Consider the following 288,358-nt stretch of genomic DNA (forward strand, 5'->3'; position numbering starts at 1 on the left):
CTTCAACAGAAGAAAGCCGTGACAGCTGCACAACTATTTTCAGGTCTCTCCAGAGATGTTTGATCAGATTTAAGTCCGGGCCGTGACTGGGCCACTCAAGGAAATTCAGAGACTTGTCCCTAAGCCACTCCTGCGTTGTCTCGGCTGTGTTCTTTGGGTCTTTGTCCTGTTGGAAGGTGAACCTTTGCCCCAGTCTGTGGTTCTGAGAGCTCTGGAGCAGGTTTTCATCAAGGATCGCTCTGCACTTTGCTCTGTTTATCCTTTCCTCAATCCTGACTTGTCTCCCAGTCCCTGTCGCTGAAAAACATCCCCACAGGATGATACTGCCACCACCATGCTTCCCCGTAGGGATGGTGCCAGGTTTCCTCCAGACGTGACGCTTGGCATTCAGTCTAAAGACTTCAATCTTGGTTTCATCAGACCAGAGTCTTGTTTCTCATGGTCTGAAAGTCCCTTAGGTGCCTTTTGGCAAACTCCAAGCAGGCTGTCATGTGCATTTTACTGAGAAGTGGCTTCCGTCTGGTCACTCTACCATAAAGTCCTGATTGGTGGAGTGCTGAAGAGATGGTTGACTTTCTGGAAGTTTCTCCCATCTCCACAGAGGAACTCTGGAACTCTGGAGTGACCATTGGGTTCTTGTTCACCTCCCTGACCAAGGCTGTTCTCCCCCGATTGCTCAGTTTGGCTGGGCGTCCAGCTCTAGGAAGAGTCTTGGTGATTCCAAACTTCTTCCATTTAAGAATGAGGAAGGCCACTGTGTTCTTGGGGACCTTCCATGCTGCAGACATTTTATGGTACCTTTCCCCAGATCTGTGCCTCAACACAATCCTGTCTCGGATCTCTATGGACAATTCCTTCAACCTCATGGCTTGGTTTTTGCTCTGACATGCACTGTCAACTGTGGGACCTTATAAAGACAGGTGTGTGCCATTCCAAATCATGTCCAATCAATTGAATTTACCACAGCTGGACTCCTAGCAACATCTCAAGGATGATCATTGGAAGCAGGATGCACCAGAGCTCAATTTCGAGTCTCATAGCAAAGGGTCTGAATACTTATGTTTTTATTTTTAATACATTTTGTATATCTGCAGAGAAGAATGGGGGGAAACTCCCTAAGTACAGGTGTGCCAAGCTTGTAGCGTCATACCCAAGAAGACCCGCAGCTGTAATAGCTGTCTAAGGTGCTTCAAGTACTGAGTAAAGGGTCTGAATACTTATGTAAATGTGATATTTCAGCTTTTTTTTTTTTTACACAATTGCAAAACTGTCTATACAGTTTTTGCTCTGTCATTATGTGATATTGTGTGTAAATTGATGAGGAAAAACAACAAATTAATCATATTTTAGAATAAGGCTGTAACGTTACAAAATGTGGAAAAAGTCAAGGCGTCTGACTACTTTCCGAATGCACTGTATGTCTGAGCTGGACATCCAGAATAAGCAAATTGCGACATTGCAGCATATCTTGGAAGGGTCGCACTCTTAAGACCTTTTCCACTCCTCAGCCTGGACGTTGTGCCACTGCCTCGCCACTGCCTCGCCATTGTGGCAACACTCTCTGACTGACTGGCCAGGGCAGACCTGCAATGACCCCTCCTAGTGAAGCCACGTTTCCCCTCCCATCTCACCCGCCCTTCCCATCCAGCTCTACAGAGATGATGGAATCCTCTTCATATTTTAAGGCTGAGTTAAGAAATTGACTCAGAGACTGACCAAGCATCGCTCAGGTAATACCTCCCATCCATCCTAAGCCTTGTTGTCGTACTGTTGTCTATACTGCCAGAGGTGTTGTCACTTGTAATCTTGTACCCATTTGTTTATACTCCACTCTTAGATCTGCTATTGTTAGCTCAAAAGAGGAGAACACTGTGGTCTGCTCACCCAGTACTATTAGTTCAAATGTGAATTTTATAAACATGAATAACCTCTTGGTTTTCAAATTACGTAGGGGGCTTGGGCTGTTGCACAAAAGCAACCAAAGCCCATGTAAGTCAGTTTATGACATTTCATCATTGGTTACTCTGAGAGTTCCTCATACTGACATTGGTTGCGGTTTCAGGCCCTTTGGTGCCCTCCTTGGAAAAGTAATTCAAAATTCCCTATTATTACAAATAGGGATAGAACAAATAGTGCAGTTCTATGCAATCTTATAGCCATACCAACTATATCAATACCAACCATTAGACAGGGCCTGCAACCACCTATTCAACATAGCTTGTTTGAGTTGGCGACTCCATGTGACTAAAAATCATAAAGGACTTGGGTAGATGCATCTGAACATTAGGAGCTTAGTTCCTTCATTGGATTACATCAAGATCTGGGCTATGCAGACAAATCCGGACATTCTGGTATTGACTGAAACTTGATTTTCTGGGGGCATTCTGGACACTGGTATTAATAATATTGAGGGTTATAATGTGTTCAGAGCTGACAGACAGGGTAGAGGTGGTTGAGTGGCCATTCTTATGAAAAATAATTTACTGAAATCCATCTACCTTGCCAAATTTTTTATACAGTATTTAAGTCTTTGTCTGTTATAGGGGTGTTACCGTCCTCCCTCGGCTAACCTTAGTGCACTCAAGTTAACTAGTTTTTTGTCTTATTTTACTCAATCAGAAGTTATTATCCTGTGTGACCTAAATTTATGATTGGGAAATGCAGGCTTCAGACAATCTAAAAGACATGTGTAATGATCTAAAGCTGCTTACTAAGCCTACACGGCCCAACCTCAAAGATCCTTCAAACTCAACTCTGATAGATCCTATTCTAACGAGTACACCAGAGATATATGGTTCTACTGGTGTCTTCGACCAAGATATTAGTGACCATTGCCCAGTTGTTAGTGTTACAGATGTGAGAATAGAAACTTCTAAGCCTCGTGCCATCCCAAAGAGGAACTTTAAAAACTTCAGTGAACAGGCTTTGTTACATGATATTTATTTTAGTGACCTTGATTGTATTTCCCGCTATCCCTGAACCTGATTTAGGTTTCAGCCTTTTTTCAGATGTCTTCAATACTATTGTAAATAATCATAGTCCTTTAAGTATCAGAAGTCATTCATAAAAGAGATGATGCTTGGGTCAAGGCAAGGAACACAGGCTTAGGCCAGGACTGGCAAACTTTTAAGCAACCGAGGAATCATTGTGTAAGACAAATTAGAAAGGCTAAATCTGATTATTATGTATCCGCTCTTTCGGATTGTAATGGGAACCTAGCTAAATTCTGGCATACTGTCAAATCCCTGAAGGGTTCTACTTCCTCCTCTCTGCCACAACAAATTAATTCAAACACCGTACTCATTAAAGGAAAAATTGTCATCATTGATGTATTTAATCACCATTTTATTTAAGCAGGCTTTCTATTTGAAAGAACTTCTAAGCCTACTCACAATGATACTGGGCTGGATGCTGATAAGGGAAACTTGCTGAATGATCAGAGAAATTATAGTCAAAGCTTTTCTTTTAGGCTATTTACAGGAAAAAAAGTCCTGGATGATTTGCTAGCAATAGACAACAATAAATCCACAGGGGCTGACCAATTGGATCCTGGTCTGCTTAAGTGTGCAGCGCCCATCATTGTTGGCTCAATAATCCACATTTTTTTATTTAACATAGTTCTCAGGAAATATTCCAAAAGTATGGAAATCAGCTCTTGTCCTGCCACTCCATAAGGGTGGTGATAGTAGTGATGTTAATAATTGTCGCCCCATTAGAAGGTTTCCTTGTCTAGCTAAGATTCTAGAATCCTTGGTAAATGTACAATTTAGCTCTTTTTTTTATCTGAGAAATGTATTTTGAATGTAAACCAATCAGGGTTTAGGCCTGGTCATAGAACTAGTACAGCAACCACTTTAGTTGTTAATGATCTGGTCAATGCTTTAGACACTAAAATTAAATGTGCTGCTTTGTTTGTGGACCTTTCAAAAGCTTTTGATACTGTTGATCATGCTATGTTATTGAATAAGTTGTCCTCGATAGGTCTGAGCTCTGACGCCTGTTGATGGTTTCATGATTATCTTAGTGACAGAACTCACGCCATCGTGATTGATGGGGTTCAATCTGATTTTGATGGGGTCGATTTTGGGACCTGTTCTGTTCACAATTTATATAAACACCATTGGTCAATCTGTAAAAAAAAAGATTAAACGTCATCTACAGTCGGGCAAAAAAAGTATTTAGTCAGCCACTAATTGTGCAAGTTCTCCCACTTAAAAAGATGAGAGAGGCTTGTAATTTTCATCATAGGTACACTATAACTATGACAGACAAAATGAGAAAAAAAATCCAGAAAATCACATTTTACTTAGGCATTTGGATTGATATGGATTTGACGTTTAAAAAACATATACAGTATATTTTGGAAGGTATTCTGACCCCTTGACTTTTTCCACATTTTGTTACTTTACAGCCTCATTCTAAAATGGATTAAATGGTTTACCCCTCTCATCAATCTACACACAATACCCCATAATGACAAAGCAAAAACTGTGTTTTAGACTTTTTTTCAAACAAAAAAATAACAATAACGGAAATATCACATTTTCATAAGTATTCAGAACCTTTACTCAGTACTTTGTTGAAGCACCTTTGGCAGCGATTACAGCCTTGAGTCTTCTTGGGAACGCTACAGGCTTGGCACACCTGTATTTGGGGAGTTTCTCCCATTGCATATCCTCTTAAACTCTGTCAGGTTGGATGGGTAGCGTCACTGCACAGCTATTTTCAGGTCTCTCTAGAGATGTTCGATAGGGTTGAAGTCCGGGCTGTGGCTGGGCCACTCAAGAACATTCAGAGACTTGCTCGCTAACAGGGATGTAAACAAATTTCTGCACAAAACTTGAGAGAAATAAGCTTTTTGTGCATATGGAATTTTGTTGTTGTTGTTGTGTATACTCGTGTTGTATGGTGCAGGGCATTTAATGCTATGAGTTTTCCAGACTCTGTTCTGGACCTGGGTGCTGTGAAGAGACCTCTGGCTGCATGTCTTGTGTGGTACCGATGAGTGTCAGAACTGTGTGCCAACATCTAGTTCGGTACCATTAACCCAACAATACCTCAACTTTGAGCCAGGAGAGATTGACACGCATACCCTGACATTCGTCCTCCGTGCACTTCTAAGTGCAATACGTGCCGCTCTATTCTGGACCAACTGCAAAAAATGTCCTTCTTTGCCGCACATGACCACACAACTGACCAGCAGTCCAGGTGAGACAAAACTCGGGCCTGTAGGACCTGCCTGGTTGATTTGGATGTCAAGTAAGCAGAGCAATGTATTTTCCCTCTTCCCATTTTAGCAACCATGGCAGCTATCTAGGGTTACGCCAAGCAGACTGGTCTCATAGACTATTTCAGACTGGTCTCATAGACTACACATAAAATAATAAGCGTAAATCTGGGACACTCAAATTAGTGTGATATAGTATGTTATGTTAGCAACTTTCCTACTACTTACTACTTTTTAGCTACTTTGCAACTACTTAGTATGTTAGATAAACCTTCCCATAACCCTGACCTTAATCCTTTAACCTAACTCTTCAATGAACCCTAACCTTAACCCTTTTAGCTAACCCTTCCACCAAACCCTTTTAGCTAACCCTTCCCTAAACCTAACCTTAACCCTTTAACCAAACTCCTAACTTTAACCCTAACCTTAACCCCTAACCCCTATAGCTAGCTAACATTAGCGTTAGCCACCTAGTCACATAGCTAACATATCAAACGTTTAGCAAATTCGTAAAATATTTAACATTTTGCTAATTCGTAACATAATGTATGATTTGCAATTCGTAACATATTGTCCGAATTGCATCTCATAGCATATCATATGAAATGGATGATGGACATCCAGAAATTAATATTAATACATACCATACAAAATATCATACATACTAAATGGATATCTCGGAGTTACGTACAGAATAATGTGAAATGCTCTATTGTATTATTCAGTAATAGATCTAGATGAGGTTTAGGGTTGAGTGGTGAGTGATTTGTCCACAAAAAGTATTATTTTAGTGTTTGAGATATTTAACACCAGCCTATTGCTGGCTACCCATTCTAAAACTGACTGGAGCTCTATGTTAAGGGTGTCGGTTATTTATTTTACTATCGTAGCTGACATGTGTAAGGTTGAGTCGTCAGTGTACATAGACACACAGGCTTTATTCAGGGTCAGGGGAAGGTCATTATAAAAACTGAAAACAATAATGGCCCAAGCTGGCTGCCCTGCAGTACACCACACTCAAAAGAATTTGCATTAGAGAGGTTTCCATTAAAGAAAACCCATTGTGTTCTATTAGATAGGTAACCCTCAATCCATGATAAGGCAGAGGATGTAAATCTATAACACCTATGCACTGAAATCTAACAAAAAAGCTGCACTGAAATCTAACACGATTATTTATATTTTTTTGCTAAGCACCGGTAACAGGCTGATTGGTCGGCTGTTTGAACCATTAAAGGGTGCTATTCTTGGGCAGCGTTATGACCTTTGCCTCCCTCCAGGCCTGAAGGCACACAGCGTCTTCTAGGCTTAAATTGAAGATGTGGCAAACAGGAGTCGCAATGTATTCCACTACCAAGAAATGTACCATCCACATTGTTGGTACCAGGTGGCTTGTCCTTATTTAAAGATAGAAAAAAAAATCCCCGCTTCCACACCAACTTTGCGGAACTCAAAGCTACAGTGCTTATCTTTCATTATTTGGTCCGTTATGCATGAATATGAAGGCTCAGCTGTTGTTGTTTGCTAATCTTGTCAACAAAAAAAGTATTAAAGTGGTTTTCAATATCAAAGGGTTTTGTTACTAACAAGCCATATTTTTTTGCCTAGAATTTCATTTAAAGTACTTCAGAGCTTTTTACTATCGTTCTTTATATAATTTATCTTTATTCCATGGTATACTTTCTTCTTATTTTTGTTAAGTTTAGTGACGTGATTTCTCAGTTTACTGTATGTTTGCCAATCTGCTGTGTTGTCAGACTTATTTGCTATTCCCTTTGCCTCATCCCTCTCAGCCATACAGTTTTTCAATTCATCATCTATCCATTGGGATTTTTCAGCTATAGCAGTCAGTTTCTTGATTTATTGTCATGTATTCTTTCTCCAGACTCTCACACCACCCCACACCACAACACACCACCCCGCAACACACCACCCCACTGCAGAATGGGTGTTTTACAGACAGACCAGTAGATTTCTCTTTCTCTTCCCTTGGAGTGAATTCTAACTAAGGATACCTAACGTCTCATAGGCCTATACCATTGTTCTGGCTGAAATATATTTGAATGAGAAATAGATTACATTTTTCAACTGTTTGAGAAATCATTTGATTGAAGCATCATTTCTCATGTGATGTACTCCTCCAGTTGTTGTAGCCTGTACAGTAAGTGAAGCCAATGTGTTTTACATTTAAAAAAAACAACTTTTATTTAACCTTTATTTAGCCAATGTGGGTTGGGAGTATCCAATTGTGTGTTTTTTATTTATTGTAATGGAATATCTCTCTGTAAAGCTGGTTAGTGTGTCTTGCTAGTCATATTTATAAATATTCGGAGATCAGCCATGTTGCATTTCAGAAGGCTCATTTTCAACTTAATTTGCTGAAGAGTGTTCTGTATGTTTTTTAAACTTTAACACTGCTCACATAATTTCCTTAGAGAATCATGATTAGTTTTGTCCTTTCAGGGATAAGCATTAGAAGGGACCCTCCTCGGAGAATAGTCTGAACTCAATATATGAAAGCAGAAATCTAAATGTCACATTTGGTTGTATGTTATATAGGTCAAAATAGTGTTGATTGTTTGGTACGTCTGACAAGATTTCCCTTATGGTATTGTGTCAAATTAAAGGATGAAAAATGTGGAAGACACACGAAGATGATAACAACATTGTTTTTTTAGGTAAACTATAAGAGAGGAGACACCAGAACAACTGGCAGCCGAGTGCATAATGTGTGTGTGTGGCCTATTGCGGAGGTGGTGCAAGGGAATATAGAAATATAGTATCCTACATAAAATGTATTAGAGTCATTTTTCCCCCTTATCATCCCAATGATTTGGTTGCGTAACTGTCAGGTAGGCTAGGTTATAAAAAATTATGAGCACGTTGCTTTATTCTTCCTCCACATAAGCATCCAATCAAAGAACATCCTCCCCCATCTCAAGTAGACTACAATTACGTGATGGGTGACGTTACAAAATGCGGAGGAGGGCGCTGGGCAGGGACCACTTGGACCAAAGAGGACTCGACGTGATTTAATTTCAACGCAGAAACAACGGATTCAGTAGGCAGTGGACCCGGGCGTCTTGCCGAAGCCAAAGCCCATTGTCTGCTTTTGACAGAGCAGCCAAGGAAAACCGTTCGATTAAATCACTAAAAGGGAGCGGATAGCCATGAAAAGGAGTATCTAGTGGTAGGCAGGCATTGCGGTTTGTGTTTTACAGAAAAGGGCAGGACACGGCCAAAGCGCTTAGTACATAGCTTATAACGGAAAATGAACCACGTCAAGTTTTAATAATATGAGTAAGAACCGCGTTGTGTTGCAATTGGCGACCAATTGATGCGTCTGTGCCGTCTCGTTTTCAGACCACTAGTTCCCGCGGACTCCTTTTGATCACATCATTTTGAAATTGTTACGTCGGGTATATTAATTTATTTTCCTATTCTAAAGAGTTACTTGTTCAAACCAAGATGAATTTCCAATCGGGGTCGGTGTCCGGTATCTCGCAGCAGTCCCAACCGGCCATGTCCACCCCAGGCACGGTCCCAGCGCCCGTTCCGGTACCAGTACCCCAGTCCATCCCGTCCCAGTTCGGATCAGGATCATCCGGAGGCTCAGGGCAGGGTCAGTTCGGTTCGGGAACAGTATCGGGCCAGGCTTCCCAGGCCGGCCAACAAGGCAACCAGCAGTTTGTTTTGTCCAACTCGGCAGCCATCCGGGCTGAGATCCATCGGTTCGAATCGGTCCACCCGAACATTTACTCAATCTACGACCTGATCGAACGCATTGATGACCTGGCCCTCCAGAACCAGATCCGAGAACATGTGATCTCTATTGAAGGTGAGCAGCAGGGGAAGCATATATTGTCACAAGTACTCGCAGTCACCCCTACCTAGTATTGTCGGTCATCTCCATGATGGCCAATAGCAACATTGTCGCCATGGAGGTAGCCTACAACTCTTTGTTTGGTGACCACAGTCTCACGTTCTGATACAGGCAGATGCATTATTATATCTGGATTTGATATGCCTGATTGTTCTCTTGTCATTAGTGGTGAATATAAAAATGTTGCTCCTGAACCAGAACAGTGTTGAACCACCATTTCCTTTGCATTTATTTTGTATTGCTTCTCAGCACAACACAGAATATGCCTTAGTTGTGACATATAGTAGGCCGACACAGAGACATAGATGTCACAATTGACACAATAACAAGTCACCAAACAACACTTACAGAATGAGAATAACCGCAGAAAACATATATGCGTGGATACTTGCTGTACATTGAAATCTGAGTTCAATAGCCTACAGATATGCGTAATGACTCCTCACTGCCAGCAGCACACACTAATTCTCAAACACACAGTAAGGGCACCTATTTCTTAGCATGCCACTCAAACCATTATACTCCACATCCCCTGTGATATAGGGGTTTTGATTCAGCCCAACACTATAAACTGTGCTGAGACTTAAAGAGATATAGGGATTATGACAACTCGAAGATCTAATGCACGTTTCCACCGCCACCTCTATCCATTTTCTAAATGTTTGAATTAGTCTCAATTGGCTTAAATCTTCATTTGGATTTAGAAACTAATTTGCACACTCGTGTTTAAGGATTTAAGATAAAGAGCTGGTCTTAGTGGCGGCAAAGGCTTATGCTAACAACAAGTGTTTACCAACGCATTTTGTTTCTTGCATAGGAGACTGAAAAAGTAGCCACAGAGTTCAAATCAGAGGGACTGGTTGTGTGTGTGTGTGTGTGTGTGTGTGTGTGTGTGTGTGTGTGTGTGTGTGTGTGTGTGTGTGTGTGTGTGTGTGTGTGTGGTAATAGTACCTGTAACATGACATAGGTCAAGGGTCAAAGTCATTGAAAAAAAAAAAGAGGAACTGAACAAACCTATGATTCGGACCAGGCCCAAATCCCTGACACTCTGAGGATGAACAGGCGGCATTATAGAGGCTGGCATGCAGTATCAGTATCAGTCAACATTTTGGACACACCTACTTATTCCAGGGTTTGTTTTTCTTTATTTTTACTATTTTCTACATTGTATAATAGTAGTGAAGACATGAAATTAAATAAAACTATGAAATAACACGTATGGAATCATGTAGTATCCAGAAAAAGAAAAAAAATCTAAATATATTTTAAATTCTTCAAAGGAGCCACCCTTTGCCTTGATGACAGCTTTGCACACTCTTGGCATTCTCTCAACCAGCTTCACCTAGAATGCTTTTCCACATATGCTGAGCACTTGTTGGCTGATTTTCCTTCACTCTGCAGTCCAACTCATCCCAAACCATCTCAATTGGGTTGAGGTTGGGTGATTGTGGAAGCAAGGTCATCTGATGCAGTACTCAATCACTCTCCTTGGTGAAATAGCCCTTACACAGCCTGGAGGTGTGTTGGGTCATTGTCCTATTGAAAAACAAATGATAGTCCCACTAAGCGCAAACCAGATGGGATGGCATATTGCTGCAGAATGCTGTGGTAGCCATGCTGGTTAAGTGTACCTTGAATTCTTATAAAATCACTGACAGTGTCACCAGCAAATCAGCCCCACACCATCACACCTCCTCCATGCTTCACGGTGGGAACCACACATGCGGCGATCATCCGTTCACCTACTCTGTGTCTCATAGAGACACGGCGGTTGGAACCAAAAATCTCACATTTGGACACATCAGACCAAATGACAGATTTCCACCAGTCTAATGTCCATTGCCCATTTTTCTCTGCGCAAGCAAGTCTCTTCTTATTATTGGTGTCCTTTAGTAGTGGTTTCTTTGCAGAAATTCGACCATGAATGCCTGATTCACGCAGTCTCCTTTGAACAGTTGATGTGTCCGTTCATTGAATTTTGTGAAGCTCTAATGAACTTATTCTCTGCAGCAGAGGTAACTCTGGGTCTTCCTTTCCTGTGGCGGTCCTCATGAGAGCTAGTTTCACCATATTTCTTGATGGTTTTTGCGACTGCTCTTGAAGAGTCTTTGACCTTCATGTCTTAAAGTAATGATGCACTGTCGTTTCTCTTTTCTTATTTGAGCTGTTCTTTCCATAATATGGCACTTGGTATTTTATCAAATAGAGCTATCTTCTGTATGACACCCCTACCATGTCACAGCAGAACTGATTGGCTCAAACGCATTAAGAAAGAAAGAAATTCCACACATTAACTTTTAACAAGGCACACCTGTTAATTGAAATGCATTCCAGGTGACTGCCTCATGAAGCTGGCTGAGAGAATGTCAAGAGTGTGCAAAGCTGTCATCAAGGCAAAGGGTGGCTACTTTGATGAATCTCAAATATAAAATGTATTTTGATTTGTTTAACACCTTTTTGGTTACTACATGATTCCATATGTGTTATTTCATAGTTTTGAAGTCTTCACAATTATTCTGCAATGTAAAAAATTAAGAAAAACCCTTGAATGAGTAGTTGTGTCAACTTTTTACTGGTACTGTACATATCCCAACTAGAAGCCATGGATTACAGTCAACATGCTCACTGAGCTAAAGGCTCGAGCTGCCGCTTTCAAGGAGTGAGACACTAATCCGGACACTTATAAGAAATCCCGCTAAGCTCTCTGATTAACCATCAAATAGGCAAAGCGTCAATACAGGACCAAGATGAAATCCTACTGCACTGGCTCTGACGCTCGTCGGATGTTGCAGGGATTGCAAACTATCACAGATTACAAAGGGAAACCCAGCTGAGAGCCAACCAGATGAGCTAAATTACTTCTATGTTAAATTCAAGGCAAGCAACACTGAACCATGTATGAGAGCACCAGCTGTTCCGGATGACTGTGTCATCACACTTTCTATGTATGTAAGACCTATAAACAGGTTCACATTCACAAGGCCGCAGGGCCAGATGGATTACCATGACATGTACTCTGAGCATTTGCTGACAGCTGGCAAGTGTCTTCACTGACATTTTCAACCTCTCCCAGACCGCCTAAAATACCTACATGTTTCAAGCAGACAACCATAGTCCCTGTGCCCAAGAATGCCAAGGTAACCTGTTAAATGACTATTGCCCTGTAGCACTCACATTTGTAGCCATGAAATCTTTTGAAAGACTGGTCATTGCTCACCTCAACACAGTCATCCTAGACATCCTGGACCCACTCAAATTCACATACCGCACCAACAGATCCACAGATGATGCAATCTCTATTGCCCTTTACCACCATTGCCCTTTACCACCTGGATAAAATGAACACCTACGTGAGAATGCTGTTCATTGACTGCAGCTCAGAGTTCAACACCAGTGCCCTCCAATATATTCACTAAATTAACGACCCTGGGATTAAACAACCACCTCTGTAACCGGATTCTGGACTTCCTGACAGGCCGCCCTCAGGTGGTGAGGGTAGGCAACAACACATTCGCCATGCTGACCTTCAACACGAGGGCCTCTCAGGGGTGTGTGCTTAGTCCCCTCCTGTACTCTTTGTTCATCACGACTGCGTGACTGCAGACGACTCCAACACCATCATTTAAGTTTGCTGACGACACAATGTTGGTAGGCCTGATCACCGATGACGATGAGACGCCCTACAGGGAGGAGGTCAGAGACCTGGCAGTGTGGTGCCAGTACAACAACCTCTGCCTCAACGTCAGCAAGACAAAGGAGCTAATCATGGACTACAGGAAACTGACTGCCGAGCACGCCCCCATTCACGTCGACGGGGCTGTAGTGGAGTGGGCCGAGAGCTTCATGTTCCTCGCTAAGGACCTCTCATGGTCCAAATACCCCAACATAGTCGTGAAGAGGGCACAACAACCCCTCTGTCCCCTCAGGAGGCTGAAAAGATTTGGCATGGGCCCTCAGATCCTCAAGTTCTACAGCTGCAGCATCTTGACTGGCTGCATCACCCCTTGGTATGGCAACAGCTTGGCATCCGACCGCAATACGCTATAGAGAGTAGTGTGTACATCACTGGGGCAAAGCTCCCTGCCATCCAGGACCTCTATACCAGGCAGTGTCAGAAGGCCCTAAAAATTGTCAGACTCCACACGCCCAAGTCATAGACTGTTCTATCGTACGGCAAGCGCTAAGGCTCCTGAACAGCTTCTACCATCAAGCCATAAGACTGCTGAACAGTAAATCAAATGGCTATCCAAACTATTTGCACTGACTCCCTTTTTTTGCACTTACTCTCTTGCACTGGCTCTATGCACACTCAGTAGTCTCTACTGACACATACTACACTGACACTTCAACTCGCACACACACACACACACACACACTACAAACGCTCACACATGCATATTGACACCACACACACAGACACTCTTTCACACACGCTGCTGCTACTATTTTTATCTATCCTGATTGGCTAGTCACTTTCACCCCAAACTACATCAAATCAATTTTATTCGTCACATGCGCCAAATACAACAGATAAAATCAAAGTTTATTTGTCACGTGTGCCAACTACAACAGGTGTAGTATACCTTACAGTGAAATGCTTACTTACAGGCTCTAACCAATAGTGCAAAAAAGGTATTAGGTGAACAATAGGTAGGTAAAGAAATAAAACAACAGTAAAAAGACAGGCTACAAAAGTAGCGAGGCTATAAAAGTAGCGAGGATACATACAGACACCGGTTAGTCAGGCTGATTGAGGTAGTTTGTAGATATGGTTAAAGTGACTATGCATATATGATGAACAGAGAGTAGCAGCAGCGTAAAAAGAGGGGTTGTTGGGGGGGCACACAATGCAAATAGTCCAGGTTGCCATTTGATTACCTGTTCAGGAGTCTTATGGCCTGGGGATAAAAACTGTTGAGAAGCCTTTTTGTCCTAAACTTGGCACTCCAGAACCGCTTGCCATGCGGTAGTAGAGAGAACAGTCTATGACTGGGGTGGCAGGGGTCTTTGACACTTTTTAGGGCCTTCCTCTGTCACCACCTGGTGTAGAGGTCCTGGATGGCAGGCAGCTTAGCCCCAGTGATGTACTGGGCCATATGTACTACTCTCTGTAGTGCCTTGCAGTCAGAGGCCGAGCAATTGCCGTACCAGGCAGTTATGCAACTAGTCAGGATGCTCTCGACGTTGCAGCTGTAGAACCAAATCTTTTTAGTTTTTCTGAGGGGGAATAGGCTTTGTTCTGCTCTCTTCACGACTGTCTTGGTGTGTTTGGACCATTCTAGTTTGTTGTTGATGTGGACCCCAAGGAACTTGAAGCTCTCAACCTGCTCCACTATAGCCCCGTCGATGAGAATGGGCGTGTGCTCGGTCCTCCTTTTCCTGTAGTCCACAATCATCTCCTTAGTCTTGGTTACATTGAGGGATAGGTTGTTATTCTGGCACCACCCGGTCAGGTCTTTGACCTCCACCGACAACGACGAGACAGCCTATAGGGAGATCAGGCCTACCACTGTCGTCTGCAAACTTCATGATGGTGTTGGAGTCGTGCCTGGCCGTGCAGTCGTAGGTGAACAGCGAGTACAGGAGAGGACTGAGCACGCACCCATGTGGAGCTCCAGTGTTGAGGATCAGCGTGGCAGATGTGTTGCTACCTACCCTCACCACGGCCCGTCAGGAAGTCCAGGGTCCAGTTGCAGAGGGAGGTGTTTAGTCCCAGGATCCTTAGCTTACCATGAGAAAGCCACAGGTTCAATATCACAGAGGAAGAATTTTCCCACGTCTCAGACCGTGCAGCATATCAATACATTGGAGCAATGCTATTATTCACAGGTATAAAACTTAGCAACAAAGCAGTAAGAGAACAGGTAGAATCAATTGGGTTGTTTGACAGAAATCAATATCTGTGCTAGACTTGCTAGAGTGACACTCACTGTTGTATGGTTTTGATTACTATTGAGTAGAGCTGCAGTTATATTAGATTTGATCTTTGGATTAGACTGGGTACGCTGTGTATTGTCACTAACCTTAACCTTGTTTCCATCGGCTTCAACCTCCAAGTTACATGGACAAACACTTCTTTATTCCCTATTTAAATGTCAATTACCTCATTTTTCTTGAGAAACTGAGAAACTGCTTCACAGTGTCGGTTCAGTAGCAACTGTACTCAGGCGTGAACCACTAGTGTATGAGACGTGTTCCCTTGGCATGGGTGTAACCGGTGTGAAATGGCAAGCTAGTTAGCAGTGGATGCTAGTAGCATTTCAATCGGTGACGTCACTCGCTCAGACCTGGAAGTAGTTGTTTCCCTTGCTCTGCAAGGGCCGCGGCTTTTGTGGAGCGATGGGTAACGATGCTTCATGACTGACTGACTTATCGACGTGTTCAGAAGGCCCCTAGTTCGAGGGCCAAGGAGAAGGATGGAAATAACACTCTTACATTGATGCTGTTGACCCAGATTGCTAAAATTTTGCCTGCCCAGCTGCTGGGGTTGCTGTGGAGAAGGTCAAAAGGGGGGTGAGTGTAACCAATGTGAAATGGCTAGCTAGTTAGCGGTGCACGCTAGTAGCGTTTCAATAGGTGATGTCACTCGCTCTTAGACTTTGAAGTAGTTGTTTCCCTTACTTTGTGGGAGGCAGTTGTTGATGTTTTTAGAGGGTCCCTGGTTCGAGCCCAGGTTGGGGCAAGGAGAGGGACCGACACAACACTGTTACATTGGTATATGATGAGATATTTTTATTTTTTATTTTACCTTTATTTAACTAGGCAAGTCAGTTAAGAACAAATTCTTATTTTCAATGACGGCCTAGGAACAGTGGGTTAACTGCCTGTTCAGGGGCAGAACAACAGATTTGTACCTTGTCAGCTCGGGGGTTTGAACTTGCAACCTTCCGGCTACAAGTCCAATGCTCTAACCACTAGGCTACCCTAACAACCGGTGCCACATACCATCATAACATTCACCTTGGTTGACACAGCAGTGTTGTTTCAGTGAATGGGGTTGGTCCTCTAGTACTTGTCATGGATGTGGCAAGATAAAACCTGTGACTTGTGAAGTCACAGCTTGGGTAGTGCCTCCTTTTAGGCTTTGAGGAATAGCACTGACTTGGTTTGATACAAATGGTGACATAATTTTCTCCATGAAGGCAAGGCTTTATGCAATGGGTTGATAGGGTAACACTAGATCCTTTTATGTCGCCCTCTTACAAAATGCAGCGCATTTGCTTTAATGAGATTTGAGCCGTTTTCTGGTTCACTGCCTAGTCGTAGTGTGTGACACGAATTAGTATCTATAATTTCCTTTCTAAAACCGGATAGTTTTGAGCATCTTCAAATTATACAAAAAAAGTGATTTGTTTTGAGCTGAGAGCCAGTTAATAGTGTGGTTTTGTACCTTTATGACAACGTTGAGTGCCCCAAGAACAATGCGCGTCTATGACTACTTTTTGTCAGCAAGCTCGCCATATTAAGATGCATTCGTCTTGGACATACCATGTGTTTTAGCATTCTAATGTATCCTGCAGTGCTGTAATGTCCCCGTTTGCAGAAAGCTTTAACAGGAGAAATTAGTGTAGTTGACAGAATTCACCTGTATGGTAGAACTGCACATTCCCCTTCAATCTTGCATCATTGCTGAGTCTCTGTTGCTAAGAAACCGCTGGCTCTCATGCCTTCATTTGAAAGTGCTAGAGAGAATAAAAATTCTACCACCCTCAGAAAAAAGGCAGCGTCCTTTTTATCATATCTTCTTAGTGAATTGAGGTTTTCACCTAGTGGAAAACACCTTTTTTAAAAATAATTATTGGAGACCGATCGTACTCAGTAGTAAAAGTACTAGGTGATGTTTCTCTTGTCACCACTCCCTTTGCAGTAGTGGTTGATATTCCATGCACTAGTTGGTCTCAGTGAGCAAATTTACTGCAATCACAAGAACCGAGACAAAGGTGCAGCAGGAGATCGCGTTGGCTTTTTTTTGCAATCAAAGTTTCATTGGTTTAGCAAATACAGCACAACCAAGGCTTTTCACCATCATACAAACAATGTAGTGCACAAAACAACAATGACCCTTAGCTAATATGAACGTTTAATCTGGTTTGTTTGCAGATCAGTCCGATGTAACAGACCAGCCATTAGTGCAACATTTTCTGTTACCGAGGAAGATGGTAAGCTATGAATGTGCATTTTTTTGGAGAAGCGCGTAATGCATGTATAGAAAGAAGCGTGTTAAGGGGAAGAACACAATGTGCGTTCTACTAGAAGCCTCTGTCAAAGATTCCATAGATTTTTAGGTGGAACACTTAACATTACCCTCCAACCTGCTCCAACCTCCAACCTGTGTGTGTGTTTGTCTGTTCAGAGGGGTTAGGATCAAAGCAGGAGATGAATTTGGGTCCGTTTGTGATTGTCATGCACAATGACCGCTATGACCAATGGCTCATTGTCCCTGGCAGTAATACAGAAGGACCAGAGCGATAATCATGTGCAGTCGACTGTTACCCAAATCTAAAAAGAAGCTGAATCTGATCAGTCGGTCATTAAAATATCCTCTGTTTGACTTCTGGGCCTTGTTTCTAATCCAATTAGAAGAAGAGATGACTTATTCATTGTTTTAATGTATCTTTAATGAACTGATTGTTATGCGTACTATGCTAATATACAGCTGATAATCATCAGGCAAGAGATGATATTACATCCCCTCTGTATAATTGATTTGTTTTAAAAGAGAGGGGGACGCCGACCGGAGTTAAGACTTTCACCTCAGGTGTGAATGAGATTTTTCTAGGTCAAAGGCTGGGAAGAGAGGCTTGTTATTTTTGAAACTGTAGTATCGTTCACACCTCGTAACCCCAATGGAATTACCGATAGTCAGGATTCTAATCAGGGTATGCTTGCTTTAGAAAGGAAAAAGCACTTTTGTGTTAGCTGTGAAAAGTGTGAAACTAACATCCAGATTGTTGAGATACAGAAGCAGCTCCTCACAGATTGTTATCTCTAATGTGATTTCAGTGTTTATTTTTAGACAGTCATTCCAACGAGGGCCGGGGTAGTGTTCCATTAATAAGACTGCTTGCCTTGGGAATATTGCTAGTTTCTTTTGTTTCCCCGGTTTCATTTGGCGACGGCTGTTCTAATTGCAACCCTCATTTGTGTTTCATCTTACCTTCTACATTCATACTAAACTGGAAAGTTCTCTTGAGGTTGCCCTGCTTTCTTATAGTAAAGAATCTCAGGTTTTCAATTGTCTTGTATTTGAGGTATGTCCAACGATGATGTTGTAGTCGACGGTTGTAGAGTAAAAACCAAACAACCATGAAACAGCAGTTTTTTACAATAGCATATAGTGCATTCGTGAAAGTATTCAGACCCCTTGACTTTTCCCTCATTTTGTTAGGTTACAGCGTTGTTCTAAAATATTCTACATACAATACCCCATAATGACAAAGCGAAAACAAGTTTAGACATTTTAGACATTCAGACCCTTCTATATGAGACTCGAAGTTGAGCTCAGGTGCATCGTTTCCATTGATCATCCTTGAGATGTTTCTACAACTTAATTGGTGTCCACCTGTGGCAAATTCAATTGATGGACATGATTTGGAAAGCCACACACCGCTCTATATAAGGACCCACAGTTGACCGTTCATGTCAGAGAAAAAAATCAAGCCATGAGGTCAAAGGAAATGTCCATAGAGCTTTGAGACAGGATTGTGTTGATGCACAGATCTGGGGAAGGGTACAAAAACATTTCTGTAGCATTGAAGGTCCCCAAGAACATAGTAGCCTCCATCATTCTTAAATAGAAGAAGTTTGGAACCACCAAGACTCCTCCTAGAGCTGGCCGTCTGGCCAAACTGAGCAGTCGGGGGAGAAGGGCCTTGGTCAGGGAGGTGACCAAGAACCTGATGGTCACTCTGACAGAGCTCCAGAGTTCGTCTGTGGAGATGGGAGAAACTTTCAGAAGAACAATTACCTCTGCAGCACTTCACCAATCAGGACTTTATGGTAGAGTGGCCATAAAGTCCTCAGTAAAAGACACATGACCGCCCACTTGAAGTTTGCCAAAAGACACCTAAAGACTCTCCGACCATGAGAAACAAGATTCTCTGCTCTGATGAAACTAAGAGTGAACTCTTTGGCCTGAGTGCCAAGCGTCACATCTGGAGGAAACCTGGCACCATCCCTACAGTGAAGCATGGTGTTGGGAACATCATGCTGTGGGGATGTTTTTCAGGTGCAGGGACTGGGAGACTAGTCAGGATGGAGGGAAAGAAGAATGGAACAAAGTAGAGAGAACCTTGATGAAAACCTGCTCCAGAGCACTCAGTACTTCCGACTGGGGCGAAGGTTCACCTTCCAACAGGACAACAACCCTAAGCACACAACCAAGACAACACAGGAGTGGCTTCGGGACTAGTCTCTGAATGTCCTTGAGTTGCCCAGTCAGAGCCCAGACACAAACCCGATTGAACATCTCTGGAGAGACCTGAAAATAGCTGCGCAGCGACTCTCCCCATCCAACCTGGCAGAGTTTGAGAGGATCTGCAGAGAAGAATGGGAGAAACTCCCCAAATACAAGTCATTATGTGGTATTGTGTGTAGATTGATGGATCCTCAATATACACAATCCATTTTAGAATAAGGCTGTAATATAAATAAAATGTGGGAAAAGTGAAGGGGCCTGAATACTTTCCGAATGCACTGTATGTTCATTGTTCTTTTACTATTCATGAACCTTAATTTGTGTTTGTAACTGGCATTGGCTCTAAGAGAATCATCCACACACTAACCCTGGCATCCAATGTTAAAGAAAGGGCAAGTGGCCTTACCTCCTGAACCCACAACGGCGCAAGTAGGGATGCAGAATGGGGATCTCAAGCATGGGCTAACAAGCCTGCACTCACTTCAATTTTGAGTCGAGCACAATGGTACATTGTGCACAGAAATGCCAGTAGAGAGGACACCGAGAGATGCAGAGGAGACACACATAGAGCGGGAGAGGGAGCGATAGGGAGAAGACACAGGGGAGCCCAGCCTGCTGCCAGAGTGTGGCACATGACATAAGTTGTCCTCTGGCACAAGCAGCCTGCCCATACACTATGCATCTCTCCAAGTCAATTACCAGACTGAACGTAGCGCCTCTACAGGCCTGCAAGAACCTAGTGACAACATTGCGTCTCTCCCTCTTTTTGCAATGGAAAAAAAGTCATTGATTTCTCCTCATAGCCATTATGTTGAAATGAGACTGAAATGACTGTAATTGCAGTCTTGCTCAGTGATGTCGATCATTTTAAGTGGCGTTATGGCAATTACTGTTTGCATTGTCAATGCTCTCAGGGTGATGCTGACACCGCCTATCAGGCTGATAGTTAAAACGAACATTAAAGGCGGTAAGGCCTACTCCTCTAGATTTCTTTTCTCCTGGAGTAGTATGGACAAAGTGGTTTGTGTATGCCAACCAAGGCACCTGTTTCTCTTCTTTAACTTATTTTGTACATGCAGTTAACCTTCAGTCACCCCCCCCCACACACACACTGATGAGCGGAGATTGAAGTTACCGAGTGTTTGGTGCACAGAAGCTCAGCTAGGCGGTGGGTCGATTTATTGTGGAGGCTAGTATAAGTTGTGGTGGTAGTGAACTGGTTTGCCTTGAAACTGGTGGGATATAACCAGTTATCAAATCCACAGGTATCGATCACCCTAGAGCATCCTTGTCAAAGACAAGCCACTGCTGCTACTATAGTTTATAAAGCCCAATATATTTCAGTTTTTCATCACAGAACCAGTCATTTACGAGAGAGCAGAGTGAAAGTCAGTCAACCCCACCACCTGCAACTCTTATGAAGTGTTTTAATGTGGAATGTTGTGTTTATGGGGAAGCTGGGAGACTGTTTACTGGCTGTAGATCTGTACCTAAGTAAAGCCGGGTGTATAAACACACGTGCCTGAGACGCTAGTACGCCCTGGAATGAACCCGCAGCTTGTTGGATTTCTAACCCTAACGGCCACTTTTTTTAGATTGTACTTCAAGCAATGTGTCTGACTGACAATCGTCACTTTTGTTTCTCTGACAGTTTCAACGATTTATCTTGACACCTACGGTTTTGAATTTCAAATGTGTTGTCATTGGGCAAATTGTGTCTCATTTTAAGGAAGAAAGGAATAAAATGCACATTGCACCTCAGCTGTTACTATAGCAGGGTTTCCCAAAATCATCGTGAACGCAGGGTTGCAGGTTTAGATTTTTGCCCTAGCACTACACAGCTGATTTCAAATAATCAACTCATCATCAAGCGTTCATAGTCCGAATCAGCTGTGTAGTGTTGGGACTTGGTATCCTGAGGACTGAGTTTGGGAAACGCTGTAAGCTGATAGGTTTATGCTCTATATCAGGGGTATTCAACTCTTACCTTACGAGGTCTGGAGCCTACTGTTTTTCTGTTCTACCTGATAATTAATTGTACCCACCTGCTGTCCCAGGTCTAAATCAGTCCCTGGTAATAGGGGAACAATGGGGGGGTGCAGTGGAACTGGCGTCGAGGTCCAGAGTTGAGTTTGAGGGCTCTAAAGTCTGGCTGCAAAGCTTCCTTTTTCATCAAAGCGATGTGCTGTAGGACACGATATGCAATTGCAATTTTTCTTCACGAAATATTGAGATTTGACTTGCGATATACAGTAGATCAAAACACTTGGGTGAACTATTGGCGTCATTAACATAGAATGATTTACATGAACCCTTTGCACTTGTGTGAGTTGGCCTATATGAATAGGGATACATTGAAATGTTTCTTACAGATAAAATAGGAAAGGCATGGTAGCAATTGAAAGGAACAGTTAGGAGATTATGGGAAACCATTTTTGACAAGTTGAGGGCACATCAGTTCACCCGACACAAGACTGAATCCCAACATGACATTGTTGGTGTTATGTGCATGTTTGACATTTTCTGTACTTTTCGCTGCATTTGTTGATCGCGAAATCTGAAAATACTATTTTATACAGTCAGTAATATGATAAGAATATTCCTGGAAGATGTGGGGTAGGTGCAACATAAGACCAGGTTTGACTGAGATGACTAACTGGTGTCTCCAAGTGGCCACACACTTCTCTCTAAAGTAAAGTATGCATAGTTCCTAAGTCATTTAAAATTCAAATCACTTTTCTAACTAAAAAGAGTCTTCAAATATAAGGTGCTCTTTTTGAGCTCTCTCAGCTGTGCCGTTGGGGAACTAGAACAAGCACACTTGTCGTTGTTTTATTTGGAACACGACCCTGCATCCCCGCCTTCACACAATTACTGTTGTTGTTTACACAATCCAAAAACGATCCATTTTATAAATTGCAATCTGGGTCAGGTGGGCATCGTTTGAAAGCCTGTTCTACTGCCAACATAGCTAAGTTATAAAATACGATATTACAGTGTTTGGCTTTCACAATGAAATTCAGGGAAACGGATTATAATTTTGGTGCGTATAGAAAGGAGTGATGAGTGCATAGAGGTGTGTGTGTGTGTGTGTGTGCAGGAGAATTTTCTTCACAATAGACAAACAGGCTCATTCTGTTCAGAACAACCCCGGGTATGACGCCATGTCATCTTGTAACTGTACATCAAACGGAGATCATAAACGTTGACAATGTCCACGACATGAGTTTTTGATATGGAAATACCAAGTGCACATTTGGACTCTGTGTTTGGCTTGCTTGTATGACATCAAAGCAGTATTTACTATAATTCTCAATGTCTCATCTTTCAAAATACACAGTCCTCTTCATTTACAGCATTTCCAAACTCAAGACAACAAAACATTTGTTTGCCCAATTAGCGGGAGGGATGGAGGCAACTTCTTGTCTCGCGAGGTGCTCAAGTTCAGGACGGCTGTCAGTCAATGTCCATACAGCGCTGTGAAGTGCAGAACCAGACAAACAGCCTCATTCTGTTCAGAACAACCCAGGGAACGACGCCATGTCATCTTGTAACTGTACATCAAACATATTCAAGGTGTCTGATTACAACATATCTGATTACAAAATGTTTTAACTAATCAGTTACGTTACCAGCTAAGATATTGTAATCAGGTTACAGATATTTTTTTTAAACTACATTACTTCTTGGACTACTTTAAAATACAGAAGTGATGTTTGCAAAAAAAAAAGAAGACATTATGACACCTTTCTGGTTTCTCAATGACATTCAATTCAGCACTGAAAAAAGGCGCAAGTTTGCTCCACCTGAGCGAGCCTGACCACAAGTAAGATACCACTATTATGACGCATCAAGTGTTTGATGGATCCTTTTTGTCTTGTAATGCCTCTTAAGGTAAAGAATAATCCAAAAGTAATTGAAAGTATTCAGATTGAGTTTGGGTAATCCAAAAGTTATTAGTAACCTGTCCAAAATTGTAATCAGTAACTGTAAAGGATTACATTTAGAAAGCAACCTACCTACAATTTTGGACAGGTAACTAGTAACTTTGAGTTTTATCATATGGAAATGTGAAGTGCACATTTGGACTTGCTTGTATGATGCCAAAGCAGTAGTTATTATAATCCTCAACGTCTTATCCTTCAAAACACATAGAGAATTTACAGCATTTCCCTCAATCAGACAACCAAAAATGTGAAAAAGTTGACCAATTAGTGGGAGGGATAGGAGCAACTTCAGTTCAGAATGGCTGTCAGTCAAAACCCATACAACGCTGTGAAGTGCACATGCATCCTGTTTGTAATACTGCAAAAAAGTTGTCAAAGCAATTCACTTTTTGTCCTGAATACAAAGTGCTATGTTTTGGGGCAAATCCAACACATCACATTACTGAGTACCGCTCTCCATATTTTCAAGCATAGTGGTGGCTGCGTCTTGTTGTGGGTATGCTTGTAATCGTTAATAAGGACTGGGGAGTTTTTCTGGATAAAAAAACTAAATGTGCGGCCTCCCGGGTGGGGCAGTGGTTAAGGGCGCTGTACTGCAGCGCCAGCTGTGCCATCAGAGTCCCTGGGTTCGCGCCCAGGCTCTGTCGTAACCGGCCACGACCGGGAGGTCCGTGGGGCGACGCACAATTGGCCTAGCGTTGTCCGGGTTAGGGAGGGCTTGGTCGGTAGGTATGTCCTTGTCTCATCGCGCACCAGCGACTCCTGTGGCGGGCCGGGCGCAGTGAGCGCTAGCCAAGGTTGCCAGGTGCACGGTGTACCCTCCGACACATTTGTGCGGCTGGCTTCCGGGTTGGATGCACGCTGTGTTAAGAAGCAGTACGGCTGGTTGGGTTGTGTATCGGAGGACGCATGACTTTCAACCTTCGTCTCTCCCGAGCCCATACGGGAGTTGTAGCGATGAGACAAGATAGTAGCTACTACAACAATTGGATACCACGAAATTGGGGAGAAAAAAGGGGTAAAAAAAAAAAGAAAAAAAAGAAATAAAAACCTAAACGTAATGGAGATAAGCACAGGCAAAATCCTAGAGGAAAACCTGGTTCAGCCTGCTTTCCACCAGACACTGGGAGATCAGTTCAGCAGGACAATAGCCTAAAACACAAGGCCAAATCTACACTGGAGTTGCTTACCAAGAAGACAGTGAATGTTCCTGAGTGGCCTAGTTACATTTTTTACTTAAATCTGCTTGAAAATCTATGGCAAGACATGGAAATGGTTGTCTAGCAATGATCACCAACCAATCTGACAGAGTTTGAAGAATTTTGAAAATATTAATGGGCAAACATTGTACAGACCCGGTGTGCAAAGTTCTTAGACTTATGAAGGCTCCGTGCAGTATTTCGCCACAGACTTAACCAGAAAGACTCACATCTGTAATCGCTGTCAAAGGTGACTAACGTATCGACTCAAGGGTGTAAATGAGATATTTCTGTATTTCATTTTCAATAAATGTTCTAAAAACATTGTTTTTAGGGGGTATTGTGTGTAGATGGGTGAGGGGGAAAAAAATATAAATTTCATCCATTTTGAATTTGGGCTGTAAGAGCAAAATGTGGGAAAAGTCAAGGGTTACGATTACTTTCTGAAGGTACTGTAGATCTTATGATATAGATATCGCACATGTCAATATTGCAATTTAAATGTGAATTTGATTAATTGTGCAGCCTTAATGCACAGTGTCAAACGTCCCCTTGCGTTCATTGATGTGACGTCAAAAAACGTTGGATTGAACTCCTGCAAGGTCCACGAAACCATCATGTCAGTCACCCTGGTGGAGACTCATTGTACGGTGTTCTCTACAGTTACTTTTTACCTTCACTTTAGATAAGAAAGACTGTCAGATCTATACCTGCAACAGAATATCGAGCAACCCTGCGGCTCGGTGTTGATTTTCTGGAGGGAAAAAGAAGAAAATTAAAGTTTCCTTATTCCATGTTGAATCTTGAAGAGAAGTGTCAAAGATCCTCTTAATGTGTTTTTACAGTCAGCCTCCTGTAACATTTAATGATTTTAATCTAGGAGTAGAGAAAGAGACTTTCCCCTAAGCATTGACAGATGCATGGGTGTCAGTTGACATGGCGCTTGGACACGCCTCGCCCTCAGCCTCAAAAGCCCCTTTGTCCCGTTGTTACTCCATACGATTCCACTCATTCACGGCGTCAAAACGCTCATTACATCCATCCTCATTCAGATGAGTTCCAACATCTGACCTCTGACCTCGACACTCATCAGCGACGTGCCCAACGACAGGCCAATCACGGGGTATGAATGCGTCTGAGGTTGTGGTAGGTCTGCCTGTGTGCAGTATGCAGTGTCTCTATGACGCTATGCCTCCTCCGCAGCAGAATGTTCTCCATTGTTCTGTTGAACAAAGGTTCTCTCTCCCATTGATGGACAGTTTATGTTTTTTTTTCTTTGGTTTCGACTGTGGAGAGTTGGGGTGGGGGGGCGAGGATTTATTTTTATTTTTTTTAAGGGAAATTGTAATATGATCTACTCTGTCTTTGCCTAATCTCCAGGAAAACTTGAAAATCCTTTCGGAGTCTGTTTCCGTATACTCAATTTCTTTGGGAATGTATGACCACACCAGGAATAGAAGCTGAATGAGTGTGGAGAGGAGCTCAGATGTGGTATTACATTTAAAAGCTAGTTAGATATTTACAATTACTGCTAGTTAGGCATTATGATTAGAAATTTATTTCTGAAATTTTTGTAGAAGTCTTGTCTTTTCGGCACTATCTGTGTGCACCGCATGAACAAATGAGTGTATCGTCACTTGATACCTGTAATTACCTTGTCGCCAATGCTACCTTTTTTTTCTCGAGAGGATGAGGCGGTAGTCATATGAATTTGTCCTGGTTTCTCAATCTGGCTGTGTTCTATCCATCCAGATCACATCATGGAAGTTCTCTGTCTCTCCTGCCAGAGATCGGGGCTGGACCTGCAAGCAGATGGCCACTGACAGGAAGGGAAGGGAAGAGAAGGGAAGGGGCTTTGGAAAACATTGACACACACACACACACACACACACACACACACACACACACACACACACACACACACACACACACACACACACACACACACACACACACACACACACACACACACACACACACACACACACACACGGGTCTCTGGAAGAGAAAGGGTTTTGATTTGGAAGGCAGTGACTGAGGGGGGAGGGAGCAACAGATGGAAAGGCGCATATGCCTCCAATTCCCCCAGAGTGCCAGCAGTCCCGTGGTTCACTGTGGGGAGATCCAGGCAGGCTCCGGGCCTGCAGGTTGGGGACGGACGTGTAGCGGAGAGCTGTGATAGGCTGAACCACAGGCACAGGGCTTTACTTTACTCAGCCTCTGAAGAGGGAGGACCTTCACACCGTAACATTTTTTCTCTTTCCCTCAAGGTCCACCATGTTTTCCTCCTTGATTAGAAAATGCTGGATAAGGAAAGCCAAGACGGAAGCAGCATATGCAGGGCCATAATGTAGAGTAGTATCATGACAGCATGGGCTAACCTGGTGCTGGTTATTGAATTGGAGTCAGGAGTCTGTAACTCCCCCTACTTGAAAGCTAATTGGGAATGGGCAGCCTATTTAAGGGTTTCATGCTGTGGAACTTGAAATTAAATCAAATTTCTTAAATAGCAATTATAGCACTAGGTCATGTCACAGTTCTTATGCATCAATCACCTCTCAAGGACATTTGTCGGATCGTTTTGAGTGTTGCCATGCTACCAAAAAGGGCGACGAATAGCTAGCTGGTGGAGTTGTTTTGATGAGTTGATGTTGAAGGATGGGAATGGATTTCGTTGAAGGGTAATGTTCTTGGAGTGTCTTATTGCTCCCTTCACTGCCAGCATTACTAACACCTCAGTGCAGTTGAGTGTGCCGCACGGATTTCCTGTAAAGGTCTGCTCTCATTTTAAAGTCCCAGTGGAAATTTCAGAGGTCACATTGCCATGAAATGATGAATCTGTTTTCCACCAGAAAGTACAGAGACAAGAAGACGCTCACTTTCCCTAACACTATACGGGCAAAATCACTTGGGATATTTGGTCTTTGGGTATAGTTTCTAGGTAAGGTACAGTCCAATATTTGAAATAGAATTAGATAATAATATATTACACAACACAAGGACACTTATTCGTCTGATGGAATTAAATATAAGTGTAGGTTGTGGTTTTTCTGAGGCGAGGACTTTAATGATATAAGACAACACAACAAGCATATCCGTTTTCTTGTCAGTTTCAATGTATTGCATAACAGAAAACACAAGTGTAGGTGTTTGGGGTTGTTTTATTGAGGCAAGTCAGTTGTCAGTAGAGCTTGTTTAACATTTGTCAGAGCTGTATTATCGCCTCAGTCCTACATTCCTGGTGTAGATGTCATCATGTTAAAGGCCTAGCAGCCAGCCCCGTGGCCTTGTGCGCACTGCCTTCAAAGGACTCCCGCTGGAAATGTGCCAAATAGAGCAACTAACGACAAACACAAACTGTTTCTTTTCAAGTTTCCTTTTTAGAGCTATCTTGACCAACTTTAGGTACATTTCAGTGGCTGTAGTAACATTGCAGGCCGAAACATAAAAGGTGTGGCTTCTGTAAACATAGCGTATTAACTGGTCATTTTCATAGATATTTAGATTAGAAAATGTAAACAGTTTAAAACAAAAATGCTGTATTGAGTCTTGAACCAAACATGCTTTTCACACGGTCCTTCTCTCCAACATGTATATTTTTGGATTCCGTCCATGGATTGTTTATCACTACTGTAATCTCGCTTAACCCAGAACTATAGTCTTGCGTAATTGGTCAGCTGCTTGATTAAGTTCTGGGTCTATACGTGTTAAGAGAAGACATGAAGAGATGCTAGAACAAGGAGCGGAACTGGAACTAAGACCTCCATCCTATTCCTTTGCAAGTTACGGGCCAAATGCCCCATCCCCTTCCGAAATGCAAAATCGTGATTTGTCCAAATAACAAGTGTCGAAAAACCCAAACACTGGAACTCCGCTGCTAGTTATCCCATGCATGCCATTCTTCACCGACAGTTTCTACAGTACCTGTTATGTTTACGTAGATCTGTCCATGAGATTATCACTACTGTAGAGGCTAGGCCTTTGTAATGCAGATACCAGTCTAAAGGAGCAAAGAGAATCACACCAGAGAGGAAGTGTAATGGGACCCCATTACTGTTTATTCCCCCATTTCCTGCATTCCCTGACAGGAATAACCCAAAGCCGTTCCACTGCACTCCCTTTGGCCCTGACCCGGGACCCGTGTCATGTGGTGTAGAATGTGAACGTTGTTTGTAACTATGACCTAGGAAGGAACACGTACACGGTTGGCAGCCATTTTGGACCCCACCTCTGAGGTAGTTTCCAGGATGGTCATTCATCCGTTAGCACTGGTTGGGTAACTGGTAGGGGCCAGGGCACTGACAAGCTCCAAGCTGTGAGGAGGTTTTTGTTTGTTTCCTGTCTCTGTCAGTCTTGGCTGGATGTGGTTCATGCTATACAATATTTTCACAGAGGTATAGAACATCATAAGAATGCTTTAAGAATGAATTACTGCTCATACCCCTTTAGAATATCCCATTGTATGCCTTAATGCACCCACAATGCATTACACACAGGTGATTTTGTATTCTAAGCCATTATATTCTAACAGTTCTAAAGATCCATTAGTTAAGGTGGGAAAGGCATAGTAATGAATGCAACACCACAGCTTTGCAGACATATATACACTACCGGTCAAAAGTTTTAGAACACCTACTCATTCAAGGGTTTTTCTTTATTTTACTATTTTCTACATTGTAGAATAACAGTGAAGACATCAACACAATGAAATAACACACATGGAATCATGTAGTAATCAAGTGTTAAACCAATCAAAATATATTTGATTCTTCAAATAACCACCCTTTGCCTTGATGACCGCTTTGCCTACTCTTGGCATTCTCTCAACCAGCTTCACCTGGAATGCTTTTCCAACCGTCTTGAAGGAGTTCCCACATATGCTGAACACTTGTTGGCTGCTTTTCCTTCACTCTGCGGTCCAACTCATCCCAAACCATCTCAACTGGGTTGAGGTCAGGTGAGTGTGGAGGCCAGGTCATCTGATGCAGCACTCCATCACTCCATCATGGTAAAATAGCCCTTACACAGCCCGGATGTGTGTTGGGTCATTGTCCTGTTGAAAAACAAATGATAGTCCCACTAAGCGCAAACCAGATGGGATGGTGTATCGCTGCAGAATGCTGTGGTAGCCATGCTGGTTAAGTGTGCCTTGAATTCTAAATAAATCACAGACAGTGTCACCAGCAAATCACCCCCACACCATAACACCACCTCATCCATGCTTTACAGTGGGAAAAACACATGCAGAGATAATCTGTTCACCCACACCGTGTCTCACAAAGACACTGCGGGGAACCAAAAATCTCCAATTTGGACTCCAGACCAAATGACAGATTTCCACCGGTCTAATGTCCATTGCTCATTTTTAAGTCTCTTCTTATTGGTGTCCTTAAGTAGTGGTTTCTTTGTAGCAATTTGACAATGGAGGACTGATTCATACACTCATCTGAACAGTTGATGTTGAGATGTCTGTTACTTGTGAACTGAACTCTGTGAAGCCTATATTTGGGCTGCAATTTCTGAGGCTGGTAACTCTAATGAACTTATCCTCTGCAGTCTTCCATTCCTGTGGCGGTCCTCATGAGAGCCAGTTTCATCAAAGAGCTTAATGGTTTTTGTGACTGCACTTGAAGAAACATTCAAAGTTCTTGAAATTTTCCATATTGACTGACCTTCATGTCTTAAAGTAAGGATGGACTGTCATTTCTCTTTACTTATTTGAGCTGTTCTTGCCATAATATGGACTTTGCATTTTACCAAATAGGGCTATCTTCTGTATACCCCCCTACCTTGTCACAACACAACTGATTGGCTCAAACGCATGAAGAAGGAAAGAAATTCCACAAAGTAACTTTTAAGAAGGCACACCTGTTAATTGAAATGCATTCCAGGTGACTGCCTCGTGAAGCTGGTTGAGAGAATGCCAAGAGTATGCAAAGCTGTTTTCAAGGCAAAGGGTGGCTATTTGAAGAATCTCAAATATATTTGGATTTGTTTAACACTTTTTTGGTTACTACATGATTCCATATGTGTTTATTCATAGCTTTGATCTCTTCGCTATTATTCTTCAATGTAGAACATTGTAAAAATAAATAAAACCCTTGAATGAGTAGGTGTTCTAAAACGTTTGACCGGTAGTGTGTGTGTATACAGCAAACAGAGCACTAAGAGACCCTGTGCTGTGTTAAATAAGTAGACCCTACTGGCAAAACAACAATCCATTATTCAAGGGGATCAACCACATGTACTCGGTATATAAAAATAAAAAGCACCGACAAGAAACAAAAAGTGAGGCTATAAGAAGGACCAGAAGGCAAATGTGATTAAAGATTGGAGCCAAAGCTTGGGTTGCATCCTAAGGTATTAATATCAATGACCTGCTCCTCAATAGCTTTGCGGGGCGATTAGGAAAGCTGTTACTATGGAGATTTGGGCACAACAAGGTCCTCTGAACTCTGCATTGAACGAGCAGCCATGTCACACAGACAGACTCTTTTCTGATCACACTTTCTCTAAACACTGTGATTTTGCCTTCCTTTCGTCTCCGTGGGATACTATGCTCCGAGGCGGAACTTTCAATGCAAAAATGCACATGCCAAAACTTGAGATTAAATGTAGGCCTATTGTCTCTGTGCAAATGGATCTTCTACACTGCATATTCCGCAAAATAATATGCCAACCCTTCTCTCCATTTGAAAAAAAAGGCTTAGCGACTATAGCTCAAATGCTCAACTTGTTTTATTTATGCAAGAGGACAAGTTTGGATGATGAGGTGCTCCTCAGTGGCTGGTATAAGAGAGGGAGAGAGCTGGCAGAAAAAGTGCAGTGTTCAGCAGGTTTTGCAGAAAACAGGTCTCAGAAGATGAGCTCTCCTCTATTTTCTGCAATCTCTCTCACACCAAGGCCAAACTGCAGGTCTCACAGAAAATACTGTAAGGTTAAATGAAAGAGATAATTATGATTATTGCATTAACACACAGTACAGATCAGTCTGCTCTGGTACAGCTCAGGAACAAGTGGTGCCATAACCCTTGGACTGAGTATAGTCAAAATATTTTTTTTGTTTTTCTTTCTGCATGAGGACATTGATCTTTTTCATCTCAAGCCACCACTGTTTTATCATTCCATATCACGGTATTTTTCTAATTGATGACGGTATTTTATGTTCTGAATAATAAAAATTATAAATTTGAGTAGTGTGACTACGATGGCAACATGTGATTTTAATGGGTCTTTCGCCATTCCAATTGTTTTATACTGTTTAATTCAACTTCAAAGAATATCCTTCATTTCCATACATTTCTGCATTTCCTGCACTAATTGAGATGATTTCCACACTGCCATGTAGGGCTGCACGATATGGGCCAAAAAAACTAGGCCTTATTTTTAACCAAATGTTGCAATTTGACTTGCGATGAAGATGAAAAACACTTGGGTGAATGAACTGTTGGAATCATGGAAATAGAATGTTTATTCTGATTCTATAGTTAGAATATACTCTAAATAATAGTGGGCACTTTGAATGCAGTGTTGTTTGACATGACAAGGGATGAAAATGCCAGGGAGGAGTTGTTGTGATAGGGTAGGAACAAAGTGATGGTCAGTGTTTCCTAGGGGACCCTATAATCTTTGGCTCCATTAAATGTTTATTCATGTGGCCAACATATTCATGCTTCACCTATTTTTCTTTGAATTCGAAGATAGTATTGTACAAGCAACATGCTGACGTAGGCCTACACCAGCACTGGTATCAGGCTGTATTAGCTAGCTACGTTTGTTTTGATTCAGTACTGTACATTTATTAGCTAGCGATTAGCGGCTAACTCTATTTAGCTAATACTTGCTAAGAAAAGACAAACTAGCTATTTGTAGATGTAAGAAACAAACGAATAGGGTAATTATATAACGCTTGTGGATTTAAATTAAGAAGCAAAGTGAAAATAACATCATTGTCATCAACATTGTTGCATTTGCTGCATAGAGTACCACAGTATGAGTCATAATAACCATAAAACCTAGTGGTCAAAAAGGGGAATGGTTCTAATGGTTCCAATCGTTTTCCCACTATTTAATTTTCCCATAGGGGATTTTAGAAACACGTAAAATTAGGGCTGTGTTTCATGTAGGCTTACACTGGTGTGACATTTTGATAACTGTAAATCTCTCTACGGCGACTTATCAATGTATTTACACCCCCCCCCCCCAAAAAAAAAACGTAATGCTAATGTGGCTGTCATAAAGAACGACAAATGCCATGATCTGGACGAGACTGCTGAATCAAGGCAAAGGTAAGAATCTCTGGATTAGCTATCTAATGTTAGCTAAATGTAGTAATTAATCAAATGGCTACATTTCTTTCAATGGACAATTCTGTGAACTGTCTTGTGCAAGACTTAAGTTGACTCAATACCTGTTAGCAAAGGTGTCAGCTAGAGGTCACGTGCAGGGATTTGTAGTTTTGCATGATGTCTACTTTGATGCCAATTAGCATTTTAGAATCTGAGAGTCAATAGATCCGAATATGTTGATAAAAGTCACATTGTCCGAGAGAGATTTACATGGTCACGCCAGGGTAAGCCTACATGAAACACAGCCCTTATTTTAAGTGTTTCTAAAATGTCCTATGGGGAAAAATGAATGGTGGAAAAAAACGCTAGGTTTTATGGGTATTATGAAACCACCACTGTAAGGCTCTATGGACCATGCAGACTGAATGCAAGTGTCTCGTGGTCAAGCAACAACAAATGTGCTCCTTGTGTGGCAGTGGGCGGGGCTAGATATGTGTGGAAAGTAGCATGGGAAGAGAGATCAGAGAGGGATGACTCCAGTAGAGTATAAACTATAAAAATGGATGTTACACGTAGCATATCACATTCAACAAACCACATTCAAATACCGTTATAGAAGGTAAAGTAATAAACCAAACCCGTCTGTGCATCAAAACAGTTACATAGTAAAATACAGTATAACGCCCAGCCCTAGTGGCTAGTTGGGGTGGAGAGAACACCATTAATGCTTGTAGTATTTGTACAGAGCCCTGGAGCTCTGGCGTATCGTAGGTGAGTGAGAGTTGGTTTGGGGATGATCTGCTCCTCAGCTTTGAAAACAAAGGGGTGAGGGTCAAATCAAATAGACCCTGAAGGAGGGCCAGATGTCTGGTTGAGGGAAGCCATCTGACAGACGGGCAGCTCAGTTTACAGACAGTATCTGGACATGCAGACGGAGGTTGAACAACATTAGCCTCCTGTGTCAATGCAAATCCTGGGAGTGTCATAGTTTGACAGTTTGTCCTGACGTGAACCAGAATCATAGTGCACTCAGTCCGTAGTACATGTAGGGATGTGCGTAGTAGGAAATGTTGAATAGTAAAGCAAAAGAAACCCCACCCAAAGCACAAACTTGCCTATTAATAAAGGCCTAACATTGATTTTGTACCAACGTTTTGACCTCCACAGCCTTCTCCATTCATAGCTGTTCTTGCACGAGGTAGGATCTGCCTAGCTGTCAGTTTGAGTAGGAATGTGCATCTTCCATGTGCTCACTATCCATAAATAGAGATTCACAAATATCGAGATATCTGCATCTATATGTGCATCTCTGTCTTTATAATTGTGTTTGAGGACAGTGAGAAGCCGCTGGTGAGTGGTAGCAAGGTGCGGCTGCCTGTTATGTAACCGGCAAGAAAGGATTTAGCCATCTCTTGACATCCCCCTCCCTTCCTCGCCTGCCTGCCTGGGTGGAAGGAAGGCTGTTTAGTGCGAAGCCCTGAGGGGTTTGATGAATGGGATGTAATGGGGGTTTGGGTTGGTTGGGGGGAGGTTGAGTGTGTGGGCAATAGAGTAGTCTGCCGCCTCAGCAGCCCTCCCCTCCCCTCACCCCCTCACCCTAGTTGCCTGACAGGGCCAATTCACACACCACTTCCATGGCTAACAACCCCCTCCTTACACACTCTCTCTCTCTTGCTATCTCTCTCTGGTTTTTATCTCTAGCTCCCTCAATCTCCTCTGTAATCGCTCCCCTATCACACTGACTAGTGTTGGTATGACTCCCCTTTGTTTGCAGCCCTCCCAGATACCCCATTCCTGACAAAGAAATGTGATCTTGTCAGACAGGCTACTGCCACTCATCTGAGAAATCATCCAAATCAAATGTATTGGTCACACACACATATTTAGCAGATGTTATTGCGAGTGTAGTGAAATGCTTGTGTTTCTACAGTGCAGTAATATCTAATAATTCACACAAATCTAACGTAAAATAATGGATATTTTATATATATATATATATATATATATATATATATATATATTAGTACGAGCAATGTCGGCGTGGCATTGACTAAAATACAGTAGAATAGAATACAGTGTATACATATGAAATGAGTAATGCAGTATGTAAACATTATTACAGTGACTAGTGTTCCTTTATTAAAATGACCAATGATTCTATGTATATGGGGCAGCAGCCTCTAAGGTGCCAGGTTGAGCAACCGGGTGGTAGCCGGCTAGTGATGGCTATTTAACAGTCTGATGGCCTTGAGATAGAAGCTGTTTTTCAGTCTCTCGGTCCCAGCTTTGATGCATCTGCACTGACCTCGCCTTCTGGATGGTAGTGGGGTGAACGGGCCATGGCTCGGGTGGTTGATCTCCTTGATGATCTTTTTTGGCCTTCCTGTGACATCTGGTGCTGTAGGTGTCCTGAAGGGCAGGCAGTGTGCCCCTGAGGTTGAAGAGACCCTGTTGCAGTACTATTTGGTAAAAGACCAGGTCCATATTATGGCAAGAACAGCTCAAATAAGCAAAGAGAAATGAGAGTCCATCATTACTTTAAGACATGAAGATCTGTCAATATGGAAAATGTCAAGAACTTTGAGGATAAGTTAATTAGAGTTACCAGCCTCAGGAATTGTAGCCCAAATAAATGCTTCACATAGTTCAAGTAACAGACATCTCAACACCTGTTCAGAGGAGACTGTGTGAATCAGGCCTTCATGGTTGAATTGCTGCAAAGAAAGCACTACTGAAGGACACCAATAAAAAGAGGACACTGCTCGGGCCAAGAAACACGAGCGATGGACATTATACCAGTGGAAGTCTGTCCTTTTGGTCTGGAGTCCAAATTGTAGATGTTTGGTTTCAACCGCAGTGTCTTTGTGAGACGCGGTGTGGGTGAATGGATTACCTCTGCATGTGTATTTCCCACCGTAAAGTATGGAGGTGTTATGGTGTGGGGGTGCTGTGCTGGTGACACTGTCAGTGATTTATTTCGAATTCAAGGCACACTTAACCAGCATGGCTACCACAGCATTCTGCAGCGATACACCAGGTGTTCTAAAACTTTTGACTCGTAGTGTATATAGTATGTATAAGCTGAAAGTAGAAGCCTAAGTGTAATTTTAAATTTAGTTGACTACAATTAGTGGAGCGGTGGTAGGGTTTGCGGGGAATAATAAAGGAAATGTATATATTTATATATACACACACACACACATCACCGTTCAAAATTTTGGGGTCAAAGAAAAGCAAATTTTTGCACGTTTTGTGCATCAAATTGATCAGAAATACAGTGTAGACATTGTTAATGTTGTTAATGACTATTGTAGCTGGAAACGGCAGATTATCTTTTGAAATGGAATATTTACATAGGCGTACAGAGGCGACTCCGGGATGCTGGCCTTCTGGGCAGAGTTGCAAAGAAAAGCTTTCAGCGTCTGTGTTCTTTTGCCCATCTTAATCTTTTCTTTTTAATGGCCAGTCTGAGATATGGATTTTTCTTTGCAACTCTGCCTAGAAGGCCAGTACCCCTGAGTCGCCTCTTCCCTGTTGACGTTGAGACTGGTGTTTTGTGGGTACTCTTTAATGAAGCTGCCAGTTAAGGACTTGTGAGGTGTCTGTTTCTCTAACTAGACACTCTAATGTACTTGTCCTCTTGCTCAGTTGTGCACCGGGGCCTCCCACTCTTTCTATTCTGGTTAGGGCCAGTTTGTGCTGTTCTGTGAGATCTTCATTTTCTTGGCAGTTTCTCGCATGGAATAGCCTTCGTATTACTCAGAACAAGAATAGACTGACGAGATTCGGAAGAAAGTTTTTTGTTTCTGGCCATTTTGAGCTTGTAATCAAACCCACAAATGCTGATGCCCCAGATACTCAACTAGTCTAAAGAAGGCCAGTTATATAGCTTCTTTAATCAGAACAACTGTTTTCAGCTGTGCTAACATAATTTCAAAAGTGTTTTATAATGATCAATTAGCCTTTTAAAATTATAAACTTGGATTAGCTAACACAACGTGCCATTGGAACACAGGAGTGTTGGTTACTGATAATGGGCCTCTGTACGCCTATGTAGATATTCCATAGAAATCTGCTGTTTCCACCTACAATAGTCATTTACAACATTAACAATGTCTACACTGTATTTCTGATCAATTTGACAAGGCCATTTCTAAGTGACCCCAAACTTTTGAACTGTAGTGTATATATTTACCAAAATAATACATTTATATGGGGGATTGGAAATGATACAGACAATTACATTGATGGAAGCTACAATCTAGCTGCAATATTGAAATACTGATTTTGGATAGGTTTTAATAGTCAAATTGGGAACATCATCTGTTACACTCACACGTACACTTCATTGTGTCGGTGTATACGTCAATGTTATTTTCTCAGAGGCCACCCGGAACATATCCCAGTCCACGTGATCAAAACAATCTTGATGTATGGATTCCAATTGGTCAGACCAGCGTTGAATAGACCTTAGGCAGAATCTCAAACAGAAAGTACATGTGCTATCTGAAGGGATGAGCTAAATGGAGTCATGCTCTGATTTGCCGAAGGGAGGGCGGGGGAGGGCCTTGTAGGCATCCCGGAAGTTGGAGTAGCAGTTGTTGACTGCACTGGGCCTTTTTAATATACCAATGACAAAATGTTCCCTAACCACTCTGCTGAAAACTGTTAGTTTTCAGTTTCCCCCTCCCCACTCAGACTGCTCCCAGACAGTCTAGCAAAATTCTTGATTTAGAAAGTTCTTTTCTAAAAATCTATTTTTGCCCATTTTAATAAATCGATTACAGTATGGTACTTAATTGTTACCAAGAAATTATTTGATAATGATATAGAAATGACTGCATTGGCTTGCCAGGTGGAACTAAACATTGTCTGTGTGAATAGAACTTTGTTCGTGTTTTCCTCAAATTTGCTTTGTTAAAATCCCCAGGTACAATAAAAGCGGCCTCAGGATATGTGGTTTCCAGTTTGCACAAAGTCCAGTGTAGTTCCTTGAGGTCTGTCATGGTTTGTGCTTGAGGGGGAATTTACACGGATGTGACTATAACCGAAGATAATTATCTTGGGAGGTAATACGATCGGCATTTGATTGTGAGGTATTCTAGGTCAGATTAATAAATACACTTGAGTTTCTGTACGTTATCACAATCACACCATGAGTAGTTACTCATGAAACCTACACCCCCACCTTTCTTATTCCCAGAGAGTTCTTTATTCCTGTCTAGTGAGAACCCAGCTGGCTGTGTGGACGGGGACAGTATAGCCGGAGAGAGCCATGATTCCGTGAAACAGTATGTTACAGTCCCTGATTTCTCAATGGAAGGAGATCCTCGACCTGAGATCGTCTACTTTATTGTCCGGAGATCGAACATTAGCAAGTAATATACTCGGAAGATGTGGATGGTGTGCACGCCTCCTGAGTCTGACTAGAAGTCCACTCTGAATACATCTTCAAGACGCCGACGGCAGCCTCTGGGAAAAGTTCAATTGCACTGGGGGGGGGTACGAACAAAGGTTCTAATTCGGTAAAGTCGTATTCCTGGTCATAATACTGGTGAGTTACCACCGCTCTGATATCCAAAAGTTATTTCCAGCTGTATGTAATAACAAACTTTCTGGGCTAATAATATAAGAATTAAACCCCCCAAAAAACGAAATACTGCAAAGTTACTTAGGAGCTAAGATCAGAGCTGCCATGTCTGTCGGTGCCATCAATACAGAGGGCTGTCTGACTCTTGTCCTCATGGCACTGCCTCAATGAACAAATCAATGGCCTTAGAAATAAAGTAGCAACTGTAGATAGGAATGTTATTAAAAGGCATCACACGTCATGCAGCGAGCAGTTGGTTGCAGCGCATAGCTGCTCAGGAGGGCCGATCAATGGATTCTATTGTCTCTACTGCATTCATAACAAGGCCTCTGACTGCAATTGCAACACACTTCTCTGCAAAACTCCTGTTGAAGCACTCCCTGTATATGACAGCTTGGATGTTTTTGTTTTGACCGGGGCTATTATTTGTCTGATTTGTGTAGGGCTTGGGCTTTGTTGACTTCTCCTTGGACTGTCTAGAGATGGCAATGTCATGGCTGCTTGAAGGCTGCATCACTTTGTTGGAGTCACTCGCTCTGCATATGTACAGTATGTAATGAGGTGATCTGCTGCAGACCCAACCAAAAGACTCAAAGGTGCAGGAGAGGACATGTACATGAAAGTGTCAAAAAGGAGTGTCTCTAAACGTATATACAGTGTGCTCATGATAAGGTGAAAATGATGTATTGTAGCAGTTAAAATGTTAGCTGAGGTATGCTACTCTTTTAGCCTGCACATTCTCAAGGACGTGTGTGTGTGTGTGTGTGTGTGTGTGTGTGTGTGTGTGTGTGTGTGTGTGTGTGTGTGTGTGTGTGTGTGTGTGTGTGTGTGTAAGACAACAGCAAAGCCAAACATGGGAGGTTTTTGGATGGTTGGAAATGCTATGAGAAGAACCATTCCACCCTTTCAACTTTCATTCCATTTGTTGAATAAGAAGCTTGCTGTGTTGGGTGCCTTGTTTTGAACCCTACCTGAACCTCTTCCAGTGCGAGTTCTCTTTAAAGGCCCAGTGCAGTCCAAATTCATTTTTTTCTGTGTTTTGATATCATATTATACAACAGCTGATGGAACTAACACTGTAAAAGTGTGAAAACACGATCAGTGTATTTTCTCGATAGATGCTGGTTGAAAATACAATCTACACAAGACCTTCTAATCAGCAGGTTTGCATGGGCGGGAGTTTCAGCTTTCCATGGTGACATCACCATGCGGTATATTGGTTAAACATCCAATGGGTAACAATTAAGCATCATACTATGATGAATTGTTTTCAATTAAAATTGTAAAAATGAACAAATAGCTTATTTTTCTCAAGCAAGAATTGTGTTGGGACTGTCTGGGAGTGGTTTGAATGGGGATGGGGAAAACTGAAAATGATCTGTTATTGGCAGAGCGGTTTGGAACTACCTTTCTTATTGTCTATTCATTAATTCACCACATGGTCATGTCACCATGGAATGCCAAAACTCCCTACCACCAAAACGGTTAGAAATTTCAGGCGGTCTTTTCAATCAGCTCTTACACTAAAATGGCATTCTCACAATTTCCACAATTTCACAGTATTATTCCAACCTCAACATGTGGAAATATATAAAACACAGAAACATCACATTTTTGACTGCACTGGGCCTTTTTAATATACCAATGACAAAATGTTCCCTAACTACTCTGCCGAAAACTGTTAGTTTTCAGTTTCCCCCTCCCCACTCAGACTGCTCCCAGACAGCCTAGCAAAATTCTTGATTTAGAAAGTTCTTTGCTAAAAATCTATTTTTGCCCATTTTAATAAATCTATTACAGTATGGTACTTAATTGTTACCAAGAAATTATTTGATAATGATATAGAAATGACTGCATTGGCTTGCCAGGTGGAACTAAACATTGTGAAACATTTTTTGGAATCCCCGGCCTTTAAAGAAATAGATTTTTATAGAGGTAAATTAGAAATGCTCCTCACTTCGAACCTAGAAAAAATGTAAAAGTATCAGCTAAACGACAGCAAATAGCTCAGAAAACTGAGCTGCTTGTCCAATATCCATTATTCAGATCATTTTAATTTCTGAAGAGAACACGATTTCAGGTTTGTATTCAGCCACAGTCATTTACCATCACAAAGACTTGTGTGTGTGTGTGTGTGTGTGTGTGTATAGGTGGGTGGTTGGGTGGGTGGATGGACAGTGAATTACAGATTGCAGAACATCACGAAAAGATGGAAACCCTGAATAAAATCAGGTATATTCTGTTTCCATTGGCATTCCTCTTTTTCCTCCAATGCCCCAGTACCACAAAAAGAGGTACAGGCCCAACGCACAGCAGTACGTCTTGTTCAAGCTGCCGATTCTGGCAGGAACAATTGAGTATCCAAAACCACACACTTGGAAAGAGAACTACGGACGGACCTTGATTCAATTATCTTTTTTTCCCCCATTGTGCAGAATAATGTAGGCTCTGGTACTACAATTGGCTAGAATAAACTCTTATGTCTGAGCTCAGATCTGGGTCCAGAATCAGAGCTGTGTCAGACAGGGGAAGGTAGATGGAGGACCAGACTACAGTAACTTAATTGAGCCTCCAGTAGTCAGCAGATTCAGAGGACTGAAGACAGCACCTCTTAACCAGGCTTACTTAAACTCAATTGAAACTGTCCACTCTAACTAATGTCATGCTGGCTGGCAGTAAGCTGACATCACATTTTTACTTCACACATTCTGGGATTTTTGTTGTTGTTGCTGACCACAAGTCTCCGGAAACTGTGTGTTTTTTTGTGCCTGAGAGGCACCTTTTCATTGTAACGTTGGAATGTGTTTGCTGGCCTCGTAAATTCTAGCCAGCTAGCTAACGTAAAACAAATATATTTTGTTTGGCTAAAGTTACAGTAACTTGTTTGCAATCCCTTTAGCGTTGCTTGCTATGCTAGCTTGCTGGCTAGCTACAGAGGTTAGCTGGCAACTTAGCCAGTCATGTAAAGTATTTAAATTAAAAATACTTGAAAGTACTACCTAAGGAGTTAAAAAAAACTATACTTTGCTATTTATATTTTTGACAACTTTTACTTCACTACATTCCTTAAGAAAATTATGTATTTTTTACTCCATACATTTTCTCTGACACCCAAAAGTACTCATTACTTTTTGAATGCTTAGCAGGACAGGAAAATGGTCTAGTTCACACACTTATCAAGAGAACATCCCTGGTCATCTCTACTGCCTCTGATCTGGCGGATTCATTAAACACGTGCTTGGTTTGTAAATAATATCTAACTGTTGGAGCGTGCCCCTGGCTATCCATAAAACATATATATTTTTTAAATGGTGCCGTCTGATTTGCTTAATGTAAGGAATTTGAAATGAGTTTTTACTTTTTATACTTAAGTATATTTTAGCAATTACATTTACTTTTGATACCTAAGTATATTTAAAAACCAAATACTTTTAGACTTTCACTCAAGTAGGATTTTACTGGGTGACTTTTACTTGTCATTTTCTATTAAGGTATCTTTACTTTTACCCAAGTATGAGAATTTGGTACTTTTTCCACCACTGTACTTAGCTACAGTAGTTAGGTACTGCCATCAGCTGTTGTTTTATTAACATATTTTGCCTATTCCTTCATTTGTAGAATGCATACTGGTATTGGAATATAGTGCGTGAACGGAGACAATGTAGACATGGTGGACACATTTAAATGTAGATGCATGACGTGTTTGGAATTCCATGATCAGAATTCCTTGATCAGAATACAAAAGCTGCATGAACTGTCAAGTATAGACAGAGCCTGAGATTGATCATACACCATGATCCATATATTCCCAAAAATATTTTGCACACTGGAGAAAGACCTGAAATTGCTTGGTCTAGTTTGGGTCTCCATAAACATAAAGGATATCCATGGCAAACTATCATTCAAATACTGCCCAACCACGCATTTGTTATGAGGTGGCTACATGAAAACCCTCTCAAACTATTGCCATGCGTTCTTACATCTGACAAAATGGCAAAATATCAACATGTTAACCATATGGGAACATGGACAATGATCAATCATATTTTGACAGCTTTCAACACTTTGTGACCGATTCATGAATCATTCAAATCATGTTCTCTGAGATGCAAATAGAGGCTTGTTTTAAGAGGCTTGTTTCGTTACAAAGTACTTTGGCAGTGTGAAATCAGTTTTAAAAGCAGTGCTCTCACCCAGATAGAATAATTACTGGTGCTTGTCTCCAGGAATTGGATATACACTGAGTGTACAGAAAATTAGGAACTGCTGCTCTTTCCATGACCGACTGACCACGTGAATCCAGGTGGAAGCTGTGATCCCTTATTGATGTCACTTGTTAAATCCACTTCAGTCTGTGTAGATGAAAGGGAGGAGACAAATAATTTTTAGGCCTTTAGACAATTGAGACATGGCTTGTGTATGTGTGCCATTCAGAGGATGAATGGGCAAAACACAAGATTTAAGTGCCTTTGAACGGGGTATGGTAGCAGGTGCCAGGCGCACTGATTTGATGGTGTCAAGAACTGCAACGCTGCTGAGTTTTTAATGCTCAACAGTTTCCAGTGCGTATCAACCCAAAGGACATCCCAGCCAACTTGACACAACTGTGGGAAGCATTGAGGTCAACATGGGCAAAAGGGGTTGCAAACTCAATATTAGGAATGTGTTCCTAATGTTTTCTGTACTCAGTGTGTATGGATATTGTTATTCGTACTACAATATGAAGAGTTGAACCCGAACCAACTGTCAAATGTTGTCAACCCATAACAACCCATGTCTGGAAGGATGAATTCCCTTTCATGTTTTTTTGTGATGACACAGATTTGTCAGACCTATTGATTGATGTCTTTTCTTTCCCCCCATGCCCTGTCCCTGGTCTATGATGGATTCTCACCATAATTCAACCCTGAAGGTAAGTCATATTTTGTGTGAATACAGTATATTCCAGGCCCATGTCCAACGTACTTAGGAGATATTTAGGTCTTACTCTGAATCATCACAGATTATTTCTAGCCTTGCGCACCAAGCTTAGTTGGTGTCATAGCAAGGCACATGGCCGGTAAGTAGGACCTAGTTCATTCCTAAATGAAGCTACACAGAACAAATTGACACAACCGGTTGGGACATATGGTAATTCTTTCCTATGATGTGCCACATATAAGCATTCACCTTAGTGTGCCCTGCTGTAACCCTACCAGACTGTGCCCTGCCCTGTTCTGTCAGCAGTTCAGATTGCCAGTTGTTAAAGTAACAGCTCTGTGCTTTTCCACCTGGGCCTAACGCTATGTTCCGTCTCCTCGCTCATGATCCTGGCACTGTGGAACAGGGGCTGTACACAAGGCTACAGCCACGGACAAGACTAAGAAACAGTAATGCCTCTGGCCAAACTACTCCCCCCCCAATGGAGAATAATATTGGAGAAGCGTGTAATGGTGTAATTCTTCTTGCACATTCTGTATTTCAGATTGTTAGAACACTGCCACATCTCCTCTTGTTGTGGTGTACAGTCCTACAGCTAGACCACACAGTTGTAGCCCCAGTAGCTAGCAGTAGCAATGTGTCACTACCGGGGTGGCACCGCCAAGGATGGGAGAAGGACAGAAAGACGCCCTCTATGCCACTGGAGCGAGACCCGAGCATACACAGTAATTACATGCCTGGCTTAAAGAGAAAGGAGAGAAGCGCAGGAGGATTGGACAAATTGCTGTGGTGGAGAGGAGGAGAAGTAGGACAGGCAGGAGAAGAGGGGGTAAGGGGGTGGGTGGCAACCAACATCTGGGAGCAGAGCCCCTCTGGAGGCTGAGGGCAAGAGCAATCAGGCTCCCCGGATCAGCCAGGCAGATCCAATCGCCCCCCTGGTCCTCTAGTTTACATTGCAGGCTGTATGGCACAAACATTGTGATGCATACTACATGGGATGATTTAAAGACTGTTTCCTCGCATTAGTTGTGACTAGGCGATGAGGCTGGTATGGGATTGGTGCTAGGGCTGTGATTGGTAACAACAACAATATTGTTAGTGTAGTAATTGCAGGTGAAAGAGCAATATAATAATGTCACCGGAGGGGTTGGCTGCCATTTTACGGGCTCCTAACCAACTGTGCTATTTTATTTTATTTTATTTTTCCACATTGTTTGTAACTTATTTTGTACATAAAGTTGCTGCTACCTCCTCTTATGACCCAAAAATTGTTTCTGAACATCAGAACAGTAATTATTCAGCTCGAACTGGACACAGATTATTTTCTTTAATGAGTCTGACTTGAAGGATGTACTGCTTCCCGGAGACCAGGCCCAAATCCCTATCATTTGTGTGAAGAAAAGACTAAGATACAGGGGGCGAAAATCAGGGTGCCTTGTGAGGATTCGTAGGCAAGTGACTAAATTGCCACTACCATCGGTTCTATTGGCCAACGGGGGGGTCTATTTGTCAGCTAGTGTGCGATGTCTAAGATTAAAGAAGTCTTGAGGTATTGCTCGTCTGAGGTAGAGTACCTAATGATAAGCTGTAGACCATACTATCTACGAAGAGAGTTCTCATCTGTATTATTCGTAGCCGTCTATTTACCACCACAAACTGATGCTGGCACTAAGACGGCACTCAACGAGCTCTATAAGGCCATAAGCAAACAAGAAAAAAAACTCTCACCTTTCCTCCACACACAGAGATGCATACAAAGCTCTCCCTCGCTCTCTATTTGGCAAATCTGACCATAATTATATCCTCCTGATTCCTTCTTACAAGCAGCAACCACAGCAGGAAGTACCAGTGACTCACTCAATACGGAAGTGGTCACATAAGGATGCTACGCTACAGAACTGTTTTGCTAGCACAGACTGGAATATGTTCTGTGATTCATCCCATGGCATTGGGGAGTATACCATCTCAGTCAGGTTAATGATCATTATCATTAAGTGCATTGACAACGTTGTCCCCACAGTGATCGTATGTACAAATCCCAACCAGGGAACATCCGAGCTAAAGGCTAGAGCTGCCGCTTTCAAGGAGCAGGACACTAATCCCGCTATGCCCTCAGACGAACCATCAAACAGGCAAAGCGTCAATACAGGACTAAGATTGAAGCCTACTACAACGGCTCTGATACTCGTCGGATGTGGCAGGGCTCGCAAACTATTACGGACTACAAAGGGAAACCCAGCCGCGTGCTGCCCAGTGACGTGAGCCTACCAGAAGAGCTAAATGCCTTTTATGCTTGCTTCAAGGCAAGCAACACTGAAGCATGCATTAGGATGCATGAGCACCAGCTGTTCCGGACGACTCTGTAGCCGATGTGAGCAAGACCTTTAAACAGGTCAACATTTACAAGGCCGCGGGGCCTGACAGATTACCAGGGCATGTACTCAAAGCATGCACGGACCAGCTGGCAAATGTCTTCACTGACATTTTAAACCTCTCCCTGACTGACTCTGTAATACCTACATGTTTCAAGCAGACCACCATAGGCCCTGTGCCCAAGAATGCGATGGTAACATGCCTAAATGACTACCGCCACGTGGCACTCGCTCACATCAACACCATCATCCCGGAAACCCTAGACTCACTCGAATTTGCATACCGCCCTAACAGATCCACAGATGACACAATCTCAATCACACTCCACACCGCCCTTTCCCACATGGACAAAAGTAACACCTGTGTGAGAATGCTGTTAATTGACTACAGCTCAGTGTTCAACACTATAGTGCCCACAAAGCCCTGGGACTAACCACCTCCCTCTACATCTGGATCCTTGACTTCCAGATGTGCCGCTCCCACGTGGTAAGGGTAGGCAACTACACATCTGCCACGCTGATCCTCAACACCAGGTGCCCCCTCGCGTGCATGCTTAGTCCCCTCCTGTACTCCCTGTTCACCCATGACTGCGTGGCCAAGCACGACTCCAACACCATCAAGTTTGCTGATGACACAACAGTGGTAGGCCTGATCACCATCAACGATGAGACAGCCTTTAGGGATGAGGTCAGAGACCTGGCAGTGTGTTGCTAGGATAACAACCTCTCCCTCAATGTGAGCAAGACAAGCGAGATGATCATGAACAGTTCTATTAACATCGACGGGGCTGTAGTGGAGTGGGTCGAGAGTTTCAACTTCCATGGTGTCCACATCACCATAGAACTATCATGGTCCAAACACCAAGACCGTTGCGAAGAGGGCACGACAGTGTGTACGGCCCAATACATCACCAGGGCCAAGCTTCCTGCCAGCCAGGACCTATATACTAGGCGGTGTCAGAGGAAGTCCCCAAAAATTGTCAGACTCAAGTCACCCAAGTCATAGACTGTTTTCTCTGCTACCGCACACCAAGTGGTACCGGAGCGCCAAGTCTAGGTCCAAAAGGCTCCTTAACAGATTCTACCCCCAAGCCATAGACTGCTGAACAATTAATTAAATGGCCACCAGGACTATTAATTTGTTTTTACACTGGAGTATCTCGCTGTTTATTATCTGTGCATAGTCACTTTTCCCCTACCTACATGTACAAATGACCTCGACTAACCTGTACCTTCGCACATTGACTCGGTACTGGTACCCCCTGTATATAGCCTCGTTATTGTACTTTTTACAAAATATTTTACTTTTAGTTTATTTAGCAATTATTTTCTTAAGTCTTGAACTGCAATGTTGGTCAAGGACTTGTAAGTAAGCATTTCATGGCAAGGTCTACTACACCTGTTGTATTCGGCACATGTGACAAATATGATTTGATTTGAACTTCATATAAAGTGTTTCCCTGGACAGTGTTTTATGGAGGACTATGTACTGTACCTGAAAGAGTAGAGATATGTAGTATTTGTATTCGTCACATGCTTCCAGAACAAGTGTGGACTAACTGTGCAATGCTTACTTACGGGCTCTTCCCAACAATGCAGAGAGAAAGAAAACAGAGAAATAATATAAAAATAAAATGCGTAATAATGAACCCACTAACTACGCATTTGTCTGTCATCATTCTTACCGCAGTGGGATAACATGGCGAGTGGCAATAGAGGTTATCAGCTGTAGACTTATTTTTCTACCTACTGCATAAGAATTGTACTTTTTATAAGTCGTCCTCTGGTGAGACAGAACTTCTTCTGCTCTGCTCCCATAACACTCATACACGAACACACAGAAACACGAACACAGAGTAGCACAGAAACACGAACACAGAGTAGCACAGAAACACGAACACACAGAAACACGAACACAGAGTAGCACAGAAACACGAACACAGTGTAGCACAGAAACACGAACACAGTGTAGCACAGAAACACGAACACACAGAAACACGAACACAGAGTAGCACAGAAACACGAACACAGTGTAGCACAGAAACACGAACACAGTGTAGCACAGAAACACGAACACAGTGTAGCACAGAAACACGAACACAGTGTAGCACAGAAAGCAGAGCATTATTCCACTTGAGTTTTTAAAATCTATTATTATTGTTGCTTGCCTCTCCAACACTAAGCCAAACTAAACCAGACTGTCTCCTCAGCCCAATGCTGCCTGTGTGGGATTGGGAGGGACAGCCACAACAGAGACCAGTGAGAGTCAAACAGTAGGATTATATAGATCAGACCCACCCCACACACTCCCAAATCAGCACTATCTATCCATTTCTGTCCTGTCTGTCTCTGCAGTCATTTGTCTCTCTGAGCTGGGTGGCTGTTGGCCAGTGGAGCACTGCCCATTTCCAGACCAAAGTACTTCCAGTGCAGTAGTAAATAATGTCATGTTGAAGTTGATTTATCCCTTAGATGCAGCTGATGCAGTACGAAATGAGCAATGCATTAGTTGGTTTTGGATAAGCAGTCAATGGCTAGGTGAGGTATGACTGAGGATAGGTACTTTTGCATACGGTTTGCGTTTACTCTATAAGTAGTCAGTTGCCAGCAGCATACCACCCTGCATCCCATTGCTGGCTTGCTTCTGAAGCTGAGCAGGGTTGGTCCTGTTCGGTCCTTGGATGGGAGACCAGATGCTGCTGGAAGTGGTGTTGGAGGGCCAGTAGGAGGCACCCTTTCCTCTGGTAAAAAAAATAAACTAAATAGCCTAGGGAAGTTATTTGGGATATTTCCCTGTGTAGGGTGCTGTCTTTCGGATGGGACGTTAAACGGGTGTCCCGACTCTCTGTGGTCACTAAATATCCCATGGCACTTATTGTTAGAGTAGGGGTGTTAACCCTGGTGTCCTGGCTAAATTCCCAATCTGGCCCTCATACAGTCACCTAATCATCCCCAGCTTACAATTGGCTCATTCACCTCCCCTGTAACTAATCCCCAGGTCATTGCTGTAAATGAGAATGCCTTCTCAGTCAACTTGCCTGGTCAAATAAAAGTCTTCTATTGAATTAAGTCGACCGATCTTTGTGTTCACGATCCGCTTGACAAAGATGTATACGACCAGAGGCTTCGATAACACAGTTAATGAATGACGTCCCTTCTCTGTCAATGTAATAATGGTCATATCAAAGAATGTGAGAGGCATGGATGCAGGCGGGCGAAAAGGCAGAGATCAATGAATTATTACCCTTATGGAGAGCAGTGTGTGTGCGCGTGTGGCTCCTCCGAATGAGTGGCGTTATGTAAAGGCTTGCAGCTCCTACTTAAACACCAGTCATAAATCAACCTGGTGCACGCACAATGACAACACCAACGCCAACCATGCCTGCTCTCCTCCTCCGCCTCTCTCTCTCGCTCTCTCTCTCTGTCCACCCTCACAACACATCTAGGATCAGAGCAGCGTTTCTTCTACCCTGCACTTAGTTTTCTTGCCTCCCACCTCAAAAGAGTTTTGGCTTCCATTGGTTTCAATTGTTCCCATCCTGAATATTTTAGGCGAAAGCCTGGATCAAAGTGCCACACCCTGAATTCTAACCTTAAAGCATGAGGAGGGATGACACCATATCTGACCCCATATCAGTATTTAGGGGCACTTTTTTATCTCTTCCCTCTAGCTTTATCCTCCATCCTCCGTAACACTTGGCAGGTTTCCATTGACCCAGGTTTATCCGACTAAAAGCAATGTCTCACAAAACCCCCTGTGCGACGTGTAATTTAAAATGGCAGAAATAAGAGAAATGTTCTAATTATCGAGATTCGTATCCGTTTGACAGTGATGGCTTTGACTTTGTGTCTAACTTTCTTTATTGCTGCAAATGATGATGATGGAAACTGTATTTTTTTTTTTTGAGTAAATGATGATCTCCAAATACTTTTGAAAGTACTTGGGGCACCTGATGTCATCACATAACTAACTATAAGTTCCACTCTGCATTTAATTTCAAATGCCTACTGCTTGCAAAATCTATTTTCTATGCAAACTTTCTTAATGTCGACAAACAAAAATCACTGGACAAGTTAATGGAAACATAGCTATTGCCATTCAGGAAGAGAGAGAGAGAGAGAGAGTCAGAAGGTCAAGGAAATGACCCTGAGGTGGATCGTGATGATGATGTTGATGGTACAGCTTATGTAATGTGATGGTGCAGAGGTTTGGTTGTTGATTTGAATCATTCCAAAGGATTTTTCGATGATGCTGAGAAGGATTGTTATGAAGTTGAACAAGTCAATTACTCTGATGAATAATGTAACTAGTCAACCCGGTGACAATATTTATTCACTGTGGCAATCGATGATCCCTCATTTTATACATTTTATACATATTTTTATACAGTCTTTTAGGAGCGTTGCTATTTTCCCTGGTGTCATCACAAAAGTAGACGTTTTTCCTACCGTTTCTAAACATTCTTGGAGCGCTGCGTAAAAGAGTTTTTGGCGGGGAGAATCTCCTGAAAAAGCTCCAGAACTTGGAGAATGGGAGCTGATGCAACTCTTTCCACACTAGTTGCGTTTGACATTTTGGGCCAGATGATTCGCTTTGCCAGCTTGAGTGTGTGAAATGTGTTGTGGCACTTTCTCAGATCTCTTTCACTCTCTCGCGGTCTCTCGCGGTCTCTGTCTCTTTCTCTGTCTCTCTCTCTCTCTCTCTCATTGTTTCTGGTTCTCTTTCTCTCTCGCGCGCATGCACACACTGAAAAAAGCACAGGTGTTTGTCTCTTTTTTGCCGATTTATCATTTTACTGCACTTGTGATTTTCTACTTACTGTTTTGGAGATTACAGTAGAACACAGTAAGTCACGCCAAATCTGCATTGTGCTTTGATTTCACAAAGACGTGATTTATTTTTGCAAAGAAGGGATTTGTTAGTTGTTGGCTAAATCACATAATCTGTTCAAAAGTCTCCCAATTGGTTTTTCACTTGGCAACGTATTAGCATCACCCCTAGTACAGTACGTTTGCAATTATTGTTTATATGCCGTCAGCTTTTCTGCAGCCATTGTAAGTGAAGAAAAATATGAGGAAAAATCAAGCTTAGATGCAGGAACTATACACATTTCTGCACCTTATGGAACTCGGGAGGGACCAATTTTTCTATATTTTTTCCTCCATAACAGTTGCAGCTTTGCATTAACATCAAGCTATATTAACATGACATATTTTTGTTCTCTTATTATGGGGCCACCGAAGCATCATAAAGCCATGGGGACAAATAACAAGTTCACAGCACTTTGCCAAAGCTTCTTCTAGGAGCATCCGGTCTCTCTGGCCCTGCCTGACGTATGAAGAAGAAGAAGAGGAGGAGGAGGAGAGGTGGAAGAGAGGAGGAGGAGGAGGAGTGTGGGCCCAGTATGAGGAGGAGTGTATGCCTGGGCACTATGTGTGCAGCCTGCCGGATGTGTAGTCAGGACCCAGAGTCATCACTCACTTCCAACTTCTTTCCGTTCACCCCCAGCAGCACCATCTGGAGAGGTTGCCATGGCCTCGCTGGCCTGCATGGTGGCAGAATTAGAATCACGCCACGGCCAGGACTGCTGCCAGGGCACAGCCAAGGCAAGGGGGGAAATCCTGTAGGGAAAAGGCCATTTTGAAGTTCACGCCATGTCTTTTCCTGCTCCCTCTGACTCTGTTGGCTTGGACAGCAGCCCAAAGTGTTGACGTAGGCCGCTGTTGGCTGGTTTTCTCCACGTCAACATACACCGCAGCTCGTCTCATCACATCGACTACATGCTCGGCATGAGAACTTGGACCAATGCACGTGCTCTGTCTGTCGCTAACTTGGTCTGGTCGTTGGCTTATTTGAGCAGCACATTACAAATTCCCAGAAGATGTCTCCTTGTTTTAATTAAGAAGTGCAAACAACCAAATATTCCCTGTGTAATGTTACCGGGGCGCTAACGTCACCTCTGCTGTTACTTAATCTAAAGCAGCACTCCGGGTCAGGTCTCAGGTAGTGGTAGTCTCCTTCTCTACTCTCTTTATCTGTCTCTCTTTCCCTCTCTCTTTTCCTCTTTCTCACTCTCTTTTTCTCTCTTGCTCTCTCTCTCTCTTTCTCTTCCCAAGGGAGTGCTCTGCTGCAGAGTCTACTTAATGAAAACACAGGCTGCCTGCTAATATAAGGAGCCCAAAGCACCAAGAGAAGTGTGTGTCCGTCTATGTCAGCGCTTCTATACCTATTAATAGGGAGTGTGTGCTTAATGCGTGTGGGTTATTTTTTTGTAAATGGATAACACTCTCCAACCTATTCTTTAAAGGAATAATGGAAAGTGCTCTAGTCTTTTTCTGATGTCTTTTATCTGCCCATCTAGTCTTTTCATTCATTACATGTATTTCGTAATAGGGCGGTGGTAGAGTTACTAACGCACCCTCTCCCCATGGTAACCAGTATCCAGCTTTGAGTTGCTGCTTCTCATATTGATGGAGCCATCTAATGCGGCATATGTTCGTTTCGACTGGATGTCATTGTCTGCCAGCTACAGATCTGCCATCTTAATTTGATCACTCTGTTGTCGCAAGAGAACTTTCCTGACTGGATTTGCCCTAACGACAAAATGCATCGACCCCTTACAAAAGATGTCCATTTAATTTGAATCTACACAATAAGAAGTGAAGTAGGGTCAAATTAAGGTCTCTAGATGACTCTTCAGGCAGTGGCGACTGGTTGTGTCCCAATAAACTCATTCCTTCATGATCGATGAATTGTAAATAGAATGGATAGGTTTCCTCCGTATTGCTTTCACTTTCATGTCCTATCAGATCAGTGGTTGGTGAGGTGGAGGGGAGAGGACAGGAAGCTGTTAAAAACTATTGGGACCGAGCCTGTGTTTGTGTGTGTTTACACAAATGATCAGCATTGACAGAGAGCCAGAAGCCTCGTCGTCACAGGAGAGCTCATCTCCGATGATGATGTGTTTCTGACACTCACAGCAGTACCCAGTCATTAGGGTTGTGTTCATTATGGCATGCATTGGGAATTGTTTAAAAAAAAAAACTTTGCAACTGAAAATGAAAATAAGTGTTACTTATCCAGATAGTCCTTCTCTGTTTCAGTCAGTTTTCTTCCGTTTGGTGCCTCACCCAGCTAACAGACTCACTCCCAGACATGTACAGTTGAAGTCGGAAGTTTACATACACCTTAGCCTACTACATTTAAACTCCGTTTTTCATAATTCCTGACATTTAATCCTAGTAAAAATTCCCTGTCTTAGGTTAGTTAGGATCACCACTTTATTTTAAGAATGTGAAATGTCAGAATAATAGTAGAGAGAATCATTTTTATTTCAGCTTTCATTTCTTTCATCACATTCCCAGTGGGTCAGAGGTTTACATACACTCAATTAGTATTTGGTAGCATTGCCTTTAAATTGTTTAACTTGGGTCAAATGTTTTGGGTAGCCTTCCACAAGCTTCCCACAATAAGTTAAGTGCATTTTGGCCCATTCCTCCTGACAGCGCTGGTGTAACTGAGTCAGGTTTGCAGGCCTCCCTCCTCGCACAGTTCTGCCCACAAATTTTCTATAGGATTGTGGTCAGGGCTTTGTGATGGCTACTCCAATACTTTGACTTTGTTGTCCTTAAGCCATTTTGCCACAACTTTGGAAGTATGCTTGGGGTCAATGTCCATTTGGAAGACCCATTTGCGACCAAGCTTTAACTTGAGATCTCGCTTCCTCCAAACATAACGATGGTCTTTATGGCCAAACAGTTCTATTTTTGTTTCATCAGACCAGAGGACATTTCTCCTAAAAGTACGATCTTTGTCCCCATGTGCAGTTGCAAACTGTAGTCTAGCTTTTTTATGGCGGTTTTGGAGCAGTGGCTTCTTCCTTCCTAAGCGGCCTGTCAGGTTATGTCGATATAGGACTCGTTTTACTGTAGATATAAATACTTTTTTTTACCTGTTTCCTCCAGCATCTTCACAAGGTCCTTTGCTGTTGTTCTGGGATTGATTTGCACTTTTCGCACCAACGTATGTTCATCTCTAGGAGACAGAACTCGTCTCCTTCCTGAGCAGTATGATGGCCGCGTGGTCCCATGGTGTTTATACTTGCGTACTATTGTTTGTACAGATGAACGTGGTACCTTCAGGCGTTTGGAAATTGCTCCCAAGGATGAACCAGACTTGTGGAGGTCTACACTTTTTTTTGAGGTCTTGGCTGATTTATTTTGATTTTCCCATGATGTCAAGCAAAGAGGCACTGAGTTTGAAGGTCGTCCTTGAAATACATCCACAGGTACACCTCCAATTGACTCAACTTATGTCAATTAGCCTATCAGAAGCTTCTAAAGCCATGACATCATTTTTTCAAGCTGTTTAAAGGGACAGTCAACTTAGTGTATGTAAACTTCTGACCCACTGGAATTGTGATACAGTGAAATAGTCTGTCTGTAAACAATTGTTGGAAAAATGGCTTGTCATGCACAAAGTAGATGTCCTAACCGACTTGCCAAAACTATAGTTTGTCAACAAGAAATTTGTGGAGTGGTTGAAAATCGAGTTAATGACTCCAACCTAAGTGTATGTAAACTTTTGACTTCAACTGTATGTATCCCTATCCAGACAAACCTGTTTTTGAGCTACTGTTCCTGCTTCCCAAAGTCCCTATAGTGCCCTCCTCTCCTCCTCTGCTCTGGGATCTGAAGTCTTAACAGAAGGATGGTGGGAGGAAACATAATTGTTTTGGTGTTTTTAAACCTTGGCATTTTACTTGACTGTTGTCATAGTTTCTTGATGTCCTTCCTTTCAAGGAATTCCTTTTAAAATGAGAAGATTTGCAGCCAAGTACATTTTTCAGCTGTTTAGTATTTGAGAGTACTTTACATATTCCTCTGAGGGTTTTTGTTGATTTTGTTGTTGTTGTCAAGACCGAGATGTAGAGTAGGAAGAACCTATAGATGAAGGAAGTGGAGATTCCTACAATATGTTACAGTATACCACGGAGAAACTACCTATACCTCAGCTGCTCTGCTATTCTTTTCAACACAATCAATATTGTTGTAGCTATGTGCCCTGAGGACCCAAAAGTACCTGTCTGTCTTGTAGGGGTCTGGCAAGCAAACAAACAGCGGTTTAATATATATATTTTTTGTAGATATTTAATCTATTGAGCTATTACAAACTGAGGTGTACAGTAAACAGTGTGAGCATTCACCCATCAGGTGTCCAGTGGAATCCACAACACAATTATATCCCGTGTGTATTTATCTATAATTTCAGCCCTTTAACCATGGCCACTACAAACAAGACCTGGCACACGTGTGTGTGTGTTTGTGTTTCGTGCACACCCTCGTGCTGTCATTCGTTAGGAGCACAGCATGGAGGAATAAACCTTGTGTCCCTATTGTGTATTTTTTTTGCACTCTTACTGTGAAAGCACTTCCGGCTCTTCCACCCTCTCTTTCATTCTCTCGCTCTCTCTCTCTCCGTCTCTTTCTTTCTCTGTGAGGGTGGACGTGGGCGGTTGTTCAGAGCGTGGCAGCATCTCTCTGAATGCAGGGAGGGTTGAGACGAGAAGGAAAGAAATACACTGCTAATGAAATACTGAGAAAGACCTGCATACCTGCATACATGTAATCCATATAGGTCAGAGGATAATACTAAAGGTGTGTGTGTGTGTGTGTGTGTGTGTGTGTGTGTGTGTGTGTGTGTGTTGTGTGTGTGTGTGTCACCCTCTTCCAGGTACATTTCTATGGTAGCTTGGTTTTATGTTAGCATCCTTTTTTCTTTTGTGGGCAACATTCCTGCTGTTCTATGTGCAGCAAAGGCTGTGTGTGTGTGTGTGTGTCACACCCTCTTAACAGCATTGATGCATGCAGCATCAGCCTCCAGCAGTAGGTTTGCTGTGACACGCACACACACAGTTGATGTATGGGTTTCTGTTGCTGTTTGCTGTGGTTCTTTATTTCTCTGACACAGAGGAATTAGGAAATTAGCAGGACCCATCAGTTTAACTGTGAGCATCAACAATCACTAAAACATGTAAATGAGCCTCATTAAGCAGTACATTAGGTTTCCTTTCTGTAGAATTTTAAGTGTGTTCCTTTTCAGTCTTCCATTAATTCCTATTTATCCCTCAATGAGTAGATTTCTGATTTAGCCCATTGAACACCGTCGATGCAGTTCACATTCCCCCTGTCATATCTCCTTCCAAACTTCATTACAGCGTCGCCATTGTGGGTTGACACCCTGAAGGCACAACTCTGACACAAGCAAAATGGCTGGATAGACCTGGATGGACGCTGGAGGAAAGGGAGCTGTTGCGGGGACTGACGGGTGCACTGCAGTGGAAATGGACAATCAGTCTTATCTGTCCATGCCGTAACCTTTAGACGGAGGAACATTCCCTAGGTTTAGCTTTGACGGGAAAACAGATCAGTTTAACTGTGACAATCAGCATTATCTGTCCATGCCGTAACCCTTAGACGGAGGAACATTCCCTAGGTTTAGCCTTGACGGGAAAACAGATCAGTTTAACTGTGACAATCAGCATTATCTGTCCATGCCGTAACCCTTAGACGGAGGAACATTCCCTAGGTTTAGCCTTGACGGGAAAACAGATCAGTTTAACTGTGACAATCAGTCTTATCTGTCCATGCCGTAACCTTTAGACGGAGGAACATTCCCTAGGTTTAGCTTTGACGGGAAAACAGATCAGTTTAACTGTGACAATCAGCATTATCTGTCCATGCCGTAACCCTTAGACGGAGGAACATTCCCTAGGTTTAGCCTTGACGGGAAAACAGATCAGTTTAATTGTGAAACAGATCAGTTTAACTGTGACAATCAGCATTATCTGTCCATGCCGTAACCCTTAGACGGAGGAACATTCCCTAGGTTTAGCCTTGACGGGAAAACAGATCAGTTTAACTGTGACAATCAGCATTATCTGTCCATGCCGTAACCCTTAGACGGAGGAACATTCCCTAGGTTTAGCTTTGACGGGAAAACAGATCAGTTTAACTGTGACAATCAGCATTATCTGTCCATGCCGTAACCCTTAGACGGAGGAACATTCCCTAGGTTTAGCTTGCCTTGACGGGAAAACAGATCAGTTTAACTGTGACAATCAGTCTGTAAACATTGAGGTTTATAGAGCAGAAGAGGCTAGAGAGTCTACGTTGTAAGTGTGTCTGCTTCGATGGAATCCACATAAAGTGGGTAGTGGACAGATGGAGGGGGGGGATTGGATGAAATTAGTATTGAGGAAGGGGAGGGCTTAATAGCCTACATGGATGGCTGGACAGGATGAAAGGGAGATGAATGAAAAATACATGGTTAAACAAATAAGATATTGACATTTTTTGTTTTCACTCTCAGACAGAGTAGATGTGAGTGCTTTGGGGTTGCCTAGGCAACAGGTTCTCTGTCTGTTGGCCGGGTGGATGTCGGGAAAGAAGGGGTGAGTGGGTGTGCAGGAGTCAGTAGGGACTGTTGGAGTGGAGGCAGGCACGGACGATTGGCGCACGGCATGCCACACAGGGACCAGCTAACGGCGAAGATGCATGGTGTTCCTACGGGTGACCCCTCCACCTCCAGCCCCGCCTCCACCCCCTCAAATGAACACAATCAAAGTACAGTCACAACATTTGCGACATGCCACATACAGTATCACCACACACCTCTGCTGTAGTTCTTCAGGGTGCGGATTGTGGAAGTTAGCGTTGGCTTGTGAAAACGTCATTGTGTGTCAATGAAGCACTTAAATGAAAAGGTTGGTTCTCTTTTATTTATTTTTAAAAAGCATTTCTCAGCATTCTCCCGGCCCCCATGTTCCATGTTGGCGTGTTAGCTGATTTTGGTAGCTGATTCATGTCCCATTTGAAACACACACCACTCTTGTACTGTTGAGTAGTAAAGGACCCCCCCCACACCCCACACCCCACACACACATACACACACACGGTGAAACACTTGGAGAAAAGTGCTAGTGAAAGGTGCTATATGAATGTAATCCATTATTAAATGTCAAGGACCTTGTGGGCATGACAGTTGTCCTCAAATCACACAGCGTTTATCACTGAATAATACCTCTGGTTATCTTCCTATGATCTTTTTTAGCCAAATAAAATAAAAATGGCGTTCGTCACATGCTTTGGAAACAACCGGCGTAGACAAACAGTGGACATGGTTACTTTATGGGCCCTTCCCAACCATGCAGAGAGGAAAAAAGATCTGAATCATAGAAAAATAATCATTCAAGGAATAAATACATTAGTGTATTGTATCGTGCGACTCACATCGCTGTTCCCTTTTGAGACGAGTTGAACTTAGGCAAATATCGATCACGAATATGTATAGTATGTAATGTCTGTGCTACAATGTGTAACGGTTTTGACTTGAGGTTATTATTTATAGGGTGCCAGGTAGGTTGTGCCTACCAGAGAAAACATTGGTTTCTCCTTTTAGTTTGGGTGGGAATGAGTCCCATCTGGTTCGTCAAGTCTACACCAATACAAAGGACTTATGTAAAAGTCAGGATGGAAATAAACTTTTCATAAACCCTTAAAACATTGAAAAGAACTTCAAAAACAACTATATTCTGTTGCGTGGGTTGTATTAGCAACAACAATGATTACACACACACATATAATAATATCACAATGAGTTCTGGTTCCTCCAGAAATGTCCTGTACCTCGGGCCTAAAAAGAGTCCTGCCCGGTAAAGGAGTTCAGTGAACTCAAGTGACTTTTGTCACGCGATGTTTGTCCGTTCATTCCGTGTAGTGTAAACCCAGTATTAAACATACAATCAATATAACAATTACTTTACCACAGAACCTTAAAGCGGATCAACTCTTAATTAAGTCCTCAACTACCACTAACTACACAAATCACAGTATACATCACATCCAAACAAATGAAATACCGTATACAAAAAGGTGGTAGTCAGTCGGTCAGTCAGACAATCCAATCCGCCAATAGATCTCCAGCGGAGAAAGGCCACGAAGAACGGAGAGGTGTAGTCCAGGGACCGAAGAGTGGATCCGATCCTGGGTAAACTCTCTTAGGCTACAAAACACACGTTTAACGGCAACAAAACAAACGGAATAGAGAAGCTTCGAACTGAGGGTTGAACACATCCTCATGCACGTCTCCATCACAACCCCACTTTCGTGCAGCTGATGCTGGCTATTTAATTGGGAATTAAAGGGAAAGCGCCCTATTGGAAGGAGCTGCACTGAGACGGTTCAGAAAAATTCAGGGCCGTCACAAATGGCAACCCAAGTTTGTGTTCTAGGCCGCACCATTGGGGCCATGTGTGTAATAGGTATTTTATATTTTGACAACATGTAAACTATATTTTTGTCTCCTCAAGACATGGTATCAAGAATACGATAAAAGTAGCTCAAACGAGTCACTTACAATTCCCCACATGGCAGTTTTCTTGTCATTGTTTCTGGCCATCCAGAATCACAACAACTCCGACTTCTGCCCCATTGAAGCACAACATACAACAATGTCAATGATTTTGCTGAGTTACAGTTCATATCAGGAAATCAGTCAATTGAAATAAATGTTTTAGGCCCTAGTCAGGTCCTGGGCTGGCATGGTTACATGTGGTCTGCGGTTGTGAGGCTGGTTGGCGGTACTGCCAAATGCTCTAAAATGACATTCGAGGTGGCTTATGGTAGAGAAATTAACATTAAATTATCTGGCAACAGCTCTGGTGGACATTCCTGCAGTCAACATGCCAATTGCATGCGCCCTCGACTTGAGACATCTGTGGCATGGTGTTGTGTGACAAAACTGCACATTTTAGAGTGGCGTTTTATTGCCCCTAGCACAAGGTGCACCTGTGTAATGATCCTGCTGTTTAATCAGCTTCTTGATATGCCACAGCTGTCAGGTGGATGGATTATCTTGGAAAGGGAGAAATTCTCACTTACGGCGAAGTAAACAAATTTGTGCCCCCCCAAAAAATTTGAGAGACATTTCTGGGATCTTTTATTTCAGCTCATGAAACATGGGACCAACACTTTACGTGTTGCGTTTATATTTTTGTTCATTAAATATGGTGAGAGACATTTGTTTAACAATGCACAGCTACGCTCATCATCCAAAATGATTTGCATTGAAACACTGAGACGTTTGGAACATCTACCCGTTACAGTGATTATTCATGGTAATACATGTTTCTTTTTGCTCTCTTTTTTTCTTCAGCAAAGTGGTCTTCCTCTGCTATTTTGTTTGAATCCTAACTTTTGAGAACATTTTGGTTTTATGCTAACTCTCCCTCTCTAAACACATAGGAGCAGAAGATCCAAGATCTCCTCAGATCTTCTCCTCCAATGTGTTTTGAGAAGGAGACAAGCAAAGAGGACGGAAGGACTCGAGGAAATACAGTCGAGATTCACCCTAGGCCAATCCATTGAGGGCTGGCTGCTGAGGATTGTGGATGGGGTGCGTGGGCTAGCCGTACCGTACCCCACTGATGAGCCTGTTATGTCATCTCTGTCACTCGCCCGCTCAGGGCAAAGCAAAGGAATGACGTGAACAGGCAAGATTTTAGCTATTTTGTGGACTCTGTATTGTACATTGAGTCGTCTGTATGATTTGATAAACTAAACAGTAATTAACCAAAAAAATATGTTTTAATAATAAACTTTCTTTATATTTCATCTACTTGTGTGGCGCTAATAATGTGATGGTAGTTACCATGGAATACTGTTGAGCACAATATTATATTCCCTTATTTAATGGATTAGGTGATGTCTGTGAGATGGGAGATTCCAAAAAAAGAATGGATCCCTAGCTTTCTTTCATCCTGACTGGAATGTGTTCCTTACTTCTGCCAGTTAGGGGTGTCTGACTGACACCTAATTATCCCACATACAGAGAAATGCTGTGAACAAACCCTCCCTGTCACCCTGATTTAGGCTGAAGTCATTCTTAAGATTTCCTTGAACTGCCATTTAACATCATTGTCCTTCTTTAGGAGGAAATGTGCTGTATTTGTAACTGAACAATGTGATAATAAAAAATGCATGTAGCAACAGCGACACCTTCTGGTTAGTGTGTAACAACACCACTGGTCCACCTTTGATGCAGTCCTATTAGAGCATCATCTTCCTGAACGATGCTCTGATTCCAGGCTTAGACTGGCTGCTATCCAGCTGTATGTAGGGAGAGACCATTCTAGAACCACTGCAGAAAGTGTGTTTTTTTGTCGTGCTTTGGCTCTGTGTTCACGTGGGCAGACAGAGCTTACGTTGGGATTTAGCTGGATCGCCTCCGTTTATTGTGTCATGGCAGCGTTCAAGCGTTGACTAATGTCAGATTAGCTATTTGTCTACCCTCCTCGGCTCAGCTGTCCTCCCCTCTGGGAGCCTGTAAACGGGCTGGAGATGCTGCTATGATTTTGAAGTTATTTTCTCTGGATTTTATGTGTGCCACACTGCCACTATACTTTCTGTTTTCCCCGTGTCACCTATTTCTGTAGTTTGAAAAGTGATATTTTCAAAGAAAACAAAGTGAAACTGTGAAGTGCTGGTTCCTTACCCTATCACTTGGTGATTGTGACGGTCAGTTTTCATCTCCTCGGGACTGTCATGATTTGCAGTGACTTGTGTTTTTTTAATGTGCATGCATTTAACATGGGCCATTCTAGCTGACTCACACATCACTCATTTCATCCCACGGTGAAAACAATGATTCAGCTATTCCAGGTCAATGTTTGCTGATATAGAAGTGGGAATTCCTCATGCTCATATTTCTGTGCAGTTGACCTGCGATGCCGCTGACTAGCAGCGGGAGACGTTGAGTCACCTGTGAAACTGGTAGGCAGCGCAGTGTGTACGCGTGGAGAACAATTTGCTCGCTGCCTCCATCTTTCTCTCTCTCTGTCCCCATGTACTTGCCTTTGTTCTTAGAGTAGTCAGATGAGTCCATGCGGGGTCACTGACCCCCCCCCCCACTCAATAACACAACCGTACCAAGTCTTTGACTAGCTAGCTCTTAGCCTAATTCCACGACAATGGAGGAGAGAGAAAGTAAAGTGAATGGGTATTTTTTGTTTGTTTCATATCAGATCTATTGGAGTGGTGTATAGTGGCCTGGTGTCACTGTTCATTGTTGTGGGGGAAGTACTCTGAACTAAACCTTTTTCAAGGGACTCCGATTCAGAATGGCAACACTAGCCATAAGTCTAGGCCTATACTGTGAAAGCAGCTGACCAATGACCAAGCGTTTCACCACCTGACTTGTCTTCACCAAACGCATCGCTGTCGATACGAGGCATCCGAGATCATTTTGACAGAATATGTAATCATGCCTTTGCATGTAGTTTCTTTCCCAATGTACACACACGCCCAGTCCGTTCACGCCTTGGTGAGCGTTTGGTGTATATGAGCTGCTTTTCGTCAAATACGATCATGAGATCATCAGATGACCCTTCTCCGGAGGTCATTCCCGCAACCTTAAAAAAAAAAAAACTTATCTCCGTCACCAAGGCCACCGTGGACAAAACAAGTGTTCAATCACTGACCTGCACTGGGGCTCCATTACCTGCCATTATCTAAGAGCTTATTCTTGGCCTTGAGCCACTCGAGAGCATGGAGCACGCACGTTATCATCACCAGGATAATTACACTCCATTATCGGGACAAAATACATTTAGATTAGTCCTAATTCACATATGAGCAGCGACACAATAGTAGACTGTGGCAGTGATGATGATCCCGACGTTGAAATCGTCACTCATTTCTCTTTCATCGTCCCTCCTCTTTCTTGTCTTGTTATCACCAGATATTGGGTGACGGGGTTCACCAGTTCAGACTGTTAATTGGTGACGGTGGCAATGTTGCAACCTAAAAAAAAGATGGTCTTCGATATTGATGTGATGGTTCATTGCGAAATCCAAGGAAGCCAGATGTTTTCAGATCACAATACCCATGTTATATCTAGAGGAGTCCACATCCCATGCCATCTGTTTTAGGTAGATCCAGCAATGATGCCCCAATCTGAAAATAATGGGAAAAATATACGCAATATTTGTATTCAAGATTATGCATATCTTTCAAATTCATTTGGGATTGACACATACTTTAGGAGGCGCTACACAGATGGCATGGGACGGAAACTCAAACAATAATTTTGGGTGTCAACTGCTATTTTAAATTCAGCCGACCAAGTCACTGGTACCTGGTGCACTAGATTTCTGAACACAAGCCAGCAAAATAATGGTGTGAACATTATTTGACTTCTTTGTTGTACAGTATGCTGAGCAAAGACTTCACGAGAGGCTGTGTCTCCTCTCCCCTGCTACTTTCCCTTTCAATGGAGCAGTAGATATTCACGGTCAGTCTAGTTTTATCTCTTGTAAACTGATTGAAAACTTCTGCTGTCGTGTCAGGTTTTTCAGAAGCGACTGTAAATGGCCAAACTTATTTTTCCAGTGGGCATATTACTCTTATACACCAATCTTATTGAGTATCTGTCCTTAAAGGAACGGGAACTCTGAACACTCCTAGCTCTTTTCTGTTCCTGAAGTTTGAAATCAAGTTGGCACAGGATTCGGAGCAAGTTGTCATCTAGGCCGATAACTCTTGATAGTGATTCAATACTTTCAAAGTTTGAGGAAGTATGGAGTAAAAGCCTATATAGGGAGTTTTATTGTATTTAATTATGTTCTTTGCTCTCTCTGTCTTGATTAGGCCACCAGCCTAGCAGTCCTCTGACTGACTGACTGGGGCATGGCACGCAGAGAGAGAGAGGTTGTCAGGATGGGGTGCAGTGGAGCGCACGCTGTCGGGTGTGTGCCTGTGGTGGGATGGGGTTCAGACGGGGTGATGCCAGCGGTCCTCTGACTGACTGACTGACTGACTGAGGCATGCAGAGAATGGCTGTCGGGGTTGGGTGGGGGCACACTGCAGAGAGCGAGAGAGGGAGAGAGAGAGAGAGGCTGTTGAGGTAGGGTCAGTGTGGGGTGACACCTGCCCGCCAGTGGGCTTGCAGCTGTTGCTCTCTCTGCCATGACATGAGGCGTCCTTCTGTGAGACTGACACAACCACTGTGCTCATCTCATTGGCATGCACATTTCAGCATTCAGCCCAGCGGTCACAGACAATACTGCAGAGGGGAATATGTAGAAACAACGGTGGGCTAGCCACAGCACTGCCACTTATTAACCACTTATCCCCCACTTCACTTCTCATCACTTTAAGCAGCACCTGGGTCGTGTTCAGTAGGCATGAAATGGGACAAAACGTTTTGATACGGAGAGGTGGGCTGCTACCTACCTAAACTTGACTAAAAGGAACAGTGATTTTTGTAATACCTAGTGTGCGCTACAGAACATGAGCCTGATTATTTGTCATGGATTGTAAGCCGTCATGATTTCTGGTCTATTTAGCACATTGCATTTATTTTGGCAATGTTCTGAACATTTCACTTTACTAGATTGGCCCCTGGTTTGGCTACGCAAGCAGAAAGCAAAGTACTGTAATTGGGTTGGTGTCCCAATTGTGCTTGGGCACTGTATCTTTCTACCGTTAGGCTCTAGTGGTGCAGGGTGGAAGTGCTACAGTACTGTACCTTCAATGGTTTGGTTTGTCCTCCCAACTCCTCCCTACATGTGCCCTCACACCCATCTCTGCCCTCCTGCCCAGCATCCTGGCAGAGCCCCAGAAATATCCCACGACAGCAGTGTGGCGGTGCCAATGGCCCATAACCACGTGACCTGTGAAGATGCCGGAGTAAAAACAGCTGAAACGATCCCTGCTGTCTTGACACAGGCGGTGCATCGGGATTCCCAGGCCTCCCTGAATACAAGGAGTCATTCTTCTAGAATGTCTGCTGCAGTTCTCTATCACGCTTAGATTACAGAACATCTCTCTCTTGAAGGGGGCAGGACGGCGTAGAAATAGCATATTGCTCATGAAGTCGGCTAGGTAGACATCTTTTCTGGTTTGGGTTGGTAGTTCTTTTTAATTGTGATAAAGTTGGTTGGCTATTTCTTTTGGGTTTGGGCTGATAGGCAGTTCTTAATGATCTAGTGAAAGTCAAGAACAGTTCTCCCCTTCTCCCGAGGTGCTGCTGATGCAGTATTAATCAGACTGGTAGGATGGAGGGAAGAGGAATTAAGGGGAGGATGGAGAGAGGTGTATTAAGGGGGGGGGGTGGAGAGGAAGAAAAGAGAGAGAGGTTCTGATCTAATTTCTGCTGCCTAAGGTTTTTTCCCGTGGCCCAACATCTCTTCTCGTTAGCCCGTCTCGCTCCCTCCGGGTTGCTGTGGGAAGGAGGATCACTGTGTGTGTGTTTGCATCTGCGGGAGTGTGTGCACACTACGTGTCAGTGAAATATAAAAAACTGTTGGGTAAAAGTTACCAGAGATTGGACCCAAGAGTATATGTAGGAGGTGATGACATGTCAAACAAGGCATTATGGGTAGACTAAGTAGTGCTTTACTTGTCCAGCATATCACATCAGTGGCATTGAATGTGTTCAAAGGTTCTGTGTGTGTCAAATCAAATCAAATTTTATTTGTGTGTGTGTGTGTGTGTGTGTGTGTGTGTGTGTGTGTGTGTGTGTGTGTGTGTGTGTGTGTGTGTGTGTGTGTGTGTGTGTGTGTGTGTGTGTTGGGAGCTTGGTATCTTCAGTGCAGCACATTTTCTCTCTGTAGAGCCCTGCTTTATTGTCCCCCAGCAGGCAATTTGTTCCCGCGGCATGTCATCATCAAACAAATTCAGGTGGACCCATAATACCAAATAGTCTAAATACACTCACAGTGCAGAGCAAAATAGTTTCCTCATTTGCATATATAGGGGCCAACATACCGGCGGCACGTCCTTACTATGCCCAGTGTGGCTCTGTGGATTCGCAACTCTTAGTCTTAATCAATCAAATTTCAATCAAATGTATTTATAAAGCCCTTCTTACATCAGCTCATGTCACAAAGTGCTGTACAGAAACCCAGCCTAAAACCCCCAAACCGCAAGCAATGCAGGTGTAGAAGCCCGTCCACACTAGCATGCCACTTAGAATGAGCAAACTATTGGGCACGCATGCTAAGTAGTAGGCCTATGCTAGTATGGACAGTGGAATATAGCCTCTATGGCAGCTGTCGGTCTCGGTGTTGTGCCCTGCTTTGGAGCAGTGCAGTGTATAACATAAGTCTCTTTGGCACAGCGGCTCTGTGCTTCCATTAAACTGGCTATGCTTTGACACCACCCAAGGGGACATCACCTCTCCCTCCAATGCAATACAGCCGACTACTTTGGTCAGCATTTGGAACAATTGAATCCCGACAGCCCGCCCGCCCAAAACATTTTTTTTGTTTGTTGATTCAAGCGGTTTTAGATTTTCTGATGTTGTCTCTTTTAGGTCTAGGATGTTTCCTGGGAAAAGGAGTTTGATTTGATTATTTTTCGACGATTGTCAGAAGATATGAAGCAAAATTCCCGAAAGGAAATTCATCCTCATGCTGTAACGGCTGTTGGAAGGAGAGGACCAAGGTGCAGCGTGGTACGTGTTCATACGTTTATTTGAACTGAACACTGAAATAACAAAAATAACAAAGAACGAAACCGAAACAGTTCTGTCTGGTGCAGACACAAAAATAGAAAACAACTACCCACAAAACACAGGTGGGAAAAGGCTACCTAAGTATGGTTCTCAATCAGAGACAACGATAGACAGCTGCCTCTGATTGTGAACCACACCCCGGGCCAAACACACAGAAATAGAAAACATAGAACACAAAACATAGGATGCCCACCCCACCCCAACTCACGCCCTGACCAAACCAAAATAGAGACAAGAAGGATCTCTAAGATCAGGGTGTGACACATGCTTTTCTCTCTCTTGTCCGAGTACACAGGAATGGTGTACTAGAGAGACACGGCCGGGTTTATGATCTTCTCAGGATACTAATGCTGTTCATCCCTTTGAACTCTTAATTTATTTATTTAGCTAACAAATTCGATTTCTCTTCTTTTTGTTGGTTTATTTGATAAGAAAAATACTGCCCTTGTCTGTAGTCACTGAAATAATAATACTTTAAGTGATTCTACTGATAGAGTAGCCTACGAAATGAAATGTTGTTTTAGTGTGTACTACTAGCCACATGACCGGTACCATTCTGTCCATGATGTCAATGTTCTCATCATTGTCACTGTCCTCTGTAAGACTGTCTGTGACGACAGGTCTTTTTGACATCAGCATATGCATTTGAAAACTGCTGATGGCATAACATTGATATGGTAATTCCTAAAAAAGCAGCATTATAATCACATTTCAGTTCCAATCAGATTATAATCACAAAGCAGCAACAATCTTTTAGTGAGCAGCAACTTTCTTACTGGTACCATATTATGCGTTACACCCTCTTAGGATAAAGTCTTTTGACCTGCCAGAATACAGTAACTCAATGGTCACTTTTGTTGATTTCACCATGTTCTTTTCTGGTTAAATCACCTAGACTGTCAGTCACTGTGAGTAATACAGTGTTGGAGTCAGGAAATGTCAGTCCTGGTGGTGCTATGGGACTTTATGGTGATACCCGTCATTAAGAATATAATAGACAGGGTAATGCCATGTCATCTTGGTGGGATAGATGCCTTAGAGTTTTCACTAGATTATTTTGGGGGTTATTCAATTTTATTCTTTATGGAGGACGGAGGAATACGGAATTAAGCATCTGTTGATTTGGTGTCTTTGATACTCAGATGTCATTAGAGACGGAATTGAACGGAGGCTCTGGACATCACATTTATTTATATATTTTCCAAGCTGTCCTCTGCTGTTATTCGCCCATCACTCACCCTAGGCCATGATAATTGTTTTTAATGAGAGAGAGAGAGAGAGAGAGAGAGAGAGAGAGAGAGAGAGAGAGAGAGAGAGAGAGAGAGAGAGAGAGAGAGAGAGAGAGACAGAGAGAGACAGAGAGAGACAGAGAGAGAGAGAGAGAGAGAGAGAGAGAGAGAGAGAGAGAGAGAGAGAGAGAGAGAGAGAGAGAGAGAGAGAATAGTGTATCAGTACTCTCAGTCACCTATGGAACTAATTAAGTGAAACCAAATTAGTCTCCGCTCCTCTTTTCGAGATGGTTGAGGATTGTTATCATTCACAGATGTGCCACGTTTCCAAGGCACCACCACAACAACCCTGAACGCAGTAATACACCACTAAATGGGCAGCTGGAACCAAGAGCATTTTCCATTCTGAAAAGAATTACGCAACAGCCAGGGCTCTAATTCATATGAATACCATTTGGAGTGTTGAATTTGATTTGCATGTTTATACTGAACAAAAATATAAACAATACATGTAAAGTGTTGGTTTCACGAGCTGAAATAAAAGATCCCAGAAATGCTTCATATACACAAAAAGCATATTTATCTCAAATGCTGTGCACAAATTTGTTTACATTCCTGTTAGGGAGCATTTCTCCTTTTCTAAAATAATCCATCCACCTGACAGGTGTGGCATATCAACAAGCTGATTAAACAGCATGATACTTACACAGGTGCACCTTGTGCTGGGGAAAATATAAGGCCACTCTAAAATGTGCAGTTGTCACACAACGCAATGCCACGGATGTCTCAAGTTTTGAGGGAGTGTGCAATTGGCATGTTGATTGCAGGAATGACCACCAGAGCTATTGCCAGAGATATTGCCAATTTAATGTTAATTTCTCTACCATAAGCCGCCTCCAACGTCGTTTTAGAACATTTGGAAGTACGTCCAACTGGCCACACAACTGCAGACCACGTGTAACCGCGCCAGCCCAGGACCTCCACATCCGGCTTCTTCACCTGCAAGATTGTCTGAGACCAGCCACCCAGACAGCTGATGAGACTGTTTGTTTGCACAACCAAGGATTTTCTACAAACTGTCAGAAACCGTCTCAGGGAAACTCATCTGCATGCTTGTCGTCCTCACCGGGGTCTTGACCTGACCGCAGTTCGGCGTCGTAACCAACTTCAGTAGGCAATTGCTCACCTTCGCTGGCCACTGGCACGCTGGGGAAGTGTGCACTTCACGGATTTATCCCGGTTCTCAACTGTACCAGGCAGATGGCGTCTTGTTGGCGAGCGGTTTGCTGATGTCATCGTTGTGAACAGAGTGCCCCATGGTGGCGGTGGGTTTATAGTATGAGCAGGCATAAGCTACGGAAGACCAACACAATTTCATTTCATCAACGTCAATTTGAATGCACAGAGATACCGTGATCCTGAGGCCCATTGTCGTGCCATTCATCCACCACCATCACCTCATGTTTCAACATGATAATGCACGGCCCCAAGGATCTGTACACAATTCCCGGAAGCTGAAAATGTCCCAGTTCTTCCATGGCCTGCATACTCACCAGACATGTCACCCATTGAGCATGTTTGGGATGCTCTGAATCGACGTGTATGACAGTGTTTTCCAGTACCCGCCAATATCCAGCAACTTCGCACAGTCATTGATTAGGAGTGGGACAACATTCCACAGGCCACAATCAACAGCCGTATCAACTCTATGCGAAGAAGAAGCCAGGGTGGTCACACCAGGTACTGACTGCTTTTCTGATCCACGCCCATATCTTTTTTTAAAGGTATCTGTGACCAACAGATGCATAGCTGTATTCCCAGTCATGTGAAATCCATAGATTAGGGCCTAATGAATTGATGTCAATTGACTGATGTCTTTTATATGAACTGTAACTCAGTAAAATCTTAGAAATTGTTGCATGTTGCATTTTATATTTTTTGTTTAGTATTAAATGTGTTTTTTATCATGTGATCCATACAAAGCATCCTCAGTGGATCATACGTGAATACTAATATGCATATTTGTAATACTTCAGGTATAAGCCCTTTATAATGTTTATAATTTACTATTACTACTGACTGAAAGTAGCTGTTATTTGTCAGGATTTCATTAGATAATAATAACACATTCTAAAGTGGTCATTGATGCCCAAGTCTTATGATGCATTATAACCACATTATAATAAATGACTGCGCCTGATGCCTATTGTTGGAAGCTATACTGTTACACTGGCAATACTATAGTGCCTATAAGAACATCCAATAGTCAAAGGTATATGAAATACAAATGGTATAGAGAGAAATAGTCCTATAAATACTATATTAACTACAACCTAAAACCTCTTACCTTGGAATATTGAAGTCTCATGTTAAAAGGAACCACCAACTTTCATATGTTCTCATGTTCTGAGCAAGGAACTTAAACGTTAGCTTTTTTTACATGGCACATATTTTACATGGCACACATTTTTACATGGCACATATTACTTCTTCAACACTTTGTTTTTGCATTATTTAAACCAAATTGAACATGTTTCATTATTTATTTGAGGCTAAATTTATTTTTATGTTTTATATTAAGTTAAAATAAGTGCTAATTCAGTATTGTTGTAATTGTTATTATTACAAATAAAATACATTTTTTTAAATCAGCCGATTAATCGGTATTGGCTCTTTTGGCTCTCCAATAATCGGTATTGGCGTTGGAAAATCGTAATCGGTCGACCTCTAGTTTCTACATTATAGAATAATAGTGAAGACATCAGAACTATGGAATCATGTAGCAACCAAAAAAGTGTTTAACAAATCAAATTATATTTTATATTGTGATTCTTCTAAGTAGCCGCCCTTTGCCTTGATGACAGCTTTACACAGTCTTGGCATTCTCTCAACCAGCTTCACCTGGAATGCTTTCCCAAAAGTCTTAAAGGATTCCCCACGTTTCTGAGCACTTGTTGGCTGCTTTTCCTTCACTCTGCGGTCCAACATCCCAAAACATCTCAATTGGGTTGAGGACAGGTGATTGTGGAGGCCAGGTCATCTGATTCAGCACTCAATCACTCTATTTCTTGGTCAAACAGCCCTAACACAGCCTGGAGGTGTGTTGGGTCATTGTCCTGTTGAAAAACAAATGAAAGTCCCACTAAGCGCAAGCCAGATGAGATGGCGTATTGCTGCAGAATTCTGGGGTAGCCATGCTGGTTAAGTGTGCCTTGAATTCTCAATAAAATCACTGACCGTGTCACCAGCAAAGCACCCCCACACTCTTCATCCATGCTTCACATGTGGAGGTCATCCATTCACCTACTCTGTGTCTCACAAAGACACGGAGGTCAAAACAAAAATTTCCAATTTGGACTCATCAGAACAAAGGGCAGATTTCCACCGGTCTCATGTCCATTGCTCGTGTTTCTTGGCCCAATCAAGTCATTTCTTCTTATTGGTGTCCTTTAGTAGTGGTTTCATTGCAGCAATTCGGCCATGACGGCCTGATTCACGCGGTCTCCTCTGAACAGTTGATGTTGATGATCTGTTACTTGAACTATGTGAAGCATTTATTTGGGCTGCCAGTTCTAAGTCTGCTAACGCTAATGAACTTGTTCTCTGCGGCAGAGGTAACTGTCTTCCTTTCCTGTGGCGGTCTTCACAAAAGCCAGTTTCATCATAGCGCTTGATGGTTTTTGCGACTGCCCTTGAAGAAACGTTCAAAGTTCTTTACATTTTCCTGATTGACTGACCTTCATGTCTTAAAGTAATGATGGACTGTCATTTCTCTTTGCTTATTTGAGCTTTTTGTGCCGTAATATTTACTTTGTCTTTTACCAAATAAGGCAATCTTCTGTATACCACCCATACCTTGTCACAACACAACTCAAATGCATTAAGAAGGAAAGAAATACCACAAATGAACTTTTAAGAAGGTACACCTGTTAATTGAAATGCATTCCAGGTGACTACCTCATGAAGCTGGTTGAGAGAATGCCAAGAGTGTGCGACGCTGTCATCAAGGAAAAGGGTGGCTAATTTAAGGAATCAAAAATATATTATGATTTGTTTAACACTTTTTTTGATTACTACATGACTCCATGTGTGTTATTTCATAATGTTGATGTCTTCACTATTATTTTACAATGTAGAAAATAGTAAAATAAAGAAAAACCCTTGAATGAGTAGGTGTTCTAAAACTTTTGACTGGTACTGTATGTGTGTATATCATATAACCAAAAAAAAGTGTTAAACAAATTATAATATATTTTAGATTCCTTAAATTATATATAATTTTAATTTTGGGGGTAAATAGCGGCAGTTGTGTGCACTGCCGTTAATACCGTATACACCGGTATGGGACAGGAACGGTTTGAAAATCTGCATACAGCCCAACCCTAGCCGCAACTCAGCACGGGTTGTGAACACTGTTGTCAGCTAACATAATGATGCACCCATCTCATTGTCTTGACATGTGTGGGTGGGTGGCAAAGCACGGCACAGGGACACAGACAAAATATGCTCGCACAGCTATTCCGGGCATCCTTTTCAGGCGTCACTGAAACCTTGAAAGGGATTGAAAGAGACAGATATATAAAGAGCTATTGATATATATATATAGATATAGATATATTTAATTCATTCATTAGTCGGTTGTTTAGCTGTAATATAGGTAGGAAACATTTCTAGCTGTCAGAAAGGGCATCAATAAATGTTGTTGTGACAGAATGTTTTTATTTAAGAGGAGGAACAGCCTTAAACACATTTCATAACCGCTGGTGTGCTGGGTCTTCTTTCTCCTGTGTGTGTGTTGAAATGACCGAGAATATGTTTGAAATGCTATATGCTGAGATTACATTGGACCAGTGTCCGAACTCTGTCCTCCCAGCAACGTTGATGTGAAGGTCAGGGTTGTCAATGGTTACCGCCCAACTCATCATACCTCACAGGTCATGGATAGAAAAGGAAAGGTATTTCACATCATTATTTCTCAGTAGCATCTGAAGGTGAAGGCCTCAACATAATGTTTTGGTGTGAAGAACCTTTGATTTCAAAATAATGTTATTTCTTCATCCCCACACATGGCTGAGAATGTTGTTTGAGGATTTGCTTTCTTTCTCTCTCTATGTGTTTCTCTGTCTCACTCTTCTAAGAGGCTTTGATTTGAAGCGGGGCCGGTAGTGTAGTGAGGAGGAGGACACACACACACCTAAGTGCTGTAGTGTAGTGAGGAGGAGGAGGAGGACTGGGAGCCACCAGCCCACGCAGGCAAAGCTGTGAATACTGGGCATTCAAGATTGAATCCTCCCCCGTGCTTTGGCTGTTCTCCTAGCAGCTTCCCTCCACAGATCAGCCGAAAGCCTCACCTCACCATCAGGCTCCAGTCCTCAGCCCCAACCAACCAAGCATTCAAGGAGATTTGAACCCTTCTCTCTTGCTCTTAAAAACAACACTGATTTTTGTCCTGTTCTTCATAGTGAGATAAACATGCTTTTAACCACACAGTAAGCACGGAGTGTAGTGTTTTGATGGTTATGAAGAGTGAGTTTGGGCGCCGAGTCCAGCCCCCCCACCCCCCACCCACCCACCTATGCATCTATCCACTCAAGAACAGTACATGTACACTACTACACACACAATACTAAATACACATTCGAATCTAAGCACGTTTCAGAGACCGAGAAGCGTCTGGAATTTCTTCTTTCCGGCATCAGCCTCCCACAGACTTCCTCAAACCTATAATTTTCTCTGCAGTGGAAGAATTGTGATGAACGCTAGTCTGTAGTGCAGTTGAATTTTAAAAAGCCACACACACCCACGCTCTCGATATCACTACTGCAAGCATCATTATCCTTAACTTTGCTCTGTAGCCCCCTTCTGCTGTGTGTGACTGTCTCCGTTTATCGGTCTTTTGACTTATTCGTGTGCCTACATTAATTCTGTGTAAATGCACAACGGACAGAATTATATTAATAAGAGTCTGCCACATTGATTATTGAATTGACCGGTCAGTGTGCAATCAATGACACAGTTGATCTTTTATTGGTTGGTCAGGAGTAGAGATTTTGTATTTATTTTGGTGCTGTGTGCGTGGGTGGGTTTGTCTGGGTAGAGAATTGTTGGCTGTACACTGTGTGGGAATGTGTGTTGTGGATGTTCTGTGTGTGTGAGTAGTGTTTGATGCACATATTGCTGTAGTGTAGGAGGATGAGGAGGAAACACAGTCATTAAATGCAAGATGGCGCTGATAGACATGGCCGCTTTGTTTCTGGTTCCTAGGCAACTTTGCATTTATTATTATTATTTTTTTAATAAATATTTTTATTCTCACATCATTATTAGCCGAGAAAGTTTTTTGCATTATTACTTACAGCCAGGAAGAACTTTTGGATATCAGAGCGGCGGTAACTCACCAGCAATACGCATTCCCTGAATTGGATCCTTTGTTCGTATCCCCCAAGGCGATTGAACTTATCCCAGAGGCTGCTCCAAGACGCCGCTGGCAAAGAAGAGGTTTTCAGATTGGACAATAAAGTAGACGAGCTCAGGACGAGAATCTCCTTCCAAAGAGACATCAGGGACTGTACCATACTCTCTTTCATGGAATCATGGCTCTCTCCGGATATACTGTCCCCGTCCACACAGCCAGCTGGGTTCTCAGTACATTGTGCAGGTAGGAATAAAGAACTCTCCGGGAAGAAGAAAGGCGGAGGTGTATGTTTCACGATTAACTACTCGTGGTGTGATTGTGGTAACGTACAGGAACACAAGTCATTTTGTTCACCCGACCTAGAACCGGGTGTTCTTCCCACTGTGACGATTTAAAACCTATTCAAACCAAACAAATGTGGATAGATGGCAGCATTCGGGCAAAACTGAAAGCTCAAACCTCCGCATTTAACCACGGCAAGGTGACTGGGAATATAGTTGAATACAAACAGTCCAGTTATGCCCTCCATAAGGCAATCAAACAGGCAAAACGATAGACACCAAACGTATGTGGCAGGGACTCCAGACGATCATGGATTACATACGGGAAACCAGCCACGTCGCAGACACCGACGTCTTGCTTCCGGCAGACAAGTTCAATATCTTCTTAACCTGAAAGCGGGCTAACACAGTGCTGGGGACGCGGGCCGCTCGCATAGACTGTGAGCTCTCGTTCTCCGTGGCCAAGGCAAGTAAGACATTTTTAGCATGTTAACCCTCACAAGGCTGCTGCCCCAGAAGACATCCCTAAACCAGCTGGCTGGAGTGGTTACGGACATTTTCAATCTCTCACTATTGCAGTCTGTTGTCCCCACTTGCTTCAAGATGTCCACCATTGTCCCTGTACCCAAGAAAGTGAGGGTAACTTAACTATATGACTATCGTCCAATAGTAGAGGTTGACATGGGAACAGGACTCCCTTGGGTCTAGTGGGATTCTGGCAGGAATGGGAGTGAAGTTCTTGAGTCATGTTCGGGACAGGATCAACAGTCTACATCAACAGGCAGTACAGGAATAGTTGGAAAGGTGAGGTTTTTTCGGTATAAATATGTAATGGGTGGAACATTTCATAAAAACAACAACTGTGTAGCCTAGGCTTAACCTCTTGCGCCGAGCCATCCCGGATCTGGTATCGTGACTACAGCCTCAAGCTCATTACCATAACGCAACGTTAACGATTTCTAAAAATCGCTAATGAAATGAAATAAATATGCCTGCTCTCAAGCTTAGCCTTTTCTTAACAACACTGTCATTTCAGATTAACAACACTGTCATCTCAAAATATGCTTTTGAACCATAGAAAATCAATCATTTGTGTAAGAGTGTTGATGGCTATCTTAGCATTTAGCGTAGCATTTAGCACGCAACATATTCACAAAAACCAGCAAAGGAATCAAATAAAATAATTTACCTTTGAAGAACTTCAGATGTTTCAATGAGGAGACTCTCAGTTACATAGCAGATGTCCAGTTTTTCCTGAAAGATTCTTTGTGTAGGACAAATCGCTCCGTTTTGTTACTACACATTTGGCTACCGAAACAAACCGAAAATTCAGTCACCAAAACGTCGAACTTTTTTCCGAATTAACTCCATAATATTAACCGAAACAGTTTTGTCAAATATCTCTTCATTGATATGCCGTTCGTGGAAGCATGGTTTTTCTCAGAATCCCATGGAAAAATACCAGCAGCTGAGTTTTGCGCACCAATTTCCACGCAGGACACCGTGCCGACACTTGGCAAATGTAGTCTCTTATGGTCAATCTTCCAATGATATGCCTGCAAATACGTCACAATGCTCCAGACCCCTTGGGGAAACGATAGAAAGGGTAGGCTCATTCCTGTCGCATTCACAGCCATATAAGGAGACAATGCAAAACAGAAAATCCTGTTCATTTCATGGTTGCAGAAACATCTTGGTTTTGCCTGAAGCTTTTGTTCTAGGGCACTCACAGTGAAAATCTTTGCAGTTCTGGAAACGTCAGAGTGTTTTCTTTCCAAAGCTATCAATTCCATGCATAGTCGAGCATCTTTTCATGACAAAATATTGCGCTTAAAACGGGCACGTCTTTTTATCCAAAAATGAAATACTGCCACTACAGTCTCAAGAGGTTAATATAGTTTACTTAATAAAAAATATATAAAAAATGTATTGTTTCCCCCTCCCCCTTCCGTTGACTCACTCTTGCGCCTCACTCCAGTTGTAGCCAGTCACTACGCTACCTCAGATGCCAACCTACATTAGTAGGCTAAATGAAGAAGCCTTCGATAGAGGAATTGCAATGTCTTGTTGCAGCCAAGGACCCATCATTAGAGCTAAGGATAGAGCGCTGTTTTAAATGCTGTAAAAAAAATGCTGTGCTTTAATCAAATAGGCTACCAACCGGGAAAGTGGGACAAAGTGGCCTGAAGCGGCATAGCTGCTCTACTCCTAACAACTTTGCTGTCAAGCCTGCTGGGATCTCTGTCCTCATCCTCCAGCCTAAATCATTCTACATTTAGGTCATTTAGAATACACTGTTATCCAGGCGACTCACGCCTACAGTCAGTGCATTTAACGAAAATAGTTAAGACAACCACGTTGAATACTTCCTAAACAAACACAATAGCCTTCATATTTCTGCACACAAAAATGAGCACGGGACGAGACTGAGTTTTATCGGGAATGGACAGGAGAGTTCAGGGGTTATAGAACTGTTGCGAGATCAGTACAGGGGGAAAAAAATGAACAGACGGGACAGGAATTCATTTTCACTCCCGTGTCAACCTTTTACCCCATAGCACTCACTTCAGTCATTCATGTCACCTCCACCTTATCCGACACCCTAGATCCACAGATGATGCAATCACCATTGCACTGTACACTGCTCTATCCCATCTAGACAAGGATGTAAGAATGGGGCGGCAGGTAGCCTAGTGGTTAGAGCGTTGGACTGGTAATCGAAAGGTTGCAAGATCGAATCCCCAAGCTGACAAGGTAAATCTGTCGTTCTGCCCCTGAACAAGGCAGAACGACAGCCGCCCACTGTTCCTAGGCTGTCATTGAAAATAATAATTAGTTCTTAACTGACTTGCCTAGTTAAATTAAGGCAAAATCATTTAAACAATGTTGTTAATTGATTATAGCTCAGCCTTCAATATCATCATTAAGCTTGGGGCCTTGGGTCTGAACCTTGCCCTGTGCAACTGGGTCCTGGACTTTCTGATGGGCCGCCCCCAGGTGGTGAAGATGGGCAACAACTCCTCCACTACTCTGATCCTCAACACAGGGGCCCCACAAGGGTGTGTGCTCACCCCCCTCCTGCACTCTTTGTTCACCCATGACTGCATGGCCACTCATGCAGCCTGATTACCAACAATGACAAGACAACCTACAGGAAAGAAGTGAGGTCCCTGGCGGAAGGGTGACAGGAAAATAACCTCTTCCGTCAATGTCAACAAAACAGAGGAGCTGATCATGGAGTTCCGGAGATGGCAGAGGGAGCACACACTCTGGAGAAGGTGAAAAGCTTCATGTTTCTCTGGGTACACATCACTGACAATCTGAAATGGTCTACCCACTCAGACGTGGCTATGAGTACTGACCGAAAGGAAAGTTTTACTTCAAATAGAATTTGTTTTCTACTTATCAGTCTTCAGTAGTAGCTAGCATCGCACGGGCTAGCTATCGCGTAGGACCACGCTGCAAGGCTTTAGGTAACAAGTTCCCCTGACATTCAGCAAGTGTGGAGGCGGCTTTAGCACCTCTGCGAATCAGGGGACTAAGAGTCTCCCCCTACATAAATGATTACCTGCTTTGCTCCCCGTCACAGGAGCAAGCAGTGTGAGACACGGTAGATAAAACCAGACAAAGATCTGTTTGGTGCCCACACGGAATCGAATACCAAGGCATCAAGCTGGATTCTCTCTCTTATCGGGCTACACTATTGAGCGGCCACATTACATCGTTCTAACAGTGCATCTCCCTGGTCCACAGGGGGTGCTGGTCATGCTCAGTAATTGTCTCCGTGCTGGGGTTGATGGGGTTGATGGCGTCCACTATCTCAGTTGTACCACTTGGTCTACTGGCAATGATAAACTTCCAGTGTTGGGTATCAGACTAACGTCTGTGTACACGACGTCACCTCAATCTAAAGATAGCAGTAACCTCAGAATGTCTCTCGGCTCTGCATCACAGGAAGAGCCCCTCAAACTTCCGCTAGGGGTAGTATCAAATCACATCTTATTGGTCACATACACATAGTTAGTTGATGTTATTGCTCACATACACATAGTTAGCAGATGTTATTGCGGGTGTAGCAAAATGCTTGTGTTCCTAGCTCCAACAGTGCAGTAATATCTAACAATTCACAACAATACACACACATCTAAAGTAAAGAAATATGTAAATATAATGACGAGCAATTTCGGAGTGCCATTGACTAAAATACAGTAGAATAGAATACAGTGTATACATATGAAATGAGTAATGCAGTATGTAAACATTATTAAAGTGACTAGTGTTCCATTATTAAAGTCACCAATTATTCCATGTCTATGTATATAGGGCAGCAGCCTCCTAAGGTGCCGGGTTGAGTAACCGGGTGATAGCTGACTGGTGATGGCGATTTAACAGTCTGATGGCTTTGAAATATAAGCTGTTTTTCAACGAGGAAGGTGGTGATGACAGAAACATCCCTCCGAGGGTGGGGTGCAGTCCACGAGGGAAGAATAGTAAACAGTGTGGTCCCCACTAGGGCTGTTACAGTGACCGTATTACCGCCACATCGGCAGTCAAGAGTCATGACCTCAGTTAATTTCCACGTGACCGTTGAGTCATGGTAACTAGGCTTCTCCAAAACTGGGCTCTGATGCTTTTGATGATCGCCGATGGCCTGGTAGTCAGGGCTCTATTTTCCCTCTAATCACTCTGACATCAATGAAAATGCTATTGAAAATCGAATCAAACACTTCTTGAGCGCCCTGGCATTCAGAGTTTGAATGGCATGAGGTCACCTGTTGCGCAGCGAGAGCCAGCTTCTCATAGCTGGTTGATGCATGGAATGATTGAGTGTTCCTATAAGCTCATGTTGTGCAACTTTTCTACAGGCTATGGTATAAAATTGCATGAGAGAACTGTGGTACACATCACTGAGTACCACTCATCATATTTTCAAGCATGGTGGTGGCTGCATCATGTTATGGGTGTGCTTGTCATCGACAAGGACTAAGGAGTTTTTTTGGGCCAAAAATAAACGGAATAGAGCTAGGCAAAGGCAAAATCGTAGAGGAAAACCTGGTTCAGTCTGCTTTCCAACAGACACTGGGAGACAAATTCACCTTTCCCCAGGACAGTAACCTAAAACACATGGCCAAATATACACTGGAGTTGCTTACCAAGACGACATTGAATCATCCTGAGTGTCCTAGTTACATTTATGACTTCAATCGTCTTGAAAATCTATTGCAAGACTTGAAAGTGGCTGTCTAGCAGTGATCAACAACCAACTTGACAGAGCTTGAAGAATTTTAAAAAGAATAATGTGCGAATATTGTACAATCCAGGTGTGAAAAGTTCTTAGACTTACCCTGAAAGAATCACAGTAATCGCTGTTAAACATGCACAACTCAGGGTTGTGAATACTTATGTAAATGAGATATTTCTGTATTTCTTTTTTCAATACATTTGCAAAAATGTCTAAAAATATGTTTTCACTTTGGATCATTCACACGAAGGTCTACCTCCGTCAGTACATTGCTGTGCCTAATATATGAAGATATAATAGTGTATCAACATTTTAAGCGAAACATTATGATCGGTTCCATGAACCTTATTAACTGAAAAGCTGTTTACAGTGCATTCAGAAAGTATTCAGACCACTTCCCTTTTTCTACATTTAGTTACATTACAGCCTTATTCTAAAATGGATTACATATTGTTTTGGCATCAATCTCAACACAATAGCCCATAATGACAAAGGGACAACAAGTTTTAGATATATATATATATATTTTTTTACAAATGTATTACAAATGAAAACGGATACCTTATTTACAAGTACTATGAGACTTGAAATTGCTTCCTGTTTCCATTGATCATCCTTGAGATGTTCTACTACTTGATTGGAGTCCATCTGTGGTAAATTGGACATGATGTGGAAAGTCACACCTGGAAAGCCATGAGATCCAAGGAATTGTCCGTAGAGCTCCAAGACAGGATTGTGTCGAGGCAGAGATCTGGGGAAGGGTCCCCAAGAACACAATGGCCTCCATTCTTAAATGGAAGAAGTTTGGAACAACCAAGACTCTTCCTAGAGCTGGCCGCCCCGGCCAAACTGAGCTATCAAGAAAGGCCTTGGTCAGGGAGGTGACCAAGAACCCAACTGAGATGGGAGAACCTTCCAGAAGGACAACCATCTCTGCAGCACTCCACCAATCAGGCCTTTATGGTATAGTGGCTAGACATATGCCACTCCTCAGTAAAAGGCACATGACAGCCCACTTGTAGTTTGCCAAAAGGCACCTAAAGGACTCTCGGTCCATGAGAAAGAAGATTCTCTGTTCTGATGAAACCAAGATTGAACTCTTTTGCCTGAATGCCAAGTGTCATGTCTGGAGGAAACCTAGCACCATCCCTATGGTGAAGCATGTTGGTGGCAGCATCATGCTGTGGGTAGATTTTTCAGCGGCAGGGACTGGAATACTAGTCAGGATCGAGGGAAAGATGAACGGAGCAAAGTACTGAGAGATCCTTGATGAAAACCTGCTCCAGAGCACTCAGGACCTCAGACTGGGGCAAAGGTTTACCTTCCAACTGGACAATGATCCTAAGCACACAGCCAAGACAACACAGGAGTGGTTTCAGGACAAATCTCTGAATATCCTTGAGTGGCCCAGCCAGAGCCCAGACTTGAACCCTATCGAATATCTCTGGAGAGACATGAAAATAGTTGTGCAGCGACGCTCCCCATCCAACCTGACAGAGCTTGAGAGGATCTGCAGAGAAGAATGGGAGAAACTCCCCAAATGCAGGTGTGCCAAACTTGTAGCGTCATACCCAAGAAGACTCGAGGCTGTAATTTCTGCTAAAGGTACTTCAACAAAGTACTGAGTAAAGGGTCTGAAAACTTATGTAAATAGTATATTTACAAAAATATATTTATAGATTTGCAAAAATGTCTAAAAACCTGTTTTTGCTTTGACATTATGGGGTTATTGTGTGTAGATCGATGAGATTAAAAAAAAAAAATCTATTTTAGAATAACGTAACAAAATGTGGAAAAAGTCTAGAGGTGTGAATACTTTCCGAATGCACTGTACCTCCACTACACTACTTTGGTACATATCAGTGTCGATTAAGAAGTGAACAGTGGTGTAAATATACTTAAAAATACTACTTAAGTGTTCTTTGGTGGCATCTGTACATTACTATTTATATTTTTGACTACTTTTACTTTTACTTCACTACATTCCTAAAGAAAACTCTGTACTTTTTAGTTACTTCATACTTTTTCTTTTACCTTTGATACTTAACTATATTTTAGCAATTACATTTACTTTTGATGCTAAAATATATTTAAAACACACTTTTAGACTTTTACTCAAGTAGGATTTTACTGGGTGACTCACTTTTACTTGAGCCATTTTCTATTAAGGTATCTTTACTTTGACCTAACTTTGACAAAGGGGTACTTTTTCCACCACTGGAAGTGAGTATACACAATGCCCGCTTAAAAAATAAGTGGCCATATGGCGTATACCCTCCACGACACCACGGACAGTAGAGAAACATCCTGTGTTGTGATGTTTTATGAAGGGAGCGTGTCACCCAAAATCCAGTCTCCAAGCCTTTAGTCCCGTTTTGTGACCTATTGTGCGGATTACAAAAAAACTGTAACTGAAATCCTTTGTTACCAGCAAATATATTGTAATCGGATTACAGATACTATCGAAAACACTAGATGATTATTTCTATGATTTACTTTTTCTCAATTGCCATTAATATCTGAATTGAAAAGGGACGTTTAAGTTTGTTCCGCCCGAGCGAGTCTCGTCACAAGTCAGAGACTTGACGATGTACCACATGCGTTTTGATGGATCGCCGGAAAGGAGCAGGAATAGGCTTTTGTAGGGTACAGTCCAAGTTATGTCTTCCAATGATTTTCCAACTTGAATAAACCCTTGGAGGTAAGGACGACAGCAGTGGTGTCGCTTACGGGTGATACGGATATCACTTATAATTGATAACTATATGGCGCATTGATGTGAATCACACTGCTGCTCTCGTTTAGCTAGTTGCGCCTTATGGATTGTGGTTGTTGTGGATGGCTGTTCACATATGTATATGTGTATTTTAACCGAAGAATTGTTGAATTTACGAAGTTTCGTCTGCCTGTCAATAATTGATTTTGTGACAAGTGGACAGCCACTAAAAAAATGTGCTCTTGCAACAGCTGACTAATACTGATCCCAGCATATGGAATACAAGTTTGTGGGAGTTCTACACTTCTAAACTCCTCCATGGTATTGTGCTCCATACGGTCAAAAATGAGTTTAATTTAAGGAGACCTAGAGTCAGACTTGTATTGCTCAATCTAATTTGTGCTGATGAACATGATTTTTTATAGGCCTAACGGACACATGCTCAAACTTGCACACTTTTAATAGATATCACAATAATTTGCTACTGTTTAAGGTCTAAGTGTCACCAACAAAAACGTTAACAATGGGCCAATAGAAAATGCATCATATGGCATCCATTTTTCACATGCAAATAGCACTTCTAGGTGGGGCTCAAAGCATGCCATTCCAAGAGCAGTATTTTATTTCAATCTCGACACAATGAACCCAATCGGTCCTCCGTGACAAGAAAATCATAAAGAACAGAGTAGCTAATAAGTCCTTAGTTTTGGAGTTATGCTCAAATTAAACACTTTAAATTATCCATATTTCCAAATCCTATTCTTGAAGATCAAGGGGTATTAAGTTCATTTGAATGACTGGAAATCTGAGACTTTGGTTTTTAATTTGAAGACAGGCTTACAGCCTAATCATATTATTATCTGTAGTAGAAAGCAATGGGTTAGAAGAAGCCTACATAACCAACCTATAAAGTAAAATGCAACATCCATTTATGGTCAGCTATGTAAACTCTAACATAGATTTTTCCTGCAGTAGATGTCAATTGGTAATATTCATGTTTTTCTTCTAATGCCTCTTAAAAGTAACTGAAGGTAATCAGATTACGTTACTGAGTTTGGATAATCCAAGTTACGTTACTGATTACAATTTTGGACAGGTAACTAGTAACTAACGGATACATTTAGAAGATAACCTACCCAACACTGCCGACCACATTTGCCGACCCTGGTGACAGGCGTTTGAGCCTCGGCAACTGTCTGTGCCCTTCCTCTCTGTCTCCCTGTACATACCTGTCTCTCTCTGCTTCCTACTGTCCTGTCATGAAAATAATAAAATGCAGAAGGAGATCAGACCTATGTTTCTTTTAAACAAACATTTAATGACCAGAGGATGGTCGAGTGGCGCCTTATAAGGAGGGAGGGGCTCAACTATTTCACCACTTAACCTGTCTGTCTCCGACAGACGTTGTGTGATTGGTTCTTCCTAGTAGTGATCCACCTGGACTGAATCCCATAGTGAGATATCTCACTCGTATTTTTTGAGAACTGAGATTTCCAAAGTAACCCGTGAGTTTCTGAAAATCATATAATTGTAATGTACTGTATGGGTTCCTTCAGTAGTCAGCCTACCACTGTGCAGGTGTGTGAGGTCAGTCATTAGCTAGGAGACAAAGTGCACGAGGGATCAACGTCTGTACATATGTAGTTCCTCTGTGTCATAATGATGATGGTGCTAATGGGGATACTGAATACTGATAGCCACGGTCTCCTCTCCCCTCCTCTTCCACCCGGCCAGGAAGCAGCCTGCTGTTGATTGTCAGTGGAACAGCGTGTCTGTCATTTTCACACTGACTCAACTCATCCTAAAACTGAGGGTCGCGAGGAGACAACACGTCATAAATCTGCTAGACTACAGTTGTAGACATTTGTAGGATCTATGGCCTGTAACCTCCAGAATGTTGTCTGCTGGTTGATTTGAGGCTTTGCCTATGAGTTACAGCCTACTGTATAGTGTTGGATGTATAAAAGGGATGCATTGTGCAGTGTAAGTGTTAGACCCACATTATGTTATATCCGATCAGCCTGTTCAATGAGTATCACATGACATGGATAGATGTGATCATAATACTAAACTGGCAGTTTAATCCTTCCACCCAGTGAAAACCTTTGACTAACTGGTTAGGAGGTTGCTATTCACAGATTGTATCCCCAGGAAGTAGGATTTGTCTGTGATAGAACTCTGGTAGCTTCACATTCCATTGAGGTTCTCGCCTTGTTTACAGTGCCTTCAGAAAGTGTCCACACACTTTTGACTTTTTCCAAATATTTGTTGTTACAACCTGAATTTAAAAAATATTAAATAGAGATGATTTTTTGGGGTGGCATTATACCCCATAATGTCAAAGTTGATTTTTTTTCTTCTCCAAAATGTTTACAAATTAATAAAACATTTAATAAGAATTCAACTCCTTTGTTATGGCAAGTCTGAATAAGTTCAGGAGTAAAAATGTGTTTAACAAGTCACATAATAAGTTACATGGACTCACTGTGTGCAATATTAGTATTTAACATGCTTTTTGAAAGACTACCTCATCTCTCCACACGTACAATTATCTGTAAGGTGCCTCTGTCGAGCAGTGAATTTCAAACACACATTCAACCACAAAGACCAGGAAGGTTTCCCAATGCTTCGCAAAGAAGGGCACCTATTGGTAGATGGATAGAAGAAGAAAAAAACATTGAATATCCCTTTGAGCGTGGTGAAGTTATTAATTGTGCTTTGGATGGTCTATCAATACACCCAGTCACTACGAATATACATGTGTCCTTCCTAACTCAGTTGCTGGAGAGGAAGGAAACCGCTCAGGGATTTCACCATGAAGCTAATGGTGACTTTAAGACAGTTAGTTACAGAGTTGAATGGATGTGATCGGAGAAGACTGAGGATGGATCAACAACATTGTAGTAACTCCACATTACTAATCTAATTGACAGAGTGAAAAGGAAGCCTTCACAAAATAAATACAATATATTTTAAAACTTGCATCCTGTTTGCAACAAGGCACAAAAGTAATTCTGCAAAAAATGTGGCAAATTAATTAACTTTTTAATTAAGTTTTGTGTTTGGGGCAAATACAATCCAACACATTACTGAATACCACTCCCCATATTTTCAAGCATAGTGGTGGCTGCATCATGTTATGGGTATGCTTGTAATTGTTAACCTTAACTGAGGAGTTTTACAGAATACAAAATAAATGGAATTGAGCCAAGCACAGGCAAAATCCTAGACAAAAACCTGGTTCAGTCTGCTTTCCACCAGACACTGGGAGATGAATTCCCCTTTTAGCAGGACAAATCTACACTAGAGGTGATTATCAAGAAGACAGTGAATGTTCCTGAGTGGACAAGTTACATTTTTGACTTAAATCTACGGCAAAACCTAAAAATGGTTGTCTAGCAATTTGAGCTTGAAGAATTTTGAAAAGAATAATGGACAAATGTTCCACAATCCAGGTGTGCAAAGCTCTTAGACTTACTTAGATACTTATTTATCTTGCTCCTTTGCACCCCAGTATCTCTACTTGCACATTCATCTTCTGCACATTTTACCATTCCAGTGTTTAATTGCTATATTGTAATTACTTCGCCACCATGGCCTATTTATTGCCTTTACCTCTCTTATCCAACCTCATTTGCACATGGTGTATATAGATTTTTCTACTGTATTATTGACTGTATGTTTGTTTATTCCATGTGTAACTCTGTGTTGTTGTATGTGTCGAACTGCTTTGCTTGATCTTGGCCAGGTTGCAGTTGCAAATGAGAACTCGTTCTCAACTAGCCTACCTGGTTAAATAAAGGTGTTCTCAACTAGCCTACCTGGTTAAATAAAGGTGTTCTCAACTAGCCTACCTGGTTAAATAAAGGTGTTCTCAACTAGCCTACCTGGTTAAATAAAGGTGTTCTCAACTAGCCTACCTGGTTAAATAAAGGTGTTCTCAACTAGCCTACCTGGTTAAATAAAGGTGAAATTAAACAAATATAAATAAAAAAGATAGCTATAAACACTGCTAAAGGTGCTTATACTAAGTATTGACTCAGGGTTGTGAATACTTGTACATTTCATTTTCAATACATTTTGCAAAAATGTCTGAAAACAGGTGTTTGCTTTGTCATTATGGGGTATTGTGTGTAGTTGGGTGATACTTTTTTTTGTACTGATTTTGAATTCAGGCTGTATCACAAATGTAGAATAAGTCAAGGGGTATGAATACTTTCTGAAGGCACTGTAAAATCACCTCACTACCTGCTCACCCTCTGGCTTCTCTTCTATTGTCTTCTATTGTCTTCTATCTTCTATTGTCGTCATGACTCTCAAGTGCAAACTGGCTGCATGCTCTAGATTCTCATCCTTGGCAGAGCAGAGCTACCTAGACTGTTAAAGGGTGGGCTTATGTAACAAGAACAGAAGCCTTTGAACAGTGTCTCAAGCAGCAGAGTTGCCCTAGAAGAAGACTGGATCCAACAGCAGTCAGAGGGATGTGACTGCCCTCTGGTGGTGAGATGTACTGCTCCCGTCTGGCATTTCACATGGTAGAGAGCGAGAGGGCCATAATGAGTTTTTATATAACTATTTAATTAGACCTGTGCTGAATTAAATGCAGGAGATGCTATTTCCCTGAAGATAGCCCAAAGCCCTCAAGTTGGTTCAAAGTGAAAACTGTCTTCCTTCAGAGAGGGACATTTTATTTGACAGATTCCATAATTTAATTGAAGGTACAGTTTGCAGAGTGTATATATACATTCATTTTAGGGAGTTAGTTTGCCAGACTAATACTGTCTTTTACTTCTATTTCATTGGTAATTGAAATTCATTTGGCGGTCTAAACATTCATCCCCTAGGCCTAACATAGTTATTAAGAACAAAATGAGATGCTGTGCATGATGATGCATGTCTTGAATTTTTTTGTACTTTATTACTTATTTGTATTACTTTTGAAGTAAGTCTACACTTTCTAGAGTTTTCTCATTCCCTCTACCACCACCACTTTTAATACTGACAAAAGCATTGCTGTTGGTAATGATAACGCTTAACAATATACAGTGGCTTGTGAAAGTATTCACCCCCTTGGCATTTTTCCTATTTTATTGCCTTACAACCTGGAATTAAAATATATTTTTTGGGTAGAGTTGTACCATTTGATTTACACAACATGCTTAGCACTTTGAAGATGCAAAATATTATTTATTGTGAAACGAACAAGAAATAAGACAAACTGAAAACTTGAGCGTGCGTAACTATTCACCCCGCAAAGTCAATACTTTGTAGAGCCAACTTTTACAGCAATTACAGCTACAAGTCTCTTGGGGTATGTCTCTATAAGTTTGTCACATCTTTAAGTCACACCACAGATTCTCAATTTGATTGAGGTCTGGGCTTTGACTAGGCCATTTCAAAACATTTAATGTGTCCCCTTAAACCACTCGAGTGTTGCTTTAGCAGCATGCTTAGGGTCATTGTCCTGCTGGAAGGTGAACCTCCATCCCAGTCTCAAATCTCTGGACAACAGAAGCCAGTTTCCCTCAAGAATTTCCCTATATTTTCCCCCATCCATCATTCCTTCAATTCTGACCAGTTTCCCAGTCCCTGCTGATGAAATGTGTTCAGTCAATAAGAATTCAACCCCTTTGTTACGGAAAGCCTGAATAAGTTTAGGAGAAAAATGTGTTTGACAAGTCACATAATGTCTGCAATATTTGTATTTAACATGAAAGACTACCTCATCTCTCCACACATACAATTATCTGTAGGTTCCTCAGACGAGCAGTGAATTTCAAACACAGATTCAACTACAGAGACCAGGAAGGTTTTCCAATGATTTGCAAAGAAGGGCACCTATTGGTAGATGGATAGAAGAAGAAAAAAAACATTGAATATCCCTTTGAGCGTGGTGAAGTTATTAATTGTGCTTTGGATGGTCTATCAATACACCCAGTCACTACGAAGATATATGTGTCCTTCCTAACTCAGTTGCTGGAGAGGAAGGAAACCGCTCAGGGATTTCACCATGAAGCTAATGGTGACTTTAAGACAGTTACAGAGTTGAATGGATGTGATCGGAGAACTGAGGATGGATCAACAACATTGTAGTAACTCCACATTACTAACCTAATTGACAGAGTGAAAAGGAAGCCAACACAAAATACATTTCAAAACTTGCACCCTGTTTGCAACAAGGCACTAAAGTAATACTTCAAAAAAGAATTGCAAAGTAATTAACTTTTTGTCCTGAATACAATGTGTTGTGTTTGGGGCAAATACAATCCAACACATTACTGAGTACCACTCTCCATATTTTCAAGCATAGTGGTGGCTGCATCATTTTATGGGGATGCTTGTAATTTTTAAGGACTGAGGAGTTTTACAGGATACAAAATAAATGGAATTGAGCCAAGCACAGGCAACAGGTTTCCCTCAAGAATTTCCCTGAATTTAGCACCATCCATCATCCTTCCATTCTGACCAGTTTCCCACCCAGTCCCTGCTGATGAAAAACATCCACGCAGCATGATGCTGCCACCACCATGCTTCACTGTGGGGATAGTGTTCTCGAGGTGATGAGAGGTGTTGGGTTTGCGCCAGACATAGTGTTTTCCTTGATGGCAAAAAAGCTACATTTTAGTCTCATCTGACCAGAGTACCATCTTCCATATGTTTGGGGAGTCTCTTTTGGCAAACACCAAACATGTTTATTTATTTTTTTCTTCAAGCAATGGCTTTTTTCTGGCCTCTCTTCCGTAAAGCCCAGCTCTGTGGAGTGTATGGCTTAAAGTGGTCCTATGGACAGATACTCCAATCTCCGCTGTGGAGTTTTGCAGTTCCTTCAGGGTTATCTTTGGTCTCTTTGTTGCCTTTCTGATTAATGCCCTCATGGCCTGGTCTGTGAGTTTTGATGGGCGGCCCTCTCTTGGCAGGTTTGTTGTGGTGCCATATTCTTTCCATGTTTAAATAATGGATTTAAATGGTGCTCCATGGGATGTTCAAAGTGTCAGATTTTTTATTTATTTATAACCCAACCTCGGTCTGTAATTCTTCACAACTTTGTCCGTGACCTGTTTGGAGAGTTCCTTGGTCTTCGTGGTGCCCCTTGCTTTGTGACACAGGAGCGATGGAGAGAATTAGGCAAACATGTATGCATAACAAAAGCTTTACCTTGGTAACCTTAAGCATGAAACATGGATAATCTGAGTGCCTATAGATTGCCTATAAGTACTTGTCACAGTCTCGGATGTGATCATACATTGTAACTCTCTTACTTTGTGTTTTTAAAGAAATGACTGTCCAGCCGACGATCCCAGTAGGTTGGTGTTTATTCTGACGATAGACTCAAGGAAGCACATTAGATGTGCAGGACAACAGTGTGTTGATGGCTGGAGATTCATGATTCGTTGCTTGCATGTCAATATCAGACTGGGGATTTAGTCATCAAACAACAATGACGAAAACTGTTCAAAATACAATAAATGTAAGTACGTGACGACAGACACAAGGAAGCACAATAGATGTGCAGGATAACAGTATGTTATAATGGCTGTAGATTTGTTGATTTGTCTGTTAGCATGGAAATAACTGAATTAGCAGGGAGCTAATGCAACAATTACAATTAGAGCATACTAGCTATCTCGCTCATACAGCAATAACATACAAAAGCACACCCCAGGATGCCCTCGATATCTAACAGGCGCCATACACATACGATCTCCCGCTATCTGCAAGCATGACCAATGGCATAACACCCTCACTGATATGTACAGTGCCTTGCGAAAGTATTCGGCCCCCTTGAACTTTGCGACCTTTTGCCACATTTCAGGCTTCAAACATAAAGATATAAAACTGTCTTTTTTTGTGAAGAATCAACAACAAGTGGGACACAATCATGAAGTGGAACGACATTTATTGGATATTTTAAACTTTTATCAAATCAAAAACTGAAAAATTGGGCGTGCAAAATTATTCAGCCCCCTTAAGTTAATACTTTGTAGCGCCACCTTTTGCTGCGATTACAGCTGTAAGTCGCTTGGGGTATGTCTCTATCAGTTTTGCACATCGAGAGACTGAATTTTTTCCCATTCCTCCTTGCAAAACAGCTCGAGCTCAATGAGGTTGGATGGAGAGCATTTGAACAGCAGTTTTCAGTTCTTTCCACAGATTCTTGATTGGATTCAGGTCTGGACTTTGACTTGGCCATTCTAACACCTGGATATGTTTATTTTTGAACCATTCCATTGTAGATTTTGCTTTATGTTTTGGATCATTGTCTTGTTGGAAGACAAATCTCCGTCCCAGTCTCAGGTCTTTTGCAGACTCCATCAGGTTTTCTTCCAGAATGGTCCTGTATTTGGCTCCATCCATCTTCCCATCAATTTTAACCATCTTCCCTGTCCCTGCTGAAGAAAAGCAGGCCCAAACCATGATGCTGCCACCACCATGTTTGACAGTGGGGATGGTGTGTTCAGGTGATGAGCTGTGTTGCTTTTACGCCAAACATAACGTTTTGCATTGTTGCCAAAAAGTTCCATTTTGGTTTCATCTGACCAGAGCACCTTCTTCCACATGTTTGGTGTGTCTCCCAGGTGGCTTGTGGCAAACTTTAAACGACACTTTTTATGGATATCTTTAAGAAATGGCTTTCTTCTTGCCACTCTTCCATAAAGGCCAGATTTGTGCAATATACGACTGATTGTTGTCCTATGGACAGAGTCTCCCACCTCAGCTGTAGATCTCTGCAGTTCATCCAGAGTGATCATGGGCCTCTTGGCTGCATCTCTGATCAGTCTTCTCCTTGTATGAGCTGAAAGTTTAGAGGGACGGCCAGGTCTTGGTAGATTTGCAGTGGTCTGATACTCCTTCCATTTCAATATTATCGCTTGCACAGTGCTCCTTGGGATGTTTAAAGCTTGGGAAATCTTTTTGTATCCAATTCCGGCTTTAAACTTCTTCACGACAGTATCTCGGACCTGCCTGGTGTGTTCCTTGTTCTTCATGATGCTCTCTGCGCTTCTAACGGACCTCTGAGACTATCACAGTGCAGGTGCATTTATACGGAGACTTGATTACACACAGGTGGATTGTATTTATCATCATTAGTCATTTAGGTCAACATTGGATCATTCAGAGATCCTCACTGAACTTCTGGAGAGAGTTTGCTGCACTGAAAGTAAAGGGGCTGAATAATTTTGCACGCCCAATTTTTCAGTTTTTGATTTGTTAAAAAAGTTTGAAATATCCAATAAATGTCGTTCCACTTCATGATTGTGTCCCACTTGTTGTTGATTCTTCACAAAAAAATACAGTTTTATATCTTTATGTTTGAAGCCTGAAATGTGGCAAAAGGTCGCAAAGTTCAAGGGGGCCGAATACTTTCGTAAGGCACTGTAAATTCAAGCAGCCAATAGGAATACATACTGTAAACATTGAATACATATTTCTGCAGTGTCAAGTGGAAACATAACTAACCCTGTTACAATTGGAAACATAACTAACCCTGTTACACTAGAACAAAAGACGTACCTGCTGTGTACCGTCCTGGTACCAAAGAAACCGCCGTTTCTACTTATTTTTGACGTCTAAGTTTTGCGCTTGAAAAATGTTTGCGTGATAATGTGCACTAGCTTATTAGGTAGCTCGCTATCTAACTTTTAGCTTTCTAACTGAGCAAGGCAGTCACACTTCATATGAAACTAGTGGAACAGTAATAAGTGCTGAACAATGCACACACAGCACAAAATACTTTACCAAGCTATCCATCATTAAATCACAATGGATACGTTTTCATGAAGCAGCTGCCTGCAACTGGCTGCCGAGAGTCGATGCAGTGTCTTTACTTTCCCTAGCTAGCATAACAGCCAACTGGTGAATCATGCTAACAATTTATCTAACATTAGCCAGCTAGCTAAAAATGTATATGGGCTATATAAAAGATTATAGATAGTGAATTCAATTTTCTTTGTCGTCTAGCTAGCTAGTTATCTAGCTGTGGCCATCTGGCTAGTATCAACAAGGGCCTTTCTACTATGGTGGGTCAACATGGCCATACTCATATTCGTTATAATATCTGACAATTGATAATCACGATACTCATGATCGGGGAAAAATATTTAATGCTTTAAAATGCCCAAGTAGATGTTGGAAAAATACCTACAGTGCATTCAGAAAGTTCTCACACCCCCTCCCCTTTTCCACATTTTGTTACGTTACAGCCTTATACTAAAATAGATTCATAAAACATTTTCCACAGTCTACACAAAATAATGAACATTTTAAACACATTTTACCCCATAATGACGAAGGGAAAACAGCTTTTTAGAAATGTTTGCAAACATATTAACAATAAATAAACAGAAGCACATTATTTATATAAGTATTCAGACCCTTTGCTATGAGACTTGAGATTGAGTTCAGGTGCATCCTGTTTCCATTGATCATTCTTGATGTTTCTACAAATTGATTGGAGTCCACCTGTGGTCAATTCAATTGATTGGACATGATTTGGAAAGGCACACCTGTCTATATAAGGTCCCACAGTTGACAGTGCATGTCAGAGCAAAAACCAAGCCATGAGGTCGAAGGAATTGTCCGTAGAGCTCTGAGGCAGGATTGTGTCGAGGCACAGCATTGAAGGTCCCCAAGAACACAGTGGCCTCCATCATTCTTAAATGTAAGAAATTTGGAACCACCAAGACTCTTCCTAGAGCTGGCCACACAGCCAAACTGAGCAATCAGGGGAGACGGGCCTTGGTCAGAGAGGTGGCCAAGAACCCGATGGTCACTCTGACAGAGTTCCTCTGTGGAGATGGGACAATCTTCCAGAAGGACAACCATCTCTGCAGCACTCCACCAATCAGGCCTTTATGGTAGAGTGGCTAGACGGAAGCTCCTCAGTTAAAGGCACATGACAACCTGCATCTAAAGGACTCTCAGACCACAATAAACAAGATTCTCTGGTCTGATGAAACAAAGATTGAACTCTTTGGCCTGAGTGCCAAGTGTCATGTCTGGAGGAAACCTAGCACCACCCCTACAGTGAAGCATGGTGGTGGCAGCATCATGCTGTGGGGATGTTTTTCAGTGGCAAGCTGAACAGAGTACAGAGAGATCCTTGATGAAAACCTGCTCCAGAGCGCTCAGAACTTCAGACTGGGCGATGGTTCACCTTCCAACAGAACAACAACCCTAAGCACACAGCCAAGACAATACAGGAGTGGCTTCGGGACAAGTCTCTGAATGTCCTTGAGTGGCCCAGCCAGAGCCCAGACTTGACCTCGATCGAACATCTCTGGAGAGACCTGAAAATAGGTGTGCCGCGACGCTCCCCATCCAACATGACATAGCTTGACAGGATCTGCAGAGAAGAATGGGAGAAACTCCCCACGTACAGGTGTGCCAAGCTCTTGGAGCATCATAACCAAAAAGACTTAAGGCTGTAATCCCTGCCAAAGATGCTCCAACAAAGCACTGAGTAAACGTTCTGAATACTTTTTTTTAAATGGTGATATTCCAGTTTTTTTTAATGGTATGTGTGTGTGTGTGTGTGTGTAGGTAAGTAAAGAAATAAAACAACAGTAAAAAGACATTTGAAAAAAGAGTAGCAAGGCTATTTACAGACACCTGTTAGTCAGGCTTATTGAGGTAGTATGTACATGTGGGTATGGTTAAATGGACTATGCATATATGATGAACAGAGAGTAGCAGAAGCATAAAAAGAGGGGTTGGCGGGTGGTGGGACACAATGCAGATAGCCCGGTTAGCCAATGTGCGGGAGCACTGGTTGGTCGGCCCAATTGAGGTAGTATGTACATGGATGTATGGTTAAAGTGACTGCATATAAGATTAACAGAGAGTAGCAGCAGCGTAAAAGAGGGGTTGTTGGGGGGGCACACAATGCAAATAGTCCAGGTAACCATTTGGTTACCTGTTCAGGAGTCTTATGGCTTGGGGGTAAAAACTGTTGAGAAGCCTTTTTGTCCTAGACCTGGCACTCCGATACCGCTTGCCATGCGGTAGTAGAGAGAACAGTCTATGACTTGGGTGGCTGGGGTCTTTGACAATTTTTAGGGCCTTCCTATGACACCGCCTTGTGTAGAGGTCCTGGATGGCAGGCAGCTTTGCCCCAGTGATGTACTGGGCCGTATGCACTACCCTCTGAAGTGCCTTGCGGTCAGAGGCCGAGCAATTGCCGTACCAGGCAGTGATGCAACCGGTCAGGATGCTCTCGATGTTGCAGCTGTAGAACCTTTTGAGGATCTCAGGACCCATGCCAAATTTTTTTACTTTTCCTGAGGGGGAATAGGCTTTGTCGTGCCCTCTTCACGACTGTCAAACTAATTTGTTGTTGATGTGGACACCAAGGAATTTGAAGCTCTCAACCTGCTGCACTACAACCCTGTCGATGAGAATGGGGACGTGCTCGGTGCTCCTTTTCCTGTAGTCCACAATCATCTCCTTAGTCTTGGTTACGTTGAGGGAATTCTGGCACCACCCGGCCAGGTCTCTGACCTCCTCCCTATAGGCTGTCTCACCGTTGTCGGTGATCAGGCCTACCACTGTTGTGTCGTCAGCAAACTTAATGATGGTGTTGGAGTCGTGCCTGGCCATGCAGTCGTGGGTGAACAGGGAGTACAGGAGGGGACTGAGCACGCACCCCTGGGGAGCTCCAGTGTTGAGGATCAGCGTGGCAAATGTGTTGTTACCTCCCCTCACCTACCTGATCCAGTTGCAGAGGGAGGTGTTTAGTCCCAGGTTCCTTAGCTTGGTGATGAGCTTTGAGGGTACTATGGTGTTGAACGCTGAGCTGTTGTGAATGAACAGCATTCTCACATAGGTGTTCCTTTTGTCCAGGTGGGAAAGGGCAATGTGGAGTGCAATAGAGTTTGCATCATCTGTGGATCTGTTTGGGCGTATGCAAATTGGAGTGGGTCTAGGGTTTCTGGGATAATGTATTTTGATGTGAGTCATTACCAGCCTTTCAAAGCATTTCATGGCTACGGACGTGAGTGCTACGGGTCTGTAGTCATTTTGGAAGCGAGCATAGAAGTGATTTAGCTCGTCTGGTAGGCTCGTGTCACTGGGCAGCTTGCGGCTGTGCTTCCCTTTGTAGTCTTAATAGTTTGCAAGCCCTGCCACGCCGACGAGCGTCGGAGCTGGTGTAGTATGATTTCAATCTTAGTCCTGTATTGATGCTTTGCCTGTTTGATGGTTCGTCGCAGGGCATAGCGGGATTTCTTGTAAGCTTCCGGGTTAGAGTCAGGAATCAGGAGGATAGAGTTGTGGTCGGATCTACCAAATGGAGGGTGAAGGAGATCTTGGGCAAATGCCAACTTTAATGGCCACTGGCACACTGGAGAAGTGTGCTCTTCACGGATGAATCTCAGTTTCAACTGCACTGCGTTGTATGGCTTTGTGTGGGCGAGGGATTTGCTGGGATGTCAAGGTTGTGATCAGAGCGCCCCATGGTGGCGGTGAGGTTATCGTATGGGCAGGCATAAGCAACAAACACAATTACATTTTATCAATGGCAATTTGAATGCACAGAAATACAGTGATGAGCTCCTGAGGCCCATTGACGTGCCATTCATCCGCCGCATGTTTCAGCACGGCCCCATGTCGCAAGGATCTGTACACAATTCATTGAAGTTGAAAATGTCAAAGTTCTTCCATGGCCTGCATGCTCACCAGACATGTCACCCATTGAGCATGTTTGGGATGCTCAGGATCGACGTGTACGACAGCGTGTTCCAGTTCCTGCCAATATCCAGCAACTTTGCACAGCCATTGAAGGGGAGTGGAACAACATTCCACAATCAACAAACAGCCTGATCAACTCTATACAAAGTAGATGTGTCACGCTGCAAGAGGCAAATGGTGGTCACACAAAATACTGACTGGTTTTCTGATCCACCTTTTTTTTGAAGGTGTCTGTGACCAACAGATGCATATTTGTATTGCCAGTCATGTGAAATCCAGAGACTAGGTGTAACGGTTTTCTTGAGTTGAAGGAGAGGCGGACCAAAATGCAGCGTGGTTTCTATTCATGGTTCTTTAATAAATACTCAACACATGAACAAACTAACAAAACAAGAAACATGAAAACACAAAACAATAAACATGAAAACCCAAAACAGCCCTATCTGGTGCAAACACAGAGACAGGAACAATCACCCACCAAAACCCAACACCAAACAGGCTACCTAAATATGGTTCCCAATCAGAGACAATGACTAACACCTGCCTCTGATTGAGAACCACATCAGGCCAAACATAGAAATAGACAAACTAGACATGTAACAGAATGCCCACTCAGATCACACCCTGACCAAACAAAACATAGAAACATACAAAGCAAACTATGGTCAGGGTGTGACACGAGGGTCTAATGAATTTATTTCAATTGACTGATTTCCTTTTATGAACTGTGAACCTCAGTAAAATCTTTGAAATTGTTGTGTTTTATATTTTTGTTCGGTGTATGAAGCAAGGGTACAGAGAAATACTGCTTCACTCTATCCAATCATACCAGCAAGATCGTTTTAATTTTATTTAACCAGGCAAGTCAGTTAATAACAGATATTCTTTCACAACCAGCCAAACCCGGACGACACTCGGCCAATTGTGTGCCGCCCTATGGGACTCCCAATCACGGCTGGTTGTGATACAGCCTGGATTTGAACCATTGTGTCTGTAGTGATGCCTCGAACACTGAGATGCAGTGCCTTAGACCGCTGCGCCACGTACAGCCCACCCTTCTCTTTACAGACAGGAAAACTATCCAGTTGAGTTATTTAGACCACGCAGCACCTCTCTTGACTGGCTAACATGAGAAAGATGCGCGCTGGCATTTGAAAATCCTGTTTTTTTCCCGATCACGGTTAATTCTAAAAAATACTGTAAAAAATACGATCATAATCGTATCCAGAAAACTGCCCATATCCGTTACGATACTCGTTTTGACTCGTTTTGACTGACTACTTGGCAGGCACACCTCTACTTTCTACAGAAATAGCAACATTTGCGCAGCTAGCTAGCTAACATTGACTACACCATAAAGCAACACACACAGACATGCTTTGCCAAACTACGCTACCGCCACCTTCTGGTTTGGAGTATTTTAACAAGGCTGAGTGGCTGACGACTTCATGGTCTTTGCTGCGTGAACACCGAGATTGACTGCCAACACTCTGTTTAGAGGGGTTTTAGTTCTGTCGGCAGGCAAGCGTTTGCGTCCTACAGGTTTGACAGTCCTACAGGTGTGTCTGAGCTATTATACACTGTAGACATCATAATAGCTAGGTTTACATCCAATTTACAACAGATTTTCATGCAAAAAGTTTAAAATCTGCATAAAACAATATGCACATTTTCCACCAAAGATGTGTTTCCATCGAACAGACTTTTTGCGGATAAAAGTCTGTGCGTGATGTAGTGCACATAAAAATAACTTCTGCCACTAAATTCCCATGTACCGAAAGAAAAATACAAGTTAAATGGGTTTCCATCACATTTTCAACTCTAATGAAATGTTGGGTTATATATAGCAAAGAAGAATGTTGGGTTATATATAGCAAATGTGCCCACTCTGGTCTTGGCGCTTTAACCAACAGTTCTCAGACACAGTGCAGGTAGGCTACTTACATTTTGAGATTATTATGGAGAACAGTGATGTAATTAGTATTTGTCAAGCGGCAGCCAAGCATCGATCATCATGTCACCAGATTAAGACCTTCGATATTTATTGGAAAAGAGCATCAAGCTCGTCGCCTTGCAGATTCACCACCCTGTGAAGTTCAGAATGTATTTAGTCTGTAGTTTAATAAACTGCTTTCCCGTGTCATTGTTTGACTTCAAGGTTACCTCGATACGATGGTTATTATATCAATATTTGCACATAAAGGCACTTCTACCTCCATTTCCTGCGTAATTAATTTTACCTACACAAAAATATCCCACCATGTCGAACAAATTTGTTTGTTGGCGTTTATAAAATTGTTTCCATCAGCCTGGTCACAACTTTATTGTCATGCGTCAGGTAATTCTTCCACATGAATAGGTTGGATGGATACGTGGTTAGTGACTAGGACAAATGACACACACACACACACACACACACACAGACTCTCATTGAAAAACCCCAGACATGGCCGGTCTGTCAAGAGTTACAGGACTGGGGCTACAGGATGTGTGTAGCAGCACTCTGTCTACAACGTGAGAGAGAAGAGCGAGAAACACACAACACAGCTTGTCCTCTTTTGCCATGAGGGTATGGACAAAGAATGAGAGATCCTATGGCTGACCAGAGCTTATTAATGGATGTCCATTCTGGCCATGGGGCAAAGGATTAGCCTAATAATCCAATCAGAGTGTTGTTTTAGGTATAGGCCCTATAGACCCCTCCTCCTCAGCTCAGCGGATTACCAGGAGGAGGAAACGGATCCGAGTTCCATCACCTGATGCATGGTTGTCGTCTTCCTGACCAGGTCAGTGTGTTAGGATACAACTCAGCCCAGCCACAACACTTCAGAGCTGTCTGCCACGAAGTCTACCGCGACTACATCAGACACAGGACCAGGGCAATTACTATCTTTTGGATCCAGAGTTTGTCTCCAGTGGAAGTTGAAATAGAAACCTGAGAGGAAAGAGAGAGAATATGAAATAAAATAGGGAAAAAGAAACAAGACGATGATGGAAAATAGGAGCTGGGTTGTCAGTCATTTTGAAGCGTGAGGGTGGGAAGGTGAATTTGTATGGCTCGGTTGTGGCTTGTGGGCCCTTTGCTCCGCTAGGAGCGGAAGGACTAAGACAAGGAAGTGAAGTCGTGCCCCTTGAAAGTCTGGGACAATGATGCTGTGTTTCGGGGGCCGCAGACGGAACAGGCACCACCACATCCACTGGAGTGAAGAGGACTGTCTACTGGCTAATGAGACGCAGGTTATTTCCAACCCTGCCTACCTGGACACAGGTAACAGAAACCTGTACACGACACGCTGCGCAGCAGCAGGTTAGCAGATCGCTATGACTAACAGCTGAGCTGAAGCAGCAAGCTCTCAAAGCAGTTGTTATCTGGAGTATGAATCTATTTGCTAGCTATTATGTGAGCAGTGTTTTCATTCAATTTGCTTCTGACCATTTTATGAACATTTACATTGTGCTTTTGTGAGGATATTTTTGCAAAATCAGAAAACCTTTGGCTTGTTTCGTATTTGAGAAACCTGTCTGAAAGGCGGTATCCACAACCCAGACTTCCTGGAAATATGCTTGGGAGGTCTTGAAGGGGCCCTTCACCACATAACAATAAACTGTACCAGACAATGGCATGACGGTGTATGAGATGACCGTGACCATTGTACTGTATGATTGTGAGTACATCCACCACTTCTTCCACACTATTTCTCATACTCCGTTTCTTCTCACGTTATGCAATAAAGACACTTGCTAACACCTAGATGGAGAAATAGTTTTCATGTTAGGTATAAAGTCACCTTTTGTCAAAAATAGGCTATTACTAGTTTGAACACCAGTAGTGCAACTGTTTGAGAACATGTTTTGAATCCTTCAAGGGCCTCGTGTTTTTCTGTATAGAGAATAGTTGGTTGTTTGCCCTTCGAATGATTCAGTTGACACATGATGTCTGGGTGCTGTTTTGCAGTCAGTCAGATATAATCTGTACAGATGTCCTGTCGGAGTCTTGGCCTCATACAACCCCGGTTCTCTACATGTGCTCTGATGACTAATTACTATAGTATTTTACAACAGCATGTTCACATAATGTTGTTACTAGTATAATTGCAATGTAACTACAAAAAAGGTATAAAAGCAACTAAAGAGTTACCATAATATATTCAGTGTTTTTGGTGCCATGTATGGATTTTTTAGAAAGAATTCTCAAGGTGTGTTCCAAAATCAGGTACCTTATTTTTGCAGTTCTAGCCTACTTATAAAGGGGCTTCATCTAAAGTGAGGCTATTTTCTAGTGGCCCTCAACAGTATGTTTCACTCTGTAACCCCAAGATAAGAATATTGAATTTGTACCGTGCCGTTATTGACTGGTTCCCATTTGATTGGCTAAGCCTAATTGAACACCAAAAGCTCTGCCAAAGCAGAATGTAGAGCTGGAATGTGGCAAATTAATCAGTGAAATGACATTAAAATAACAAGTTTATTGCAACCAATCTGTTACTAACAATGACTTACGAGCTATTAAATTGTTCCCCTCAAAAGGTTAATTTACTTCGTCAGATATGGCCCCAGAAAAACAGATTTGGGATTATTATTAGTTTGTTTTCATACAAATGTCGTCACTAACTAAGTCTTTCAGTAATTAACAAAACTGTAAAAAATAAAATGCCCCCTGCCATAAAATGTATCTACATTTAGCGCTGTCGAGTTAGGTGACTGTGATTCATCTTGCTTTCACACAATTAGGCTACTCTGCCTTGAGCTTTCCTAGTGTTTGTTTTTTACAGTGAGAGCTACAGAACATTTTTTCCCCTAATCTTGCCCTTTAAAGCTATCCGACCCACCTGTGTGCGACCCATGTAGTCTGCCTTTGGCGGACCCTAGGATTAGCAGTGCTTTAAGTAGCCTCTAAAACCTGGATATATGGATGCTGTGTGCCGGGAATTCACTGGTACTTCCACTCCCTGTTTCTCCTCCTCCTCTCGTGAGCCATGGGAAAATCTCAGCCTTTTTTTCCCGTGTCCCCTCTCCCCGTTTATTTGGTTGTAGAGAACTTGATGGAAAGTGAGACTGGGCGAGCGAATTGGAGACGGGGGAAGGTAGAGAGAGGCAGAGAGGGAAAGACTGAGAGGGAGGGAGGCCGAGAGAGGCCCTGGAGACACAGTTCTCTTTCATAGCAGTTTGCTCCCTCTTCCCTGGATCCTATTCCTACTGTTCACCGTCGTCCATTTTAATCTGTTGGGGCTGAAATGCCTCTAGAGATCCCGAGGGGAATCTCGGTTCAGGGAGTCAGTGTGCTTTAATGCTGAGCGACGACCCCGTTTGGATCCGGTCCTTGTTTTCCAACTGTCCCGAGGGGTAGGGAGGCTACTGGAAAGTTCAAACAGACATACTCCCTCAAGCTATGTGCAGCAGGCAAGGGCTCGGAGATGAAGAGTTTTGTCTGCGCCGGTCGGCAGAAAAGGGATTGCTCATAACTCACAACTTGCCAAGGAGAGGATGTCTCAGTTTTTCAAATTTTGCTCAAGGCCTCGCAGGTATGACCAACATGCATTTGGTTGTTCCAAGGCAAACACTGGAAGGGGTGTTTTAGCTGTTGCTCACCCTCACGTCGGACAGGTACAAGTGGAACAAAGTAGAAATGAGGAGAGAGTGCAGCCAGTGACCCACTGTCCTGCAGCCTGTTGCGGTGCTGCTGTTGAATGCGGAATATAAGGCACTAGGGTTATGCAGGTGGCACAGAAGCTTTGCTCAGGCTTGGTTGACTTATTATTATTATTTTTTTCATGTCAAAGGTTAAGGATTATGCCTGGGGTTGGAATGCAGCCTGGAAGTGAGGGACTCGGAGAGCAACAGTAAACACCACCACACTGGGGAGAGGAGTGTGAGTGCACATGCGTGTGTGTTTCAATTGGGCTAGATTGTGCAGGCCTGTGTGTGTGTGGGGGAGTGCAGGGCCGTGCCATGCTACTACTGAGCAGTCAGGCAACGGAGCGGACTATCCCCGGGGCCACAAGTAAAGCTGTCACAGCCCACCAGTCAGGAGGAGGTAAGACCGCGGTGGACCACATTTCTGTCATCCTGAATGGAACTCTGGGCCGTGAGGAGGTGGGTTCGAGGTCGGTGGCGGGCCAGGTCGCCCGATATGCCGCACTAGAGCAAAGTCATCCTGCAGCCGGGAGCACTAGGGCACGACAGCACGCGCTGCAGGGGGAGGAGGGACGCTTCAGCCTGGGCAGGATACGGCAGGATCTTGGCAGGTGGCCCTCCCTGAGCCACACAGGCAGAGTGGAGAGGAGGAGGGAGGATGCAGTGCAGGAGGAGGAGGAGGTAGAGAAGGAGGATGGGGGGGAAATGACAACGGACCGGTTTCTCCAACTACAACAGCCCTCCAATAACTCAGCAGCTCCAGCAGCAGCCCAACCTTCTCAGTCAGACTGGGAGACTACAGCGGTAGAAGTAGAGGTAGATACAGCCACAGCAGCTCCAGAGCAACAGAAGACCCAGGTAGAAACCCAGGGACAGGACATTTCTCCCCAGTACGAAGGGTCTCTCCTTGGGCATAATGGTGGTGTTCTGGCCGGCGGTGGCCGTCTACCCCGGGCAGTGCTCCGCAGGAAGCCATCCCAAGACAGTGCTGCGCCAGACAGCAGGAGGGTGGTGAGCATGTATGGAGCCCCAGCCTGGCAGCAACGAGGCTCGCTAAGTGACCAGGACAGAACAGACAAACCCAGGAGGCCCAGGAGTGTGTGCATGCTGGGAGGCCCCAACCTCAACCCTGCCCTGTTGCAGCCTGGGTCCCACAGGTCCCACTCCCAGCAGAGCTCCAGAAGGGTGGCTACAGGATCTCTGGACGGTCCCCCCCAGCATTGCTGGACCAGGAGGGCAGAACTGCGGGCGGTGGACGGCCTCAAGCCGGGGGTGCTCCCTCAGCGGACAGTGGCTGAGGAGAAGGTGGTCCCCAGGGTCCGGCAGCAGACCTGGAAACAGAGACCAGTCAGTATGACAATGTTGGAGCTGAGGAAGAAGGCCTCTGGGTCTCAGGACGAGCTGGATAGCCATAGGGGAAGCCAGGTTAGAGGTCTGTTCGGCCGCTGGAGGATCTTTGGCCGACCAGCCCAGGACAAGGAGAAGGATAAGGAGGGAGCCCGAGCCCCAGGTTCCAAGCCCGCCAGCAGGCTGGACGTCCCCAAGAAGACCCTGAGCTCCTTACGCCGGAGTCTCAGTTTGCGGATCAGGAGGAACCGGCCGCGGGGGAGAGTGGAAATATCCGAAGTGACGGCAGAGGAACGCTCACGCACTAAAAGTATCGGGCAAGAGACATCTCTCCCCTCACGGCCCTTCTCCTACCTCACCGGGAGGTCCCTGCCACCCCCTTACGAGAGGGACAATGATGGAGGGATGCAGAACATTCAGTACCACAGCCAGGGCAAGGTCAAGGTGATGGAGGTGCCCCTCTACCCAGCCAGACTGTCCTCCACTAAACCAGCCCATGAAGAGCCCAGCGTGTGGCAGCTCATAGCCAGCCGCTTTAGGAGGAAGGAGCAGCAACAACCGCCCAACGGTAAATGTAAACTCCAGCCCCAACCCCTGAGCAAAGAGACTGGCAAATATCCCCTGGCTGGGAATAAAAAGCCTCAGTTAGTTTCCATAGAGACTCTGGCAGGCGTCGACTGCAGCAAAGGTCAAGGTAAGATTCCCTGTAAGATTGATGAATATATTCCCCAGCACTTATTGCCCCGAGTTCTGTACAGCCCTCCCCCCCCCCAACCACTCTGTGAAAAAAGTTCCCTTTTTATAGTTCAACAAGAACAGGGGTATGGTGCTCTTAGGAAAAAGGGCAAATTGAAAACACATGGAAGGGAAAGTTTAGGATGAGGTGGCATTTCAAGGCTTCGGGCCCCAGAGGTTAGAAACCATTCCTCTTTTAGCTTTTGCGTTTTGTTCATGTACTTTTCCCTCCACGCATTCCGTTTCAAATGCAGTTGTGTTCTTATTTGGCTAGTAATTACTGAAGACTTTTTTGCATCACAGAGTGTATGCATGTCATTTGGATTACTTCTACCGAGAGAGATGAGGGTCTTGCGTGTTCTGCTTTAAGTTAATTAGCTGTTTGGTTAGTAACAGTATGGGTGGTTGGTACTGTACTATACAGTCTGCTCCAGAATCTCTGTTTCCCAGAGACCGAGCCAGTTGGTAATGCATGTCCTAGCTAATGCCGCTGGCCTCGTAGGGATACAGCTAAAAGCAGGAGGCATTCAAATGGTCAACGGTGGTGACGTGCCATTGAGATGCTTTTGGCAGCCAACCAGGGCTAAAATTAGGAGGGCTTTACACACTGTAATGGTGGGGAACTGAGAGAGCGACATCTTAAGCACTGTGTTGAGCTAGCCCAAATCAAATCAGGTTTTATTTGTCACATGCGCCGAATACAACAGGTGTAGGTGTACCTTACCGTGAAATGCTTACTTACAAGCCTTGACCAATGCAGTTCAAGAAATAGAGTTAAGAAAATATTTTTTTAAATAAACTAAAGTAAAGAAATGTAATAAAAATCTAAAAGTAACACAAGAAAACTACATAACAATAATGAGGCTATATACAGGGGGTACCGGTACTGAGTCGATGTGCGTGGGTACAGGTTAGTTGAGGTAATTTGTGAAGTGACTATGCATAGATGGTAAACAGCGAGTAGTAGCAGTGTAAATAGTCAATATAAATTGTCCGGGTGGCCATTTGATGAATTGTTCAGAATCTTACGGCTTGGGGGTAGAAGCTGTTAAGGAGCCTTTTGGACCTAGACTTGGCACTCCGGTACCGCTTGCCTTGCGGTAGGAGAGATTACAGTCTATGACTTGGGTGACTGGAGTCTTTGACAATTTTTTGGGCCTTCCTCTGACACCGCCTGGTATATAGATCCTGGATGTCAGGTAGCTTGGCCCCAGTGATGTACTGGGCTGTACACACTACCCTCTGTACGGTCAGATGCCGAGCAGTTGCCATACCCAGGCGGTGATGCAACCGGTCAATATGCTCTCGATGGTGCAGCTGTATAACTTTGAGGATCTGGGGACCCATGCCAAATCTTTTCAGTCTCCTAGTGCTGCTCTTTTAGCGTTGACAGTGTGGGATCCAGTGTGCATTTCAGAAGTTACTCATCGAAGTTGAATGAGAAACGCAACAATGAGCTATAGCGATTTGTCCATGTGTTGAAAAGACTTATGTTTGCTGTATATCCCTTGCAGTTTAGTTACAATCTGAATTAAGCATGGCTCTTTTCATTAAGGCGTTAGCAGATGACACGTTGCACAATGTTGAACTTGAAAACCTGTATCTGACAGGTTTGCTCCAAGTGCATTGCATCACATGTTCTAGTGCTCCATCATATTTACATAATTAAGCAAAATCCACCACTCAGGCCTCCGTAATCTTCAAGAGAAGAATGAAAGATGAAGGTTTGAAAGGTTTATTCAAATTTAGTGACGTTCAGATTGAAAACGGAAACTTTTACTTTCTCTGTGAGAAAGAAAACACGCCTGAAAACGTTAGAAGTACTTTGGATTGATTGGCTTTAGCAAAGGTTTGTTCCCTTCTGATCCTTGGCTCTTAATAAGGGTGCACAGGTACACGTCATGATTTGCAATTTTCTTTTGTTTTCCCTTTAAGATTTTTTTTTATACCAAGGTCACCAAAGTCTTTGTAGTAGTGTTAAGTGCACATTTAGTGATATCTGTGACTGTCTATGTAGTGTAGTCGAACTTGGGAGAGGGCAGTCGGTCAGGCAGTAGGAATGTAGTAGGTGTGTCGTTCATACTGACTACAAGCTAGGTGTTCAATGCCAAGGGCGGGCCTAACTGCCTGTCTCTACCTGCCTAAGTGTTTGACAACCCTACCTGCATGGTTGCAAAATGTATCCTAAGAGCTCTGAAGTCCAGCCCTTAGTTAGCACACACACACACACACACACACACACACACACACACACACACACACACACACACACACACACACACACACACACAAACTGCAATAGCCACATTAGTCGGCATTACAATATAATTTCTCTGGCTATTGATGAGCTGTTTTCCAGAATGCCTTTTTTCCCTTTGGTGGTGTAACCCCACACCACGGCTGAGGTGTTGAGGCCCCTGTCCCCACTCACCTCCTCACTCCCACCCCCACCCTGACCCCACACCACGGCTGAGGTGTTGAGGCCCCTGTCCCCACTCACCTCCTCACTCCCACCCCCACCATCACCCCACACCACGGCTGAGGTGTTGAGGCCCCTGTTCCCACTCACCTCCTCACTCTCACCCCCCCCCTCACCCCACACCACGGCTGAGGTGTTGAGGCCCCTGTCCCAACTCACCTACTTACTCCCACCCTCACCCCACACCACGGCTGAGGTGTTGAGGCCCCTGTCCCCACTCACCTCCTCACTCCCACCCCCACCCTCACCCCATACCGGTGGGTGAACAAAGCCACTCCTGTCAGGTCCGTGGATGGGATGACTATCTGACTATTCGGTCAGATAATGGCTCTCTCCCTGGCTCTCTGGCTCTCTTTATCTTGCCTAGAATTGACATGACTCATTGAGATTTGTCCAAAGTCTCCTGTGTGTCAATGTGCAGTCTCTATTCGTTCGTCTCACGACTGTTCTCTTTTAAGATATCCATTAAATTGTTTGTGGAGCGTTTAAGAATGCCCTGGCATTTATTATTTTTAATCCCACAGCGAACAGAAGTTCATTCATGACAGGTTTTTCTATTGCAGGTTCGGGATAGGGTCAAAACAGAAAAACAACTCCACGGTTGAGTTTAGCCATTAATTAAGATCGGCCTTTCTAACTCATTGTGGACAGATGGCGCAGCGGTCTAATCAGCCAGCTCCTGCTCCATGTACTGCGAGTTCAATCCAATGATTCATGTATACACTAGATGACAGACAGGAGCGCTGTTTTGAAGCTAGTGCACCTCCATCTTGGCACTCCCCCACCTTTGTAAAAACTATTTTGGAAGCTTTCGAAATGCATTTATTAATGTCTAGATTTGTTTTTGCTATATTTGTTCTATTACAGACACCTTCATGCATACTTTTAAATTATATTATGTGAGTTAACATAAAAATGTAAAAATATATTAAAACATTTTCCTTAAAGTATAATTTTTTGACAGTTCTAATGTGACTGTTCACACTATATTTAAAAAAAAAACATAAATACACTGAACAAAAAGTGTTGGTCCCATGTTTCATGAGCTGAAATAAAACATCTCAGAAATGTTCTTTGTGTACAAAAAGATTATTTCTCTCATGTTGTGCACAAATTTGTTTACATGCCTGTTAGTGAGCATTTCTCATTTGCCAAGATAATCCATCCACCTGGCAGGTGTGGCATATCAAGAAGCTGATTAAACAGCATGATCATTACACAGGTGCACCTTGTACTGGGGACAATAGAAGGCCACTTTAAAATGAGCAGTTTTGTCACAACACAATACCACAGATGAAGCAAGTTGAGGGAGCGTGCAATTGGCATGCTCCCTCAAATTGGCATGACTGCAGGAATGTCCACCAAAGCTGTTGCCAATGTTGTTTTAGAGAATTTGGCAGTACGTCCAACCTGCCTTACAACCGCAGACCACGAATGTGTTCTTGGTGACCTTCAATGCTGCAGAGCTTTTTTAGTGCCCTTCCCCAGTTCTGTTCAATACTGTCTCGGAGCTCAATGGACAATTCCTTTGACCGCATGGCTTGGTTTTTGCTCTGACATGCTCTGCCAACTGTGGGACCTTATATAGACAGGTGTGTGCCTTTCCAAATCATGTCCAATCAATTGAATTTACCACAGCTGGACTACAATCAAGTTGTAGAAACATCTCAAGGATGATCAATGGAATCAGGATGCACCTGAGCTCAATTTTGAGTTTCATAGCAAAGTGTCTGAATACTTATGTAATACTTATGTTTTATATGTTTTATTAATGTGCAAAACAGTCTATAAGCCTGTTTTTGCTTTGTCATTATGGGGTATTGTTTGTAGATTGATGAGGGAAGAAAATAATTTAATCCATTTTAGAACAAGGCTATAACGTAAGAACATTTGGAAAAAGCCAAGGTGTCTGAATACTTTCCGAATGCACTTTATCATTGGTTCAATCCCAACTCTGGGCACTCATTGTGGCCAGTTTTAGGTGAGTCTCCTGATGTCCTGGGGACCTGCAAATACGAAAAATGTCAACTTAAATCTGGAGTGATGTCTCTGTTCATACAAAATGTTCAGCCATTGTGAAGGATGGCCAAAAGCATTTCTGTTTCCCTAAATGTTGTCTTTCTACTATTCTTGAGTTTGAATCGGGCCTCTGAAGACTCTCTGTCAGAGTTGTGTGAAAGATGTATCTGATTTATTTAATTCCCTCAGCAGACCTTTTTTGAGCCAAGTTCCTCACTACTGATTAGTTTTACCATTATGACAAACAGAATGTTTCACTCCCAAGCAAAACAGCACTGACAGTGTGATAATGCAAACCCACCTGCTGGGAGAGGAGTGGAGGGCGGGTTGAGTGAGTTAGTCAGAGACAGTCGAGAAGGAGATGGGATATGGAGGCTCTGCTAATACTTGAATGTGACTCCTTATTTGAGCGTCTGCTGCCACACAGATCCCCAGCTACATTTGTCTGCTCCGCAGGACTGCTTGAGACTCAAACTATGCTGCTGCTACTCACCTCTCAGGGGAAATATCTTCTCAGAATCAAGTTATCAAAACCCATTGACATGCTGGAGTCAGAGACCACTCCCAAATGATGTGTTAGGGGTGTTTAAAGGGCCAATCGGAAGTTGCTACATCCATTTTTTTGCACTTCTAAATGAATGATATGTACCCATTGATTCCTGAAGAATATAACTTCGGAATGGCTCAGGAGCATAGTTCCACTGTACCCCATCAGAACCCAAAAATATAAACTTAGAAAAAATATATATAAAACAAAATATGAACTTACTCCAATGTTTGTAAACAAGGTAAATGTAAACAAACACTATATAGCCTCAAAACATGGCTAAAACTACACTTTGTTTTTTTTTATCATGGGTAGTCAGTCTTTGCATCCATAGCTCGGTCTATGAATTTGAGTGGTTACATTTCTCCAGACCCATCCCTCAGCTGTTTACCAAAACAGGGGTGGTGAATATGCTTTGTGCTGATTGCCACTTTGATGTTGTGGTGATGACAGAACTGCACAGTCGAGATAAAGGCTGGGGTTAAAGAACGCCTTTCTGTATCAGTACACAGGTCAAAGTTGAGTTCCTGGGGCTATTTGCATTGAACAGGTAACCAATGGTTACCTGGACTATTTGTATTGTGTGTCCCCCAGCCCCCCATTTTACACTGCTGCTATACTCTGTTTATCATATATGCATAGTCACTTTAACTATTCATTCGTGTACATACTACCTCAATTGGCCCGACGAACTGGTGCCCCCGTACATTGGCTACCCGGACTATCTGCATTGTGTCCCACCACCCACCACCCCCTCTTTTACGCTACTCTCTGTTTATCATACACTGCTCAAAAAAATAAAGGGAACACTAAAATAACACATCCTTGATCTGAATGAATGAAATATTCTTATTAAATACTTTTTTCTTTACATAGTTGAATGTGCTGACAACAAAATCAATGACACAAAAATGATCAATGGAAATCAAATTTCTCAACCCATGGAGGTCTGGATTTGGAGTCACACTCAAAATTAAAGTGGAAAACCACACTACAGGCTGATCCAACTTTGATGTAATGTCCTTAAAACAAGTCAAAAGGAGGCTCAGTAGTGTGTGTGGCCTCCACGTGCCTGTATGACCTCCCTACAACGCCTGGGCATGCTCCCGATGAGGTGGCGGATGATCTCCTCCCAGACCTGGACTAAAGCATCCGCCAACTCCTGAACAGTCTGATGTGCAATGGATGGAGCGAGACATGATGTCCCAGATGTGCTCAATTGGATTCAGGTCTGGGGAACGGGCGGGCCAGTCCATAGCATCAATGCCTTCCTCTTGCAGGAACTGCTGACACACTCCAGCCACATGAGGTCTAGCATTGTCTTGCATTAGGAGGAACCCATGGCCAACCGCACCAGCATATGGTCTCACAAGGGGTCTGAGGATCTCATCTCGGTACCTAATGGCAGTCAGGCTACCTCTGCCGAGCACATGGAGGGCTGTGTGGCACACCAAAGAAATGCCACTCCACACCATGACTGACCCACCTCCAAACTGGTCATGCAGGAGGATGTTGCAGGCAGCAGAACGATCTCCACGGCGTCTCCAGACTCTGTCACGTCTGTCACATGTGCTCAGTGTGAACCTGCTTTCATCTGTGAAGAGCACAGGGCGCCAGTGGCGAATTTGCCAATCTTGGTGTTCTCTGGCAAATGCCAAACATCCTGCACGGTGTTGGGCTGTAAGCACAACCCCCACCTGTGGACGTCGGGCCCTCATACCATCCTCATGGAGTCTGTTTCTGACCGTTTGAGCAGACACATGCACATTTGTGGCCTGCTGGAGGTCATTTTGCAGGGCTCTGGCAGTGCTCCTCCTGTTCCTCCTTGCACAAAGGCGGAGGTAGAGGTCCTGCTGCTGGGTTGTTGCCCTCCTATGGCCTCCTCCACGTCTCCTGATGTACTGGCCTGTCTCCTGGTAGCGCCTCCATGCTCTGGACACTACGCTGACAGACACAGCAAACCTTCTTGCCACAGCTCACATTGATGTTCCATCCTGGATGAGCTGCACTACCTGAGGCACTTGTGTGGGTTGTAGACTCCGTCTCATGCTGCCACTAGAGTGAAAGCACCACCAGCATTCAAAAGTGACCAAAACATCAGCCAGGAAGCATAGGAACTGAGAAGTGGTCTGTGGTCACCACCTGCAGAACCACTCCTTTATTGGGGGTGTCTTGCTAATTGCCTATAATTTCCACCTGTTGTCTATTCCATTTGCACAACAGCATGTGAAATGTATTGTCAATCAGTGTTGCTTCCTAAGTGGACAGTTTGATTTCACAGAAGTGTGATTGACTTGGAGTTACATTGTGTTGTTTAAGTGTTCCCTTTATTTTTTTGAGCAGTGTATATGCATAGTCACTTTAACCATGCCTACATGTACATACTACCTCAATTACCCGACTAACCGGTGTCTGTATATAGCTTCGCTACTGTTTGTAGCCTAGCTACTGTTATTTTTCAGTCTTTTTACTATTGTTCACCTAATACTTATTTTTTACTTAAATTTGCTCTGTGGTTAGGGCCTGTAAGTAAGCATTTCACTGTTCGGTCTACACCTGTTGTATTCGGCATTTCACTGTGAGGTCTACACCTGTTGTATTCGGCGCACGTGACAAATAAACTTTGATTTGATTGAGAGTTGGACAACCCTCCTTTGTGCAGAACCATGTTTATGGTATGTTGTCAACTTGGGGTTGGCGTTACGGAAAATGTTAGCTTATACGTCAATTCAACTTTCACTGCTACATATTCTACTAAATCGAGTCAGCTAAGACTGAACCCAAGGAACAAAAGATCTCTCAAAAATCCAAATGTGTCTACCTCGGGTTAAAATGAGAATTCATATCAACACCGGTGTCCAATTTAGCTCAGAGGAAATGGTTGATACCAAGCCTTCAGCAACCGAAAGCTTAGACGAGACCCTTAAGTCAGCTTTGCTATAGCCCTCCAAAATGGGATAGATTGGTCGGCAAGCATCCACCTCTCTGTCTGCATCACTAGTGATTCTGTTTGTCACTTACCTATCCCCTTAGAGTGAAATTACCTTCTGCTGTTCAGAGCTCTACAGATAAGAGCTGTAGCAGAATTGAGCCGACATCTTTGTGAATTGGGCTGCAGAGTCATAACAGTTACAAGATAGGGATATGATTCAGGAACAATTATGACAATGGAGCTGCTGCTCAGTGTAATTATACCCTAGGCCTAGTCAGAGGCAATGCCAGTGGGTAACAACCCACTATGTGGTTACCAATGAAAGATGTAAAAATACTTATTCCAAGCTAAATTCACACTCTGTCATTTCTAGCTTGTGGGGAAAAAATATCTTGGCCTCGGAGCAGCGTGGAGGTTTAGACCTCATGGTTGTCCTCCCCTCTCATTCCCCACTGACCACACACACCCGCGCACGCACACACTCAAACAGAGTGGTATTTTCAGAACTCAATTAGGGGGGGTACTAATCGTGCCTCACTGCCTTCGGATTGAATAGTAATTTTTATTAGAGTGGACGTGAGCGGTGAGGTAAAAAGAAAAACAGGACAAACAAGCGGCAGCAGTTTTCCGTCTCACACAAACAAGGGCTCTGGTGTCCTCTGGAGGGTGCGTCACTGACGTTGGGGCTCGTTCTGTTCCGTTTCCACAGGCATTCTGGGTAGCGATGGGGTGCTCATTTGTAATGGAGGAAACACATGCATTCTATTAGCTGTGTGAGCAAGGGCTAAGGACAAGTGTTTTGTGCCACTCTGTATGCTACATCAATCTGGATAGCCACAGCATATAGGCCTAATATGTAACTTGTGTAGCACAAACAATGTGTCACGTGGTTTTGATAAAAGATAGCTAGGTAAAGCTTTGAGTGAATGAATGCTACTTTGGTCTTCTATATCTCCTCTGTTCTTCTGCCCTCTGTGTTTCATGCCTTTTTTTAAAAGTTATTTTCAAAATGAGTGGTGGTGTTATGGTCAGTAATAACACAACGTTCCATTCTGGTGCGGCGCCCCAGTGTCCTAACTCTCTAAGTGGTCAACAACACTATAGAGACCCTTTTGTATGATGACCCCTAATTCTACTGGATAGCCGGTCTATTTCTGGGGTCTTCTCTTGTGTGTTTGCCCCTCTTTCCGAGATTCCAGAACAGTGGAATCTACCGTTGCAGTTTAAGAACAAAAAGCTGTTCAAGTCAGAGTGCTCTTGTAACGGGTTTCTGAAGAGTTGCATAAAAGAGCTCCGATCACTGTTTTTATTCGTCCTCTTGTCTAGATCTTAAAAAAAATAAATAACAAGTAATCTTGACAAAATGAGTGGAAACCTCATTTAAACTGCTCTCTACCACTTGTGAAAAACACTCCCTCACTCACTCAAGCGGAGTGTCAGAACTGCAGAGCCTAAGGTTTTCCACACATTTTAGTGCTTAGATCTACTCGTGTTCGTGCTCTTGGGGTGGTCCGATTTTTCTTTTGAAACAACACTCACCTTCTGTAACATGATACCCTCTCTGGTCCATGTGATCCGAGACCCTAGGGGGCAATAGCAGAAAGAGATTTTCTTGTTGTTGTGTTCCCATTTGTGGGAATACAAAGAAGAATCAAAGAAAAGTCATGTTTAAAACATCACCACTGTTAGTTCACTTGAATGAAATGGCATGGCTAAAAAAAGCAGACAAACGATCCTTTTAGCTTCCCACATCACCCCCATGTGGAATAATCCGATTTATCACGAAATAATATGCTAATATTATTTACTTGCCAGTGTAACCTACAGCATCATCCCAGTTTAATATGCTGCTGGAATGTAATTCACACCCGTATCAGCTACAAATAGAATGCCATCATTTATGCTCAGGAAGAAAAAGCACATGGTTTAGGGCTGTTTTAGGTAGTCACTCAGTAAAATACTTTTTGGGGGGCGGGGGTTCTAATAAGGCTACAGTGTTTATTGGTTTATTGTTTTAAAAGTCACTAAGATTATATTTGGTTATCAATGGAAAATAGGCTTCTTATTTAATGCCAAGCTAAACCAAAACAGTAATTTTGAAGTGATTTTGTAGATTAGCTTCCCACATCGCCATGTGAAAGAATCACATTTATAATTCAATAATATGCCGCGGCAAATATTCGTATACTTTCTGTTGTAGCCTACACTGTTATTCCAGTTCGATATGCTACTTGCATGTATTCACTCCAGTATCAGCTACAAATAGAATGTCATCATGTTTTGGTCGCGGAGAAAAAATATATGTTTTTGTTTTTACCAATAGCCTGGGATCACTGGTTGTAATAAGGCTACGATGTTTTGATTTGGTTGAACAGTCGATGAGATTCGAAGGCGTATCAATGCAAAAATAGGCTACTTTGATTCAGCCTATAGATTCAAGGAACCAAGCGAGCTTGAGTGCCTAGACATCACTGCCTCTACCGCTACGCAAAGAATGATACGGCAAGTGACCATTTTCATTTGGCACGGGAGTACTCGGATGTCGGAGTGCACTGCAAGGAGCCGCGCCTTTTGTGAGGAAAAACGACATTGCGACGCTGCGCTACGCACCGTATGGTCCGTCTCTGTAGGGTATAAATCGGCCTTGAAGAGCATGTTCTAACATGTTCAAGAATATAGTCAAACTGGTAGTGAGAGGGCTTAGCAACACAAGGGCTGATATTCAGAACCGCTCTGTGCAACACAGGTTGAATCCACCTCGGGCGATGCACTCCTCAACAACGAGGCCTGTTATTGTATACAGGAGTATTGTCCGTGTATTAAGTCAACCTTATTGCTTCTAAAACTACATTTATCAAGGAAGAATCTAGTGAACAAAAAAACGATTTACTTTCTTAATTGGAAAAAGTGTCTCAAGTGAAGTCTAATGGTGTTTTGGAATGGCTTCGATTAGCCTTGGAGGAACACAAAATCAATGTTCTTCAACAATTGATCCTACATCCTGCAAATGTTTTAATTATCATGTAAGAGGCCCTTATTCTCGACTTACACGACTACTTATGGATTGGACAACCGCTTTCAAATAATGAAACATTTTGTTTATGGCCAAGTGCACTTCTTAGATGCCTATAAATAGGTGCTTGAATACAGGAAATTAGTCTCAAGGGTACATTCATTTGAATTGCATCACTTTTTGACAGAAAACCTTTTGATTTCAACAAAACTTTCCTTACATGTTTGCACATGGAAGAAGTGGACAGAAAGTTACTTTTTGGACCAGAATGCCAAAACATTCAGGAGATAAAGGTGCTCAAAGTTGACCCGTTTTGCATACCCCACCATACCATGATATTCATGTCTTCCTCACTGGAAAATATAAAATGGTTGACTTTTTGATATCATTTAAAAGCTTACAAATAGAATCAGCCTATACATTCAAGGAACCCAAGCGAGCTTCATTGCCTACTACACAACACGGCCTCCACGGCTACGCAAGGAATGATACGGCAAGTGACAATTATCATTTGGCACGGGAGTAGTCGGATGTCGGAGTGCACTGCGAGGAGCCTAGCATTTTGTGAAGAAAAACGACATTGCCACGACGCACCGTATGGTCCGTCTCTGTAGGGTAAAAAATCGGCCTTGAAGAGCATGTTCTAACATGTTCAAGAAGATAGTCAAACTGGTAGTGAGAGGGCTTAGCAACACAAGGGCTGCTATTCAGAACCGCTCTGTGCAACACAGGTTGAATCCACCTCGGGCGATGCACTCCTCAACCTTGAACTGAAGTGAAATAACCATGACGAGGCTTGTTATTGTATACAGGAGTATTGTCCGTGTATTAAGTCAACCTTATTGCTTATACAACTACATTTGTCAAGGAAGAATCTAGTGAACAAAACAATTTACTTTCTTAATTGGAAAAAGTGTCTCAAGTGAAGTCTAATGGTGTTTTGGAATGGCTTCGATTAGCCTTGGAGGAACACAAAATCAATGTTCTTCAACAATTGATCCTACATCCTGCAAATTTTTTAATTATCATGTAAGAGGCCCTTATTCTCGACTTACACGACTACTTATGGATTGGACAACCGCTTTCAAATAATGAAACATTTTGTTGATGGCCAAGTGCACTTCTTAGATGCCTATAAATAGGTACTTATTTTCAAGGGTCGATCCATTTGAATTGAATCACTTTGACAGAAAATTCACATAATAATAATCATTTCACTATTTCATATCATCTGAGGTTTTTGTGTTGTGTCCTCCATCGGCTGAGACACAATATGCTCTTGAATACAGGGTGGGTGTCATTTCAATCATAGAAAATTCCATTATATGAATTATATATCGCTTCAGACCACTGAAATGTAGCTAGTACACCTTGAAATTTAATTGAAATGCAACTTCTAATCACTACCCCAACCGTTGAATGTCAACATAAATGGTCATGTCTATTCTATTATCTATATTTATATGATCTCAATAGGTTTCCTGTGGGGATGGACAGTTTTAATTTAAATCTACAGATATTCCCATTCAAGTCTACATTCTCTGATGTGTGGTTCTCCAACTGTCTTTGTGGTCCCATTTGAATGTTGAAATGTCTATTTTACTCCCATTTTAGTACATTTGTCAGCAAAAACATGACAACCCCCCTGTATTCAAGAGCTCTCCTATTTGCCATATCTTCACTTTAAGCCTACTAGAAAGTGTGTGCTCTCAAGCCTGGAGAGAAGCAAAAGTAATTCCGCTACCTAAGAATATTAAAGCCCTGTTTGTTTACTGGCTCAAATAGCCGACCAATCATCCTGTTACAAACCCTTAGTAAACTTATGGGAAAAAAATAGTTTTTTGGCCAGATACAATGTTATTTTACAGTAAACAAATTGACAACAGACTTTCAGCACGCTTATAGAGATGGTACGTTCAACAAGCACAGCACTTACACAAATGACTGATGATTGAGATTGATGATAAATAAATTGTTTTGTTAGACTTCAGTGCACATTCTGACATTAGCGATCACAATCTGCTGCAGGTTAAGCATATGTGTTATGGCTTTACACCCCCTGCTATATTGTAGATAAAGAGTTAGACAGGTAACAGAACACAGAGGGTGTTTTTTAATGGAAGCCTATCCAACACAATCCAGGTAGAATCAGGAATTCTCCGGTCCGGATGTTTAGGCCCCTTACTTTTTTCAATCTTTACTAACGACATGCCACTGGCTTTGAGTAAAGTTATGTATACGGACGACTCAACACTATACACGTCAACTACTACAGCGACTGAAATGATTGCAACACTTAACAAAGAGCTGAATGGGTGGAAAGGAATAAGTTAGTCCTAAATATTTCAAAAAACTTAAAGCACTGTATTTGGTCAAAATCATTCACTAAACCCTAAACTTCAACTAAATCTTGTAAAGAGTAAGTTGAGGTGACTAAAATTGCTGAGGTGACTAAACTGCTTGGAGTAACCCTGGATTGTAAACTGTCATGGTCAAAACATATTGATACAACAGTAGCTAGGATGGGGAGAAGTCTGTCCATAATAAAGCGCTGCTCTACCTTCTTAACAGCACTATCAACAAGGCAGGTACTACAGGTTCTAGTTTTGTCGCAACTGGACTACTGTTCAGTCGTGTGGTCAGGTACCACAATGAGGGAACAGGGCAGCACGGCTGGCCCTGAGATGTACACAGAGAGCTAACATGAATAATATGCATGTCAATCTCTCCTGGCTCAAAGTGGAGGAGAGATTGACTTCATCACTATTTGTATTTATGAGAGGTATTGACATGTTGAGTGCACTGAGCAATCGGTTTTTAACTACTGCGTTTTAACTACGTTTTTTAAGCTCAGACACCCATGCATTCCCCACAGACATGCCACAGACATGCCACAAGAGGGTTCTTCACAGTCTCTTCACAGGTCTCTTCACAGTCCCCAAGTCCAGAACAGACTATGGGAGGCGCACAGTACTACAGAGAGCCACGACTACATGGAACTCTATTCCACATCAAGTAACTCGTGCCAGCAGTAACATTTTATTTAGACGACAGATACAAACACACTTTATGGAACAAACAGCGGGGACTGTGAAGCAACACAAACATAGGCACAGACACATGCACACAAACACACAATAACATATACACTATACACACACATACTGTGTACATGGATTTTGTGTGGTAGATATGTGGTAGTAGAGTATGGGCCTGAGGGCACACACTTAATGTGTTGTGAAATCTGTTGTGAATGGCTCCCGAGTGGCGCAGCATTCTAAGTCACTGCATCTCAGTGCTAGAGGCGTCACTACAGACCCTGGTTCAATTTCAGGCTGTACAACTGGCCGTGATTGGGAGTCCAGTAGGGCGGCGCACCATTGGCCCAGCGTCAGCTGGGGTAGGCCGTCATTGTAAAGAAGAATTAGTTAAACATTTAAAGGTTAAAAGAAAACAACAACAAACAAAAATATATATATATATTGTAATGTTTTTAAAATTGTATAACTGCCTTAATGTTGCCAGACCCCAGGAAGAAGGCAGCAGCTAATGGGGATCCATAATAAATACAAATGATGTGTCTCAACTGATGCTGGGCACAACACAAAAACGAATGATGTAAGAATGATGTAAATTAGTGTCTAAGCCACAACATTTGCGAATATGTTTTTTATTTTTAAGTTTACACATTTTAAAATTAAAATTTTTTTTTTTTGTGTGTGTAAATTCTCCAGATATTATGAAATAGTTTGAAAATCCTGTTTGTAGGCCGTTAAAATAATTTCAATCTCAACTGTATGTTTTCCAGTCATCGAAACATTGGTTTATCCTCAATACATTTTTCTGGATGATTGTTCTGGATGATCAATGTTCTTTGTTTGCTTTGAGCAAGACGAGAGACCGGTTGCTGCACCAAACGTGCACTTAAATGACGCTGCCTTCTTTGGTGTTGTAGGTCTTCATTGTCCTGGTGTAGACACTGGGTCCCACCTGGTTTTGCACCTTGTTGCCTGGAGACAGTGTGTCTGCACCGGCACCACCTTTCTCTGTTGTTGATGGTATCTCCATGGGGGTCGCTAGCTTGGAATAGAGGGTCTGCGACCCGAAACAGGAAGTGGGTATTTTGTCAAACAGTTGTGACAGATCCGGACACTTTTTTACTATAATGTCCTGAGAGAGAAGTTCTCTGTGTATCTGGTTATGCCCTGAACAATGCTACTGACTTTCACCCAGTTTGTAATTGTTCTCTTGAATGGTTTTCTAGACTTAGTTTTTAAATGGCGATTTTCTTTCCAGTCAAATGTCCCTTCCATATGTGTCGCCATTAATAGAGGAACATGTTGGAACAAGTCTGGTTTTCTCTCGCTATTGAATTGAATTAGCTGTGTGCGTGTGCGTTCTTGCTTGCTCGTGCGCCAGAGGTCTCTTTTTAAACCCCGATTTGCACCACTTCCCTTCAAGCCACAGACAGTACATGTTCGGTGCAATGTAAACAAACATCAAACAACAAGCATTGTCAGGACAAAGAGTCAAGAGGGAGAGCAGAGCAGAGCCTGTTTTTCTCTGGTTCAACAGGTTTATAATGGGGATATAGCTTTTATTTAAAACATTTATCTTAACATACATAAACTGTTGACGACACGAAACAGTGATCAGGAATCAACACCCTGCTTTACCCTTCAGTAACCTTAACTAAATGCTGTTTGTTCTCCGTCTTTTTCTCTTCCAGACTCTTTCGTCAACAGCCAAGAATGGACATTGAGTCGATCAGTGCCAGAGCTCAAAGTGGTGAGTGGTATGCATCATAACTTCAGCCCGTTGTTAATCGGCTGACATTGGCATTGCAAGAGGAAGATAAATTGAACATTAGCATTGGATTGATTTCAACGTCAATGCCAGTGCATGCTCTATGCATGTCAAAAACATTTCCTCTCATTCTGCATGAGAGAGAGAGAGAAGAGTAGAGTAGAGTACAGAAATTGGCTGGAATATTCCCTGGCACCAAACGAGATTGTGGGTGATTTTTAATGATGCTGGTTTTTTTTTGCGTTGGCATGGTGATGCGGAGCGTAGAGTGGTTTGCAGCAGACTAAGAGATGAGTGACGGTTTTGGGCTAGACGAGTGACACTTCCTGGGTCTGATCCAGCCGCTGGCACAACCGTTCTTACCACTGCCAAACACACACACACACACACACACACACACACACACACACACACACACACACACACACACACACACACACGCTGCTCACGTCCTCACTTGAAGAAAGGAATGCTTCACGCACATAATCAATAGGGATATTACCACAAAACCTCATTCCGCCGTTCTGGTGTTAAATACTGTAGTAGTATTCATAGTATTTTGGTCTTCTATGAATTGGTTAGGGTCGTGCATCGCATCAGAAAGATTTATGGGAATCAGACACAAATCAGATGGGGGAAATTTTATGAAGAACATGCTTTCAAAACAGGGAGAATTTGATAGAGCTCATTGTCTTTTTATATAGTAGACGGTGTTCATTAGCGCCACACACTTCAGAGGTTAAGTGAACTGATGCTGAACTCAGCAGGGAAAAGACAATGACTGCTGTCAGAGAACTTAATTTACTTCCACAGTTCCCATATGGCAATATTGGACAGAAGTAGTTCAGTCATATGAGTTATGTTTCCCAAAAGCATGGACAAATGTTATCGTTCCAACATGTAGGCTATTGTACTCATGGTGGACATGAGCTGATACTGTGTAGTACGGGCTTCCCAAAACTTTGCATTAAAAACATTGTATTCAAACCTGGACTTTGATGATGAACCCACAGACTGATCCTTAAAAAAAAGTGTCTCTAGTGGAATTTACACACAGTGCCCGCTCTGCTTTCATCTGCCTGAACTATGCTCATAAAGCAGCCTTATTAATGATGGGCTTACAACCCAGCAGGTTACAAAGCTTTACAGTTCTAACACAAACCCTGCCCCTTTTGTAGTTAGTTTTGGTTATGAGTAGCTCCTAGCTTGTTATATTTATTTATTTATTTAACTAGGCAAGTCAGTTAAGAACACATTCTTATTTTACAATGACGGCCTACCCCGGCCAAACCCTCCCCTAACCCTGACGACGCTGGGCCAATTGTGCGCCGCCCTATGGGGCTCCTGATCTCGGACGGTTGTGATACAGCCCGGGATCGAACCAGGGTCTGTAGTCTCGGTCTATTCTTACGTTCTTGATAGACTACTACTTCATGTCCTCTCCAAAGCCAACTTCCTCCTTACAAAGAACATAAGTATTGTGAGGGAGAGGATAGGTAGCTTAATCGTCCCCCCCCCAACACACACACACACGCAGTCCGCTGTAATTAAACCAATCCTGACTTTACCACCCACTAATGATCTAAAGAAGAGGGGGATGAAGGAAGAGGGGGGGGTGATGGCATGTTGAAGGAGCCTTTGTTCTCCCCCAGACACCCTGGCATCATCAGCCACCCCAGCCTGGGAGCGGCACCAGCCCACCCTCCGTCAGGTTTCCCCTGGGGGCATAGAGCAGTCAGGGCTGGGGCCTTGGCCTAGACACCCACCAGGGGGAGTAGGTAAAACATTAGCTGAACATATACAGTACTGTTCCCTTGGTGTCTTACCTTTACCCTATAAGCACCATCTGTTCATGTGAAAGTCCATAGGCTGAGGCCTTTGGCATTGGTTAGTTGTGTAACCATCTCTACAACATATTGCCGCCACCAACTGAACATTTTACTGGTACTAGTCATGTTAACAGACTTTTATTAGTACTAGTATTTTGCAGTCTTGCTGTTTCAACAATCATCATCAGTACTGTATATAGGTCAAGCTGTAGAGGCTCTGGCTATGATTGCAGGTGTAACCATCCATACAACATACATGTCCTGGAATGAACTACATGTGAGTGTGGTGTCATGTGTTTTTGTTGTTTCTGCAGGGTATTGTGGGTAATCTGTCGAGTGGGAAATCGGCCCTTGTCCACCGGTACCTGACAGGCACGTACGTGCAGGAGGAATCCCCTGAAGGTAAGAGACTGCTGCTGAAATCCCGAGGGAGGAGAGCACCATCACATGTTTAAAAAAAAAAAACTTAAAAAGTTGTCTACTTTACTAGACGGTCTTGTCAGTCAACACATGAACGCATCACTTGAGGCAGAGCGGTCTGTTCCTTCTTATAGCTGTGATGATATCTTGCTAATCTAGTCCATCTACTGGCCCTGCTGCATCATACATGAGATCTTTATAATAATTCCTAAAGTTTATTTAAGATTTTACCAGATTATTGTCAGTCCAAAACCTGTTGAAATTCCACCTGGAATGATCAATTGGCAAGCCAGTCTGCATTTTGGCTGATGTTATTCTAGCTGGGGATAGATACTGACAAAATACAAGGACTGGGCTTGATGCTTGCAGTATAATTAGCAGTTAGTTTGAGTGTTTTCCACATGGTGTATGGAGAGAAAGGAGAAATCTTGGCTTGTCATTAACGGTATGCCAGGTGTGTTGGTGTTGATATTTTGTATCAGTCGACGCAGTGTCCGATTTTCTCTCAAACCCAAGGGTGTGGAGAGAGAGAGAGACAACTCTGAGGTAATTGGCCGTTAGCCAATTATCCGTTAGCATAAACGAATGACAGCTAGAGCAAAGCATTGTTTATGAAAAAGAGAGGGCTTCTGCGTTAGAATGATAATTCCCAAACACATCAAGGTAAAACTAAGACCTGGGCGTAAAGCACTAAATCCTACTATTAACCCTTCATTTCAGAGAGGAGGGGGATCATAGTTGCTGCCATGAACATAAACAGGTTTCTGTTTAGGGAGCTGCGAGGCTCTGAAACGAGAGGTCGTAGCTCTGCGAGGAGGTTGTGTTTACTCCTACAGTTGGAGCCCGTTCCCAAACCTTCCACTTATGACTTCACAGAATCTAAACCGAAGAGTTCTCCATTTTGATTCTCAGGCGGGAAATCGGAAGCGAAGGCTGCCCGAAACCCGTGAAGATGTTGGCAAAGTTGGGTTAAATGACAATTTTGGATGGTTTGTAGTGTCTGTTTTTATGTAGGCTACTGTGTACTGAGGATGATGAGACATGAAGCGCATAATGAGTTCCTGGCATTAAGATGCTGCTTCACCAAGGGAAAGCAACAATCCTCAATGCCTAATTAGGCCTAGAGAAGTCAATGACAAAAATGCTGGAATGAAAAAACCTGAGTGCTGGTTTTGGTAATTCTGGAAACATTTTATACAGATCATTGCATTGTTGCTGTGATACAACATACCGCTCTGTCTCCCATCCTTAACAGGTGACAAAGGGTCTCCTTTTAGTCTCATTTCTAGCACCTTGCTTAGCCCGGATAGAAACTGGCTTTGAAAGAGGCTACCTCGCTTCTAGGAAGAGTTGGTAGTAGTACTAATGTTGTCTGTTCTGTCCGTACCATTCATTAACCCAGCAGTTCTACTTTACGGTGTTTTATTCTACTATGTTGCTCGTTCCTGTGATATCAAAAAAAAGGCAGTATCGGGACGGGGAGGGAGGTGTTGCCATGGCGACAGCGAAACTGGCTCTGTTTGAATTGTGGCTCTGTGTCAAGGTCTCTGAGCATCCACATTCCATTCTAGAGCTGGATATGCCTATTGCCTACTGCCTGCTCACCAAGCCCACAATTTCAGCTACCATCTCAAAACCTGTGTGTGACTGTGTGTGTGACTGTGTGTGTGTGTGTGTGTGTGTGTGTGTGTGTGTGTGTGTGTGTGTGTGTGTGTGTGTGTGTGTGTGTGTGTGTGTGTGTGTGTGTGTTGGACAACAGTTTGATAGAAAAGCTATAAACACTCTATTCATTAGCCACGTCCAGGTAAAATCATTATACATTAAATTGCTTGCCTCCCTAATACAGATTGAGTGTCTCTCATTATTGCTGTACAATTACTGTAGTTTTGCTTAATTCGTTTGGCACTGAGATTCAACAGACGTTTCACAGTACAGATGGTTTCTCCTCCGACCTCAGGATATGTTTTTGTCTATGCTTGCCGGTGAACAGTCACAGACACAGCAAGGATGTTGATGTTATGTAATCTAAATGTAGGTCTTTACTTAAATGCACATCCATTTTATACCATGGCAACAGAAGATGCTATTTGGTATAACACTCTCATTGTACGATTTTCAAGGGCTATTCGCATTTACATCCTCCAGAATCATTTCAAATGTCCTCTGAAGTCTGACACTTTGGTCCAGATACAGTCATTTTCTCATAAGATATGACTATACTGGGTATTACTATGAGTATCACTTTTCTGGTATTTCCTCTAAATGGAAATCTCCTGGCATATGGCAACTCATCAGTCCGATCAGCGCTCCAATCTCAGAGCTCTGTTACTTCAGTGGAGAAAAGCTGGCTTGGCTTCCTTGAGTCTCCCTCTTTGGCTCTTACACAACTCAACTGATGTCTGGGAGAATCCCCCTTCCCCATTTGGGCTAAAGTGGAATTAATGGGTAGCAAGTGTGGCTCAAGTGGATCTGTAGAACACTGCCTACCTACCTATCCCTTGAAGACTGCAGGCGGAGCCCGTCGCTGTGTCTTCCCTTGCTTTTTTGCAGAGGTGGGATCTGCACATCAAAGTACCAGTTTGAGAGTTCAGATAACACGGCTGATTATTAAATATCGGGTGTTGCCGCAGCGGTAGATATTTATTTTGTGTCTGTAGTTTTTTTTTTGTTGATATACGTTAATATGCCCACTCTTACTCCTTTCATGCAGACGTACATTATTCAATATTGTTTGAGATGGCTTGAAGCAGATTTTCTGCTTTTGAAAAAGCAAGGTTTTTATTTTGCCTCGCTCCCCAACTTTCTCACTTTAATATTTGAAATCTCTGCAGGATCTCAAACTATTCCAATGTTATGCAAAATCCAATTTAGTGCCGAGGTATTCCCATCGGTCTGTATTTCATCTGCAGCCAGCCTTGCCGGAGGCGAGGAATACGAACAAGCGTTCAAAGAGATGAGGGGTAAAAAGTCCAGGCTGACTATAGTTGCTACCCTTCTCCTGCAGAGCTCTAGCCTCCACTATCTTGTGGCCGTGAACTACACCCAACTTTAGATTTCTCCCTTTTCTTCTCCTATTATCTTCCATCCCCTCCTTCCCCCTCTCTCCACCGCAGGCTCCAGGCTATACGTTCATTCTAGTGGACGTGCCTTATCACGTCCTTACTGCCTGCTGCGCTGGCTAACACACTAGCACGCTATCTTGTATTTAATGGAGTTCTGCATCAATGATGGAGACAGATCGCTAGGCTAGCTGGTGGTGGTGTTGTAGTGAATTTGGGGGGTCTATGGCTTTGTGGCAGTGCTCTGTGACTGTGTAGTGGAGAAGGTTCCCTCAGCAGCTGTGTGCATTTAAACATGCCAAATGGCAATTTCCCTTCATTGTAACTGACTTTAGAGACCAGTTTTCTTCCCCCAGCTTCTGATTATTATTCATTTTTGTTTTATTGAGACAGCGGGGCCAAATCAAACCGCAGCATATTCACAATCACATGCTGGGATGGGACCATCATCAAAACCTTACCGGGATGGAAAGTCATCAATGGGAAGTTCGAAAGTGCTGGTCAAGAATATTGGAATTAATATTGCATTTTGGTGATTTAGCTGTAGCGAAACCAAACACGTTTTCAGTGACAATGGGTAGAGTAGCAAGTGCTTTACACCACTTTGGGCCTGAGTTTTAGCGCTCTTCCTTCATTTTGGCGACCCCTTTAATAGGCAGGGTAAAGTAGATCAGTCCACATTGGTTGTATTAATACTGCCGAAGCATGATTCTAGGCAACGCACCACCAAATAAGTCACCCTGACATTTCTCTCCTCTTCCTCAGGTGGTCGGTTCAAGAAGGAGATGGTGGTTGATGGACAGAGCTACCTGCTGCTGATCAGAGACGAGGGAGGCCCCCCGGAGCTGCAGGTACGTACGCACTTTCTTTCTGATCCCGCATGCCTCAGTACAGCCAATTAATGCCACTTAACGTCTGCAAGATCTCCTCCACAACAACCAAACAGGAACTAATAAACACTTCTCTGTTGGGGGGGGGGGGGTTCATTTCAATGCTGCACAGCTCTCCCATTCTCAGCAGTGCTTCATACTGCTTTTTACCAAGTCGTTGTGCCCTGAGAACTTACCAACAATTAAACCTAGCTAAAAGTAATTTCATAGTGGAAAGACAAGACAGAACAGACACACACTCGTGTTAAGATAGAGGACCCAGCAGCCTAGTTGGTGTGGAGCATCAAGAGTTGAGCCGGATTCATTCATTCAAGGAAGATAATAGGTGGTATTTACAGTGCAGGTGACGGAGGGAAGACGAGATCCAGTAGGAGTGTTTATATACCAGATATAATGACAAGGAATTGGCAAAAATACTTGGTTGAACAACACTGAACTTAATTGGCCAATACTGCAATAACTCTACAGGAGTACAAAGGCAAATGCACCGTAAATACAGAGCAAAATGCCCATAAATGCACACATTTTGAGTAGAAATTGTCAGGGCTCTGTAACGACATGTTAACTCACGAACACAACGGTCGCCTTCCCCTGCTCAAACGTTGCATGCATCGAACAATGGTTGCATCATTAACTGTGCCATCGGGAACCAGATTGCAATAACATATGATGTGGTTAGCTGATACTTAAAATATCTATCCAGGCGTTTTAAGATCTGGCATAAGTCAGCAACGCCTGGGCAGAGGAACACGCACAATAGCTCTTATGGATGAGGAGAGCAGTAATCTGGCATCAAAAGAGTTAGTGCTACCTGGGATCCTTGGGACATCCTCAACTCCTACCCCAACCATAACTCTTACCTTAATTTTAAATGATTTCAACTTCAATCGGGTAACTTCAGAGTTGGGACGTCCCATGGAACCAGAATAGCACCGACCCTTTAAAAAGGTAGGCTACATTCTCAAACACGACTAACACACATTTTCAGAACAATGGTCAATACTTTACACGTTATTGAAAACAAAAAAGATTTATATGCTCAAACATGAGCGTTTACAATCAACTTTGGAAACACCTCTTAAATGAGATAAACCAAATAACCTAATGAGAGGCGAGCCACCTGGGCACTTAAAGGTGTAAAATCACCTACTAGGAGGAGGAGCCAGTTCACAGCACTGGTGAGCAGAACCACTGAGGTATAATATCCTGGAGACTGCGTCCAAGATGTCCGACTGTTGGTAATCTACTCGCGTTCGTATATGCCGATTCATGGACTGTCTATATCCTTCTTGGACTGTCTATATCCGGGTTGCGTCCGGTTTACACGGACCAACAACACAATGCGCCCCAGCACTCAGTGCGCACAGGGAGCAACGACGACGTCATCACGTCATCCAAAAACATGGCAGACATTGGATGAAAATAAAATGCTGATATCTTCGGCTGTGAGTTACAATTATTTGAATAATTCAGTGGATGTTTTGTGCACAAAGATGATGACTAAGTGTCTTATTAGGATTTCTCTCGTTGTGGCAGTCTATGGAATTTGTCCTTCTGAGCCAGGCATCAGTTAAACTGCATTACTGAAACCGTGCTTCCAGACCGGAACACTTACCCTTGAGTTGAACATGTTGGCGGTAGCCTCGTTTTACCAGACTGATGACTGCTGCCCTACAGTTAATGATTTATGTGACGGTTAATGGTCAGTATGACGTCTGCATTTGCCATGTCGCGTTTATGGCGGTACGGCCTCTGCAGACGTCAGGGCATTCATACTTCTTGCGCTGTTGTGAAGGAAGTTGTCAAGGAAGTGAGTTTGTGTTTATACAGGAGCTCCGGCCCTCAACTATCGTCAGTGGCGGATTTAGGTATAGGCGACATCCTGCCTGGGGCCCGAACACATTTTTTGAGGGGAATGGTGACATTTGCTGATTCGATTTTCTATTGCTCATTTGCACATCACATTAAGGATATCATGTCACGGTGTGGGACTGTGGGTCAATTAACCTGGTCGGAGCGGGTGCCCTGATTCTAGTTTGTGAGCTAGGCAGGCTACTGCCTGGGAAGGTCTCCCACTCAGAAGTACGAGATGGGGAGGGAGGTGGGGGTAGGTTGACCTCAGATCTCCCCATTGGAAGCCCATGGTAGGGGGAGCGGGGGGAATCTATCAAATAGCGCACTTCTAACTTTGTACAGTACTAACACAATTAGTAAAATCAGTGACACTACGAAATGCTTCTGGTTTGTGTGAAATTGTTAAGAGCAGTATAAAAACCAGTCTGCACACCACCAAGGTGAACTGGTTTAGTCTTGACTCTTGGTTGACAGTGTTGGGGGATGGGTAATGTATTGATGCTCGAGTGCCAAATCGACACAAATTTGTTTCTATTTGTCTTTGTTACTTCTTTTTGATATGAGTCTTATTTTTGTATATAGTTTTATATTTATATAGTTTTAAAGGTTATTAAAGGTTTTTTATTTATGTTGTTCCAAATGTCTGAATAACAAATACAGTTAGTGCAGAATGGTGCTTCTTTTTTTTGTTGCCTGGGGGGCGCTGAAGGGGGGTTTCGCCCAGGGAGCCATAAAAGCTAGAACCTCCACTGCCTACCGTCAACCAATTAAGTCAATGCGGAGCTATATGGAGCCCTCTGCATTTTTACAACATTTGGTAGGTGCACGATGCGGTAAGGAGCTGAATTTGGCCTCTGCATGTCTCTGGAGGTTCCAGAATTGCGTCACACCCTCATTATGGAGCCTCCGACCACATTTTCAGATAAAGCATAAATTGGCTTTAACCTTGCAAGACCCGGATGGCTCACTAGGCTAGGTTGGCCTTACCAAACCAAAGAAATACAAAGCTAAACATTTCTAAAAGAAATATGGTTGCCAGACTCCAGCTTTTGTTCTTTATATGATACAAATTACAATGTCTGATAGGACTAGCGACTGTGCCTCTATGCCAGGTACTCATTCAGTAATTAGGGAAAACATGGTGTGGTGATGCTCTTGGCTGAGCCATTTTATGTCTGTCTCTCTCTGGAGGCCTCATTTTCCTATTTTTTGGAATCTCTCTGGAGAGGCCTTGGAGTGAAAGCATCCTGGCACTCCAACCCCTCCATTGGGGATTTGTGATGATGAAACAGTCAATGATACCTGCCCTCTCCCTGGCTTGGCAAGGTTGGCTCACAGGCAGAGTTATGTTAGCATTAGCAAGGTTGGCTCACAGGCATTAGCAAGGTTGGCTCACAGGCAGAGTTATGCTAGCATGAGCAAGGTTGGCTCACAGGCATGAGCAAGGTTGGCTCACAGGCAGAGTTATGCTAGCATGAGCAAGGTTGGCTCACAGGCATGAGCAAGGTTGGCTCACAGGCAGAGTTATGCTAGCATGAGCAAGGTTGGCTCACAGGCATTAGCAAGGTTGGCTCACAGGCAGAGTTGTGCTAGCATAAGTAAGGTTGGCTCACAGGCATTAGCAAGGTTGGCTCACAGGCAGAGTTATGCTAGAATTAGCAAGGTTGGCTCACAGGCAGAGTTATGCTAGCATTATGCTAATGTTGCTCCCAGTCCCAGAGATGGGAATGGAAATGACTGTAGCTCCGTTCCTAGCTGGGTGTAATTAGCGCAGTGTAATTAGAGGCCTTCATTACGTTCCCACTTACTGGAGTCTCAGCTGAAGCTGTGACTCTAAACTGAAAGCTTGATCTCCCCTTCCATTCTAGACCTGGGTTCAAATACTTTTTGAAATTTTCCAAAATACGTTTTGTGTTTGCTTTATGGAGTTTTTAGTGTTTTTCTGGTGTTTACCTGCCTGAAGTGCCAGGTGGGTAGGGTTTGTTCTTTTGTGACTATTCTATTGGTTCCATTGCAACAGGTAAGCTCAATCAAGCACAGTATTTGACATGATTTCAAGTAGTATTTAAACCCAGGTCTGATTAATTCCACAGATTTGAACTCTGCTGAATGACTAAATGGAGGGAGGGGGAGGCGAAGGTTGATACACTGTTAGTGCTTGGGCTCTCTCTCCTCCTTAACCACTTTCTCAGAAGCAGTTGTGATTATGATTACCTTATTCTGCTGCCCAAGGGAAACCTCTTCCTTTCTTCTCTCCCTGGTGATGCACTAGGAGATTAGGTTTGTGGAATGGTGCAGGGGAAAACAGGTTCCATCTTCCCGATAACATGGGACACTGGGTTGTAATAGCCATATTTGAGATTTCATTGAAATTCCCACTAGTAACTGGCGACACAGGCAATACAATAACACAGGCCCTGTCATTACAATGATGTTGCTACACTGCCCTCTCCTGCACAAATATGGAACTGAAGCCACTCCCATACAAATATAAAAAGGGAATTGTTTTGCATGCACAGGAGGTTGGTGGCACCTTAATTGGGGAGAACAGGCTGGTGGTAATGACTGGAGCGGAGTCGGTGGAATTGGATGAAATGAATCGAACACATGGTTTTCAAGTGTTTGATGCCATTCCAGTTGCTGCATTCCTGCCACTATTATGAGCCGCTCAGCAGCCTCCACTGTTGGCATGGTAATAATAATAATAATAATAATAATAATATTGAGTCGGAAAGAGTAATGCATATTTCAAAGCTGTTACAAAGGTGGACTTTATTCATTAAGCTTCACTTGTTCATTAAGTTGACATTAAATTGCTGTGGTAATTTTTTTTTTTAACAATCAAGGGATTCATAAGATAATTATGTTTCAGGTGGTTCCTGGTTCACCATGATCAATTGATTGAAATTCATTTTTATGTGAACAGCTCAATAAGGGCTAGATTTATTTCAGCGTGAAAAACGTCATTATCTCTTCTCTTCTCACAAGCTGGTTCTCTCTTTTACATCAAAAATAAATAAATGCATCATCTTATACACAAGTGAAGCCGATCCGGTTACCCGATACCTTTTGGCCACACACTCAGGTCCTCCCAGATCCAGACAGTGCCACCCACCCACCCAAACACACATATTCAGTATGTTGGTGTTTTTTTCAATCCTATCAAGCCTGTGTTCTGTCTGTGTGTCCCCTGCAGTTTGCAGCGTGGGTAGACGCTGTGGTGTTTGTCTTCAGTCTGGAGGACGAGATCAGTTTCCAGACAGTCTACAACTACTTCCTGCGTCTGTCCAGTTACAGGAACACAGCAGAGGTCCCCATGGTCCTGGTCGGGACGCAAGGTATTTCTATTGAACTTTGATTTAACTAGCAAGTCCCTTAAGGTATGGATATTGTTTGGAATGTTAGCTTCACCCCATAGTGGTAGTTTGTGGGTTGGAGGTAGCCAGTTGTTAACATACACCAGACATAAATAGACATGAAGATGTAAGTAGGCTGGGAGTTTTGACTTTTGTGCCCTGACCAGGAAGAACTCTCGGCCTTAGTTTTAACATAGACTTGAGACTTTAGTGTGGATTTTCACATATAGTGCGTTCTGAAAGTATTCAGACCCCTTGACGTCATACACATTTTGTTTCGTTACAGCCTTATTCTAAAATGTATTAAATAAAAAATGTTCCTCATCAATCTACACACAATACCAAACAATGACAAAGCGAAAACCGGTTTTGAAAAAAACGTAGGTATTCAGACCCTTTCCAATGAGGCTCAAAATTAATCTCAGATGCATCTTGTTTCCATTGATCATCCTTGAGATGGTTCTACAACTTGATTGGAGTCCACCTGTGGTAAATTCATTTAGATTGGAAATCATTTGGAATGGCACACACCTATCTACATAAATGTGTCGAGGAACAGATCTGGGGAAGGGTACCAAAACATTTCTGCAGCATTGAAGGGCCCCAAGAACACAGTGGCCTCCATTATTCTTAAATGGAAGAAGTTTGGAACCACCAAGACTCCTCCTAGAGCTGGCCGCCCGGCCAAACTGAGTCAGGGAGGTGACCAAGAACCCGATGGTCACTCTGACAGAGCTCCAGAGTTCCTCTGTGGAGATGGAAGAACCTTCCAGAAGGACAACCATCTCTGCAGCACTCCACCAATCAGGTCTTTATGGTAGAGTGGCCAGACAGGAGCCACTCCTCAGTAAAATGCACATGACAGCCCACTTGGAGTTTGCCAAAATGGCACCTAAAGGACTTTCAGACCATGAGAAACAAGATTCTCTGGTCTGATGAAACCAAGATTGAACTCTTTGGTCTGAATGCCAAGTGTCACATCTGCAGGAAACCTGGCACCATCCCTACGGTGAAGCATGGTGTTGGGAACATCATGTTGTGGGGATGTTCTTTCAGCGGCAGGGACTGAAGGACCAGTCAGAATTGAGGAAAAGATGAATGGAGCAAAGTACAGAGAGATCCTTGATGAAAACCTGCCCCAGAGCACTCAGGACCTCAGACTGGGGTGAAGGTTCACCTTCCAACAGGACAAGGACCCTAAGCACACAGCCAAGACAACATAGGAGTGGCTTCGGGACAAGTCTCTGAATGTCCTTGAGTGGCCCAGCCAGAGCCCGGACTTGAACCTGATGGAACATCTCTGTAGTGACCTGAAAATAGCTGTACCGCGACGCTTCCCATCCAACCCGACAGAGCTTGAGAGGATCTGCAGTGAAGAATGGAGAAACTCCGCACGTACAGGTGTTCCAGGCTTGTAAGTGTCATACCCAAGAAGACTTGAGGCTGTAACTACTGCCAACGGTGATTCAACAAAGTACTGAGTAAAGGGTCTGAATACTTTTTTATTTTTTAATACATTTGCTAAAATTTCTAAAAACATGCTTTTACTTTGTCATTACGGGGTATTGTGTGTAGATTGATGAGGGGGGGACGGGGACGATTTAATCCATTTCAGAATAAGGCTGTAACCTAGCAAAATGTGGAAAAAGTCCAGGGGTCTGAATGCTTTCTGAATGCACCGTACATAATCCCCCCCAAATGACATGTTCTCAGAACAATATTACATTCTTGTTGGCCCTTTTTGTCCTTCCCCAGATGCCATCAGTGCTGCCAACCCCAGAGTGATCGATGACTCACGGGCCAGGAAGCTGTCCAACGACCTGAAGCGTTCCACCTACTACGAGACCTGCTCCACCTACGGCCTCAATGTGGAGAGAGTCTTCCAAGATGGTACGGGCTGGGACATAATGTAGCTAGCCTAGTAACTAATGAATCTCCCCTTGATAAGCTGAATGAGAAGTGTCAGTGCCGGCCTGGGACTAGAAAGGGAAAGGGGGATGACCTAGTTAGTTGTCCGACTGAATGTATTCAACTGAGATGGGTCTTCCCATTTAACCCAACCTCTCTGAATAGATTGTGGACCCCTGGGGATCCTTGCGATCAGGATCACAATATAATGGTCTACAGTGTGTCATTGTATGGGTTGATGTCCGCCCATAGTGTTTCTACTGCGATCCAGTATCCAACCTCCCCTAACAGATGCTGGAGCTTTTCATGTTAGAAATGGCAATGTGATGTCAATGGAAAGGCCATTGGTAAGAAACGTATAACGGGCAGAGAGAGAGGACTATTTTCAACGCGGTGCCGATAGCCAAGAAGGAACTCATGTCTGCTTTACGAGAGAGAAACCTGTGCGCTCGAGGAGAAAACGTCTCAGAACTTTATGACAACCTTAATTTGAACAGCAACAACATCCGGTTCTGCCACACTACGATACCCTGCCGGGTTCAGTGCATCCTATTAACGACAGCTTTCAAACAGTCCCCAAACATTCTCTTTCCCCAACTTTATGAATGCGTAACGCAGCAGTTCACTTTCTCCTTTTCGTTGCTTGTTGACGCACGGAGCCTTGCGGGTCTCTGTATTAATTGCTTGCTTTGAAAGAATTACAACAGCAAAAAGTGTTTGTGTCTTGAGATCGAGCGGCTCCTCCATTCCCCGTTTCCCATGCTACTTTAACTATCAATGCCAATATGTTCCCCGGCTGTCAGACAGACTTAAACTCTTCTCTCTCCCTCGACCCTCATTCACGTCATGCAGAATCACAGATCCCGCTCCCGCTGGAGTCTACAGCGAAGTGACGGGCGGCTGCCTACGCCGTCTGCGTTGGCCAATCAGGTCCCTCTGTACTACACCTGACAGTCTCCTTTGGTTAACATCACACCGCATATCTCCCTGGGCTTAAGAAAGGCTAATTTCTCTGAACATCATATGGCAGGAGTATTTCCCCTTGGAAACTGAGATGTTTTGTTATCTCTGGAGAACTGTATCAGGTTCACTTCCCCCGTATGTAACGTAATGACCTGATTGAGAAAGAGAATTGCTATGAAGTGGTTAATATCAGTGGACTTGTTGTTGTTGTTGTGTTTGATTCCTAACCCTCTGTTGTTTTGTCTGTTTCTCTTTCTCTCCCACCAGTCGCCCAGAAGGTGGTGGCTCTGAGGAAAAAGCAGCAGCTGTCTATTGGTCCGTGCAAGTCCCTTCCCAACTCGCCTAGCCACTCATCAGTCCCCAACGCATCCCTCCCCTCTGTGCATATTAACCAGGTGAGGCCACACCCCCTACCAGAATATTTCTAACTAGGGCCAGGAGTTTTTCCTGACCACGTGACCTGACCAGGAAAAATTCAGGGCCCTAGTTTTAGGATATTACTTGTCAGGTTACGTGGTCAGGAAAAACAATGAGCTTCTTCTGTGTAATTGGCACATGCTGCAAGACATAGGCTGTAAACTACTGAAAATACAGAGCGTACAGTAGCCTTCATAAACTATATATTATGATTCCGTTTTCCCAGATCCTACCTTCTTTAACTGACTAGTTTGTTCTCTCTCTGTCCTTCTCCGTCTCTCCTCTTCCAGGCGGCGAATGGCGGGGTTGCGTTCAGCGACTACTCCTCCTCGGTGCCTTCCACTCCCAGCATCAGCCAGAGGGAGATGCGCATCGAGACCATCGCCGCCTCCAACACGCCCACACCCATCCGCAAGCAGTCCAAGCGCCGCTCCAACATCTTCACAGTAAGTATGCGGCAGCTGATGCAGAGCAACACCCACTCGCACTACTAGAGGGCGCAGTACTGCACACACACTGTCCACCAGAGGGAGACAAAGACAAAGCCGCCCACTTCCTGGCTGTATCAGATACAGGCACAGAAAGCCTTCCTGGTTTACTCCTTATACAAGCAACACAAATGGGCAATGAGAAACAAATTATAAGGATAACGGTTGCTGGTTGCCACCTGGGTTATATTTTGAACCCATACTATGAACAAAATGCTTAATTTATTTTTTGGTTTTCTTATTTTAAAGCAAATATCAAAGCTATAAGCACTGTGGAAAAATATCTCAGCTTTTTAAAACCTTTGTTATGTTGGTAACATTTCCTTTCCAATTGAAAGTAGATTCTCATGAGTTACTCATCTTTCACTTATCCCCTCCTCCTGGCCCCTCTGTCTCAATCTTTGGCCTCCCTCCCTACCCCTCTTATTTTTACTAGATCCTTTCTTTGCAGTGACACCCTATTGGGGGAGAGAAAGGGTGAGGCAAGGCTACACCCCAGCAAAGCCAGCAATGCAACTTCCCCCCCTACCCTACCCAACCACACTAAACTAAACTAAAAGTCAGGGACAGGCTATGACCCTTTCAGTCACTACAGAGTCAGATAATGCATGCTCTCCCTCGCTTCTCCCTCCGCCCCTACCTTACTCTAGATATCCCTTTTCTAACCTTTGCCCTTACCCCAGATATCCCAGCTCTTACCTTTGTACTCTGGCCACTAACCAGTGTACTTACCACAGCTTGCCCTGCTCAACCCTCTTCCAATTACCCAATACTTCTGATAGCCTTAGTTAAATCTCTATCCTTACTCTAGCTTCTACCTGAATTGCCCTTATTCAATCCCGTGACGCAGCTCTAACCTTCCCTACCTATGAGAGCCTTGCACTAACCACTGTACTTTCCTCAGCTTCCCCAGCTCCATCTCTTCCCCTCCATCCTTAGCCTCCCTTTCTCTTACCTCTACCCAGCCTCACCTGCTCCAACCTACCACCATCCCTTTCCCAGGTTCCCTTTTTCGTAACTCTACCTCTCCCTTCTACCCCTAACCCCAGCCCCCTCTCTTCCTCTCCCTTCTACCCAATAACCCCAGCCCCCTCACTTCCTCTACCTCTCCCTTCTAACCCCAGCCCCCTCACTTCCTCAAAACTCTCTCATCTCTCCCTACCCCCATCCCCCTCACTTCATCTAACCTCTCCCATCTCCCACTACCCCCACCCCCTCACTTCCTCTAACCTCTCCCATCTCCCCCTACCCCAGCCCCCTCACTTCCTCTCACAACTCCCATCTCCCCCTACCCCAGCCCCCTCACTTACTCTAACCTCTCCCATCTACCCCAGCCCCCTCACTTCCTCTAACATCTCCCCCTACCCCAGCTACTGTGGTAGCCATCACGGGGCTCTGGGCAGCAGAGCAGTGCAGATTGTCTGTCAGTTAGTAGCTCCCCTTGTCTTCTCCCTCCCCCTGCTAGGTAGTGACTAACCCTGTTCACCAGAGACATGAGCCTCTGCCTGTCCGCATCATGGAGATGCCCAAGCATGCCACCTACCCCGTGTGGGTGCCCGACTGGCAGGCTGAGCGGGAGTTTCAGCTCATGACCTTCTGAGGAGCGGCAAGCCGGGACAGGGAGGGGCAGAAGATGGGTGGAGGGAGGAGAAACAAAGGGTGTGGGCGGGGGGGTTGACGACTCTCCATTTCCCAAATGACACTTCAAGAGCACAGGAGAGGAAGGATTTTTGCCATTTTTTACAATACAAGAGAAAAATGTAAGTTTTGTTTACCAAGCAGCATCCACGATAAGACTATCCGTTTTCACTTTGCTTCTTCATCAACCTCAATTTGGAATACCTCTTGAGGAAACAGAATTATGAACGCGCCATTCACAATACAGTAGTCCTGAACATCTCTCTCTCTCTCTCTGGCCACAAATAGTTAGCAAGTCAGTATTATAACACTTGCAGTGCCACCTCTTCTAATCAGAGTACTGGGTAGTTGTGATCCCTAACCGTTTCGGAGAGTTGTAGTCAGGGTAGAGAAGAAGCCTTAACGTTGTGGGTTATTTTGATAGATTATACAACACTATAGTGTCTATTTCTCTCCCAACCCTTTTGGGTTCGCTTTCCTTTACTTAAGGGGTTTTGTGGGCTTGTCAACCAGATAGAAAGTCACTCCACTAATTAGAAACAACACTGTGGCTAACTTTGCAAGTCATACTCATGAATCCACAAGGTGTTGTACTCACAGTATTGCTAGTTAGAATATGCCAGGAACATTTTCCCAATATTTTTTCTGTTTGTTATATTTCAGTTTAGATAAGACCGTGTGTTGGCTGTATGATACATTCTAAAGCATAATGTATTACTGTTCTACATGTGTAGTCGAAGGTTGCTGAGGGGGGAAAAAAATCAGAGTACTAACAGTGACCACATAAACTACTCTGTATCCCAGTGCATGATCTAATTAGATGTCATGCTCTCTAGTCATATTTGGGTTCTGAAGTGCTTTTAAGTAGACTCATCTCAAAAACTCACGTTTTTTTTAGTGTAGGCTATTGCCAAAAACTCATGTTGGAGTATAATTAAAATATGAATTTATTTAGGTTACTGACTATAGATTTAGTGGGCACTGGGTACCATTGGAATATTAGAATTAGCTGAGGCGACTATGATTCTTTTTACATTTTGAGCTTTATATAGTGCATTGCAAATTGACTGGTGAATCTGCCTCTTTTGGAACTTTTATTTCTCAAAGTTACTAAAAGCTTTACTCATAAAGACGTTGGTTTATCCACCGTGTCTTTTCACCACCTTCATCACCAGTCAGTCAGTCTCACCAGCCATTATCATCACCCTCAGACCCACTTCTGTCATGATTAGTAATGGCCACTAGGTGTCAGCTGAGTACACATAAATTATTTCCTAGTGCTTCCGTGGTTTAGTGACCATATCAATAGGTTTTGGCATATCTCATAGATTTTCCGGGCTGTTTGAGGCATTTTTCTTCTTTCGCTATGTTCAAAAGCACCATCATGGCAAATACCTTCTTGCATATTTTTTCAATTTGTTTTGGCCGCGTCTAAACCACATATCCATCAACTCCCATGTATAATTGTCAGCCATTTTAGTTCCTTTTGCACTGGGTGTCCACTCTAAAGGAAACAAAAAAATAATCTCCTGGAATGTTTTTTTGTTGTTGTTGATATTTCTAGATCCGTGCTAATTTTCCAACCTTTCTTCGACAAAAAGGGCTTCCCAACTCTTTCCGTATTAAGAGCGCTGTGCTATAACAAAAAAAAGAAGCACATTTCACCCCAATGAGTTGTGCCTCTGGCCTGTCATACCCAATAGGGAGGAGAAATGACTGGGGACGAGAGCGTTTTTGCTGCTTCGCCCTCGTGCCCCCTTTGCGTAATTGTGCCGTCGGGAGGTGCGCTATGGAAACCATAGAACTTTGTGACAAAAAAAAGCAACATGTAACATTGGTAGTTGCTGAGTAGATCTGGGAGTCAGTTCATGGTCAAAGTGAAAACAGTCACTCTGGATTGTGACAGACTGTAGGAACTGTTCTCTGCTGGAAATGCCCCCCCATCCCCCCCACGTCCTTCAAGCCCACCTTGCTTCACATCCTTACAAACAGTCTGTGTACAGTACAGTCAAGTCACGCTTGGAATTCTAATTCAACCACTCAAAGGACACGGCCCCTTTACATGACATCACACTGCCTTTTGCCATAAAACAAGGACTCAAGGACTAGAGGTGCCAGGTACATTGTGGTTTACTCCTCCCCCCTCGACCCGACCCCTTTCTTTTCATCGTTTTCTCTTTCATTTCTCTTTCTTTTCAGGGAAAGTCTTGAATGGACTTGAATATGTGGCAAACTTAAATAAAGGAATGTTAGGTGAAGTCGGGTAGTTTTATGAAGGCCTTCATAAAAATTAGGGTAGGGAGTCAGGCACAAGTGGTATCATACAGAATAATGAATAACTAATGGGAAATGGATTGCACCGACTTGTATGAATGTAGTGTCTATTTATTTAATTTGACTATGATTTGGAATTATCCATTCCCCATCCTTTATTATTGATATTTATTTACTTTTTTAAATGGTTTTATTCATTTCAATTTTGGTTTGGTATGAAGATTATGAACTTATTCCATAATCGCTTTTATATAATTTATGGATTGACAAATATAAGACTTCTGTATATCTTGTATTGTATTTTATTTACAATGGTACTCTATAGAAAGTATATTATATACATATATGAAATATATATATAAATAATGCCTTTATTGTCCATCCTATATTTTGTGAGAACTGCAATGTTTGGCTCATTCTGTTGATCTTATTTGGGAGTGAAACCTGTGACTTGATTTGTATGGTGTCTGTATAGAAACGAAAATAATCAGAATAAAAAAATAAAATGTTGAAAATGATAAACCAGAGTTGGTTTACTTGAACTCGGACTCTACCTCTTTCCATTGGTGATTGATTGGGCATCCCTTCATCCTGTTCTGAGTGAGACCATAACAGTCTTGTCTGTTGGTTATGAGTGACATTCCTGTATTTCACCTGTTAGTCTGTGCTTTGGGGATATTCTGTGTACAAGTACTGTGTTTGTCAGAAAATGGGGTAATACTGTATTTTCGCTGCTTTTTCCCTCCACAGTCTGTCATTTGAAATGTAATGTGATGGCAGCAGGTGTTGGTGAAATGTGCTGCTGCACCTGTTCACTGATGTGTTCCACTGTTGTTTGTAATGACCATGTTCAACTGCAGCTGTACTAACCCTAACACTGTGATTGCCTTGAAATGTATTTTCCCTCCTGGTGTTCCAATAGGAATTTCAGAGGAATTTGAAAGGAAACACTTTATGAAACTCCTATATGATAACTTTCTTCATAATAACCTTCTTTTCCCCCTTACCTGCCTTTTCTCCTTTTTATTGCGTTTCAACTTGACTTGTCAATGTATCTATGCAAAACGGCCCAGCTGGGCCTTAAAACTTGATTTGGACTGACCTAGAAAGGCCCAATGTGGACCAAAGAGAGGGGTGTTCCTCTATGATCTGGAAGGGTCCACTGTGGGCCTGACAGAGGGATGGATCTCCCATGGGTTTACAGGACTGAGTCATGACTCAATGTGTGGTCGTCTTTTGGTCTACTACCTATTACGTGTTGGGATGTTTCTTCAGTGTCTGGTCTGTTCTGGTCTGGTCTTTTTTTATTACTGCACGCATGTCAATGTTACCGCTGTATGTTACGCTGGTCTGCTTGTTTGTTTACTTTCAAAGCTTTTGTTGTTGTTGAGAATTTTGTTTTGCAATGTTGAATTCGCCTCCCAACCGCTCTCCACACACGCACGCATCCCACACACACACACGCATATACACACACACATACCCCCCCACATACACACATCCCACACACTCCAACCTCCAAACATTCTCACCTCTGACCCACATGCTCATCTTGACACATGCACCTTACTCAACCCCCCCCTCCATGTTTTCTCCAGTGACCGACTGACTCTCTTGTTTCCTTGCAGTCACGGAAAGCCAACAGTGAACAGGCAAAGACCACTGACAGTAAAACAGATAGTATAGGCAGTGGAAGGGCCATACCCATCAAACAGGTGAGTGTCTCTCTGCTCCTACACTAGTCATAGATTGTGTCTGAAATCACACTATATTCCCTATATAGTGCAATAGTGCACTACATTTGCTCAGGGCCCTGGTCGAAAGTAGTGCATTTTATTGATTAGGGTGCCCCATGCTGATCACCAATGGGTATTCAGGTAAGCATAGCACATTCACTGTGTAAGTAGCACATTTCTCCCCTTTAGTGCATACACTCCCCAATGTATGTATTTGGACAGTGATGCAAATGTTTTTATTTGGCTATATACTCCAGTATTTTGGATTTAAGATGAAATGTTTCATATGAGACAACAATATAGAATGTCACCTTTTATTTGAGGGTATTTTCATTCATATCTGATTTACCGTATATAAAGTGCTTTCATTCCTAAATCTACTCCCCCGATTTGAAGTCATAAGTATTTGGACAAATTCACTTAGTGTATTAAAGTAGTCAAAGGATTTGTATTTGGTCCCATATACCTAGCACACAATGACTACATCAAGCTTGTGACTCTACAAACTTGTTGGATGCATTTGTAGTTTGTTTTGGTTGTGTTTTGGGTTCTCTTTCAAATACTGGTTTTGATGTCTCGCTCTGAGATTCGCTGAATAGGTGGATCACTATGGAAGAACCAATCACACAACGTCTGTCGGAGACAGACAGATCGAGTGGCAAATGAGGTGAGCCCCTCCCTCTTTATAAGGCGCCCCTCGCCCCACCCTCTAGTTACTCTCGTTCACTATGCTGTCTTCCTGCTTAACCTCGTGGTTCGCCTGAGAACAGTTAACGAAGCTCAATGTAGTGCCCCCCGCCCTCTTGTTCTTCATGTTGAGTACTGACCAAAATGAATGCTTTTGCTAAAAGTAGAATTAGCTTTTTGCTATTTTCTACTTGCTCTAAGTCTAGTTGTAACTAGCGTCACACGGCTAGCTAACGAGACTTGGCCAGCTGAGGCCGCAAGGCCTAGCTAACCCGTTGTGCCAGCTAACCACCACTTGCTCTTACTACCTGTACAGACGGTAGAATTGCTAGCTCTCTCTCGTTTAGCTTCAATAACGATGAATCGTTTTGTGTTGACTAAACTGACCGACCCAGCTTTTCAGCTCAACGGTCAAGCAAGTCTATGTTCACGGAAGAACTACGCTGCAACACGTTTGTGTTCTGCCAGCATTGTGCTACACTAGCTAGGCTATTGGCCCACGAGGCGAACGTTAGCAAGCTAACCACACAATTTGGTGGCTAGCTAGCTAACGCCTACGTTAGCCTCACAGCTTTAGCATTTATACACAGTACTCACTTCAGCTAGCCATTAGCCACGAGGCATCTAATGAGCTAGCTCATGCCTATCAAGGCTAAATTCGCAGCAGGCACAACTGTATTAGCAGGCCTTTTTCCATGAGTTGGGGCCAAAGGAAGGGTAACAGCGGCTTGACCGCAACCCAGTCAGACTCTGGTTCAATAAATGATGGCCACTGCTAATCTGTCTCAGGCAGGCGCTTGAACCCCCTCGCTCTTGCGTTTGCTACTCGATGATGATGGAAAGCCAGTTTTCTTCTCTCGCTTGGTGCATTTAACATTCACACGTTTTGTTGGCTAAACTGACCAGTTACACCTCAATGTGCTATGGTCAAAAGAGAATATAGCAAGGGCTTGTAAGTAAGCATTTCACTACACCTGTTGTAATTCGGTGCATGTGACAAATACAATTTGAGTTGATTTGAATACTTTACTCCCAGAGTTATCATGGGCCCCCGTATGCCATGGGAAACAAACATGCTTATGCAGCTCTCAAACGAGTCCTGTAAGGTTTTACTGAGTACCGGCCTTTGCTAGCTTTAGCTATGCTACTAGCCCTCACAGCTGTAATTTTACCACTTTGTCTGAATCGATCCTTGGCTCACCCTTCTACATATCCCATTATCAACACAGCGAATGCTAGCTAGATTAGCTCTCATATTTAGTTTGCCTAGCATTAAGTTGCTTGGTGCCTACTAACTGAACCAATCCCCCCAACCTGCGGTGATCCAGTCTACGAGACGGCGTAAAACAGGCTAGCTAACACGGCAAGGTCATCCCCTCTCGGGCTAAAGGTCTACGCTTTTCCTCCTCTATGCCTGATACTAGGCAGAGCGAGGGAACCAGGCTTATCCTTCATCTTAGTAGCCACTCAATGGCCAGGGAGGCTCTGTTTAGCAGAGATCACTCCTTATTTACGACCAGCCCTGGCAACTACCATTAAGCAGGGATCTTCTGACCTAAGAGAAGAGAGATGTTCCACCCTCACCCCGAGACTATGGCCCATGGGCCTGGCCCGTAAGATGATGAATCTGAATGTGACGTGACAAGCTTGCCGCTCAGTCAATTGAGACTATCCAGAGTGCCAGAGCCACTTCTACATGCTCACTGTATGTTAACAAGTGGTGCGGTTTTGAGAAGTGGTGTGACATGAGGCAGATCATTCCTTTACCAATGCTGTTTTATGAATGGGGATCGTCGCTTACAGTCTCCAAGCCTTGAGACCGGTCTATTGTGTTTCAGGCTATTTCGCAGCAGCCTTTAGAGGTGCAGGAAAGCATGTAGAATAAATATCTCCTTCAAAACTGCTTTACTTGATTGCCCTGACGTCTGCAAAGCGAGTGAGTGAGATGCACACACTGTCAGTCCACCAATTGTGCTTACAGTTTGCCCCAGGGTTTTCCAAGGTGACTTTTCTACCTAACCCCACCTTTATGACTAAGGTCGGCAATACTTATAATTGCCTAATCGAGAGCTTTTGGCTTTCCACCCGCCGCTCTTCTCTTCTACATAGGAGGAGCGTCTCCACCGTTTGTGTCCAGTTTCGCGCTTTCTTTGCACATTTACTTGGATAGAACAAGAGCATTACGAAAGAGCGATCAATTCTTTGTGTCCTGGGCACCTCCCTGCAAGGCTAGGCTCCTCTCTCATCAACGACTATCCCATTGGATAGCGGAGGCTATTATACTGGGTTATAATCGCAAAGGTTTTACAGCCCCTAGAGGGCCTGAGGACTCATTCCACCAGAGGTATCGCTATCACTTGTGCGCTGTTCAAAGGCATTTCTGTACAAGAGATTTATGATGCGGCATGTTGGGCCATTCTGCATATATTTTTTCAGTTTTACTAACTGAATTTCACTGCTCCTTCTTTGGCACATACACAGTCCTCAGTGTCAGAGCCTCTTGAGGGGTGAATGCAGCCTTAGCTTCGGAGAGTCTGTCTGCTATACGGGAGTTGGCTGTATTTGAAAGAGAACTCAAGGTTACTTGCGTAAGCCCGGTTTGCTGACAATATGAGTGAGATGCCGCACCGCATTTCCCTGCTCGCAAGAGCGCAAGGAAGAGAGACATGCATGAGAATAACCAGATGGTGGGGCGAGTGCACATGGCTCCTTATAAAGAGGGAGGGGCTCAGCTCATTCGCCACTCGACATGTCTGATTCCGGCATATGTGTGCGATTGGTTCTTCCATAGTGAGACGTCTCACTCATATTCTCAGAGAACTGGCATTACGCAATTAACCTTGAGTGATGTTTTGCCCAATAGGAACTGAATGGTGAATGATGACTGGAGTAATTTTCTTTGTAAATGAGTATATTAGATGTTTCTGAACTCTTCTTGTAAATAATCCTGATAATGCCATGATTTAAGAAAAATCATGAATGAATCATGAATAAGGATGAGTGAGAATGTTAGAGGCTACAACAAAACATGCTAACCTCTTACCATTAATAATAATTGGGGAGGTTAGCATTTTTCAGGGTTATAAACTTTGTCCCTCTGTAACTTTCAGCATTCACTACTTATTGATGATTATTCACAATCATGGTAGCATCCACGCTTACGTAGAAGTGTTCAAAAACGTCTTCTATTTTCACTTACAATAAAAGTGACAAAATTTACACAGTACATTATTCACCATTCACTTCCTGTTAGGAAAAACACAACCAAAACAAGCTGTAAATGCATCCAACAAGTATTTTGAGTCACAAGCTTGATGTAGTCATTGTGTGCAAGGAATATGGGACCAAATACTAAACTTTTTACTACTTTAATACACTATGAGTGAATTGGTTCAAATACTTATTCAAATGGGGCGGACTAGGAACACAAAGTGCTTTCATTTATAAACGTTAGAGCAGATATGAATGAAAATACCATAGGAATTAGAATACTACATTTAATTGTAATTTAATAGGATCTCTATGGAAAATATCCCAAATAAAAGTTGACATTCTGTACTGTTGCATATGCAACATTTGATCTCAAATTCAAAATGCTGGAGTATAGATATTTGTGCTTCACTGTCCAAACACATACAGAGGGGAGTGTATTTAAAAATGTATGTATATTTTAAAAAGTTTTGCGCATACTATTCCTGATCTGGCAAGTGTGTTTATGTGAGTGTTGAGGAAATGTTTGCTTTGTGGGTGGGCTGAATCATACAACTTTACAACCACCAGATGGCGACGTGATACCACATTACAAATGAAAGAAACCATTAAAGATTGTAATCATTAGAATCCCATTGCAAGTAGTGCTGTCTGAACCCCGAGGGTTCTTAGAATGAAAGGAAAAGGAACATCAGAAGGAGAATTTCCCTGCAAAGTATCAAGACATACAGATCACAATCTTTAGATTACTTACTTTCTGGACGTGTAGCTGTCAGGTTGGATGGGTTTGAAGATTTAGACTCACTATTAGCCTTGAGAATTTGTCATATATTCTGCGATCATATTGCAGTACGTAGGTGTCTCATATTGACAAGGTATAATTTTCAGCATTAGAGATTGTGGCTTGTAATTTCGTTGAAGGCAGTATTTGTTACATCCATCCCATTGTATTTTATTTGACCTTCTAATGTTATTAGACAAATACTCACTTTGTTGTCTTTTCATTTCCCAAGAAAATGTAAGCTTCTAAATCACTATATTTTCCTCGTTCCCCAGAAATCAATTTCCCGGAAACAACTTTGAGTAATTATAATGTTCCTATAAAACACTGAAAACTGTCGAGACCAGTGTAAGGATCACAAGCTTGTCTGTGTAACCAAGCTCCAAATATAGTTTTAATAGTCTTTGAATATGCGCTCCAGTCACCTTTTCGTCTCATTGATCACCTGGTTTTACTTAAAGGCACATCTCAATAGATGCTTCCGGTATGACATGACATGGCACAAGGTGGTGGGGGGGTTCCATTGCCCCTCCATTACTCCTCTATTGTTCCCACAAGTAAGGAGGGGGCAGACAACATCAGACCAACGCCTTGAATGGCCAACTCTTGAAGTTTGCAGTTGTTTAAAAAACCACAATTTTGCTCAAAACATATATATATATATTTACCTTAAGTGTGTACACATGACTTATTTACAGGAAAGGGAGATAACTAGTCTGTTGTCCAACTGAATGTATTCAACTGAAATGTGTCTTCCGCATTTAACCCAACCCCTCTGAATCAGAAAGGTGCCGGGGGTCTGCCTTAATCGACATCCATGTCTTCAGTGCCCGGTGAATAGTGGGTTAACAGCCTTGCTTAGGAGCAGATCGACAGATTTTTGTTTTTGCCTTGTCAGCTCGGGGATACGATCCAGCAGCCTGGCCCAACGCTCTAACCACTAGGCTATCTGCCGCCACAGGAGCAATTAGGGTTAAGTGTCTCTCTCAAAGGTACATCGACTTTATATTTTGGATATTGTTTTTCAACAGGAAAACTTAAGAAATAGAGTCTTTTAGTATACATTTTCCTTTCAAATTAAGCTAAATAGCCTGTATGAAGTACAGTGGAATCAAACATCACACTGAGTTGGCGTAATTTGTACTAAGAACCAGGATGAGGAGTGATTGACACATTGATTACTATTCTCTCCTGATTATATGAGGGCTTTCAGCAAGGGTTAGTATCCTAATCCTAGCATTATCCTTCTTACCCGGGAATTACGGGAACGATCAAAGTATACACTTAGTTTTTAAACGTGGTGGGCCAAGCATTCCCTGCTGTTCAGGACACTGTCCACATTTCTGCACAATTAGAATGAATACAAGTATAAGATGACAGATGAAACGCATAGTAGAAATGGCCAAATAAATCAAATCAGCCAGGAAACATTGCCAAACAAGCCAAATATAATGTTTACAAACTTTTTATTGAGTCTCATTTGATCCCAATCAGAATGGAACTGTAATGACCAGTACAATTCCCTCCATATCATTGACCAGGTTTAAGTCATGTTTAAGGGGATAAGACCAGCAGGGCCAGGTGAGAGGGAGGTCAGTTGACAGAGATCTTAAAGACCCCCCAAACATACTTACTGTGAGCTCTGCCATTCATTCTACCCATATGATAATGGCCTGAAGTAGGGCCTCTTCCCTTGGTGGGTATCATAGCAACCTACAATAAGAAGATAAGATAAGACCTGGCCAGCTCTCGTCCCATGATCTACCCAGGAGTGGTGGGTGGGTGTGGGCTATTAAGAGTAGCTTATGGCCTGCCCTGGCCAGTCAATAGCACAATACGGAAAATCAACGTGCCAATGTGAGCTTAATTACCCCTATTGGGCAAATTATACACTGCTCCCCACTCCACCTCCTCCCCTGCCTCAATCCACTGACCCTGAGCCCCCTCCTATCTGTAAATATTTTAAATAAAGGCAACAACACACTCACTGCCGTGGAGCTGTCAACACTTGTTTTTTAAAATTCTGGCCTTCGCTCTCTTCTCTCTATTTTCCCCTTTTCCAAACCCCTCTTCTCTTCCTCCTTTTCTCCTCCGGCTTGGCTGTCACAAAGGCCCGGGCTATCACCCAGCCACTGTGGCAGGATGCAGCTTATTTCTTTCCAGTAGCGTGACAATGGAAAGGGAAGACGCTATCTCCTCTGTGTAGATATGGCAATTATCTGGACACGGAGAGTGCGTTTGGCGATTGGCCGGTCTCCTTGGTCACAAAGCCTGAACATGGTGATCATGGTTGAGTGTGAAGTCAGAGAGAGCGGGAGGGAAGGAAGGAGAGACAGACGGTGAAACGCAATTTATTTTTAAAGTATTCACGACATGCGTCCATTGACTCTATTTCGGTCATGATAAAATAACACTATAGTTGCTGTAAGTGATCAAATTATTCTTTAACATAAATGTGAATTATAACTCAATTATTCTAATTGTTGGGAAGCTCAATGTAATAAAATATATTAGAGGATAAAACAATTTTATTCTGCTTTTGTTTCTGACAGTCAGATGAATTAAGCGGATGTATAAAGTACCTACATTGGACTACTTCTCAGTATTAGTATTGATCTTTTCAAACCAGTGATGAATTTATGTTGGTCCACTGATTGCATGTATAGATTTATGGCTTGGCTCAATAAGGACAGGAGATGTATAACATTATTTGTGTGTAAAAACATGCATTACACCGTCGCCAGAAGCCTTGTGACGGGACCATTTACTTCATGTGATCATAAAGCCATTACATTGTGTTTACAGTTCTTTTATTGACCAAATCATGGAGAAAAGAGTCTGTGCACGCTTTGATCAATTTTAGTCATTTCGTATACCAAGCTTTCGGGTCACAAAGACCAAATCATGAACAGTATGTATATGTGTATGTATGTGTTTCGCACATGAGAATACAAATACGTTTCTAAAAGCCGTCTTTGAAATATCCCTAATAACAGCAGTATGTCTTTGTTAAAATAAAAGCGTCTGCTAAATGGCATATATATTATTAAAATGGCAAAACAGGTATTGGGTAGTGGTTCTCAAACTTCAAGAAAAGGCCATCACACAAAGTGATGATCAGAGGCCTGCTAGGGCCCTCCAGTAGGGGGGTTATGGATGTTGTTCAGCAGGGTATAGGGGTCCTCTCCTTGGGCATACAGAGGCTGTCCTGGGGCCCCAGCATGAGTAGGTCAGGGCCAGATCAAGGCAGGGGCCAGGATTAGGATGATTGTCGGCCCCCAGCCTGGTGCCTGGGTCAACTAGGGTCAGCTCCTGATGTGTTAATTAGAATTATACAGCTCTGCAGGACGGCCCAGCCTAGGACAATATCGGAGGGTGAGGTTACCGTATTTAACACACACACACACACACACACACACACACACACACACACACACACACACACACACACACACACACCCTGGCTGTAAAAGCACAAACACTCCCCTGGTAATTCCCTAATTAAGCGTGCCCCTCCCCTGGTCCGTACCCCCAGAAAACCCTCACAGCCCCACAGAGCCCAGTGTTTGGCCAACTCCTGCAGAGGAACTGCCATTGTTTACCCTGGATTGTCCAAGCAGATAAGGCCAACCATCTGAGGAGTTAAGAGGCTCCAGAAGATAATGGTGGTGGTGGAATACAGGAGAGGGGCTAAGTCAGGCCTTTGAAGAGGGGGAGATCACACATCCTAATCCCTCGATGTAGAGGTCCTCCAAAGTTCAACTGGTCAGGACATAGGGATGAATGCATACAGGGGCAAATTGGATTGTCTCTGCTCACGTTGACTGTAAGAGTGTAGTTTGCAGTAGGACAGGACCAATTATGAAGGTTCAAGTGACCGCTGTTGAGTTGCGTTGACTATGAGGTTGTAGTGACCAATGAGAATCACAAGTTAAAAGGTTGTACTCGCATACTTACTCACATACATACAAGCAACCTGCTCCTGTAAAATTACCCCTCTGGTCAGATCTATGGATAGAGCAAGTGTCCTCATTGTCATCCCAAGTTTGTTGCAGTATATGTTTTAGTCCACTGTGTTTAGCGGGAGGAAGACATTTTCTGACCCTTTATTCTCCTCTTCTCTCTCCTCCAGGGCATCCTTCTGAAGAGAAGTGGGAAGTCCCTGAATAAGGAGTGGAAGAAGAAATACGTCACTCTTTGTGACAACGGCCTCCTCACCTACCACCCAAGTTTACATGTGAGTATCCAGACATTTGGTGTAGTTCCGTTTGCAGTGGACCGCTATGCAGGGAATAGAGAAACGACTACATGCGTGCTGGTCCCTCACAAAAAGTTGAAATGAACGATTTAACGTACATTCATCAACAAGGTTTCCAGAGAGACATAAAAGCTAGCAGAGATCTTCCACCCTCTGATTATAAGATCTCCATCTTAGATGACTGTTATCAGTGACGGCCCATGGAACAAGGGGTGTCTGCCCTCTTGTTCTAGTGGTACAAGTCTAAGATGTTGGTTGCTCCCGTGGGAGACCCGGGTTCATATCCAGCGTGTTACACCCGGTCCTGGAGTTATGGTAATGGAGACATACATGGCGCTAGCTGCTACTGCTGGGGGTCTGCTATGCGCCTGCCACGCCCGGCCACCACGCTAGCTTGTATTTATAATGGCGCTCGCCGCTGTGCGTGGCGCTTGTTGGAAGCTGAGGGACCTGCCACATCCGTCTCTGTCAAGAGTCCCGCTGGGCCACTAATACCTCTTAAACACTCCGCTGCAGCCTGCCGGCAGACAGCTCAGTCAGGACCCCCCCCCACAGCACGACACGGCTGCCTCATGCCCTGCTTGTCCCGGTCTACAGACCTCTAACCCCTCCCACTCCCACTCATGAGTTCTCGCCTTTGCATTTAATCCTTAAGAGTCTATTGACACATAACAACATAATAAAAAAAGTCCCCATCAAAAAATCTGTCAGTTTAAGCTAGAGAGAGACCAGGTTTTTGGCATGGACTTCGTCTCAATCCACCGCATTCGCATCAGTGAGATACCGAGCTACAGCGGTCTTCTCACGAAAACGGTTATAACGTCCAAACCGTTTCAGCTACTAACTATTATGACCACTCTATGGAAAGGGGAGACTGAGGAGCACGGACGAGTTCCAAGTGTCACGGGACTCGTCTGAAGGTAACCCATACAAACGGATGGAAGTCATTTTGTGTCAACAAAAAATAAGCGGTTAAATATGTCTCCACAAAACATATTTCCTGAGATTTCTTACACTACACTTACATAAACATTTTAGAACACCTGCTCATTCAAGGGTTTTTCTTTTATTTTTTACTATTTTCTACATTGTTGAATAATAATAAAGTCATCAAAACTATGAAATAACACATCCGGAATCATGTAGTAACCAAAAAAAGTGTTGAATGAAAATATATCATGCGCTAGCTAACTGGCTCTCATGAGGACCGCCACAGGAATGGAAGACCCAGAGTTATCTCTGCTGCAGAGGATAAGTTCATTGAGATTTACCAGTCTCAGAAATTGCAGCCCCAGTAAATTCTTCACAGAGTTCAAGTAACAGACACATCTCAGAATCAACTGTTCAGAGGACACTGTGTGAATCAGGCCTTCATGATTGAATTGCTGCAAAGTAACCGCTACTAAAGGACACCAATAAGAAGAAGAGACTTGCTTGGGACAAGAAACACGAGCATTGGACATTAGACAGGTGGAAATGTGTTCTTTGGTCTGGAATCCAAATTGGAGATTTTTGGTTCCAACTGCCTTGTCTTTGTGAGACGTGTGGGTGAACAGATGATCGCGTGTGTATTTCCCAACGTGAAGCATGGAGGAGGAGGTGTGACGGGGGTGCTTTGCTGGTGACACTGTGAATTATTTATTTAGAATTCAAGGCACATTTAACCAGCATGGCTACCATAGCATTCTGCAGCAATACACCATCCCATCTGGTTTGGGCTTAGTCCCACTATAATTTGTTTTTCAACAGGACTATGACCCAACACACCTCCAGGCTGTGTATGGGCTGTTTTACCAAGAAGGAGAGTGATGGAGTGCTGAATCAGATGACCTGGCCTCCACAATCCCCCGACCTCAACCAAATTGAGATGGTTTGGGATGAGTCGGACCGCAGAGTGAAGGAAAAGCAGACAACAAGTGCTCAGCATATGTGGGAGCTCCTTCAGTACTGTTGGAAAAGTATTCCAGGTGAAGCTGGTTGAGAGAATGCCAAGAGTGTGCAAAGCTGTCATCAAGGCAAAGGGTGGCTATTTGAAGAATCTCAATATAAAATATATTTTGATTTGTTTAACACTTTTTTTGGTTACTACATGATTCCGTATGTGTTATTTCATAGTTGTGATGTCTTCTCTATTATTCTACAATGTATAAAATAGTAAAAATGAAGATAAACCCTTGAATGAGTAGGTGTTCTAAAACTTTTGACCGGTAGTGTATATCTCCTAGATATAAGACAGACACTTCCAAACCCTATTCCTGGTGATTTATTTTTTGACTGTCTTTTTTTGCCGTTTAAGAATGTGTCATTGGATGCGTTTCTATGGGCTATAGTAGTAAATACCAAATTCAATATTTTATCAAATAACCCCAAACAATCTCATTCAAATAGCGAAATGATCCACTGTATGACCATCTTAAAACAATTCCATATGTTAGAATATGTTTAGTGAAAGTTGGAGAAGTATTGTGCACATTAACTCCAGATTTGTTTGACCTTAGAGTCCAATTTGAAATAGTATAATGTATATTAGCAAGATCATAGATTAACACTTCTCAGCAAAAGACATTCATACCTGAAAAAGCATTCTCATTTGCTTGCAACATACAGTAAGTAGACTAAATCTGGTTTTATGATCATAGATTAGCTTCAAGTGCCTCTGTGTCCACATCACCAACAAACTAACATGGTCCAAGCACAACAAGACAGTCGTGAAGAGGGCACCACAAAACCTATTCCCCCTCAGGAGACTGAAAGGATTTGACATGGGTCCTCAGATCCTCAAAAGGTTCTACAGCTGCACCATCGAGAGCATCCTGACTGGTTGCATCACTGCCTGGTATGGCAACTGCTCGGCCTCTGACCGCAAGGCACTACAGAGAGTAGTGTGTACGGCCCAGTACACACCTTTACACCAGGCGGTGTCAGAGGATGGCCCTACAAATTGTCAGACTCCAGCCACCCAAGTCATGGACTGTTCTCTCTGCTGCCGCATGGCAAGCGGTACCGGAGCGCCAGGTCTAGGTCCAAAAGGCTTCTAAACAGCTTCTACCCTCAAGCCATCAAATGGCTACCCAGACTATTTGCGTTGCCCCCCCTCTCTCTCTTTTACACTGCTGCTACTCTCTGTTGTTATTATCTATGCATAGGTAACTCTACCTACATGTACATATTACCTCAAATACCTAAATTAAGCGGTACCCCCGCACATTGACTGTTATAGTCTCGCTATTGTTATTTTACTTCTGCTCTTTAATTACTTGTTACTTTTATTTCTTATTCTTGTTTATTTTATTTTTTAACTGCATTGTTGATTAGGGGTCTCGTGAGTACACATTTCACTGTAAGGTCTACTACACCTGTTGTATTCGGCGCATGAGACTAGTACAATATGATTGGATGATATTCTTCTCGTGAGATGATAATGGATTAATTTTAGTACCCATTGTTAGCAGAGCAATGTAGCATTACAGTGATGTACAGATAATTGACAAAATAGGGAGTTGGGCCACAACAAGCTGCCAGAACAGTTTCAATGCACCTTGGCGTAGATTCTACACATGTCTGGAACTCTATTGGAGGGATGCGACGCCATTCTTGCACTAGAGATGTTGTGTTGTACTGATGGTGATGGAAAACGCTGTCTCAGGCGCCACTCCAGAATCTCCCATAAGTGTTCAATTGGGTTGAGATCTGGTGACTGAAACACACAGACGCATACACACACACACACATGCACTTTAAACCCCCTCTGCTCCTTTGAGACCCCTCATTGAAAGTCACTGAGACCTCTTCTATCATGGTAGCCAAAATAATGAACAACTGGGCATTTAACTTGGAGCCATACCTGTGTGGAAGTACCTGTTATATAATTTGTGTTCCACATTTACTCAAGTGTTTCCTTTATTTTGGAATTTACCCGTATGTAATTGACTAGTTAGCAGCTCTGTAGATCTAGATCATTATAGGTCGTAGGTCACCGGAGGAATGTCTATAAGCTCTGTCTGGAGTGTCTGTCTGCTAACTTACTGAGCAGAGGTGAGGCAGAGCAGGAACTGCTGTTACATTACTAGACACCTGTTTATTCCCATTCTGAGCAACCAAGCAGACAGAGGGGGAGGGAGAGAAGGGGAGAGAAGGAGAGATAGAGACAGCGGGTGTTATAGAGACAGAGCGACAGAGGGTGTTATAGAGACAGAGGGTGTTATAGAGACAGTGGGTGTTATAGAGACAGTGGGTGTTATCGAGACAGGGGGTGTTATCGAGACAGAGGGTCTTATCGAGACAGAGGGTCTTATCGAGACAGAGGGTGTTATCGAGACAGAGGGTGTTATCGAGACAGAGGGTGTTATCGAGACAGAGGGTGTTATCGAGACAGAGGGTGTTATCGAGACAGAGGGTGTTATCGAGACAGAGGGTGTTATCGAGACAGAGGGTGTTATCGAGACAGAGGGTGTTATCGAGACAGAGGGTGTTATCGAGACAGAGGGTGTTATCGAGACAGAGGGTGTTATCGAGACAGGGTGTTATAGAGAGAGAGAGACAGAGGGTGTTATAGAGAGAGAGAGACAAAGGTGTTATAGAGAGAGAGAGAGACAAAGGTGTTGCAGAGAGAGAGACAGAGGGTGTTGTAGAGAGAGAGAGAGACAGAGGGTGTTGTAGAGAGAGAGAGAGACAGAGGGTGTTATAGAGAGAGAGAGAGAGAGAGAGAGAGAGAGAGACAGAGGGTGTTGTAAAGAGAGAGAGATAGAGGGTGTTATAGAGAGAGACAGAGGGTGTTATAGAGAGAGACAGAGGGTGTTATAGAGAGAGACCGGGGGTGTTATAGAGAGAGAGAGAGACAGAGGGTGTTATGGAGAGAGAGACAGAGGGTGTTATGGAGAGAGAGAGAGAGAGAGAGGGTGTTATAGAGAGAGAGACAGAGGGTGTTATGGAGAGAGAGAGTGGGTTGGGAGCGAGAGCAACCGGGAAAGAGAGAAGGTGGGTAGGAGAGCGAGACATGGAACGAGAGCGCGAGGATCCCTTTAATTTCGCAGTCAGCCAAGCCATCCACACAATCACCTTCTGTTAATTCTATCTGCTACATCAATTAAATTGTTTGTAGAAACTAATTGAATGTGGCTTAATCACACATCTTAATAGCTTTGCACGCTTCGATCTGGCTGTTAATTCCAGCAATAAAATGAAATGAGAATGAGGAGCGCTAGCTGGCTGGGTAATTAGAGAAGAGGCAGGGGAAGAGATGAGTGCTTTATGGCACTGTGATAAAGGAAAGGAGAGAGATTTAGAGATGATGGGGGGGAGGGGGGTGCACCCAGTAACCCAGTAAAAGGCCGAGCAGAGCGCAGAGTTCTCCTCATTGATATCTGCTGATATCAATGAGTTTCACCTTGGCTTTCCTTCATCATCCACTTGGGATGGTGATGTTGTTTTAAATCGAAATCAAATGACCAAATTGAAAGAGAATGACTGTTTGCGTTCATTAGTCTACTCATTAAGCCTCTAAAAGCCAACTAGCTTGTGAGGCAGCATGAGCACAGGTGATACCTAAATGTTCTGAAACTTCTCTTAGCTGTCCATCAGTTGCTTTTGGTACTTTTTTATTTTGCTTTGAAGTGGATGAAAGATATATGTTACATCATAAAACAAAAGTGAAAAGTTATTTCTTGTCAGCTAATGGGGGCAGTTGGCGTTTTCTTTTTTTTGAATGAAATATCCACGTTTTAGAGTAATGACATTGACTCTGTGTGTTTTTTGTGATGCTTGTGTGTTCCAGGACTACATGCAGAATGTGCACGGGAAAGAGATTGACCTGTTGAGGACCACGGTCAAGGTGCCAGGGAAACGACCACCTAGAGCAGTCACCACTATCGCCCCCACCGCCAGCCCCAAGACAAACGGACTGACCAAGGACCGCAGCACCCTGCAGCTGGGCGTAGGCACCACAGGTAAGAGGGAATGCCTAGTCACCACACTGTGGGTCCATTCTAGACCTCTGTACCAGATATGGGTCAAAACATATGTCAAGCTAGCTTTGATTTAGATTACATGTTATAATAGAACAAATAAAATAATCACAAAAGCTTGAAGCACACCTCAATTACTTTGAAGACAAATGTACACTATATATGCAAAAGTATGTGGACACCCCTTCAAATTAGTGCATTCATATGTGGACACCCATTCCTGACAGATGTATAAAACCGAGCAATCAGCCATGCAATCTCCATAGACAAATATTGGCATTCAAATGGCGTTACTGAAGAGCTCAGTGACTTTCAAAGATGGCATCTTTCCAACAAGTCAGTTCATCAAATTTCTGCCCTGCTAGAGCTGCCCCGGTCAACTGTAAGTTCTGTTATTGTGAAATGGAAATGTCTAAGAGCAACAACGGGTCAGCCACGAAGTGGTAGGCCACACAAGCTCACAGAACAGGACCACCAAGTGCTGAAGTGGGTAGCGTGTAAAAATCGTCTGTCCTCGGGTTGCAACACTCACTACCGAGTTCTAAACTGCCTCTGGAAGCAACGCTAGAGCAAGAATTGTTCATCGCGAGCTTCATGAAATAGGTTTCTATTGCCGAGCAGCCGCACACAAGCCTAAGATCACCATTCCCAATGCCAAGTGTTGGCTGAAGTGGCGTAAAGCTCGCCTCCACTGGAGCAGTGGAAACGCATTCTCGGAAGTGATGACTCACGCTTCACAATCTGTCAGTCCGACAGACTAAGTTTGGTGGAAGAGGAATAATGGTCTGGGGCTGTTTAGGCCCCTTAGTTCCAGTGAAAATCTTAACGCTACAGCATACAATGACATTCTAGACTATTCTGTGCTTCCAACTTTGTGGCAACAGTTTAGGGAAGGCCCCTTCCTGTTTCAGCATGACAATGCCCCCGTGCACAAAGTGACGCCTATACAGAAATGGTTTGTCAAGGTTGGTTTGGAAGGACTTTCCTGGCCTGCACAGAGCCCTGACCTCAACCCTATCAAACAACCTTTGGGATGAATTGGAACTCAGACTGCGAGCCAGGCCTAATCGCCCAACATCAGTGCCCGACCTCACTAATGCTCTTGTGGCTAAATAGAAGTAAGTCCCCGCAGCAATGTTTCAGCATCTAGTGGAAAATCTTCCCAGAAGAGTGGAGGCTGTTATAGCACCAAAGGGGGGACCAACTCCATATTAATGCCTATGATTTTGGAATGAGATGTTCGACGAGCAGGTGTCCACATACTTTTGCGCATGTAGTGCATTTTGGACAAACTGAGAAGGTAGAAATTCCCCACTAATGACTGAAACAGGGTCAGATATTCCTCCTAACGGTTATGGCCAGGTTTGGGATTAAGGTCATCTGATTTTAGGTTCGTAGTTATAGGAACAACTTCTACCTCGAATCAAACCGCAACCAAGCACGGTGAACAACCACCGACCAAGTAATTTGCAGGATATCAACTGAATAGCTTAAGCTAAGCAACCTGATGCCCAGTCCAACTGTATGCAAGCCTCTATCGACTTCATGTCCAGTCCAACAGACAATCAATAGAGCTTCTTCAATGGACTGAAAGAGACACCAGGGACACTAAAGTATTCAGAGGAGGGGTTTCACATGAATACCATTCACTGCCCAGAGGATACAATAAAGTATGCTCCTAATAGGTGGATTTAGGTATGTAATATGTATTTTGTTGCTGTAATTGTGTGAAAGCTCTTTAGATTATGGTACAATGTCATAAAATGAGTCTCCACAAGCCAATTGTCTCAATGTATGATTTTTCATTATGCAGATGAGCCAGCACAATATAAAAACAATGATAGGATTACTGAAGGAGTGCTTGTGAGGCTATTAGATTCTACCTTCATGTACTAAATAGGGAATTGATGAATGAGATCCCCATGAAATATAATTTGTTTATAATAATTCATTTCAAAGAAAAGATAAGATTTATCCATTGAGGGACATTTTATTTTGTCCAGATGTAATAAGTTTGCTGTGACCTAAATTCCATCAGCCAAGTTTGTATGTAATGTCACAGGAACAATTATCAGGTTGGGGCTTGACTTGCGTGTCCTGCCAATACCAATGCCTTCCTTCCAGTCCACACGGCGCCTATAAATAGACTTAGCTGACCGGTTGGATGGCTGTCTACGAAGGTGCCTGCTCTGCTCTACTCTGCTCTGGCAGCTAGGCCGAGAGAGGCGAAGAGAAGCCAGTGATTCTATTTAGGGGTTAGGATTAAGAGTAATTAATACTAATTAGCAGAGTGGTCCCCAGAGGGGGGATAGACAGGGGGGGAGGGTAACGAGGGTGTCCTCTATCGGCCGAGGAGCGGGGTCCATGTTACCTCCTGCCATGGCTGTAGCTAATTGGAGTGTGCAGTAGTGGAAAAGACAGACCAGACAGCAGAGAACACTTGTGGCCCAGCCCTTTCTTATTTTGTTGGGTCCTGGCCAGGATTTGAACATCAGGACCCCACTGGACCACATTAATTAGTCAAATGGTAGAGAAGATATAGGAGTTTACAGAGTGAAGGATAGGAAGGTGGAGGTCAGGAGTTAACCTTCAGGATAAAAGTAGAGGAGAAAAGAGCAGAGGTGTCCCGTATCTGTAGGAGGGAGAGGAGAGTTAGGGAGAGGAGAGATAGGGAGAGGAGAGATAGGGAGAGGAGAGATATGGAGAGGAGTGGTTCTGGGGGCCGGAAAGAGGAAAACCACAGAAAATGATTTTGTCTTTTATAATGAATTCTTATTTTTCTCTGACAATTTTACTGTATTTGCACGGGTATATACACCCCCACATGTTGCCCCCAGAACAGCCTCATTTCGTCAGGGCATGGACTCCACAGGGATACTGGCCCATGTTGACTCCAATGCTTCCCACAGTTGTGTCAAGTTGTGTGGATGTCTTTTGGGTGGTGGACCATCCTTGATACACACGAGAAACTATTGAGTGTGAAAAATCCAGCAGCGTTGCAGTTCTTGACACACTGAAACCAGTGCGCCTGGCACTTACTACCATACCCCGTTCAAAAGCACTTAAATATTTTGTCTTGCTTGTTCACCCTCTGAATGGCACACATACACAATCCATGTCTCAATTGTCTCGAGGCTTAAAAATCCTTCTTTAACTGGTCTCCTCCCCTTCATCTACACTGATTGACGTGAATCTAGCTTTTCATAGCTTTCACCTGGATTCACCTGGTCAGCCTATGTCATGGAAAGATGTTTTGTCCACTCAGTGTAGTTTCACTCTGCTGTAAATACAGAGCTAGTAAAGGATATCTTTGTGACACCCCATTCTAGAGGTTCAATTTTTTTTGCATCCGGGAGGGGAACAATACGAGACGATTTGCGTTAATCTCCACTTAGGGGAGAAAGGTTACAAATCACGGCAGGTCTTCTCCCGTTTGGAGCACCCTCTCCTCTCCTGGTGCGATCGGCGTGAGTTTGATTTCATTAGGCATGCAATTGATGAAGGGAACAAAGGGGTAATTTGTCATTCATGGCGTCTGAATCGCAACCCTGTCTTTGCCTTTGGTAATTCATTCACTTCCATGGATCTAAAGACCTTTTATAATCACAGGGGGTGGAGGGAGGAAGGGAGGGAGGGAGATGGGAGATGGAGAGAAAGAGAGTAAATGAATGAACCCATGTGTCTATGAGTGAAAGAGTGTGCAAGCTTAATTCCTTTTCCTCTCTCGGAGTGTTCAGCGGAACCGTTTTAAATATGATCCTCTCTGTTAATACGCATCCAATGGTGTCACCCACGACAGATGCATTGTATCAAAGTATTAATGAGGCCCATCAGTTTTAATCAATCGTATGGGCGGCAGAGATGTACTGTCTGTGGGGAAGGTGCAGGGAGGGGGTGGTGTTTCGCTCGCGGTACAACTCCTTCCTTATACATTGTAAACCACTATTCCTCTTGCTCTGGGCCACACATACATACAGTCCAACTAGTGGGCACGGACTGACCACCACCACAACCATGCCTCTCTCACTGGCCACCAGCCCGGTGCGGGTGTGGAGGCTGGGGCTGGCCCCTAATGGTTCCTAAAGATGATGAGGCTGGTTGTGGAGGGGAGGATAGTTAGATGACAGGGCTGAGCCATAAAGGGGGGTGGTGGTGGTGGTGGCGGGTGGGCGGTCAGACAGGCGGTGTTAGTGAGCAGTGATAGTGATGATAGTGGTGGTGGATTGCACGGCCACAGCCGTTGATGATGTGCTGCTTTTCTCCTTCCTTTCCTCCCTCCCTCCCCTCGGTCCCCCACATTAGCATTAATGCCTCGTTATCCTTCTACTTGTACATAATGGCAACAACTCCCCGGTTGGGTCAGGCCTCGGCGTCACGACTCATCAGCCCTCTGAGGGCATGCATGGTCGCGCCGGCCCAAAGAGAAATGAGAGTCAAGACGACATTACCGCCACCGCCGCTCTGTAGCTACTCGCTAATCCATCGCTTCTACTTAGCTAACAGCCACAGCAAGAGCCAGCCCTGCTGCTGCTGCTCTTATTCAGCATGGAAACCACTCCTTTTCTCTCTCTCCTACACAGTTATATTTGTGAAACGAACATGTCAAATGAACATATTTCTATAATTGTTTTAAATGCCGGTATAGGCCTACATGATCGCTGTCGAGTTTTTGGACATTTCTATTAACTTTCAGGTGTTTACTAGCAATCTTATGCTGCTTTCACATATAATTGATGGTATTTTGCCTGTAATAAAAGGGCAATGTTTATATGACCCCCTTTACAAACAGGCCAATTTTTTACTTCATTCTTGACTGCATTCTCTTTTTATACCTCCCGTGCGCATGCCGGCGAATAGTGGTTGTTGTGGTGTGCCGATGTGGTTGGCCGTCTATATTAGTAAATCCATTATTCATTCATTTATGCAGGTCCTAAGAAATATTCTGAAACTAATAAAATGTATTTTCAAATAGAATGGCATATTTTGAGTTGAAATGATGTTACGTCCAAATGAATTCAATCAATAGTTAATTATTTTGTTCATTAACCCTTTGATACGTACCACCGAACGGGTTTGATCATTCTACAGTGGTCCTTGCAGCTTACGCTCAAACCGCTGTGATTAGAGTGCTTATTTAGAACATCCGGTGCTAGAGCTAGCCACACCGTTTTTTTCACAGAAACATGTTGCACAAACACAGTTCTTACAAAGTTATGTCCTGAATGTGACCAGTTTATTTTTGGATGCAATGTTCAGACATACATAGTAGTAGAGACAGCATAACACAATCATCCGAATCGGAAAATGTAGGCTACATTAGTCCTAGCGCTAACTGAGGAAAGATTGACATAACACAAGCAGTCATATTTAGCTAACTCTCGGCTGACAGAAACCACAATATGAATGATCTAACAGCAATTACTATGTACAATTCTTCACATCATGGGTGAGCTCACCATTGCTTGAAATAATTGAGTAAAACACTTTTAATAAATCTAAAGTAATCCGATTATGAGTCGTTTCTGCGCACCACCATGTTTGTTTTTTCAGGTCAACCAAAGATAAGAAGTGGAGACGAGATGAGTTTGGTCTGTTTGCAGTATGCATGTTGAAGGGGGTCTGTCTTCTACGATCATTCACTTCCCTTCATTCACTTCCGCAAGTTTACTCCGGAACCATTCCTTCATCTCATTATAACATCTTTGGTCTGACAGATGTTTACGTGACACCCAGAATTCATTGTATAATGTCAACAAACATGGCGCCACACATAGCTGGCAAATAGCTAAGCATTAGCTCATCATAATTTACACACATTCATAGGTGTCCATTACAATCAGAATGCATTATTTGTCACCAGTACTTGAAAACATGTGAATAAAACTGTAAATACATGATGCTACATAAATACATACATACTGTATGCTACAGTAGACACAACAACAAAACACAGAAAATAAGGCACTTACTTTGATAGGAACGCACACATGTTCAAAGTTATTATTTGAAAGTAAAAAAAGAATGAAGGCAAAGTGAGCATCAGACAGAAAATGTGCTACGAGGAAAACGTTTGTGCAAGACTGCGCAAATGTCTGCATACTTGATCTGCGGAACCACTGGGGAAGTGCTTTGGCTCTCCTCAAAGAGAGAAGTCCCGCTCAGTAAAACTTAAATTGTCCGCAACAGTGAAATGGGCTACTTCTATGTGAATTAATGAGGAGGTGGAACACAACTCAATTCCATCTGTTGTTAGAAAATAAAACTTGAAATTGACAAGTTGAAACAGCCTATAGATTAATAGCAGACAGCACTGTCCTGTTACGTAACAGTCACATTTTGGAACAGTGAGTGCATTCTGACATCACGTGCATAAACCAACTCACGCTGGGGCGACCGTTAGAGATATTTGGAACTCACGCATGAAAAGGTTTAAACAGACAAGACACACTTACCCCGATCACAGTCAACACACATATATTTTGAAGTAAGAATGTAATGGAATATAACAGAATAAAATACACATTTATTTTCCCACAAAACTTGTGTCACGGGAACGTGTGGTACCGCTGTCACCCCTTTGGGTTTTTGGAGTTGCCTATACTCGATCAAGCAAAAATAATAGTCCTACACTTGATTTGGGCTACAATATTGGCAGCTAAATGTTTCTGGTTAATGATAGATGAGCAAACCAAATGTGTAATAGATGAGCTATACCACCTCCACTTATTTCCCCAGCCAGAAACCAGTTAACCAAATCGCTATACAGAGGGTGATTCAGTGAAACAAAATCACATTGATGGAGACCAGTCAGTAAAGTCACAGGCTATTGTTCGGGAGTAGGCCTAGTCTACTAAATAATCCACTTGGTAAACTACATAACATGCTATCAAAATGCTGTAATAAATTAGCCAACCAGACAAGATGATCACAAGCAGCACTCACCTCAACTTAGCTAACCGTAACCTAATACAAACGGCTTCAGTGAAAACAAAAATCTGACATTGATAGATTTATCAAGACGAGACCACACGCTTCTCTCAAAGCAGCACGATGGCGTGCTGTCCTAATCAAAACGGTGCTGAAACTATCATCTAGGTGACCACAGGTGGGTAGGCTATTGCTTCAAATTTATTTCAACGATTGGATGACTTTGGGAGGTTCAGTAAGCAACAATTTGATACATGCCTTCAAATGCATTAGCCTACTTTATTCCAATATTTTCGTCATTCCGTGATATTTATTCCCACAGTAATTATTTTTGGATGCATCCAATTATGGTTAAGAAAACAGTACATGCTTATTGGGGTTCTATGCAAAAATATGTGAGAAGTGGCATGCCTTGCAAAATGTAGAACTGGCAGGAGGATGGTTACTGGCGCTGCTTAGCAACCATGAAGAGATTAAGAGCATAGAGCGTGCCAGTGCCGTCTCAGCATTATGGCTACATTTATAGTAAGCCATAGGCAGAAGTTTACAAAAAATGATTGCTTGGTCGTTAGGCAGAAATACAAGTTTAGGCTTTGATACCAGCAGTACCTTTGACATGTAAAGAAAAGGCGGGAAAAAGTAGGTGGTATGGTGAAGTTCACAGTTGCAAATGAGAACTTGTTCTCAACTAACCTGATTACATAAAGGTGAAATAAAATTTTAAAACAAGTTGGCAGAAAAACATATTGGTATGAAAGGGATATGTCTCTTATAAATTATCACAGGAATTACAATTATGATTTTATTTTGTCGCCAAAGTTTTCCACCAAAAACTTTTTCAGGAGTTTATTTTTGTAATGGTAGTATTTCTACAGTACAGTGCCTTCAGAAAGTATTCATATTCATTGTGTTAGAGCATGAATTCAAAATGGATTTAAAAAATCTACTCACAATCTACCCATCTACACACAATACCACATACAGTGGGGCAAAAATGTATTTCGTCAGCCACCAATTGTGCAAGTTCTCCCACTTAAAAAGATGAGAGAGGCCTGTAATTCCACTTCAACTATGACAGACGAAATGAGGGAGAAAAATCCAGAAAATCACATTGTATGATTTTTAATGAATTTATTTGCAAAATATGGTGGAAAATAAGTATTTGGTCACCTACAAACAAGCAAGATTTCTGGCTCTCACAGACCTGTAAGAGGCTCCTCTGTCCTCCACTCGTTACCTATATTAATGGCACCTGTTTGAACTTGTTATTCAGTATAAAAGACACCTGTCCACAACCTCAAACAGTCACACTCCAAACTCCACTATGGCCAAGACCAAAGAGCTGTCTAAGGACACCAGAAACAAAATTGTAGACCTGCACCAGGCTGGGAAGACTGAATCTGCAATAGGTAAGCAAGTTGGTTTGAAGAAATCAACTGTGGGAGCAATTATTAGGAAATGGAAGACATACAAGACCACTGATAATCTCCCTCGATCTGGAGCTCCACGCAAGATCTCACCCCCAGAAAATCCCAGAACCACACGGGGGGACCTAGTGAATGACCTGCAGAGAGCTGGGACCAAAGTAACAAAGCCTACCATCAATAACACACTACGCCGCCAGGGACTCAAATCCTGCAGTGCCAGACGTGTCCCCCTGCTTAAGCCAGTACATGTCCAGGCCCGTCTGAATTTTGCTAGAGAGCATGTGGATGATCCAGAAGAAGATTAGGAGAATGTCATATGGTCAGATGAAACCAAAATATAACTTTTTGGGAAAAACTCAACTCGTCGTGTTTGGAGGACAAAGAATGCTGAGTTGCATCCAAAGAACACCATACCTACTGTGAAGCATGGGGGTGGAAACATGCTTTGGGGCTGTTTTTCTGCAAAGGGACCAGGACAACTGATCCGTGTAAAGGAAAGAATGAATGGGGCCATGTATCGTGAGATTTTGAGTGAAAACCTCCTTCCATCAGCAAGAGCATTGAAGATGAAACGTGGCTGGGTCTTTCAGCATGACAATGATCCCAAACACACCGCCCGGGCAACGAAGGAGTGACTTCGTAAGAAGCATTTCAAGGTCTTAGAGTGGCCTAGCCAGTCTCCAGATCTCAACCCCATAGAAGATCTCCGGAGGGAGTTGAAAGTCCGTGTTGCCCAGCATCAGCCCCAAAACATCACTGCTCTAAAGGAGATCTGCATGGAGGAATGGGCCAAAATACCAGCAACAGTGTGTGAAAACCTTGTGAAGACTTACAGAAAACGTTTGACCTCTGTCATTGTCAACCAAAGGTATATAACAATGTATTGAGAAACTTTTGTTATTGACCAAATACTTATTTTCCACCATACTTTGCAAATAAATAAATAAAAAATCCTACAATGTGATTTTCTGGATTATTTTGTCTCATTTTGTCTGTCATAGTTGAAGTGTACCTATGATGAAAATTACAGGCCTCTCATCTTTTTAAGTGGGTGAACTTGCACAATTGGTGGCTGACTAAATACTTTTTTGCCCCACTGTAATGACAAGGTGAAGACATGTTTTTATAAATATTTGCAAATGTATTGAAAATGAAATACAGGAAGATCTCATTTACATAAGTAGTCACACCCCTGAGTCAATACTTTGTAGAAGCTTCTTTGGCAGTGATTACAGCTGTGAGTTTTTTCGGATAAGTCTCTAAGAGCTTTGCAAACCTGGATTGTACAATATTTGCCCATTTTTATTATTTTTCAAATTCATCTAGCTCTGTCAAGCTCAAGTTGATTGTTAATGATTGCTAAATCAAATCAAATCAAATCCAATTTTATTTATATAGCCCTTCGTACATCAGCTGATATCTCAAAGTGCTGTACAAAAACCCAGCCTAAAACCCCAAACAGCAAGCAATGCAGGTGTAGAAGCACGGTGGCTAGGAAAAACTCCCTAGAAAGGCCAAAACCTAGGAAGAAACCTAGAGAGGAACCAGGCTATGTGGGGTGGCCAGTCCTCTTCTCGCTGTGCCGGGTGGAGATTATAACAGAACATGGCCAAGATGTTCAAATGTTCATAAATGACCAGCATGGTCAAATAATAGTAAGGCAGAACAGTTGAAACTGGAGCAGCAGCATGGCCAGGTGGACTGGGGACAGCAAGGAGTCATCATGTCAGGTAGTCCTGGGGCATGGTCCTAGGGCTCAGGTCCTCCGAGAGAGAGAAAGAAAGAAGGAGAGAATTAGAGAACGCACACTTAGATTCACACAGGACACCGAATAGGACAGGAGAAGTACTCCAGATATAACAAACTGACCCTAGCCCCCCGACACAAACTACTGCAGTATAAATACTGGAGGCTGAGACAGGAGGGGTCAGGAGACATTGCTAGACAACCATTTAAGTCTTGCCATAGATGTTGAAGCTTATTTAAGTCAAAACTGTAACTAGGCCACTCAGGAACATTCAATGTCGTCTTGGTAAGCAACTCCACTGTAGATTTAGCCTTGAGTTTTAGGTTACTGTCCTGTTGCGAGGTGAATTTGTCTCCCAGTGTCTGTTGGCAAGCCAACTGAACCAGGTTTTCCTCTAGCATTTTGCCTGTAGGCTTATATATAGCTGTATTTGGATTATTTTTTTATCCCCAAAAATTCTCTAGTCTTTGCCGATGACAAGCATACACATAACATGATGCAGCCACTAACATGCTTGAAAATATCGAGACTGGTACTCAGTTATGTGCTATGTTTGGGGCAAGTCCAACACAACTCTTTGTATTCAGGACAAAAAGTTCCGTTTTTTGCCACATTCTTTTCAGTATTACTTAATATTTTTATTCTGTACAAGCTTCCTTATTTTCACTCTGCCATTTAGGTTGGTATTGTGGAGTAGCTATAATGTTGTTGATCCATCCTCAGTTTTCTCATATCACAATCATTCAACTCTTAACTGTTTGAAATCTCCAGCAACTGAGATAGGCAGGACGCCTGTATCTTTGTAGTGACTGGGTGTATTGATACACCATCCAAAGTGTAATTAATAACTTCAGCATGCTTAAAGGGATATTCAGCTTCTGTTATATTTTTACACATCTACCAATTGGTGTCTTTCTTTGAGAGGCTTTGAAAAACCTCCCTGGTCTTTTTGGTTGAATCTGTGCATGAAATTCAATACTTGATTGAGGGGCTTGCCATAACAAAAGGGTTGAATATTTACTGAATCAAGACATTTCAGCTTTACATTTTTTATTAATTTAATAAAAATGAGACAAACAATATTCCACCTTATGGGGTATTGTGTGTAGATCAGTGACACAAAATCTCAATTGAATCCATTTTAAATTCAGGCTGTAACGCAACAGAATGTTGGAAAAGTCAAGGGGTGTGAATTCTTTCGGAAGGCAATGTACCTTGTGTAAATTCCGCCTATATAAATAGCCAGTTGACTAGCTTTGACAGGTAATTGGTGCGTGATTGTCTCAGGATGGTGCTGTATTTCATTACTACAAACACTTACCTCCAGACATTTACCAATGGAGAATGGACGGCTGGAAACAGTGCCCGAGGCAATAAAAGTTAGGTAGGTTCACCCACAATGTGCTACAGTACATGTCTGAGACAGAATGACAAAATGAACATGGAGATATGCTGTATTGTTTCTTGACGTGGAGGTGGAATACCCCATTGCCAATCAGGAAATGTGTACGGTGTTAGAAAGTAGAATGTTCTAACATGGATACAGAGTGCACCATTTTTTACATTCACAACAACATCACCAGAACCACAGAAACTGATTAACAAGGCAAAAGTACTTCTGCTAGGATTTTGATGTTTTCATTAGATTTTTTCTTAGTGATAGTACACAGGCCAACAACACATTCTAACAAGTAGTATGACTCTTGGCCTTCCAAAAGGGGACTTTCTCCCCCCGCTAAATAAATACACAAACCCTGCTTGGATTCATATTTAAAATTCAAGCAACAATCATGTCTAATTGTCAAATGTGATGCTAATGATTAATGAATTAAACATGTATTCATCAATTAGTCCCCACAGAGTATACCTAGACCATTCCTGCATAAAGCAGCGGATAATGTAATTACACTGGAGCTATAATCAGCTGGTCGCCTCAGGGGAGAACTCTTCTCTATCTGCCCCATAGAAATAGTATTAGCACACCTATTAGACTACAGTATCATATGTCTTGTCAAAATATCAAAGGTTGTAAATGTTGTTTTTCTGTTCTGCTTTAAAGATGCACTATGCAGATAAAATATGCACTATGCAGATAAAAAATATTGTATTTTCAGCTGTTTGAAGCTGGTGTACAAAACTGAAAGTTAAAAGATGCAAAAACTAAACGTGAGAACAGGAATCATAGAAATAACACACATAGAACAGATCTAGCACTTTTTAGATTTGTTTTCAATGAGAATGACAGATCTTTAACTCACATTTCTATGCAAATTCAGTCATGTCGCCCCAAAAATTTAACTTCAGATTTAATATTGTCAATCATCCCAGCAAACCAAAATTGGTTTTGTGAAAGTTCCAAGAACATTCGTTAGGTTACGGCAAATGTTCTCATAACACAAACAAATGTCCACTTGTCGCTGATGGTTATACAGTGTTTGTATAAAACATTTGCCTGATGTTGCTAAATGACTTATTAAATGTTAAATGTAAATGTAAATGTTGCAAGAACATTCCCAGAACACATTTTGTCTGTACTTTAAAGGTTCCCATAATGTTTCATTAGGTTGTGGGAACAGTCTGGTGGGAAGATATGTTCCCAAAACACAAAAACTGTTCAGATGTGCTTGATTATTACAAATCTGCTATTTGGTTGCGAAAACATTTGTTTCTAGAATGTTCCCATAACAATAGTTTTTTTCGTCATTTAAAAGTTTGTAAGACATTTCTTTAGGTTCCCACAACACAAAATATGTCCAGTTGTGATGACATTCTTGCAATGTTTGTATCCGGGTGCACAAAACATTCCCTCGACGTTCTTAGAATGTTATTTCTATTTTTTTGTTTTGAACAGTCCACGGAGGTTCCCTTAATGTGTTAGGGATATCTTACCGTTGAGGAAGTTAGTTGTACAACACTCCATGTACTGTAGAAACATATATGGCAATTATTTTGGAATTGCATGCCATTTTATTAGACATTTATTATACATTCCTGTGCCACTGGGATGGGACTAACACCAAAATAAATGTGTTGCTTCATAGCCTTTGTCTTTCAAAAGGTAGGATAACTAAATCTAGGAAAACAAGTATCCTCTATTGTTGCTCACCCGACCAATCCTATTTACAGTGTATACTGTACAGTCGGGAGGTTTTGACTTTTATTTTCCCTACAAACTTGATTTCAGAAATCATGTTAAATGATCGTTTGGCAGATTGCGGTAAGGTGTACATACATGTGCATATGTACTAAGACATACATTGCTGTGAAAAAGTATTTGCCCCCTTTCAAATGTTCTCTACTTTTGAATATTTTTTGATACTGAATGTTATCAGATCATCAACCAAAACCTAATGCTAGATAAAGGGAACCTGAGTGAACAAGTAACACAACAATTGCATACTTATTTAATTTATTGCGTAAATAAAGTTATGCAACCCCCACTGCTCCTGCCTGAAAAGTAATCCCCCCCTTACACTCAATAACTTGTTGTGCCAAATTGAGCCGCAACGACTCCAACCAAACGCTTCCTGTAGTTGTTGATCAGTCTCTCACGTCGCTGTGGAGGAATTTTGGCCCAGTCTTCTATGCAGAACTGCTTTAACTCTGCGTCATTTGTGACTAACCGGTGTCCCCTTCACAGAGTCAACGTGAAGGGTAAACCGGTTCATTGAGGTAAGATGAACATGTAGGTAGAGTTGAAGTGACTATGCATAGAAATAAACAAAGAGTAGCAGCAGCTTAAAAGAGGGGGGTGGGGGGGGGGGCAATGCAAATAGTCTGTGCAGCCATTTGGTTAGCTATTCAGGAGTCTTCTGGCTTGGGGATAGAAGCTGTTAAGAAGCCTTTTGGACCTAGGCCTGGCACTCCGGCACCGCTTGCCATGCGTTAGCAGAGAGAACAGTCTATGACTAGGGTGGCTGGAGTCTTGGACAATTTTTAGGGCCTTCCTCTGACACCGCCTGGTATAGAGGTCCTGGATGGCAGGAAGCTTGGCCCCGGGCCGTTTGCCCTACCCTCTGTAGTGCCTTGCGGTCGGAAGCCGAGCAGTTGCCATACCAGGCAGTGATGCAATCATTCAGGATGTCTGGATGGTGCAGTTGTAGAACTTTTTGAGGATCTGAGGACCCATGACAAATCTTTTCGGTCTCCTGAGGGGGAATAGGCTTTGTTGTGCCCTCTTCACTACTGTCTTAGAGTGTTTGGACCATGGTAGTTTGTTGGTGATGTGGACACCAAGGAACTTGAAGCTCTCAACCTGCTCCACTACAGCCCCGTCGATAAGAATGGGGGCGTGCTTGGTCCTACTTTTCCTGTAGTCCTCAATCATCTCCTTTGTCTTGATCACGTTGAGGGAGAGGTTTTTATCCTGGCACCACATGGCAAGGTCTCTGACTTCCTTCCTATAGGCTGTCTCATCGTTGTCGGTGATCAGGCCTACCACCGTTGTGTCATCGGAAAATTTAATGATGGTGTTGGGAGTCGTGCCTGGCCATGCAGTCATGAGTGAACAGGGAGTACAGGAGGGGACAGAGCACGCACCCCTGAGGGGCCCCCGTGTTGAGGATCAGCGTGGCAGATGTGTTGGTGCCTACCCTTACCACCTGGGGCGACCTGTCAGGAAGTCTAGGATCCAGTTGCAGAGGGAGGTGTTTAGTCCCAGAGGCCTTAGCTTAGTGATGAGCTTTGAGGCCATCCGATTTCAGTACAAAGGGAAATCCACTAGAAACATTTGGATCCTGGTGTCGCGCCAGACTAAGTAGCCTACAGCATTGGTGTAAAGAAATTTGAAGTGCTACTTTATTTGTTTTTTGGGGTATCTGTACTTTACTTTACTATTTTTATTTTGGAAAAACTTTTACTTTTACTCCACAACAGTTCTAAAGAAGTATGTACTTTTTACTCCCACATATTGTCCCAGACACCCAAAATGCTCTTTATATTTTGAATGTTCAGGCAGCAATATGGTCCAATTCACGCCCCTATCAATATAACGTGTTGTCATTGCTACTGCCTCTGTTCTAGCAAACTCACTGACCTAGCGGCAGGGTAGCCTAGTGATTAGAGCGTTGGACTAGTAACCGGAAGGTTGCAAGTTCAAATCCCCGAGCTAACCATTTCCTTTTACTCAAGTATGACAATTGAGTGATTTTTCTACCACTGTACGTACTTAAGTACATTTAACACCAGATACTTTTAGACTTAATGTTTTTTTCAGAACCAATTTAATTGAATCCAGACATGACGTTATTGGAACAATCATTTCATAACATCACATTTTATAACTTTTATAAGAGTAACGGGGAAAGTTTCCCTGCATAGAGATCCTACAAAATCTAAGCTTCCCTGCTTGTTGATATAGGTGTCTCGGATGACATATCCATTAATGTTATCGGAACATTCCAGTAATGTTTTCTCAGAACCAATTGAATTGAATCCAGACATGAATGATTAGGGAACGTTATTGGAACAATCATGTCATAATGTCACACTATAACTTAATGAGAGCATTGTGGGAATATTCCCTACTTGTTGTTATGGGCATTTTTTTAAATAATATCTCCAACATTAGCAGAATGTTCCCGTAATGTTTTCTCAGAACCATTTTGATTGCTCTCATAGTATGTTCTAAAAACATTACTGCAATATTGTGTTATTAAAATACTTGGAAACCTAATGAGAATGTGTGGGGAATGTTCTGTGGTGGATGTTATAGATGCTGTGCACATAACATTCCAAGAATCTGTCATTGTAAAAATATATGTATGGGGGGGGAAAAAACATTTTGTTGTCAAAAACATTCTTGGGGTGTTAGGGAGGTGACCAAGAACCTGATGGTCACTCTGATGGAGCTATATAGTTCCTCTGTGGAGATGAGAGAGCCTTCCAAAAGGACAACCATCTCTGCAGCACTCCACCAATCAGGCCTTCGTGGTAGAGTGGCCAGATGGAAGCCACTCCTCAGCAAAAGGCACATGACAGCCCACTTGGAGTTTGCCAAAAGGCACCTAAAGGACTCTGACCATGAGAAACAAGATTCTCTGGTTTGATGAAACCAAGATTGAACTCTATGGCCTGAATGCCAAGCGTCATGTCTGGACTAAACCTGGCAGCACCCCTACAGTGAAGCATGGTGGTAGCATCATGCTGTGGGGATGTTATTGAGTTATGTTATTGAGCGGCAGGGACTGGGAGACTAGTCGGGATCGAGGGAAAGATGAACGGAGCAAAGTAAAGAGAGGCCCTCAGACTGGGGCGGAGGTTCACCCTCCAACAGGACAATGACCCTAAGCACACAGCCAAGACAGCACAGGAGTGGCTTTGGCACAAATCTCTGAATGTCCGTGAGTAGCTCAGCTGGATCCCGGACTTGAACCTGATCTAACATCTCTGGAGAGACCTGAAAATAGCTGTGCAGCAACACTCCTCATCCAATTGGCAGAGCGTGAGAGGATCTGCAAAGAAAAATGGGGAAAACTCCCCAAATACAGGTGTGCCAAGCTTGTAGCATCATACCCAAGAAGACTTGAGGCTGTGATCACTGCTTCAACAAAGTACTGAGTAAAGGGTATGAATACTTATGCAAATGTCATATTTCCATTTTTTTATATACACTTGTACAATATTATATTTTTGCTTTGTCATTATGGAGTATTATGTGTAGATTTGATTAGGAAAATAAACTATTTTGGCAATTTTTAAATAATGCTGTAACGTAACAATGTGGTAAAAGTCAAGGGGTCTGAATATTTTCAGAATGCACTGTATATTAAATATACTAATAATACTAAGCACTGTTCGATGATGGCACTATTTTCCAGGCGAATGTTAAGGCATTTGGTTCTAATCTGTTGTAATCTGTTCACTAAATGTGATGATTTTTCTCTCACTTAGAGTCTAGAAAGTTACATTTTTTTTATAAATGTTTCCTGGGGTTCGAACTCCCCTTCCTCTCTTTCTTCTCTCCAATGCCCTGATTTGGGGATGCTAATTCAGCCAGCACTCCCCAGCATGGTTCCCCCTCTCTACTCCCTTCTTTCGCTGCAATCCCTCCCTCCCCTCTGGGACCTGAAGATAAATATTCCCGGGCCCAACAAGATAAACACTGATACTAATTAGACATGATTATGTGAATTTGATACACTTATTACTCCCGCTAATGAGAAGGACGTATTATCCTAACAAGAGCGCAGCGCCTCTTAGTGTACTTTACACACGGCACACATTACAGAATATCTAGCAACCGTTGTTGTTGTTAAACCTCAATCAAACATTGTTTTGTTTTTTATATAAAGTCTTGTAATTGTGAAATAAAAAGGCCCTGCCGTGTGTGCTGTTTGTCAGTCATCTTATTACAATTAATCAAATAAATATAGGACTTTTACCGAAACAAAGTTTTTGACTGCTACCCTCTCATAAGTCTTTGCTCTGAGTAGATTAAGTCTGTTGCTAAATTATTGCTTCTAGTCTATCATTTTTTGGGGGAGAATATCCAGCGGAGATTATAGTATACTTGATTACTCTCTTTGTTTTTAGTACAGCCTAAGGAGTAGGTCGTATTGTTACACTTTCACTCTATTATCTCTAGTTGGGCTTCATGTGTGTGGTAACAAATTCTCATGGGCAACTTTTATAGTATGTATTTATTTATTGCACCTCTGACAATAAAAACCTATACTTGATAAGGCTGTTGATTTATTGATGAATACCATGTAGATAATTTACCTAATCAACCAAATAGGACTTGTTTTGGTTATTTTGATTGTGAATTAGTGTTAGTTAATAAGTTTTAATTGACATCATTTTGTTGCAAAAGAAAATCATTATTACAAGCTTAATGTAATAAATATAATAAAAAATAAATATATATATATATATACACTCTAGATGAAAATATGCATTCTGTGGAACTATAGCTATAACTGTAGAAGAAGTCAAGTCAGGATCTATTGTGTTGTGTGGCTGTCGAGACTGGAACAGGAGGGAAGGACCCCACACTGCGCTGCCTATCCCATGAATTAGTAAAGGGAGGCAGGCAGGGAGGCATCCGTGGCTTGCTTGATTGGAAGTCGGTGAGAAAGAGGGGACCTGCCTGCCGACGGCGGGAGAGATGGATGTGGCAGTCAGAAGGATGAGGCGAGATAATTAGCGATCAGTGTATCTTGTTAATTAAGGGCTAATTAGAGACCGAGGCAGAGGGAGAGGGGGAGATGAGGGGAGGCAGACGGGTTAGGAGGGTTTACACATGTAACACAGAGAAAGAACACAAGGAAGGTGGCGGCAGCATTGTGCAACTTTACTATGCTGGATCATAGCTTTCACCTGGACTCACCTTGTCGGTCTGTGTCATGCTTTATCCACTCAGTGTATGTGGCTTGTTTGATGCAACATACGCTTGGATTTACAAAAGAGACTTCTAACTTCAGTGAAATGCACCTCCATGTACAGGTATGCATTACATTATTTTAAATGATCTTTCCCTCTCCCTCTCTCTCCAGGTGCGCCCCATTCTAACAGCAATACATCCCTCCAGTCAGAGCGTTCAGTCAGCGGAGGAGGCCTGGTGGGCTTCGGTGGCAGTAAGGACAGCATGCACCAACGCTCCTTCTCTGTTTCCAGTGCCGACCAATGGAACGAGGCCGTCATCAACACCAGTGCAAGCACTGGGGCTGGTGAGACTGACGAGCACCCCCACCCCCCCCTGCCCTCTTCCTCCATCCTTTCTCCTTGTTTTCTACCCTCATTCTATCTTCCTCCGCTCCACTCCCATTACTTTCTCATTGAAGTCTCAGCCATTCAATGTAATTGAAATAGACAGACACACAATGAACAATAGAAAACATCCAGAACAGATCTGGTGCAGTCATATCAGTGTTGGTATAACAGCTGTGCACTGGGTCGAATTAGGCCACACTGTAGCAAAATGTTTTGCAACAGAAAGCTAAAATGAGCATTTCTTATTGGGCAAGTTCAGGTAGTCCCTCCTTGTTTCAATCAGTTTTCGTCCGTTTGGTGCCTAATAAATAGGACCTGGAATTGGTGGAATATAACAAAGCTTGTTTTCGTAATGAGGTGATCAGGGCTTTGGGCGCTGTGACTTTTTCGCATATTGTTATCTGACAGAAGCGAAAGACGACGGCGGAAGAGAGGAAGTGAGCGAAGGTTATTTGCCATCCCGGCACCCTCACTCCGCTCCCTCCCCATCATAGAGCCTTGTCAGCGCACTTGAGTGAAGTAAAATAATACATTCGCTATGCGTGTCGGCTCCTCTCTCTCTCTCTCTCTCTCTCTCTCTCTCTCTCTCTCTCTCTCTCTCTCTCGCTCTCGCTCTCGCTCTCTCTCTCTCCCCCCTCCCCTCTCTCTCTCTAGGAAAATGAATGCTTTCCGGGGTACCATTCATCACCAGTTATTTCCCCTCTCTTTGTGGTTGGCAGTAAAAAAGCACTTAAATGCACATCAACAGAATAACAGTCATTTCCATGCATGTTTGCACTCTGCTAGTTCTCATTAGTGCGGTTGCGGCGGCGGCCCTCTCCCCACGGGCTCCCAGGGGCCCCGGCAGTTTAAAGAGCGCTCTTTACGAGCGCTGCTGGAGTCCAACGCTGCGTTGCGCGTACGGCCTCGTGGTTCCGCAGACGAGCCCCGTCTCTCATTTGGAACTGCCAAACGATCAATTCTGCCTGGACGCAGGAAGGCAGGCACTTCTATCATCACCCACTACCCCTCTCCTCTCCCATCAGCAGCATGCCCAAAGCAGAATTACTTAGAGGAGAGAGCGTGGTGGGGTCCTCTCAAATAAATGTGTGAGTGTGTGTATGTGTGTGTGTGTGCGTGCATGCATATTTGTGTGTTTTCGCATGTATTTTTGTGTCTGTACTCTAGGCTACATGCGTTGTGCATGTTGTTTAGGAGAGAAGCACGTGTCTGGTGAATGTTGATGTGATTTGTATATGTGTATTGCCAAACACTGTGCTGTCATCCCAATCTATGGACACTCTACTTACTAAACAGCCAGCTAAAATCTATTTCCTTGTTTGGTAAACTTAGAGGACTTGACTTCATATTAACATAACTCGTTAGCTACCATCTAGACTTCTCCTAGAACAGATTTACAATTCCCTCCATTACTCTCTTTTTTTCAATTATTTAAATGGTTCTCTTTAAGGTAACCACGAATGAGCCAAATGAGCTGAAAATGATAGATACATTAGAGAAGTCACATCAAAGGGTAAATATGTTACTTTGTCCCGTTCTTGCGTTGCCAATTCCATACAATGGGGAAGGGCTTTAAAACTTGAAAACAAGTAGACTTTAAGGAGATTTTGTTTGTGTGTGTTTTTGACATTTTACAAGCATTCTTTGGGTATGCCATACATCCATTTGTAAATATAGGATCTGAATTAAAACGTGTAGCAGGATACAGTCATCCAATATATGTGACTGGAGGACTAGAAGGTAACAACATAATACTTGATTTAATTGTGACCCCTTTATTCTTTTCACCCTAGTGGTTTCTTCAATAATCAATAGGAGGGCGGTCCACCGCTCAGACCCTTCATGTTTGACTATTTGAATAGACTTCAATATGCCCCCAATCACTCCGTTATAATTCGTCAACATAAAACACTGTCCTTCTGGGAAGCCAAATGAATATAGAAAAAAAGCAAATCGGCTGAAGTATAAAATGTATTTTAGCCCAGGTAACCATTTCCATATGATTTAAAGGATGTCCTCATTTGTAAACCTATTGAGGGAGAGGCAGAAGGAGACGCATGGGGAGCTCGCTACGTCTCTTGAATATTGAACGCAGCCTTTTGATTAAATCTAATCGCATTTTGTCTATTGCTTCGCAATTCAAGAGAACACTCTTAATCTGGACCCGCACAGAGCTTGTTTTTTCCCTCCTTCATATACTTCATCCTTTATGCCTAGATTCAATGAGAAATAGACTCAACTGGCACCTAAGTGCTGTGATATTTTTTACGAACATTGACCCCCGCCCCCCCAGGCAAAGTTTTGTTGTTGTACAATATGTAGTGTCCTGCTAACATGGGGGCGTCTGGGAAACAGGAAACAGTTTGACCAAGTCTGAGGGTGTGAGAGTTATTTATTTATTTTACACGGAAGTAGGTGTATACACCATCAGTGTATGTTTTAAAGGTATTCACCCAGGCTTCTCTGGTGAAGGTTTTCAGAGCGAAGGCAATGCGATAGTGAATGCAGGACCAGGCAGTTCTGTTCGTCAGGTTCCCTCACTGGGTACTGCTGTAACTCCACTCTGCCCTCCCATCGGGTACTGGAGAGCGTGTTGCATGTGGAGTTTGATTTCCACGCCAGGTCCGTAATGAAGTTTTACATTTAGTTTTAAGAGAGCAGCAGAGCGTGATCAGGCCTTGATTAGTGCATTCTAATTGAGGATAATAAGGGGGAAGCGGTGATTGTTTCAATTTTTTTTTGCCATTAATTGCAGCCGATGTCGTTGATTGAGGACAGGCAGTGAGCTGCTGCTGTGTCAAGTGACCTACCGGCAAAATCACAGTGCTGCCAGAGCCTCTCGAATTACGCGTTTACAAATTAAATGAAAACTTCTCTCTCTCATTATGTCCTTCTGTCTTTCTCTTTCACTTTCTCTCTCTTTTCAACCCTCTATGGCAGTTAGCGAGCTGTTAGCCCTCTCTTTGTCTCGTCCACAGTCTTCGTCATGAAGCATGTTTAAACTGTCATCTCCCTGGCGGGAGTGTAATAAACTGTAATCACAGGTTAGCCCTGATACCTATTCCACAGTACCCGCATGCCCAGGAGAGGAGAGCAGAGGAGAAGCTGAGAGGGGCTGCATGGCACTTAGCTGAGAGGAGAGAGAGACTCGTGATCCTCAGCGCGCCTCATTACCGCTGTTCGCTTCCTCGCTCTCTCGCTCCCGACAGCCCCTCATAACCACTAGCTAATAACGCCAAAGTGAACTCTCTGAGCGGTTCATAACAGTAGGCTACAGGACCTCCATTTTAAACAGAGAGCCATTCGGCGGCGCCGTTCCTGCTAAGTTTTATTATGGTAAATTTAATGTGATCCATCAGATTTGGATCGCTTTGAATTGAGGAGGACTTCAGATGAGCCAGGTAATCTCTGATACAGTTCAGGGCTGGCGTTATGGGCGGGCCTTACAGGGCCCGGCCCGCTCTACTGTATCTCTTTGCCCGTCCAAATAAAATGATTAAAATATTGATCATTTATTTGACCAAGATGCGCACCGACAGAAATAAGCATCAATCTCATATAGATCATCAGAGCGAGCAAAACAGCACCCCTGTGTCAGTATGTGTATCCCATGTATCTGATGCTGTCTGGACAAAAAGAGTATGCAAATTAAACGCTAAGGACGGCAACATGTCATACTCTTTTTGTCCATACAGCATCAGATACATGGGTTACATATAGTAAGTCAGAGGGGCGCTGTTTCGCTCTCTCCGATGCTTTCTCTGGTGAGATAGTAGTTTCAGCCACTTTGGAATTGAAGGAAAGTTGGTGGGTGCGTAGTGCACTGTTCGGATGCTGGAATTATTTTTGGACAAACGTGCAAAGGTCACCTAAGTGATTTGTTTGACCTCCATGCTGGTTGTGTTTGACCATCATGACTGGTTGTGTTCATGCCACATTAAAAGGTAATTTTACAGTTAAATGACATGTATCACTAAAGCAGTCAGTTGGACTGCTCATAGTTTTTTTTTTATTACTCTGACATTTTTTAAGTCATGCCCCACTCTGTCCTTGACTTCTCTTTAACACACACTTTCATTGTTATAACCAGTTTTGGGAGGGCATGTCATTTTGTAAATGGTTTTCCCCCATTGCCCCATCCTTCCTACGACAGTAGGGCCTGCTCCTCTCCTTCTCCCGATAGTTGAAGGTGCCGTGCCCAGTTGACAATCACGCCGATAATTGCCTCAAAACTGAACCTAAACTATACCAAAACTAATTTCACACATGTAGCAACAGATTCAATAAATGAAGTAAGGTATGATGGGGAGAAAGGAGAAGAATGGGCGAGTTGATGAGCGAGGGGAAGTGAACGATGCATATGCACCCATTGTGAATGAAGAACAGGGCGGGCCATTCTATTGTATTGATCTATTCTGTTTATAAACTGAAAATGGTGTGGACCCTCTATCAGTCCACCAAATCCAAGCAGTCTTATCAGTCCACTCTGGCCTAGTACAAAATGAGCGTGTACATAATTTACAATGGCAAAAAGACCAACACTAATGGATGCACATGCTGCGTTATCGTTGCTACGAAGTCTGAATGAAAATGACTCCGATGGCGGGAAAGAAATGAATCATTATGACATCTCTGATGATTCTGAACCTGAGCCTGAACCTGAACCTACACCTCCAACGCCTAAGAGCTAAAAAGCCATAACGGTATACACTGAGCAGTTGCCCGCGCCACCGCCGACGAGATCAGAGAGAGGAAGGGACGGTACTGCTTGGATAGAAAAAGCCGGTGACAATGTTACGGGACGACTATCAGCACAAAATGTCATCGCTGAGAGAGCATTGCCGTACGTCTTAATTAAAAAACAATGTCGGCAACGCTCACACCAGCTTTTATTGTTTATGTGACACGGACACACTCCAACTGATGGCATTGTGTGAAGACGTACACCATGTAAGCACGAGCTGACAATAATTGACCATTTTTGACTACTGTCATGTCTACACTTTGGTGCCGATTGTCACTATTGTCAAGTACACTTGGCGCTTACGACGACTTTTAGGCTGCTGATGTTTCCATCGTTTGTGTTATTTGAAACATGTATTTTGTATTCTAATGTTACTGCTGAAGACCCTCACAAACACAACCATATTATTATTTTTGCGATAGCACATATGAAATGTATTAATTACACTCCTAGAATGTTGCAGTCAGAATGCTCATTAGCTTGAAGGGGGGGTCCCTCGAGGCTCAATGGTTCTAGTATGGAAATTAAATGCCTGCCCGACTGATTCGTTCTGGCGCTGGCCCTGATACCGTCGCTAGTGGAAGTCTACACACCCCTTGCACAGTCTTCACATTTTGCTGCCTTAAAATGGGATCTAAAAAGGGATATTTCGCCCCCCTACAGTTCTACACAACCTCATCCGCATTTTCAAAGGGAAAGAAGAATGATAGAACATTTTCAAAATGACTAAGAGATATAAGATGAGGATGTATTGATTGTGTGTGTCTGAACACCGCAAGAGTTAATACTGGGTGGAATCACATGTAAACGCCATGACAGCTGTGAATCGTTTTGAACAAGATTCTACCAACCTTGCACAACTCTTAGGGCAACATACTGTATATCCGTTGTTTTTGTCCCAAACTTTTGTTAGGAATCATTGATGGACAGCTATATTTAAACCTGGGCCATTCAGGAACACTCAATACCTCTTGGAAAGCCATTTTGTCTTTGACTTTGGCATAATTCCAGGGTTAAGTTTCCTGATGACTAAAGCGGATTTTCCTCTAACTTTTTACTTCGGCTTTGCTCCTTTCATATTTATTTTGACCCTATCAATCTTCCCATTCTCTGCCGGTGACGAGCATAGCCATAACTTGATGCTGCCACCACAGTACTTGAAAATACAAAGGGATTGCATTGCATTCACTCCACATTACTGGCTTGGCAGTGGATGGCAGTGAAAATGTCAATTGTAATGTTAAGTATCAAGGACCCCAGCCACTCGAACAACAGCCTGTTCATCCTTGCTACCATCTAGAAGGTGGAGACAGTACAGGTGCATCAAAGCTGGGACAGAGAGACTTAAAAACAGCTTCTCTCTCCAGGCCATCAGACTGTTAAACATTCATCACTAGCCGGCTACCACCCGGTACTCTACCCTGCTGACATAGTCATTGAATGACTATGTGTAAATTTGGGACAAGTCTCTGAATGTCCTTGAGTGTCCCAGCCAGAGCCCGGACTTGAACCCAATTTAGCTCGTCACGGCCCAGTACATCACTGGGGCTCTGCTGCCTGCCATCCAGGACCTCTACACCAGGCGGTGTCAGAGGAAGGCCCTAAAAATTGTCAAAGACCCCAGACACCCCAGTCATAGACGGTTCTCTCTACTACCGCATGGCAAGTGGTACCGGAGTGCCAAGTCTAGGACGAAAAGGCTTCTCAACAGTTTTTACACCCAAGCCATAATGGCTACCCGGACTATTTGCATTGTGTGCCCCCCATAACTCCTCTTTTTACGCTGCTGCTACTCTCTGTTTATCATATATGTATAGTCACTTTAACTATACATTCATGTACATACTACCTCAATTGGGCCGAACAACCAGTGCACCCACACATTGGCTAACCGGGCTATCTGCATTGTGTCCCACCACCCGCCAACCCCTCTTTTACGCTACTGCTACTCTCTGTTCATCATATATACATAGTCACTTTAACCATCTACATGAACATAGTACCTCAATCAGCCCGACTAACTGGTGTCTGTATGTAGCCTCGCTACTTTTATAGCCTCGCTACTGTATATAGCCTGTATTTTTACTGTTGTTTTCATTTCTTTACTTACCTATTATTCACCTAATAACTTTTTTGCACTATTGGTTAGAGCCTGTAAGTAAGCATTTCACTGTAAGGTCTGTTGTATTCGGCGCACGTGACAAGTAAACTTTGATTTGATAGTCATTGAACACTGGTCACTAATGTTTACGTACTGTTTTACCTACTTTATATGTATATACTGTATTTTAGTCATTACTCATCCAACATAACTACTACCATAATCACATTTTCTAGTCATATACTGTCCGTATTGTCTATACACACTATATATATATATATATATACAATGCCTTCTGAAAATGTTCAGACCCCTTGACTTTTTCCACATTTTGTTAGGTTATAGCATTATTCTAAAAAAGTTTTTTCCCTCATCAATCTACACAAAATACCCCATAATGACAAAATGAAAACTGTTTTTTAGAAAATAAAATGATTTTAAAATAAAAAACATTTACAAGCTTGGCACACCTGTATTTGGAGAGTTTCCCCCATTTTATTTGCAGATCCTCTCACGCCAGTTAGATGGGGAGTGTTGCTGTACAGGTATTTTCAGGTCTCTCCAGAGCTGTTCGATCGGGCTCAAGTCCGGGCTCTGGCTGGGCCACTCAAGGACATTCAGAGACTTGTCCCAAAGCCATTCCTGAGTTTTCTTGGCTGTGTGCTTAGGGTTGTTGTCCTGTTTGAAGGTTCACCTTTGAACAGGTCCTGAGAGCTCTGGAGCAGGTTTTCATCAAGGGTCTCTCTTTACTTTGCTCTGTTCATCTTTTCCTCGATGCTGACTAGTCTCTTCCCTCGATGCTGACTAGTCTATTTACTGTTGTCCTTCTGGAAGGTTCTCCCATCCCCATAGAGGTACTTTGGAGCTCTGTCAGAGTGATCATTGGGTTATTGGTCACCTCCCTGACCCAGGCCCTTCTCCCCTGATTGCTCAGTTTGGCCAGGCAGCCAGCTCTAGGAAGAGTCTTGGTGGTTCCAAACTTCTTCCATTTAAGAATGATGGAGGCCACAGACGTGTTTTGGTACCCTTCCCCAGATCTGTGCCTCAACACAATCCTATCTTGGAGCTCTACGGACAATTCCTTCGACCTCATGGCTTGGTTTTTGCTCTGAACGTTCACCTACTCTGTGTCTCACAAAGACACAGCGGTTGGAACCAAAAATCTCAAATTTGACCTCAGACCAAAGGATTTCCACCGGTCTAATGTCCATTGCTCGTGTAAACTGTGGGACTTCATATAGACAGATGTGTACCTTTCCAAATCATGTCCAACAATTTAATTTACCACAGGTGGACTCCAATCAAGTTGTAGAAACATCTCAAGGATAATCAATGGAAACAGGATGCACCTGAGCTCAATTTCGAGTCTCATAGTAAAGGTTCGGAATACTTATTTAAATAAGGTATTTCTGTTATTTATTTTTAATACATTTGCAAAAATGTCATTATTTTTCAAAAAGGTTGTCATTATGAGGTATTGTGTGTAGATTGATGAGGAAAAATACATAATTTAATCTATCTTAGAATAAGGGAGTAACGTAACAAAATGTGGAAAAAGTAAATGAATCTGAATGCATTTTATAGTGTGTATATACAGTACAAGTCAAATGTTTGGACACAGCTACTCATTTAAGGGTTTTTCTTTATTTTTTCTATTTTCTACATGTTAGAATAATAGTGAAGACATCAAAATTATGAAATAACACATATGTAATCATGTAGTAACCATAAAAGTATTAAACAAATTTAAATATATTTTAGATTCATCCAAGTAGCCACCCTTTGCTTTGAATTTGAGCTTTGCACACTCTTGGCATTCTCTCAACCGGCTTCATGTGTTAGTCACCTGGAATGATTTTCCAACAGTCTTGAAGGAGTTCCCACATATGCTGAGCACTTGTTGGCTGCTTGTCCTTCACTCTGCGGTCCAACTCATCACAATTGAGTTGAGTTTGGGTTCCATCGTTCTCCTTCTAGGTAAAATATACTTTTTTAAATATTTTTTTTTAACCAGGCAGGTCAGTTAAGAACAAATGCTTATTTTCAATGACGGCCTAGGAACCAGTGGGTTAACTGCCTGTTCAGGGGCAGAATGACAGATTTGTACCTTGTCAGCTTGGGGGTTTGAACTTGCAACCTTCCGGTTATTAGTCCAACGCTCTAACCACTAGGCTACCCTGCCGCCCCCTTACACAGCCTGGAGGAGTGCTTCAGGCCATTTTCCTGTTGAAAAACAAATTATTGTCCCACTAAGTGCAAACAACATGGGATGTCATATCACTGAAGAATGCTGAGGTAGCCATGCTGGTTAAGTGTGCCTTGAATTCTAAATAAATCACTGACAGTGTCACCAGCAAAGCACCATCACACCTCCTCTTCCATGCTTCACAGTGGAAACCACACATGCGGAGATCATCCGTTCACCTACTCTGCGCCTCACAAAGACATGGCGGTTGAAACCAAAAATCTCAAATTTGGATTCATCAGACCAAAGGACAGATTTGCACCGGTCCATTGCTCGTGTTTCTTGGCCCAAGCATGTCTCTTCTTCTTATCGGTGTCCTTCAGTAGTGGTTTCTTTGCAGCAAATCGACCATGAAGGCCTGATTCACGCAGTCTCCTCTGAACAGTTGATGTTGAGATGTGTCAGTTACTTGAACTTTGTGAAGACTTTATTTGGGCTGCAATCTGAGGTGCAGTTAATTGTCGATTTCTGAGGCTGGTAGCTCTAATGAACTTATCCTCTGCAGCAGAGGTAACTCTGGGTCTTCCTTTCCTGTGGCGATCCTCATGAGAGCCAGTTTCATCATAGCTCTTGATGGTTTTTGCGACTGCGCTTGAAGAAACTTTCAAAGTTCTTGAAATTTTCCGTATTGACTGACTTTCATGTCTTAAAGTAATGACTTACTGTCATTTCTCTGTGCCTATTTGAGCTGTTCTTGCCATAATATGGACTTGGTCTTTTACCAAATAGGGCTATCTTCTGTATACCACCCCAAGCTTGTCACAACAAAACTGATTACCTCAAACACATTAAGAAGGAAAGAAATTCCACAAATTAACTTTTAAAAAGGCCTACCTGTTAATTGAAATGCATTCCAGATAACTTCCTCATGAAGCTGGTTGAAAGAGTGCCAAGAGTGTGCAAAAGTGTTATCAAGGCAAAGGGTGGCTGCTGTGATGAATCTACAATCTAAGATATATTTTGATTTTTTTAAACTTTTTTGGTTACTACATGATTCCATATGTATTATTTCACTGTTTTGATGTCTTCACTATTATTCCAAAATGCAGAAAAATTGTGAAAATAAAGAAAAACCCTTGAATTAGTAGTTGTGTCCAAACGTTTGGCTGGACTCTGAATTTACTCGTTCTGATTTAGCTCATTCTGATATTTCTTAATACTGTAGTTTGTTTGTTTTTTGGATTATGTGTGTATTGCTCGATATGACTGCACTGTTGGAGCTAGAAACATTATCTTATCTCTGCACATCTGTGTACACAACCAATAAAAGTTTATTTAATACTGCAAGACAACACCGCAAATACATTTTTGGCCTCAATTAAAAACTACAGGTTTGGGTCAAATCCAATAAAACACAACACCGAGTGAAACCCTTTGTACCTTTTGTACCGTCTGAAAACAATCTAAACATCTCAATTGACAATTATTTTAGTTTTTTACATTCAATAACATTCTTTCACTTTTTAAATGTGGAGTAGGTCCCTTTTTAGATTACGTTTACATTCACTCTGCACTATAAAAAATAATAATTTGGTGGGTGATAATATTTGTCCTATTTCACACATGTACAAGTGTGTATTAATATGAATGTGTGTATTGGAAATGCGTTTTTTGCACGTCACAACTCTCCCCGAGAGACCCTCGGTGAGTGGGTTCATGGCGTTGCTCATTTATGTGTATGTGTGGTTTAACAGCCTCTTATCAGTGAGTAATAGCATTATGTCTACACATAACTATCAATGGCTTTATAATAGTTTGTAATCATATGGCTCCAATGAATGTAGCTTGACAGATTAACATATTTCACCTATTGAGTCAGTGACAGGGAAGTCTGAGCCAAAGACAAATGGCAATCTATTTCAACCTCATATTTCTTTTCCTTCGCAAAACGTTTTGCTACGGTGTGCCCTGATGAATATGACCCATGTTTCAGGTGCAGGCAGAGCAGCGGATCATGGGTCATGTTCCACAACATTGGGGGCAAAAATTGATAATTAGAAGTATTTATGACACGACGGGGCCCCCAGAGGGGAGGCCTCCCCTTTCACCTCAAGCCACATTAAACAAATGCTGCCTGTCATCATCCAGAGTTGAACAAGGTTGGAGGGGTGGGCCCCCTTCGTTCTCCTCTCAGAGCTGCCATACGGAGCTGTGCTGGCGGGACAGACGCTGGGGTAAAAGGGGAGGAAGGGAGGGAGGGGGGTACTCTGTGAGGGGGGTACCCCTGTGCCCCCAGCTGTCTGCGCCCAGCTAATGACTGGTCTCAGGGGGGCTGTTGTGGGAGAAGCAGGGAAATTGAAACAGACGCCACGGCTACATGTATGGCTCTGCTGCCATTCAAAACCACCCGGTGGGTAGAGGAGGGGGGAGCGAAGGAGAGGACTGGTGATGTAGTAGGCTCGGCCAGCACTGAGCATCACAGTCACTATATACTTTATTAAACCAGCAGCATCTATTATGGTGCAATAATCAATAATCAGTCTTTGTTGTTTTTTTGTGTCTTTCCTCTACACATTTGTCCACGTTTGACTATTATCTATGTGAAATAAGATCAAGAACAATCCCAAGCATATATGTATGCCTAATACCGGTAGTGTGTTAGTTCCTATATTTGTGATCCCACGCTCCAACCTGGCCGCCTGAGGCCTTTTAAAGATCTCCAGTATCCTCCACTTTAACATCCTTCAGCCCCTGCTGAGCCCATCCCACATCCCTCTCCTCCCTCCAACACAGCCCCATCTCCCATAAGGTAATGACCAAATTAGGCCTAATGTCTGATGTTGTACACTAGTGGCTAATGGCACAACCAGCGACAGTGGCGACATTAGAGTATGTGCAACTGGCAACAACAACAGCAATAATCCCTGATCCAAGCCGCCTTCTCTCTTCTCTACCGCCCTCCTCCCCTGCGGCTGGGAAGGTGTGGAGGGAAGAGGGAAGGGAAAATGAATGGCGTTTGCCACACTACAATGAGCTTTTGATGGTAGACAATGGAGGATCCTGCCTGCTCTCCACACGGGGTGGTAGGAGGAGAGCAATATGGGGCTCATGGACTGGCCCCGGCCCTCGCTGCCTCCCTCCCTCTCCCCGACCCCTGAGGCCCCCGGCCCCCATCTCTCCCAGGACTCATAATGGCATCCTGAGGGGGAAAAGAAGAGGGAAAGTGATGTCAAATGTCAGGAAACCAGAAAGATGGCAAGCTGACACCCCCCTCCATCCCTTCAGCCCTCTATCCCTCTCTCTCATCTCTGCCCAACGGTGGCGCAGGTTAATATCACATTTATAAAATACCTTACCAGAAACTAAGCTGGCTCTTAGCCCCCTGTCAGTCACTGACAGTCATATAGAGAGCTTGGCCTGAGGCTAACCTAACTAACCATTTGTTAGCTGACCTGCCCCCATACCTGTCTGTCTTTCCTTCATCTGCTCTAAAGCCACAGCAGTATGTACGCACACATGAATGTAAGTCGCTTTGGATAAAAGCGTCTGCTAAATGGCATATATTATTACAGTATAGATACTTTTGGATCGCTAGTATCGGGAGTGCTGGGTTTTTCATTGTGTTCATGTGGTTGGTATGAATTAACACTGTCTGATATTTCTTATAATACATGGTACATCATCACTAGTCAATACCTCATGAATCATACATAGCCTTCTGTCTTTCCCTTCTAGAAAACCAAATGTAATATGTTTCTGCGTGCGTATTTACACAGTATCAAACATCTTGTACATAACCTGTCAAAAGTATAGTTGATTATGGTTTCTCTTAGTGATCAGTGATTTTCTCCGTCTTTCCACAGCCAACGGGATGGGCGAGCCCCTAACCTGCAGCTCTGGAGTGGGCAGTGCCACCAGTCCCAAGCTGGAGCCTCCCCCCTCACCTCACGCCAACCGCAAGAAACACAGACGGAAAAAGAGCACGGGCATCACCAAGCCAGACGGGCCGTCTGCAGGCAATGAAGGTAAGCCAGAAGTTAGGCTAAGAGTTCTAGAAGACACTCGTTCTGCAAACTCGTCAAAACAATCTAAAACCAGTCAAAACATCCTGAAACCGTCTGCAACAATACAGAAACATTCTAAAACCAGTCAAAACATTCTGAAACCGTCTGCAACAATACAGAAACATTCTAAAACCAGTCAAAACATTCTGAAATGGCAAGCTTCCTGAAAAAAAGGTGCAAACTTAGTGCATCTGGTTAGCATACCTTATTGAAGTGCATGTCTATGTATAGTCGCCCCTAATGTTCTCCAGTTTTTAGCCATAGTGTGAACCAACCGCCCTGAGCTCCAGTAGCTGTGAATCTCTCCTCAGCTCAGCAGGGGAGTGGCAGCCACCCCTCTGCCCAATTAATAATGATTCTCCAGTCTGATGATGAATGGACAGCTCTAATTGGATGGCATTGTGAAAATAGAGTCCCATCTCTAAGGCCATAAAACTGATGTCACTGGAGCCAGAGATGATCAATCAACATGATTGATACGCCGCATAGCAACAGCATTGGCACCGACGCCTCCTTAATGACGCTTAGTATTTATAATCATTACGCTTTTATAATGGTTTCACTGACACACGCCCATTCCAGTTTGAATGGGACCACTGACCACATCGTTTCAAGCACGGATCACCTTCACTGTTGTTGATATGTTGGTACAAATCAAATCAAATCAAATGTATTTATATAGCCCTTCGTACATCAGCTGATATCTCAAAGTGCTGTACAGAAACCCAGCCTAAAACCCCAAACAGCAAGCAATGTAGGTGTAGAAGCACGGTGGCTAGGAAAAACTCCCTAGAAAGGCCAAAACCTAGGAAGAAACCTAGAGAGGAACCAGGCTATGTGGGGTGGCCAGTCCTCTTCTGGCTGTGCCGGGTGGAGATTATAACAGAACATGGCCAAGATGTTCAAATGTTCATAAATGACCAGCATGGTCGAATAATAACAAGGCAGAACAGTTGAAACTGGAGCAGCAGCACAGTCAGGTGGACTGGGGACAGCAAGGAGTCATCATGTCAGGTCGTCCTGGGGCACGGTCCTTGGGCTCAGGTCCTCCGAGAGAGAGAAAGAAAGAGAGAATTAGAGAGAGCATATGTGGGGTGGCCAGTCCTCTTCTGGCTGTGCTGGGTGGAGATTATAACAGAACATGGCCAAGATGTTCAAATGTTCATAAATGACCAGCATGGTCAAATAATAGTAAGGCAGAACAGTTGAAACTGGAGCAGCAGCATGGCCAGGTGGACTGGGGACAGCAAGGAGTCATCATGTCAGGTAGTCCTGCGGCATGGTCCTAGGGTTCAGGTCCTTGAAACTGGAGCAGCAGCATGGCCAGGTGGACTGGGGACAGCAAGAAATCATGTCAGGTAGTCCTGGGGCATGGTCCTAATCCTCCGAGAGAGAACGCACACTTAGATTCACACAGGACACCGAATAGGACAGGAGAAGTACTCCAGATATAACAAACTGACCCTAGCCCCCCGACACAAACTACTGCAGCATAAATACTGGAGGCTGAGACGGGAGGGGTCAGGAGACACTGTGTCCCCATCCGAGGACACTCCCGGACAGGGCCAAACAGGAAGGATATAACCCCACCCACTTTGCCAAAGCACAGCCCCCACACCACTAGAGGGATATCTTCAACCACCAACTTACCATCCTGAGACAAGGCTGAGTATAGCCCACAAAGATCTCCGCCACGGCACAACCCAAGGGGGGGGGGGCGCCAACCCAGACAGGATGACCACAACAGTGAATCAACCCACTCAGGTGACGCAACCCCTGCAGGGACGGCATGAGAGAGCCCCAGTAAGCCAGGGTTAGAGGCAGAGAATCCCAGTGGAAAGAGGGGAACCGGCCAGGCAGAGACAGCAAGGGCGGTTCGTTGCTCCAGAGCCTTTCCGTTCACCTTCCCACTCCTGGGCCAGACTACACTCAATCATATGACCCACTGAAGAGATGAGTCTTCAGTAAAGACTTAAAGGTTGAGACCGAGTTTGCGTCTCTGACATGGGTAGGCAGACCGTTCCATAAAAATGGAGCTCTATAGGAGAAAGCCCTGCCTCCAGCTGTTTGCTTAGAAATTCTAGGGACAATTAGGAGGCCTGCGTCTTGTGACCGTAGCGTACGTGTAGGTATGTACGGCAGGACCAAATCAGAGAGATAGGTAGGAGCAAGCCCATGTAATGCTTTGTAGGTTAGCAGTAAAACCTTCAAATCAGCACTTGCTTTGACAGGAAGCCAATGTAGAGAGGCTAGCACTGGAGTAATATGATCAAATTTTTTGGTTCTAGTCAGGATTCTAGCAGCCGTATTTAGCACTAACTGAAGTTTATTTAGTGCTTTATCCGGGTAATGTGAAAGTAGAGCATTGCAGTAGTCTAACCTAGAAGTGACAAAAGCATGGATTAATTTTTCTGCATCATTTTTGGACAGAAAGTTTCTGATTTTTGCAATATTACGTAGATGGAAAAAAGCTGTCCTCGAAATGGTCTTGATATGTTCTTCAAAAGAGAGATCAGGGTCCAGAGTAACGCCGAGGTCCTTCACAGTTTTATTTGAGACGACTAGTACAGTAGTTTCAATGTCAAAGATAGGTTAGTGTGGTCATTGTGCTTCTCTATCTCAGATATGTGGACCTGTCTTGGATCGTTCTTACCCTCTGTTTTTCCGTAGGAGTAGAGAGGAATGCTTTGTATTGATTTGACAGTATTTAACATACACTGAGAGTACAAAACATTATGAACACCTGCTCTTTCCATGACAAAGACTGACCAAGTGAATCCAGATTATCACCTATGGTCTCTTATTGATATCACTTCTTAAATCCATTTCAGTCAGAGTAGATGAATGGGAGGAGACAGGTTAATGAAAGACAAAAGATTTAAGTACCTTTGAGTGGGGCATGATAGTAGGTGCCAGGTACACCGGTTTGTTGTGCCAAGAACTGCAATGCTGCTGGGTTTTTCACGCTCAACAGTTTCCTGTGTGTATCAAGAATGGTCCACCACCCAAAGGACATCCAGCAAACTTGGGGGTGTGCAACTCAAAATTATATATACACCGAACAAAAATATAAACACAACATGTAAAGTGCTGGTCCCATGTTTCATGAACTGAAATAAAAGACCCCCGAAATGTTCCATACGCACAAAAATGTATATATATATTCTGCTGTGCACAAATTTGTTTACATCCCTGTCACTGAGCATATCTCTTTGGCCAATATAGTCCATACACCAGACAGGTGTGGCATATCAAGAAGCTGATTAAACAGCATGATCATTACACAGGTGCACCTTGTGCTGGGGACAGTAAAATGCCACTCAAAAATTTGCAATTTTGTCACACAACACAATGCCACAAATGTCTCAAGTTTTAAGTGGTGGTGGTGCAATTGGCATGCTGACTGCAGGAATGACCACCAGAGCTATTGCCAGATAATTTAATGTTAATTTTTTTACTGTAAGGCGCCTCCATCCTTTATAGAATTTGGCAGTACGTCCAACCGGCCTCACAACCACAGATCACGTGTATTGTGCTGTGTTGGCGAGTGGTTTGCTGATGTCAAGGTTGTGAACAGTGCTCCATATGGTATGGGCAGGCATAAGGTACGGACAATGAACACAATTGCATTTTATCGATGGCAATTTGAATGCACAGAGATACCGTGAAGAGATCCTGAGGCCCATTGTCGTGCCATTCATCCATCCATCACTTCATGTTTCAACATGATAATGCACTGCTCCATGTCATAAGGATCTGTACACAATTCCTGGAAGCTGAAAATGTCCCGGTTCTTCTGTGGCCTTCATACTCACCGGACATGTCACTAATTGGGATGCTCTGGATCAACGTGTACGACAGCGTGTTCTAGTTCCCACCAATATTCAGCAACTTCGCACAGCCATTGAAGAGGAGTGGGACAACGTTCCACAGGCCACAATCAACAGCTTCTATGCAAAGGAGCTAGACTGCTTTTCTGATCCACGCCCCTACCTTTTTTTGTTAAGGTATCTGACTATACAAATGCATAACTGTATTCCCAGTGTTGTGAAATCCATAGATTAGGGCCTAATGAATTCATTTCAATTGACTGATTTCCTTATATGAACTGTAACTCAGTAAAACCTTTTGAAATGGTTGCATGTTGCGTTTGATATTTTTGTTCAGTGTGTGTGTCTATGCCCCGACAAATTGAGACAACTCAATATTAGGAAGATGTTCTCAATGCTTTGTACACTCAGTGTATAAGCCTTATTCACATCACCACGATTTTGCCCCCATTTATTCCTAAGTAAGCTTACCCACAATGCCCTGTATCATCCTGAAAGAGAAACCAAACAATATTTTAGACCCTATTGGACCAACACTATCAGAATCACTCCAATAATGGTGTTAGGGGCTTGAATGAGTGATGGCTATCATTAGGGACTTGGGAAACTGGGTGGATTCACCTCGTCACATTGCATTGAGGGAATCATTAGTGGACATTAGCCCGTCTCAACGTCCGTCCCAACCTTTTGTTCCGTTCCATATACAGTAGCTTGGAATCATTGAAATGTGTCCACGTGTTTTAAAATGACGAACTTTCTGCTCTAGTTGTGGATGAGTGATCATAGTTTGACCTGGAAATGCTGTTCAGCATGTGGTGTCAATGGAAACGTGCAGATTCAGAAAGTTTTGTTCTCTGTCAAAGAAGCACATTTATTTCTTCTTCTTTTTTCTTTTTGTTACCTCTCTCTCCTTCTCTTCTAAGATTTTCTATTAGCATCAGCTTGTCTGTTCTACTGAACGCTTCCGGAATACAGACATATTGCTTAAATATCGAAATCACTCAAGTGTAGGATGCAGGTTGTGTCTCTTGAATGAAGGGGAGAGAACGGGAGGGAGGAAGGAGAGGTTGGATCCTTGAATAAATTGCTATCAGTTTATCTCATTTACAGGGCAATCAGAGCCCTGGAATACAGTCCAAAATTGAATTTTAGTTGTTGTGAAGCATCATAAATCAAAGGGGCATGCGCGTTTTAAGGTGAGCAATCAGTTTTGTCAACATGGGAAGAACAGGATGTGTGAGGGAGCCTTGAGAGGGTCAGACACAGTGAGAAATCTGACTGCCGAAAAGGTACTTAGCGCATCTGCCCAGTGTAATAATAGTTTTAATAATAATAGTTTAAATACTCCAGGCCACAAGGTGGCAGTAGGTTGTTTAGCTTGTGCCTACTGTAGCTAATGTAAGCTAACTAATGTTGTTGCTAGCTAGCTAGAATTTGTAGTAAGCCCTTGTTGATACTAACCAGATGGCCACAACTATATAACTAGTGAAGTTAGAAACATTATACTAATAACCACAATGGATTAATATTTGATTGAAGCAGCTGCCTGTTAGCTATGTTGTGTTAAATGACGATTCTAACCGGTTTAGCTAGCGTTAGCTAGCAAACAAACTGGCACTGGCAGTATGGGATAATGGAGATTTGAATTTAAGGATCTTCTTCATCTTGCTAGATAGTTAGCTTGGTAAAACATTTAATGTTGTGTGCATTGTGCTACATTTACCACCCCATTCATCTATATGAAGTGTGTGTGTGACTGCCTGGCTCAGTTAGCTAGCTAACTAACTAATGAGCATGCACATGATCAAACTGAACCTAACAAAAGAGTATTTTTTCAAGCACAAAGCTGGATTGTAAAGATGTACATCCATTACATTTTCATGCAGCTATATTGTTTTAGTAAGAACAATTCAGATGAAAAGTTGGTGGATTACACTGGGAAAAGTGCCCATTTGTTTAATCTTTCTTGGCACTTCTGTCGGCTCCCTGACGTGGAGGTTTGTGCTCTCTAATTGTCAAGTTCATTGCATTGCAATTCTACACGTAGAAACGTCAGGTTCGTTGTTAACAAGTCAGAACACAGCATGGACTCATTTTATTCTAGCAAGAGAAGGAACGGCCTACTGTGCTATACCTATCGGCAGTCCGATTTCTCAGTGTGTCTGTACCATGAGCTGTAGCCAAGGAGATATCTTAGCCAGGCAGTTACATTTATAAATCAGTAGGGCAGTGAAGTTGTCCTGACCATGTGACATGACCAGGAAAACCACTGCACCTTAATTAGACTTCAATTTGGCTACACAGAGTTTTTCCATTGAAAAACTTGTGGTCCCTACAAATAATAGTAGGGCATACTTCCTAATTCTGTTCCCTATACAAACCTTCAACTGAAGAGAGAAGAGACAGACTGGCAAAGTTAGCACAGAACCTCGTAGATCCATCTAAGAAATGCGGGGTTGATTTTGGGCCATTTTAGTCAAGAAAGTAACTTCTGCATTGTGAGTCAATTGATTGAAAGTCGAGTTGTTCCTATGTAAGTCAAGAGCAGTTCCAATGGCATCTAGCTTTCAACGTATACATCTCCAAAACAGTATTGTATAGGTGTGACATACGGAGGCAGAAATGTGAATTCTCTTTGCTGTGTCGGCTGCGTTTCCACTATACGCTTTCCTCAGAGGAAGTGCACAACGGACACAGCCCCTAATATCCTAGTGCACTGTCAGAGCCACGTGCAGTGTAATGAACTTCTCATGTGCTTAAGGAATGATGCAGGATGCATAGCGAGACAACTGACAGCCCGTTAATGTGCTTCTCAGCAGCCGCCTGGCATCGGGGCTCTCTGTACGCGCCACTCGCACACCGTTCGCATGCCACCTGCCTTAAAAAACCCCACTGGAAAATCGATGGGCGATAAAGACTTGTGTTCTGGGGGAGGCCCTTCTGATTAATGCAGACTGTCAGGGAGGGGAGCTTCATTAATGTTATTTCTCTTTTAAAAGAAGGAAGGAAAGTGTATCAAATGTTCATTATTTGAAATGGGGGGGTTCAGCGTGTTCAGTAGGGAGTGGCAGCAGAGATGGAGGGAGAAAGACGGGAGGAAATGAGGAGAGAAGGAAAGGAGGTTCAGATCCTTCACAGTTTTACACTGTAGATGAGGACGTTTGCTCTTGTCAAGGACATAGCAGAAATGTTTTAACTGTTAGTTTATTTGTGTTTAGTTTGTCTCTTAATAGTTTTGAAATTGTTTTTCTAACTGTTTTTGATCGTAAGTTACTTTTATGACTTAACATGTTGTGTCGTCTCAGTTCCATGTGAATTTGAGATAGATGTTTCAAATGTCCTGCTCTTCTTAGAGTGGGCGTTCAGAAGAAACCTTGATGTGGTTGTATCATCTCCCAGAGAATAACCGTCCCCTGCCAACTATCGGTAACCCAGTAACACGTCTTATTGATTATATAAATATGTCTTAACATCCAGAGCGGGAAACCTACAATCCCTAACCCTCCTAATCCTTTAGCCCTAACCCTAACTCTCCTCATCAGTGAGGTTAGGATATAAAGTACAATCAGGAAATATACTCCACTCCCTCCACCACCTCAGTGTGTTAAAGGTTATATATAAAGTGTACACGATATACTAATGCCCAGACTCTTCCACTCCCACCCTCTACCTCAGTATGTTTAAGGTTATACAGTATAGTACATAAATACCCAGACTCCTCCACCTCTGTGTGTCCAGTGTTAATGTCTTCTGGAGTCCAGCAGAGGATTAGGAAATGGAGGTTTAACAGCCCTGTGCTAATAGTGGGTATTTATCTCAATACTTTGTTTTGTCATTGACTCCCTCCCCGGACAATACCGTACATCTCTGTTTCATTTCGCAAAGCTGTCCCCGGAGCCCAGAGCAGCTACAGTAATGGCTCCCCGGCTTTCCAAACCAAACGCCACCCAATGCACGTCGCAGAGAAAGGAATAATAAGATTCTCATTTGTGCGGTTCTGTACACAACGCACTGCCCACAGATACGCCGTGTAATTGACAGTGTTTTCTTTTCGCGTATCGCTAAATGTAGTTTTGCTATTAGGTCGTGGCTTGTGTGCGTGTCTGTTTATGTGCGCCTATGTGTGTGTCAGTATTCTCCTCTCGCTCTGCGTTTTGGTGCGGTGCGGTTCCCCCGGGGCCGTGTGTGTCTCAGTAATGGCCTGCTCCTGATTGCTCTGGTCCAGGTTAGGAATATTGGCTTTAATGATGTGTAAAATGAGCAAGCAGTGCCTGTGACATTTACAGATGGCACCGCCTTGGCCTGTTCTTCCCAACTGCACGTTAATTCACAGGAACAGAAAGCACTTCTTTAAGTGACCGCCTGATGCGTGCAACATACGCAACCCAGCACAAGACCTCATACATACCATCACACATACAAAACCACACCTTGGATGACTTGTCGCCCCCACCACCTCAAAGTCTCTACTATATATTGTCCAAATACACACACGCACTAGTTTCACACTTGCACCCACATGCACATGCACACACACACATATACACTCACACCTTGAGGCCTTGCTGAGGCGGTCATTGAATCGATCTCTCCAGAGAGAGGTAGTGTGAGGCAGGATAGATGTGTCCCTCCTTGGCCCTGCCTCTCTGCCTGCCGTAGACAGCTCAGCTGGGCTCAGCCCAAACCCCAGAGGTGCTAATCTGGTCCTCCGGTCCTCACTTCTCCCATGGAGCATCTACTGTGGAGTGGAGGGACGATCATTAGGAGTAGAGACAGCTCTGTGTCAAACTTGTACCAATGATCTCTAAATATTTATGCTCAGATGTCTGATCTTCTTCATTGATCTGTCACGATACCAATTTGGTAATTTCTTAATTTACCAAATCTGCAGTTTATATTATTTATAAATGTTATGTATTTGTTGTTAGGACATCCAGTCGGATGAATCATGACTCTGTAACTTAAATGCATTCTAACAGTTTTATGATTCATGGTAAATGGTGGACAGGAGGACATACAGGTAACTACCAAAATAAAGGAAACACCGACGTGAAGTGTCGTATGGTGCTGGGCCCACTCGCCAGAACCGCTACAATTCTTCCATGAGAAATTCCATAATTTAGTGTTTTGTTGATGGTGGTGAAAAACGCTGTCTCAGGCACCACTCCAGAGTCTCCAATAAGTGTTCAATTGGGTTGAGATCTGGTGCGTGAGACGGCCATGGCATATGCTTTGAATCTTTTTCACACACATCAAACCATTCAGTAACTACTCGTTCCCTGTGGATGGGGGCGTTGTCATCCATTGGGCTCTTGGTCATGGTAGCCAAAATAGTGGCCAAAAAAATGGCCTGCCCAAGATTTTTACACATGAACCTACACAAGATGGGATGTTAATTGCTTATTTAACTCGGGAACTACATTTACCTGTGTAAGTGCACCTGCTTTCAATATACTTTGTATCCCTCATTTACTTAAGTGTTTCCATTATTTGGGGAGTTACGTGTATACTGTAAACTGTAGGAGAAGATGCCTTCGCTTCTTGCTTGACTCCACATCACCACAGCCATTAGGCTATCATTTCTTTTTTATTGTGGTCATGTTAATTAAGGAAAATCATCATATCTGCCTCTTGATTCTCCACAGTAACAGTTGTTCCCTCCTATTGGATTCATATTACGTTGCTCCACGTCCGCCCACTGCCCCGGCCACATCTAATTGGAAAGGACTTGTTGATTGTGTAGCTGCTGGATAAATATTGTCAGATCACGGGGTTAATGCTGATTGCTGGTGTTAATGTGTGACTGAACTCCCCTTTCGTTCCTCTGTTAGCCGTGGGCTAACTGTACCCATTGGGGAACATCAGGAGTGCTAATGATCCTAGCGCTAGCTGTCTCAGCCATCATCATGGCAACAGCTGCCTCTGAAATAGCAGCCGTAATACCTCATTGTATCGTTCACGCCTGGTATTTATCGTCTTGGAGGAGGACATTTTGACCTTAATCGTCATGCTTAGATGGAACGAAATTACTTTGCTTCACATAGAATGGAATTACCTCTCCAGTGAGGCTGTGACAGGTCCTGCATTAAAAAGCAATATCAACATACTGTATAAGCATATCATAATACTACTGTTGCCTCCATGATTCTATGATACTACCACAGAAATATAAATACTTGAACAGATATTTCCATTAAAGTCAATGGGTCTTAGGGGATTTGCCTGTTCTACTATTTGGTCAGTGTTTTTGTCTGATGGTTTGGCCTTTTTAGTGCTCATGCCTTCCCTGTACTGTTCTGTTCCGCGCATGAAGAGTTAGATTTGTATCCTCAACAGTTCAAGAAGTCATCGATTTGTTGATTTCTTAATCTCAGTAATGAACGCGTTTTAATGCCTCCAATTTATTGCCAGTCAACTAAATAATTAGCTTTGTTCAGGTTTTTAGAAGCTGAGTGCAGAAGTGTAACGTCATTGGACTCTGAGGAAAACTAGGCTGCAAATGTAAATGCCATGCTTTTTAAAAAATGAACAATTATGGGACAGTTGAGGAGAAAGAGGCACTCTTTAAAGTACAATACTTAATGTCGCGCTGTACTGCAGCGCCAGCTGTGCCACCAGAGACTCTGGGTTCGCGCCCAGGCTCTGTCGTAACCGGCCGCGACCGGGAGGTCCGTGGGGCGACGCACAATTGGCCTAGCATCGTCCGGATAAGGGAGGGTTTGGCCGGTAGGGATATCCTTGTCTCATCTCGCACCAGTGATTCCTGTGGCGGGCCGGGCGCAGTACACGCTAACCAAGGTTGCCAGGTGCACGGTGTTTCCTCCGACACATTGGTGCGGCTGGCTTCCGGGTTGGATGCGTGCTGTGTTAAGAAGCAGTGCAGCTTGGTTGGGTTGTGTATCGGAGGGCGCATGACTTTCAACCTTCGTCTCTCCCGAGCCCGTACGGGAGTTGTAGCAATGAGACAAGATAGTAGCTACTAAACAATTGGATACCACGAAATTGGGGAGAAAATGGGTCAAATTCAACAAAAAACAACAACAAAAAAAACTGACTGAATGTCTGAATTTTTTTATTCAATCATATATCTTTTATCGTTTGTTCAGTTTCCTTAACAAATGATTATTGATAGGATAATAGGACCTTCTAACACCAAAAGGAACTCAATAAGACACCAACTAAGCATCACATCATGTTACTCTAAGCCTTTGAGAGTCATTGTAACATTACTCAAACCCAGACTTCCATATGTAAACACTCCTTAACTGTACTGTATGTTTAAATAAGAAGCTCTGAGGTCTTTATTGATTCTGTTACCTGTAGTCGATATCTCAAACGAGATCAGATAATTGAAGTTGGTGTCGAGCTAATTGGATTATTGCTTTGCCCCTGAAGAGGAGACCCTCCACTAGAGCATTGTGATTGCTACAATCCCCACAGCCAGAACCAACTACTTACTTTTGGTTCTGGGAATGGATGTATGGACGTATTATCCTTTTCATACACAGACCCAAATCCCACTAATTTACCATGCCTGCATAATTAACCAAGCTTGTTTGTATATCTTAAAGGGGTAGTGGGTAAAAAACATGGGAAAAATAAAAGCCACCTAAAGACCTATACTCTTTACAGACTGACTTTATGCAGTGGTGTAAAGTGCTTAAGTAAAAATAATTGAAAGTACTACTTAAGTCATATTTTGGGTTTCGGTACATTATACTCCATACATTTTCCCTGATACCCAAAGGTGCTTATTGACATTTTGAATGCTTAGCAGGACAGGGAAATTGTCAAATTCACTCACTTTTCAAGAGAACATCCCTGGTCATCCCTACTACCTCTGATCTGGTGGACTCATTAACTGGAAATTAGTTTGTAAATTTTGAATATTGGAGTGTAGCCAGGAGCCCGCTCTTTTTACAAGACAATTGTGCTGTCTGGTGTGCTTAATATAAGCAGTTTGAAATGATTTATACTTTTGCAATTACATTTACTTTTGATACTTAAGTATATTTAAAACCAAATACTTTTAGACTTTTACTCAAGTAGTTTTTACTGGGTGAATTTCACTTTTATTTGAGTCATTTTATATTAAGGTATCTTTACTTTTAATCAAGTATGACAATTGGATACTTTTTCCACCACTGACTTTGATACACTATGTATACAAAAGTATGTGGACAACCCTTCAAATTAGTGGATTCGGCTATTTCAGCCACACCCGTTGCTGACAGGTGTATATAATCGAGGACACATCCATACAATCTCTATAGACAAACATTGGCAGTAGAATTGCCTTCCTGGAGAGCTCAGTGGCTTTCAACCTGGCACCGTCATAGGATACCACCTTTCCAACAAGTCAGTTCATCAAATTTCTGCCCTACTAGAGCTTCCCCAGTCAACTGTAAGTAATGTTGTTGTTAAGTTGAAACATCTAGGAGCAACAATGGCTCAGCCGCGAAGTGGTAGGTTGTACAAGCTCACAGAACGGGACCGCTGAAGCACGTAGCATGTACAAATAATCTGTCCTCTGTTGCAACACTCAGTACCGAGTTCCAAACTACCTCTGGAAGCAACGTCAGCACAATAGTCGGCAGCTTCAAGAAATGTGTTTCTATGGCCGAGCAGCTGCACACAAGCCTAAGATCACCATGCGCAATACCAAGCGTCGGCCAGAGTGGTGTAAAGCTCGCAGCCAGAATCACGCTTCACCATCTGGCAGTCTGACGGACGAATCCGGGTTTGGCGGTTGCCAGGAGACCGCTACCTGCCCCAATGCATAGTGCCAACTGTAAAGTTTGGTGGATGAGGAATAATGGTATGGGGATGTTTTTCACGGTTTGGGCTAGAGCCCTTAGTTCCAGTAAAGGGAAATCTTAACGCTACAGCATACAATGACATTTTAGACAATTCTGTGCTTCCAAGTTTGTGGCAACAGTTTGGGGAAGGCCCAATCTGTTGCTGTTTCAGCATGACAATGCCGTGTGCACAAAGCGGAGTCCATACAGAAATGGTTTCTCGAGACCGGTGTGGAAGAACTTGACTGGCCTACACAGAGCCCTGATTTTGAAATTATCTTGGGATGAGATGTTCAACAAGCAGGTGTCCACATACTTTTGGTCATGTAGTGTGCCTGTAAAAATAATCAAACCTGTTGAAATAATATTCTTAAGAACCCAATTCATACAGTCCCATTTTTACCACATTTGTATATGTATCTGCCAAGGCAGCAGCTACTCTTCATGGGGTCCAGCAAAATTGATGTCAGTTATACAATTTTAAAATCATTACAATACATTCACACATTCAAATCAAATCAAATCAAATCAAATTTTATTTGTCACATACACATGGTTAGCAGATGTTAAATGCGAGTGTAGCGAAATGCTTGTGCTTCTAGTTCCGACAATGCAGTGATAACCAACAAGTAATCTAACTAACAATTCCAAAACTACTGTCTTATACACAGTGTAAGGGGATAAGGAATATGTACATAAGGATATATGAATGAGTGATGGTACAGAGCAGCATACAGTAGATGGTATCGAGTACAGTATATACATATGAGATGAGTGTGTAGACAAAGTAAACAAAGTGGCATAGTTAAAGTGGCTAGTGATACATGTGTTACATAAGGATGCAGTCGATGATGTAGAGTACAGTATATACATATGCATATGAGATGAATAATGTAGGGTAAGTAACATTATATAAGGTAGCATTGTTTAAAGTGGCTAGTGATATATTTACATAATTCCCATCAATTCCCATTATTAAAATGGCTGGAGTTGGGTCAGTGTCAATGACAGTGTGTTGGCAGCAGCCACTCACACTGTTAGTGGTGGCTGTTTAACAGTCTGATGGCCTTGAGATAGAAGCTGTTTTTCAGTCTCTCGGTCCCAGCTTTGATGCACCTGTACTGACCTCGCCTTCTGGATGATAGCGGGGTGAACAGGCAGTGGTTCGGGTGGTTGATGTCCTTGATGATCTTTATGGCCTTCCTGTAACAACGGGTGGTGTAGGTGTCCTGGAGGGCAGGTAGTTTGCCCCGGTGATGCGTTGTGCAGTCCTCACTACCCTCTGGAGAGCCTTACGGTTGAGGGCGGAGCAGTTGCCGTACCAGGCGGTGATACAGCCCGCCAGGATGCTCTCGATTGTGCATCTGTAGAAGTTTGTGAGTGCTTTTGGTGACAAGCCGAATTTCTTCAGCCTCCTGAGGTTGAATGGCGCTGCTGCGCCTTCTTCACGACGCTGTCAGTGTGAGTGGACCAATTCAGTTTGTCTGTGATGTGTATGCCGAGGAACTTAAAACTAGCTACCCTCTCCACTACTGTTCCATCGATGTGGATAGGGGTGTTCCCTCTGCTGTTTCCTGAAGTCCACAATCATCTCCTTAGTTTTGTTGACGTTGAGTGTGAGGTTATTTTCCTGACACCACACTCCGAGGGCCCTCACCTCTTCCCTGTAGGCCGTCTCGTCGTTGTTGGTAATCAAGCCTACCACTGTTGTGTCGTCCGCAAACTTGATGATTGAGTTGGAGCGTGCGTGGCCACGCAGTCGTGGGTGAACAGGGAGTACAGGAGAGGGCTCAGAACGCACCCTTGTGGGGCCCCCGTGTTGAGGATCAGCGGGGAGGAGATGTTGTTGCCTACCCTCACCACCTGGGGGCGGCCCGTCAGGAAGTCCAGTACCCAGTTGCACAGGGGCGGGGTCGAGACCCAGGGTCTCGAGCTTGATGACGAGCTTGGAGGGTACTATGGTGTTGAATGCCGAGCTGTAGTCGATGAACAGCATTCTCACATAGGTATTCCTCTTGTCCAGGTGGGTTAGGGCAGTGTGCAGTGTGGTTGAGATTGCATCGTCTGTGGACCTATTTGGGCGGTAAGCAAATTGGAGTGGGTCTAGGGTGTCAGGTAGGGTGGAGGTGATATGGTCCTTGACTAGTCTCTCAAAGCACTTCATGATGACGGAAGTGAGTGCTACGGGGCGGTAGTCGTTTAGCTCCAGTTACCTTAGCTTTCTTGGGAACAGGAACAATGGTGGCCCTCTTGAAGCATGTGGGAACAGCAGACTGGTATAGGGATTGATTGAATATGTCCGTAAACACACCAGCCAGCTGGTCTGCGCATGCTCTGAGGGCGCGGCTGGGGATCCCTTGCGAGGGTTAACACGTTTAAATGTCTTACTCACCTCGGCTGCAGTGAAGGAGAGACCGCATGTTTCCGTTGCAGGCCGTGTCAGTGGCACTGTATTGTCCTCAAAGCGGGCAAAAAGTTATTTAGTCTGCCTGGGAGCAAGACATCCTGGTCCGTGACTGGGCTGGATTTCATCTTGTAGTCCGTGATTGACTGTAGACCCTGCCACATGCCTCTTGTGTCTGAGCCATTGAATTGAGATTCCACTTTGTCTCTGTACTGACGCTTAGCTTGTTTAATAGCCTTGCGGAGGGAATAGCTGCACTGTTTGTATTCAGTCATGTTGCCAGACACCTTGCCCTGATTAAAAGCAGTGGTTCGCACATTTCACAACACACTGTGTGCCCTAAGGCCCCTACTCCAGCACTACCACATATCTACAATACAAAATACATGTGTACGTGTGTGTATGTTATCTTATGTGTGTGTGTATGTACGTGTTTGTGTTGCTTCACAGTCCCTGCTGTTCCATAATGTGTATTTTTATATTTTTTAAATCTATTTTTTCTGCTTGCATCAGTTACTTGATGTGGAATAGAGTTCCATGTAATCATGGCTCTGTGTAGTACTGTGCGCCTCCCATATACTATTCTGGACATGGGGACTGTGAAGAGACCTCTTGTGGCATGTCTTGTGGGGTATGCATCTGTGTCCGAGCTGTGTGCCACTAGTTCAAACAGACAGCTCGGTGCATTCAACATGTCAATACCTCTCACAAATACAAGTAGTGATGAAGTCAATCTATCTTCCACTTTGAGCGAGGAGAGATTGACATGCATATTATTAATGTTTGCTCTCTGTGTTCTGAGCTAATTCACTTTTTGTGGCACTTGAACAGTAGTCCAGGTGCGACAAAGAGTGCTGTTAAGAAGGTAGAACAACACATTTTTGTGGACAGACTTCTTCCCATCTTAGCTACTGTTGTATAAAAAATGTTTTGACCATCACAGTTTACAATCCAGGGTTACTCCAAGCAGTTTAGTCACCTCAACTTGCTCAATTTCCACATGATTTATTACAAGATTTAGTTGAGGTTTAGGATTTATTGAATGATTTCTCCCAAATACAATGCTTTTAGTTTTATAAATATTGAGTACTAATTTATTCCTTGCCACCCTCTCTGAAACTAACTGCATCTCTTTAAGTTTTTCAGTAATTTCAGGTACTGTAATAGCTGACGTGTATAGTTTTGAGTCATCCACATACATAGACACACTTGCTTTACTCAAAGCCAATGGTATGTTGCTAGTACAGATTGAAAAATGTAATGGGCCTAGACAGCTGTCCTGGGGAATTACTGATTCTACATGGATTATGTTTGAGAGGCTTCCATTAAAGAACACCCTCTGTGTTCTTTTTGACAGTTAACTCTTTATCCACAATATAGCAGGGCGTGTAAAGCCATAACACATACAACATACGTTTTTCCAGCAGCAGACTATGATCGATAATGTTAAAGCTGCACTGAAGTCTAACAAAACAGCCCCCACAATCTTTGTATCATCAATTTCTCTCAGCCAATCATCAGTCATTTGTGTAAGTGCTGTGCTTGATGAATGTCCTTCCCTATAAGTGTGCTGAAAGGCTGTTGTCAATTTGTTTACCGTAAAATAGCATTGTATCTGGTCAAACACCATTTTTTCCAAAAGTTTACAAGGTATTGGTAACAGGCTGATTGGTCGGCTGAGCCAGTAAAGGGGGCTTTACTATTCTTAGGTAGAGGAATGACTTTTGCTTCTTTCCAGGCCTGGGGGCACACACTTCCTAGTTGGCTTACATTTAATATATGGCAAATAGGAGTGGCAATATCGTCCGCTATTATCCTTAGTAATTTTCCATCCAAGTTGCTAGACCCCGGTGGCTTGTCATTGTTGATAGACAACAATCTTTTTTTCACCTCTTCCATACTTACTTTACAGAATTCAAAGTTACAATGCTTGTCTTTCATAATTTGGTCAGATATACTTGGATGTGTAGTGTCATCTTTTGTTGCTGGCATGTCATGACTAAGTTTGCTAATCATGCCAATGAAAAAATATTAAAGTAGCAATATCAGTCGGGTTTGTGATGAATGATTCAATGAGCTGAGTTTGCCTTTTTTCCCAAAATGTAATTTAAGGTGCTCCAATGCTTTTTACTATCATTCTTTGTCATTTATCTTTGTTTCAGATTGTATTTTCTTCTTATTATTATTCAGTTTAGTCACATGATTTCTCAATTTGCAATATGTTTGCCAATCAGTTGTGCTGCCAGATGTATTTGCCATTCCTTTTGCCTCATCCATCTCAACCATACAATTGTTCAATTCCTTATCAATCCACGGGACATTGACAATGACCCAACACACCTCCAGGCTGTGTAAGAGTTATTTGACCAAGAAAGAGAGTGATGGACTACTACATCAGATGACCTGCCTCCACAATCACCCGACCTCAACCAAATTTAGATGGTTTGGGATGAGTTGGACCACAGAGTGAAGGAAAAGCAGTTGGTAGAGCATGGCGCTTGTAACGCCAGGGTAGTGGGTTCGATCCCCGGGACCACCCATACGTAGAATGTATGCACACATGACTGTAAGTCGCTTTGGATAAAAGCGTCTGCTAAATGGCATATATTTATTATTATTATATTATTATATATTAAGTGCTCAGCATATGTGGGCATTCCAGGTGAAGCTGGTTGAGAGACTGCCAAGAGTGTGCAAAGCTGTCATCAAGGCAAAGGGTGGCTACTTCGAAAAATCTAAAATATATTTTGATTTGTTTATTTTTTTAATATAGTTACTACATGATTCCATGTGTTATTTCATCGTTTTGATCTGTTCACTATTATTCTACAATGTAGAAAATAGTGAAAATAAAGAAAAACCCTTGAATGAGTAGGTGTGTCCAAACTTTTGACTGGTACTGTATGTTAACGTGGGCTATTTTGAGCACTTTTCTGGGATGCTTACTTGTTTTCATTGCTTCTCCCACTCCCACTCCAAGTTCTCCCACTTAAAAAGATGAGAGGACTGTAATTTTCATCATAGGTACACTTCAAACTATGACAGACAGAATTAGAAAGAAAAAAAAACAGAAAATCACATTGTAGGATTTTTTATGAATTTATTTGCAAATTATGGTGGAAAATAAGTATTGGTCACCAGACCTGCACCAGGCTGGGAAGACTGAATCTGCAATAGGTAATCAGCTTGGTTTGAAGAAATCAACTGTGGGAGCAATTAATAAGAAATGGAAGACATATAAGACCACTGATAATCTCCCTCGATCTGGGGCTCCATGCAAGATCTCACCCCGTGGGGTCAAAATGATCATAAGAACGGTGAGCAAAAATCCCAGAACCACACTGGGGGGACCTAGTGAATGACCTGCAGAGAGCTGGGACAAAAGTAACAAAGCCTACCATCAGTAACACACTACGCTGCCAGGGACTGGCAGACGTGTCCCCCTGCTTAAGCCAGTACATGTCCAGGCCCGTCTGAAGTTTGCTAGAGAGCATTTTAATGATCCAGAAGAAGATTGGGAGAATGTCATATGGTCAGATGAAACCAAAATATAACTTTTTGGTAAAAACTCAACTCGTTGTGTTTGGAGGACAAAGAATGCTGAGTTGCATCCAAAGAACACCATAGCTACTGTGCAGCATGGGGGTGGAAACATCATGCTTTGGGGCTGTTTTTATGCAAAGGGACCAGGACGACTGATCCGTGTAAAGGAAAGAATGAATGGGGCCATGTATCGTGAGATTTTTCAGCAAGGGCATTGAAGATGAAACGTGGCTGGGTCTTTCAGCATGACAATGATCCCAAACACACCGCCCGGGCAACGAAGGAGTGGCTTCGTAAGAAGCATTTCAAGGACCTGGAGTGGCCTAGCCAGTCTCCAGATCTCAACCCCATAGAAAATCTTTGGAGGGAGTTGAAAGTCTGTGTTGCGCAGCAACAGCCCCAAAACATCACTGCTCTAGAGGAGATCTGCATGGAGGAATGGGCCAAAATACCAGCAACAGTGTGTGAGAACCTTGTGAAGACTTACAGAAAACGTTTGACCTCTGTCATTGCCAACCAAGGGTATATAACAAAGTAATGAGATAAACTTTTGTTATTGACCAAATACTTATTTTCCACCATAATTTGCAAATAAATTAATTAAAAATCCTACAATGTGATTTTCAGGATTTTTTTTCTCATTTTGTCTGTCATAGTTTAAGTGTACCTATGATGAAAATTACAGGCCTCTCTCATCTTTTTAAGTGGAAGAACTTGCACAATTGGCTGCTGACTAAATACTTTTTTGCCCCACTGTATAACTGGTTCATAGGGGTGGCAGTTAGCCTGGTGGTTAGAGCGTTGGGCCAGTAACCGAAAGATTGCTCGATCAAATCCCCGAGCTGACAAGGTAAAAATAAGTTGTCCTGCCCTTGAACAAGGCAGTTAACCCACTGTTCCTAGGCCGTCATTGTAAATAAGAATGTGTTCTTAACTGACTTGCCTAGTTAAATAAAGGTTCAATAGACACATGATTACTGCATACACTAGCTGTAGGATCAGCAGAGGCATTCAGGGCAGTTAGAGGGACATACATTAGGTTACTTACATTGTGTCTATAATATAATAATTATATATGCCATTTAGCAGACGCTTTTATCCAAAGCGACTTACAGTCATGTGTGCATACATTCTACGTATGGGTGGTCCCGGGAATCGAACCCACTACCCTGGCGTTACAAGCGCCATGCTCTACCAACTGAGCTACAGAAGGACCGTCTACCAACCCCCCTGGTATAATGTACATTTGCTGAAGCACTATGACAACTAATCACAATGGTAGGTATTAACTGAGCTGGGCCTGGGTCATTGATAAGTAATTGTCTCAATGCAGCCTTATAATGTTGTGAAAGGATCCAGGAATGCAAATGATTTGGGTGGATCCCATCTTCCTTATAAAACGTGTTTTGCTTCCAAAAGGTATCGAAATTGTCAACAAAAGTTACACCCATTGAGCTGCAATAATCAAGTAGCCAGTTGTGAAGAGAAAGAATCCTGCTAAAGCGTTCAATGTCACGATTTAAGAGGGGACAGATATGATGGGTGGGATACCGCCCATGCACATGCCGGCAAGTTTATGAGTGGGTGTAAACGTAGGCCGATGTGGGTGGACGTCTATTTTAATAAATCCTTTGAATATACACCATCACAAAGAAATGCATTATTAATATGTTTAGGCAGGTCCTGAGAAACATTATACGTCTAATAAAATGTATTTTCAATAGAATAGAACAGCGTATTTTTAGTTTAAATTATGTTACTGGTCTGTGCAGCCTATCGGCTACATGGCTGCGCAATGCACAAGAAATATTTTTTTTAGTTTGTTCATTAAAAAGACTAGACACACTTTCCCTCATCACAGTCAACACAAATACATGTTTTTTGTAGGCTAAGATTACAGTGGAATAACAGAGTAAAATACAAATCATATTTTACCCACACAGCTATTTTGGAACATAATCCACGTTTCATCTCTTTCCTACCCTCAATATGCTTTGTTAGGGAGCAGGCGTAGGCTCTTACATTGAGAGTATCTTCATCATAATACTGATAGGAAATAATAGCAATCCTGTTTTTAAAAGCATGTGAGTCTCGTGTTCATAGTTCACCGCGGGGACTTGCCTATACTCAATCGGGCAAAATAATAGGCCTCCACTTTATTTGGGCTACATTATTGCATGCTAAATGTTTATGATCAGTAGTAGATGAGCAAACGAATAGTTGAGCTATACCACCTCCAATTAACCAAATATACGGACAGCGATTCAGTGGAACAAAACCACAAAATCACAAGACCAAGTCGCAGGCTTTTGGCCAGTAATGGGCCTGGGCTACTAAGCATCTGCGAGTAAAGAGCAAAAGACTCCACTTGTTACGCTGCATAACATGGTAGCAAAATGTTCTAATCAGTGCTTATAAATAAGCCAGCTAGACAAGATGATCAGAAGCAGCACCAACCTCAATTTAGATTTATTCAGCCTAATTGTAGCCTAACCAATATTCAACCGGCTATTCAGTAAAAAGGGAAATCTGGCAGTGTCTCAAAGCAGTGTAAATCAGTGCTGAAACAGCAGGTAGGCTAGTGCTTCAAATGTATTAGAACAATTGGATGACTTTGGGAGTTTCAGTAAGCAACAATTTGATGCCTTCAATTGCATTAGCCCGCTTTATTATAATATTTTTGTCATTCAGTGATTTATTCCCACAGTAATTATTTGTGGTTAAGAAAACAGTGCATGTGGTGGACTATGCAAGGAGATGGGTGAAGTGACATGCATAGCAAAATGTAGAACTGCCAGATGGATGGTAACAACCAGAGCCATATACCTGTATATATATATACACACACACTCTGGTAACAGCCCAATTAAAAACTTTATTGCAATCATGACTAGGTCGGTTCAAAGGAAAACAAGCCATATCCCTGTAATGTTTAGAGAAGATTTTATGTCAAGTGTTATTGAAGTGTTGTGGTTACAGGTTTACCTGGCACATCTAAAGCCTTTTCTTTTGGGGTGTTGCTGTAGGCCACCAAGTGATAACAGTCAGTATCTAGATAATATGTGTGAAATGCTTGATGTATGAAATGTGTGAAATGTATGTGATGTAAACAGAGAGGTCTACTTTCTTGGGGCCCTGAATATTGACTGGTTTTCATCAAGCTGTGCGCTCAAGAGGAAGCTTCTTACTGTAACCAGTGCCTGTAATCAGGTTCAGGTTATTAATCAACCTACCAGGGTGTTTACAAAAACTACAGGACAAGATCAATCACATGTATTTGTCAGATTTTTACTAATACTCTAGAACTTTGTTCTAAAGCTGTATCCGTACCCATTGGATGCAGTGATAACAATATAGTGGATACAGTGCCTTGCGAAAGTATTCGCCCCCCTTGAACTTTGCGACCTTTTGCCACATTTCAGGCTTCAAACATAAAGATATAAAACTGTATTTTTTTGTGAAGAATCAACAACAAGTGGGACACAAGCATGAAGTGGAACAATATTTATTGGATATTTCAAACTTTTTTAACAAATCAAAAACTGAAAAATTGGGCGTGCAAAATTATTCAGCCCCTTTACTTTCAGTGCAGCAAACTCTCTCCAGAAGTTCAGTGAGGATCTCTGAATGATCCAATGTTGACCTAAATGACTAATGATGATAAATACAATCCACCTGTGTGTAATCAAGTCTCCGTATAAATGCACCTGCACTGTGATAGTCTCAGAGGTCCGTTAAAAGCGCAGAGAGCATCATGAAGAACAAGGAACACACCAGGCAGGTCCGAGATACTGTTGTGAAGAAGTTTAAAGCCGGATTTGGATACAAAATGATTTCCCAAGCTTTAAACATCCCAAGGAGCACTGTGCAAGCGATAATATTGAAATGGAAGGAGTATCAGACCACTGCAAATCTACCAAGACCTGGCCGTCCCTCTAAACTTTCAGCTCATACAAGGAGAAGACTTATCAGAGATGCAGCCAAGAGGCCCATGATCACTCTGGATTAAATGCAGAGATCTACAGCTGAGGTGGGAGACTCTGTCCATAGGACAACAATCAGTCGTATATTGCACAAATCTGGCCTTTATGGAAGAGTGGCAAGAAGAAAGCCATTTCTTAAAGATATCCATAAAAATTGTAGTTTAAAGTTTGCCACAAGCCACCTGGGATACACACCAAACATGTGGAAGAAGGTGCTCTGGACAGATGAAACCAAAATTGAACTTTTTGGCAACAATGCAAAACGTTATGTTTGGCGTAAAAGCAACACAGCTCATAACCCTGAACACACCATCCCCACTGTCAAACATGGTGGTGGCAGCATCATGGTTTGGGCCTGCTTTTCTTCAGCAGGGACAGGGAAGATGGTTAAAATTGATGGGAAGATGGATGGAGCCAAATACAGGACCATTCTGGAAGAAAACCTGATGGAGTCTGCAAAAGACCTGAGACTGGGACGGAGATTTGTCTTCCAACAAGACAATGATCCAAAACATAAAGCAAAATCTACAATGGAATGGTTCAAAAATAAACATATCCAGGTGTTAAAATGGCCAAGTCAAAGTCCAGACCTGAATCCAATCGAGAATCTGTGGAAAGAACTGAAAACTGCTGTTCACAAATGCTCTCCATCCAACCTCACTGAGCTCGAGCTATTTTGCAAGGAGGAATGGGAAAACATTTCAGTATCTCGATGTGCAAAACTGATAGAGACATACCCCAAGCGACTTACAGCTGTAATCGCAGCAAAAGGTGGCGCTACAAAGTATTAACTTAAGGGGGCTGAATAATTTTGCACGCCCAATTTTTCAGTTTTTGATTTGTTAAAAAAGTTTGAAATATCCAATAAATGTCGTTCCACTTCATGATTGTGTCCCACTTGTTGTTGATTCTTCACAAAAAAATACAGTTTTATATCTTTATGTTTGAAGCCTGAAATGTGGCAAAAGGTCGCAAAGTTCTAGGGGGCCGAATACTTTCGCAAGGCACTGTATATCCAGGAAAGCCAAAGTTCCAAAAGCTGGGCCTAAAATAGTGTGTAAAAGATCAAACTAAATATTTTGTTGTGAGTCGTGGTTGTTAAAAAATATTTGTTAGTCTGATGTGATTAATAAGGATCATCAAGATGCTACACTTGATGCATTTCTTGATTAACCTGTACCTGTTAAGAAACTGACTGTTAGAACTGTTAAGGCTCCAGCAATTGATGAGGAATTAAACAACTGTAGGATTGAAAGAGATGTGGCAAAGGGAATGGCTAATAAGTCTGGCTGCACATCAGACTGGCTGACTTACTGAACATTGAGAAATAATGTGACTAAACTCAACAAAAAGAAGAAGAATCTGTATTATGAAGCCAAGATCAAAAAAACGTTTAAATTAAATTATGGGCAAAATGACAAATTCAACTCCGTCTTTCATAGACTCAGATGGCTAATTCATCACAAAACCATTTGATGTTGCCAATTATTCTTAATGAAAGAAAATCATTGTAAGTTAGAATTTTGTAAAGTTAGTGTGGGAGAGGTGGAAATGTTTTTGTTATCGATCAATAATGACAAACCACCTGGCATTGACAACTTCGATGGAAAACTACTGAGGATGTTAGCTGACTCTATAGCCAGTCCTTTATGTCATGTCTTTAATCTGAGCCTAGAGGAAAATCTTTGTCCTCTGACCTGTGGGGAAGCCCAAGTCATTCCGCTACCCAAGAGTGGTAAAGCAGCCTTTACTGGTTCTATCAGAAGACCAGCTCAGCTCTTAGCCACCAGCTCTTAGCAAACTGTTGTAAAAAATTGGTGTTTGCCCAAATACAATGCTATTTCTCTCTAAACAAATTAACAACAGACTATCAGCATGCTTATAGATAAGGGCACGTAATATGTACTGCACTGACACAAATGACTGATGATTGGTTTAAATAAATTGATAAGAAGAAGATTGTGGGAGCTGTAGTGTTAGATTTCAGGGCAGCCTTTGATATTATTGACCATAACCTGTAGTTGAGAAAACGTATCTGTTATGTCTTTTCAACCTCAGAGCTATCTATCTAATAGGACTCAGAGGGTTTTCTTTAATGGAAGATTCTCTAATGTCAAACATGTAAAGTGTGGTGTACCGGAGGGCAGCTCTCTAGGCCCTCTACTCTTTTCTAATTTTACCAATGACCTGCCACTGGCATTAAACAAAGCATGAGTGTCCATGTACGCATCAACATCAGCAGCCACAGCTAATTAATTCGCTGAAACCCTTAACAAAGAGTTGCAGTCTCTTTTGGGATGGGTGAACAATAATTAAATGGTCCTGAACATCTCTAAAACTAAGAGCATTGTATTTGGTACAAATCATTACATACAGTAAGTCGGAAGTTTACATACGCCTTTAGCCATATACATCCTAGTAAAAGTTGGTAGTTACTGTCTTGTCCCATCGCTGCAACTCCCATATGGACTCGGGAGAGGTGACGGTCGAGAGCCATGCGTCCTCCAAAACACAACCCCGCCAAGCCGCACTGCATCTCGACACAATGTGCGCTTAACCCAGAAGCCAGCCTCACCAATGTGTCGGAGGAAACACCGTACATCTGGGGCCGTGTCGGCGTGCATGCAACCGGCACGCCACAGGAGTCGCTGGAGTGCAATGGGACAAGGACGACCTGGCCATCCAAACCATCCCCTAACCCGAGCAACGATGGGACAATTGTGCGTCGCCTCATGAGTCTCCCGGCCGGCAGTGACACAGCCCGGTATCGAACCAGGATCTGTAGTAACGCAGCTAGCACTGCTAGCAGCGGTCTAATGCATTGCAGTGCATTAGACCGCTGCGCAACTAGGGAGGCCCCTCTTGGCTAAGAGTTGAGGAAAGACTGACTGGAAATTGTTTGCGTAGTCAACTTACACACAACACTGACACACACACTTACCCAACCAGGCATGCCACCAGGCGTCTTTTCACAATCTCCAGAACAAATTCAAGGAGAAGTAGAGTATTATCCAGAGCCATGAGTGCATGGAACTCCATCTTACATAGATAGCGCAAGGCACCACGCCTCTCCCCCATGTGGTCTACTTGTTGTGTGTATGTGTAACTAATAGATGCACACACACATACACACACTACATGTTCATGTTTTTAAATGTATTCCAATTGTAAAGTCTTTGGTCTGTAATGTCTTTTTTGTTATGTGTCGGATCCCAGTAAGACTAGCTGTCGCCATTGGCGTCGGCTAGTGGGGATCCTAATAAATCGAATCAAATAAATGCAATCATACTCTTCTTCCACCGGACATTCCACTGATTTCAAAATGCTGTCAACTTCTTCCGTGACAACAACACTGTTGATTGACGTTTCTTCCCCATCACTGTCATCAGAAGACTCTACAATGTCTGGTTCAATAAAAATGATTTGACCTAAATCAGGGATTTCCTCATCGTCTGAATCATTTTCAGATTCAGAGAGTGAGCATGGCGCGATCGTCCTCCAGAATGTAGTCCATCACACCTTCTCAATGATCTTTGTCGATAGCACCTGTTAAATTCAGGGCAGCAATGTTGAAAGCAATAGCAACACTTTTGCAGTTCTGCATTATATCTCAGCCAATCATGGCTAGTGGGAAGGGTCCTCACTTTTTCTTTGGTAAAACCAACTAGGCTCCTAATTTAACAATTTTATTTGTATTTACAGATGGCATGCACATTTGTTATTAAGGCACATGAAAGTTCATATGTTCCAGAAGGCATTTCTGGCAACAAAAAAAAAAGCATTTTGATTAAAAATATAGATTCAAATGCCTCTCCTGTGAAGTAGTGATGTGCGACATATGCCCAGCTTCTTGAAACGGGTCACAATTCATTAACACCTCTCTAATTTGAACTGCAAACTGCCCCCATGGTTTAACAACACCCAACACCCCCGCCAATTTGCCAGTTACCCACTGATATGTATAAAATGGTATACCTGCAAATAAGTGGTAAATAAGAGTCGGTTTGAAAGGGTAACATACCGCATCTTCTGTCTGAAATGGGTATGAAGATCGACTAGCGAGTCCATGTCGCCAAACTCCAAATGTCCTGTGTCTACAGATAATAGCTCAGTACTGACTCCCTCCCAACTCCAGCACACACGAGCCCTTTTTACATACACACCGATTTTACCAGAGCTTGGAATTCTGATCTCTTTATACGACTGTGAACTCTGTTTATTACATACAATCTGGGTGTGCAAAGAGAGGGCTGATGGGAGATGTGTTGGAGGAGCCCAATCTCCCCCTTGTCTGTACCCTCCTCCCCAGTCTCCTGCTGGAGGCAGGGAAACATGCGTTATGCAAATTAGCCCGCTATATTTGCATAGCCATAATTAGGTAATTACAAATCGTTTGGCTATGAGATAAAGCATGTGCAGAGGACTAGACGATTTACATCAGTCATTTTCTAGTGTATTATCATTGTGTTAATGAATTACTTGTAAACGGGGGAGGCATTATGACATGTATTATAGCATATGTTGTTGCAAAGCCCTTGCCCAGGCAGATGACAGGTGACATTTTCATAAAGCCTGCTTCATCGTGAACAACACATTCAAATCAAATTGTATTAGTCACATACACGTGTTTAGCAGATGTTATTGCGGGCGTATCAAAATGCTTGTGTTTCTAGCTCCGACAGTGCAGTAATATCAAACAATTTCACAACATATACCTAAGGCACACAAATCTAAGTAAAGGAATGGAATTAAGAATATATACATTTATGGACGAGCAATGTCAGAGCGGCATAGACTAAGATATAGTATAGATACAGTATATACTTATGAGAATTATCCACTAGAATAAATACACAGAGCTTTTTTTGATTAGACTGTTGAAATCTGTTTTGAATTTATAGTGATTGCCATTATTGTCAAGAGTACACAATCAGTGTTGAGTATCTAAAAGTACCCTGATACCGGTTTCAGTGGGTATCTTTGCCGTAAGTCACTTTGGGTAAAAGTGTTTGCTACATGATATTCATTATTTATTACTAGGCTATTATTATCAATGACAAACAATCAATTACAGAAGAAATTGTAATCTACAGTATTTTAGCTTTGTCCAAAAATACCCAATCTGTTTCGTAAATAAAACCCAATACTTTTGTCTCATTTGAATGTTGTTTCTTAATTGATTTCATTTGGTCTTATTTCACAGTATTTACTCATCAGTGCATTCAGAAAGTATTTAGATCCCTTCACTTTTTCCACATTTAGTTACTTTACAGCCTTATTTTCAAATGGATTACATTGTTTTTTCACCTCATCAATCTACAGATAATACCCCAAAACCGGTTTGTGTTTTATTTTTGCAAATGTATTTATATACAGTATATCACAAAAGTGAGTACACCCCTCACATTTTTGTAAATATTTGAGAATATCTTTTCATGTGACAACACTGAAGAAATGACACTTTGTTACAATGTAAAGTAGTGAGTGTACAGCTTGTTTAACAGTGTACATTTGCTGTCCCCTCAAAATAACTCAAAACACAGCCATTCATGTCTAAACCGCTGGCAACATAAGTGAGTACACCCCCTAAGTGAAAATGTCCAAATTGGGCCCAATTAGCCATTTTCCCTCCCCGGTGTCATGTGACTTGTTAGTGTTACAAGGTCTCAGGTGGGAATGGGGAGCAGGTGTGTTACATTTGTTGTCATCGCTCTCACACTCCCTCATACTGACTGGTCCCTGGAAGTTCAACATGGCACCTCATGGCAAAGAACTCTCTGAGGATCTGAAAAAAACAATTGTCGTGTTTGGAGGACAAAGAATGCTGAGTTGCATCCAAAGAACACCATACCTACTGTGAAGCATGGGGGTGGAAACATCATGCTTTTGGGCTGTTTTTCTGCAAAGGGACCAGGACGACCGATCCGTGTAAAGGAAAGAATGAAAGGGGCCATGCATCGAGAGATTTTGAGTGAAAACCTCCTTCCATCAGCAAGGGCATTGAAGATGAAATGTGGCTGGATCTTTCAGCATGACAATGATCCCAAACACACCACCCGGACAACGAAGGAGTGGCTTCGTAAGAAGCATTTCAAGGTCCTGGAGTGGCCTAGCCAGTCTCCAGATCTCAAACCCATAGAAAATCTTTGGAGAGAGTTGAAAGTTCATGTTGCTCAGCAACAGCCCCAAAACATCACTGCTCTAGAGGAGATCTGCATGGAGGAATGGGCCAAAATACCATCAACAGTGTGTGAAAACCTTGTGAAGACTTACAGAGAATGTTTGACCTCTGTCATTGCCAACAAATGGTATATAACAAAGTATTGAGATAAACTTTTGTTATTGACCAAACACTTATTTTCCACCATAATTTGCAAATAAATTCATTAAAAATCCTACAATGTGATTTTCTGGATTTTTTTTCTCATTTTGTCTGTCATAGTTGAAGTGTACCTATGATGAACATTACAGGCCTCTCTCATCTTTTTAAGTGGGAGAACTTGCACAATTGGTGGCTGAATAATATGTTTTTGCTCCACTGTATATCCACAGTAAAATAGTCCTAAACCGACATCACCTTAAAGGCTGCCTAGCAAGGACGAAGTCAATGTTCCAAAAACCCCATAAAAAAGCCAGACTACACATGGGGACAGATGAAACAAAAATAGAACTGTTTATCCATAATGACCATCGTTGTATTTGGAGGAAAAAGGGGGAGGCTTGCAATGCGAAGAACACCATACCAACCGTGAAGCATGGGGGTGGCAGCATCATGTTGTGGGGGTGCTTTGCTGCAGGAGGGACTGGTGCGCTTCGCAAAATAAATGCCATCATGAGGAAGGAAAATTATGTGGATGTATTGAAGACATCAGTCGGGAAGTTAAAGCTCGGTTGCAAATGGGTCTTTCAAATGGACAATGGCTCCAAGCATACTTCCAAAGTTGTGGCAAAATGGCTTGGAGATATTGGAGTGGCCATCACAAAGCCCTGACCTCAATCCTATAGACAATTTGTGGGCAGAACTGAAAAAGTGTGTGTGAGCAAGGAGGCCTACAAACCTGACTCAGTCACACCAGCTCTGTCAGGAGGAATGGGCAAAAATTCAGACCCAAGATAAACTATTTAAAGGCAATGCTACCAAATACTAATTGAGTGTATGTAAACTTCTGACCCACTGGGAATGTGATGAAAGAAATAAAAGCTGAAATGAACCATTCTCTCTACAATTATTCTGACGTTTCACTTTCTTGAAATTAAGTGGTGAACCTAACGGACCTAAGACAGGGAATTTTTACTAGGATTAAATGTCAGGAATTGTGAAAAACAGAGTTGGAATTTATTTTGCTAAGGTGTAAGTAAACATCCAATTTCAATTGTATATACATATACTTGCAAGCCTCCCCCTTTTTCCTCCAAACATAATGATGGTCATTATAGCCAAACAGTTCTATTTTTGTTTCATCAGACCAGAGGACATTTCTACAAAAAGTACAGAACGCGTCTCCTTCCTGAGCGGTATGGTGGCTGCGTGGTCCCATGGTGTTTATACTTGCGTACTGTTGTTTGTACAGATGAACTTGGTACCTTCAGGCGTTTGGAAATTGCTCCCAAGGATGGACCAGACTTGTGGAGGTCTACAATTTTGTTTCTGAGGTCTTGGCTGATTTCTTTTGATTTTCCCATGATGTCAATCAAAGAGGCACTGAGTTCGAAGGTAGGCCTTGAAATCCATCCACCTCCAATTGATTCAAATGATGTCAATTAGCCTATCAGAAGCTTCTAGAGCCATGACATCATTTTCTGGAATTTTCCAAGCTGTTTAAAGGCGCAGTCAACTTAGTGTATGTAAACTTCTGACCCACTAGAATTGTGATACAGTGAATTATAAGTGAAATAATCTGTCGTTGGAATTGTTGGAAATTGTTGGAAAAATGACTTATGTCATTGCAGAAAGTAGATGACCTGACCGACTTACCAAAACTACAGTTTGTTAACAAGAAATGTGTGGAGTGGTTGAAAAACAAGTTTTAATGACTCCAACCTAAGTGTATGTAAACTTCCGACTTCAACTGTACATTTTACGGACACATTCTATCTTACAATAGTTATTTTCTGTGTGTATTTTCTGTAGCTCAGTTGGTAGAGCATGGCGCTTGTAATGCCAGGGTAGTGGGTTCAATCCCTGGGACCACCCATACGTAGAATGTATGCACACATGACTGTAAGTCGCTTTGGATAAAAGCGTCTGCTAAATGGCATATATTTTTATCTTCTTTCCTTTTTTTTGTACTGGCCTTCCTCTACTTCTGATGTCCATCCAGATTTCTATTTGCCATATATTTGTAACTGTGCTATTTCACAAAAGTTCTGAACCTATATACATTTTACAGACCCCGTATGTTTTACATTAGTTATCTTTTTGTTATTAGTCCCACCCTTCAGCTCCATTCAACCACTCCCTTCTATCTCTTAATTTGTACTTACCATATATTTGTCAACTGTGCTGTGATGCTTCACAAAAGTTCTGAGCATTCTATTCTCATAGTTTCTAGAGATTGTAAATTAAAGATAAATATTTTTGCTAAAATAATCATTATATTATTGATCGGCTCTGACTTTTCAAATCACCCAGTATTGCTACCTGCAGCGTTAGCTCTAGGTACATGTTGCAATACTTCAGCCATTCCTGGACCTGTGACCAAAAACAAGCTACATATGGACAGTACCAAAATAAATGATCTAATGATTCTGCCTCCCTACAGCAAAATTTGCAGAGCTGGGAAGGTTGTATCCCCCTTATATTTATAACATTCTATTGGTTGCAAGGATTTTGTATAACCATTTAAATTGAAATATTCTACGTTTTGAGTCCGGTGTCGTTTTCCATGTGCCATGGAATCGGTACATTGAAAATCTCTTCCCAACTATTTTTCAATTTATGTGGCACAGCTGTCAATGTTTTGATTCTTAAATGAGACTGGTATATATTTTTATTTATCCCAATTGTCCTTAACTTCTTATGGGCTGGCCAACATCCGGTGAAATTGCAGAGCACGAAATTCAAACTACAGAATTATAAATATTTAACTTTCATAAAATCACAAGTGTAATACATCAGAATAAAGCTTAACTTCTTGTTAATCCAGCCACTGAGTCAGATTTTAAAAAGGCTTTACGGCGAAAGCACACCACGCAATTATCTGAGGACAGCGCCCCGCATACAAAACCATGAAAAACATATTTCAACCAGGCAGGTGGTACACGGAAGTCATAAATAGCGATATAATAAATGCCTTACCTTTGATGATCTTCTTCTGTTGGCACTCAAAAAGGTCCCAGTTAAATCAGAAATTGTCCTTTTGTTCGATAATGTCCTTCTTTATATCCATAAAAACTCAGTTTTGCTGGCGTGCTTCAGTCAATAATCCACCCAGTTTCCCTCCATCAAAATGCATGCAAAATGAATCCCAAACGTTACTAATAAACCTTTCCAAACATGTCATATAACGTTTATAATCAAAACTTAGGTACCCTAATACGTAAATAAACGATACAATTTAAGACGGAGAATCGTTATTGTCTTTACTGGAGGAAAATACCAAAGAACGCGCTCTCATTCACACGCTTGGAAACACTACAGCCAAAATGGGTGCCACCTAGAAAAACTAAATTTTCTGGCTCATTTTTCCAAAAACCAGCCTGTAACTCTTTCTAACGACTGTTGGCATCTAGTGGAAGCCTAGGAACTGCAATCTGGGAGGCCTTCGCCTCTGGAGCTCTGTCAGAGTGACCATCGGGTTTTTGGTCACCTCCCTGTGACCAAGGCCCTTCTCTCTCGATTGCTCAGTTTGAGTCAGGAAGAGTCTTGATAGTTCCAAACATATTCTTCAGACAATTCCTTCGACCTCATGCCTTGGTTTTTGCTCTGACATGCGCTGTCAACTGTGGGAACTTATATAGACAGGTGTGTGCATTTCCAAATCATGTCCAATCAATTGAATTTACCACAGGTGGACTCCAATCAAGTTGTAGAAACATCTCAAGGATGATCAATGGAAACTGGATGCACCTAAGCTAAATTTCAAGTCTCATAGCAATGTTGGAGTATTGTGTGTAGATTGATGAGTAACATTTTTATTTAATCCATTTTTAATAAGTTTGTAACGTAACAAAATGTGGAAAAAGTGAAGGGGTCTGAACACTTTCCTAATGCTCTGTACATGTGGGTTTATGTTTTACAGAGTCGGAGGAGTCTTTTGAGTTCATTATTGTGTCTCTGACGGGTCAGATGTGGCATTTCGAGGCGTCTACGTTTGAGGAGAGGGAGCTGTGGGTCACAGCTATCGAGAGCCAGATCTTTGCCAGCCTGCAGTCTTGCGAGAGCATGAAGAATAAGGTGGGCATGAGAGACAGTGAGGAAACTGTGGGTCTGTCGAGTCATGATTAGTTAAGGGCTTGGCTATGAAAATCTCTGGTTGCTAATCAGGATTTGATTTGATTTGATTTTGATCTATTTTAGTCCCCATTTGGACTAATCTTCCAACAGTCCTTAAACATTAAAATACAATTTATAATACGAACACATTTTCACATATAACACACTATTACAAACATACATAATATACTAACACAATCACCCAATAAATACTTAATCTAAAAAATATTGATTCTTCATCTACTATAGTCCCACAACATTTCTATGTATTATATTTAAATTGTTTTAAAATCATGTTTCAATTTATATATTGAAAGGTTTCTAGTTTGCTCAGTTAATTTATTCAATTTCTTTATTGCTCTAAATCTAAATGTTCTTTTCCCTATTTATCTTTTCTGTCTGGACAACGCATAGATGTTGGACAATCTATTCCTAGTATTTACGGATTGTCTGTCTCTTACCAACTGAATACCATTGTGAATAGAACTTGGCCGTTTTAAATTATGTAGGCAAGTCAGTTAAGAACAAAATAAGAACAAATTCTTATTTTCAATGGCGGCCTAGGAACAGTGGGTTAACTGCCTGTTCAGGGGCAGAACGACAGATTTGTACCTTGTCAGCTCAGGGGTTTGATCTTGCAACCTTCCGGTTACTAATCCAACACTCTAACCACTAGGCTACCATGCCGCCCCTATCGTTGGTATATATTAAATAAAGAAATGGCCCAAGGCAGCTGCCCTGCGGTATTCCACAGTTTAACACATGAGGGGAAGAAAATGAACCATTGATATAGGTGGACTGTTTCCTGTCAGTTAGATATGACTGTACCCAATTCAATGCTACCTCCTTAAAACCATAATGCATTAATTTTATCAAAATTATTTCATGATCCACTAAATCTAAAAATAGTACACCCACACCCACAAAAGGATGTGTGAATGCAAAATTCTCTCTCTCCCCACACCCTTCTCTCTTGCCCTTCTCTCTATCCCCTCCCCTCTCTCTCTCCCCCTCCCCAATCTTCCTTTCTCTGAGCTGCCATGTGTTGGGCTGTGTGTCAGACAGGTGCAGTGCAGCGTGGGGGAGCTCTTATTAGAGCTGACAGACATCAGAGATGGGAACACGGCCTGTGTCAGAACACAGGGGAGGAGACGCAACGCAACACCGACTCAATTTCATATAATGCCCACTCTCTCTTCTCTTTTTCTCTCGCTCTCTCTCCTCCTCCTCTCTTTCTTCTCTTCCCCTCTCTTTACCCTTGTTCTCTCTCAATGATCACTCGGCCTTCAAAGCCTCTAGTCCTCTCTCCCCTCTCCTCTTCTGTTTTGTGCTGTGTAGCCAGCTGAAATCCTGTCTCCTCCATTCTCTCACTGCAAAGCAATGATGCCTCACACACGGAGTCCCTCTTGCTTACCTGTTTGTAACTTCTCTCTGCTCCCCCAAAGTCCCGGTTAGGCAGCCAAAGTGATGCAGCGTCTATTCAGTCCATAAGGAACGTGAGAGGGAACAGCATCTGTGTGGACTGTGATGCAGCCAGTGAGTACAGTACTTTCTCAACATTCAAGTTATATGTCAATGATTCTTAATACTTTACGTGCCAGGTATTGTATATAACATGAAGTCTCCAGATTGCTATGGGCCAGATATCACCCTTGCTTATTAGTAACTAACATAGGGCTAATTTTGTTCCTCTCCTCCTCCTCTCCCAGACCCGGACTGGGCCAGTCTTAACCTGGGGGCTCTGATCTGTATCGAGTGTTCAGGGATCCACAGGAACCTGGGGACCCACCTGTCAAGGGTCCGCTCCCTGGACCTGGATGACTGGCCCGTGGGGCTCAGCATGGTGATGATGGCTATAGGCAACGCTATGGCCAACAGTGTCTGGGAGGGGGCCCTGGAGGGGTACACCAAGGTGGGCGCTGACAGCACCAGGTCAGTAACCCACATCTCTCTGTTAGTGTGTGTTTGTTTGCCATCTGCCGTTTGCCAGCTTTGTTGGAGGGATTTTGAAACAAACTGTTTGGAAATCCCCACATATTGAGCTGGTTTCCCCTAGAGCAGACCCTGGTTCCCACCCCTCCTTCTCCTCTCTGCTGGTGCACCCAGGTCTGGTCTCCTCTTCCCGCTCCCCAGTGAGGGTTGTTTGTCTCTGGGTGACAGTTAAGGCCCAGCGCGTCTCTCTGACTAATGACCCTGTGTGTGGATGAGCAGGTAATTAAGGAGCCCATTATGGTGTTTAAGCCCGCCCCAGGGGCCAGGCCCCTGGCCCCAGAAGGGCCCTGTCACATATCTATCACACAGAGGCCCCCCCATCACACTCTCTGTCCCACTGTAGAAGACAGGTCTGTACTGCCTGTACTGTTGGTGACCTAAATTAAGAGAATATGTAAAGATATACTACTTAAGTGATCAACGGCTTGGTTTTTGATTTGCTGGTCTCATTGTTAAAAATGTTTGTACTGCAGTTACTAAAATGGTATAGTCATTTGAAATTAACATTTGTCAGTAAGACAAAATCTTTCTTATATACACATACATACATACATACATACATACATACATACATACATACATACATACATACATACATACATACATACATACATACATACATACATACATACATACATACATACATACACACATACATACACACACACACACACACACACACACACAGTATACACAATATATATATAATGAAATAAATGTTTTTATTAGTTATACTATGTTAATATTAATTAATGCACTGTTGGGTAGAGCATGCAAGTTAAGTTATGTTACTGAACTTGTGCATGTGACAATAAAACTTGAATTTATAGAAATGTAAACTAACTTGTAAATGTACCTTCAAATTCTCTTGTAATAAAGGTGATGACAGCTATTGTTGCTTGGAATTGCATATCAAGAGGACATATGTTCCAATTTTGTTTTAATGTCACGTGCACAAGTACAGTGAAATGTCTTTCCTGCGAGCTCTAAAACCAAAAATGTAGTAATCAATATTAATTTAGTACTAAAAATAACATAATGTAGAATAGAAACACACGAGAAATAGAACTAAGAACACAAGAAGTAAGTTAGCTATATACAGGGTCAGTTCCAATAACATATTTACAATGTGCAGGAATACTGGAGTGATATAGGTAGATATTGTATATTGTAAGATATTGTATATTGTAAGGTTACTAGGTATTTTTTGTTGTTGTATTTTATTAGGATCCCCATTTAGCTGTTGCAAAAGCAGCAGCTACTCTTCCTGGGGTCCACACAAAACATGAAACATAATACAGAATGACATAATACAGAACATCATTAGACAAGAACAGCTCAAGGACAGAACTACATACATTTTCTTCTTAGGGATCAAATCCCGTTTAACGGGATCGATTTGACAACATCCGGTGAAATGGCAGAGCACCAAATTCAAATTAAATGACTATAAATATTAAACTTTCATGAAATCACACATGCAATACACCAAATTAAAGCTACACTTGTTGTTAATCCAGCCAATGTGTCAGATTTAAAAAAGGCTTTACGGCGAAAGCAAACCATGCTATTATCTGAGGACAGCACCCCATCAAACAAACACAGACCATCATAATTCAACCTGCCAGGTGCGACACGAAACTCAGAAATAACGATATAATTAATGCCTTACCTTTGATGAGCTTCTTCTGTTGGCACTTCAATATGTCCCATAAACATCACAAATGGTGCTTTTGTTCTATTAATTACGTCGTTATATATCCATTTATTTGACGCATTTGATCCAGAAAAACACTGGTTCCAACTTGCGCAACATGACTACAAAATATCAAATAAGTTACCTGTAATCTTTGTCCAAACATTTCAAACAACTTTCCTAAGACAACTTTAGGTATTTTTTAACGTAAATAATCAATCAAATTTAAGACTGCGTTCAATAGCGGATAAAAACAAAGTGGAGCGAGCTTTCAGGTCACGCGCCTCTAACAAACAGTACACTTCACTCGACCCTCGTTCTGAACTGCCCTACTTCTTCATTACATAAAGGAAAAACACCAACCAATTTCTAAAGACTGTTGACATCCAGGGGAAGCGATAGGAACTGCAAGCAAGTGCCTTAGAAATCTAGATCCCCATTGAAAAGAGAGTGACCTCAAAAAAACAATTTCCTGGATGGTTTGTCCTCTGAGTTTTGCCTGCCAAATACATTCCGTTATACTCACAGACACCATTCAAACAGTTTTAGAAAAGTAGTTTCTGGGCCTGAGTAGCAGGCAGTTTACTTTGGGCACACTTTTCATCCGGATGTGAAAATACCGCTCCCTAGCCTAGAGAGGTTAAAAAGGCACACGTAGCCGACATATCAATGCATATACACAAACTATCTAGGTCAAATGGGGGAGAGGCGTTGTGCCGCGAGGTGTTGCTTTATCTGTTTTTTTTAAACCAGGTCTGCTGTTTATTTGAGCAATATGAGAAGGAAGGAAGTTCCATGCAATAAGGGCTCTATATAATACTGTACATTTTCTTGAATTTGTTCTGGATTTGGGAACTATGAAAAGACCCCTGGTGGCATATCTGATGGGATAAGTGTGTGTGTGTGTGTGTCAGAGCTGTGTGTAAGTTGACTATGCAAACATTTTGGAATTTTCAACACATTATTGTTTCTTATAAAAAGACGAAGTGATGCAGTCAGTCTCTCCTCAAGTCTTAGCCAAGAGAGACTGGTATGCATAGTATTTATATCAGCCCTCTTATTACAATTAAGAGCAAAACGTGCTGCTCTCTTCTGGGCCAGCTGCAGCTTAACTAGGTCTTTCCTTGCAGCACTGGACCACAAGGCTGGACAATATTCAAGATTAGACTAAACTAGAGCCTGCAGAACTTGCATTTTGGAGTGTGGGGTCAAAAAAGCAGAGCATCTTTTTACTTCGACCATGACAGTTTACAATCTAAGGTAACGCCAAGTAATTTAGTCTCCTCAACTTGTTCTACAGCCACAACATTCATTACCAGATTCAGCTGAGGTCTAGGACTTAGAGAGAGCAAATTAAGTGAGTGTGTGTGTGTTAGAGTGTCAGTGTGCGAGTGTACAGTCCTGTGAGTGAGTGTGCATAGAGAAAGTGCAAAAGAAAAAAAGAAAATACAAGGGTTAACTCAAATTGTCCAATTAACCCTTTAGTTAGCTATTTAACAGTCTTATGGTTTGGGGATAGAAGCTATTCAGGAGCCCGTTGGTGTCAGACTTGATGCACCAGTACCGCTTTCTGTGCAGATGCACAGAGAACAGTCTATAGCTTGGGTGGCTGGAGTCTTTAACTATTTTACGGGCCTTCCTTTCACACCGCCTGATATAGAGTTCCTGGATGGCAGGGAGCTCAGCCCAAGAGATGTACTGGGCTATCCGCACCACCCTCTGCAGTGCCATGCGACCGAGGGCGGTGCTGTTGCCATACCAAGCAGTAATATAGACTCATCGTGTGTGTGTGTGTGTGTGTGTGTGTGTGTGTGTGTGTGTGTGTGTGTGTGTGTGTGTGTGTGTGTGTGTGTGTGTGTGTGTGTGTGTGTGTGTGTGTGTGTGTGTGTGTGTGTGTGTGTGTGTGCGTGTGTGTGTGTGTGTGTGCGCGCACGTGCGTGTGTTATCTGTGTCCATAGAAAGATGTCGTATCCTCTTCGATCCATTCTACCCAACTCAGGGCAGCTTTGAGTTGAGTGATGGCCCACGATTACTTATTGAATGGTTTGTCCGCCACCCTGGACTTGATGAAAGATTATTGATACTGATTCCTCTGTCTCACCTCTGTCACTGTTCCTATATCGCCCTGGGTAGGAATGTTTTTCATTGTCACGAAAATCACATCTCATTCTGTGTGAGCACATGCATCTTTGTTTAGTCTGTCAAACAAATAACGATAATAATCCCAGTATTATCATAGAGGAAAGAGGTCGTTGCCATTATCTCATCGGTAATCATCAATCGATGATTATTGAAATCAGGATATATATTTTGCTTTACGAAAGAGGAATATTTTTTAAAAATCTGAAATCTGATGAAGAAAGGAGATACCATTATCTTGGCCCTGCCTCTATATCACCTCAAAGCATCTATTGTATACATTTAGGAGACAAAAAGGGGAATTAATATATTATCTTGCTTCTGATCCCCACCATTACTTTGTTGTCTCATCCATACAGATGAAACGTTAAGATGAAATATACAGATCTCTATTGTCTCCACACTAGCTCCTCCCCTGGGCTCGAAGTGGTTCTGATGTTAATTGTGTCACTGTGGTGACATGGAGCAGCTTTGTGATGGCACCCAGGCAGCTGGTGTAGCCTTCCCACCCCACCTCCTCCTAAACATTAGTGACACCTAATCTAAACGACTCAGTAACTACCTGAAGATGAGCCTCACATCTGATTGAATGTCTCCTGCGACACTAGTTCTGCCGGCTCGCATTTTGAAATGTTAACTTAAAAGGTGTTCATCCGCAAGATTAGCTTAGCTTTTTAGGAATTCTTATATGAAAGAGGTCTGCACCAATTTGCTTTGTAGTCAGATTTATGTAGATATCGGTACTCATCGTGTAGGCTAATGTCGTGGTGGGATTTTGTAGTGGTTTGTATCTTTAAAGAACCAAAATGCATTTTGTATTTTTGATCAGACTTCTCCAGTGCCGTCAATAGCTTTCAGAGAGAGTTTCACTTGTATCACCAAACATTTTAACGAAGTCTGAATAAGAAAGATGTTGATATTGGTGAGCCATAAAAGGCGTGTGTATACATCAATGGATCATGATGACATATATTTCTCCTGGGCCATAAATCTCATAGAGAAATGAAATCTTTCTCCAGTCAGCATATTGGAAAGACACTTTAATTAGTGTCTTTCAGTCGGCGTGTTTTCCACGCCACCTCTAATTGTCTGGCACACACACGTGAGAGGAAACACTATACACTCACACTCCTAAGAGAAAACATGATGTGTGCACAAGCACACACGCTCGTGAGAGAAAGCAGCACACACACACTTGTGAGGGAAAACACTACTGACTATATTGACGGGGAAGGAAGAGGGGGGGCTCTACCTCACACACACACAAACCTCTCCTTCCTCCCCCATGTCTCATTTGGGGGTGGAAGATGTCTGGGAGCGTAGACGGATGTGGAAGGCTATCCCTCACCGGTGCTGCCCACCTCACTGTCACCACTCTGTCGGTTGTTGTGCCGCGCGGCGCCCTCGGCCACGGCCAGGTAATAGCTCTGCTCTGACGACCAGAGGAGTGGAGAGAGAGCGAGTTAAAGAGCCCGCCTCCTCCTCCACTTTGTTTCAGAAATAATTTGCCGCTCCTCCATGCCGCCTGCAGGGTCTGCACGGTAATAAAAATGAATCACACCACTAACCTCTCCCAACCTGCTCCCTCTTTTTTTAACTCCGTCCTTCCTGGACGGATACACGGCTGGGTGAATGGAATTGATACTGCATCCCTCCAATGTCATCCCTCATATTCTTCCCTCATTCTCATCCCTAATTCTCAGCTGTTATAAGAATCACCAACCCAGTGTGGATGGCAGAAAGGGCTGTAGTTTAGCCTGTTCAAGGGTCAAAACTATAATGAGCCAGCTATAATCTCTCTCCTGTAGAACAGCCCCAGTCCCTAAACCAAAGAGCGCTGAGCCTTTCCGGATACTCACAGGTTAGGGGTGCGAGGAGCACCAACCGGCAACTATCCAACTCTCCAAAGAGGCTTTAGAATAGCTGGCCTTGCCAGGAGCCCTGGTGGAGGTGGGGTAATTCATTTAGACTAATTAATGAGCGGAGCTGGGGTCTCCCGTCCAGTTCACCACCGTGCCGTGGCAGTCTCTCCAAATGAAACCCACAGGTCACTGATTAGCCCAGCCTGCCCTGGAGATGATTTGTCACTAATTACCCAATATGCCACGGGTTTCAGTACCAGCCAGGTATATAGGGGAAATTAACAAGCAAATCTAATTTTATTTGTTACGTACACAGTTTACTGCAAGGCCAACTGAAGCAAATTACTGTCAGTGTTTTATTTTCTATTTTAAATTATAGAGTATAATTAAAGCAACATATACCATATGCCATTGGAATCTGGAGCAGTGGAAATGTGTTCTCTAGAGTGATGAAACATGCTTCACCATCTGGCAGTCCAACGGACGAATCTGGGTTTGGCAGATGCCAGAAGAACACTACCTGCCCAAATGCATAGTACCAACTGTAAAGTTTGGTGGATAAAACATATTTTTTTATGGTTCAGGTTAGGCTCCTTAGTTCCAGTGAACTTAGTTCCAGTTAACGCTACAGCATATAATTACATTCTAGATGATTATGCGCTTCCAACTTTGTGGCAACAGTTTGGTGAAGGCCCTTTTCCTCTTTCAACATGACAATGCCCCCGTGTTCAAAGCGAGGTCCATACAGAAATTATTTGTCGAGAACGGTGTAGAAGAACTTGACTGGCCTGCACCGAGCCCTGACCTCAACCTCATCGAACACCTTTGGGATGAATTGGAATGCTGACAGTGAGCCAGGCCTAATTGCCAAACACATCATTGTCCGACCTCATTAATGCTCTTGTGGCTGAATGGAAGCAAGTCCCCGCAGTCAGCAAGTCCAACATCTAGTGGAAAGCCTTCCCAGAAGAGTGGAGGCTGTTCTAGCAGCATAAGAGGGGACCAACTCCATATTTATGCCTATGATTTTGGAATGAGATGTTCGACGATCAGGTGTCCACATACAGTTGAAGTCGGAAGTTTACATGCACTTATGTTGGAGTCATTAAAACTCGTTTTTCAACCACTCCACACTTTTCTTGTTAACAAACTACAGTTTTGGCAAGTCGGTTAGTACATCTACTTTCTGCATGACACAAGAATTGTTTACAGACAGATTATTTTACTTATAATTCACTTTATCACAATTCCAGTGAGTCAGAAGTTTACATACACTAAGTTGACTGTGCCTTCAAACAGCTTGGAAAATTCCAGAAAATTATGTCATGATTTTAGAAGCTTCTGATAGGCTAATTGACCTCATTTGACCTCATTTAAGTAAATTGGAGGTGTACCTGTGGATGGATTTCAAGGCCTACCATCAAACTCTTTTCTTGACATCATGAGAAAATCAAAAGAAATCAGCCAAGATCAGAAAATACATGGTAGACCTCCACAAGTCTGGTTCATCCTTGGGAGCAATTTCCAAATGCCTGAAGGTACGACATTCATCTGTACAAACAATAGTACGCAAGTATAAACACCATGGGACCACGGAGCCGTCACACCGCTCAGGAAGGAGACGCGTTCTGTCTCCTAGAGATGAATGTACTTAGGTGCGAAAAGTGCTAATCAATCCCAGAACAACAGCGAAAGATATTGTGAAGATACTGGAGGAAACAGGTACAAAAGTATCTACAGTGCCTTGCGAAAGTATTCAGCCCCCTTGAACTTTGCGACCTTTTGCCACATTTCAGGCTTCAAACATAAAGATATAAAACTGTATTTTTTTGTGAAGAATCAACAACAAGTGGGACACAATCATGAAACGACATTTATTGGATATTTCAAACTTATTTCCCAAGCTTTAAACATCCCAAGGAGCACTTTGCAAGCGATAATATTGAAATGGAAGGAGTATCAGACCACTGCAAATCTACCAAGACCTGGCCGTCCCTCTAAATGTTCAGCTCATACAAGGAGAAGACTGATCAGAGATGCAGCCAAGAGGCCCATGATCACTCTGGATGAACTGCAGAGATCTACAGCTGAGGTGGGAGACTCTGTCCATAGGACAACAATCAGTCGTATATTGCACAAATCTGGCCTTTATGGAAGAGTGGCAAGAAGAAAGCAATTTCTTAAAGATATCCATAAAAAGTGTAATTTAAAGTTTGCCACAAGCCACCTGGGAGACACACCAAACATGTGGAAGAAGGTGCTCTGGTCAGATGAAACCAAAATGGAACTTTTTGGCAACAATGCAAAACGTTATGTTTGGCGTAAAAGCAACACAGCTCATCACCCTGAACACACCATCCCCACTGTCAAACATGGTGGTGGCAGCATCATGGTTTGGGCCTGCTTTTCTTCAGCAGGGACAGGGAAGATGGTTAAAATTGATGGGAAGATGGATGAAGCCAAATACAGGACCATTCTGGAAGAAAACCTGATGGAGTCTGGAAAAGACCTGAGACTGGGACGGAGATTTGTCTTCCAACAAGACAATGATCCAAAACATAAAGCAAAATCTACAATTGAATTGTTCAAAAATAAACATATCCAGTTGTTAGAATGGCCAAGTCAAAGTCCAGACCTGAATCCAATCAAGAATCTTTGGAAAGAACTGAAAACTGCTGTTCACAAATGCTCTCCATCCAACCTCACTGAGCTCGAGCTGTTTTGCAAGGAGGAATGGGAAAAAACTTCAGTCTCTCGATGTGCAAAACTGATAGAGACATACCCCAAGCGACTTACAGCTGTAATCACAACAAACGGTGGCGCTACAAAGTATTAACTTAAGGGGGATGAATAATTTTGCACGCCCAATTTTTCAGTTTTTGATTTGTTAAAAAAGTTTTAAATATCCAATAAATGTCGTTCCACTTCATGATTGTGTCCCACTTGTTGATTCTTCACAAAAAAATACAGTTTTATATCTTTATGTTTGAAGCCTGAAATGTGGCAAAAGGTCGCAAAGTTCAAGGGGGCCGAATACTTTCTCAAGGCACTGTATATCCACAGTACAACGAGTCCTATATCGACATAACCTGAAAGGCCGCTCAGCAAGGAAGAAGCAACTGCTCCAAAACTGCCATAAAAAAGCCAGACTATGGTTTGCAACTGCACATGGGGACAAAGATCACACTTTTTGGAGAAATGTCCTCTGGTCTGATGAAACAAAAGTAGAACTGTTTGGCAATAGTGACCATCGTTATGTTGCAGGAAAAAGGGGGAGGCTTGCAAGCCGAAGAACACCATCCCAACCGTGAAGCACAGGGGTGGCAGCATCATGTTGTGGTGGTGCTTTGCTGCGGGAGGGACTGGTGCACTTCACAAAATAGATGGCATCATGAGAAAGGAAAATTACGTGGATATATTGAAGCAACATCTCAAGACATCATTCAGAAAGTTAAAGCTTGGTCGCAAATGGGTCTTCCAAATGGACAATGACCCCAAGCATATTTCCAAAGTTGTGGCAAAATGGCTTAAGTCAGGGTATTAGAGTGGCCATCACAAAGCTCTGACCTCAATCCCATAGAATGTTTGTGGGCAGAACTGAAAAGGCGTGTGCGGACAAGGAGGCCTACACACCTGACTTAGTTATACCAGCTCTGTCAGGAGGAATGGGCCAAAATTCACCCAACTTATTGTGGGAAGCTTGTGGAAGGCTACCCGAAACGTTTGAGCCAAGTTAAACAGTTTAAAGGCAATGCTACCAAATACTAATTGAGTGTAAGTAAATTTCTGACCCACTGGGAATGTGATGAAAGAAATAAAAGCTGAAATAAATAATTCTCTCTACTATTATTCTGACATGTCACATTTTTTAAATAAAGTGGTGATCCTAACTGACCTAAGACAGGTAATTGTTACTTGGATTAAATGTCAGGAAACATTGGGTATAAATGTATTTGGCTAAGGTGTATGTAAACCTCTGACTTCAACTGTACGTTTGGTCATGTAGTGCAATGACTCATTTCATTTCAAATCCATCTGATTAAAGGAAGGCTCATTTGTGTCAAGCTGGGTGAAATGAATTAATTCTGCAAGTGGTGTTTGTCGTAAGTGACTGGGTGCATGTGTGGTGTACATGTCATTGTCCCAGCGGTGTGTTGGAGAGGACAGGGGCAGTAGGGGGTTAACAGCGAGAGCATTTAAGGGTGTTAGTCTTCTCTGGCACAAAAACACAGCCACTCCATCATGGGGACAGTGACAACCTCATTAATGTCACAATATATTCAACTCGTCCTGCCTTGTCTGCTGCTAGCCCAAGGCTCACAGATGCTCCTCTACTGGCCTCTCAATAGAACAACTGGCCAGACCGTTCAACCAGACTGCTCAACCAAACAAAACAACAGTCTCATTCTAGAGCCATACTATAGAACCACTATCTCTGGCCCAACATTCTACAGTATGTACATGAGTAAAGGAGGGTTTATCCTAGAAAGCTATATTCTAGATCATGTGTGTTATGTAGTTGTTATTCTTGGTTAAGGATAACGTCTAAACTGTACCCCTGTTGTTGACTGTAGTGAGTCTCATTTACTGGGTTGCTCTCTCATTTTTCGCCCCTAGCAACCTTTGAAGCTCTGGGGCCCTGCTTTCTCGCTCTGTTGTGTGTTTTTTCTCTCCCTTTTGTTTCTCTCTCTTTCTGTCCCCTTCTCCCATCTCTCTCTCTCTCTCCCTCTCTCTCTCTCAATATGTGAAAGTGAAATGGCCGGCTGTTGCATGGGAATCTGTCCTATACAACCGCCCCCCTCCCACTGCGAGGGGTGTTTAGATTGCCTAGTCCCCCCCTCCTCCACTCCTTCACTCTCAGTGAATCTATTTGATGTGTCCGCAGTGAATGTTGAGAGGCAGGGAGGTAGGGGGCTGGGGCTTACTCTGATTGTTTAGGAGGAACAGACTGTGTTTGAAGGATGGGGTGGTGGGTGTGTGTGCATGTGTGTGCGTTTGGTGGTGGTAATGGTGGGATGGACATCCTGATTCCTCCCTTAATGTGTGGACCAATCAATGGCACCTTTATTAAAGGAGGCCTGGAGTGGTCATTCTCTGGTCTTTGTCTATTCACTACTATTTTACTCAATGCTACCATGGTCCCGCCCCCTCTGTCTCAGCCTCTCTTTCCCTCAATAAATCCCTATTTGTCTTTGTCTTTGGAGCTTGACTAATTATCCTTGTTTGTTCCTCTTTATGTGGATGCAGTCATGTGTTGTTGACTTCGTGGACTGGGTTGAGGAGAATCATTCCGCCATTTGCCACTTAATTAAGCGGAGGTCAGAATCCTGTGCTCAGCTCAGGAACTAAACGTGCAGAACTCGTATAGAATTATAAAAGGGCTTCAGCACTTATTTTCACACAAGTTATTCTGCAACTGATCCGCTCTTATATAAATTTGGAATTAGGATTGAAAAGTAGAGAATCTAACAGCCTATTTGATCGTTTTGTGTCCTCTGTGCCTTTCGACTTTAGTCCTGATACTGTAATCTCTGCTTTGTTTTTTAGCAAACTTTTGGAACAAATGTCAGCTCCAAGGTGGTAAAGAAAATATAGTCATTGCGCACAGACATAACACTGAATTACTGAGGAAGTTCATGCTGCTCCAAGCAGTAATGCTTTATCGTTTAAAGAGACATTATTCAGATCTTTGCTCTCAGTCTCTCTTCTGCAAGTCCCCTCTGTCCCCTAAGCAACAGAGGATTTTTTTAGCAAGTATGTGTGCAAGGGTGGCGAAAGCAGTGTGTGTGTGCATGCGTGAGTGCATGTGTTTCACGGTGTGCGCGTGTGTCGAGGGTAACCATCGGCTTGGTTTCCTGAACATCATCCCCTGCTTACGAAGTTTACTCTCTATCTCCTCTCCTTCTCCCCCTCTTTCCCCCTCCCGCTTTGACATGCTAAATCTTGCCGATTTCTATTTTTCTTCCTCCTGCGGAGAGGAAGTGTCCTTTTCAAGGATCTCGGCTTTCCCCCTGACTGCCTAAACTCTGCCTATGTTTGGATTGTTGTTCTATTTCAAACAAAAGACAGAGGCGGGATTACCATTTCACTTCCTCTCACAGACTACCTTTCAAGTGGTGTAGCAGCTGAGGAATCTGGGTCACCACCGCTGGCCGCTTCCCTTTTTTAAAGTTTTTTAAACTGAACTCTATATTACCAGCGTGGTTACATTTGGACCCCTACTACTGGGATTGAGGTCTTTTTGTGGCTTCGAGGCCTGTATTCACAAATAGGATATATAATCAGTTTGCCTTTTAGATCGTTTTGAATAAGATTTAACAGGGAGGACCTGATCCCAGATCAGCCCTCCTACTTTGAGACTGCTTTGTGAGTATGGGCCTTGGGCTCCTTTCTTGGACCTTGACATCTTCTTAATGGTTCTAAGCCTTTTTGTTTCACATCCCGGCGCTAACTTTCTGCCTCATTTAGCTCATGTCAATTCACTGGGCTCTCCTCCCGAGATCTGGGATCCCATTCATTCAGTGGGTTAGCTCTCGGAGGCAAACCTTGGCTAACTGCCCGATTTGACTTCATCACATATTCCAGATTCTACCAAAACAAAATATTAGGCAGTACATCTGACTATTACCAAATCTATCACATATAGTTTAACATTCGACACGTACTTGATTCTCGGGTTTCAGAGAAGGGCTGGGGAATGTTTTTAAAAGGACTTGGTTCCTGTGTTTGAAAGTGAAAACCAGGGGGGGTGGGGCTGTCAGCCTCCTAACCAGAGCAATCCGCTGGTTCTGGTCTGCCATTGATCCGCTACCGGCCTTGTTCTCACATAACGACAGACTGGAGTTTGATGGAGGGCTTACACCATAAAACTGCTGGCTGCTCCAATCGCTGCTCCAATCGCCATCCTTAAGAAAATAGTTATTCACCCACGAGAGAGATCCCTTTTCCCCACTGTTTTAATGCTTTTCAGGAAGTCGTAAGGAGAGTTTAGAGGTATGCCTGTACCATTGAGCTAATTTGAAGAATCGCATAAGTAACACTTAACTTAACCTTGAGGTATAATGCTTTATAACGGGTTATAAGCATGTATGCAGGCTTTGTGGTATTACTGAACTCCAAATAAACATTAAAACAATTTCCCTTCTCCCAGTGTAATTGGACATCCTTTAATGTGTAAAGGACAATGCAAGAGTTCAGGGTGACTGCTTTATCTGCCAGGCTGAGCTTTATGAACTATTAATGGTGGTTAGCAGTTAATCAAATTCCGTGCGGGCACTGACAAAGGCAGCTGTGATGTGGGCCAGGTCTGTCAGTGGAGAGGAGAGGTAGGCTAATTAACCCCTTTTGTTAAGGCTGGTGCTGCTGAATGCTAGTGGGCCTGGCAGGTGACATACTGTACTATACATTGCATTCGGAAAGTATTCAGACCCCTTGACTTTTCCCACATTTTGTTACGTTACAGCCTTATTCTCAAATGGATTAAACAAATTAAAAAACTCCTCACCAATCTACACACAATACCCCATGATGACAAAGCAAAAACATATTTTTAGAAAATGTTGCAAATGTATGAAAAATAAAGAGAAATACCTTATTTACATAAGCTTTCAGACCGCTTTGCTATGTGACTTGAAATTGAGCTCAGGTGCATCCTGTTTCCATTGATCATCCTTGAGGTGTTTCAACAACTTGATTAAAATAAAATAACATTTGATTTGTCACATGCGCCAAATACAACAGGTGTCGACCAGTGAAATGCTTACTTACAAGCCCTTAACCAACAATGCAGTTTTAAGAAAATACAACAACAAAAATATATATAAAAATGTTTGTCAACCTGTGGAATATTCTATTGGTTGGACATGATTTGGAAAAGCACATACCTGTCTATGTAAGGTCCCACAGTTGACAGAGCATGTCAGAGCAAAAACCTAAGGTCCCCAAGAACACAGTGGCCTCCATCATTCTTAAATGGAAGAAGTTTGTAACCACCAAGACTCTTCCTAGAGCTGGCCGTCTGGCCAAACTGAGCAATCAAGAGAGAAGGGCCTTGGTCAGGGAGGTGACCAAGAACACGTTGGTCACTGACAGAACTCCAGAGCTCCTCTATGGAGATGGAAGAACATTCCAGAAGGACAACCATCTCTGCAGCACTCCACCAATCAGGCCTTTATGGTAGAGTGGCCAGACGGAAGCCACTCCTCAGTAAAAGGCACATGACAGCCCGCTTGGAGTTGCCAAAAGGCACCTAAAGGACTCTCAGACCATGAGAAACCAGATCCTCTGGTCTGATGAAACCAATATTGAACTCTTTGGCCTGAATGCCAAGCGTCACGTCCGGAGGAAACCTGGCACCATCCAGATGGTGAAGCATGGTGGTGGCAGCATCATGCTGTGGGGATGTTTTTCAGCGGCAGGGACTGGGAGACTAGTCAGGATCGAGGGAAAGATGAACGGCTCAAAGTAAAGAGAGATCCTTGATGAAAACCGGCTCCAGGAGTGGACAAGTCTCTGAATGTCCTTGAGTGGCCCAGCCAGAGCCCGGACTTGAACCCAATCGAACTGGAGAGACCTGAAAACAATTGTGCAGGGATGCTTCCTATCCAACCTGATAGAACTTGAGAGGATCTGCAGAGAAGAATGGGAGAAACTCCCCAAATACAGGTGTGCCAAGCATGTAGCTTCATACCCAAGAACACTTGAGGCTGTAATCGCTGCCAAAGGTGCTTCACCAAAGTACTGAGTAAAGGGTCTCAATACTTTTGTAAATGTGATATTTAAGTTGTACATTTATTTTAAATTTGAAAAAAAAAATAAACAAAACTGTTTTTGCTTTTTCATTATGGGTTATTGTGTGTTGATTGATAATAATAATAATAATAATAATAATAATAAAAACAATTGAATCCATTTTAGAATAAGGCTGTAACGTAACAAAATGTGGAAAAATTCAAGGGGTCTGAATACTGCCCGAATGCACTGTATACTGTAAACTCTGGTCCAATACTAGCATACCCCTTAAAATAAAGCAACATATTGGGCATGGATTTCTGATGGTGTAGACATTGGGACATAGCCACGAGTCAGTCTGAGCATTGTCTTCAGACCGATGGCATCATTCTAACATGACACATTGCCATGAGCTATTTGTAATTATTTGTAATTTTGTCTGCTTTCTAGGCTTACTTACTGATAGTTTGAAGTGTAAAGTGACATTAGTGTCCATACAGACCCGTTGGCAGTCAGTGTCCTGGGGGATCCTTGTCACTCCAACCAGCGACAGAGTCGTTTTACCATATCAGTGTGAGCCCCTTTTCTCTGTCACTCACCCAGATGCCCAAACAACAGCCCCTTTCTACTTCCCTTATCACTCCGCTTGACGGGGTCGCAGGGTCAGAGCCACACTGAGCATGCCCAGCCATTCACTGTATTGATTTTCTTTTTTTAAATCCAATGCTATTTGGATGGTATTGCAGTTTGTGTGTGGGTGGGAGAAAAGAGAACTGGGGAGTCGAGATTCAAGATGTAGAGCGATGTAGAGATAGAAGTCTGACTAGCAGAGAGTGGAGGGAGATGGATCCCTCCTCCTCTGCTCCTCTCCATTCTCTGGCTCTATAACTGAAGGAGACCCAGCCCCAGCTCCGGTCCGCCCCTCTGTCTGCCATTCAGGCCCATCGATCGGCTTCCTATCCCGGGCACCCCAGGGGAGGCCGGGGCCCAAGCGCAGGAAGTCTCCTTTGTGGGGGATCCTCCAGTTATCCCTTTCCGACTGATGGCTGACAGCACTGATAAAAACATGTCCCCCTTTCCTCCTGTCCTGTATTGTCCACAGCAGACATGCTGTTCACAATGTGTAACCTTTAGATAGCTGGCTAGACTGTAACTCTCCTGCTGCAGACGATTATCAGTGGAGGTGGGATACAGTTTCAGCATCTGGCCCCTCCACTGAGCTCTTTCATCGTCAGTGTCCTGACACTCAAGAAGCTACACTAGGCTCCCTATTAGAGAAAATACATGATTGAGACAATGGCGTGACTGTTAGGATTGTTCTTAAGGATCGATCTTAAGTGGCCGCATGTGGTCTAGGCCCTATGAGTACTGTGGAATACAGTTACTCCAAAACCTGACAGAATTTCCTTGGATCCCTACCCTCCCGCCGATCAAATATTTAATAGAAAATCCCATTTCACAATTGTATCATTGTTTCTTGTTTTTCGGTCCTCTGTAACCTCACTGACCCTCTTTTAACCCTCTATGTCATATATCTTCTCTCTTTCCTCACCACCAGGGAGGAGAGGGAGCGGTGGATCCGGGCTAAGTATGAGCAGAAGCTGTTCCTGGTGGGTCTCCCCCAGTCGGATGTGCCCCTGGGGCAGCAGCTGCTCCGGGCCGTGGTGGAGGACGACCTGAGGCTGGTGGTGCTGCTGCTGGCCCACGGCACCAAGGAGGAGGTCAACGAGACGTACGGAGACGGGGACGGACGCACCGCCCTGCATCTGTCCTGTGCCATGGCCAACGTGGTCATCACCCAGCTTCTCATCTGGGTGAGTACGTTGGGGTTTGAGAGGGGATGGTTTTCAACCTTGATTAAAGGTTGATCATCTTCCTGGTTGAATATAGATTGAATGATAATGAATAAGATAATATGGTTAACGAGTTAGATAAATAGGGAAAATGTTATGGTCAGGGTCAGGAGTGTTTCCTAAGCATGTTGACACGACCAGGAAAAACTCCTGGCTGTGGAGGAAAATTGAGTTTTTTGAGTGAATCTGCTCAACTAGCTAGACCACGATGTCACCTCTCTCTGTCCAGTCCACTTCTTCTCCTCCTCACACCTCTCATCTGTTCCCTCAGTACGGTGTGGACGTGAAAAGTCGGGACGCGCGCGGCCAGACGCCGCTGTCCTGCGCCCGGCGGGCAGGAAGCCAGGAGTGTTCTGACATCCTGCTCCAGCACGGCTGCCCCAATGATCCGGTCAGCAGCAGCAGCCTCACCACCCCCAACATGAGCCGCAGAAACCCCAATGTTAACCCCAACCCTAACGTCAACAACAACAATGCCCTCAGTGAGCTCAACCGCAGTGTCAGTATAATGTAGGACCAGGAGTGGATCATCCCAGACCAGACTGGAGTAGACTTGACTCACCGATCACCAAGGCTCATGAACATAAACACACTGTGTCCCCATAGACGACCCAGTAACCATACTACTCTCCCGGTCCCCATTCTCCTCCTATTCCGCTTCATACTGTGTAACCTAAACTGAGCGACTGGCAGTGGAGGCTTTTTTGGGCCGCAACGGAGAGGATAGAGATATTCCAAGATGCCGAGAGAGGCAGGCTTTACCTGGTGGACATTGTATATTGTATTTGTTTGGTTGTTGTTTTCCTCATATCATTGGCACAGCGGTACTGTCTGTCAGTAACGATCATGATCAGTTTAAAACGTTTTTATTGTTATTAAGCATCAACCAAATGAATGGCTCACCCCTCCCCTCTCTACTAAAACAGTTCATTCCTATGCTTGAACATTTCCTTTCGTGTCGTCCTCTGTTGGAGCCAAACTGTGTTCATATTGTGCTGTTTGATGAAATGACAAATTCCCTCCGATAATGCTTCCATGCCTATATAGAGAAAGATAAACGCTGTGGTAACATTTTGCTTTTAGATACTCCAAAGGAACTTCCATGTTGGACGCACAGCTTTTGCTGAGTGGTATCATCCATAGTTCATGCAGGAGAGAAACTATTCCTATAGATGTTGTAATAGGGTTTACTACAAGCCCTGCATAGCCCACCAATTTCAAAATTCAAAAGGTTAGAAATGAACCAGTTAGTATTGGTACTATGAAGCCATCAAACTCTTGACATGCCATTCATGTAAAAAATAAAATTAATTTAAAAAGCAACGCATGTCTAGGTAGGTGGAAGGTCAAAAATGATTGAAATACTTTACTTACAGGCTAAAGGTTTCAATCATAATTTGACATTTCAGAGATGATTGCACAATGGGAGAATTTTGGGAGATAGTTAAGTGAGTCATTTGTTCTTCCACCCTGATCATGTCCCGCTTGCAAATCATCCATGATTATAAGGAAATTGAGGGTCTGTTTTATGAGCATCGTGTCGATTGGTTTTTGTAAAAAAATATATTAAAAAATGCCTCTTCAATCAGAAATCATTCAGAGGAATGATTGAAGGAAGGAAATTGTGTCATTAAGAGATCTTTGTTGGAGTAATTTTTGGATGGATTTGAAGAGTGTTGATAACTATTTGACACAGATCACATAACCTGGCCCCTGCAGGCATAATGGAATGTCTGTTCGCCTCTTGTAGCCGAAGGCCCTGTATATTGGTACTCATAATTATATGTCTTTTGTTGCTGTGAACAACTATGTGATGCGCGTGTGGGTGTGTGCGTGTGTGCTTCTGTTTGAGTGAAAGAGAGTGAGGAAGTGACTGTGTAGGACACCATTGGGAGAAAAGGCTAGCATTTATAGTTGTTTGACTAAAAGGGTTTTGGAGCAAAAAAGGTGTTTTCAAGTACAGACCACTGTAACAAGCAGGGGTTGGAACCGAAAACAGGAAAATAACATTTTTGTGAAACAGCAGTGAGGAAATTATCTATACTGTTCCAGAACAGACCTGTTATTTTAAAAGCATGGGAACCGGTTAATAACGTTTACGCAACCAAGAGCCTATGCAAAGCCCTCACTCTGTCACTCAGAAACGTATTCCTGCAGCCTGCAAGCTGGAAATCTTTGCCTGTACGTGTTTAGGCTACCTACCCCCCTCCCCGAAGCATAGACTACTGTACTGACATTACAAGTGTGATTCAGAAGATGGGGAGAGATTTTTTATTGGCTAGAGAAGAATGGATTCACTTTTTTTCAATGCTAGTTAAGGATACTATAGTTATCACGTTTCACATTGGATTTATTAACTACGAAAAGGAAGACGTGTTTTTAATTCTGGTGCCGCTCTGCACAAACAAGCTTGTTAACTAGCTCTGGTCCAGCATTAAGTCACCTCGGAACTCTCAGAGTGGACCGGACTCACCGACCACCAAGGCCCAGCGCTTGCATAGAAACCGCTCCTCTGTAGGTAGGGTATAATTCGGTGGGTTGAATTCGGAGAATGCATGTCATAACAAGCCACGCCTCCTCCTCCACCCTCTCGCTCTCCCCACCCGGGGGAATCGCATCTCGCCCCCTACACTTGTCTGTTCATCACGCATGTAAACAACTAGTTTGCCCGCTCCATAGCAAGCTGCATTATCTGCACTGATTGGTGAAGTAATTTAATGAACTAAATGTTTTAAAAAACTGTTCATTACACAGGCCAAAAAGGAATGATAGAAAACAGTACTTTTTGTGGATTCTAACTGGTTCAGTACCGTACTTTATTTTGGTGGTCGGAACAGTGGAACGGAATAAAATAAAGAGTGGTTCTGTTCAGAACAAAACGATTGGAAAGTAATTTTGGTTGGTTCCAACCCCTGGTTAACAGTAGCTCGTCCTCCAATAAGATTTATCCTGAAGTGGTGTGGATTAACGTTGACTACTAGAGTCGTTTTGAAGCTTTCCCTCTCAATTCCTCTACAACTAATGTGACTTTAACGAACCATCCAACCGCTCACCCTTACTCAAGGTACCAAAACAGGTACATTCAAGTGTCAAACCATGGAGATAGAGGGTCAAGATGGGATGGAAAGAAAAGCCAAGATAACTTGACAGTTTTTATGGTAATTCTTCATGATAATATCATATGTGTATATATAAGTACTTAGACGAGACAAAACAAGATGGAGGAGGGACTTTCACAACAGGAACATTCAAGTGGTATTGGCATAAAGTATATAGAGACATTTCATTTTCCTCACTCTTCTGCCGTTTTAAGGTTTGAAATTAAAACCCAGTTTTCTGGTCTTTAAATTTACTATGGCAGTGTTTATGTTTACAGGGCAAAGGCTCTTCATATTAACCCCGTTACATTATCTACATGGTTTTGTTATTTCCCAGCAGGCTAAACTGGTTGGAATTACGTCAGTGCAACCTGGTTACAACCATATTATAAACTGGTTGTAATGAGGACATTTAAACCAGCTTTGCCCTCCCGCTGTGTTCCCTCAGTATTTGTAGTTTATTCAAACCCACAAGATATAAAGTTGTGGTCAATCAGGAATAGTGTCAAATACAGTATACACTTTCATCCCTGTTGTCCTGAATTGGCCTTCAGATTCAACCAAATGACATTTAGACTGATGGTCAACAGAGCTTGTAGACAGCCTTACGTTATAACTACATTGACAAGTTGGCCTTTTCCTTTGGTGTACAGTAGGTGTACAATACGTGTACAAACCACCATGGCACCAACGTATTTCAATGAATTCGCAAGTACATTTCAACGTATGTCTGATATACGGTAGTAGATTATTTCCTATAGAGGAGTTTGAGGTATATACTTACCTGATGCCATAGGACCATATTCACCCTTGTTATATTTCCCTTCCCCACTACTCTTAACGTTGCCTGACTATAACTATAACCATTATTCTAAGCAAAATGTTTTTCCCCCCAAAGACGGGCTGTTCTGATATGGCACCCTATTCCCTAAATAGTGCACCACTTTTAACCAGAGTTCAATGCGATACCTGGTCGAAAGTAGTCCACTATAAAGGGAGTAGGCTACTATTTTGGACATACCCAGGACGTAGATATGGGTCCAAGATTCTCTATGACCAGACAAGCTCCCAGTCAAGCAATTGAAAATATTTAGTTTTTTTTACAGTCAGTCTTCCTTGACTTGTAAACCCTATTTTGATATCTTTTCAACTTTTTTTCTTCATTGTTCTTAAGCATATTTTTAGGTACTTTGGTTAGGTCTCAATGTAGCTACATTATCTGACCATTTGAGGTACTTTGTGTATAATGATGTACATTTGACATATTTATAATGCAGTATGTAAATATTGTTTGTTTTTTTGTTTAATTTTCCCATTGTATTTTTTTTCTCTCTTTACGTTTCTGAACGTGAAACAAAGCATAAAGCTAAAGAGTTAGCTGTTGTGTGCTTGGATGCTTGGCTGACCTTTGACCTATTCATCAAACACTCCAATAAAACAATGTAGCCTTTCCTGGATTTGGGAAATAACAAAATGTTTGAAATGTGTCTCTCTCTTTGCATCTTCTTTGGCTGACTTGTTGTAAGTGATGTATGTGTGTGTATGTACTCTATGTGCTAGCATCATCTGAAGCAGAAGCTTACGTTGCGACCGCTCTTAAAACCATGGGGCCAGTCACACGGCAACGTTTCGAACTCAGCTGTCTTACACAAGCCCTCCATTTTCTTAATGGCACTTCCTACCTAATCGAATGTGTGGCATACTGTACATGGATGAGTATGTGATGTGCCAATATATGATTTCCTGTTTCAATATCTAGGATTAATGCATTTAAAAGTATTCTTCTATATACAGTAGGTCATGGATGTAGGATCAATAGCCAGCTTCACTCAGTCAGATCCATTGAAGTTAGACAATAAAGACAATCCACTCCTAGTACTGTGTTTCAAATGAGCAGCAGTTTAGGGACACTGAGGATAGCCTGTTGGTGTATGTTGTCCATTAGTATTAATGTTTAGTGTATTCCATTTGGTATTAATGTGTATTGTGTGAATACCATAGTTATTATTGTGTTTCAGGAGTACCAGAGCTTGACAGAGGGCAGAGCTCTGATGCGTCCTTCCTCTGCCAGCCCTTCAGCTAAGTGGTGTTGCCCCCTCTACCCTTCCACTTCCTGCTCATGGGGCCCCCCAATAGTCCAAATAGTCTCTCAGTAAGGAGGATTAAGATAAAGAGCCAGGCTTAGTGTCGGGCAGCATGACAGGCATTATGACGCGGAGGGGGAAAGTGAAAGGTCTCAGTGTCGAGACGAGTCAAAGCACACCACTAATCCACTCCTCATTTTCAGCTTATCTGCTCTCGCTAATACGGGGGGGACTCTGTGCTTCACCTCTCGGTTTTCTCTTCTGTTGTCTTTTATTCCCTGTTTGTCTTCTCTTTACTTCTTCCTTCCGCTTTGCAGACTGTTGGTGGTGATACAGCCACATGTTTGTGTTTAAGGGCTTACACACACACACACACACACACACACACACACACACACACACACACACACACACTTAGTTGAGAGAGTAGCCTATACAATGTCAGCACCAGTGGTGTAGTGGTGCCTGGAGAAGTGTGTATAAGCTCATTTGGCCAAAAAGTTCCCAAACGGTCCACCCGGTGACGGAGAGGTGCCGTGTTTGAAAAATTCAGTGAGGAACAGTGCCATAAACTCTGAATGACCTAAAATGATGAATCCCATTTTGGTCTTTCACAGTCAGGCCAACCCAAGCTGTCCTTTGCAAGTAGGCTAATAGTAGACCTACTATTGAAACAGACAAATGAGGCTGTCAACTGAGTCAGAAATTCACAGGTTTCAGATTTGTCCAATGTTGGGGGGTTTCGCTCTCAACGTCACACTGTTTTAATAGAAAAACAACTAATTGGATGTTAGAAATCCATAACAATGTGTAAACCACATCAGGAGACCACTTTTGAGGTCTGGGTAAAATCTAAGATATTTAGATTTGCTTATTCAAATGCCCATGCACCTAGCACTGTTGTTTGGTTAGTGTTGTTGCCAGAAGATACTGACCTTACCGTTACGCTTGTTTACACTGAGCGGCACTGGGGTCGGAAGGCTAGCAATGGCCACTGCTGCCATTTTGGAATGGCAGTGTCAGGCAATCAGCTCTTTTGTTGTGCAACACAATGTTTCATTCCATAATGGCTGCTGTGGGTACTGCTAGCTAGCATGAGGGTGGAAAGCCCAGTATTACGGAAAACAAGCAGTATTTCAACATACTTGAATTATCAGTGTCGATAAAGGTACAATTTGGAGTATGATGGGACAGTATATCCCATCCCTGCATTGCGGTACATTTTCCGATCTATATCGCGTGCCGGCTCCACAGTATCTTAATGTAACCATAATTGCGTTCCGACCGCAGTGCAGCTCAGTGTAAATAAGCATAACGGTAGGGTTGGTATTTTCTGGCAAGTTAGTGGTGTTTCTGTAGCACATAAGATAGATTTTGCAAACCAAATAGCCACTGGATTGATGCAAATAATCATAATATCATTCTGCCAGGTAGGCAGGCTACTTTGTATCTATTTTACATTTAAGTGAGAATGTTTTTGGGAAACCCTTTCCATCTACACTCTTAGAAAAAAAAGATGCTAACTAGAATCAAGAAGGGTTCTTTGGCTGTTCCCATAGGAGAACCCCTTTTGGTTCCAGGCAGAACCATTTTGGTTACAGGAAGAACCCTTTTGGGTTCCATGTAGAACCCTTTCTATAGAGGGTTCTTAATGGAACCCAAAAGAGTTCTACCTGGAACCAAAAGGGGTTCTCCTCTGGGGACAGCTGCAGAACCCTTTTGGAACCCTTATTTCTAAGAGTATACCAGATGACGTTTAGGCCTATCATTAGCATTGCAATGTTTTTCCCGTTTCTTAATTGTTTGAAACTTGGAAGTTTTACTTCATATTATGGTGATGCCTTATCTTGCTTCAAAGTAGCTTATAGCCAAAATCCACCATAGAAACGTGGAGGCAATTATTTAATAATGGCTTCCTCATATGCTTCACCTGTTCAGTTGGTTATCTTTCAGCTTTCTTTCATTGTCTAGCAGCCAAAGACATTATCCTAGTCATATTAGCAACCCATGAAAGTTGTTGCATCTTTAGATCTTCCCTCTTTCAAAAATATGTACGGATATTTATATCTCTGTCCATGAATCAGCTTGCATGTGCAGTGCACATCTTAGAACAATGTTTTCCCGCAAATTGCATTTAGGACCATTCAAATTCAAAATAATAGTTTAATAACATTTTTAGCTAAACATTCTGGTCTGTTCCATAAGCTAATTTAATTGATATGGCATATATCTCCACTACACCACTTTGATACACATTGTGGGGATTAACCTCTATCCCCCCAACGTGCGCTAATGTGATTAGCATGAGGTTGTAAGTAACAAGAACATTTCCTAGGACATAAGGCAGAAAGCTTAAATTCTTGTTAATCTAACTGCACTGTCCAATTTACAGTAGCTATTACAGTGAAAGAGTGCCATGCTATTGTTTGAGGAGAGTGCAGTTATGAACTTGAAAAATGTATTAATAAACCAATTAGGCACATTTGGGCAGACTTGATACAACATTTTGAACAGAAATGCAATGGTTCATTGGATCAGTCTAAAACATTGCACATACACTGCTATCATCTAGTGGCCAAAATCTAAATTGCACCTAACCTGGAATAATACACAATGGCCTTTCTCTTGCATTTCAACAATGATGAAAAAAAACGCATGTTTTTTTTGTTTGGATTATCTTTTACCAGATAATTTCCACAAACTTCAAAGTGTTTCCTTGCAAATGGTATCAAGCACATGCATATCCTTACTTCAGGTCCTGAGCTACAGGCAGTTAGATTTGGGTATGTAATTTTAGACGAAAATGGAAAAAAAGGGTCCGATCCTTAATTAAGAAGTGAGTATACGCAATTCCCACTGAAAGTAAGTAGTTATACTGTGTATACCTTCGTACAGGGCCGTTATTGCTCCAATACATTTCCTCTTCACTATAACAACACTTACAGTACAGTTAACCAGTACAGCTCTAGCAGGGCAGAAATGTGACCAACTGACTTGTTGGAAAGGTGGCATCCTATAACGGTGCCACGTTGAACGTCACTGAGCGCTTCAGTAAGGCCATTCTACTGCCAATGTTTGTCTATTGAGATTTCATGGCTGAGTGCTCGATTTTATACACCTGTCAGCAAAAGGTGTGGCTGAAATAGCCGGATCAACTAATTTGAAGGGGTGTCAATGTAACAGTATAATTTTAAACCGTCCCCTCGCCCATACCCGGGCGCGAACCAGGCACCTTCTGCACACATCAACAACAGTCAACCACGAAGCATCGTTACCCATCGCTCCACAAAAGCCGCGGCCCTTGCAGAGCAAGGGGAACTACTACTTCAAGGTCTCAGAGCAAGTGACGTAACCGATTGAAACGCTATTTAGCGCGCACCGCTAACTAAGCTAGCCGTTTCACATCCGTTACACTCACCCCCCTTTTGACCTTCCTCCTTTTTCCGCAGCAACCAGTAATCCGGGTCAACAGCATCAATGTAACAGTATTATTTTACGTCCGTCCCCTCGCCCATACCCGGGCGCGAACCTCTGCACACATCAACAACAGTCACCCACGAAGCATCGTTACCCATCGCTCCACAAAAGCCGCGGCTCTTGCAGAGCAAGGGGAACTACTACTTCAAGGTCTCAGAGCAAGTGACGTAACCGATTGAAACGCTATTTAGAGCGCACCGCTAACTAAGCTAGACGTTTCACATCCGTTACATCAACATACATATGTATAGTATATATATATGTATAAACTGGGTGGTTCGAGCCCTGAATGCTGATTTGCTGACAGCCATGCTATATCAGACCCTATACTGCGTGTATGACGAAACATTTATTTTTACAGCTCTAATTACGTTGGTAACCAGTTTATAATAGGTTTGTAGTATACGGCCAATATACAGTTGAAGTCGGAAGTTTACATAAGTTTACACTTAGGTTGGAGTCATTTTAACTCGTTTTTCAACCACTCCAAAAATGTTTTGTTTACAAACTATAGTTTTGGCAAGTCGGTTATCTACTAATTACACAAGTAATTTTTCCAACAATTGTTTACAGACAGATTATTTCACTTATAGTTCATTGTATCACAATTCCAGTGGGTCAGTGGTTTACATACACTAAGTTGACTGTGCCTTCAAACAGCTTGGAAAATTCCAGAAAATTATGTCATGGCTTTAGACGCTTCTGATAGGCTAATTGACATAATTTGTGTTAATTGGAGGTGTACCTGTGGATGTATTTCAAGGCCTATCTTCAAACTCAGTGCCTCTTTGCTTGACATCATGGGAAAATCCAAATAAATCAGCCAAGACCTCAGAAAAAATATGGGGACCTCATCAAGTCTGGTTCATCCTTGGGAGCAATTTCCAAACGCCTGAAGGTACGATGTTCCTCTGTACAAACAACAGTACGCAAGTATAAACACCATGGGACCACACAGCCGTCATACCGCTCAGGAAGGTGACGTGTTCTATCTCCGAGAGATGAACGTACTTTGGTGTGAAAAGTGCAAATCAATCCCAAAACAACAGCAAAGGACCTGTTGAAGATGCTGGAGGAAACAGGTACAAAAGTGTATATTTCCACAGTAAAACGTGTCCTATATCGACATAACCTGAAAGTTCGCTCAGCAAGGAAGAAGCCACTGCTCCAAAACCGCCATAAAAAAGCCAGACTATGGTTTGCAACTGCACATGGAGACAAAGATAGTACTTTTTGGAGAAATGTCCTCTGGTCTGATGAATCAAAAATATAACTGTTTGGCCATAATGAGCATTTTTATGTTTGGAGGAAAAAGGGGGAGGCTTGCAATCCAAAGAACGCCATCCCAACCGTGAAGCACGGGGGTGGCGGCATCATGTTGTGGGGGTGCTTTGCTGCAGGAGTGACTGATGCACTTCACAAAATAGATGGCATCATGAGAAAGGAAAATTATGTGGATATATTGAAGCAACATCTCAAGACATCAGTCAGGAAGTTAAAGCTTGGTTGCAAATGGGTCTTCCAAATGGACAATGACCCCAAGCATACTTCCAAAGTTGTGGCAAAATGGCTTAAGGACAACAAAGTCAAGGTATTGGAGTGGCCGTCACTAAGCCCTGGCCTCAATCCCATAGAACATTTGTGGGCAGAACTGAAAAAGCATGTGCTCTGTTAGGAGGCTTGGGCCAAAATTCACCCCACTTATTGTGGGACGCTTGTGGAAGGCTACCCGAAACGTTTGACCCAAGTTAAACAGTTTAAAGGCAATGCTACCAAATACTAATTGAGTGTATGTAAACTTCTGACCCACTGGGAATGTGATGAAAGAAATAAAAGCTGAAATATATTATTCTCTTATTCTGACATTTCACATTCTTAAAGTAAAGTGGTGATCCTATCTGACCTAAGACAGAGACTTTTTACTCTGATTAAATGTCAGAAATGGCGAACAACTGAATTTAAATGTATTTGCCTAAGATTTCAACTGTACCATGGCTTTAGAGCTGTATCCAGCTGTATCCAGGAACTCTGTGTTGCGTCATGTGTAAGAACAGCCCTTATCCGTTGTACATAGTATTGGCCATATACCACACCTCCTCTTGGATTATTGCTTAACTATACTGAACAAAATATTAACACAACATGTGTTGGTTCCATGTTTCATGAGCTGAAATAAAAGATCCCATACATTTTCCATACACACAAAAAGCTTGTTTCTCTGAAATTAGGTGCACAAATGTGTTTACTTCCCTGTTAGTGAGCATTTGTCCTTACCCAAGAGAATTCATTCAACAGGGTTGGCATATCAAGAAGCTGATGAAACAGCATGATCATTAAACATGTGCACTTTGTGCTGGGGACAGGAAAAGGCAACTCTAAATGTGCAGTTTTGTCACACAATACAATGCCACAGATGTCTCAAGTTTTGAGGGAACGTGCAATTGGTATGCTGAATGCAGGAGTGTCCAACAGAACTGTTGCTAGATAATTTAATGTTCATTTCTCTACCATAAGCCACCTCCAACATCGTTTTAGAGAATTTGCCAGTACATCCAACCGGCCTCACAACCACGTGTAACCATGTCAACCCAGGACCTCCACATCCACCATATTCACCTGCGGGATCGTTTGATGCCAGTCACCCGGACAGCTGATGAAAAGAGGAGTTTTTCTGTCTGTAATAAAGCTCTTTTGTGGGTGAAAAACTCTGATTTGCTGGTCCTCGCTCCCAAGTCATGTGAAATACATAGATTAGGGCCTAATGAATTTATTGAAATTGGCTGATTTTCTTATTTTTTAATTTTTTATTTTACCTTTATTTTACTAGGCAAGTCAGTTAAGAACAAATTCTTATTTTCAATGACGGCCTAGGAACAGTGGGTTAACTGCCTGTTCAGGGGCAGTACGACAGATTTATATGAACTGTAACTCAGTAAAAATGTTGAAATTGCTGAATGTTGTAAAAAATGTTTGTTCAATATGTAGAGTATATATATACAGTACCAGTCCAACGTTTAGACACACCTACTCATTCAAGGGTTTTTCTTTTTTGTACTATTTTCTAAATTGCAGAATAATAGTGAAAACCTCAAAACTATGAAATAACACAATCCTGTCTCGGGGCTCTACGGACAATTCCTTCGATCTCATGGCTTGGTTTTTTCTCTGACATACACTGTCAACTGTGGGAGCTTTTAAAGACAGGTGTGCCTTTCCAAATCATGTCCAGTCAATTGAATTGACCACAGGTGGACTCCAATCAAGTTGTGGAACATCTCAATGATGATCAATGGAAACAAGATGCACCTGAGCTCAATTTCGAGTCTCATAGCAAAGGGTCTGAATACTTATATAAATAAGGTATTTCTGTTTTTGCAAAACTAAAAAACTGTTTTTGATTTGTCATTCTGTTTTTTGTTATTGTGTATATTGATGAGGATTTTTAAAATTTTTAATCCATTTTAGAATAATGCTGTAACAGTAAAGGGGTCTAGATACTTTCCAAGGGCACTTTATGTATATATATATATATATTCCAGTCTCTGGTATTGCTCGTTCTTATATTTCTTATTTTTTCTGGATGATTTCTGTATTGTTTTTTACATTTTTTATTGCTCGGTATTACCTGCACTGTTAGAGCTAGAAACACAAGCATTTCACTGCACCTGCGATAACATCTGTGTACGCCACCAATAAACTTTGATTTGATTTCAAAACGTTTTCTCCCTTGGTGTACAGAACCCTGTTTTTTTTTATTGCATACAGTAGGAGGTAGCTAAACACTGAGGAGTGTTCTGTGCCGCCCACCTTGGCTCAGACAAATCACCTCCTAGATTGCAGAGGAGGGTTTTCCTCTGATGGATGGCTACACAAACACCTGACAAGAACATATTTACCAGCATTAATTAAAAATCTTGTGTTGCGCTACCTAATCACAAGGTAATTGTTTACTGTGTGCTTGCTGTGCAAATTGTTTAACTATAGTTGCCTATCATATGCATGGTTGCCAATTAGTAGGACTATTTCAATATTTTATTGTTTACATATAAGAAAGGCAAAAATCTGCTGATCGAAAACATTTCTGTTGAATTCCAGTTTAATTGCCGCGAATATAATACCTCAGTTATAAACCAATGAAGGTATTTGTTAACATGCTTGTTTCTGTGTTTCTACTGAAAGTGTTGAATACATCCTAGGCTTTAGATCTGACTAACGGACCTGGGACCAAGCTTGAACCTTTTCCCCATTGACCAGTAATTATGTCTATCTTGTTACCTTCCCTCCTGACCACTTCTCATGGGCATTCATCCTCAGCCCTTCCTGACAAGCTCCTTAATATCCATTTATAATTCCCCCCCTCTATCATGTGTGACCAGAAGTAACCTGATGTCCATGTTATATCCTTCCCCATCGGACCTGTCCCCTCCTACCCATTTCTCCACACTCATCTCCGTATCGCTGCCTCTCCTTAATCAGAGTATCTAAGTCAACACAAATGTCTTTCCCTCCCTCTCTACCTCTTTCTTCCCTTCATACCGCCTTTATTATACTCTCCATCCAGCCCTGTTTCTTTTCTTCACATCTCTCACCCTTTCTCGACATCTCTCAATCTCCTTATCCCCTTCTCTCCATCTCTCTTCCCTCTCCCTCTCCATCTCCCTCCCCCTTAACATCTCTTTCTCCCCCATCCCTCCCTCCATCCCTCTCCCATTCTCTCCCCCTTCCCTCTCCCTACTTATCTCTGCCCCCTCATTCCATCTCTCGCTCTCTTTGCCCCCCCTTGGCTCATGTTCGCGCGTTTCATTTCGCCGCTGTTAATTTGCCTGAGAATGCATTAGCTGTAATGAAGGCTGAGGGCCGAGGGAATCCTCCAGGGTTCCATTAATCATCCCCCTCAGACAGGCAACCTTGATTACAAGTGGCAAGAAATTCATTAGAGCCGGGCCTCTGACAACTCTTATCTCCGCCACTGGATCTGACTCATTAGGCAGCCAAATTAAAGCTATGATGGCCCTGATGAAACTCAGTGCTTGTTTATCTTGTGCGATTTGATGCATCTGCCCATATATCACGGTTGGAGATGGAGAGGGGGACGTCCGGCATGAAGATCCTCCCAGGAGGTCAGGGCTCTGGCGTGGGCACACAGATGGGATGGTCTGATTACCTATGTACGTCTCTCTAGGAACATACATGTACAGGAGCAGATTTCATTTTCAGAAATCACTGTTGGAGATGTGCAGGTGGTGTCCAGCATCCAGACCCAGAAGTCAGACAAGCCTCTGGTCTGTGTGTCTGTACACTCACTGTGAGGGATGGTAATGAGATGGGAAGGTCTCTCCGTCTCTCCACAAGGATACTATCTGAACTGAATGACGATCTCATGTATAATGTGTTCATTTGTGATTCAAGTAGTAAATGATGTTACTCTTCTCAGTGAGGTGCTGTATTTAGGTGTACATGCCCCTACTGTATGTATTTATTTCCCCATTGAAGCTAATATTTGGATTTGAGATCATATGTTTTATATGAGGCGACAGTAACCTTTTATTTGCGTGTTTTTGTGTTCATCGCCATTTAGAAATGAAAGCACTTTATGTACATGTATTTGTATTATAGTTTAGTATTTGGTGACTCTACAAACTTGTTGGATGCATTTCCAGTTTTTGGGAGTTATGTTTAAATAATGTTTTGTGTCATTTTGGATTTACGCTTACTGTACATAAGAAAGTAATGTGGATGCTACCATGATAACGGATAATCATGAATTAATCATAAATAATGATGTGTGAAAACTACAGAGGTATAAATACTGTATCAAACCCCCCCCCAACCAGTTCATGGGCCTGTTTTTTATGACTTTTGAAAGAATAATCTGTTGTCATAATCATCTATCCTGAACAAAAAATATAAATGCAACACGTAAAGTGTTGGTCCCATGTTTCATGAACTTAAATAAAATATCCAAGAAATATTCCATATGCATAAAATCTTGTTTCTCTCAAATGTTGTGCACAAATTTGTTTATACCCCTGTTAGTGAGCACCTCTCCTTTGCCAACATAATCCATCCCCCTGACAGGTGTGGCATATCAAGAAGCTTAATAAACAACATGATCATTACACAGGTGCACTTTGTGCTGGGGACAATAAAAGGACACTCTAAAAATGAGCAGTTTTGTCGGCTACACAGTCCTCGGCTACACAACCGCAGACCACCTGTAACCATGCTAGCCCTCGACCTCCACATCCAACTTCTTCACCTACGGGATTGTCTGAGACCAGAAAAGCCCTTTTGTGGAGAAAAACTAATTCTCGTCCATGGATGCACCCCTGCCCAGTCATGTGAAATCCATAGATTAGGGCTTAATTAATTAATTTCAATTGACTGATTTCCTTATATGAACTATAACTCAGTAAAATTGTTTAAATTGTTGCATGGTGCGTTTCAGTGTATATTGAGCATTTGGCTGACCAGTGGGCAACAGGTCAGCCAAATGACGAGTTGAGCTGCGGTGGTGCAAATTCACATTCATAGTCAAACGCACATCATCAAGGAGAGTGAGACTCCCTCTGACTCTGTCAGTCACTCAGTCAAAACAGAAAAACTGAAAGGTGGTGCTGTAAAAGTTAGAGAGACCAAAAAATGCGCTCTTGATGCCGATACTGATAAATGTGTGAAATTAACTGACTTATTTGCGGAAGGTTCTGGTTCCTCTGGTCTGAGCGCTGTGTCTGTGTCTGTGAGAAATGACAGATCAGCTGCTGTGGTACAGTGGAGGTAGGAAGAAAAAAGAGAAAGACACGCACACTGACACAGATCATGCTGCCAGTTAGGCCTAATATTTTGCCTTGTATATTGTAGGAAACATATTTCATACCTATTGTAGTTGCCAGAGAATTTAATGGGAAGGGAGATTCGGGGAACATTTAAGACACTGGAGTACTTGCAATATATTCTAACAAGTCGTTAGACTGACTTTTATAACACATCCGTAAGGCAATCTACTAGACATGTATACAGTGCTTTTTACTAAACACAAGTCATCATGTATTACAATAAAGGTCAATTCGGGAGAATGTCTATGAGTTTGTATTGTTTTATCAATGTTTATTCATTTCTGAATCTCAGTCTCTTCAGCCCATTGAGTGAGTTTATGAGCTGTTGTAACAAGTGGCTCTGGTGTCTGCTTACATTACATAGCCACCGCCCTGATGGCTGGAAAGTCCCGCCTACAGTATATTCCGCTTACTTCATTCGCTGAAAGTCCCGTCACTTCTTGGCAGAAAGATACGTTCACTGTCAAACCAAGCACAGTACTGAAAATCGATCCGCATCCACTTAAACTTGTCCTGGCATCGTTCTTTGACAAACACAGAACAGACGATTGTGTATTGAATTCAATAGAAGTAGACAAAGAGAGAGAAAGGGAGAGAGAGAGACTGCCAGTTCCTTAATGTAGCCATTGACTGTATTACACAGCCATAACCATTAACTTCTTGGCGCACCCATCCCTTTAGCGGGATCATTTTCGTCAACATCCACTGAATTGCAGATTGCCAAATTCAAATTAAATTACAAAAAATATTTAATTTTCATGAAATCACAAGTGCAATATACCAAAACACAGCTTAGCTTACTGTTTATCCACCTGGCGTGTCAGATACAAAAATAAGAAGCTTAACAGCGAAAGCAAACCAAACCAATGTTAGGACAGCTCTCTCAGCAGAAAAAACATTACAAACAGCTAGCAGCAAAGTAGATTGGTCACGAAAGTCAGAAAAGCAATGAAATGAATCGCTTACCTTTGATGATCTTCGGATGTTTGCACTCATGAGACTCCCAGTTACACAATAAATGTTCATTTTGTTCCATAAAGATTATTTTTATATCCAAAAACCATTTGGTTGGCGTGTTTTGTCCAGTAATCCACAGGCTTGTGCAGGTCACGACGGGCAGACGAAAATTCCAAATAGTATCCGTAAAGTTCATAGAAACATGTAAAAAAATATATATAATCAATCCTCAGGTTGTTTTTACAATAAATAATCGATAATATTTCAACCGGACGGTAGCTTTTTCAATAGGAGAGAGAGAGAAAAGGTCTGCTCCAACCTGCTCGCGCATGTAAAACTTTGGGGACACACAGCTATCCACTGACGCGATGTGATCAATCTTGCTAATTTTTCAGAATAAAAGCCTGAAACTATGTCTAAAGACTGTTCATACCATGTGGAAGCCATAGGGAAAGGAATCTGGTTGATATTCTTTAAATGGAGGGAAGGCATGCAATGGAACAGAGAGGTTTCAGGATAACAGCACTTCCTGGTTGGATTTTCCTTCTGTTTTCGCCTGCAATATTCCTTCTGTTATACTCACAGACAATATTTCGACAGTTTTGGAAACTTTCGAGTGTTTTCTATCCTCATCTGCCAATGATATGCATATTCTAGCTTCTGGGCCTGAGAAATAGGCAGTTTCATTTGGGTACGTTTTTCATCCAAACATCAAAATACTGCCCCCTAGTCTCAAGAGGTTAAGGAATTGACAGTCTCTCTGTCTCCTTCGCTCTCTCTGTTTTCTTCTGTTGAATTATATGTAGCCTAATATATAAACAGTGAGCAGGGGAACACTTAAAATGCACTAATTTTAAGTATAAGTAGTTAGGCTATCATATGGTATTAAATAAGCCAATGGGGTAACTTTATTTTAAGGCTCAGTAATAAATTATTTATAAGGCATTTATAAATTGTGTGTTTACTATTTCCTAATCATTACTCCCACATGAATAAACCATTTACTAATCATTATTTTTGCAGTGCCTAATCTAAATGAGTGATATTCATAATTTATAAATAGTTTATAAATCTTTTGAGTGGCCAGTATAATTTCACACACATATGGACATTCCTGCTGTACCTGTTAAAAGAACACAGGATGTTTAAGGAAATATATATGCACTCGTGAATAACTGGCTTACTAATATTTACAAAAGTAATGATTAATAAATGGTGAGAAAACAGTGTTGTAAATGCCTTAAAAATGTCTTAAAATAAAGTGTTACCCTAGGCCAAGGAGGCTGTGGGCCCAGCACAGGCAGTGTGGTCCCCTGGTCTTCTGGTCCCAGTGGTGAAGCGTAGTCAAGCGTAGTGGACAGAGGGAGAAAACAAAGAGAGTGAGAGAGAGAGAGACACAGACACATGTACTGTCAGTTTATTGATATTTTGGAGTTGTATTACATGTATAAAATATATATACATATATATATATATTCAACTGTATATATATTTTATACATGTAATACAATTCCAAAATATCAATAAACTGACAGTACATATAGTACTATGTACAAAACTATAGTTTGTTAACAAGAAATTGTGGAGTGGTTGAAAAAACTTGTTTTAATGACTCCAACCTAAGTGTATGTATATATATATATATATATATATATATATATATATATATATATATAATATATATATATATATATATATAAAACTTGTTTTAATGACTCCAACCTAAGTGTATGAAAACTTCCGACTTCAACTGTATATATATATATATATATATACATACACTTAGGTTGGAGTCATTAAAACAAGTTTTTTCAACCACTCCACAATTTCTTGTTAACAAACTATAGTTTTGGCAAGTCGGTTAGGACATCTACTTTGTGCATGACACAGATCATTTTTCCGACAATTGTTTGCAGACAGGTTATTTCACTTATAATTGTCACGCCTTGGTCTTAGTATTTTGTGTTTTCTTGAATTATTTGTTCAGGCCAGGGTGTGACATGGGGTTATTGTATTGTCTTATTGGGGTTTTTGTAGGCATTGGGATTGTGGTTGATTAGGGGTGTGTCTAGTATAGGCTTGGCTGCCTGAGGCGGTTCTCAATCAGAGTCAGGTGATTCTTGTTGTCTCTGATGGGGAACCGTATTTAGGTAGCCTGGGTTTCACTGTGTATTTCGTGGGTGATTGTTCCTGTCTCTGTGTAATGTTCACCAGATAGGCTGTAATAGGTTTCACGTTCCGTTTGTTGTTTTTGTATTTATTAGTTATGTCATGTATCGTTCCGTTTTTCATTCATTAAAGACATGAGTAACCACCACGCAGCATTTCGGTCCGACTCTCTTTCTACAAACGAAGAACGCCGTTACAGAATCACCCACCACACACAGACCGAGTGGCGTGGTAACAGGCAGCGACAGCAGGAGCAGAAAAAGGAGGATGAATTATTCGGAGAATGGACATGGGAAGACGTGTTGGATGGTAAAGGTTGTTACACTTGGGAGGAGATACTGGCCGGAAGAGATCGCCTCCCATGGGAACAGGTGGAGGCACTTAGGAGAGCAGAGGCAGCCGGAGATAGGAGCCGACGATACGAGGGAACAAGGTTGGCAAGGAAGCCCGCAAAGCAGCCCAAAAAAAATATTGGGGGGGGGGGGGCTTAAAGGGAGTATGACTATGGTAGGAGACCTGTGCAAACTCCCTGTGCTTACCGGGGGGTTAGAGAGACCGGGCAGGCACCGTGTTATGCTATGGAGCGCACGGTGTTTCCAGTGCGGGTGCATAGCCCGGTGCGGTTCATACCAGCCCTTCGTATTGGCCGGGCTAGAGTGGGCATCGAGCCAGGTAAGGTTGGGCAGGCTCGGTGCTCAAGAGCTCCAGTGCGCCTGCACGGTCCGGTCTATCCAGAGCCAACTCTCCTTGTTTATCGTGAGGAGCCAAGGAGGAGACCAGAACCAGAGCCGGTGTTAGAGGTGAGCGAAGCAGAGACTGTAAAGGAGTTAATGGGGAAAGTGGAGAGAGTAATGAGGGAGTTGCTAGTATGGTGCTATAGGTACGATATTCGTCCGACGGAGCGTGTCGGGGATTTAATGGCACCTGGGTCAGCGCTCCATACTCGTCCTGAGGTGCGTGTTAGTCGGCTGGTGAAATATGTGCCAGCCTCACGCACTAGGCCTCCTGTGTACCTACCTAGCCTTGCACGTCCTGTGCCAGTCCTGCTCTCAGGCTCTCCAGTACACCTTCACGGTCCAGTCCATCCTGTGCCACCTTCACACACCAGTCCTCCGGTAGCAGCTCCCCGCACCAGGCTTCCTGTGCGTGTCCTCGATCCTGTAGCACCAGTTCCAGCACCACGCACCAGGCCGTCAGTGCGCCTCGCCTGTTCAGCACAGCCAGAGCCTTCCTTCCCTCCTGCGCTACTGGAGTCTCCTGTCTGTTCAGCGCTATCAGAGCCTTCCTCCCCTCCTGCGCTGTCGGAGTCTCCCGCCTGTTCAGCGCTATCAGAGCCTTCCTCCTCGACAGCGCTGCTGGAGCCTCCTGCCTGTTCGGAGCAGCCTGAGCTGTCAGTCTGCATGAAGCAGCCAGAGCTGCCAGTCTGCAAGGAGCTGCTAGTCTGCAAGGAGCTGCCAGTCTGCAAGGTGCTGCCAGCCTGCATGGAGCAGTCAGAGCTGTCAGCCTGCATGGAGCAGTCAGCGCTGTCAGCCTGCATGGAGCAGTCAGAGCTGTCAGTCTGCATGAAGCAGCCAGAGCTGTCAGTCTGCATGAAGCAGCCAGAGCTGTCAGTCTGCAAAGAGCTGCCAGTCTGCAAGGAGCTGTCAGTCTGCAAGGAGCTGTCAGTCTGCAAGAAGCTGCCAGTCTGCAGGGTGCTGTCAGCCTGCATGGAGCAGTCAGAGCTGTCAGTCTGCATAAAGCAGCCAGAGCTGTCAGTCTGTATGAAGCAGTCAGAGCTGTCAGCCTGCATGGAGCAGTCAGAGCTGTCAGTCTGTATGAAGCAGCCAGAGCTGTCAGTCTGCAAAGAGCTGTCAGTCTGCAAGGAGCTGTCAGTCTGCAAGGAGCTGTCAGCCTACATGGAGCAGCCAGAGCTGTCAATCTGCAAGGAGCTGTCAGTCTGCAAGGAGCTGCCAGTCTGCAAGGAGCTGCCAGTCTGCATAGAGCAACTAGATCCGCCAGTCAGCCATGATCTTCTAGATCTGCCAGTCAACCTGAATCTTCCAGATCCGCCAGCCAGCCAGGATCTACCGGAGCCTACTACCTACCTGAGCTTCATCTCAGTACTGGGCTTCCTCTCAGTACTGGGCTTCCTCTCAGTACTGGGCTTTCTCTCAGTACTGGGCTGCCCCTCAGTCCCGGGCTGCCCCTCAGTTCCGGGCTGCCCCTCAGTCCCGAGCTGCCTCAGTCCCGAGCTGCCCCTCAGTCCCGAGCTGTCCCTCAGTCCCGAGCTGCCCCTCAGTCACGAGCTGCTCCTCAGTTCAGTGGGGTTCTGGGTGAGGACTATTAGGCCATGGTCGGCGGCGAGGGTGGATTATCCCAGGACGCGAAGGGGAGGAACTATGACTTTAATGGAGTGGGGTCCACGTCCCGAGCCGGAACCGCCACCATGGACAGACGCCCACCCGGACCCTCCCTATGGTTTTGAGGGGAGTCCGCACCTTAGGGGGGTTCTGTCACGCCTTGGTCTTAGTATTTTGTGTTTTCTTTAATTATTTGTTTAGGCCAGGGTGTGACATGGGGTTATTGTATTGTCTTATTGGGGTTTTTGTAGGCATTGGGATTGTGGTTGATTAGGGGTGTGTCTAGTATAGGCTTGGCTGCCTGAGGCGGTTCTCAATCAGAGTCAGGTGATTCTTGTTGTCTCTGATGGGGAACCGTATTTAGGTAGCCTGGGTTTCACTGTGTATTTCGCGGGTGATTGTTCCTGTCTCTGTGTAATGTTCACCAGATAGGCTGTAATAGGTTTCACGTTCCATTTGTTGTTTTTGTATTTATTAGTTATTTCATGTATCGTTCCGTTTTTCATTCATTAAAGACATGAGTAACCACCACGCTGCATTTCGGTCCGACTCTCTTTCTACAAACGAAGAACGCCGTTACAATAATTCACTGTATCACAATTTCAGTGGGTCAAAAGTTTAAATACACTAAAGTTGACTGTGCCTTTAAACAGCTTGGAAAATTCCAGAAAATGATATAATGGCTTTAGAAGCTTCTGATAGGCTAATTGACATAATTTGAGTCAATTGGAGATGTACCTGTGGGTATATTTCAAGGCCTACCTTCAAACCCAGGGCATTTTTTCTTGACATCATGGGAAAATAAAAAGAAATCAGCCAAGACCTCAGAAAAAATTGGTAGACCTCCACAAGTCTGATTCATCCTTGGGAGCAATTCCCAAACTCCTGAAGGTATGACGTTCATCTGTACAAACAACAGTTCGCACGTATAAACACCATGGGACCACGCAGCCATCATTACACTCAGGAAGGAGATGCGTTCTGTCTCCTATAGATGAACGTACTTTGGTGCGAAAAGTGCAAATCAATCCCAGAAGAACAACAAAGGACCTTGTGAAGATGTTGGAGGAAACAGGTGCAAAAGTATCTATTTCCACAGTAAAACGAGTCCTATATCGACATAACCTGAAAGGTTGCTCAGCAAGGAAGAAGCCACTGCTCCAAAAATGCCATTAAAAAGCCAGAATACAGTTTACAACTGAACATGGGGACAAAGATTGTACTTTTTGTAGAAATGTCCTCTGGTCTGATGAAACAAAAACAAAACTGTTTGGCCATAATGACCATTGTTATGTTTGGAGGGAAAAGGGGGAGACTTGCAAACCGAAGAACACCATCCCAACCGTGAAGCACGGGGGTGGCAGCATCATGTTGTGGGGGTACTTTGCTGCAAGAGGGACTGGTGCACTTCACAAAACAGATGGCATTATGAGGAAGGGAAATTATGTGGATATATTGAAGCAACATCTCAAGACATCAGTCAGGAAGATAAAACATGCTCGAAAATGGGTCTTCCAAATGGACAATGACTCCAAGCATGCGTCCAAAGTCGTGGCAAAATGGCTTAAGGACAACAAAGTCAAGGTATTGGAGGGCCATCCCAAATCCTGACCTCAATTCTATAGAAAATGTGTGGTCAGAACTGAAAAAGCATGTGCGAGCAAGGAGGCCTGCAAAACCTGACTCAGGTACACCAGCTCTGTCAGGAGGAATGGGCCAAAATTCACCCAACTTATTGTGGGAAGCTTGTGGAAGGCTACCCGACACATTTGACCCAAGTTAAACAAGGCAATCCTACCAAATACTAATTGAGTGTATGTAAACTTCTGACCCACTGGAAATGTGATGAAAGAAATTAAAGCTGAAATATATAATTATCTCTACTGTTATTTTAGTTAGTATTAGTGGTCCTTCTGTAGCTCAGTTGGTAGAGCATGGCGCTTGTAACGCCAGGGTAGTGGGTTCAATTCCCGGGACCACCCATACGTAGAATGTATGCACACATGACTGTAAGTCGCTTTGGATAAAAGCGTCCGCTAAATGGCATACATACATATATATATATATATATATATATATATATTTTGACGTTTCACATTCTTAAAATAAAGTGGTGATCCTAGCTGACCTAAGACAGGGACATTTTACTAGGTTTCAATGTCAGGAATTGTGAAAAACTGAGTTTAAATGAATTTGTGTATGTAATCTTTCGACTTCAACGGTATATATATGTTGTTATATATGTTGCTTCAATATATTCACATAATTTTCCTAGCTCATGATGCCATCTATTTTGTGAAGTGCCACCAGTCCCTCCTGCAGAAAAGCCCCCCCACAACATGAAGCTGCCACCCCTGTGCTTCACGGTTGGGATGGTGTTCTTCGGCTTGCAAGCCTCCCCCTTTTTCCTCCAAACATAACGATAGTCATTATGGCCAACAGTTCTATTTTTGTTTCATCAGACCAGAGGACATTTCTCCAAAAAGTGTGATCTTTGTCCCCATGTGCAGTTGCAAACCATAGTCTGGCTTTTTATGGCGGTTTTGGAGCAGCGGCTTCTTCATTGCTGAGCGGCCTTTCAGATTATGTCGATATAGGACTCGTTTTACTGTGGATATAGATACTTGGCTGATTTATTTTGATTTCCCCATGATGTCAAGCAAATAGGCACTGAGTTTGAAGGTAGGCCTTGAAATACATCCACAGGTACACCTCCAATTGACTCAAATGATGTCAATTAGCCTATCAGAAGCTTCTAAAGCCATTACATAATTTTCTGGAATTTTCCAAGTTGTTTAAATGCACAGTCAACTTAGTGTATGTAAACTTCTGACCCACTGGAATTCGGATACAGTGAATTAGAAGTGAAATAATCTGTCTGTAAAGAATTGCTGGAAATATTACTTGTGTCGTGCACAAAGTAGATGTCCTAACCGACTTGCCAAAACTATAGTTTGTTAACAAGACATTTGTGGAGTGGTTGAAAAATGAGTTTTAATGACTCCAAACTTCTGATTTAAACTGTATATTCTGCCTTTGAAAAGTATTCAGACACATTCATTTTTACCACATGTTGTTAGGTTACAACCTTATTCTAAAATGTATTACATTTTTTCCTTATCAATCTACACACCATAATGACAAAGCAAAAACAGGATTTTATAAATATTTGCTAATTTATTACAAATTTAAAAACTGAAATATAAGACCCTTTACTCAGTACTTTCTTGAAGCACCTTTGGCAGTGATTACAGCCTCAAGTCTTTTGGGTATAACGCTACAAGCTTGGCAGGGAGTGCATTCCAGGTGACTACCTCATGAAGCTGGTTGAGAGAATGCCAAGAGTGTGCAAAGCATCAAGACAAAGGGTGGCTACTTTGAAGAATCTAACATCTAAAATAATTTTTATTTGTTTAACACTTTTTTAGCCACTACATGATTCCATATGTGTTATTTCATAGTTTTGATGTCTTTACTATTATTCTGAGAAAAAAAAGAAGAAACCCGCACACTGCTCTTGATAGAATCACTGCTCTTTATTAATAAGCTTTACGTATCGGCCTCACGGCCTTCGTCAGAGCTTTTTTTTACTGCAATGTAGTATATAGTAAAAACAAAGAAAAACCCTTGAATGAGTAGGTATGTGTGACCTTTTAATTGGCACTGTATATTGGGCACAACATAACACAAGAAAAATAAACTGCAAATGCATCCAACAAGTTTGTAGTCACAAGTTTGATGTAGTCATTGCGTGCAATGAATATTGGTCGAAATATTACATTTTTGTCTAAATGTAATACACTACAGTAAGTGAATTTATCAAAAAATGTATGACACATTCGAATGGGGGGACTACATACAAAAGGTATCATTACTTTCTAAATGGTAAAACAGATATGTATGAAAATACCCTCAAATGAAAGTTCACATTCTGTACTGTCGCCTCGTATAAAACATTTGATCTCAAATCCAAAATGCTGTATTATAGAGCCAAATTAAAAGTTTTTGGTTTACTGTCCAAATAAATATGTAGAGAGTGTATGTACTATGGCATCAATAGAAAATGCATTGCATTAAACTCAGTATAACAATACCAGGGATGTGTGAGTCATTTACTATGTACTCTTAATATATTCGCAGATGATTCCAGGTTCGCAAAAGACCCATCATCTCCTAAACATCTACAGATATAGGGACAATCACAAGACCTTGAAAACTCTTGCAATAACTGCAGTATTACAGCAGGGTATACATCATTGTTCTTTAATTGTGTATAAGCTCACAGAGTGTGAAATAGCTATAACACTCTGATACTATGTCATCTACTTGAAATCCAGGATTAGTCCGCTTTTAGGACAAGATTAAATCTTCCATCACTGGCCCATTACAACATCCATCCTTATATCACCATCCCAGTGTCACAATATTGATGTATGAAGTGGACAACAAACAAATGACTGCACATTGCCACGGTTGGTCAGATGGCAATGCTACTCATGCCATTTGATGGTCACTCTATGCAGTTGGGCTGTTGAGACAAATATCATGGTCGAATCCCTACAACAGGCCTTAACATTAACTTCCCCGTAGCCTTATTGTTGGTTAGAGGCTGGAGGCTGTGGTGCTCAGATATCTTTTCAATTCAATCATTGAAGTTCAGTCATGGAAGTTCAATGGCAGCCTAAACCAGATTATTATTGTTTCCTCAAAGGACATACGGAATAAATGATCTAGCTCATACAATATGTCTGATGTTCAGTTTAAAATATAGTTGTCCTAGAAATGTGAAGCCCTATCTCTTCCTTCCATCTTGAGCAGTATGTTGGTTTAAAACTGTGAGCTGATTAATATAGCTACAGTAATATATTATAATATCAGGATCATAGGAGCCCCATTTGGAAACAGTTCAAAGAGATATATTGTGTCCAAACTCACATCCGGCATCTGAGGCCAGCGGAGGTTGAAATTTTGCACAGCCTACCATGGTCCCCTCCCTTTAAGAAACTTTGCAGGCACACTTTAACCATAAACTCAAACATTATATTGCCATGTAAAAACTACCCTGGATTGAGAGAGAAAACTAGAAAAGCAGACAAAGGATATCCGAGGAATTGGGTGAGCCTAAACAAATTGTGCATCATAACCGCCTTACTCTCTGGTAACAATACATCTATTGGGCTTTGTTTTTGTGTCCTTTTGTGCCAGGTAGCCTAGTGGCTCCAAGATCGAATCCCTGAGCTGACAAGGTACAAATCTGTCCTTCTGCCCCTGAAGAAGGCAGTTAACCCACTGTTCCTAGGCCTTCATTGAAAATAAGAATTTGTTCTTAACTGACTTGCCTATTTAAATAAAGGTAATAATAATAATATAACATTTCAAAGAGTCATTTCACAGAGTCAATTATATGTTTTGTCATATGATGATGCATGTTGCATGATGACATCCACTGTTTTTGTGTAGTTTGAATAGCTCTAGCTCCATGTAACGTTGTGTACAGTATGTCCCACTGGGCACACACTGGTTGAATCAACGTTGTTTTCACGTCATTTTTATGAAATTACGTTGAACCAACGTGGACTAGACGTCCGTGCCCAGTGGGGTGTGTCATTGCCTCCCCGCGACAACTCTGTTCCCTCCATTAGCACCTAAACACGAGAACACACATCGAACATTCTGGCGTCATTGGAGGTTGAGACTCAAAACATTCACTCTCGACCCACAACTAGCAGAGTTGAAGTCTCTTCGACAGCTCTGGCAGATTTGAAGTCGAACATTAATTAGCCAACTTTTAGTTAATTGTTTTATCAGTAGGCAATAATTGTATTCTATTTCATTTAAATATTGTCATCTTATCCGTTGACCTATTTCCGTTATAGGCTGCCTAATCTTTGCCGTCATGATTGAGATGACTTCAATGTGACAGCAGCAGCAGAAATGCAAAAACAGGTGTCGCTAATTAGCTTAATTTCTTGACTGGTTTCAAATATCGCGCTTGATAACTCCGTTGACATGTGGATCAGTTATTCAAGACCTACCTGAGATAACACCTGGGGGAAATCTATTATAGCCTAAAGTTTTTCAAACCAACCCATATCTTGGATATGGTCTTTGCGCACCTGTAAATACTGTAACAACCACAGTAGCCTAAATGTAGTCTAAAATAAAACGTTTTTACAGGTGTAAAAAAATTACACCTTTACACCTGTAAAAAATAATTGATAGCTTTTTAAAATGATCTTTGTTCCTTTCTTAGGATTGAAATTGATGGAAATGTACCAACTCGGATATCAAATGAATGACTTATACATCAAAATAAGTTAAACTTTTCTCTGTATTTATGAGTTGAGACCTGCTGGCATAAATAACACACACACACACACACACACACACACACACACACACACACACACACACACACACACACACACACACACACACACACACACACACACACACACACACACACACACACACACACAGGGTCTTGTACAACTAACCTTGTTGGGACACACAATTCAGTCTCATTCAAAATCTTTTTTTTTGCGCGCGCGCACACAGACAGTGTTCACTCTCTCTGGTCTGGTCTCGTCCTCTCTTACAGTGATTGATGTTGAAGTTCATTACGACGTGTAGAATATGACCGTTCTAATGGGGATCCATCACTCCACCTTTAGACAACATGGCCCCCTAAAGAGAGATAAATGACTGCTGCTTCCAGTCACAAAACCCTGTTCTCTCCCTTTATTCTCTCTTGACTGCTTAATAAGAACCTTCATTTGAATGTAGCTATCATCAACGCCTATATGGAGAACTACTGGACTTTGCATATAGGTGAAGCTGCATATAATTTCATATTCATCATTTTAGTATCAATCGTCCACTTATTTATCCAATATTTTTTCAAGACCTACAGTATCATTACATTGCAAACTAACCCAGGCCGAGTATGCAAAAATGTATTCAGATTAATGCTGGCTAGATATTACAGGTGTACAACACAGAATTGTAATTTACTTACAAGCTTACTATTCAAAATCAATAACATCTGATTATTAAAGCCTATAAAGTGGCATTACAATCGAGTTGTTACTTTGATTAAGTCTTATAATTTATAAAGCAAAACAAATATTTAGAGATTGATCTCATTATTTGAATTGTCATAAGTATTGTTGCAGTTAGTCCTATGGTATTATGATCAATGATCAATTATAGTATTATTAGGTGTTGTTGTATTTGTTTATTGTTATAGTTCATGTTTTAGTACGCTCTTAAAATACACTGTCATGTAATAGCCTAGTGATATTATACTTCATGAATGAGAGGCAAATATATTATATAGACAGAGAGATGACTGATCATTTTCTGAGAGCAGTCAGAGGCTAAACACAGCACAAATCACCATCTCTAAAACTACAGCTTAACCAGCAATAAGAATGCATTTAGATAGATACATTTAATATAAATGGATTTATTAAGTCAATATACTTTACAGTATTTCTTTGTTTGGTTATTTATTTTCCTTCACATCTTTTTTTTCCACAAACAGCTGGCGAATACAATTCCTACAGTGGCCTACCAAAATGAAAACGTTGTAAGGTACATGCAACATGTGATAAACAAAACGGTACCAAATACCATAAGTTTGAAATAGCTTCACCGAACGAGTAAAGCACATGCAGATAATAAACATAACATTTATAGGCCCTAGCTAGATATAAATATTTTAGAAAAGAATTTTTACAATCTCATTTCATAGTGCATGTCTGTGTCACCCGACACATATACTATTTACAAATTAACAAAACAATAAATAAAATATGAGATAGGCCTAATTCGACAAAAATTAATTAATCTGCGGAGAGAAAACATATTATCCTTAGTTGTCCAGTTGATATGACATGTCTCTTGATGTAAAGTCATCTCGCTGACCACAAAATATCATCCAGTTTTTGTGCTTCATGCATTTAACAACCCATAACTTTATTTTGTCAAAATTAGTTTAGGCCAGTATAGTTCGTCATGGCCTTGTTTGCTCTATCTGTTGGTGCTGACTCCTCACCGCAAACCTGTTGACGTGCACTGGGATTGGGACCACGATTTTGGGGTTTCTCACAGGCTCTCCAGATCTGTTATTCACGTTGCCAGCTTTGATTCTTTTCCATTTGGCCCTACGATTCTGGAACCAAATCTTGACCTGCACCTCGCTCAATTTAAGTGCGTGTGCTATTTGAGATCGTTCGGTAAGCGAAAGGTACTTTTTACAATGAAATTCCTTCTCAAGTTCAAGTAGCTGCTCGCTTGTAAAAGCTGTTCGTCTCCTCCTGCTCTTCCCCACTGAGCTTCCCGGCGGTAGAGCTTCCTGCGACCCGGGTTTTAGTTTACTCTTTAGGGATAAAGCACCACAGTTGTTCCCATCGGATACGCTTTCGTTTTCGCTGTCAACGGCAGAGCTGTCCTCTCTGTCACTGCAAGCTGTGTCCGCTGATTTGAGGTCCAACTTCTCATCGTCTGAGCTGTACAATTTAGTCTCACCTAAAACGTGCAAAAGAAGAAAGGAAACATACATTAGAATCAATTAGTTTGATCCAATACAAGTTTACCCAACAAATGTAGGTTAAATTAACGCAAGTAAAATACAGAGACCACAAATGTCTCTAAAATAAAAATGGAATAGGCCTGTTTGGAGTTTTATTTCTGCTATATTTTCGTCAAAGGAAATGAGTAGGCCTATTACCATTCATAACAGCCCTATGAATTAACGTGATATTGCATAGCCTACCTAAAGTCTAAGTCAAGATCGTTGGTGATTAAGAAATAGATGAGAAAACAGTGTGTCACTAACTTGAGTTAGGCTAATCTATTCGAGTTATTGCACATTTCAAAATGGTGATTTGTTATGAAACTATGCGTTTGTGGAGATTTCGTAAACCTCTGGGAATTAGATTAGATCCAACTTCTAATTCGGATGCCGCTTGCGCGTTTTACCCAATAGGTCTCAACTTGCCAACCTAATATGGAAGTGTATGGACAGAACAGGGACACAGGCAGTTAGCTTACCTGGTATAGTTTGAAAAGTTTCCGAGAAGTTGAGTAAATCCGACCCCTTGTCCCTTCCATGGAGATCATCTGAGTGTGGGCTCTCCTGTCTCCTCGTTCCAGGGTCGGCACTTAACCGAGGTCCAGGGAGCTCTTGGGGAGGATAGAAACTATCCGGCGGATCGGAAAAACTTGGCAGTGTTGTGGTGAGAGCCACCATGGACGGCATCCCCTGTCCCAAACTCGCACAGAATGTGTTGGTAAGACGTCCAGCGAAAGATGCCAACGGCGCCAAAGGAGGTATGCCAGATGGTAAATGTGAATGAGATAAAGATTGAGGAATCATTAAGGGTCTGTATGGCATAAACATCGGGTAGCCCGTGTAGAGCAGGTGTCCCGGGCGAGGTTGCGGAGTTCCTATCAAGGAGTCAATCGAAAACGCCGTCCCTTGGCCGCCCGGTCTTTGCATTGCGAAGAAAATTGTGACGATCTTTATCGAAAACTCAGGCGCTCCTTCTTTCCCTCAACAAATAGCCAAACCTTAGATTCGATGGTCGAGTGAAGTTAAATGTCCCTTCGCTTTGATATTATCCGGTGGACTAACCAGCTTCTCCGAAACGTCCTCAAGCTTATTGCGACCTGTCGTTTTCTTGTTCTGTGCCCCCTCCCTATACCTCTATTTGTCACACACTGAGACATAAACACACACGCTCTTACCCCTCCCTTCACATCTCTCTATACTCTCTCTCTCTCTCTCTCTCTCTCTCTCTCTCTCTCTCTCTCTCTCTCTCTCTCTCTCTCTCTCTCTCTCTCTCTCACACACACACACACACACACACACACACACACACACACACACACACACACACACACACACACACACACACACACACACACACACACACACACACACACACACACACACACACACACACACACACACACACACACACACACTGAGAGAGAGCTTGAGAGGAATGAAAGGGGGTGTTACCCTGGGGACTCATCCATCTTCCTCAAATTACGCTTCATTTCCTTATTCAGCTTCTGACTTTTTGGTTGCCTTGAGAGGCGATAGTTTCCCAGTGGATACCGAATAGACGGGTCGCCCCCCTCCCCAGCCCTCCACCACCTTTGCCCAGTCCACATTGACTGGAAGCGGTGTGAGAGACTGCTTCAGCCCTTCCCCTTCTATAATCGTTGACCACACCAACCCAATCAGCTATTATTAATTTTGATTGATGATAAGTAATTACTTTGGATTCAAGGTACGACATAAAACAACGGTGCTTTTGTTGAAATGTTGGGACGGATGGCATCGGAGTGGGGAGGGAGGAGAGGCAGATGTTTTTCCTCTCTTGAGAGAGAAAAGCTTTTCTATTCTCCCGGGGTAAAACAATGCGTTTGGCCGTAGAAAAGTGCGGCAACAATTATTCCCTGGAGAGAGATATTCTGTACAAAATTAGATTCGGATTAAATACATTCATGTAAGGTCAACGGCAATTTTTGAACGAGGCTGCGCAGTTTTGAAAAGTGTCATTTGGAGACATTTAAACTTTATTCGATTCAAAATGCAATATGCTATTAAAGTGTTGGAGGCTATGGCTGTACCATTAAAATAGTGGTCTATGTAAACCATTTAGCATGTTTAAAATAGTCCTAATTTGAGAATGCATCCTAAACGAATTGCCAATAAAATATGGAATAGTTAGGCTACAATTACGTGTCATTAATGCGCGCTTTCAGGGTTTTGGCCACTCATTTTCTATATGCTTGTAAGTCTCTATTAAAATCAAAATGTGTAATGAGGAAAAATCACTTTTCTCTTTTCTTTTAAGTGTTGATTTAATCGGAGATAATTTTACCGTTTAAATGTCAATCCGTGATGATGATTAGCCCCTATTGAGTCCTGGGGACGCGCTTGGCACTCCAGCTGGCCGTCTGATTGCATGAAGACATAAACATATCACCAACCGACTCTGATTAGCAATGGAGGGCCAAGGGATGCTAATTATTCTTATAATTGCAAATGACTCATTCAGCAGCACCTACCTTTGATCTATTGAAACCAGATAGCTTTCTTCTCCCTCGCTCCTCTCTCCCTTTCTTTTTTAGAGTGGACTCACTTCTGATTGTATCGTCTACAATCAGAATCTCCCCATACCCCATTGAACAGATATTACACATTTCTCTCAGAAATGTGATACTTTCTGCATTTATATCCATTGGATTTATTATTGGTTTATTTTATGAGTTAGGAATCTAAAGTTTATTTGATCAGCTACATTTATTATCAGGCTATTGTAATAGTAATACTATTGTTATAGCCTAGTTGCTAGTATATGTCAATAACAACTGGGTGATGGACTTTCCTTGGAGCTTTAATGTCATGTTTATTCAAGTTCTAACATATTGCTAATATATCATTTATTTCAAAATTGTATTATTTTTCGTTGCAAGTTTTACTTTCCTTTGATGTGGCTTATAGCTCCTCATGCGCTAAGCACATTGAAAAGCGTAGCTAGTTCAAGAGCCGCATTGTGGCAGGTTCATTACCCAAATCAGCATCTCGTCTCGGTGTCACCACCCTCTGTCACGCAGGTCATTCTCCCCAAGCCGGGTGGTTGGTATTTAAAAGGACGCTACTTCTTTCGATCCCATACAATCACACAACTGGACCTCACCACATAATTATCAACTGGAAACGCTTAAGTCACCTAAGTGGTTTTACATCGACATTTCTGTGATTTAATTCAATCACAAATAATGTAAAAATACTAAGCTACGTTGCATTATATTAAATTCATGTTATTTTATTATTTTTTGTTTGTTATCCATTAAATTGTTGTCGATCCCACTATTTGCTAGATTAAAAACATCGATCGCCCTTGTTGGTAATTTTGAACACAAAAGCTTACTGCTTATTCAAGAGTTCATGATTTATGTCCATCACTAACGTGTTGTATTTGACTGAAACTTTTTGTAATATGAGATAACCACAGAGTCTTTGCATAACCGTCTCTCAGATTTGTTCTCATGAACTCTTAATAAATAAATAATAAAGTAATTGAATAATTTCCAAAATTACTAGTCTAATGCCAGTGCTATAAAATAGGCTTCTAATAATTTAGCCTAATTAAAATATTCGGACAAAATATTCGGACAAATATTCTGACATAAAGGAAAGGAGTTATCAGCAATAAACATGTATAACATACATTTGTTCATTTAGGATTTATTTAATTTAAAAAGTAGTAGTAATTCTCTACCAAATACTTACTATATATCCATAAAATCATATTGACATTGATCATACATTTTGTAATATTTTTTTGTTTGTCATTTAGCAGACGCTCTTATCCAGAACGATTTACAGTTAGTGCATTCATTTTAAGATAGCTAGGTGGGACAACCTCCATTACATGACAAGGTGCTTAGCCAAACAATAGTCTTCTATTTTTCTCTGAAATCAGATTATTTTGGAAAAAAATCTCAATCTCAAAATATGTAAACGATGTCCTTGTACTCCTTCAACGTAAGATTACTTTACGTATGAACATTTCAGTGCCATTGATAGCACTATAAATAAAAAAGGTTACACGTGACGCTTCTTTAACAAATAAAATAGAACAAAAAAACAGAAGGAAGCCAGCCATCCAATAAAGTACATCTCATTTGTCGTTTGAAGACCACAGCACCCCCTTGTGGTGACTCAGATTAACAAGGTTCTGCTGTAACGCAAAACACATTTGAATTGTCAACGAAAATAGTAATAAAATGAATACAATCAATTGTAGAGACACAAATGATGTCCAAAACGTCATTTTGTCATGTTGTTGTTGTAGATAATGGTATCCATTTACTGAACACTACTCACACTGCAATCTCGAGGATAATGGATCCAGGAGCGGTAGTACTTACTGTAGTACCACCATCTGTAGGTCTATGATGATGATCCTCCTTCTGTGTCACTCTGCAAAAACTAATATTGTCACAGACAGACTGAATTCCTAATGTTTGTCCTGAGTGTACATACAATACAGAGTTCTATATTGCTGGGCATTCTAACCATATCATACCATGTATCACCATATATTTAGTGTTTAGGGCTTATATACATCCTGGCTCTATCTCTGACTCAGTGGACATAGTCTCTGAACTCCAGCAGCAGGAAATTTTTGATGAAGGTGGGCAGGTCTAGCTGTGGTACCACCTTGTGCACACGCCCATCTAGGTAGTCCCTGAACTTCCATCGAGCCAGGTGCTGTAGGGAGCGAGGGGTATGCTGCAGGGAGAAGACGGATTCATAGAACCTCTTGTGTTCCTGGAAGGAGAGATACACAAAACACTCAGACAGCTAGAGTCATATTATATCAGCATAGAATACCGTAGAATCACTATGATTCTAGAAATGTACCTTAAACATCTCAGGTGAAACAGCCTCCACCCAGTCATCTGTGACCTTGAGGCGGTCGTACGCATTCAGAAGAACCTCAATGGTGCGTGGGGAGACACAGCAATACTTTAGCACCTGAAAATACATCAATGTGTCATGAATACCACGTTGCTTAAAACTAGAAACCAGATGGGCTCCGTTTGCACAAGCAGTTCAATTCTGATATATATTTTTTCACTAATTGGCCATTATACCAATCAGATAAGCTTTGAAAAAGATCTGATGTAAAAACATCTGATCTGATTGGTAAGAGGACCAATTAGTGGACAAAAGATCAGAATTGGGCTGCCTTTGTAAACACAGCCATGGTTATGGATACCTGGTCATGTTAAGGAAATAAACAATAGCTTATCATTTTTCTAGCCTATTTTCTAGCCTAAAACCTTACCCTTCCAGGTGCAAATTAAATATTCCCAATTGTATAATTGCAAAGGGAACAATTGCCTGCATACATTTTTTATATATTTTTAACCAATTCTCATTTTTGTGATCTCCTAAGAAACAAAAATGAAAATGTTGGATTTAGGAGGTTGTGACTTATGACTCATCAATAGAATATAAGAAATAAACTAAAGTAATTAAACACTTGGTGAGATGAACAGATTGGTCTACCCTCTGGGGGTTTACTGGAAATTATGCAATTAGTGCTAATTAATCTCCTATTAACATTCCCTAATTAGGAGTCAGGCATTTTGTTCCAGAGCACGTGGTGGGTTCAGTGAATAGTAGCAGACCTGGGTTCAAATACTCTTTGTAATCTTTCAAATACTTTCAAGCGGTTGCTTTAGCCTGCCTTGAGTGCCAGGTGGGAAAGGTTTGCACGGGACTTTTGAATTGGTTCCATCGTTTCAACAGGCAAGCACAATCAAGTGTTTCAAATTATATAGAATATTATTTGAACCCAGGTCTGGTTCATTGAATAGAGGTAGTGTCTCACAGTGAGAACATTATTTTACGTTGAGGAGAGAAAAAAATAATTCAGTGAACTGTTTTAGTGTTCATACTTCATCTGTTCCTTCTCAACTGTACATCCTGTTACAGTTATATCATTGGCTGTTTACATCAACAACAATTGAATGCTGATGATTTCATTTAATTACACTTTTATGGAACATGAACCAATCTGTTTAACTGCAGGTGATTTCTGCATAAATGTACAGTATACACAATCATGAACACTTGAATGACTGATTGAATGCACAGCAAGATTACACAATACAAAACATGTTCAAGATGTATTGCCAGGTTCTTCACATCTTTTTTTTTTTTACTCCTACTCCTAACATAAAACACTATTCCTTCCCTAGTGTCTGTGCCCTTCACTAAATAATATTAATATAATTAATAAGAAAAGATTACAATACCCTAAGAAGTTGCTTTTTCCGATTATAGTTGTGGCCGCTTCTGGCTCTTACCTCCGGCAGTGCTCCAGGCCACACCCTGATGGAGCCGTGGTTGAGCAGAGAGCGTACTACCCTCTCTGGCTTGTGATCCGCCTTGTAGGCCACCACCTTCAGAGGACCACAATGGAAATGAAGTTGGAAACCAGTTTTCCTGATTGATCCTCAATCATGTTCAATGCATTGTATCTACATGTGTGGCTGAATTGTGTTTTTATATGTCCAATAAATCAAATTTGAAAAAACACACCTTGAGGACGTTTTGCATGGGGGCGTTTCCACTGTAACACATGGTATTGACACAGGCTCCGTGGGCTAGAAGATGATCCACCACGCCCGGGTTGATGTTCTTACAGGCCATGTGGAGCGGGGACTGTTTGTCCTGGTCCTCTGTGTTGACGTCAGCTCCCGCCGTCAGCAGCAGCTCACATACCTGGAGGACAGGACACACAGAAGGGCTATACACACCCCAGAGACGAACCAAGGCGAGCCAAACCAAGCTGTACTGAATGTTACTAACCCCAAACGACCACATTAAACAAATAACACAACAATTAATGAAGTAACTCGCACACCTTGGTGTAGCGTTCCAGATCACCCTTCTCCTGTGGCTGTGAGCAAGCAGCGTTGAGTGGCGTGAGACCATCGTCATTCCGCATCTCCAGGGCGGCGCCGTAGTGCAGGTACAGCTCAGTGTGACCCGGGAGCCCGTTCTGTGCCGCCACATGTAGCGGCGTGTTATCCTCGCCGAGGCTCCGCCCATTGATTGCAGCGCCAAACTGGAGCAGGTGTTTGGCGCACCTGTACATCCAGTTACAGAGAAGGGCCAATGGGAAATAGAATTGAAAATAAATGTAATAATATTCATTTTGACCCCTATCACCCTAACCCTAGCGTCATGTCCACATCCCGGTTCAACCTTTACCCTGGCCATCACCCTAACCCGAGCTTCATGTCCACATCCCGGTTCAACCTTTACCCTGGCCATCACCCTAACCCGAGCTTCATGTCCACATCCCGGTTCAACCTTTACCCTGGCCATCACCCTAACCCGAGCTTCATGTCCACATCCCGGTTCAACCTTTACCCTGGCCATTACCAGCAGCATACCACCCTGCATACCACTGCTGGCTTGCTTCTGAAGCTAAGCAGGGTTGGTCCTGGTCAGTCCCTGGATGGGAGACCAGATGCTGCTGGAAGTGGTGTTGGAGGGCCAGTAGGAGGCACTCTTTCCTCTGGTCTAAAAATGATAGGGTACATTGCCCTGTGTAGGGTGCCATATTTCAAATGGGATGTTAAATGGGTGTCCTGACTCTCTGAGGTCATTAAAGATCCCATGGCACTTATTGTAAGAGTAGGGGTGTTAACCCTGGTGTCCTGGCTAAATTCCCAATCTGACCCTCAAACCATCACGGTCACCTAATAATCTCCAGTTTACAATTGGCTCATTCATCCCCCTCCTCTCCCCTGTAACTATTCCCCAGGTCGTTGCTGCAAATGAGAATGTGTTCTCAGTCAACTTACCTGGTCAAATAAAATAAATTACCCTAGCTTCATGTCCACATCCCGGTTCAACCTTCACTTTGGCCCTAACCCGAGCTCATGTCTATATCCCGGTTCAACCTTTACCCTGACCATCACCCTAACCCGAGCTTCATGTCCACATCCTGGTTCAAGCCACAACCCTAAACCTATTTTCATGTCCATATGCCGGATTCAACCCTAACCATAGCCTGAACCACAACCCTAACCCTAGCTTCATGTTCACATCCCGGTTAAACCCTAACCCTTAACCACAATCCTAACCCAGCCATGTCTTAGAGCAATACAATTGGTTGGTACAGTACTTACACTAGGGACTCAGGACTGGTGCACACGTGCAAGGGCATGAGCCCATCTTCACTGACAGCGTTGGAGTTGGCACCATGGGACAGCAGCAATTTTACACACTGGGGCTGGCCATTCTGGCAGGCCTCATGGAGGGCAGTGCTGCCCCCAGGGGCTAGGTCTACGCTGGCCCCGCGCTGCAGCAGGTGCCTCAGGCAGTCAACAAACCCCCGGCCGGCTGTAATGTGGAGTGGGGTTGTCAGCTGCTGCTCATAGGTCAGAGACCACAGTCCTGGAGAAGAAGAACAGGGTCGTGTCCTTAAGGCATGCAACTAGAAACATTTTAAAACGTCTTGCAAGGGAAAAGGAAAACAAGCATTTGTTATTGGACAAGTCCAGATAGTCCCTCGCTGTTTTGTTCTTTTTTGGTGGCTAATGAACCCCCTGTGAACAGGTTATTTCAAACAAAGGCATTGACGTACTCAGGGTTCTATAGTGGTGCCTGAAGTTCTTCCACTCCTCAATGTTGCTGGTGTCATAGATGGCATCGATGAGGTCTTCACACTCAGGTTCGTCCATGATGCTAATAAGGGTCAGGTCATCCCCCACCAAAAGACAGTTCCAGAATTGAAGAACATAACCTGTGGCCTGTGCCGTAGCGATCACATCATTGCGGTAGCGCTTTGGAGGCATTTATGCAGTGCAGGTTGAGTCTGCGCTCAAGTGGTAATAAGAGTAACAACTGACTGGTCCGATTGTTTTTTTTCTGCTTCTTTGTAGCAGTAATGGTGGTTTCTTTCTCCTGAGGTAAATGTTATGCTGTTCTGAAGCTTGTTTGTCCACAGGGGGCTATTTCGGGGAGGCCCGACGGCAATGGTGTTATGTGATATTTTGGATGGCCCATAAAACCCTGCAGCCACTGCCCGGGTGGCACAGCAGCCAAATTACTTCTTGTGTCACATGTAACAAGCTCACTCATGCTCAATCATTTTCATGCTACCAAACCCCTTAGACTGGACAATGGAACTGCTTACAGACAAGAACACACAGTTGCTATGTTTGTGACTGACCACCTAGCCACAAGAGAATAACATTGGACAGGTGTGTGGATGGAAAATCAAGCACATGACTAATAAGTTGGCTTCCTGCTGGAATGTTTCTGAAGGATGTGGTGGACTGTATCTATAAATAATGTATATAAATAATATTTTGATACTGCCATGGTTGTTAATGATCGCAGGATTACAAGCATTTAAAACAGGGCAAGGGATTTATCCTAAGGTATGATGGTTGGCTTATGGGCTTTTGAAAGTGTCTATCAGGAAAATAAATACAATTTGGCATTGGTACAATGTTCAGACTCCAATGTAATTATCTAATTAAGCTTATTAAACAGATTCACTTCATTCTGAAATTGGTCCTTTTTTTTTTTTTTTACACACAAAGGGGTTTTGTATTAATTTCAATAAAGACAAGGAAAACCTCTCATCAACAATCACTGTCTCAAGTCTAGAGCTTGGAGACAAGCAAGTCATTATCATCATGATGCCAGTTCCATTACCACTGATTATATACATTCACCTCTGCAATTACCTCAGACATATGTCATAATAGTGACATATTAATTATCTCTCACCGTATGTGACATATAACTACAATCGTTAAATGTAATTATTATTATTATTTTTTTACATATTCTAATACAGTGGTTTCTAAACTGTGGGTTGAGGGTGCCAATTCAGCCGTGCAGACTACCGCGCAGACTACCACGCAGACTCCCGACCGCGCCCGTTGCCACGTCACCTGTCACGCCCACCCCTTATAAGCCCCTTTTTGATCCAGAAAAATGTGTCACAAATCATTTCAGAATTATACCGTCCATTTCCTAAAACTGGCCACAAGAAGCCATACTCAAATCTAATGTTTTGAGGAAGACGGTATTATCCTTTAGTCTGCGAATGTTTTTTCACCGCTTCTCCTTGTGGTGGGTCTCGACTCAAAAGACACCTCAATTGGTGGGTCACAAAGCAAAACATTTTGGGAAACCCTTGTTAGGGTTAGGACCATGTTGCTTACCTTCCCCCCTGGCCACCCAGCGCATGTCCCCTCCCTGGGGTTCGATGATGAGGTTCGACGTGACACCCCTGGGGAAGAATCGCTGCACAGCGTCCGCATCCCCAGTATAGATTGCGTTCTGGATGACCAGGTCATGGCACACAGCTGGGGGTCTAACATAGGTGCAGGTCCTCGTAGGTGCAGGGCCTACCCTGTCCCTGGCCTCTTTCTTCAGCATGTAGCCGTTGAGCTGGTGGCTGGCTAACTGCTTCTTGTACTTGTCTCTCTCCAGCATGTCCTTGTCCAGCTGGAGGGAGCGCAGGGCCATGGGGGTGAAGACGAAACTGCCTCCTCCCGACATGTTGGACGATTGGCTGACTGGCTGCCTTCTCGCTCAGGATAATAGAACCAGAGTGTGTGAGGGTAGTCAAAGATCTGGTTGAAATGGTTCTTTCTATGTGTCTCTCTCGCCCTGTCTCTGTCCCCCTTTCTATGTGTCTCTCTCGCCCTGTCTCTGTCCCCCTTTCTATGTTTCTGTCTCTTTTTCTGATGGACTCTTTCAGTATTTCTATGTCTCTCTCTTTGTCTCTGTGTGTCTGTCTCGTGTCTACTCTCTGCCTCCCAGCCATTCAGTGGCGTTGTTTGGATATCTAATATGAGAGCCTCCCAGCAGCATGAGCAGAAGGGCTATTTTTACCATCACTCACATGGCAACTTTGCCTCCCCTTGTAATCTATAGCCAAAGTGTCAAGCCTGTTGCCCCTGTATTTCGATGTGTCATAAGACTGTCTCCATACAAACCAGAAATTGCCTCAGTGTGTTATTGGAAACATCCATGATTTCAGCCACAATATCACATATGATTTTAGAGAAAGTCATAGGGTGAGTGTAACTCGCATGAAGGTCAAGTACCTTCCTTCTCACTGGGTCTGGTGAAATCAACCCGGTAGAAACAAGCAGGGTCATCTGGTTCATTGTAGAGTAAACTATCCATTGCACTGACAAACAGATCATTTGAATCATTTGCTATATATTCTAATGACAAAAGTCATATGTATTTGCAACTGACATGCAACAGACATACAGTACCAGTCAAAAGTTTGGACACAGTAAGGTGTGAGGTGCAGAGTAGGTGAACGGATGATCTCTGCATGTGTGGTTCCCACCGCGAAGCATGGAGAAGGAGGTGTGATGGTTTCATGGTGCTTTGCTGGTGACACTGTTAGGGATTTATTTAGAATTTAAGGCACACTTAACCAGCATGGCTACCACAGCATTCGGCAATGATACTAAATGACAGACAGGACAATGAGTATTTTCTAATGGTGTTAAGTCAGGTTTCCCTGATATTATGAAAGGAGTTCCACAAGGGTCGATTTTGGGTCCTGTACCTTTTACTGTCTATCTAAACAATATTGGTCTCTCTGAAACCAATTGCAACCTTCACTTGTATGTGGACGATACTGTTGTGTATTCTGTTGCCCCTTCGGTTGTCCAGGCTCTATCTGATCTACATTCTGTCTTCATTGTTTAACAGAAAACCTTTATTGACCTTAAACTAGTATTGAATGTCAGTAAAACTAAGTATACACTGAGTGTACAAAATAGTAAAAACACTAATGCTGAGTCCCCCCTCCCCATTCTTGATACACAGAGGAAACCGTTGAGCATTGAAAACTTGACACAAACCGGTGCACCTGGCACCTACTACCATACCCTGTCCAAAGGCACTTAAATCTTTTGTCCTACCCATTCCCCCTCTGAATGGCAAACAATGTCTCAATTGTCTCAAGGCTTAAAAATCCGACTTTTACTCTCTCCTCTCTCTCATCTACACTGATTTAACAAGTGACATCAATAAGGGATACAAATCCAATCACATTTTATTGGTCGCATACACAAGTTTAGCAGATGATATTATGGGTGTAGCAAAATTATTGTATTCCTAGCTCCAACAGTGCAGTAATATCTAACAATAAGCACAAATATAAAAAATATATAGAGAAATATTAGGATGAGGAATGTCGGAATCCGTAGTTTAAATAAATAAATATATATACAGTGTCTTCAGAAAGTATTCAGACCACTTGACTTTTTCCACATTTTGTTACGTTATAGCCTTAATCTAAAATGGATTAAATTTAAACATTTCCTTTGCAATCTACACACAATACCCCATAACGACATAATAAAACAGTTTTTTATAATTCTTTTGAAAAAAATACATTAAAAAACAGAAATACGGGCCTCCGGGGTGGCAGGGAGGTCCGTGGGGCGACGCACAATTGGCCCAGCGTCATCCATTCCTCAGTAAAAGGCACATGACAGCCCGCTAGGCAACCTAAAGACCCTCGGACCATGAGAAACAAGGTTCTCTGGTCTGATGAAACCAAGATGAACCTCTTTAGCCTGAATGCCAAGAGTCACGTCTGGAAGAAACCTGGCACCATCCCTTCAGTGAAGCATGGTGGTGGGGATGTTTTTCAGCGACAAGGACTGGGAGACGATTCAGGATTGAGGCAAAGATGAACGGAGCAAAGTACAAAGAGATGCTAGATGAAAACCTGCTCCAGAGTGCACAGAACCTCAGACTGGGGAGAAGCTTCACCTTACAACAGGACAATGACCCTAAAGCACATAGCCAAGACAATGCAGTGGTGGCTTCGGGACAAGTCTCTGAATGTCCTTGAGTGGCCCAGCCCAGACTTGAACCCAATCGAATATCTCTGGAGAGACCTTAAAATAGCTGTGCAGTGATGCTCCCCATCCAATCTGACAGAGCTTGAGAGGATCTGCAGAGAAGAATGGGAGAAATTCCCCAAATACAGGTCTGCCAAGCTTGTAGCGTTATACTCAAGACGACTTGAGGCTGTAATCGCTGCCAAAGGTGCTTCAACAAAGTACTGAGTAAACGGTCTGAATACTGTTTTAGGTTTGTTATTATGGGGCATTGTGTGTAGATTGATGAGACATTTAAAAAATATATATTTTAGAATAAGGCTGTAACCTAACAAATTGTGGAAAAAGTCAAGGTGTCTGAATTCGTTTTGAAGTCATACCCAGACTCCTGAGTGGCACAGCGGTCTAAGGCACTGCATCTCCGTGCTGGAGGCGTGACTACAGACCCTGGTTCAATTCCAGGCCGTATCACAACTGGCCGTGACTGGGAGTCTCATAGTGTGGTGCACAATTGGCCCAGCATCATCCGGGTTAGGATTTGGCTGCCGTAGGATCTCCTTGTAAATAAGAATTGGAGTCCTGGGAGTGCCATCCGGTGAAGATCATCAAAGGTTAGTGATTCATTCTAACACTATTTCTGTCTTTTGAGACACCTCTCCTTTGCAAAATGGCTGTATGTTTTTCTGTGGCTAGGTGCTGACCTAACATAATCGCAAGGTGTGCTTTCGCTGTAAAGCCTTTTTGAAATCAGACACTGTGGCTGGATTAACGAGAAGTTTATCTTTAAAATGGTGTATAATACTTGTATGTTTGAGGAATTGTAATTATGACATTTCTGTTGTTTTGAATTTGGCGCCCTGCAATTTCACCAGCTGTTGGACAGGTGGGACGCTATAGCATCCCACATATCCCAGAGAAGTTAAATGTCAGGAAATGTGAAAAACTGAGTTTAAATGTACTTGGCTAAGGTGTATGTAAATTTCCGACTTCAACTGTATATACATTACCAGTCAAAAGATTGGACAGGCCTACTCATTCTGTCACACCCTGATCTGTTTCACCTGTCTTTGTGATTGTCTCCACCCCCCTCCAGGTGTCGCCCATCTTCCCCATTATCCCCAGTGTATTTACACCTGTATTCTCTGTTTGTCTGTTGCCAGTTCATTTTGTTTCGTCAAGCCTACAAACATTTTTCTCTTGCTCCAGTCTTTCTCTAGTTCCTGTTTTCCCAGTTTTGACCATTCTGCCTGCCCTGATGCTGAGCTTGCCTGCCGTTCTGCACCTTGTCACACCTCCCTGGATTTACTGACCTCAGCCTGCCCTGATCCTGACCCTGCCTGCCGTTCTGTACCTTTCGGACTTTGATCTGGATTACTCACCTCTGCCTGCTCTTGACCTGTGGTTTGCATGCCCCCCTGATTTTGTTATAAACATTTGTTACTTCGAAACCGTCTGCATCTGGGTCGTTCAAGGGTTTTTCTTTTTTAAATATTTTCTTGGATAGGATGGCCGTGACTGGAATACGGATATATGAAATGGGTAAAGCAATATGTAAACATTATTAAAGTGACCAGTTATTCCATGTCTATGTACATAGGGCAGCAGCCTCTAAGGTACAGGGTTGAGTAACCGGGTGGTAGCCAGCTAGTGACAGTGACTAAGTTCAGGGAGGGTACTGGGTGGAGCTCGGGTAGTGATGGCTATTTAACAGTCTGATGGACTTGAAATAGAAGCTGTTTTTCAGTCTTTCGGTCCAAGCTTTGATGCGCTTGTACTGATCTCACCCTCTGGATGATAGAGGGGTGAACAGGCCATGGCTCGGGTGGCTGAGGTCCTTGATGATCTTCTTGGCCTTCCCGTGACACTGGGTGCTGTAGATGTCCTGGAGGGCAGGCAGTGTATTCCTGGTGATGCGTTGGGCTGACCGTACCACCCTTTGGAGAGCCCTGCGGTTGCGGATCATAGCTTTCACCTGGTCAGTCTATGTCATGGAAAGAGCATAATGTTTTGTACACTCAGTGTATGTTGTTTTCTAGAGTGTATAAAAATGACTTCAGCATATGTACTTTAGATGTTGCCCACATTGATCGTGTCCCTTCTTACAAATATCTGTGCATCGGGATAGAAGACCATGTCTTGTAAAACTATACTGTTAGCTATACTGAAGAAGCACAAAAAGGGGCTTTTTTCAAAAAGGGGAAATTCCTGCTTCCTGCCTCTCGCTTAATGCTAGAAAGTCGATCATTCAATCGATGGTACCTACCGGTCCTACACTACGGCGCCACTTCTTTAAAGCCATTAGATGCAGTTTACGATAGTGCACTTCGTTTTATTATGGGCTACAGGTTCAGTACACATCACTGCATTCTTTACCAGGCTGGCCCTCTTTGATGTCACGTAGGTTGATTCATTGCTCTTTTTTCATTTATAACACTCTCTTATAAAAACTCCCGCTGTGCCTGACATAAATAATCACTTTTAGACGTACGAGTTACCATACCCGGTATGGCTAACTCTGGAAATCCCTTCAGTCTCCTCAGAGTTAGGTAAATCAGCTTTTAGTTTCTTTGCACCCAATGTATGGAGCAATCTTGCAACAGAGTTCCCTTACAATGTGCAGGTGCCTCTCTGGCAGTTAAACATTTTGATTGGGGACCTCTTTGCTGAGGAATGTGATTGTTTATCTTGAGTGTGTAATTGTTTATATATTTTTTATATATTGTATTTTGTAAATTGTGTGTATGCAGGACTGCCTTGCAAAAGAGACCTTGGGACTCTTTGTCAAAATAAAGGTACAATAAAATATACAAATTGAAACATATCCATCCTCCCTAAAGTAAAATGACAAGATAAAAGCACTAACTGGCATAGTTAGTGTAAGGTTTGTTAAAATGAGTCTTTAAGCCCAGTATATTTTTGCTTGGGCCTTAATGGCCATGAACACCCTGTAGCCACATGGCTTCTACATTAAAGAACATTAGGCTGAACGAGTGCCCTGGACACCGCTGGTTCACTCAACCCCACGGGTAGTACTGTTTTGATGGTGGAGGGGCGGCACACAATTAAGTCCCTCAAAATCTCAGTACTACTCAATGGAACAGCTAATCAAATGGCTACCCATACTATTTACATTGACACCACCCATTTTTACGCTACTGTTACTCTCTGTTTATTATCCATGCATAGTCACTTTACCTCTACCTACATGTACATATTACCTCAAATACTTCGACTAACCTGTGCCCCCACACATTGACTCTGTACCGGTACCCCCTTTAAATAGCCTCGCTACTGTTATTTTTAAAATATTTTTTCATTATTTTAATTTTATTTTTTACTTTAGTTTATTTTAGTAAATACTTTCTTACCACTTATTTTCTTAAAACTGCATTGTTGGTTAAGGGCTTGTAAGTAAGCATTTCACTGTAAGGTCTACCTACACCTGTTGTATTCGGCGCATGTGACAAATAAAGTTTGATTTGATTTTTGATTTGATCTGAAACACATTTCTTTTGAAGGATAAGACCTACATTTTCCTAGGCTTGAACACACTGTGCCCATCATATCCACATGTAGGGCTACTTACTGTGCCTTGAGGTTTTTGATACTAAAGATGTGTTTATATGAGTGGTGCCTTTTATAGGAGTGAAAATCTCAAGATCCTATACAACTACCACAGTAAATTTGAAATGATCATTGAAATGTTCTGGCAGCATTAACCCACAGCCTGGGGTGTTTATGATACACTCTCTTTAGTTTGTTTGTTAATCTGTTTATCATATGTCTGTACAAAGCCTAGAGTAGATTATTGTGCTGTCTACAATAGCTTCCTGCTTGCGTGTTCTTAGAGAGAGAAAGACGTTTCTGCTCATCTGAATTGCGCTAGTACCCGTGCAAGAACTTCCGATCATATATTTGGAGTGCCTTCTTCTCTTTTCCATCAGAAAACATCGACTCACATTCGCCTCTTATCTACATCTTAAAAACTATTCTGATATTCTGGACTTTGCAAACACACATTACTAGAGAGAGACTGGGAATATTGTTTTCTGCTACTGGAGTGGAGTACATCCTTTTAAATGATACCCATAATGAGTTTATAATATGCATCTGGGCTACCTCCTCTCTACTTTGATGTCTTCCAAATGGCCCGGGTGTCATCAGCAAAACATGTAGGCACTTTCCCGCCTCATTGACTCCCAAATGTATTTTAAATATCATTCCTGGTAACGCAATTATTTAAAACGCTGAACTAAACACTTACTAATGGGGAAAAAGACAGTGACTTCGATAAATTCATTTCTCAAATGGTGTGCTTTCTTTTATTTTTTTCTCCCTTTTCTTTTACTGAAGCGGGGACGACAAAAACACATATCTGTGGACATTCTAAATCTTTTTACTTCCTCATTCTCCATTTACCAGCAGCTGTCTGTCTGTATGGGGTTTCTGCATTGTGGTCAACCTCCTCAAACGACAGTTAGCCACTGGACATTGAAAACAGCTAATGAGCTAATGAGCCTGTAGCTCTTCATTTATTCTTCATTAATGCAATTAAGGAATTAGTTCCCTCTGATTACCAGGATCTTAATGCAGTTTTGAGTACTACTAACTATGGAATCATGCATTTATAAAGTGGATGGAATGAAATTAGCTATAGCCCTCCCTTCAGGCAGTAAGCTACATTCATAATGGCAAGTACGCAGTACTTCAGAATCAGAATCCATCATTATGTTTAGGGGCCAGTGGATTGCAGAAGTTTGTGGGCAGGGACTACCTTCATTGTGAAACTGTAGCCTGTGATGGTGCAGTCAGATCACTCATCTAAAGACCTATTTTAGTCATAAGGGGTCACCATGGAAACAGGGCGGGAGACGAGGGGCTAATGGGGCCCCCTTAACAAGCTGACACTTCCCCTGTGCACTTTTACTTCCTCATAGAATTCCTAATGTGTCATTTGAGCCTTGGCCTATAAGGCATTTGGAGCGCTATATGACACACTCAGTATGCCTCTGTGTAAGCTCTTCTTTGAGAGGCCATTATGGGCCACAAATGCCTGGCGAAGGCAGCAAAGGCAGGCCTATGACTCATACCCACATTTGATGCCAATCAAGGTCCTCAAAGAAGTGCTTAGCCTACACCAAGACATGTCGGATGCCGGTCCAACCAACCTCAGTCTCCATCGCATCACTTTGTTGCTAGAAATAGTAGGGAAAACAAAAATGCATTTATAGACCCTTTGAACTGTTGGTTGATGGAAGCTCTGTACAATTCTGTGAAGGTATGGTTACTTTCTCCCCCCTATAAACCCCTAAGCCCTAAACTCATGGCCTAGCCTAGGCCCTATAATGTATTGTGTCTGTCGTTACGGATTCCAATTGTTTTCCCTATAATGCACTGATCGCCATGCAAATGTCCCCTTGCTTCATTATGACAATTGAGAGGTTCATATTTCAACCTAATAGTTCTTCTATAACTTTAACCATCTATCTCAACCTCATTTCATTGCGAGTCCTGTTAATACGCTCTTCCCCGCCAAGTGGAACATTTTCTAATGATGCAGCTCTCTCTCGTACCCAAAACAAGGCAGGCGAGCCCGGTGCTTCTGCATCAGTCACTAATGTATCCATCCATAATGTGTTTATAACACTCTCCCTAAAGGAGACAGCAATGACTACAAAAGAGCGAGGAGAGTGAGGAGGCAAAGAGCCGGGCTGGAGTGGGGATCTTATGGGGTTGGTGGTGGGGAGCATGATATACACAGGCAGTCGCACAAATGATGGTCATGATGATAATAATTTACAAAAACACTACTGCCAAGCTATTAATGATGGCATCAGATCACACCCGTGGTAATATGTCCATAGATGTGATGTCATTAGCAACATATCAAGAAGACACATCGGAAATGGATGCCATGAGTGTGATAGGGGGAAGAGAGAGACTGTCTGGTATACAAGCACATTAACTCTGAATGCTGATTGACTTTCTGGGCTGTTGATAAGGGTAATAGCTACAAGTCTGGGGGTAATAGGTATATGTATGGGGTGATGTAAACATTATCCTAATTGTAAAGACCTCCATCATTTCATTTTCTCCTCATTAGACTTCATTAGTGTTATTACGTAGTAATCAAAGACTATTCAGTGAATTCTTATGATTATAGGCTAGACGTGTATTATTCAATTAGAAAATGTAAGCAAGAGGCTGTATCACTTGCATTCTCTTGGGCTGCTGACATTCAACGCGGAAGACAAGCCAAACAAAATATATTTAGGTGGTTTATAACATGACATACTTAACCTATTGATGCATTCTTTTCCTCCCAGGTTCTCAGGTTGATATGTGGAGGAGAGAGGCATGCATTTATTATATTTGTTTAAGATATTGCTTTTCTTAGGCTGTGTTTACACAGGTAGGCCAATTCTGATTGGGCTCTGAAAAAGATCTGATGTGATTGGTCCAGAGACCAATTAGTGGGAAAAATATCAGAATTGGGCTACCTATTTAAACACAGCCATAGATTGCCCTCTATATTGGGGAAGGGCAGGGATAGCACACATTTTTATCCTCACAGTACTGGTTCTCTAGATCTAATTTATCTTCTACAAAATCTTCAGCTCACACTATAGAGCTTGCCAGTCAAAACAGAAATGAGTTGCCTCTGGTTCGATCAAACCATCTCTATGGGGAAAATTAATGGGGGGGAAAAATGGGTTTTGGGATGAATGCAGAAAATAAGTTCTGAGGTTAACAAAGGCTTAGGAGATCTTATGCATTCTGTTCTATCAAATCAGTCAGTTAACATGACCTTTATGAATGATGAAGCTTTTTATATGCTGTGTGATTTATTTATTACATAAAATTCTTCAAAACTCACAAAAAGTGACGTTAGCTGATGAAAATTCTCATAGAAAATGTATAGAATCTCCTAAACCTGTGTTTACCACATACCTTATTTTTATTTATCCAAAAACACTACAAAAACTCCATACATTTTCCCATGGGCTTTAGCCAACGAACCACGACAGAGTAACTGCCTAAGAAAGGACACCATTACTATCGCTCCCTATACTAAATCATTCATATGGTTGTGACATAAACCACAATTTATATAACATAAAAAAATCGATTGAGGGAAACCTTTTCAAGCAACCATTTACGAAGATTGACATAGCCCATGAATCAGATAGGTGCAGTGATGTAAATTGAGCTACATGACCAAAAGTATGTACAACAAACTGTTGCCACAGAGTTGGAAGCACAGAATCATCTAGAATGTCATTGTATGCTGTCACATTAACATTTCCCTTCACTGGAACTAAGGTGCCTAGCCCGAACCATGAAAAACAGCCCCAGACCATTATTCTTCCTCCACCAAACTATACAGTTGGCACTATGCATTCGGGCAGGTAGCGTTCTCCTGGTATCCGCCAAATCCAGATTTGTCCATCAGACTGGCAGATGGAGAAGCGTGATTCATCACTCCAGAGAATGCGTTTCCACTGCTCCGGAGTCCAATGGCGGCAAGCTTTACGCCACTCCA

The 288,358-nt window shown here is 42.6% G+C and overlaps 3 protein-coding genes across 6 annotated transcripts; 1 reads left to right on the forward strand and 2 right to left on the reverse strand.

Moving 5' to 3' along the window:
* Nucleotides 1-8,195: 8,195 nt before the first annotated feature.
* LOC118394804 (arf-GAP with GTPase, ANK repeat and PH domain-containing protein 3-like) lies at nt 8,196-240,040 on the forward strand. 3 transcript variants are annotated; one of them, XM_035788368.2, is made up of 18 exons: nt 8,196-9,065; nt 119,423-119,481; nt 121,643-121,730; nt 125,573-125,658; nt 130,748-130,889; nt 132,663-132,797; nt 134,046-134,173; nt 134,486-134,641; nt 140,224-140,310; nt 149,142-149,246; nt 155,041-155,212; nt 173,827-174,000; nt 186,937-187,098; nt 219,937-220,091; nt 221,576-221,666; nt 221,840-222,062; nt 238,108-238,363; nt 238,674-240,040. In XM_035788368.2, the coding sequence occupies exons 1-18, from the start codon at nt 8,696-8,698 to the stop codon at nt 238,914-238,916; spliced, it is 2,832 nt and encodes a 943-aa protein (XP_035644261.1). In that variant the 5' UTR covers nt 8,196-8,695; the 3' UTR covers nt 238,917-240,040. The 3 variants fall into 3 exon arrangements, with proteins under 3 accessions (XP_035644261.1, XP_035644259.1, XP_035644260.1); XM_035788366.2 differs by lacking the exon at nt 8,196-9,065 and adding an exon at nt 101,119-103,662; XM_035788367.2 differs by lacking the exon at nt 8,196-9,065 and adding an exon at nt 101,120-103,536.
* A 26,603-nt stretch (nt 240,041-266,643) lies between these two features.
* Nucleotides 266,644-269,048, reverse strand: LOC118395129 (homeobox protein GBX-1-like). The gene is made up of 2 exons (XM_035788902.1): nt 268,420-269,048; nt 266,644-267,894 (listed from the first exon to the last, which is right to left on the reverse strand). Exons 1-2 carry the CDS (start codon nt 268,865-268,867, stop codon nt 267,380-267,382), a joined length of 963 nt encoding a protein of 320 aa, XP_035644795.1. The 5' UTR covers nt 268,868-269,048; the 3' UTR covers nt 266,644-267,379.
* Nucleotides 269,049-271,623: 2,575 nt separating this feature from the next.
* asb10 (ankyrin repeat and SOCS box containing 10) lies at nt 271,624-278,786 on the reverse strand. Of its 2 annotated transcripts, none has more exons than XM_035788369.2 (7): nt 278,158-278,786; nt 276,106-276,373; nt 274,830-275,055; nt 274,505-274,687; nt 274,270-274,365; nt 272,816-272,929; nt 271,624-272,722 (listed from the first exon to the last, which is right to left on the reverse strand). In XM_035788369.2, the coding sequence occupies exons 1-7, from the start codon at nt 278,495-278,497 to the stop codon at nt 272,537-272,539; spliced, it is 1,413 nt and encodes a 470-aa protein (XP_035644262.1). In that variant the 5' UTR covers nt 278,498-278,786; the 3' UTR covers nt 271,624-272,536. The 2 variants fall into 2 exon arrangements, with proteins under 2 accessions (XP_035644262.1, XP_035644263.1); XM_035788370.2 differs by lacking the exon at nt 278,158-278,786 and adding an exon at nt 276,564-276,972.
* Between the last annotated feature and the right edge of the window lie 9,572 nt (nt 278,787-288,358).

This window comes from Oncorhynchus keta, chromosome 15 (genome assembly GCF_023373465.1).
Source record: "Oncorhynchus keta strain PuntledgeMale-10-30-2019 chromosome 15, Oket_V2, whole genome shotgun sequence".
Lineage (NCBI taxonomy): Eukaryota > Metazoa > Chordata > Actinopteri > Salmoniformes > Salmonidae > Oncorhynchus > Oncorhynchus keta.

Bases quoted from the DNA above. Each gene is read 5' to 3' on its own strand.
- LOC118394804 (XM_035788366.2), top strand. From the start codon at position 101,937: ATGCTACTACTGAGCAGTCAGGCAACGGAGCGGACTATCCCCGGGGCC. The intron at 132,798-134,045 runs GTACGGGCTGGG...CTCTCCCACCAG, and splicing joins GGAGAGAGTCTTCCAAGATG to TCGCCCAGAAGGTGGTGGCT. The intron at 238,364-238,673 runs GTGAGTACGTTG...CTGTTCCCTCAG, and splicing joins TCACCCAGCTTCTCATCTGG to TACGGTGTGGACGTGAAAAG.
- LOC118395129 (XM_035788902.1), bottom strand. From the start codon at position 268,867: ATGCAAAGACCGGGCGGCCAAGGGACGGCGTTTTCGATTGACTCCTTG. The intron at 267,895-268,419 runs GTAAGCTAACTG...TGCACGTTTTAG, and splicing joins AACTTTTCAAACTATACCAG to GTGAGACTAAATTGTACAGC.
- asb10 (XM_035788369.2), bottom strand. From the start codon at position 278,497: ATGTCGGGAGGAGGCAGTTTCGTCTTCACCCCCATGGCCCTGCGCTCC. The intron at 272,930-274,269 runs GTAAGAGCCAGA...ATGTATTTTCAG, and splicing joins GGCCTGGAGCACTGCCGGAG to GTGCTAAAGTATTGCTGTGT. The intron at 272,723-272,815 runs GTACATTTCTAG...CTCTCCTTCCAG, and splicing joins TTTCACCTGAGATGTTTAAG to GAACACAAGAGGTTCTATGA.